The 288,358-nt window shown below is 37.4% G+C and overlaps 2 protein-coding genes across 20 annotated transcripts; one reads left to right on the forward strand and one right to left on the reverse strand.

The window, feature by feature from the left end:
• The first annotated feature begins 7,250 nt into the window (after window positions 1-7,250).
• On the forward strand, window positions 7,251-25,087 carry CYP51A1 (cytochrome P450 family 51 subfamily A member 1). 3 transcript variants are annotated; one of them, XM_017648428.3, is made up of 10 exons: window positions 7,251-7,905; window positions 9,884-9,982; window positions 12,641-12,817; window positions 13,723-13,849; window positions 15,324-15,498; window positions 16,820-16,939; window positions 17,335-17,530; window positions 18,735-18,830; window positions 19,353-19,521; window positions 20,554-21,177. In XM_017648428.3, the coding sequence occupies exons 1-10, from the start codon at window positions 7,717-7,719 to the stop codon at window positions 20,649-20,651; spliced, it is 1,446 nt and encodes a 481-aa protein (XP_017503917.1). In that variant the 5' UTR covers window positions 7,251-7,716; the 3' UTR covers window positions 20,652-21,177. The 3 variants fall into 3 exon arrangements, with proteins under 3 accessions (XP_017503917.1, XP_073094968.1, XP_017503916.1); XM_073238867.1 differs by lacking the exon at window positions 20,554-21,177 and adding an exon at window positions 23,110-24,082 and having other exon boundaries at window positions 7,253-7,905; XM_017648427.3 differs by lacking the exon at window positions 20,554-21,177 and adding an exon at window positions 24,120-25,087 and having other exon boundaries at window positions 7,259-7,905.
• A 3,477-nt stretch (window positions 25,088-28,564) lies between these two features.
• Window positions 28,565-237,828, reverse strand: AKAP9 (A-kinase anchoring protein 9). 17 transcript variants are annotated; one of them, XM_073238863.1, is made up of 52 exons: window positions 237,353-237,639; window positions 204,148-204,405; window positions 201,344-201,388; window positions 189,992-190,045; window positions 189,463-189,633; window positions 188,506-188,661; window positions 187,420-187,617; window positions 181,252-182,907; window positions 180,610-180,705; window positions 177,028-177,169; window positions 174,963-175,051; window positions 172,562-172,700; window positions 171,774-171,859; window positions 158,493-158,607; window positions 157,837-158,035; window positions 152,256-152,352; window positions 151,113-151,205; window positions 133,211-133,564; window positions 131,692-131,916; window positions 130,509-130,649; window positions 129,931-130,034; window positions 127,239-127,444; window positions 119,545-119,777; window positions 103,851-104,013; window positions 102,886-103,098; window positions 101,895-101,933; window positions 100,255-100,487; window positions 99,221-99,340; window positions 88,929-89,105; window positions 88,199-88,303; window positions 82,699-82,851; window positions 82,146-82,325; window positions 80,422-81,495; window positions 63,284-63,424; window positions 62,319-62,810; window positions 61,855-61,918; window positions 61,640-61,761; window positions 60,906-61,097; window positions 60,450-60,638; window positions 53,388-53,532; window positions 44,222-44,441; window positions 43,318-43,468; window positions 41,496-42,158; window positions 41,058-41,266; window positions 40,607-40,712; window positions 38,934-39,116; window positions 37,797-37,997; window positions 36,656-36,888; window positions 34,677-34,762; window positions 33,358-33,487; window positions 32,681-32,820; window positions 28,565-29,106 (listed from the first exon to the last, which is right to left on the reverse strand). In XM_073238863.1, exons 1-52 carry the CDS (start codon window positions 237,398-237,400, stop codon window positions 29,072-29,074), a joined length of 11,064 nt encoding a protein of 3,687 aa, XP_073094964.1. In that variant the 5' UTR covers window positions 237,401-237,639; the 3' UTR covers window positions 28,565-29,071. The 17 variants fall into 17 exon arrangements, with proteins under 17 accessions (XP_073094964.1, XP_073094963.1, XP_073094962.1 ...); XM_073238862.1 differs by having other exon boundaries at window positions 177,028-177,241; XM_073238861.1 differs by adding an exon at window positions 205,611-205,753 and having other exon boundaries at window positions 177,028-177,241; window positions 180,610-182,907.
• Window positions 237,829-288,358: the final 50,530 nt, after the last annotated feature.

The following is a 288,358-nucleotide window of genomic DNA, read 5'->3' on the forward strand; positions in this document are numbered from 1 at the left end:
CCTAATACCAAAACCAGGCAAAGACCCCACCAAAAAAGAAAATTACAGACCAATATCCCTGATGAACATAGATGCAAAAATACTCAATAAAATATTAGCAAACCAAATTCAAAAATATATCAAAAGGATCATACACCACAACCAAGTGGGATTCATCCCAGGGATGCAAGGATGGTACAACATTCGAAAATCCATCAACATCATCCACCACATCAACAAAAAGAAAGACAAAAACCACATGATCATCTCCATAGATGCTGAAAAAGCATTTGACAAAATTCAATATCCATTCATGATAAACTCTCAGCAAAATGGGTATAGAGGGCAAGTACCTCAACATAATAAAGGCCATATATGATAAACCCACAGCCAACATCATACTTAATAGGGAGAAGCCGAAAGCTTTTCCTCTGAGATTGGGAACAAGACAGGGATGCCCACTCTCCCCACTGTTATTTAACATAGTACTGGAGGTCCTAGCCACAGCAATCAGACAAAACAAAGAAATACAAGGAATCCAGATTGGTAAAGAAGAAGTTAAACTGTCACTATTTGCAGATGACATGATATTGTATGTAAAAAACCCTAAAAACTCCACCCTAAAACTACTAGAACTGATATCGGAAAACAGCAAAGTTGCAGGATACAAAATTAACACACAGAAATCTGTCGCTTTCCTATACACTAACAATAAGCCAGTAGAAAGAAATCAGGAAAACAATTCCATTCGCAATTGCATCAAAAAGAATAAAATACCTAGGAATAAACCTAACCAAAGAAGTGAAAGACCTATACCCTGAAAACTAAAAGACACTCCTTAGAGAAGTTAAAGAGAATACTAACAAATGGAAACTCATCCCATGCTCTTGGCTAGGAAGAATTAATATCATCAAAATGGCCATCCTACCCAAAGTAATATACAGATTTGATGCAATCTCTATCAAATTACCAACAACATTCTTCAACAAACTGGAACAAATAGTTCAAAAATTCATATGGAAACACCAAAGACCCCGAATAGCCAAAGCAATCCTGAGAAAGAAGAATGAAGTGGCAGGGATCTCACTGCCAACTTCAAGCTCTACTACAAAGCCACAGTAATCAGGACAATTTGGTACTGGCACAAGAACAGAGCCACAGACCAGTGGAACAGATTAGAGACTCCAGACATTAACCCAAACATATATGGTCAATTAATATGCGATAAAGGAGCCATGGACATACAATGGGGAAATGACAGTCTCTTCAACAGATGGTGCTTGCAGAACTGGTTAGCTACATGTAAGAGAATGAAACTGGATCACTGTCTAACCCCATACACAAAAGTAAATTCAAAGTGGATTAATGACCTGAATGTAAGTCATGAAACCATAAAACTCTTAGAAATAAACATAAGCAAAAATCTCTTGGATGTGAACATTAGAGACTTCTTCGTGAACATATCTCCCCGTGCAAAGAAAACAAAAGCAAAAATGAACAAGTGGGACTATATCAAGCTGAAAAGCTTCTGTACAGCAAAGGACACCATCAATACAACAAAAAGGTACCCTACGTATGGGAGAATATTTTCGTAAATGACAGATCCGATAAAGGCTTGACATCCAAAATATATAAAGAGTTCACACTCCTCAATAAACAAAAAGCAAATAATCCAATTATGGGCAGAGGAGCTGAACAGACAGTTCTCGAAAGAAGAAATTCAGATGGCCAACAGACACATGAAAAGATGCTCCACATCGCTAGTTATCAGAGAAATGCAAATTAAAACCACAATGAGATATCACCTCACACCAATAAGGATGGCTGCCATCCAAAAGACAAACAACAACAAATGTTGGCGAGGTTGCGAAGAAGGGGAACCCTCCTACAGTGCTGGTGGGAATGTAAATTAGTTCAACCATTGTGGAAAGCAGTATGGAGGTTCCTCATAATGCTCAAAATAGACTTACCATTTGACTCAGGAATTCCACTCATAGGAATTTACCCTAAGGATGCAGCACTCCAGTTTGAAAAAGACAGATGCACCCCTATGTTTATTGCAGCACTATTTAAAATAGCCAAGAAATGGAAGCAACTTGAGTGTCCATCAGTAGATGAATGGATAAAGAAGATGTGGTACATATACACAATGGAATATTATTCAGCCATAAGAAGAAAACAAATCCTACCATTTGCAACAACATGGATGGAGCTAGAGGGTATTATGCTCAGTGAAATAAGCCAAGTGGAGAAAAACAAATACCAAATGATTTCATTCATCTGTGGAGTATAAGAACAAAAGAAGAACTGAAGGAACAAAGCAGCAGCAGAATCACAGAACCCAAGAATGGACTAACAGTTACCAAAGGGAAAGAGGCTGGGAAGAATGGGAGGGTATAGAGGGATAAGGGTGGGGAAAAAGAAAGGGGGTATTATGATTAGCATGTGTAATGTGGGGGGTGGGGAAAGGGGAGGGCTTTGCAACACAAAGTAGTGATTCTACAACATCTTACTATGCTGATGGACAGTGACTATAATGGAGTTTGTGGGGGGGACTTGGGGTAGGGGAGAGCCTAGTAAACATAATGTTCTTCAAAAAAATAAAAATAATTTTAAAAAATCACTAATCATCAAGGAAATCAAATCAAAACCACAATGACATATCATCTCATACTAATCAGAATTGCTTGTATAAAAAATACAAGAAATATTAAGTCCCGGCAAGGGTGTCAAGAAAAGAGAACTGTCATGCACTGTTGGTTAGAATGTAAACTGGTGCAGCCACTATGGATAGGGAAGTTTCTCTAAAAATTAAATTAGAAATACCATATGATCTAGCAATGCCACTTCTGGGTATTTACCTACAAAAACCCTAACTCAAAAAAGATATATGTACCCCTATGTTTATTGCAACATTATGTACAACAGCCAAGATATGGAGGCAACCTAAGTGTCCATCAAATAGATGAGTAAATAAAGATATATATTTACACAATGGAATATCACTCAGTCATAAAAATGAATGAAATTTTGCCATTTGTGACAACATGGATGGACCTAGAAGGAATTATGCTAAGTGAAGTAAGTCAGACAGAGAAAGACAAATATCATATGATTTCACTTAGACATGGAATCTAAAAAAGGAAACAAACAAAAAACCAGAAACAGACTAATAAATATAGAGAACAAATTGGTGATTGCCCGAAGGGAATGTGTGGAGACAAGCAAAAGTAGGTTAAGGGAATAAACAGCTATAAACTTCTGGTTATAAAATAAATAAGTCACAGAGGTGAAAGTACAGCATAGATAATACGCTAATAATATTATAATAACTCTGTGTGGTGACAGATGTTGATTATCTACAATTATTGTGGTGAGCATTTTGTAATGTATATAAATGTTGAATCACTATGTTTACACATGCAACTAATACTATATGTAAACTGTATTTCAACAAAAATTTTAAATGAACTAAAAACAGGTCTAAGTCCTAAACACAAGAGGTAAAACTGTAAAACTTTTAGAAGAAAACATAGGCATAAGTCTTCATGTCCTTGGGTTAGACAGTGGTTTCTTAGATATGACACCAAAGTAGAAGTAACAGTAATTTTCAGTGATGATTTGCTATGACCTATTATCACAAAGGTAGCCTTCAAAGCTACTTCTGAATTTTGTGTCACTGAAAAGTATCCATTGGCAGTAGCAAGGTAGAGCAGGGACATGGGACAAGTATTACAATTAATTTTTCCTGCCTATGATGAAAAAATGCCAAGATATATAGTATAGTAAGAACAGAAGGGACTCCATCTTAAGGCTAAGATTTCATTTTAAGAACCAGGGAGTTAAGAGGTAAGATGCCTAACATAATGTATGGTAATTAGTCAACAACTGACATATCTCAAGGATGGTCAAGCAGTCCTAAATGGTATGTTTCCACTGCTTGAGGGTAACCACTATCTTGGAGAAGAACAGGATCAATCAATAAAATCAATAAAATGTTAAGTTTGTCTTACAGAATATCTAGAGGACTGACTATGGATAATGATATAATGTCTCTTGCTGGAGACAGACATCATGAGACAACAAGTCAACTCTACATCCAGGCTACCTCCTGCCCCCTGGACCTTACCCCATTCTTGAAATCCTTAAAAGACACAAAGCTTTAAGTGTGCCACATCTCTGAGGCTGCCCATACTCTCCTTTCTTCGAGCGTGTACTTGCTTAGGTAAAGTCTTCTTGCCGCTCAACTTACTGCATTTTGTCTCTGTGCTCTTCCAATTGTCTCTTGGGCAATTAATAAGAGACCCTTTTCCCAGCGGTAAGATTCTTTGTTACTTCACTATTTCATTCAATTTTCTAGACTTCAGCACAAGTCTTCATTCTCTCTGTTCTACTTCAGACAAGCAGGGAAGAGATACTAAGATCTCTGATTTGGGCTTGCAAGTTCCCATCACCTGGGTGACCCTGACAGGACTGCAGCTGTATGATCATGCTCTTTAGTAGCCTGCCCCGCAAACCTCCTTTCTTTGCCCTTTGAAGTTCTCTAAACATAATCTCACTCCATCTATGCTCTGCAGCTCCCACAAATCCTGGGATGGCAGGGGGCTTAGTTCCCATGCTGTGCAGATTCAAGTGGACTCTAGACTCCAGGTGACCCTGGCTTCCGGAGTTGGCAAGGGATTTGTTCTATGTCAAGCAGTTCAGTGAGTTTTTCCTTTCCTCCCTCTGTTCTCTCTTGCTCTCTGCTGTCTGCAAGGCTGCTGCCATTCACTACTACTCTCACTATAATGAATTCCTTCCTTAGCAACACTCGTTGGACCTGTTCAAGAATTTTTTCTCTACCAGAGTCAAGAAACCTCCCCCATCCAAGTTGAAGTTTCACCTAGTGTGTAGGGAGAGACCTCTCCAGATGCAGTTGCCTGGCAACAGTTTCTTATTGTTTCATTTTAGTGAAATAAATAAAAGGTCTTGCTTCAAACTGATTTCACTGGAAGGTAGTGCTGATGGTATGGGACTTGGCTCCACAGAGAAAAAAAATTGGAAATCCCACAAATCATGTTCTAGATCAGCAGTTTTCAAACTTTTGAAAACTGAAATGTTTTTTAGTTTATTAAAAATAACAATCCTATGTTAAGATAAATAATATTTTTATTAATAGTTATATTTTTAAAAACAAAAAAGTTAGTGAGGTGGCCTTGTTTTAGATTTTTGCAAACCTCTGTAATACCTTCCTTAATGGAAAACAGTTGAATTCTCGTATGTGCTTCTCCACTCTATTGTGCTATTCATATTGTTTTGCTTGACATATATTAAGAAACCCTGGCTCACACAGATGTATAGTTGGAAAAGGGAAATATTTTAATAACTTTTCCAGATAATTATTTTCTTCTTCACAAGTGGTGGTATCTTAAAAGTCAAGTTGCAATGTAGAATCTGAAATTATTATCAATGAACTTTTTGTATTGCATTATATGATAATCTATTGGTCTAATTTGTACTTTGGATGTTTTTGTCCAGGCATGATTTTGTAACGTCATGCATTGGTCATCTGAAAATAATAGTTCATTGAATTATGCAAAAAGTTCATTATGCTTACACATTTTGTTAAATACAAAATCCATTTGTTACTAAATTTTCCTCTGTAGAAAAGTCTCAAAAGTGTCAAGTGCACTTTGGTAGAACTAAGTTTTCTAAAATTCTTAATTTTCATATGAGAGATTTAATTTTATCATTGGTAACAATACTGCCAGTGGTTTTTCTTAAAAGGACAGGCTGACTTTATTTCCAAGAAAATGTCTGTCAAATCCCCCAAATCTGAATGGTAGCAGTTTTTCAGTAGTGCTTTCAAGCAAAAATGCTATTCCGTGAAAAAAGCAGCTAGTTAAAAATACATGCCCTCAGTGGCTGAAATTTAATGAAACTAATGTTCACAATTTCACGGAGGATAATCTTAAATGAAACAGTCAAGTTTTTTTTTTTGCTATTGCACATGCATGGCAGTGAAGAATGACTACTAGACTTTGGTGTCACAGCTTTTGATTTGTACTAAGGCCCCAGAAGTTTTACTTACTATTGATTTTATACACCAGTGCAAATTTCAGCAGTAAAGAAGCAAATAGTGGAATTATTATAAAGAGCTTTGACTTTGCAAACACCCTGAAAGGGTTTTGGGGTTTCCCATTGGGCCATGGACCACACTTTGAGAACTGCTATGGTAGGTATTAGGATAAACATAAAAATATAAAAACAATTAAAACATGATTCCTTTCTCAAGTTCATCTCCTAATAAAGGAAACCTATACAGACCTGAGAACACAGCTTTAGCGATAAAAGAAATGGCAGCTATGTGGAGGCGAGATTAAAGACAAGCATAGAAGTAGAGACCAGGTAGGATATTGTCGCAGCAATACGAATGAAGAAACTTTAAGGTGGTGGAATTACAGGATTTGGTAACAGCGTAGATGTGTGGCATGAAGGAGGCAATGGGGTGCTCATCCTACACAGGCTGATTGGTAGGGGGTTAGGAGGAGATGAATTTAGTTTTGGATTTATTGACTGAAAAGAATGCCAGATCTCTAGGTAGGGGTGCAGACACCGGCAATCAGGTATTTTTGCTCCTTTCTTGAGGGCCTTGCTGTTTTCTCATCCAGGGCTAGGGCTATTATATTTCAAGTGCCTAGCACAATACCTAGCTCTTAATATGTTGACTGAATAAATGAATGAATCTGGTTAGGAGTTCGTATAGCGACCTAGAAGGAGGACTCGGTTTGGTAGTCGTTTTATACATGTTCATTTGAAACCATAGGAGCGGACGACATCAGGCTGGCTGTTGCTGTGGGACTGAACTTCCGCTTCAAAATCCTCCTGGTTGCCAAAGAGCCAGAATAGTGGTGTTCTTGGGGAATGTTACCTCTAATACGTTACAACGGTGTATAACATCTAATTTTGGAAAACCCGTTTCCGTATAATACAGCATACATAACAAGCAACCGTGTTACCTTTACGGCCGTATATTAATACCTGTCAGACTGGCTTTAACTGGAGTGGAATGGAACTGACCTCACTGTCCCACCCTTCAGTGTGTGCCCGGCGTCTTTCACAACCTCTTTGAGCGGCTTTTTGCGGCTGTCTCGCGGAGTCCCCAGGACGAGGCCCTCCGGAAATTCAGGTGCCGCACATCCGCGCGCCCAAGCAAGGGGCGGAGCTCACACCACCAGCGCGGCTGACGCGACATAGGCCGAGATCACCTCAGGCACGCGCGGTGCAATCACAGAACGCGCCGCCGCCGCCCGCGGGCACATCGCAACCTTCGCTCTGAGATCCTTCCGCCTGTTCTTCCCGGCATCCTGTCCTGGCGCCCCGCATCCGGGGCACACAGGCTCGGAACCGCGGTCTCTTAAGTCACGGTCTCTTCCATTTCTGTGCCTCGCGTGCCGTGGGTGCAGGCCGCTTCCTCAGGTTCTCTATACCAGCGTAAGGACACTTCGGCGAGATGAAGCCCCGCTAGGGGCGTGGCCAGAAGTAGCCCCGCCCCTCCATGTGACGCACTAGGTGGCGAGCCTGGAAGCCGGGAGTAGGGGGCGGGACTGGGTTTAGTAGTAGAGGTTGTGGCGAAGGGTTTCCTCTGGACGCCTGTGTACCAGCTCCTGTTGTTCCGTCGATTTGGAGGAGCGACGGCGACGGCGACCTCGACCTCCAGCGTTCCCGGCGAACTGAAGCAGCGGGAAGGGAGCCAGGATGGTGTTGCTGGGCTTACAGGATAAAGCTGTTGGGCAGGCGGGTGTGTCGGTGCTGGGGCAGGTGATGGAGAAGATAACCGGCGGCAACCTGCTACTCACGCTGCTGATCGCCTGCACCTTCACGCTTAGCCTGATCTACCTGTCCCGCCTCGCCGTGGGCCACCTGGCCTCCCTGCCAACCGGGGTGGTACGTACACCCGCAGCTTCCGAGCAGGGCACGCAGTGACCACGGAGACCAAAGAGCTAGTTGGAGCTGCGACCGCGCCGTGCTCAGCTTGACGGTGGCGGCGGGCGGGCTGGGGCAACGGGGTGGACGCGGCACTGCCTTGGCCCTGCGGGCCTTGGTGCTGGGGTTCCTGCTGGCGGTTGCGATTCTGGCGGTGGCTGCTTGGCTGGCCCTGGCAGGAGTCATGTTTAACTTGTTTGTGGTCCTAGTACTGGCTGTGCAGGCTGAGGCACCTGGTGACCCTAACGACCAGGACCAGACTGGCATCTGTAGCCCCGGCTGTGGTGCTGAGCGCATTAGTGGCGGTGCAGGTCTCAGTGGTGTTCCTGGCAACTTAGGCCTAGTTTCCCACATCTCAGTGACAGCTCTCGTGTGGTTCAGTGTCCAGAGGACTATGGCATTGCTCTCAATGGTGATTTCTATCTGTGTGAAGGGGGATGTGTTGTTTGGTAAAGTCCGAATGACTAGAGTGTTGTGGTGTTAGGAAGGAAGGAACTCGGCTCCCTGTTGCAGGGAAGATAGATGTAGTGAGATGAGAAACCAAAGTCGAGAAAGCAAAGTAAGTTTTAATACACTCTGCATAGAGTAGCAGAGCGGACTTGGCGCAAGGTGAGACAGGCCGGGGTGCTCATTCTGAGGCTTCTTTTATGTGGTTTTGGTAGGGCAGAGTGGTCCTTAATTGACAGCTTTCAGCCCTCTAGGCTTGTTCTGATTGGTGAGATGAGGACACGGGCTGTGCTGTGGCTGTGCTTCTGATGTTTCTTATCTGGGGAGACCCTGGACATTCCTGAGTCACTCTTGGACCCTGTGGCTTCATCTGATTAGATGAGTCATTTCTGGCTCTCTGGCTCTACCTGATCAACTTCCTGAGTTATTTTTGGAGGGCCCTCTCTCCTTTTCATCCCGCTCTTTTCTGTCTTTCTGCCTAACAGTAGGAACCTTGATACTAATAAAAGATCAGTTTCTCTAATTTAGTGTCTTTACTGACCACTTGCTTAATACTTACGTAATATATTTGATGAATGCATCCTTAACCAGCCAGCACCAAGCAGCTTTTAAAACTGTTGTTTTATCGACAATGGAATGTACTATTGACCAAGTAGTTTTAAAATTATTTTTGATCGAATCATAATAGGTATGAGACAGTTATTATTTTTCCTATTCATGAGATTTTTGAGGCTGTGGTATTTGTCTTTAGAAAGGCAAAGCTAACTTTATTATTTTAAGATTGTTGTTGTAATTGAGGGGCGACTTTGTAGTGCCCCTTACTATTTGATGCCGCCAAAGGTCAGGATTATTATTACCCTTTTCAATTGCGAGTTTGATTTCCAGGAGTTGTTGTAATCTGCAAATCTCATTTTGGGGCATCTAAAGTACCTTTTGTGAAAAGTCCACGCTAAAGAGTTCTTGCTAGAGTTGACCTACTCTTTATAAAATCAGTGGATCTAGTTGATTTGCAGTGAGAGGAGCATGAAATGTGTTGTTTACTGATAAATGTAGCTTCTTAAACTTTTACCTTCTCTCTATACTTCACATTGCTGTCTGTCTTTTTCTATGCCACCTTTAGGCAAGGTTCTGGGACTAAAATTATGAGTGATGAAGAAACTATAGTTTGATTTTCCTGTCTTTGCTACTAATGGTTAGGTGAGTTGCCTAGAGCCAACAATAATACTAGACATATTCTGGACAATGTTCAGCATTTAATTGTAATGCCTTTGTGTTTGCCTGGCATTAATCTTATACTCTGTTTTGAGTTTCTGTTCCTTTTACTAAAGCTACTCTTCTAAGGTATTTGCAGTTTGTTCTTAAACTACTTTGGATGCTTCATTTCTGGTAACTTTTTAGTATTAATGGCAAATTTCGCTTGTTGGTCATGAAACAAAACTGGATTTCTCTTTAAATGACATGTGAACTGAAAGTTTTTTGTTTTCTCTTGCAGAAAAGTCCACCATACATTTCCTCTCCGATTCCATTCCTTGGACATGCCATAGCATTTGGGAAAAGTCCAATTGAATTCCTAGAAAGTGCATATGAGAAGGTGAGTCTTCTAAATGATTAGAGGAAAAGAAATTAGTGCTTTTCAAACTTCATTTAAATGGTAGGACATTAAAAAAAATTGTCATCTTATGCTTATCCCCGGTATAGGAAACTGGAGCTGTTCCTATTTTAGAGCTGGAGGGACCTTGGAGGCCCTCATATTTTCTCCCAAATCCTGGGGTGATCTCTGAGACATCACTGAGGAAACCTGTAGTTCTGGCATTGGTGGTTTGAAATCCACTGGCCTAAATTTGTTATTCATTAATCAGTAGTTAAAATTGATACTGATTTACCCTTATTTTGCTTAATCATTCATCTTGGAATTTTCTAGTCTACTCTATACTCTCTATCACTTCTGTTCCATGAGGATGTGCCACAGGACTCCACAGCCTCTCAGATCTTTGCATCTCTTCTCTCCAGTGAGCTTTCCTGTACCAGTTCAGCCACTTACTCCACAGTCGCACTCTGAACTCGTCATCACTCTTAACTGTTTCAGTAGGATTGAAGTGTAGACAATCTGTCCTTAGACCACAACTCTTTCTTCTGGCTTGTCTGTGTACTTCTTTCTATTACAACCATTTTTTGAACTTATTAGATCATTGATCTAATTAGATCATGATATCTTTTAGTCCATTGTCCCATCTACTTTCTCCTGATCTGTCAGCTTGCTTTCTTTCGTTCCTTTTCCGCTTTGGGACCATGGTCCCTCATTTCAGTTAGATTTCTGCCAATACTGTACATTTCCTTACCCCTGCTTCCTTTTATTTGCTTACTTGGTAAAACCCCAACCTTGGAGGGAGCCTATTATCCATTTTCTCCTTCCTTGCACCAGATTAATTTCTTCATAATTTCATGACTGCCTACCTTGAATGAACTTGAATACTGCACAACAATCCTATAAATAAGTTCCTGTGGTTGGAAGTCTTTCCCATGCCCCACAATAACTAAACCTTCACTTTTCTAAACTTCTGAATATTCCTAACTCTCTATCAAAGCAGCTACCTTTGTCTCCCCTTAAAAGAGAAGTGAAAAAGTCAAGGGAACTTCCTCATGTTCCTAATTAAAATACAAGTCTACTTAGACCTATATAATCGTCTTATCTTCCTATTATACTATAATTATAACACATTTTGTGCAAGTCCTTAGGGCTTCACATAGAACATCTCACTGAAGTTGAACACACATCCTTCCAGGTATATCCATTTTATAAATGACAAAACTGAGACACATGCTGTGGATTTTGTCCTGGGGCTCACTGCTATCTAATGATCTCATCTCTGTCCACAGCTTTACTTACCAGCCATATGTAGTTCACATCCAAATTAATGTCTGGCTCCAGTCTCTTCTCTGAGCTCCAGACCTGGATATCCAAATCCCATGTAACTCTTTCTTAGTTGTCTCAAAGGCACCTAAAATCCAACATTTCTTAAGTCCACCCCTTGATTCCCCTTGATTTTCTTGCTCTCTAATCCTGGTTGTCCTATTGTTTCATCTCACCATTGTTCTCCCACTTTTGCACTGTACTAGAAGCCTAGGATTCATTCTGATATTTCCCTCTCCCTCTGTCATTCCATTGCTAAGTCCATAGATTCTCTCCAAAATAATTCGGTGTCCATATGCTTCTGTCTCTACTGCCCTACTGTTTCCTTGTGCCAAGTGCTCATGACCAGGTTGCTGCAGTAGGTTCTAACTGGTTCTCTGGCTTTCTCCTGCCTGTCCCTCCCTCCTCTCTTCCATGCAGTTTAAAATCTTTCATGGATTTCCTTGCAAGGAAAAAACTTCCTGAATATGGATGGCTAATGAGGCTCTGGTCTAGGCCCTGCCAAAGTCAGCCCTCATCTCATCCTCCCCTTCTCTGTCTTTAGGACCTCTGTGTGTTCTTGATCACTGTGCTCATTTCTGCTCATCTGTCCCATCTCAGCTCAAGCAGCTTTTCTTCTCTTGGTCTCCCTTTTATCAATCCTCTCCTCACAGAGTTGCTTCATGTGGTTCTTGTTACATTTGCAGTTGTACATTTGTTAATGTGGTTACATGACTAAGTTGTATCTTTTTCAACAGACTAAGCTTCATGAGTCAAGGATAGTGTTTTTATTCACAATTGTATCTAGGGCCTATATTTCAATAATAATCATAAAATTGCAAGATTAACCAGATTAATAGAAAATTAAAAATGAAATCAGTGTCTGTGAGACAGTGGTAAAACTGATGACTAAACTTCTAGAATCTATGCAGCAAGGACTATAGGAAAGGCCGTCTCCTTTTGCTATTCTTATAAATTTATGTTTAACCAAGGGGGGATAAAGCTGTATACTCCCTGAGATATATTGATCACAGATTATCTATACACAAAAAAAATGACACATCACCCATGTGTCCAATAATGAAAGTATAGTTAATTATTAATATAATTATATCTGTGCAAAAGACAGAAGATATTTTCAATATAAACAGTGACTAAAGCAGAAAAAGAAGTTTATAGCCCATTTGTAACTGGATGAACATAATTTTAAATTTGGACAAAGACTGGGGGCAGGATTACATTGAGGTCTGTGAATGTTTTAATTCTCGACAAAGTATTGTTTTGTGATCCAAGAAATTAGTGTCCTAACGTGACATAGAATTTGGGATAACATCACAATGGGGACTTCTCTCTCTTTAGTATGGACCAGTGTTTAGCTTTACCATGGTGGGCAAGACATTCACTTACCTTCTGGGGAGTGACGCTGCTGCGCTGCTTTTCAATAGTAGAAATGAAGACCTGAATGCAGAAGATGTCTACAGTCGTCTGACTACACCTGTCTTTGGGAAGGGAGTCGCATACGATGTGCCTCATCCAGTAGGTGACACTGTTACCTTGAAGACAAATCTATGCCATAATAAGTTAATAGCAGATGGTGTACATATTAAAATGTAGAGACAGTTTATTCCATGAGATATTTAAAAGAAGAAAAGCCAGAGGTCACTGACAAAGAATAGGTATTTTGTTTCATAGTTGCTGGCATGGACTAAACAATTTAAAAGGCTTCCTATATTTATAGGAATCGGTGATAACTTAGCATATTTGATTTGAGTGGGTAACAAGAAAATTCCATTATTTCATCAGAAGGGCCTCCTCTCTTCCCACTCCTGTCTGAAATTCTAGCATAAGAGATCTTTTGTACTTTAGAAGTTTGTGTTTTATTTCCCCCTCTAGAGTCAAATATTAAAGTGCTGCAAGTTAATATAAAACACAAATCAGACAGTTACCCCAGTTGCTTCATCAATGTACCACTTTACTATCCAGTGCTCTAGGACAGCAGTTAAGAGTTGACATTAAGTGTTGTTTCTGGGGGTGGGGGAGGTCTGAGGGAGTCCATGGCTCCTCCAGGCCAAAAATGAGAGCCCTGGAAAAATCCCTTTGGTCAGATATATTTATTAATCTTTCACACAGCTTATCAGATTTTTAGAATAGAAATGCCCCAAGGGGTTTAAACCATTAGTTAGTTATCTTAGTGTGAATTTATTATATTCAGAATATATTACAGTTAAACTTCTGGACATAGTGCAGTGAAGTTTGAGATCGGTGTGGGAATAGAACTGGAGAATGTGAAGGAGAATACAAATAATAATGAGCCACATTGGACCTTTATTTTTAATTTTTCAAAAGGTTCTTTTCTTTGAGTTTAACAAGGTTATAATATCCAAATCTTGTGATCGAGCAAAATTGTGTTTTAATGCTCATATACTCTTAATATTTTGAAGGTTTTCTTGGAGCAGAAGAAAATATTAAAAAGTGGTCTTAACATAGCCCACTTTAGACAACACATTTCTATAATTGAAAAAGAAACAAAGGAATACTTTCAAAGTTGGGGAGAAAGTGGAGAAAAAAGTAAGCAAAATGTTTTTGTTTTGCATTTGTCCTAATATTTCTACTTTTCTGTGACTAGAAATCTAAGAGTGTGCGTTTGTGTAACAAACTATACCATATGTAAAACCACTTTAGATTAAATGGAAGGGACATGCTATAATTACCATGGAGTTAAAAGACCTGAGAGGAAGTGATTATTGCTGCTCACTTAACAAAACCTTAAATGGGTTAATTAACATGCATATTTTAATTCACTTGTACAAATAACATGAAAATGATTTATAATTTATAATTAAATTTTGAAATAAACGAAGTAAAACTTTATGAGGTTATTTTAAGATGATAAATAATCTTTTTTATCTAAGCAATTTAATTATATGTATAATACCTTATTTATCTAATATTGTATGGGAATGATTTATTCCATGAAAAAAGTAAATTTAAATACAAAAGCTTACTTCACCAAATGTTTGATTTTAGCTATTTCCAATGGAAATCTGGAAATTTTTTTCAATGTATTACATGCTTTCTTGCATTACTTAGAAAGTATATTGAATGTAACTTGACCTTCTTTGAATATTTCTGGATATTGGACTTTAATGTTGCCTCTTGAAGCAACATCTACCTGCAGGACAGTAAGACCTCTGTGTAGGTCACCACATTCTGGTCATGATCTTTAACATCTGTAAAAGGTTCAGCAACTTGATTTTAGTTTTAATATATCTGAAGTTGATGTGATATATTTCTAATCATACAAGAAGCTATTTTGTAAGTAGAATGCCAACTTAATAAATACAAATGAGACATAATTATAGCACTAAGAACACCAGAATATTTGCTGAACTTCTTTTCATTGGAAAGTTAATTGGAGAATCAAATGATAATTGGAAGGTCATTTGGTGAACATGGAATTCAAAAGGACAGGGTATTGATTGGATAACTTTTATGACTTAAGTGTCATCCAAGTATGCTTGCCTGTTGTATCTGTCTCTTGTGTGGGATGTACCAATTTGTGATTAGTTACAGTTTTTTTTCATATTCAGTTTTTAGTCTTGATGTTCCCACTTTTGACCTGGGAAATAATCCATTCCTCAATCTTTGGATTGCTGTTCCTTGGGAAGCACCTCATTACTGTCCTCATATGCACCAAGTAATCTTTTTGCTACTTTTGTGAGACTTTGAACTAAAACTCAGATAACCACACTCGTTTTTCTCTTCAATTCATCTTTTCAAGACGAAGGGCCCATGAATGAGGTTTTAGTGCGGCGGCTAGTTTGGCTGTCCATGCGGGCTTCCCACTGTTTGGTTTCTTGCCTTTCCCTGCTGTAACCTCATACCTGTCTGTTGGCATTTTTTGATAGTATGAATAGGATCTTGTTCACTTTCGAGTGAAGTTTTCATTCTCTGTTTTCTTTCACAATACTTTTACATCTCTAGGAAAACTGATTCAAAAAATTTTTAGCAATAGTAATGTGAACCATCTTTTTCCCTCTAGATTTGTTTGAAGCTCTTTCTGAGCTTATAATCTTGACAGCTAGCCATTGTTTACATGGCAAAGAAATCAGAAGTCAACTCAATGAGAAGGTGGCCCATCTGTATGCAGATCTGGATGGAGGTTTTAGTCATGCAGCCTGGCTGTTGCCAGGTTGGCTTCCTTTGCCTAGTTTCAGGTATAGATAACAAAATTATAGCTGGTTATGTAACTGTGTCATTTACATAGTGTTGGTATGCTTTGAGTTAACAAAGATGAAAATTAAACATAAATTGGGGAGATGGTGAGCCCCCATTCCTCTATAAGAAATCAAGATGAATTTTCTTCATATGGTGAGCTTATTTGAGGTAAGTTTTGGTTTATTAAAAAGGTAATTTGTTGTCTAGCTATTCTAATATTTTAAAACCTTATCTCACAATATTTCTTGTATTCAGGAAAGTCTCTGAACTCTATCTTAAAGTGACACAGCCTTCTAAGCATTTGTTTGAAAGTATTTGATTGTAGTATATTGTGAAATTTCTTTGTTTTGAAGTATTAGTGCCTTTCCTTAATTTTCCTTTTATTTCCTTAGCAGCTGTACTGTGATTTCCTTAAGAGCAGGGATCATCTGTGATACAAAGAAATAAGGCTCATAGCACTTGATGAATAGCTTAGTATCTTGAATGTTCGTAGGCTTTCTGTACCTTTGTGGATTCATTTATGTTCAGATGATAGAGAAGGTGGAGTGGAATTGGTACTCCCTTTTTCCTTTGATTTCTGCCATTTCTATATAGTTTCATAATAAGAGGGGGCAGAAATAAAAAGGAAAGCCAGGAGAGGTTCTCTGAAGTTCATTGGGACTCATGATACTTTATATTTGTAAAAAGCTTTGCAGTTTTCAAAATGCTTATGTCCATATTATGTTAGAACACCTAGCACAGCCCTTGGCTTGTAGTGGGTTCTTCCTTCAGAACTGTGCATCAAGCCTGTTTCCAGCTTCCTAAATTAGATAACCCTAGACTTAGATAACCCTAAATAAATCCTAGGTTTATTCAAATTCCTTCTTAGGAAGACCCAGAGTGACTCAAGAATCAATTTGGCTCAAGTTGGAATTTCATGTTAATTGAAAGGAAGATTTTGCTTTTGTTAAACTGGAAAATGATAAATGATTCTAAAGGAATAATTATTTGAGTCTTATTTTAGACCTTTGGTTAGAGCACAGGTAGTGTATTAAGAATCAGGGATGTATATATATATATATATTATATAATATATATATATTATATAATATATATATATTAAACACAGTTCTTACCCTTAAGGACCCTAGAAATTCCTAACAATACAAGATTTTTATGGTTTCTCTTTTACTTTTGGTTCTGAGTTTTGCCAGTTATTTTAGTCCTTAAAGTTAGTTAAATAAGGTTGCTTTAAGCTTGGTTCTGGTTATTTTTAAACTGAAGTTGATGCCAGAAAGTATTGCTTTATTTTTAAAAGTCATTTTCATCTTTGAATTACAGGCGCAGGGACAGAGCTCATAGAGAAATCAAGAATATTTTCTATGAGGCAATTCAGAAACGCAGACAGTCAGAAGAGAAAATTGATGACATTCTCAACATTTTATTAGAATCTACTTACAAGTAAGAGCTGTTCAGATCATGTGTTAGGCTGAAGCAGGAGGTCAAACATAATTAATATGTCCAGTTAAAAAGTAATGATACTGGCAAGTTAGTAACTATGACCTTTGGACTTTTTAAATGAATGAGACATAAATTACTGGGATCCCATGCCTCAGTGGAATCTCAGTGACAGCATGGTGAAAAGTTTGCTGATAAACTGCAGTGGGGTCTTTTGTAATTAAAATCATATTTCCTATTGGTCTCTCTCTTTTTCCAAATGGGAAAAAAATTCTGACTTGTGATGGGCAAATGAAAAAGACTATTATTTTCCTGAAAAACTTATTCATTACAACCCTTTATTTAAAAGTTGAGGCTGTCAAAGTGTCTGGTAAATTTGTGTGTGGTTCATTCTGTAGGGATGGGCGTCCTCTGACAGATGATGAAATAGCAGGCATGCTTATTGGACTGCTCTTGGCAGGGCAGCATACCTCCTCAACTACTAGTGCCTGGATGGGCTTCTTTTTGGCCAGAGACAAAACACTGCAAGAAAAATGTTATTTAGAACAGAAAACAGTCTGTGGAGAAGATCTCCCTCCTTTAACCTATGACCAGGTTTGTTGGATTTTCAGTTTCATTGCTGCCTTATGACTTTGAGTATGTGGGAACAATCTGAGATTTTCTGTATACTGTCAATTAAATCAGTTCGCTGCTTTATTTTCAGAAAATTCCCCATGGAATTCACCATCTCCCTAAAATGTCCTAATGCTGGATTTGGTTTGCTAGTATGGGGATTGTTGAGGATTTTTGCATCCATATGCAGAAGAGATATTGGTCTATAGTTTTATTGTGATGTCTCTGACAGGTTTGGTATCAAAATAGTACTGGTCTCATAGTGAGTTTGGGTGTTCCCTAACATTTTTTGGAAGAGTTTGTGAAAGACTGGTGTTAATATACCAGTGAAGCCATCTAAGTCTGTGCTTTCCTTTGTGGGAACTTTTTTTATTAGTGATTCAATCTCTTTACTTGTTATAGATCTATTCATAGTTTGTGTCTTTCTAGGAATTCATCCATTTAATCTGGGTTACCTAATTTGTTGGCATATAAATGTTATAGTATTCTCTTATAATCCTTCTTATTTCTGTAAAGTCCATAGTGATGTTTCTTTCATTCTTGATTTTAGTTAACTTTAAAAATAATATCTTAAATGATGACCAGACATTTTTTATTTCCCTGTCCCTGCCCTTGGAGACCACAGGTAGACAAAAATCTACCTTTCATCTCATGAATTTGCCTATTCTGAACACTTCATATAAATGGAATCATAAAATAATTGGTCTTTTTTGACTGGCTTCTTTCAGTTAGCCTGTTTTCAAGGTTAATCCATGTTGTAGCATGTAATATTCCATCACAGGGATTGGTCACATTTGTTTATCCATCAGTTGACAGACATAGGGTTATTTCTACCTTTTGGTTGTTACTCTGTGTACCGCTACCCTAAACATTTGTGTAGAGGTTTTGAAGAACTGTACATTCATGATTTCTGCTAGTGTTTTCATTTTTTAATGAACGTTTGCTGGTCCTTACCATGCCATTCTTCAGAGTGATTGCCTCTCTTCCTATTACCTTGCCCTCTTCTCCTATGTTAACCATGGATAGTAATAGAACAAGATAATCTGAGCTGCCCTGAACCAGCTACCTCTGTACTTCTACCCAGAATAGAAGCTATCTTGTAATAACCCAGAAGTTAAAATAATTCTGTATACTGTTGAAGTATGTTAAATATTTGTAAGACCCAGGAAATATTTTTTCTTTTCAGCTCAAGAATCTCAATTTACTTGATCGCTGTATAAAAGAAACATTAAGACTTCGGCCTCCTATAATGACCATGATGAGGATGGTCAGAACTCCTCAGGTGAGCCTCCTGGCTAGCTTTCCCGATCCATACCCCAGTGTTAATTTATCAGAAAGAAGAAATACTGTAACATTAAGGAGAATTTTTTGAATTAAAAAAAGGAGAATAATAATCACTTTTAGAGGTATTCTTTAATTTTATGTATTCTAACTATATATTTTTGCATAATTTGTAGATAGTATGCATGCTAATCTGTTCCCTGCATTTTTATTTAACAATTAGCACTTTTTAAATGGTAGTATATTTTTTCTGGGTTTTAAAGATAACATGTGTGTTGTAAAAAATTCTAACAGCATGGAAGTGTTGTGAAGTTTGGATTATGAAAGACCTGAAATTCTACCTATACTTTTGTGGCATTATCACTTGGAAATTATCTTGAGCTAAAATTTTAAACTACTTTATCACCTAGCTAGTTTTTAATTATATGTATATATCATGTATTTTAATACTTTATTACACAATGATCTGGTTATTTGGTAGATTTTTAAATTATATAATGAAATTTATTGCTTTCATTTGTAGACTGTGGCAGGGTATACCATTCCTCCAGGACATCAGCTGTGTGTTTCTCCCACTGTCAATCAAAGACTGAAAGACTCATGGGTAGAACGTCTGAACTTTAACCCTGATCGCTACTTACAGGACAGTCCAGCATCAGGAGAGAAGTTTGCCTATATACCATTTGGAGCTGGTAAGATGATTATATTTGACATTGAAATGTCAAATTCTAATAAAATATTTGTGTCTATCAAAATAATCCATGTGAATTTTATTTATAAATATCTTTCCCTTTCCTCAAAGGGACATTCCTGCAAACATTTGTAGGAATACAATCTTTGCAAGTAGGAAAAAGTATTTCATTTGTACTAAAGGAAATGGTTTTGTGAATCTTTATATAATGTTCGATTACCTTCTAACCTATCTAGTTTTATCAGGTCTAATTTTATAGTCCACCCTATATCCCTTTATTTATTTAAAGTTGTTTGAATTCTGTTTTAAAGAACTATTGGAGTTAGCACACCACTCAGGCAATTACTTCACAGTAAGTATGGTAACAGATTATTGGCATTGCAGATAAGAGCAAAGGCAGTCTCTTTAAAGGTGAAGCTTTTCTGGATTGTGAGTCAACTTTTCAGTTCTGTCTTAATGATAAAATGTTTCTTAAATTTGGGCAGGTTGTGCATTGGTGTACAAACTTCTGCATTTCAATTCAGACCCTAAAATAATGCAGGCAGACCCTTATTCCTCTAGTAATTTCTCTGTTCGCTGGTACTCTGTACAGTGAAACTGTATTCTGTGACTTATTTCATCTTTCCAAAGAAATCCTTTAAGTGACCTAACATTTTTGTCATTGGTCATACTTTTTCCATATATGATGAAAAGTATAAAATCCTTTGGGGACTCAGATGTTAATTTTATTTAATGAAAAAATTGAATAATATGGCATATGTATGATATAACATGAAAGATTATCAAGTTGGTTGGAAGGGGCATTAGTTCTATAGCCCAAATTTTGCCCAAAAGAGAAATTACTTTTGCACTGGCAGTCAACTGGCTGCTTCCACTTGAATTTTTCAGGTGATGCACGTTTACCTTCTGTGGCAGCTCATTTTTGGACAGCTCTTGTTTTTAGAAACATTAAAGCTGCAGTCTGTTTCCTCTGAACTATTTGATTAGATATGTTCCCTCAAGTCTTTCTTTCATCATTTTATTGGTTTCCTAGGACTGCTCTACCACAAATTGGGTGACTTGAAACAAGACATTTATTCTGGGAGCTGCAAGTCTGAAATTAAGGTGTTGGCCGAGTCTTGCTCCCTCTGAAAGCTCTAGGGGAGAATCTTTCCTGGCCTCTTCCTAGCTCCCTGGTGGCTCCTGGCAGTCATCATTCCTCGGCTTATGGCTGCATCACTCCAGCCACTGCCTCTATCTTCACATGGCCTTTCATCCCTGTGGATGTGTCTTTGGGTCTTCATATAACTTCCTTTTAAGGACACCAGTCATGGATTCAGGGCTCACTCTTGAGTATGACCTCATCTTGACTTGTATCTGTGAAGACTGATTTCCAAATAAGGTTACATTCTGAAATTCTGGGTGGCCCTGAATTTGGGTGGGTTGGGGGACACAGTTCTACCCCATATGATGTTAAATATCTCCAGTTTCTTCAATCATTCTTTTACTTTGTTGTAACTGTGCTGTTTATATGTGTTGATGCATATAATTTATTTGTGTAGTATCATTTTGTGTATCATCAGAATGATGTATCCATCTTTCTTTTTATTCTTGGTTATGATACTTCTAGTTTGTTGCTATTAAAAATAATCCTTTGATTAAACTTCCTCTAAGTAAACTCTTCTTAATTGTTGTATTTGATTACGGAATGGTTTGTAAATGCCCTTCTGAAATATGGTAAGTGCAGTTATGGGCCACGCAGGCACAGTGCTAAGCATTTTATGGTAATTTTTTCTCCATTTATACCTCAACCACATTATGAGAAAAGGACTATTTTATTCACTTTTTAGAAACAGAAACCAAGGCTTACTGAGGTTTTTTTCCAATTTGGATAATTTGGCCTGTTCTTTTTGAGTTAACTGAGAAGCCATCTTCTGTTATTGAGCTTACTGCTACATGGGGTTTGGTAGTTAGAAGATGTTGGAAGGTGTTAGTTCTTTCTGATTTAAATATAACTGATACCATCTTTTATGGAGTTTTTCTGTCTTTTATATATGACCTTTTTAAAAAGTACAATTTATATTTTCTATTATTAAATTTTCCCCAACTTTTTATTAGGAAAATTTCAATGTGAAGTCAAAAGAATTTTACAGTGAACACTCATAAACACATTCTCTAGATTCTTCCATTTTACTTATTGTTTCATTTATCAAATATCCATCCTTCTATCCATCAATCCAGTTACTTCTATCCATCAATCCAGTTACATTTATCAAATATCCATCCTTCTATCCATCAATCCAGTTACATTTATCAAATATCCATCCTTCTATCCATCAATCCATTTATCAAATATCCATCCTTCTATCCATCAATCCAGAAATGCTCAATTCTTAAGTCAACATTCATTGAGTCTTGGCAAATGAATAACCTCAATCAAATCTAATAATCTGTTTTAAATGGTTATTGCTTTCTGGTCCTGTCTAAAAACCTTGCCTAGCCCCAAGTCATGGAGACATTCTGTTCTTCTCTATTAAAATTTGATGGATTTAGTGTTTTATGTCTACATCTATGATCCATCTTGAATTAGTTTCTGTGTATTGTGAGATAGGAATTGAGGTTCATTTTCTTTTTCCAAGTAGATACCTAGTTATTCTGACACCTTGTGTTGAAGAGACCTTTTCTTCTTCATTGGCTTGCTTTATTCAGCACCTTCGTTGATAATCAGATAAGTATAAAATCACGTCAGGGCTCTGCTCCATTTGTTGATCCTTACCTAGCTAGTACCAAACTATCTTGGTTCCTGCCACAGGAAAAAACTCACTTCTCTACTTTAAACTTTCACATTCAGAACACTTTTGACAATCCTGGTCACCAAATATGTAGGTGTTTTCCCATACCAATTCTCTGTGGACACCAACTAGGTGCCCTACAATTCAATTTTCACACTTTCTACCTGGGGTTAGCACAGACTCCACTGGACTAGGGCTCAATCTCACAAGACTTCCCTTCCCTTCCCCCTGCTTTTGACACCAATTACAAGTCCAGGTTGTCACTTATTCTTCTAACTGGCTATACATTGGAGGTTCTCTCAGTTCCCTACTTGGGGTTCCATAATTTGTTTGAATCACTCACAGAACTCAAAAAATAGTTTACTTACTAGATTACTGGTCTATTAAAGAATACAGTTCAAGAACAGCCTGACTGAAGAGATGCAAAGGACAAGGTATGGGGAAAAGAGCAGAGAGCTTCCATGCCCTCTCTCTGTAATGCCACTGTCCCAGCATCTGCATGTGTCACCATCCTGGAAGCTCTCCAAACATTTCCCCTTGCCCCAATGATTTAGGGACATTTGTGGATGATTCATTATATAGGTATGATTCATTGAATTATTGGTCATTGGCAATTAATTCAACTGCCAGGCCTTCTCCCTCCTGGAGGTCAGGGGTGAGATGTTCAAGTCTTCTAATTACATGGTTGGTTCTCTTGACAGCCAGCCCCCACCCCATCCTGAGAGGGCTTTCGAGAAGTCACCCTATGAACAAACTCAAGTGTGGTTGAAAGGGGCTTGTCAGGAATAACCAAAGGTCCCTTGCTCTCATCATTTCAGAAATTCCAAGAGTTTTGAGGAGCTCTGTGTCAAGAATGGAAGACCAGATATGTACAGTTGACCCTTGAACACCATAGGGGCACCAATCCTCCCTACCTGCAACAGTCAAAAATCTGCGTATACCTTTTGACTCCCCAAAAACTTTCCTAATAAGACTACTGTTGACCTGAAGCCTTACTGATAACGTAAAGTCAATTAACAAACACATTTTATATAAGTATTATATAGTGTATTCTTACAGTAAAGTAAGCTAGAGAAAAGAAAATGTTTTTTCAAATTGTGGAAAATCTCCAATAAATTTTCCAATATATTTATTGAAAAAACCCCACATGAAAGTGGGCCAACACAGCTCAAATCTGTCAAGGGTCAACTGTATTTCTTACTACAAATCAAAATATACAGTTGCTGTGTACCTTTAGTATTGAGGCCAGATATGAAGTTATTTAAGTCCTTCAATATCATTCTTTTCAAAATTATTTTGGCTATCCAAGGCTCTTTGTATTTCTGTACACATTTTTATAATCATTTTTACATGTATATGACCATTTAAATTTTGATCTCAGTATATGTTGCTATTTTGGGTTTATTAAATCCCATTCTCTTCTGTTACAATTTGTAATGGCATTTCAAGCTTTGATTGTAAGGTTCATACTGACTTTCAACTATGGCACTCTGGGAACAGAAACTAAGAATATTCTATTATATTCCCAAACTAGATTACCATCATATATATTTCAAACCTTACATATAGTTAACCTAGATAGATGTTAAGTTTCAAAATAATTGGAAAAGTCACTGTATAATTGCCAAAATGCCATTTCCCTTAAAAATAGACATTGAAAGTCTCTTACAGTCTTTATTAAATATTTACATTCTTGTTTTATTTGAAAAGAGTATGTCGTTTTACCATATGTATATCTGCTGATCAACTAAACTGCAGATATATTTTATCACTCCAGGTTAAAAGAAATGGTAATTTCAAATGACTTTTTGAAAACTTTCTATTGCAGGGCGTCATCGTTGTATTGGGGAGAATTTTGCCTATGTTCAAATCAAGACAATTTGGTCCACTATGCTTCGTTTATATGAATTTGATCTCATTGATGGATATTTTCCCACTGTGAATTATACTACCATGATTCACACCCCTAAAAACCCAGTTATCCGATACAAACAAAGATCAAAGTGAAAAAGGCTGCTACAAGGAACCAATATGTAACATCACTGTAAACTGCAAAAGCATTTGAAGAGAATGAAATTTATAAAACAACTTTCAGTATGTTTTTTTTTGAGTGTTTAATTTTAAAAGCCAGCAACTTACAGCTTTATATTTTCTTAACTGAATGGTTCCATCAAATCTAATGGCGTTGCAGAGATTGCCTAATAGTTTTATGATAGATATTTACTACATATGCTTTATTAAAGGAAATCAAGCTCATTAGTAAAAAATTGTTTAGGGGGATTTTGATAATTGGCAGACTCTAAATAACACAACTTCCAGTTGTTAGTTTTAATAGCAAATGGAAATCTTGGCAAGTTAAGTTCAGGGTTTTCAAATCTTGGACTAGACTTGGAAGTATAAAAGCCCAAGGAAATAGTTGGAAGCCTTAGGTTATTTATTCACTTACTGGGTAATGTTTGTGTGAGGGAGGATGGGTGGATAGGGAATAAACTCAAATTTAAAGATGGATAAAACAGATCCTAATAATTGTTTTGGTATGATGATACTCAGCCATGTTGTAGAAAAACATGTATTTTGAAATTATAACTGGAATCACTATGAGAAATTGAGATCTATGACAATGATTTCATAATTTCCTAAAAATAATGTAATTATTAGTACTAAAGACTGCTCTTGTAACTTCATCTGATTACTAAAAAATACATATTTATCTACCTGATAAATTTGCATCTGGTTCTATATATTCACATCTGTGTGAAAATCCAAAATAAAGTCCTTAAGGGACAACTTTTGTTCTCTTTGGCTCAAAGGTGGTTCTATTTCCTCTCCAGAATCTAATTAGGGATGTTTCTGTTACTAGTTCTGTTTATTAAAACTTAATTTATGATACAAGCTTTTTTTTTAAATATAAAATCTGAGATCAGGAAGTTCCTGGCTTTAAGATAAGGACAATACGAAGCAGGGTCCTTGGTTGTCACTGGTTACATTCTGTGAAGGTTCAAGAATCAACTCAAAATATAACTGGGGACTTGACTCTAAGATAATCTAAAATTAGACCACAGTCTTTTTTCACTAGATGAGGCCAAAATATTTTCCCTTATGTTGTATAGGTCTGAGAGATTACTCATGTTAAACTCTATTCGTAAAGACAAAATCTCTGCTGTTGTTTTTCATATTAAAATTATCTTTGAATAATCTATATTCACAACTTGTACAATATATGTGCTTCAGAGAGTAGATTTCAGGAATCTAGGAACTTGAGTGGGAAAAAAAATTCCATCTTTATTTGTAGTAATTTAAAATTAAAATCTAGTATTCCTTTATGAATTTATACAGCAAACTGCACTATTAGCACCACCCATGATTTTATGAACAAAAATTAGATTATTTTCATCACAATATACATGTTGAAGATCTCTTGAAATATCTCTTACTTTCATTACTACTTTGAAATTATAACAGTTTTTAATAGATCTGCTGCTAGATCTTATTTCCTTAATCTTAGGTATCACAAAAAATTTTTTTAAGTCTATTTCTATATAATTGGCTTCCTCTGCAATCCTATATACTTTATGTCTTAAAACCATTACTGAGAAGACTGTTGGTGAGGCCCGTGACACCAAAAAAGTGAACACACACCTTGACATGAACTTAGGCTGTTTAGTGATAGTCTGTTTTAGACCTTAGTAGATTATTTTTTAATCAGACTTAATTATTGAGAAGCATTAACAAGTTTGACTGAAGAGACCTAGTATCATGAGGCTGATGGCCCAAGCAATGGGAGTGGACTGAGACTGATCACAGCACTTGTCCCTCTGCTCCTTTCTCCATCCTCTCATGTTCTCTCTCAGAGAAGAACAGCCTTGAATGGCAAGCTAGGCTAGCTAGAAAAGGTTTCATCCACTAACTGCTTCAGAATACATTCATTATTTCTAGAACTCCTCTTATTAGAACCTAGCTAAACAATATAGAAATTTTAGGTAATCTGAAATATCCAAGAACACACAAGTTGTTGACAGACTGTGTTGGTATAAACTATAGAATATCTAATGGTGAGACAAAATCCTCTGGACATAATTAAGCATCAAATACTACCCCTTGAATAAAATTCTTAGGAATAAACTTAACAAAAGAGGTAAAAAACCCACACTCTGAAAACTATAGGACACTGATGAAAGAAATTAAAGAAGACACAAATAAATGGCAATCTATTCCATGCTCATGGACAGGAAGAACTAATATTGTCAAAGTGGCTATCCTGCCCATAGCAATTTATAGATTCATTGCAATCCGTATCAAAATACCAACAGCATTTTTCAATTAACTAGAGCAGATAATCCTAAAATTCATGTGGAACCACAAAAGACCCCAAACAGCCAAAGCAATCCTGAGAAAGAACAAAGCTGAGGGGATTACACTCCCTAACTTCAACCTGTACTAGAAAGCTACTGCAATCAAAACAGTATGGTACTGGCACAAGAACAAACACAGATCAATGGAACAGAATAGACAGCCCAGATATAAATCCACACATATATGGCCAATTAATATGATGATGGAGCCATGAATATGCAGTAGGGAAGAGAGAGTGTCTTCAATAACTGGTGCTGGGAAGACTGTACAGCTACATGTAAGAATGAAACTGGATTACTGACTTCATACACAAAAGTAAACTCAAAATGGAACGAAGATCTGAATATAAGACATGAAACCATAAAAATCTTAGAAGGAAACATAGGCAAAAATCTCCTGAACATAAGAAGGAATAATTTTTCCTGGACATATCACCTCAGGCAAGGGAAACAAAATAAAAAATGAACAAGTGGACAACATCAAATAAAAGCTTCTATACAGCAAAGAACACCATCAGCAGAACAAAAAGGCAACCTACAGTATGGGAGAACATTCTCATAAGTGATTTATCAGATAAGAGGTTAACATCCAAAACAGCCATATGATTCAACACCAAAAAAAAAACCTGATTAAAAAATGGGCAAAGGACCTGAACAGACATTTCTCCACAGAAGAAATACAGATGGCCAACAGACACATGAAAAGATGCTCCATGTCACTAGTCATCAGGGAAATACAATAGACTTGTATAGACACTGAGAAGTGACTGGTGGTTACCATTGGGGAGGAGTTGGGGTGGGTTAGTGGGAATGGGGAGGGGGATTAAGGCGCACACAAATTCTCAATCGTAAGTTGGTCATGGTATGGTAGTACAGCATGGAAGAATACAGTCAATGATTTTCTAACATCTTCCTATTTTGACAAACAGTAACTGCACTAGCGGGGGTGAGGATTTAATAATACGGGTAACTGCTGAACTGTGTTGTATACTTGAAACCAATGTAAGACTGTGTATCAACTATACATCAATAAAAAAAAAAACTACCCCTCTTGCTGTTTCCGTGAGATGCCACATTATGGGAGAGGACTCTAGTTAAGACATTTACATTCATATAATCTCTATGAGAGCTTCCCAGTCTGAATTGAACTTGGACAGGAGTACTGCTTAACTCTGTTGCACTGTGATTAATATCTAAGATTCTTTCAGTTAAATGATTTCTGCATCATCTTAGTGGGCATGGCTTTGTGAGCACACACCTCTGGACACCAGTAGCACTAAATATAATGAGGCAAATACAGATTAAACATGAAAATACCAATATAGCTTTTGAAAAACATTAGATATAAAGTTGGTATTTTAAAGGCACATGGAAAATTCCTCAATGAAGGGAGGGAGAGAGAAATCCTAATAGTATCTAATTCTAAGATTAGGGCAACCTTTTGAATCTCTAAATCCTACATATTTGAGGTAAGTGATAAGATAATATGCACTGCCATAGACTGAGTGTTTGCATCCCCTCAAATTCATTTATTGAAACCCAACCTCCAAGTTGTTGTTGGTACCTGGAGGTGAGGCCTTAGAAGGTGACCAGGACATGGGGATGGAGGATAGGTGAGGGGCAGAGAGGGTGGAACACTCATAAATGAAATTAGAGTCCTTATAAAAGAGACCTCAGAGAGCTCCCTTGTCCCTTCTGCCCTGTGATGAGACAGCAGGAAGATGGCAGTGTAGGAAATGGGAAATGGGCCATCACCAGACACTAGAACTGCTGCCACCTTGATCTTCGACTTCTCAACCTCCAGAACTGTAAGAAATTTTTCTGTTGTTTATAGGCCACCCAGTCTCTGGTATTTTGTTATAGCAGCTTGAATGAACCACTATGGCTCAGATAAAAATGAAGGTTAAAATCCAGTGTGGTTAAAATGGTGAAGTCATTTTTATTTCAGTACTTGACAAAATACCCCATAAAATTCAAAACTTCTACCATTATACAAAAATAGGTCTCTACAAGTGATATCTGTCTTCATCACCAGTAGCAAATATATTAGGCAGAAACATGTAACTTCAGTAGCCTTGTAAGAAAAGTGCAGGACACCTCAAGCTACACAGTCAGCAGTATCATAATGTGCAGAAGTTTAATCTTTTCATCCTTTCGATAAATACACAAGGTTTATAATTTAATCATTTAAATTAGCATTCCACAAATATACATGTAATTTAGTGATTATTGTGCATGAATACATACACAATGCTTATATGTACAAACTCCAGTTTGTTTTCATGTGCTGGCAAGGGATTTGTATACAATCGTAAGCTGTGTTGGTACTGGTCCCATTGAATGTCCACAATACAAAAGCACAAAAGAACCATTGATTTACAAAAGGGGATTTGTTTAAAATCACTTGTATTCTTGATGTTTCAAAGGATTATCTTCTCATGCCAGCATGAAATTGAGCTGAACCTATGAGAGAGAAACAGGATTTTAAAATGACTTCAAATTAGATTGCTACCTACACTAATGTTGGAGATACTGTGGGTTCCATTCCAAACCACACAATAAAGCAAATATTGCAGTAAAATGAATCAAATGAATTTTGTTTCCCAGTGCATATAAAAGTTATGTTTACACTGTACTGTAGTCAATTAAGTTTGAAGTAACATTATGTCTAAAAAATAAAGTATACACCTTAGTTAAAAACTCTTGCTAAAAATTGCTGACCACCATGTGAGCTTTCAGCAAGCCATTCTCTCTTTGGTGATGGAGGGGTTTTGCCTGGGTGCGGAAGGCTGCTGACTGCTCAGGGTGGTGGGTGCTGAAGGCTGGGGTGGCTGTGGCAGTTTCTTAAAATAAGACAAGGAAATTTGCACCGTAACTGACTCTTCCTTTCATGAATGATTTCTTTGTAACATGTGATGCTGTTTACTGCATCTTACCTGTGGTAGAACTACTTTTGAAACTGGAATCAATCCTCTCAAACAGTGCCACTGCTTTATCAATGAAGTTTATATAATATTCTAAATCCTTTGTTGTCATTTCAAGAACTTCCACAGCACCTTCACCAGAAGTCAATTCCAACTCAAGAAAGCACTTTCTTTGCTCATCCATAAGCAACATCATGAGATTGTAGCAATTCGGTCACATCTTCAGGCTCTACTTCTAATTCTAGTTCTCTATTTCCACCACATATGCAGTTACTTCCTCCACTGATGTACTGAACCTTCCAAATCATTAATGAGGGTTGGGATCAGCTTCTTCCAACATCCTATTGATATTCTGGCTTCTTTCCATGAATCATAAATGTTCTTAATGGCATCTAGAATAGTGAATCCTTTCCAGAAGGTTTTCAACTTACTTTTTCCAGATCCATCAGAGGAATTACTATAGCAGGTACAGCCTTACAAAATCAGTTTCTTTAATAGGATTTGAAAATCAGAATTACTCCTTGATCCATGGCTGCAGAACAGATGCTGTGTTAGCAGACATGAAACATTCATCTAGTCATCCATCTCCATCAGAACTCTTGGTTTACCAGATGCATTGTCAATAAGCAGTAATATTTTGAAAGGAATCTTATTTTTTGAGCAGTATGTTTTTCAACAGCAGGCTTAAAATATTCAGTAAATAATGTAGTAAACAGATGTGCTGTCATCCAAACTTTGTTGTTCCATTTCTAGAGCACAGGTAGAAGACTTAGCGTAACTCCTAAGGGCCCTCAGATTTTTGGACCGGTAAATGAGCACTGGCTTCAGCTTAAAGTCACCAGCTGCCTTAGCCCCTAACAAGAAAGTCAGCCTGTCTTTTGAAGCTTTGAAGCCAGGTATTGACTTCTCTGTAGCAATAGAAATCCTAGATGGCATGTTTTTCTAACAGATGGCTGTTCATCTACACTGAAAATCTGTTGTTTAGTGTAGCCACCTTCCTTAATTATCTCAGCTAGATCTTCTGAGTAACTTGCTGCAGCTTCTCCACCAGCACTTGCTGCTTCACCTGCACTTTTACATTATGGAGACAGCGTCTTTCCTGAAACTTCATGAACCAACCTCTGCTGGCTTCAAACTTTACTTCTGCAGCCTCCTCACCTCTCTCAGCCTTGCTCTGGATAAGGCTTTGGCTTATGGGAACATTGTGGCTGGTCTGACCTTCTACCCAGACCACTCAGACTTTTTCTGTATCAGCAATAAGTCTGTTTCACTTTCTAATCATTTGTATGTTCACTGGAGAAACACTTTTCATTTCCTTTAAGAACTTTTCCTTTGTATTCACAACTTGGCTAAGTGGTACAAAAGGCCTAGCTTTTAGTCTGTCTCAGCTATCAACATGTCTTCCTCACTAAGCTTGACCATTTCTACCTTTGATTTAAAGTGAGAGATGTGTGACTCCTCCTTGCACTTGAACACTTAGAAGCCACTGTAACATTATTACTGGGCCTAATTTCAATTATTGTGTGTCTCAGGAATAGGGAAGCCTCAGGAGAGGGAGAGATGAGGGACTGACAGTTGATGAGGGAATCAGAACACACACAACGTTTACTGGTTCAGTAAGCCTTCTTATATGGGTGTGGTTTGCAATGCCCCAAAACAATTGTAGTAAAATTAAACATCACTGATCATAGATCACCATGACAATTCTAATAACAGAATTTCAGCTATTGTGAAAATAACCAAAATGTGACAGAGATACAAGGTGAACAAATGCTGCTGGAAAAATGGTGCTGAAAGACTCGCTCAACACAGGATTGCACAAACTTTCAATTTGCAAAAAACACAGTACCGAGGTATGCCTGTAATTTCACATTAGGCTGCAATCTATACCAGATTAACTAGGTTCATGAAGGGCAGAAGATTACTATTACCCTTCAGGTTTTAAAAATGCCTTTTATTTTCTTAAGAAAGTCTTATTCATACTTGAACTGATTATTAAAAGAGATTTTGAATATATACTTAAAAGTCACCGTGGCTGGCTCTATAGCAGGTAAGTGAGACTAATGTTGAGATTCTCTCTGAAGTATCCTGCTTTTTGAAAAATCTTTCAGTCTTCAAAATTTGGGTCTTGTAAAATTTGGATGCTCAAAACAAAACACAAACCAAATTAAACCAGAAGAAACAACGTTAAAACTGTGATAAAAAAAAGTAGTTTCCCATGACTATAAGCTGTTTGGGTTAGGTGACTTATTCTATGAGGAAATAAACTACCTATTTATCTGCTATTAGCCATATCTAGTTTGGGGACTAGTAGGAAAAAAGGGTCTATAATAAAAATTGACTTAAAGCACATTAAATTAATATGATTCAAAACTTCCAAAGGGAGTGAATTGAAGGGAGACAGGGAAAAGAAGTTTTCCCACAGTAAACAGGAAATCCACTTTGTTCAGATGAGTTGTGTCTCGGAGAAGACAAGTAATGACTCTATAGCATCTCACTACGCTGACAGACAGTGACTGCAATGGGGGAGTGAGGACTTGATGATATGGGTGAATGTTGAAACCACAATGTTGTTCATGTGATACTTTAAAAAAAAAAAGATGAATTATGTGTGTCTGTGTGTGTGTGAGCAGAGAAAAAAATAAAAAATAAAAGGTCTTCTTACAGTCTTTGAAAGGGATGAATTTCTTGGACCACAAGTTAAAATGAGTCTTAGCAGGGATCTGAGCGGCATTACCTGCCTGACGTACTGCTCCTCCACTCATCCCCCCAATTCCAGATCCTCAGGCCTCACCAAGTATTAGTTAGGCACAAAATCTCCAGCAGACTCTGCCAGCCCCAGAGTACTTTGCACACTGGTGCTCATCTGGCATTTCCTCTAATCAATCTGCAAATGAAGAGAGCAGGGAATCCTTTTGCAGAGGAGTGGGATCGAAGGTGGTTAAGTCATGTCTCAACATAAATTCCTAAATTTAACCTGGTAACAGCACTGAACTGTAAGATTTGATTATCCTAACAAAGAAGGTCAAGGAGTTTCAAAATGAGAAAGTAAAGCTCTGGGTCTTCCTTCCCAGCACTGTGGCGCTGCCAATCCATGGCTCAGCGGAGAGTACCTGACTGTACAGTCCCAAGTCGCCTTTGCAATGCCTCCAGCCGAGTGATATAATCTGTCAGGGCTCTGTCAGGATCATAATTCTGGAGCTGAGAACATGCTAAGGAACCAGGATTTAAATCAGCTGGAGGGCCTGGGTACCTATGAGATTAAAAATATGAAATGAATCCAAATTAGAAATAATGCAAGTCATTTAGCAACTGGCTCCATTCTCTGCCCTCAAAGGGTGGATCACTTGTTCACTGCCCAATCTGTATCTCTCATACTTCTAAGTTTGCAATGTAGAGGAAAAACTCTTCAATAAATTCAAAGCAGCTACTAAGTCATCATAACAATGTTCAGTACAATGCCTGTCACAGAAGTCCCCAATGAACACTTGTATGTATTAATGCATCCTGTCATGCAGACTTCAAAACTTTTCTCATAACATCCAGAGTCTATCAGTTTTAATTAATACTTTTCCCAGTGTCCTATAGCCTTGGTGCAGGAAATAATATCCTTTCAAACTAGTTATAAATTCAAAAATTACTTCTGATTCAGAGCCTTAGATTATGTAAATCATAAACTTAAGATATATTTAGCTATTTCAATGCAAGGAAATTGAGCCTTAACACTGTTTCTCTGTTAAATATTAGTATCTATTTGACTACTCTAGACAGGTTTTTATCAAATTCTTACCTATTCTGAAATGGTAAAGGAGACCTCGGATAGTCCAAATCTGACCTCGAGCGGTATGTAGTATGTCTTGGTTCTCCATATAGCTCCAGCCCACCAGAAGAATGATAAAATGGGTCAGTCTTTTCTGCACCTAAAGTAATTCAAAGTGTATCTTGTGAAGAAAAAGATAATCAAGCCTTTGAAAAATTTCTACAAAACAGATAAGGGTTTAAAAGACTGTACTATATTAAATTTCCCCTATTTATAAAAATTTTCAATTATTCTTGCTACAGAAGAGAAACCATGATGTAACTGTTGTTCTGTTTACCTTTAAATATGAATATTTCTGATAATATGGAACCATACATTAAAGAAAATAAATTTTAATTGGAATATTTTCTTTTTAAAATACCTTTTTAAACTAGAGGAGAAATGAGGGATAGGTTTGGGGGAAAAGACTTGGATAAAAAAAGAGTAATGTAACCGATGTTACTAATGTTCCTTTTATCATTCCATTCTACTGACTTTTAGTAGAAGAAAACTTGTAATTCAAGATATGTTAATTTTCACACAGAACTCATTATAGTACACATTTCAGCTGAAGTGTGAGGATGCATATTTCAAGACATTTTGCTTAGGGTACCAAATACATTTCTTTTTTCTCTGCTGCTCAGTTACTCATGAAATATATAAAGGTGGTTTACTAGCACAGATACCCTGTGTATCTGTAACTCTGTGTACTTCCCAGCTTCTGACCTCATCTTTATGAGGGAAATGTTGAAGCCCTGATGTTTGTTTCTACTTCTAGGTGTAGAGAGAGGGAATTCTAACTATTATCATTATTATACAACCTATTGGTAAACTCAGAAACCCAAATGACTATTGTCTAATTGTGAGAACTTCAAACTATAACTACCCCATGACTAGGTAACAGCAATCCTATTTTGTATCAGAGCCTTAAACGTAGTAGTAAGGAGAGTGGGCTCTGCAGGCAGACTGCCAGGGTTTGATGCTGGCTCCACCACTTCCGACTGGCAATATGGGGAAAATGGCAAATGTGTTCCAACCTCAGTTGTTCATCTGTAAAGAGTAACAGTAACTGTACGTACATCATAGGATTAGGAGAATACATGGAAAAAGCAGGACCTGGTTCAGACTAAGTGCTCTATAAAAATCAGCTCCCATTACTCTTTAAACAGCAAGGTCCCCCCAGCTTTGTTAGTTATAAGGGCTATGTCTTTGGACAACACAGGATCCAGAACACATCACCGGGAAGGTATTACACATGCAGTAATTTTAGAGAATCGCAGACCTAAGAAAAACTTCTATTTTGACTTCACCTGGACTCAGTCCAAAGCCATCCCTGTTAATATTGATGGGACCAGAACTTGTGACTCGATGCCATCGTCGAACCAAGAATTTCATTCTAAAAAGGATCCCAAGAAAGAAATTTCAAAAAAAATCTATAAAGTAAAGAGTATAATATATACTTCCCACAAAACAAGTCATACATTTAAACATGAACACAGAACAAATTTCAGTATAATCACAACTGCCTGATCTAAAACTATGCAACTGTCCTCTGGTTTGCAGTAAAATTAACTGGAACAGAAGAACAGGGCTTCCCAAGAGGCACTGGCGGTTTCTGTTGCCAGCACCAGGTTCTGGCTGTAGAGGTATATGGGACACAGAGAGATGGAGAGCAAAAGTAGGATAAAGAAAAGTGGATGGCTGAGGAAAGGAAGAGAAATAATGAAAAGAGGAGAAAAGAACGGAGACCAAAGGGCAACTGAGATGGAAAGAGAATTAAAAACCCTGAACTGGCAGTAAGAGTGAGCCAAGAAAACTGAAAGGAGTGAGGCCATATAATCACAGATGAAAAACATGTTGGTTTTAAAAAGAACAAGATGGCAGTGTCATAAATCAGGTGTAGCAAGTTGCTGCCTGCCCCTGTCCTGGCCCAAGGTTTGTGGAACACCGGTTTTGATTTCTTAATTCCAATCAGTTTCAAGGCTCAGTTTTAGGCAGGTCAAAATACAATGAATGTATAAAAGGACAAACACAGACGAAGGTAGAGTGAAGTCCTTCGATGGCAACTGGCTTACACAGAGTCTTCCCAGTTCTAATCAAAATTAATGGCTAACTCCTCTGATCTCTCAGTGTCTTCAAACTTACGTGCACACTGGTCTTCCCCACTAGAAAGTGAGCTGCCTTTAGGGATTATGTCTTTTTCTTCATCAATGCATCTCCCAGCACTTAACACTGGTACAAGGTATACAAGATGATAAATGGTGAGGAGGGAGGAACTAGGACCATGTGATGACAGTGCAGCGTAGCAGAGGCAGGTGGGGGGTCTAAGACTATCAGTAGTATGAAACAACAGATCCCTCTAGAGCCAACACGGATGAGACTCGGGAACCCTGGCTGCTTGTCCTAGCTCTAGCACTACTAGCTTTGTAACCGCTCCCTGCCTCAGTTTCCTCATCTTTGAAAAGACATTCTGCTCTAGGTAATCTCAGACAGATTCTAGTTAAAAAATTCTGTGTCATATTTTTCAAAAAAACTAGGTAAAGAAAAAAGGGCAAAATCCTTTGAAGACATATCAAATATAACCTAGGAATAATTTTAAAAATCAAATTCCTTTGAGACTATCTGGCTCTTACAGAAACAAAAGGGAGTCCCGGGAAGCATGGAGAAGCCTAGGTGTCTGGGTATACACCAACCAGGGGAGAAGACCGCAGCAGACCAGGTCCTCAGGCAGTTTTGAGTCCTGGCTCCATTTCAACCACACTCAGAATGAGTACCAACCAGTTCCTAGCTTGGAACTAAGAGCGAAAGTGTGACCAAAGCACCAGCAGTGTCCAACGCCCTACAGGCTAATCTCTGGCTTCGATGCAATCAGGCCAGGGCTTTCTAGCTGGGCTCCAAGTGAAGGTTATTTTAGTAATAAATAAAATGAATGTATGTCACCCTAAATAATTTTGCAAAGCCATTTTTTCTCCCTCTTACAGTCTCTGCTATTTGTACGTCTGAACTAGTTCATGGTCTTATTTAGATTTAAAAAAAAGAAAAAAAAAAGGACAATCCAGATTGGGTGTGCCAGCTCTGCATCATTGGGAAGGCCCTTTTCACAGGGTCTCCTGTACAACATAAAGTTACCATTGACAGGATGAAAATCTAGAAAGAAGCAGGCACATTTTAATGATGGCAAGAGTCTCATACTATCTGAATAGAGAGCATGAGAGGCAGAAAAAAGGTAGGATTTAAAATAACCAATCCCTTCAGTCTATTTAAATGCATTTTCTTTCAAGTACTTTACCTTGAAATTGCCACAGACACTCTGACAGCCGACCGGAACCTGGTGAAGCCCTTTGGACGGTTGGTGATCCCCTCTAGGTCTGTGAAGGCTGGCTGTCCCCCCATCCGGGCAAGCAGAGCCAGAGTGGCATCTTCACATTCCTGGAACCCACCCAGTAACAGCAGCAGGTATTTCTTCTGATAAATGAGAGCTTTCCGAAAACTTTCTGCCCTCAGGTATTTACCATAAATTCTCTGTGTTTAAAGAAGGGAAGAACATAAAGACATTATCAAGAAGTCATTCCAATTGTTCTAGGGGAAGATAACCTAGATTTTATTTTTTAAAAAAGAAGTCTTAGTAGTAAGATGGCAACTGCTTTCCTATTAGCAAAGTTAAAAGTAAAGATAGTTAACCTTTACCTTTCCATTTCTGCCTCTTTTTAGTCAACAGAATCTGAATACCAACATTACAGCTACACTTTTTGGTTATTTGGGATTTTAGCCCCTATTCATCATATTTATTACAAATATCTTTGTCATTCCACTATCAACTTATTTTTCTTCTAATTGTATAGAGCCGCTTTCATTATTATGGTCACTAACCTATTTAACTTTTTCAGTGTTTATGTTTCCTGTCCCTTTAAGAGTCATAAACTTATATTCACTCCATAGTTGGAACAAATATATTCCAAGTATCTTTGTTTCTTTTTTGTTTTGGATTTTATGTTAACTGATTAAAGAAGTTTCATTACAGTGTTCATTATTAGCCATTAGAGAGCCAGGTTATTCAGAGGGTTTGCTGTCTTACAGAGAAAGGCACTCTGACACTGACAATAGTAGAGCTTTCGCTGGGAGCTAAAAAGATAACTTTCTGTTGGTCTATTGAGGATGGGAGGGACCATGAGCTCAGGGTGTTGCCAGTGTGACCATTAATAGTGCTTAATCTGGTCCCATACCTGGGCACACCTTGCCACAAATTTTTTGTGACCAGCTAGGGAACATGCATTCATGATGCAGACTGATTATAGAGACCTAGCAACATGGCCTGAGCACCACCTAAATTTCTTTACTCTGTTCAGTTAAGCTTGCTGAGAGATGAAACAAGGCAAAAAAAAAGCAGAGGATGAGCTTTGATACAGGGCTAGATGAAAGAAGTCTCCTACCTTTATAGTGGCATGCTCAGCATCAGGGCTCAAATTTTGAAGTAAAGCTTCATTTCTTAGTTCAGCCTTCAGTTTGCACACTTCAGCTTCTGCCCTTTTCAAGGATTTTTGGAGAGTCGACTTTTCTCTGTTCCAGACTTGTTTCTCAGAAGCAATGATGTCTTCAATGTTGGCACCACCACTGAATGAGTGTCTAGAAGACTACAGAGATCAGAGCCTACTTACACAATTTTTAAGACAAGTCTCCGAAGAAAAATCTGAATTAAAACATATTATAAAGGTTTCCCTATGGGATCTCAGTTTTCTAACCTCAGACAGGGAAAGTTCAAAGCCAATCTTTGAAGTGACATTAAATAACACACTAACTTTAAGTATACAGTCCATTGCTGAGAAGATTAACTTCGCAACTAAAAATGCCTGTGAAAGCCTAGACCCAGAGAAGGTGTTTAGATTTAGCAGAGCTTTGAACTAAAAAGTCTAGATACTTAAGAGATGGACCATATGGGTCCAAATGTTGAGCCTGTGACTGAAACAGGGCACTGCAGAAGTGGGGTAAAAACCACCCAGTAAGTACATAGGGAAGTGGATCCTTCCAGAAGCTGTGTGGATGTGTTATTGTGTATTTGCACAGCTCCCTTACAGGTCTTCTCTGTTTATATTGGGTGATTACAGAAGGTAGCAATCTATTTTATAGTTTTTAAATGTTGAAAAATTTAAATAAATTTCCAGAGTAGTTTATTAGACTGGAAAACATAATTTAATGGCATTTTTCACTTGAATTATGAACATAATAACTGATAAATAACTGACACAAATAGTCAAGATTCACATTTAAATAGTTTCTGGCTTTGGAGATAAGTAGATCTTGGTTTGATTACTGACTCAGTTTTCTCATGTATAAGGCTGGGTGTGGATTAGAGATTCTGAATACAAAAAAACAGAATCTGGCACAGAGAAGGCTCCGAGTAAATAATAGTTATTATTATTATTGTCATTCCCTATAAAATTTTCCAGTGATCCTACTAAGAAACAGATACTTAACATTTTTACATTATCAGAGTTAAATGTTAAAACTAGTGGCAGAAAATGTAACTTTGTAATATTTCTAATATCCAGCCATGCTTAAAATAGACATACATAATCTCTGCCAGCTCCTGTCTGTCGATACCATCTGATCTGCTCTTCCAGTTTCATAACCATGTTTCTTAAATCGTTCTTTTCTTCAGTCAGCTGGCTGATATGTCCTGTCAGTTCAGCATTTTGTCTCAGTAGTCTTTCAGTCAATGAGCCACAAGAAGTACTTGGGAACACTAAGCTAGGCTATAAGATAAAATGGTATGAAGGTCACATAAGCACAAACATTTGTGAATAGTGTATTTAAAAATGAGGACAGGCACTGAGAACAGCAGATTTCATGAATCAGTGCATGAATTGAGTCTTAATAAGGAGGAATTTTCCAGGTATGAAAGAAGATAGGGAAGGGCATAATAAACAGAAGGATCATCATGTGTAAAGGAACAAAGGCTTGAGTGAGAGAGTATGTTGCTTTCAGGGAGCTACAAGTTGCTTGGTAAGGCTGGAGTAAATGTTGCCTTCACTTCATGGGTAACAGTCCTAAATGCAGGCAGTGGAGAGAAGGAAGGCTTTTAAGCAGGAGCATGCCACAAACAAAATTTGTATGTTAGAAAGATTCCTTTTGTAGCAGGATGCAAAGCAGAGTAAACTGAGGAAGATAGCTCCTGTTGTCAAGCAGACACATCAGCAAGTAATTCCAACAGTCCAGGTGGGAAATGCTTAAGACCTGAATGGACACAATGATGAAAGGCATGAAAGGCACATGGGGCAGACATTTGGAAGGCAGAAGGCACAGGACTTGGTGACTGCTTAGATATGCAAATAAGAGTGAAGGAAGCTGGTCTATGGTGACTTTCACCTTTTTAAACTGGGTGATCTCATGACCAGAAAGGTATAGGAAGGAGACAAGGAAGATGATGCTCAGTTTGGAATGTGCCTATGAGGTTCCTAAAGGGTCACTTTGGAGTATACTTTCCCAAGGAAAGATGTCTAGTAATTAATAGAAAATACGAACTTGGACTAAAGGACAAACGTACAGATTAGAAACACAATCCAACAGAAGATAAGCTCCCTAAGGGTGAAATTTTTATCAGACTTGTTCACTATACCCAAAACCCAGTAATACTACTTTGCACTTAGTAAGTGCCCAATGCAAGTATTTATTCAAATGTCTACTGAGAACTCAGGCTGTGGGAATGAATGAGCTTTCATAGTTAGAGAAAAAAAAGTGGATGAAGACAGGAGGAAGAGAACTCACAGAGGAGACTGATAAAGAAAAAAAAAGAGAGAATAATAAAACAAAGGGGAAGGACAGAGAGAGTTTTTAAGATGGAAAAGATCAAAGGTATAAATGCTACCAAGAGGTAGAAACATAGGTAATGACAAGATTCACCAGATAAGTCAATTATGAAAACACTGGTAGCATTCTGATGGTGAATTCATGGGTTAGTGAGGGTAGAAGCCAGTTTAGTCTTCAAGAAACTTGGGTTATTATACAATTATTATAATAATTCTAAGATGTCACTGTAATTATTCAATAATGGTAGTTGAAATTAATTGCCCCTCAAACTTTCACTATCTTGAGAGAAGGCAAGCATTATTAAATAATGCTTAAAATAAATGAAAAGATAAAATCGAAACTTAACAAAATATGGTGCCAGTTTCAAATGAGTCACAGAGTTTCCATTAAGTCTTTGTTCTCAAAACTTTTACAAAGAATTTTTAAAAAGTCTTACCTCTTCACCTGGCTGGCCAGTTAATTTTTGTAGTTGCAAAATAATTCCATTAATATTTTCCTGAACCCAAATGAAATCTTCTTCATCTGCTGTTTCAAACTGTAGTCTTCAAGAAAAAGACAAAGAAAAAGTCTTCAAACTGTAGACTTCAGAAAGTCAAAACATACGTTCTCAATTAGTGGTGTTGACTAGCACAAACATTACAGATCAGGTGAGACTCTGTTTCACCTATCACTTCTCCGTTACATTAAGTGTTCTCTTTACCTGGGGCATGGTGTTAAGATATTTGCATTGAGATATATGAGTTTTGTTATGGAGTATCATCTTCTAATATAAACATATGTTAATTTTAAAATTCAATTCCCTCCCCTTGGCTAGTTATTAGTGACTGACAGATTCTGTCCAGCTTGTCTAAGAATGCTATTTCAAAGGTTAGGCAGAAAAGTCTAACCTATTGGAGGCTTTTTGGGCTACATGCTGTAGTTTTGAAGCCACACATTGAAGCTTTTGTCTGATCATTTCTAATTCATGATTAAAGCCATTTCCTCCTCCATTTATTTCAATCAGTTTAGGATAGCTTGCTTCCTTTGTCTCTCCTTCTATTTTCTGTTGAAGAACCCAATTTCTAGTTCGATCATTGGTTAAATTCCATGTGGCTGGCTGGTAATTATAAACAGAAAACAAAAAAGCAATAATTATAAATGAAGAACATAAAACAATCTTTCTTACAAGAACCCAGTTTATTATATTTCAAATAAACTAGCTTTCATTTTTAAATCCTTTGTAAATAGCTATATAATTTAAGCTAAATAACTTAACTGAATATCAAAATTACATGATCAAACACTGTAGCAATCTTTTAAGAAATATTCTGAAACTGTTAATTTACCTCATTAAGATTCTGATATAGAATTCTTTCTCGTTTTTCTTCACGTTCTAGTTCTTGTTTCTCAAATTCCTGCATAATTCCTTGTAGTCGTTTTCCTTCAAGATCTAACTTATAGACTTGTTGTCTTTTCTCTTCTAGCTGGCGCTGAAGATCCTCCACTTTGGACTGGAGTTCATGCATTTTTTTCTGTCCCTCAGTGTTGGCCTCTTGTTCTGTCTGCAATGTCTTTCTATGAACCTGCCTATCCTTTTCCATCTGCTGTCTTGTTTGCAAAGAATCCAGTTTATATTTCTCAGTCTCATTTAACAGTTCTACTATGCGACTGTGTTTCTCCTCAAGCTGTTTCTGTAGCTCTTTAAGAAGGTCCTCAGAGGGTAAGGAGGGCCGAGGATGCCCACTGTCATCACTGCTCTGTAGCTGTGCATGCAATTCCCGCTCTCTATCCAGGGTACTACTCATTTCCTGAATTCTAACTTTCTCGGATTCAAGAAGTACTTGAAGCTCTAAGTTTCGACCTCGTTCTTCTGATAACTGGGCATCATGTAGCACTCTTTGTGACTCTATTTTCTGCTGTGATTCATTTAGTAGTTGTTTCTGTTGTTCCAAAAGAAGATTGAGCTGAATATTCCTTTGTTTCTGACCCTCAAGTGAAAATTTCAGATCCTTGGAGGAAAAAGTTGAATTTAAAAATTTGTTAATATCATCAAAACTACTTTATACAACTGTGCTCTTAATACTAAAGTGGCATATTTGGTAATAGAAACTATCTGGCTTATTAACTCAAATTTTTCAGTGGTTGGAGCATAATTATTTGGACAGCCAATTGATTTTCACTAAAGAATGTAAACAAAAGATAGCTAAGCTAAATAATACTTTCTCTCCAAAAGTAATCATATCTGGTTAAGGAATATGAAAAGCAGGGTACATTTCTTCTAGGAATAATAACCTTTAAAAATGTAAGTATTTCTGTTATCATGTGTTATGAGTTCCTGAAAAAAAAAACTCAATGTTTTCCAAATCACACACTAAAAATACTAGGGCTTATGGGGAAAGCTGGGTTAGGGACAAGTACTCAAGACCTATATAGATTTGTAATGATAAAAAATAGTAATCAGTACCTGAGGAGATAACATATTCTTACCAGGGAGAGAGCTCATTATCCCCAGAGGCTACCATGGTGGACATTAAAACAAAAACAAAAAAAAACCCCAAACCAACCCAAAATAACAGGGCAGAAATGCTGGCTATACCGATTTTTAACATAGAGCTAGTGAGTTCCAGGAGTATGTGGTTAGAAGAACTCTGAGGCAGCAGAGCTACTGTTAACATGGGCACTGAGTGCAGTACCACCTGCCTTGAGTCACAAGCTGCGCAAGGCTGGGTTGTACCTCTTTGGGCAAGAGCCCAGACTTAAGGGACTCATTTTGAATTTTCTTAAAATATAGCAGCAAGGGCTCCTGCTGCCAGAAAAGTACCACTGCTCCCCTTCCCTAAAAAATAAAAACCAAAACTATGTCTGCATTAAACTGACATGACTGCCCTATTTATCAAATTGTGTACACACTAATCTGATTTCTCCAAACACGTTTTGTAGCACCATAGCTGATGCATCCTTGGATGTCACAAAACAAAAAAAGCAACACACCTTTAGCATTTCATGGTAATATACTTAGATAACATAATAGTATTCATCATACAACAAACAACTTATTTTACTTCGTAAAGTCTATGATTCACATGTTAGAAAGAGGAAAGCCCTTCCTGGGTCTCTCTTCTCCCATTTGGATTTTCCACAGACATTTACAAACAAAGATAACAGTACCTCGAGTTCTTCTCTATCCCGCTCCTCACTGCGTCCCAGTTTGGCTTTCTCTTTTTCCAAAGCCCACTGGAGCTCTCTGTATTTTTTCTGTTCACTTGCTAATGTGTCATTAAGCAAATGTACTTCATCTGTTTTATCTTTAACTTCCAACCTAAATCAGACAAAACTTTCATTAAAACTACTCTGGCCAAGCACACATTGAGATAAAAGGAGAGAACAGCTTCCACTGAAAAGTGGAGGTTTATGATAAATTTGTAAATAGGAAAATATATACTATGTAAAGATAAAAGAGTTCAACTGTCTCATTTCAAATTAACTGCTTCTAGTAGTAGAACTATCAGTTATTATTTACCATTGCAAAGAATTTACTGTTACAAAATAGTATTAATAAGAATTTTCTTTTGTCTTTTACTGAACATGGGCATCACTGTGTGTATGAAAATAATGTTCAAAATAAAGAATGACTGTACCTGTAATGTCCCCCAGCAAGCAGACTATCCCAATATTTACATGAATAGATTTATCCTTTTCACAAACTTTATCTTTTAAAACATTTTGCATAATTTAACTCAACCATGAATTCTAATGAGATCATAAATATCACTTCAAATTACTTGGTGGTAAAATAAAGGACAAAATTATATATTACAGAACAACAAGTCTCAAACAGAATGGAAGCCACAGCAGAGAATATGCCAATGTCTAATCATGGGTTTATCATTTGGAAAAATTTGGAGTTTTTCCTTTCTGCTATAGTTTTTCCTCCCTGCTATAGTTTTTCCTCCAAATGAAAATGCTATTTAAAGATTGTATACAATGTTAGGTTTTCGTAGATCTACACAATGTCTGTGATAAAACTAATCCCCTCAGTAATATAAGTTTATAATAAGGAAGCTTGACACACCTGAATGTCTCTAATTCCTTTAGGTGCTTATGCTGTGCCTTCAGAGTTGTTTCTAGTTCCAATTTAGTTTGGGCAAGTTCACTCTTCAGTTCAGCAGCCACCATTTTCTCAGAACTCAGGTGTTCCTGCAGCTCTGTTGCTCTGTCTTTCGCACTGCTGAGCTCCACTTGCATCTCTAGAATTTGAGACTGCTTCTGCTGTATATTATATTCCAAGAGTTCTAAATGGAAAGTTATTAATACTTAAAATATGATCTAGCAACTCAAATTTTGTTTATAAATCTTTGTTGATAAGAACTCATTTTTCATTTAGGAAATTACTACTAAGCAAATGTGCAAAGATTATAGTCCCCAAAGTTGGCAATCTATATAAATACATTTTATGCATATTTTCCTCACAGTACTAAAATGGTCAAGATTTCAGAACTATAAATATGTAAGGATGATAAAAGTTTAACAGAATACGTTAATGGATATAAAACCTGAACAAAAAAATTTTAGGTGTTAACACAAGACTATAAATAGGAATTTATATTATTCAGTCAGAATTCCAATAACTCACACTAACATATTCCAGTGGTTTTGATACCACACAAAGTACTTCAGGAGTTACCTACGTAACTGTGACTACAATGGTTGACAATTGCTTGCTTGTTTTATTCATTCTTCTTCTGTAGATAGTCCCTAGGAACTTTACAATAACAAAAGTAGGAAGTCCAAACACCATTTTAGATCATGTTTCTTTTTTTTTCCTTTAAAAACCAGCCAAATCTTGCTACAGGTCTGTTAAAAACCCTAAGTATAATAAATGAAAAAAAAAAGGTTACAAAATATCTATCAGGATCCCATTATTTTGAAGAACATAAATGTAATCACATTGAAAAGGTCTGGATATATATTTACCTGGGTGTTAATAGCCACTATTTCAGTCTTTAGGAGATACTAGGGGTGATTTTTACTCTATTATGTTGTTTCTGTATTCCACCACAAATGTGTTTTTAACTTAAAAAGTTTTATTGAAGTTTATCATGTCATATTATAATTCATACTAGCTATGTTAGGAGATAGGAATAACACTGGCTTTAGAAGATAATCATGTTAATTTAGGCTTTTGAAACTACAGTTGATCCTTAAACAACATGGGTTTGAACAGCCTGGGACCACTTATGCATGTTTTTTCAATTAACATATTGGAAGTTTTTTGGGAGATTTGTGACAACTGGAAAAGAATACTTTCCCTCCTCTGCTTATTTTACTGTAAGAATAATACATATATAAAACTTATGTTAAATGACTATGTTATCGGTTAAATCTTCTAGTTATTAGCAGTTTCTGGGGAGTCAAAAATTATATTTGGATTTTTGATTGCATGGGGCAGGGCTGATGTTCCTAACCCCTGCATTGTTCAAGAGTGAATTGTATTTCTTAGGTAGTAGAGGCTAAGGATTTACAAACATAAATATGTATCTTAGCGGGGTTCTATTTAACTTAAGTAATTCTAATCAATTCTCTAGAAATAACCTTCAATTACTTTTATGTCTAAGTATAAGGGATATTTTTAATTTGTGGTCCCATTATACTTGTTTTTCTGAAACATTTTAAGATACTTAAAATCTTCAGATGTTCAATAACAAATGTGGGACTACGGTATAACTTAAAAAATTTGCAAAAGCATAATTATTTCTTCCATTATATTGAAAAAAACTGAAGGCAAAGATGTCTTCACTAGATATGATGAAAATTAGATTTCACTGCAATCATTCATGATTTCTATTTGCAGCTCAATTTAAATTAACATACTTCTCTAATGAAAAGTGACAAAAGATCTGAACAAGCACATCACAAAAGGAGAAATCCAGCTAGCCAATAACCCTGTGACAAAGGACTAAGCTATTTCAGTAATGAGAGAAATACAAATTAAAATCACAAAAACAGGAGAGGAAAAGATGGTGGTGTGAGTAGGGTGGCGGAAATCTTCTCTCAAAACCATATATATTTTGAAAATACAGCAAATACAACTATTCCTAGAAGAGTGATGAGAAGATACAGTACACCAGCCAGGCTACATCTGTGAGAACACAACATCTCACGGAAAAGGGTAAGATAAAAGCCGGGACCTGATGGGACCCGAGCACTCCCCTCACCCCAGCTCACTGGCGGAAGGAAAAGAATCAGAGTGGGGAAGAAGTGGAAGCACAGGACTGCTAAATGACCAGCCCTAGTAATCTGCCCTGGGAGCAGAGACACACATCACATGGTGCTCTGGATATTAGAGAAGCAGAAAAGCAAAATTTGAGACTAAGACTGCAACAGGTTCCCACAGCCAGCTGCCCTGGGGCAAAAGAAAAACAGGCGCTTTAAAAGTCTTAAAGGGACAAAAGTTTAACAAGTGGACAAAATAGTCCTGGCACATTCAGCCCAGCAGGCTGGGAACTTTAATAAACTTCAGGTGCCCTACCCACGTCATCAGCAACGCAGATCAGAGGCCCCTCACGGCGATAAGCAGCTGGCCGTTCCTTCCTCCCTGCCAGCACTGCAAGCAAACCGGCCAACATGCCATTGCTGCAGAACAGCCAGGGAGCAGCTCCGCCTACAGCAACCACACAGATTAACACAGAGGCTTCTCACTGTGCACACCTAACTGGCCCAGACTCAGAGGCTGCTCCCTGTGTGCAGCTGACTGGCAAAAACACTGGAGATGGGCGCACAGTCCAGAAGGCATGAAGGGGCTCTGTTTGCAGCAGAACATGATGCGCTCACCTGCAACCCTCGCCAGTGCCCTAGGCCATCCCAAAGGCTGCCCCATCAATGGGAGCTCAAAGGATTAACCCAGAGGCTGCCCCCTGTGAGCGGTTGACCAGAACAGACAGTGGAGACAGGCACAGCAACCAGCAAGCAGGAAGGGACTTTATTCTCCCAGCTGACACAGTTGCCACTTGCTGGTAACCACTCCCATCGCCATGAAAAGGCAGACGAAGCTTGGTTCAGTCCAAAATCCCTCAAACACCAGAGAGAGGGTTTGGTGAGACTGAAATCACCAATCCTCCTGAAAAAGAATTCAACCTAAAATTCATAAGCATGCTGATGGAGCTACAGAGAAATATTCAAGAGCTAATGGATGAATTCAGGAGGGCAATAACAGAAATGAAACAATGGAAGGAATTAAGAGCAGATCAGATGAGTTGGAAGAGATTGTTAATGGAATAGACATAAGAGAACAGGAATACAGAGAGGCTCAAACAGAGAGAGATAAAGGATCTCTAGGAATGAAAGAATATTAAGAGAACCATGTGACCAATCCAAACAGAATGATATTCGCATTACAGGGGTACCAGAGGAAGACACAGAAAGAGGGATAGAAAGTGTCTTTGAAGAAATAATTGATGAAAACTTACCCAATCTAGGAAAGGAAATGGTCTCTCAGACCATGGAAGTCCACAGATGTCCCAATACAAGGGACCCAAGGAGGACAACACCAAGACATATAATAATTAAAATGGCAAAGATTAAAGACAAGGACATAGTATTTAAAGCAGCCAGAAAGAGAAAAAGAACATCTACAAAGGAAAACCCATCAGGCTATCATGAGACTTCTCAACAGAAACCTTACAGGCCAGAGGGAGTGGCATAATACATGTAACAAAATGAAACAGAAAGGCCTCAAACAAAGGACACTCTACCTGGCAAGATTATCATTTAAATTTGAAGGAGGGATTAAACAGTTCCCAGATAAGAAAAAGTTGATGGAATTTACCTCCCACAAACCATCTCTACAATGTATTCTAAAGGGACTGTTCTAGATGGAGGTATGCCTAAGGCTAAATAGCTGAAAATAAAACCACAGCCAAGAAAGTAGGCCAACTAAATACTAATAAAAGGCAAAATAAAATCAGCTATCCAGAAAATCAGTCAAGGGAAACACAAAGAGTAAAGAATAAAACACCTGACATATAAAGAGTGGAGGAGGAAGAAAAAGAAGGGAGAGAAATAAAGAATCATCAGACTGTGTTTAAAATAGTGTAATAAGTGAGTTAAGTTAGACAGTTAGATAGTAAAGAAGCTGCCCTTGAACCTTTGGCAATCACAAATCCAAAGCCTGCAATGGCACTAAGTATATATCTATCGATAATCACCCTAAATGTAAATGGACTGAATGCACCAATCAAAAGACAAAGAGTAATAGAATGGATAAAAAAGCAAGACCCATCTATATGCTGCCTACAAGAGACTCACTACAAGAGACATACACAGACTAAAAGTGAAGGGATGGAAAAAGACACTTCATACAAACAATAGGGAGAAAAAGCAGGTGTCACAGTACTTGTATCAGACAAAATAGACTTCAAAACAAAGAAAGTAACAAGACAAAGAAGGACATTACATAATAATAATGGGGTCAGTCCAACAAGAGGATACGACCATTATAGATATCTATGCACCCACACAGGAGCACCTATCTATGTGAAACAAATACTAACAGAATTAAAGGAGGAAATAAAAGGCAATGCATTCATTTTAGGAGACTTCGACACACCATTCCAGAGGACAGATCAACCAGACAGAAAATTAGTAAGGACACAGAGGCACTGAACAGCACACTAGAACAGATGGACCTAACAGACATCTATAGAACATTCCACCCAAAACAGCAGGATACACATTCTTCTCAAGTGCACATGGAACGTTTTCCAGAACAGACCAAATACTAGGCCACAAAAAGAGCCTCAGTAAATTAAAAAAGACTGAAATAGTACCAACCAACTCAGATCACAAAGGTATAAAAGTAGAAATAAATTGTAGAAAGAAAACAAAAAGGCTCACAAACACATGGAGACTTAACATGCTCCTAAATAATCAATGGATCAATGACCAAATTAAAACATCAAGCAATATATGGAGACAAATGAAAACAACAGCATAACACCCCAATGCTTGTAGGCTACAGCAAAGGCAGTTCTAAGAGGAAGGTATATAGCAATCTAAGTCAATTTAAAGAAGGAAGAACAATCCCAAATGAATAGTCTAAATTCACAATTACTGAAACTGGAAAAAGAACAAATGAGGTCCAAAGTCAGCAGAAGGAGGAATATAATAAATGTCAGAGAAGAAATAAATAAAATTGAGAAGAATAAAACAATAGAAAAACTAATGAAACCAAAAGCTGGTTCTTTGAGAAAATAAACAAAATAGATAACCCCCTAGCCAGACTCATTAAGAAAAAAAAGAGAATCTACACATATAAACAGAATCAGAAATGAGAAAAGAAAAATCATGACAGACAACACAGAAATACAAAGAATTATTAGAGAATACTATGAAAAACCATATGCTAACAAACTGGACAACCTAGAAGAAATGGACAACTTTCTAGAAAATATAACCTTCCAAGGCTGACCCAGGAAGAAACAGAACATCTAAACAGATGAATTACCAGCAATGAAATTGAATTGGTAATCAAAAAAATACCAAAGAACAAAACTCCTGAACCAGACAGATTCACTACTGAATTTTATCAGACATTTAGAGAAGACATAATACCCATTCTCCTTAAAGTTTTTCAAGAAATAGAGAAGAGGAGGGAATACTTCCAAACGTATTCTATGAAGCCAGCATCACTCTAATACCAAAACCAGGCAAAGACAACACAAAAAAAAATACAGACCAATATCCCTGATGAACATAGATGCAAAAATGCTCAACAAAATATTAGCAAACTGAATTCAAAAATACATCAAGAGAATCATACACCATGATCAAGTGGGATTCATCCCAGGGTTGCAAGGATGGCAGAACATTCGAAAATCCATCAACATTATCCACCACATCAACAAAAAGGAGGACAAAAACCATATGATCATCTCTGTAGATGCTGAAAAAGCATTTGACAAAATTCAACATTCATTCATGATAAAAACTCTCAACAAAATCGGTAAAGAGGGCAAGTACCTCAAAACAATAAAGGTCATATATGAGAAACCTACATCCAAAATCATACTTAACAGCAAGAAGCTGAAAGCTTTTCCTCTAAGATCAGGAACAAGACAAGGGTGCCCACTCTCTCCACTTTTATTCAACATACTACTGGAGGTCCTAGACATGGCAATCAGACAATACAAAGATATAAAAGGCATCCAGATTGGAAAGGAAAAAGTTAAACTGTCCCTGTTTGCAGATGACATGATATTGTACATAAAAAATCTAAAGAATCCACTTCCAATCTACTAGAACTAATATCTGAATTCAGCAAAGTTGCAGGATACAAAATTAACACACAGAAATCTGTTGCATTCCTATACCCTAAAGATGAATTAGCGGAAAAAGAAATCAGGAAAACAATCCCATTCACAGTTGCATCAAAAAGAATAAAATACCTAGGAATAAACCTAACCAAGGAAGTGAAAGACCTATACCCTGAAAACTACACAACACTCTTAAGAGAAATTAAAGATGACAGGTAAATGGAAACTCCTCCCATGCTCTTGGGTAGGAAGAATTAATATTGTTAAAATGGCCATCCTGCCTAAAGCAATCTATAGATTCAATGCAATCCCTATCAAAATACCGACAGCAGTCTTCAATGAACTGGAACAAATATTTCTAAAATTCATATGGAACCACAAAAGACCCCAAATAGCCAAAGCAATCCTGAGAAGGAAGAATAAAGCTGGGGGGATCTCGCTCTCCAACTTCAAGTTCCACTACAAAGCCACAGTAATCAAGACAATTTGGTACTGGCACAAAAACAGACCCATGGACCAGTGGAAGAGACTCTCTAGAGAGCCCACATATAAACCCAAGCATATATGGTCAATTAATATATGATAAAGGAGTAATGGATATACAATGAGGAAATGACAGCCTCTTCAACAACAGGTGTTGGCAAAACTGGACAGCTACATGTAGGAGAGTGAAACTGGATTACTGTCTAACCCCATACACCAAAGTAAACTCAAAATGGGTCAAAGACCTGAATGTAAGTCATGAAACCATAAAACTTTTAGAGGACAACATAGCGAAACTCTCTTTAATAGAAACATGAATAACTTCTTCATGAAAATATCTCCACGGGCAAGGGAAACAAAATAAAAAATGTTCATTAGAACAAAAGGCATCTTACAGTATGGGAGAATATATTCATAAATGACATATCCGATAAGGGGTTGACATCCAAGATATACAAAGAGCTCATGCACCTCAACAAACAAAAAAGCAAATAATCCAATTAAAACATGGGCAGAGGATCTGAACAGACACTTCTCCAAAGAAGAAATTCAGATGGTGACAAGCACATGAAAAGATACTCCACATTGCTAATCACCAGAGAAATGCAAATTAAAACCACAAGAAGATATCACCTCACATCAGTTAGGATGGGCACCATCCAAAAGACAAACAACAACAAACATTGGTGAGGATGTGAAGAAAGGGGAAGCTTCCTACACTGCTGGTGGGAATGTAAATTAGTTCAACCATTGTGGAAAGCAGTATGAAGGTTCCTCAAAAAACTAAAAATAGAAATACCATTTACCCAGGAATTCCACTCCTAGGAATTTACCCGAAGAATGCAGCAGCCCAGTTACAAAAAGACATATGCACCCCTATGTTTATCACAGCACTATTTACAATAGCCAAGAAATGGAAGCAACCTGAGTGTCCATCAGTAGATGAATGGATAAAGAAGATGTAGAGTATTATTCAGCCATAAGAAGAAAACAAATCCTACCATTTGCAACAACATGGATGGAGCTAGAGGGTATTATGCTCAGTGAAATAAGCCAGGTGGAGAAAGACAAGTACCAAATGATTTCACTCATCTGTGGAGCATAAGAACAAAGCAAAAACTGAAGGAACAAAACAGCAGTAGCCTCACAGAACCCAAGAATGGACTAACAGTTGCCAAAGGGAAAGGGACTTGGAACTGGGGTGGGTGGGTCGTGAGGGAGGGAGAACGGGAATAAGGGGCATTACAATTGGCACACATAATGTAGATTGGGGGCACAGGAAAGGCAGTATGACACAGAGAAGACAAGTAGTGAGTCTATAGCATCTTACTATGCTGACGGACAGTGACTGTAATGGGGTATGTGGTGGGGACTTGATAATGGGGGGAATCTAGTAACCACAGTGTTGCTCATGTAATTGTATTTTAATGATACCAAAAAAAAATCACAATCACAATCCACTGCATACCCACCAGATTGGCAACAAAGGTCTGACAATATCATCTGCTGTCAAAGATGTGAAGAAACAAAACTCTCATATACAGCTAGTAAGTAAACAAATTAATATGACTACTTTGAAAAACAGTTTGGGTATTATCTAATAAATTTGAAAACTCATGCATGCATGCAGCAGAATCATAGTGTAACAATATGCAGAACAGCACTGGTTGCAGTAACTAAAAGGAAGAAACGATTCACATGTTCAACCACACACTGAATATATAAACTGTGAAATATCCACAGAAGGGAATTCTACACAGTAGCAAAAATGAATGAACAATAAATGCAGTTAACTTAGAAGAATATTAGAGATGAAAGAAGCAAGACACAATATACACAGAGACACAGCTCAAAGCAGGAGAAAGTTGAAACTTATATGGTTTCAGAATATATAAACAGGTAGTGTAACTAAAGAAACACCAGCATAATGGTTACCTCTAGGTTCCCATAGAGGAGCATGTGTTTAGGAAGGGGGCTTTTGGGATACTTGACATGGATGATGTTCCCACAGACACTCATTTAATAAATTGCTATACTGTTTATTTACACATTTTTTACTTTTCTGTATGTATGTTACAGTTAACATAAGGATAATTCATATAATTTCACATAAGGATTCAAAAAGAAATAGTTGCCCTCATTGTGGATTTTTTTAAAGTGATTTTCAAAAAGCTTCATTAACAAAGAAAGATAATGAACTGAATGGGCTAAACAACCAGATAAAGGCAATGCCTGTTCATTGTAAATTAAATATTTCTGTTTAAAACCAACTGGACAATCCTTTAATCACTAGGGTAATTAATGTAAATTATCTCCCTGATACAAGAACAAGAAGAAAATGCGACTAAAAGGAAATATGTTTTAACTAAAAAATACTAAGAAAAGAAACAAAGTGAAATCCTTTCACCTATGTGTGTCACCCAATGAGCCTGTCATACAGCATACCTTGGCTTGGTTGATCATTCTCTTGTTCTGTTTTCAGAGTCATTTTCCTACCATTCATTTGAGCATGCAGTGCCTGAATTTCAGATAACAAACTCCTTCTATCTGCTTTCTGGAGGTATTCTATTGTTGTTTGATATTCAATACTCTGTAACAAAGCAAAGTGAAAAAATCAAGTGAGGAGAGTTGTAAAGATAGTAACGTTCACAATTGGGAATCTGAAAAAGAATAAATGGAATACATTTACTGAAGTTTTGGAAAGATACTCATTTTCTCTTCCTGTTCATTAGGGTTTACTTTCTAGTTATTAATCTTTAAATTTATTTTGAAATTATTCAAACCCACAATAAAATATAAATAAAAATAAACACCTATATTTGGCCTAAGAAATAGGACCTATCCAGCTAAAGCTCCATGTACAACTCCCTGAACACATCCTCCTCTGCATCACCTGCTGGAGAAGTAACCAAATTCTAAGTTTAGTATTATTTTCATGCACTCTGTATATTATGTCACATATACCACATATACTAAACAATATACAGAACTGTTCTAGAACTGTTCTGTAGGTTTTAATGCATTATATAAATGACAACACACTGTATTCATGTGGAATTTGCCTTTTCCACTTGACATGTTGAACCATCCAGACTGACACATGTAGTTATACTTTACACTCATTTTCAATGTTTTATACTATGTCATAGTATGACAAATACAATTTTTTAAATTTGAGATCTTTTCATATATTTATTGGATACTCTATTGTGCACATATTTATACCATTTGCCCATTTTTTCCATTGGTTGTTTTATTCTCACTGGCTATATGATCTATAGTTTCCTCTTCTTTTGATGTCTGTCTGGTTTTAGAATCAAAGCAATACTGGCCTCATAGAATATGTTGGGAAGTGTCCTTTCTTTATTTAGGAAGAGTTTGTGAAAGAATGGTACTAATCCTTTAAATATTTGGTAGAATTCACCAGTGAGCGCATCTAATCTAAGGTTTTTCTTTGTGAGAAATTTTGAAATTACTAATTTAATTATTTGTTACAGGTCTACTCAGATTTTCTTTTTTATTCATGAGCTTCTGAAAAAAATAGCTTGTGTATTTTTAGGAATTTGTCATTTAATGCTATTGTAACTATTTTTTAAATTATATTTTGCTGTTGACAAATCAGTTTTTTACATCTTCATCTTTTATCCAGCAAAATTACTGAACTTTACCTAACATAAAAAATCTGTGTATAGATTCTCTTCAGTTTTCTATATAAGTAGATAAAGGATCTTCTTCACTCCCAATCATTATTTGTTTAAGTTTCTTGCTCTGCTTTGCTAGCTAGATCTTTAGGAGGAGGCTCAACAAGCTACAGAAGATTTTGTTAAGGAATATTTCTAACATTAAACTATCAGATGAGATGCTTGTAGGTTTTCACTAGGTGGATCCTTTATTTAGTTCAAGAAATTCCTTTTTACTTTCAGTTTTTTTTAAAGGTATTTTAAAGTATGAAGTTATTTAATTTTTTAAGCTGCATTTTAGGGTACAGAACTGTCTCATTACCACAAAGAAATTCCTCTGAGATTACATCCTCTCTCCAGTGCTAACCCAACAACCACTGATCTGGTCTCTATCACTATAACTTTATCTTTTCAATTGTTACATAACATACAAGAGGTTGAGGTCATCATTAAATTTCTTCCTTTTTGATTGCTGAGTAGTATTTCATTGTATGGATGCACTACAATTTGTTTATCCATTCACCTGCAAAGCACATTGGTTTTTTTCAGTTTTTACCTATTATGAATAAAAGTGCTATGAATATGCATGTACAGATTTTTATGGAGACATAAGTTTTCATTTTTCTCTGATTCAATACCTATGAGTGTGACTTCTAGGTTATATGGTAAGTATATAATTAACTTTTTAAGAAACTGCTAGATGATTTTCCTGAGTGTCCTTCACATTTTACATTCCTACCAGTCATCCATGAGGGATACAATTTCTCTGCATCCTCACCAGCACTTGGCACTGTCACTAATTCTTGTTTTGGCCATTCTGGTAAGATGTATAGTAGCCTCAATTTGTTTTGGTCTGGTATGTCCTAATGAGTAGATTTTGGTTACACATGAAAGTAATGCTGTGTCCTTCATATCAGGAAGTATATGACATATGCTTGTTTCATTACTGCTCAGTTAACTGATCCTTTATTTAACATAGTATTGGCAAGGTTTCTTGACTGTAAAGTTATTGCTTTTCCTTTTGTAAATGAAAAAGATTTTCTCAGGATTTACTGTGAGAATATATAAATATACTTTTCTGATCAAATTTTTCTTTAATAGTTTTAGCACCCATTGCTGATTATTGCTTTAGTTGATTATTACTATAGTGTTTAATAAAGGGTGATTTACTAATTCCATCATTTCTTCACAGAAATTGGCATTCAATATAAGAAAGAATTCTTATTTGTTTAAATCAATATGAACTCATGGATTCTTATTTTATTCTTTCGTTTAAAATCCATCACTATCATTTTTTAATTTGATGTTCAGATTGTTCCAAATCTTGCCAATGGGAACTCCTTCAAGCTGCTTCTGTGATCTTTGGACATATCTCCTTCATTCTCTGAGCAATTCCTTGTCAGCAAAACAAGATACTCCAGGTTAATCTTGCACTTTCCCTGTAACAGCCCCCTAGAATTAACCATTTCTCCAAAGAATCCTAGCTCCTTTTAATGGAGAATGTGTTAAGAATCAAGGTCTGGGTGCTAAGTGTTGCGAGGAATTTTTTAACTACTGATTTGATTCCTTTACTAGTTACAGGTCTTTTCAGGTCTTCTATTTCTCCCTGAATGAGTTTTGACCAAGTGATATTGTTCTAGAAAATCTGCCCATTTCACCTATTTCTGAATTGACATGAATTATTATTATTTTTATATCTCAGCTATATCTTTATGATCTCTTGCTCATTTATTTTAAAAGTGTGCGCTACCTTTTTCAATTCCTTAGAAAAGATTTTATTAGCCTTTCAAAGAACCAACTTTCAACATTTTTATCCTCCCAGTGTATGTATTTCATTAACTATTTTTTATTACAGTTAGGCCTCATTATTTCTGGATTACATATTTATGGATTTACTTATTGACTCATATTTATTTGTCACCCCAAAATCAATACTTGTGTTGCTTTTTTAGTCATTCACAAAAATGCACAGGGTGGTAAAACATTTAAACTGCTAGATGTGCATGTTCCTAGCTGATGTTGAACAAGGTGACACTCTGCCTTCTTCTTATCCTGATGTAAATAAGTGTCCTTGTGTTGTCTTGTAATTTTGTGCTTTCTATTGGTGATTCTGTTGTTAAAATGGTCCCAATGCATAGTGATGATGCACTATCTAGTGTTCCTAAGCACAAAAAAGTTGTATTTTAGGACAGGAAATATGTGTGTTAGATGGCTTCATTTAAAAATGAGTTATAGCAGACAGGATTAAAGATGGTGGCATGAGAGGAGAGACAGAGGCTTCCTCCTAAAACTGGATATAATTAGAAAATATAGTTGGTGCAACTAATCCTGAGAGAGCAACAGGAAAGAGGACGGAGCCAGACTGCACATACCTGGACAAAAGAGCACACCTCACCAAATGAGGTAAGTACCAGAGCTGTGGCTTGCTGGGACCCGAGCCCTTCCCCCACCCCAGCTCACTGGTGGAGGAAGAGAAACGGAGCAGGGAGGGAGTGGAAGGCTTGGGACTGCTGAATACCTAGCTCCAGAGATCTGCACTGGGGGCACAAACCTACTTTTCATGGTGCTTTCATCATACTCTTCTGATTAAGGGGTTGGAAAGCTGGGACAGACAGAGTTCTAGGGGAGACTGGGATTCCGGCCGCTTCTGGAAAGCAGGGATCCATATCCTGCTGCTCTGGAACAAAAGCTTATATCTGTGTGCTCCGCCCACTGGTTCTGGCAGTGGAGACAGGCACAGCAGCCGGGAAGAGGGGAACAGCTCTTTCCTCTCCCCAAGCACCAATACCACTCCCCTGCGACACCTGACATTGCTTCGGGGGCTGAATAGCTCCAGAATAGAGCTTCTGGACACTAGAGGGTGTCATATACAAATATGAAACGCCAAAGGAACCTGGTCCAGAGTAAAATTAATATAACTCCGGAGAAAGACGTAAATGACATGGACCTTACGACTCTTCCTGAAAGGCAGTTGAAAATAAAAATCATCAACATGCTAATGGAGGTATGGAAAGATATCCAAGAACTCAGGAATGAATTCAGGTCAGAGATCCAATGACTGAAGAGCACGATGGAGAGTATTAAAAGCAGGATACAGAGGGGGATATGATAAATGAAACAGAAAATAGAGAAGAGGAATACAAAGAAGCTGAGGCACAGAGAGAAAAAAGCATCTCTAAGAATGAAAGAATATTGAGAACTGTGTGACCAATTGAAAAGGAACAATATTTGCATTATAGGGATACCAGAAGAAGAAGAGAGAGAGAGAAAGGGATAGAAAGTGTCTTTGAGGGGGTAGTTGCTGAAAACTTCCCCAGTCTGGGGAAGGAGATAGTCTCTTAGGCCATGGAGATCCACAGATCTCCCAACACAAGGGACCCAAGGAAGACAACACCAAGACATATAGTAATAAAACTGGCAAAGATCAAGGATAAGGACAGACTATTGAAAGCAACCAGAGAGAAAAATAAGATCATATACAAAGGAAAGCCCACCAGGCTAACATCAGACTTCTCAGCAGAAACCTTACAGGCCAGAAGAGAGTGGCATGATGTATTTAACTCAATGAAGCAGAAGGGCCTGGAACCAAGATTACTTTATCTGGCAAGATTATCATTTAAATTTGAAGGATGGATTAAACAATTTCCAGATAAGCAAAAGCTGAGAGAATTTACCTCCCACAAACCATCTCTACTGTGTATTTTGGAGGGACTGCTATAGATGGAAGTGTTCCTAAGGTTGAATAGCTGTCACCAGAGGTAATAAAACCACAGTAAAGAAAGTAGAACAGCTAATTACTAAGCAAATGCAAAATTAAATTAACTATCCCCAAAGTCAATCGAGGGATAGACAAAAGTACAGAATATGATACCTAATATATAAAGAATGGAGGAGGAAGAAAAAGGAGAAATAGAAAAGAACCTTTAGATTGTGTTCATAACAGCATACTAAGTGAGTTAAATTAGACTCTTAGATAGTAAGGAAATTAACCTGGAACCTTTGGTAACCACGAATCTAAAGCCTGCAATGGCAATAAGTACATACCTATCGATAATCACCCTAAATGTAAATGGACTGAACGCACTATCAAAAGACACAGAGTCACTGAATGGATAAAAAAACAAGACCTATCTATATGCTGCTTATAAGAGACTCACCTCAAACCCAAAGACATGCACAGACTAAAAGTCAAGGAATGGAAAGAGATATTTCATGCAAACAACAGGGAGAAAAAAGCAGGTGCTGCAGTACTAGTATCAGACAAAATAGACTTCAAAACAAAGAAAGTAACAAGAGATAAAGAAGGACATCACATAATGATAAAGGGCTCAGTCCAACAAGAGGATATAACCATTATAAATATATATGCACCCAACACAGGAGCACCAGCATATGTGAAACAAATACTAACAGAACTAAAGTGGGAAATAGAATGCAATGCATTCATTTTAGGAGACTTCAACATGCCACTCACCCCAAAGGAGAGATCCACCAGACAGAAAATAAGTAAGGACACAGAGGCACTGAACAGCACACTAGAACAGATGGACCTAATAGACATCTATAGAACTCCACATCCAAAAGCAACAGGATACACATTCTTCTCAAGTGCACATGGAACATTCTCCATAGTAGACCACATACCTCGCCACAAAAAGAGCCTCAGTAAATTCCAAAAGATTGAAATTCTACCAACCAACTTTTCAGACCACAAAGGTATAAAACTAGAAATAAATTGTACCAAGAAAGCAAAAAGGCCCACAAACACATGGAGGCTTAACAACATGCTCCTAAATAATCAATGGATCAATGACCAAATTAAAATAGAGATCAAGCAATATATGGAAACAAATAACAAGAACAACACAAAGCCCCGACTTCTGTGGGACGCAGCGGAAGCAGTCTTAAGAGGAAAGTATATAGCAATCAAGGCATATTTAAAGAAGGAAGAACAATCCCAAATGAATAATCTAATGTCACAATTATCGAAATTGGAAAAAGAAGAACAAATGAGGCCTAAAGTCAGCAGAAGTAGGGACATAATAACGATCAGAGAAGAAATAAATAAAATTGAGAAGAATAAAACAATAGAAAAAATCAATGAAACCAAGAGCTGTTTCTTTGAGAAAATAAACAAAATAGATAAACCTTTAGCCAGACTTATTAAGAGAAAAAGAGAACCAACACACATCAACAGAATCAGAAACGAGAAAGGAAACCTCACAACGGACCCCACAGAAATACAAAGAATTATTAGAGAATACTGTGAAAACCTATATGCTAAAAAGCTGGAAAACCTAGAAGAAATGGACAACTTCTTAGAAAAATAGAAATGAGTTATACTGCTGTTAGTTGTAAGTCCAATGTTAATGAACTGAATATGTGCAGTAAATAAGGTGTCTTTAAATAGAAACATGCATAAAACAGTTATGTACTGATTGATTGGTTGACAACAATGTGTCCAGGAGCTCACATGAACTTTTTCCTTCATTTCTCTTACTAGCAACAGCTCAGCATTCATGGCAAATTTACAGAATCTAAATACTAAAGATAATAAATATTGACTATATCTTTCCTTTGGGATTATTGTTGTTGTTGTTTTTTTTCTAACTTCCTAAATTGGATAATTAGCTCAGTGTATTAGTTTCCCATCTTGCTTATTTTCTAAAAGAAGATAAAACAGTTAGTGATTTGCTCCTAAATGTTCTTAATGGCACCTGTTAAAATTTTAACCTTTAGACTTACTTTAAAACTAATCAATAACTCATCTCCTTATTACACTTTAAAAGCATTCTTTGTTTTAAAGTTTTAAGTTTGAATTTGATACCTGTTCTTGTATTCTCTGTTCCAAACAGTTTAATAATCCAACTGCATCTCGAGTACCTAGAGCTGTCAGCTCAGTCTGAAATGCGGCTAGTAAAACACTGTGCTCCTTTAAGAAAACTTGCTGAAGGGCAAGCAGAAGTTCACCTCGCCAGTCTGAGAAGCTCTCAGGAGCTTGAGAACTATCATAAATCTAACAGAGTATAAAAAAACAAAAGTTAGTTTTCAAATAAGCGTGTTTCAAAAATGTTTTAAAAATGGTATTTATCTACTAACTAAAAATAAATATTAGAAGCCTAAGAGCCTATGAATTTATTTTCAAGTGTGTTGCTTGGGGACATTTAAACAATATATATTAATAATTCATGTGAGAATACATCATAAAAGACAAAAACTTAATTTGCAAAGTGTCTTGTTATTGATAATCTTATAAAACAATTTAGATGCATAATTTGAGTACCTCGGCTTCTCTCTGCACTTGCATTTTGGTAATTAAATCCTTAAGAGATGAGATTGTACTGAGGTAAGCTCTTCTCTCTTCTAGCCAAGATTCTGAAGGTTGCTGAATAGAATGGTCCTCTCCATCACCATAGGGAGATTCAGTGAGAGAGAGCACCTGCATGCCTTCATTATGGACAGCTCTCAGCAATCCCTAGAAAACAAGTCAGACGAACAAAGAGAATTAATATTGAGCAAAATAGTTTTACCTAGTTAGACTGATATAGAAAAGCCACTGCAGAAAGAACCACCAGCCTACCATTAATGAATGCCTTCTTCCTATGAAGGGGGAAGCCAATCCCAGAAGACAGCCCATGATTTTGTGTGGTTCTCATCCCTAAGTTCCTTCTATTTACCTAATGTATTCTTCTGGATTTAGTGAGTACACACTAATTTGATCAAAAGAAACATGTGGGAGATAAATTCTAGTCCTGCAGATGGCTTTACTAATTTAGGCAAACAAAAATATCAGGAATTAAAAATTATTATTAAAAAATCTTTATACATTTAATTATTAAATATACTGTACTTAAATTATCTGCAAAATACGAAAATAAAACTGAATATATTCCCCAAGATTCCTTCGAGCTCTGCAATTCTTTTTTCAGACAGAATCTTACTATATAGCCACTAATAAACTATGTTTAAAATAGAAACTCCACTGGCTAAGTTTTACTAAGAAATATCTTATAGTACCTTTATTTTCTTTGGAAACAAATCTGTTGAACTTTCACCTTCTTCTCCTTGGCCTTCTGATGCTGTGTCAAATCCATGACTTTGTGTAAGGTAAATTCCCTGACCCCAGTCAGATCCAGAATCTAAAATAAAGAAAACAGTACCATAGCCTATTAAGAAGAAACAAGCACTTATTAAAAAGTACTCTAAAAATTCCAGAAATTTATATAACTTACCACTGGAACATACTTCTCTAGTTTGGTAGGCATCAGAATGTGTTAATTCAGGAATTGAGGATCCCTAATTTAAAGAAAACAAAAAGTCATGTAATATGTTTTGCCTTACTAAAAATAGACTCCAATGAATAGTGTTATTTTGTAATGCTACCAAAACCTCACAAAACTCAAATCTGTCACACCTTTCACAATAAATCAAACTATCCATGGTTTCCAACAAGTCTTTAATTTTTTCCTTCATATATTGCAATGAGAAGAGACATTCAGGAAATAAGGAACAATAACATCAGGTTCCAAACGTGCATGGGAACTTTCTTTAAAGTTATTATGACCGTACACAATACAAAGATTTAGAATTTTATCATAAGGAAGAGATTACTGCAAATTTCTTTTTCTCTTAAAAACAGAATTTTAAGAAAAATCACAATATGTTGAAAAAATAATGTATTATAAAATACAAATACCTCTTTAGATCTCAGACACTGCTGTATCACTGCCCTCAAGGTACCACATTCCTCTGTCAGCAACTGAACAGCAACATAGTGTTCCCTCTTTAAGGTTTCAGTTTCAGAAATATGTCTGGATTCCATATCCAAAATTTCAGCAGCATGTAATTCTTGCATCTGCTCAATTTTTTCTGTAAACTGACTTATTAGTTCAGTGACTTCTTCTGATGAACATTCACTCTGTAAATCAATTTGGATTCCTGCATTTCTAACAAGAACTTGTGGAGTCTGACTGCTGCTATTACCCTTGAGAGTCCCCTCTGTCTGGGATGCAGAGCTTTTACCCACTTTAACAGGAAGCGGCTCTGATATGCAGACTTTTCTGTTGTCTTGTATCTTGGTCTTAACTTCTTTTTTTAAGAAGTAAGATAATCTCTCTTCTGCCTCTGTGAGTTGATCCCTAACTTGGGTTAAATCTTTCTGAAGAAATGCTGTATTTGTTTCTTTTATCTAAAACATAATGAATAGAACAGTAAGACATTGAGTTGAAAATATCAAATACAGAATTTACAATAGAGGAGAGAGTATAATTCATACTAATATGTTCATCTTCCTCAGAATAACAGGAAACCATTTCAGAAACACTCATAGTTTCCACATATAATTGTATATATGTATGGTCACAGATACGATAGGGGTGAAACCATTTTATCAAAGACTCTATTTTTGCTTCTCATAGGATAAAATTCCCTTTAACATCTATCTTTCTCCTCCTCCATAAACTGACTAAAGATTAAAATCATCTTCCTCACAAACATTCCAAGGAAAATGAAGATGCTAGTAAACAAATGTATAGTAAATTTTAATCAAATTCACAAAAGATTTTTTTTCTAGCTTTTAAGTTATAGGGCTGGGTTTATAGAAAAGAATGAAATTAACATAGGTAGAAATAAGAAAATTAGCAGCCAAATTACTTATTTTACCAAAAGCTCTTCTTGAAGTTTTTCTGCCTTCTCTTTGTAACTGGCAAGTTCTTCTTTGGTGACTGCTGACTCAGCCCGAAGGGCCTCAAGCTGACCAAAAATTTCACTTTCTTCATTGGTATGAATTAGCTCCACAGTTGTCTGAATGGCAGTGGAAAACATGTGGAACATATCATTTTCAAAAAATACAGTCAAGTTCAAGGCACTTACACATTCTAATGATGCTTGTTCAGGAATGACTGCCTACAGATAAAAGAGGTTAAAATGATCCATGTTCTTTCAACAAATAGGGAAACTTTTCAGAACCATCATTGTACATTTTGAGACAGTAAGAAAAGAATGGTTTTCCAGGAATGAAAGGTAAAGCATATCATTAGTATATATCTTCAAAAATTTTTAATTATTAATAAAGATTTTTTTAACCAAAAATCTTTCATTTTTATATCATGTTCCTCAAGAGACCAGATGTTACAGAGATATTTCTTAGAAAGTTTATATATATGAAGTCACATTACAATATTAATATTACTACAATTACAATTCATAGTTCCAGTTAGCTAGGAGGAAAAAGCCTAGTCAATGAAAAGTAGTATTATCCGTTGCAAAATAAACTAAGTATGTATAGAACCTGCTATTTCAGTTAATTTCCCGGTGTTTATCAGAGTGCATTTACTATTCAAAATTATAAAGATGTAAAGTGAGAATTTAAAGATTAAAGTCCTTTCATACATGCCCTGTGTTAAGAAATAACTGTGATTGCAGACCTTTACTTAAGTATACTTACAATACAAAATTTTCCTAGGAAAGCATGAGATCTATTATTAGGTATAAAATCTACAAAAGCTAATCACTTATCACTCACAGTTAATTCAGTAGAACACTAATATATTTTGGTATTTTCTACTGTTTAAAAGGGACAACTGGGGGGCGGAGCCAAGATGCCGGCATGAGTAGAGCAGTGGAAATCTCCCAAAACCACATATATCTATGAAAATATAACAAAGACAACTCTTCCTAGAATAAAGACCAGAGGTCACCGGACAACATCCAGACCACATCCACACCTGCGAGAACCCAGTGCCTCGCAAAGGGGGTAAGATACAAGCCCCGGCCAGCGGGACCCGAGCGCCCCTTCCCCCAGCTCCCGGCAGGAGGAGAGGAGTCAGAGCGGGAGGGAGAGGGAGCCCAGGACTGCTGAACACCCAGCCCCAGCCATCCAGGCCAGAGCACAGACACAGTGCATGCGCGGGGCCCTGGATACTAGTGAAACAGGGCACCAAGAACGGTGAGTGGGTACCAGAGGCTGGTGCCGGAGGACAAAAGAAAAGCGAGTGGCCACTTTTTTGTTGTTGTTGTTGTTTTGTTGTGGTGACTGCTTTTTGGAAGTCTTAAAGGGACAGGGACCCCAATACTAGGGAAACAGGGCAGCAAGACCGGCGAGCGGGTATCGGAGGTTGGTGCTGCAGAACAAAAGAAAAGCGAGCCGCCATTATTTTAAATTTTTTATCTTCTTTAGTTATTTATTTATTTTTTGTTGTTGTTGTTTTTTTGGTGTGGTGAGTGCTTTTTGGAAGTCTTAAAGGGACAAGGACCCCAATACTAGGGAAACAGGGCAGCAATACCGGCAAACGGGTATCGGAGGCCGGTGACGGAGAACAAAAGAAAAGCGAGCGACCACTTTTTTTTTCTTTTTTCTTTTTGTTGTTGTTTTGTTTTGGGGAGCGCTTCTTGGAAGTCTTAAAGGGATAGGGACCCCAATACTAAGGAAACAGGGCAGCAAGACCGGTGAGCGGGTGCCTGAGGCTGGCGCCGGAGAATAAAGAAAAATGAGCGGCCATTTTGTTTTGTTTTCTTTTGTTTTTGAAGTCGTTTTGTTTTGGCGAGTGTTTTTTGCAAGTCTTAAAGGGGCAGGGCGGGACACGTAGTCCAGAGGTAGGGAATCCGGGGATCTCTGGGCACTCTAATCCCCTGGGCTGCAGGGAACACGGAGGCCCCTTATGGAGATAAATAGCCTCCCAGCCGCTCCCCCTCAAACTCGACTCCACCACTTTGGAGAGCAGCCCGAGCCAGGCCACACCCACAGCAACAGCGGAGATAAACTCCATAGCAGCTGGGCAGGAAGCAAAAGACCTGTTTGCGTGCAGCTACCCAGCACAAGCCACTGGAGGTTGCTGTTCTCCCAGGAAAGGAAGGCCACAAACCTACAAGAAGGGAAGTTCTTCCAGCCGTCACTCGTCCCAGCTCTGCAAACTATTCCTATCACCATGAAAAGACAAAATTATAGGCAAACCAAGATCACAGAGACACCAGAGAAGTAGACAGACCTAACCAGTCTTCCTGAAAAAGAATTCAAAATAAAAATCATAAACATGCTGACAGAGATGCAGAGAAATATGCAAGAGAAATGGGATGAAGTCTGGAGGGAGATCACAGATGCCTGAAAGGAGATTACAGAAATGAAACAAACTCTGGAAGGATTTTTAAGCAGAATGAATAAGATGCAAGAGGCCACTGATGGAACTGAAACCAGAGAACAGGAACACATAGAAGCTGACATACAGATAAAAGGATCTCCAGGAATGAAACAATATTAAGAGAACTGTGTGACCAATCCAAAAGGAACAATATCCATATTATAGGGGTACCAGAAGAAGAAGAAAGAGGAAAAGGGATGGAAAGTATCTTGGAAGAAATAATTGCTGAAAACTTCCCCAAACTGGGGGAGGAAATAATCGAACAGACCACAGAAATACACAGAACCCCCAACAGAAAGGATCCAAGGAGGACAACACCAAGACACATAGTAATTAAAATGGCAAGGATCAAGGACAAGGAAAGAGTTTTAAAGGCAGCTAGAGAGAAAAAGGTCACCTATAAAGGAAAACCCATCAGGCTAACATCAGACTTCTCGATAGAAACCCTACAGGCCAGAAGAGAATGGCATGATATATTTAATGCAATGAAACAGAAGGGCCTTGAACCAACGATACTGTATCCAGCACGACTATCATTTAAATATGATGGCGGGATTAAACAATTCCCAGACAAGCAAAAGCTGAGGGAATTTGCTTCCCACAAACCACCTCTACAGGGCATCCTACAGGGACTGCTCTAGATGGGAGCACCCCTAAAAAGAGCACAGAACAAAACACCCAACATATAAAGAATGGAGGAGGAGGAAAAAGAAGGGAGAAAAGAAAAGAATCTCCAGACAGTGTATATAACGGCTCAATAAGTGAGCTAAGTTAGGCAGTAAGATACTAAACAGGCTAACCTTGAACCTTTGGTAACCACGAATCTAAAGCCTGCAATGGCAATCAGTACATATCTTTCAATAGTCACCCTAAATGTAAATGGACTGAATGCACCAATCAAAACACACAGAGTAAGAGAATGGATAAAAAAGCAAGACCCATCTATATGCTGCTTACAAGAAACTCACCTTAAACCCAAAGACAAGCACAGACTAAAAGTCAAGGGATGGAAAGACATATTTCAGGTAAACAACAGCAAGAAGAAAGCAGGGGTTTCAGTACTAATATCAGAAAAAATAGACTTCAAAACAAAGAAAGTAACAAGAGATAAAGAAGGACACTACATAATGATAAAGGGCTCAGTCCAACAAGACGATATAACCATTATAAATATATATGCACCCAACACAGGACCACCAGAATTTGTGAAACAAATACTAACAGAACTAAAGAGGGAAATAGACTGCAATGCATTCATCTTAGGAGACTTCAACACACCACTCACCCCAAAGGATAGATCCACCGGGCAGAAAATAAGTAAAGACACACAGGCATTGAACAACACACTAGAACAGATGGACCTACCAGACATCTATAGAACTCTACATCCAAAAGCAACAGGATATACATTCTTCTCAAGTGCACATGGAACATTCTACCCACAAATTTTTCAGACCACGAAGGTATAAAACTAGAAATAAATTCTACAAAGAAAAAAAAAAGGCTCACAAACACATGGAGGCTTAACAACATGCTCCTAAATAATCAATGGATCAATGAACAAATTAAAGTAGAGATCAAGGAATATATAGAAACAAATGACAACAATAACACAAAGCCCCAAATTCTGTGGGACGCAGCGAAAGCAGTCTTAAGAGGAAAGTATATAGTGATCTAGGCACACTTGAAGAAACAAAAACAATCCCAAATGAATAGTCTAACATCATAATTATCGAAATTAGAAAAAGAAGAACAAATGAGGCCTAAAGTCAGCAGGAGGGACATAACAAATATCAGAGAAGAAAGAAAGAAAACTAAGAAGAATAAAACAATAGCAAAAATCAATGAAACCAAGAGCTGGTTCTTGAGAAAATTAACAAATTTAGATAAGCCTCTAGCCAAACTTATTAAAAGAAAAAGAGAATCAACACAAATCAACAGAATCAGAAATCAGAACAGAAAATTCATGACAGACTCCACAAAAATACAAAGGATTATTAAAGACTACTATGAAAACCAATATGCAAGTAAGCTGGAAAAACTAGAAGAAATGGACAACTTCCTAGAAAAATACAACCTTCCAAGACTGACCAAGGAAGAAACACAAAAGTTAAACAAACCAATTACAAGCAAAGAAATTGAAACGGTAATCAAAAAACTACCCAAGAACAAAACACCCAGGCCGGACAGTTTTACCTCGGAATTTTATCAGACACACAGAGAAGACATAATACCCATTCTCCTTAAAGTGTTTCAAAAAATAGAAGAGGAGGGAATACTCCAAAACTCATTCTATGAAGCCAACATCACCCTAATACCAAAACCAGGCAAAGACCCCACCAAAAAAGAAAATTACAGACCAATATTCCTGATGAATGTAGATGCAAAAATACTTAATAAAATATTAGCAAACCGAATTCAAAAGTGTATCAAAAGGAGCATACACCATGACCAAGTGGGATTCATCCCAGGGATGCAAGGATGGTACAACATTCGAAAATCCATCAACATCATCCACCACATCAACAAAAAGAAAGACAAAAACCACATGATCATCTCCATAGATGCTGAAAAAGCATTTGACCAAATTCAACATCCATTCATGATAAAAACTCTCAGCAAAATGGGAATAGAGGGCAAGTACCTCAACATAATAAAGGCCATATATCATAAACCCACAGCCAACATTATACTGAACAGTGAGAAGCTGAAAGCATTTCCTCTGAGATTGGGAACTAGACAGGGATGCCCACTCTACCCACTGCTATTTAACATAGTACTGAAGGTCCTAGCCACAGCAATCAGACAAAACAAAGAAATACAAGGAATCCAGATTGGTAAAGAAGTTAAACTGTCACTATTTGCAGACGACATGATATTGTACGTAAAGAACCCTAAAGACTCCACCCTAAAACTACTAGAACTGATATTGGAAAACAGCAAAGTTGCAGGATACAAAATTAACACACAGAAATCTGTCGCTTTCCTATACACTAACAATGAACCAATAGAAAGAGAAATCAGCGAAACAGTTCCATTCACAATTGCATCAAAAAGAATAAAATACCTAGGAATAAATCTAACCAAAGAAGTGAATGACTCTGAAAACTACAAGTCACTCTTAAGAGAAATTAAAGGGGACACTAACAAATGGAAACTCATCCCATGCTCGTGGCTAGGAAGAATTAATATCGTCAAAATGGCCATCCTGCCCAAAGCAATATGCAGATTTGATGCAATCCCTATCAAATTACCAACAGCATTCTTCAATGAACTGGAACAATTCAAAAATTCATATGGAAACACCAAAGACCTCGAATAGCCAAAGCAATCCTGAGAAAGAAGAATAAAGGAAGGGGGATCTTACTCCCCAACTTCAAGCTCTACTACAAAGCCATAGTAATCAAGACAATTTGGTACTGGCTACAGACCAGTGGAACAGATTAAAGACTCCAGACATTAATCCAAACATATATGGTCAATTAATATTTGATAAAGGAGCCATGGACATACAATGGTGAAATGACAGTCTCTTCAACAGATGGTGCTGGCAAAACTGGACAGCTACATGTAGGAGAATCAAACTGGACCATTGTCTAACCCGATATACAAAAGTAAACTCAAAATGGATCAAAGACCTGAATGTAAGTCATGAAACAGTTAAACGTATGGAAAAAAACATAGGCAAAAACCTCTTAGACATAAACATGAGTGACCTCTTCTTGAACATATCTCCCTGGGCAAGGAAAACACAACAGCAAAAATGAACAAGTGGGACTATATTAAGCTGAAAATCTTCTGCACAGCATGTAACTGTATTCCTATTATGTTAATGTGTGTGCACAATTTAATTAGTAGTTCAAAACCTATACATGCTTAAGTTACTCTACAAGAAGATATGTCAAAGAAATAATCAATCCTCCCATGTTTTCTTCCATCTGCTACCTCTATAGCTTTTCTTCTTCCTTCCTAATTACAACCCTTAAATAGAATTCATGTCTCACATCGAATTTACCGAGTATCATAATTCGTCCAAGTGGTAATGATACCTCAAGACAAATGCTGGGCATAGAAGCCACAGGGCATAAATCTGCAAAGAAGTAAAAAGCTAACCTTGTCAAACAATATGGCTTCGCTCTCACTTACCAACTTTACATCTCCCTGTATGGCCCCGGAAGATGACTGGTTAGCCAGAGACGGGTAAGATTCCTCAAGGGAGGAACAACCTAAGACAGGCACAGTCGCAGGGGGGCCATCAGGTGAGAAATTGGGTATCAACAGAGGTGACGCTTAGAACCTCATCCCCCCTGTTTTGAGAGAAATCTTCTGCATCCATGGATGTTTTGTTGCCCTTGTCTAGCTTGGATTAACACATAGTCTACAGGCACACACCTGATCATCTACATTTGCTCTCTTACAACACTAAACTATGTTTTCTACCTTTATCTTGCATCTACCTACCACTGCAGCATTTTATTAGAAAAATAATAATAATAATAATAATAAAGGGAGAAATGTGGTATTCACATATAAATCAAGTATAAAAATCAAATGAATATTCATATTTGACCTGATTGTTTATAGTTCATAATGAATGATCAAACCCGAAAGTTTTTGTGATGACTGCCCTTTTACTGTTCACCATGTAAGGACTTATTCACTATGTAAGAATTTGTTCACCATGTAAGAACTTGTTCGTTATGCTTCAGAAGATTGAAGACTGACAAGAATTAGGCTGAGGGTGGATTAATGATTGTACATTGAGCGTTGACTCCCCATACAGAATTTTATTGTTGTTAACAACCATTTGATCAATAAATATGAGAGATGACCTCTCAAAAAAAAAAGAGATACCAAAAAAAAAAAAAAGAAAAAATGAAAAAATAGTCAACAAACCAGCAAAACACCAAAACAGTGGAAGAAGTTAAATCTCACACACACACACACACACACACACAGAGCAGAAACTCAAGCATGTGAGCCTTAGACAGCCTGGGTTCAAATCTTAGCTTCTCTACTTTCTAGCTCTGGGACTGTGGATAAGTTACTTACACATCTTAGAGAATCAGTTTAATTTGTGAAGTGTGTATAATAAAAGAATCTGCATTCTGAAAAAAATATATATAATAATAATAATAATAAAGGGAGAAATGTGGGATCCACATATAAATCAAGTATAAAAATCAAACGAGACGGGGGCGGAGCCAAGATGGCGGCGTGAGTAGAGCAGTGGAAATCTCCTCCCAAAAACACATAGAGCTATGAAAATATAACAAAGAAAAATCTTCCTAAAATAGAGACCACAGGACACAGGACAACATCCAGACCACATCCACACCTGCAAGAACCCAGCGCCTTGTGAAGGGGGTAAGATACAAGCCCCAGCCCGGCGGGACCCGAGCGCCCCTCCCCCCAGCTCCCGGCGGGTGGAGAGAAACCGGAGCGGTTTTTTTTTTTTTTTTTTTTTTTTTTTTGGCGAGCGCTTTTTGGAAGCCTTAGAGGGACGGGCCCCCGTTGCTGGGGAGGCAGGGTGGCGGGACCGGAGAGGAGGTGCCTGGGAACGGCGCCGGAGGACAAAGAATATCCCGCGTTTCTCCCTGCCAGACCTGGGGGCGGGTGCCTGAGACCGGTGCCTGAGGACGGAGGAGGTCGCGCGTTTTTCCCCTTTTTTTTTTTTCTCTTTTTGGCGAGCGCTTTTTGGAAGCCTTGAAGGGACGGGGACCCCAGTGCTAGGGAGGCACGGTGGCGGGACTGGTGAGCGGGTGGCTGGGACCGGCGCCTGAGGACAAAGAATATCCCCCGTTTTTCCCTGCGGGACCGGTGGGCGGGTGCCTGAGACCGGCACTTGAGGACAGAGGAAATCGCGCGTTTTTCCCCTTTTTTTTTCTCTTTTCTGCGAGTGCTTTTTGGAAGCCTAAAAGGGACAGAGACCCCGGTGCTAGGGAGGCAGGGCGGCGGGACTGGTGAGAGGGTGCCTGGGACCGGCACCTGAGGACAAAGAATATCCCGCATTTTTCCCTGTGGGACCGGTGGGTGGGTGCCTGAGACCAGCACCTGAGGACGGAAGAAATCGCGCGTTTTTCCCCTTTTTTTCTCTCTTTTTGCCGAGTGCTTTTTGGAAGCCTTGAAGGGACAGGGACCCCGGTGCTAGGGAGGCAGGGCGGCGGGACTGGTGAGCGGGTGCGTGGGACCAGTGCCTGAGGACAAAGAATATTGAGCGTTCCTTCCCTGCGGGACCGGTGGGTGGGTGCTTTTTGGAAGCCTTGAAAGGACAGGGACCCTGGTGCTAGGGAGACAGGGCAGCAGGACCAGTGAGCGGGTGCCTGGGACCGGCACCTGAGGACAAAAAAAAAAAAAAAAAATCGCTTGTTTTTTCCTTTTTTTTCCTTTTTTTTTTCTCTTTCTTTCTGTTCCCTCTCTCATTGTTGCTGCTGTTGTTTTGGTTTGGAGAGTGCTTTTTGGAAATCTTAAAGGGGCAGGACAGGTCACTTAGACCAGAAGCAGGGAATCTGGGGATCTCTGGGCACTCTAACCCCCTGGGCAGCAGGGAGCACAGAGACCCCTTACGGAGATAAATAGTCTCCTGGCTGCTCCCCCTCCAACGGGGCTCCACCATTTTGGAGGAACAGCCCCAGCCAGGCCAAGCCCACAGCAACAGCGGAGATAAACCCCAAAGCAACTGGGCGGGAAGCAGAAGCCCTGTCTGCGCACAGCTGCCCAGCACAAGCTACTAGAGGTCGCTATTCTCCCAGGAAAAGGCTACAAACCAACAAGAAGGGAAGCTCTTCCAGCGGTCACTTGTACCAGCTCTGCAAACTATCTCTATCACCATGAAAAGGCAAAACTACAGGCAGACAAAGATCACAGAGACAACACCTGAGAAGGAGACAGACCTAACTAGTCCTCCTGAAAAAGAATTCAAAATAAAAATCATGAACATGCTGACAGAGATGCAGAGAAAAATGCAAGAGCAATGGGATGAGATGCAGAGAAAAATGCAAGAGCAGTGGGATGAGATGCAGAGAAAAATGCAAGAGCAGTGGGATGAAGTCCGGAAGGAGATCACAGATGTCAGGAAAGAGATCACAGAAGTGAAACAATCCCTGGAAGGATTTATAAGCAGAATGGATAAGATGCAAGAGGCCATTGAAGGAATAGAAGCCAGAGAACAGGAACGTATAGAAGCTGACATAGAGAGAGATAAAAGGATCTCCAGGAATGAAACAACACTAAGAGAAATATGTGACCAATACAAAAGGAAAAACATTCGTATTATAGGGATACCAGAAGAGGAAGAAAGAGGAAAAGGGATAGAAAGTGTCTTTGAAGAAATAATTGCTGAAAACTTCCCCAAACTGGGGGAGGAAATAATCGAACAGACCATGGAATTATACAGAACCCCCAACAGAAAGGATCCAAGGAGGACAACACCAAGACACATAATAATTAAAATGGCAAGGATCAAGGACAAGGAAAGAGTTTTAAAGGCAGCTAGAGAGAAAAAGGTCACCTATAAAGGAAAACCAATCAGGCTAACATCAGACTTCTCAACAGAAACCCTACAGGCCAGAAGAGAATGGCATGATATACTTAATGCAATGAAACAGAAGGGCCTTGAACCAAGGATACTGTATCCAGCACGACTATCATTTAAATATGATGGTGGGATCAAACAATTCCCAGACAAGCAAAAGCTGAGGGAATTTGCTTCCCACAAACCACCTTTACAGGGCATCCTACAGGGACTGCTCTAGATGGGAGCACCCCTAAAAAGAGCACAGAACAAAACACACAACATAGGAAAAATGGAGGAGGAGGAATAAGAAGGGAGAGAAGAAAAGAATCTCCAGACAGTGTATATAACAGCTCAATAAGCGAGCTAAGTTAGGCAGTAAGATACTAAAGAAGCTAACCTTGAACCTTTGGTAACCACGAATCTAAAGCCTGCAATGGCAATAAGTACATATCTTTCAATAGTCACCCTAAATGTAAATGGACTTAATGCACCAATCAAAAGACATAGAGTAATAGAATGGATAAAAAAGCAAGACCCATCTATATGCTGCTTACAAGAAACTCACCTTAAACCCAAAGATAAGCATAGACTAAAAGTCAAGGGATGGAAAAACATATTTCAGGCAAACAACAGTGAGAAGAAAGCAGGGGTTGCAGTACTAATATCAGACAAAATAGACTTCAAAACAAAGAAAGTAACAAGAGATAAAGAAGGCCACTACATAATGATAAAGGGCTCAGTCCAACAAGAGGATATAACCATTCTAAATATATATGCACCCAATACAGGAGCACCAGCATATGTGAAACAAATACTAACAGAACTAAAGAGGGAAATAGACTGCAATGCATTCATTGTAGGAGACTTCAACACACCACTCACCCCAAAGGATAGATCCACCGGGCAGAAAATAAGTAAAGACACACAGGCACTGAACAACACACTAGAACAGATGGACCTAATAGACATCTATAGAACTCTACATCCAAAAGCAACAGGATATACATTCTTCTCAAGTGCACATGGAACATTCTCCAGAATAGACCACATACTAGCTCACAAAAAGAGCCTCAGTAAATTCCACAATATTGAAATTCTACCAACCAATTTTTCAGACCACAAAGGTATGAAAGTAGAAATAAATTCTACAAAGAAAACAAAAAGGCTCACAAACACATGGAGGCTTAACAACATGCTACTAAATAATCAATGGATCAATGAACAAATCAAAATAGAGATCAAGGAATATATAGAAACAAATGACAACAACAACACTAAGCCCCAACTTCTGTGGGATGCAGCGAAAGCAGTCTTAAGAGGAAAGTATATAGCGATCCAGGCACACTTGAAGAAGGAAGAACAATCCCAAATGAATAGTCTAACATCATAATTATCGAAATGGGAAAAAGAAGAACAAATGAGGCCTAAAGTCAGCAGAAGGAGGGACATAATAAAGATCAGAGAAGAAATAAACAAAATTGAGAAGAATAAAACAATAGCAAAAATCAACGAAACCAAGAGCTGGTTCTTCGAGAAAATAAACAAAATAGATAAGCCTCTAGCCCAACTTATTAAGAGAAAAAGAGAGTCAACACAAATCAACATAATCAGAAATGAGAATGGAAAAATCACGACAGACTCCACAGAAATACAAAGAATTATTAAAGACTACTATGAAAACCTATATGCCAACAAGCTGGAAAACCTAGAAGAAATGGACAACTTCCTAGAAAAATACAACCTCCCAAGACTGACCAAGGAAGAAACACAAAAGTTAAACAAACCAATTACAAGCAAAGAAATTGAAACAGTAATCAAAAAACTACCCAAGAACAAAACCCCGGGGCCGGACGGATTTACCTCGGAATTTTATCAGACACACAGAGAAGACATAATACCCATTCTCCTTAAAGTGTTCCACAAAATAGAAGAAGAGGGAATACTCCCAAACTCATTCTATGAAGCCAACATCACCCTAATACCAAAACCAGGAAAAGACCCCACCAAAAAAGAAAATTACAGACCAATATCCCTGATGAATGTAGATGCAAAAATACTCAATAAAATACTAGCAAACAGAATTCAACAGTATATCAAAAGGATCATACACCATGACCAAGTGGGGTTCATCCCAGGGATGCAAGGATGGTACAACATTCGAAAATCCATCAACATCATCCACCACATCAACAAAAAGAAAGACAAAAACCACATGATCATCTCCATAGATGCTGAAAAAGCATTTGACAAAATTCAACATCCATTCATGATAAAAACTCTCAGCAAAATGGGAATAGAGGGCAAGTACCTCAACATAATAAAGGCCATATATGATAAACCCACAGCCAGCATTATACTGAACAGCGAGAAGCTGAAAGCATTTCCACTGAGATCGGGAACCAGACAGGGATGCCCACTCTCCCCACTGTTATTTAACATAGTACTGGAGGTCCTAGCCACGGCAATCAGACAAAACAAAGAAATACAAGGAATCCAGATTGGTAAAGAAGAAGTTAAACTGTCACTATTTGCAGATGATATGATACTGTACATAAAAAACCCTAAAGACTCCACTCCAAAACTACTAGAACTGATATCGGAATACAGCAAAGTTGCAGGATACAAAATCAACACACAGAAATCTGTAGCTTTCCTATACACTAACAACGAATCAATAGAAAGAGAAATCAGGAAAACAATTCCATTCACCATTGCATCAAAAAGAATAAAATACCTAGGAATAAACCTAACCAAGGAAGTGAAAGACTTATACTCTGAAAACTACAAGTCACTCTTAAGAGAAATTAAAGGGGACACTAATAAATGGAAACTCATCCCATGCTCATGGCTAGGAAGAATTAATATCGTCAAAATGGCCATCCTGCCGAAAGCAATATACAAATTTGATGCAATCCCTCTCAAATTACCAGCAACATTCTTCAATGAATTGGAACAAATAATTCAAAAATTCATATGGAAACACCAAAGACCCCGAATAGCCAAAGCAATCCTGAAAAAGAAGAATAAAGTAGGGGGGATCTCACTCCCCAACTTCAAGCTCTACTACAAAGCCATAGTAATCAAGACAATTTGGTACTGGCACAAGAACAGAGCCACAGACCAGTGGAACAGATTAGAGACCCCAGAAATTAACCCAAACATATATGGTCAATTAATATTTGATAAAGGAGCCATGGACATACAATGGCAAAATGACAGTCTCTTCAACAGATGGTGCTGGCAAAACTGGACAGCTACATGTAGGAGAATGAAACTGGACCATTGTCTAACCCCATATACAAAGGTAAACTCAAAATGGATCAAAGACCTGAATGTAAGTCACGAAACCATTAAACTCTTGGAAAAAAACATAGGCAAAAACCTCTTAGACATAAACATGAGTGATCTCTTCTTGAACATATCTCCCCGGGCAAGGAAAACAACAGCAAAAATGAGCAAGTGGGACTACATTAAGCTGAAAAGCTTCTGTACAGCGAAAGACACCATCAATAGAACAAAAAGGAACCCTACAGTATGGGAGAATATATTTGAAAATGACAAATCTGATAAAGGCTTGACGTCCAGAATATATAAAGAGCTCACACGCCTCAACAAACAAAAAACAAATAACCCAATTAAAAAATGGGCAGAGGAACTGAACAGACAGTTCTCCAAAAAAGAAATACAGATGGCCAAGAGACACATGAAAAGATGCTCCACATCGCTAATTATCAGAGAAATGCAAATTAAAACTACAATGAGGTATCACCTCACACCAGTAAGGATAGCTGCCATCCAAAAGACAAACAACAACAAATGTTGGCGAGGCTGTGGAGAAAAGGGAACCCTCCTACACTGCTGGTGGGAATGTAAATTAGTTCAACCATTGTGGAAAGCAGTATGGAGGTGCATCAAAATGCTCAAAACAGACCTACCATTTGACCCAGGAATTCCACTCCTAGGAATTTACCCTAAGAACGCAGCAATCAAGTTTGAGAAAGACAGATGCACTCCTATGTTTATCGCAGCACTATTTACAATAGCCAAGAATTGGAAGCAACCTAAATGTCCATCTGTAGATGAATGGATAAAGAAGATGTGGTACATATACACAATGGAATACTACTCAGCCATAAGAAGTGGAAAAATCCAACCATTTGCAGCAACATGGATGGAGCTGGAGAGTATTATGCTCAGTGAAATAAGCCAAGCGGAGAAAGAGAAATACCAAATGATTTCACTCATCTGAGGAGTATAGGAACAAAGGAAAAACTGAAGGAACAAAACAGCAGCAGAATTACAGAACCCAAAAATGGACTAACAGGTACCAAAGGGAAAGGAACTGGGGAGGATGGGTGGGCAGGGAGGGATAAGGGGGGGGAAGAAGAAGGGGGGTATTAAGATTAGCATGCATAGGGGGGAGGGAGAAAGGGGAGGGTGGGCTGCACAACACAGAGAGGACAAGTAGTGACTCTACCACATTTTGCTAAGCTGATGGACAGTAACTGTAATGTGGTTGTTAGGGGGGACCTGATATAGGGGAGAGCATAGTAAACATAGTATTCTTCAGGTAAGTGTAGATTAAAAATTTAAAAAAAAAAAGAAAGAAAGAAAGAAAAGGGGGATTACTCCTTAACAGGATAAAACTATTGGTAAATCAAAGATCAACGCATGCTTTAAATATCCTTAATGTTGATCACTTAAAGGGTGTCAGATGATCAGCTATGGAGGTACTCTTTTCTGATAATATTCCTTTCTCTTAATTAAAAAAAAAAAAAAAAAGCAGTTACTGTGTGCTGACCTCCAATGAGTTCTGCACAGTGGTATAGAGGGCATGTCAAAGTGTGGGCAAAGGGTCTGTTTGTTTCTACGCAGAAGATCAAGGCCTAGCTTGGATACCCAGAAAATGAACTAAGATACGATATGAGGAGGAGCTTCCGGCATCAGCACTCTCTGGAGGACTTGTGCCGGGGGATGATCATCAAAAAGCCTCCACAGGGATCCGGACGATGCTGCGGTTGTGGCTGCATCCAGCCCACCGTCTCCTGGACTTGCCATAGGAATGAGGAGGGAGATGTCTAGGCTGGCATGTGTATACAGTGAGACAACGAATTTGACCGGATCTGTACTGTTGGAACTCAACCAGGAGTTGGGAGGGGTGCAAGTTGTAGCACCCCAAAATCTCATGACTATAGACTATCTATGGTTAAAAGAACATATGGGATGTGAACAGATCCCAGAAATGGGCTGCTTTAATTTGTCTGATGGTTCAAGTACAGTTGGAAAATATCCATCATATCATAGATAAATTTTCACAAATGCCTAGGGTGCCTAAATGGTTTTCTTGGCTTCACTGGAGATGGCTGGTAATTATAGATTTGCTTTGTTTATGTCACCATATTCCTATTATGTTAATATGTGTGTGCAAATTAGTTAGTAGTTTAAAACCTATACATACTTAAGGTACTATACAAGAAGATATGTCAAAGAAATAATCAATCCTCCCAAGTTTCCTTCGTATGCTACATCTATAGCTTTTCTTCTTCCTTCCTAATTACAAACCTTAAATAGAATTCGTGCCTCATATCGAATTTACCGAGTATCATAATTCCTCCAGGTGGTAAAGATACCTCGAGACAAGTGCTGGGCATAGAAGCCACAGGGCATAAATCTGCAAAGAAGTAAAAAGCTAACCTTTGCAAACAATATGGCTTCTCTCTCACTTACCAACTTTACATTTCCCTGTATGGCCCCGGAAGATGACTGGTTAGCCAGAGACGGGTAAGATTCCTCAAGGGAGGAACAACCTAAGACAGGCACAGTCGCAGGGGGGCCATCAGGTGAGAATTTGGGGATCAACAGAGGTGAGGCTCAGAACCTCACCCCCCCTGCTTTGAGAGAAATCTTCTCCATCCGTGGATGTCTTGCTGCCCTTGTCTAGCCTGGATTAATACTTAGTCCATAGGCACACACCTGATCATCTGATCATCTACATTTGCCTTCTTACAGCACTAAACTATGTTTTCTACCTTTATCTTGCATCTACCTACCACTTCAGCATTTTATTAAAAATAAAAATAATAATAATAATAGGAGAAATGTGGGATCAACATATAAATCAAGTACAAAAATCAAATGAATATTCATATTTGACCTGATGGTTTATAGGTCATATTGCATGATCAAAACTGAAAGTTTCTGTGATGAATGCCCTTGTACTGTTCACCATGTAAGAATTTATTCACTCTGTAAGAATTCGTTCACCATGTAAGAACTTGTTCGTTATGCTTCAGAAGATTGGAGACTGACGAGAATTAGGCTTGAGATGGATTAATGATTGTACATTGAGCAATGACCCCCCTATACTGAATTTTATTGTTGTTAACAACCATTTGATCAATAAATATGAGAGATGCCCTCTCAAAAAAAAAAAAAAAAAAAAAAAAAAAACACACACACACCAAAAAAAAAAAAAAAAAAAAAATCAAACGAATATTCATATTTGACCTGATTGTTTATAGTTCATAATGTGTGATCAAAACCGAAAGTTTTTGTGATGACCGCCCTTGTACTGTTCACCACGTAAGGACTTATTCACTATGTAAGAATTTGTTCACCATGTAAGAACTTGTTTGTTATGCTTCAGAAGATTGGAGACTGACGAGAATTAGGCTGGGGGTGGATTAATGATTATACATTGAGCATTGACTCCCCTATACAGAATTTTATTGTTGTTAACAACCATTTGATCAATAAATATGAGAGATGCCCTCTCAAAAAAAAAAAAAAAAAAGGGATAATCACATAATATGCATGTTGGATGGAAAAGGAAAAAACCCCCAAGTTTCAGAGGACATTTGCTAAATATAACATTTCTAAATTTCTTATGACTGCTGTACTTTATGACTGTGCTGGTGAAATAAATTTGTCATTTGAAGATCACAAAGTACAGCTTGTATCCATTATTCCAGTGATGATAATAAGACTTTATGAAGTGGTAATATTTTTCTACACAACTCAATATATATTAATTGCTAGATGTAAAAAATACAATATTTAATTTTTTAAATTAGCAATCAGCTTACAAAACAAAAGGAAAAAAGAGTTTCTTAGGGTGTTTAAATGAAAAAAATCAAGTACAAACTAACCTTGAGAACTTCAAAATCTTCTTGAGGGCATCTTTTCCTTTCTTTACCTCCCTGTTTTACCTCATCCTCCAACAGCTTCTGTAGTTCTAATAGTTCCTTTTCTTTTTCCAAAGCATTTTTCTCCGCAGTTTCTACCTGTTCTTTTTCTAAATTCAAACTCATCTGCATCTCAACCACCTGGCTTTCTAATTCCAATATTTTAGAGGTTAATGCTGATATATCTGACACCATTTCATTTTCTGTTAGTTGATTTAAATTCTGTATATTTGTTCTTTCAGGTTCTGATGAAGTTGCTTGTTTATCTTCACAGAATTTTACATATTCCTTAATTGCTTCAAGTTGGACTTGACTCACAAGAGCAGCAGCAACTTTTTCTTCAAGTATATTCTGTAGGTTTACAACCTTCTTTTTAAGCACTTCTGCTTCAGACTGGCCTTGCTCTTGCATTTCCTTTATTTGTTTATAACACTGGGTAAGTTCTAAGTCCTTTGCACTTACAGTGCCTTCAAGCTGTAGCACCTTTGTTTCCAAACTACTTATGGAAACTTTGCTGTTTTCTTCAAAAGATTTAAGGTAAATTTGATTTTCTAGGGGCTTAGGAGCATCCTCAGTAAGGACTACTCCTAGTTTAGGTGTGCTTTTACTCAGATCATCTATAGCCATACTAACACTTTTCTCTGGTACACTTTGGGTTTTTTCAGTATTTTCATGTTTTCTCCTTAAGCTGCTTAATTCTTGTGTTAGCTGGTTCATTTTAAAATTAGTTTCTTTAAGCACATTTTTCATAAAGGCTATTTCTTCATTAGTGGTTTCTACTTGCTGTTCCAAAGCCAGTTTTTCACATATTACCATATCCAACCGATGTCTTAAACTATCTGCTTCTTCTGGGAGAGAATTAGCATCCACTGGTGTCTTTTGTTCAATATTTGCCAATTCCTGTTGAAGTTTTTCAATCACTTCATTGAGCTGCTCAGTTTCTTCTTCTCTATTTCTTTTCACACGTTCTTGATCACTCATCAAACATTCTATTTGGGTTTCAAGATCCTTTATTCGTTCATTTTTTCCTTCAATAATCTATTAGAGGTTAAATAAAAAAAGTAACACACATAACAAGTATGCATTTATATTTTTGGAGTTTTGTTTTATTTTATAGCAGATCTTAAGTATTGATCACACACAAAAATTATATACTTCTCAGACATATTTAATAGACACCAACAGTCCTCCATAAAAAGACCCTCTTTAGAACTTCGTTCATAAAGTTTTGTTAACTATAAAATGATTTACACTTTTAGTAGCTGATTTCCTATAACTAAAAAACTCACTATCAATAATACATTCTAATGGAAAGGATGAAGTATTGAAATCAAAGCAGTCTAAAGTAAATGGCATTCAAAGTCATTACCTTATTTTACTCATACTAAATAGAATAATTTTTAATAGATTTGGTTAGCATGATATGATGAATTCTGATTGACCAGAGATTTTACTCAGATCATCTATAGCCATACTAACACTTTACAACATAAAAACTCTTGGGCAATATTAGCAAGGGATAATAATACACATAGTTGGTTAAGACAATGTGTCCTACTAATAGGTAAAAGAGAATTGAAGTTTAGTTCATTTTTATATTCAAAGAGAAACTGAAAAATAGCCACTTTGCCATTTAAAATTCTAGCTTACATTAATTTCATGTAATAATCAGTTTTAAACTGGTATACCTTGTTATCTGTTGTAATTTTAAGGTGATACTGAAGTTTTGTGATTTGCTCATTCAATTGATCAATTTCTACTTCTTTTTCCTGCATTATCTGAGCAATTTTCCCAAACAGCACATGTTGGTCCTCAGTAGAAATAGCATCAGATTCTTTTATGGCAAATCCCAGTTTTTCCATTTCGTCCTAGGGACAAAAATAACCAACTCAGTTGGACAGATCATTACACGTGATTTTCTAAACATTTTTTCAATTAACTCTTACAAAAAGATATAATGCCCAAAATATACAAATGAAATAAAAACAGATGTGTCATCCAGTTATTGTAAATCAATAATTCTTAAAATATTTTTTGACAAAAGGTCTCAAAATATTTCATTTATGATAAATTCTAATATTTATGTTGGGTTGAAAATAAGTTCTCTGCAAAAATCCATTTGTGGCTAATTCTCCTATTAAGTGTTATTCAGCAGCTGGATTTAGCAAATGCTTAATACCAAGGCTATATAAGATAAAAACTATGAATTATTTGTAGATAAAGGCTTTCTTAACTAATTACCTTAAATAATTTGTTTTCTTGTTCAAGTTCTTGTAGGCGGGTAGTAGATTCCTTTTTCTGTATTTCTAATTGCATATGAAGTTGTTGGACTTCTTCATTCTTATTTTCTAGTTCTTCTCTGAACTGCTCTAACTGTTCTTCTAAGTTTGTAATCTTTGATAACAATTCCAAAAGGGAAGACAAAACAACTGTTTATACAAATGTTTCTTTGTCAAGAGACAGTGAAGAGTACTGTACTAGCTCTAATAAGTAAGTATGCTTAAAAATACATGAGCCATGAGAATAAAGAAAAGGGATTTCTCTACGCCAAGTATAACTATATGGGTACTAGACATTTTCAAACTGGTTACCCTTAAACCATCCTTCCCAAAGCAAAGAGGAGTCCTTGAGGAGAAGGCTATATAAGGAGTCATTTCCTACCTAAAATATCTCCTGAAAAAGCAGAAAAGATTCATGAGAGGAAGGGGAAGAGTCCACATTTTAAATCTTATTTTATGATAAATTAAGTTGCTGTCAAAAGGCTCAAGAAAGCTATACAATTGAGTCAGTTATTTTAGCCACCAAGTGAGATTAGCTCTAGTTAGTCCATATTAATAACTTAATCCAGTGAAAGGTTTGGCTGCATGTGCTTTAAGCAGAGGGAAGAAGAGGCAGGCACTAAGACCATGAGATCCTTAGGTCTGAAATACAGACACTTAAAGAGTAAGTTACTAATAACATTTTAGAAGAAAATTAGAGTGCTCCTGTATGTACGACAAAATAAATTAAGATCCATTTCTGAGTACAGATTGGCATTTACAGTAAAGCAATTGTTTTTTGGTTATACAGAAACTAAAGAGGAATATTAAAAGCTAGTTATTGTTATATTTTAAAAATTAGATTTGATTGCAAAAGCAACAGTCATTTAGCTCACTGCTTTGTAGTTACTTAATAAATATTTAATGAAGGCATTTCCAAATGTTTATTTACCTGATTATCAAAATTGCTGCATTAAAAGCAACCTAAGGTGCAGGTGCACCATTTAGTGGCAGCTGGTTCAGAGAGCAGCCTATAAATCATTTAATTCCTTTGAGCTTGAAAGAAGGCATATGCTGATTACATGCAGACAAATAATTAGAATCCATAGTACTGGCGAGGCTAAAACCTTTAAAATAGTTTAGCCGAGTATTTCCCTAACAGAAATAGTATTGACACTAGTACTAACAGCCATTATTTCCAGACAATTTATTGCTAGGTACTGCATAAGGTGCTCTTTATGAATTATTTTTTTTTAAATCTTATTAGATATTTACTAGGATTTTCTCCGTTTCAGAGATGAGGAAGGGAGTCACTGAGAGAGGAGTGCCTTACTCCATGGTAACAAAGCTTCTATGTGCAAGCCAGCTTCTGAACCTAGGGAGTTTATCTCTGGAGCTTTACACTCTTAACTATCATTTATCCTACTTCTAATAACTAATGTCTAAGACTTCTATTTAAATTATTTTCTGTAACACTGTTATTCAGCTCAGTAGACATGCCTTAAATGCATTGAGCAGTTCTGCATACCTAATTATCAGGTGTGTTGGAAACTGTGATCATTACATATTCTTCAGTTACCTGATACAATAGTATTTATACCTATCACTATCTTCTACAACTACTTCTGATGATAAGGTATTATTTCAATACATACATAGATACTTAAGTTCAAAATTGCTGCCCTACCTCACATGAGATTTATTTATTTTTCTGATATGACAGTTTACGGTCAAATTCTTAGCTCTGTGATCTAAAGCCCTGCTATTCAAGTATGGTCCCTAGAGCAGCAGAATTGGCTCACCTGGGAACATGTTAGATGTATGGATTCTCAAGCTCCACCCCAGACCTACTGAATCAGAATCTTCATCTTTAACAAGATACCCAGGGAATTCAAATGCACATTAAAATTTGAGAATCACTGGACTAAAGCACTAACATTCTTGTTATAAGTAGCTGAACTAAGGCATTACAACAAACTTCAAATCCCAAAATGACATGGTAGAGCATTCTTTTTTCTTATCCAGCCAGACTATAGTTTCAGTCCCAGGATGTATTATCACTCAGTCTATAGCAACCAAAACCAGAATAATATTACTAAGGTTTAAAAATAGAATTGTAAAAAAAAAAAAAAAAAAATAGAATTGTAGTTATTTGTTTTAATTTTATTTAATTTAGCTAGCAAATCAAATGATATCTACACTGTTAGGATTACGTTAATTTATAACTACTTGTGTTTTCTTCTTAAGTGTTTTTCTGTCTTTCAAATGTGTATATGTATGTCTCCTTAGTAAACAGTAGATTCCTTCAAATCCAGTGCTGGCTTTACAGTTGGATAGTGGTAGTCTACATGTGGTAAGAGCTCAATAAATGTTGAATAACAGTCTAATATTTATCACCCACAAGGTGAGAATGTTTTGGCAGTACAGCATCACAGGACTCCAGAACTGGAGGAATTCTTGCTCAACCACTTACTGTGTGACCATGAGCAAGTTACTTAACCTATGTTAAGACTTGCTTTACTCATCTATAAAATGGAAATAACAGAGCCTATCCTAAGGGGGGCTATAAGAATTAGCAACATATGGCATTTAAACTATTTAATACTCTCTAGCACAGAACTCAACAAAATTAACTATTATTTTTTATTATTGCCATCTGTAGACTAGATCTCATTAGCTCTATATAGAGCTAAAACATACTGAAGGTATTTTTCCTTATGGAAATTCTTCCTTCTATTTCCACATCATCCCCCTTTTATCATCCTGAAACTTCTATCTTTCAAAGTTTTCTTCTCTTCTATTCATTCTGCCATTTATAAACATTGTAATAACTTTTAAAACAAAGTTTTACACACATTTAGGCTATGAGAGTAGTAGGAAGTATTTCAAATATAATGACACATCTTATGTTTATATTCCATCAGGTATTGGAAAACAATTTACCTAGTGCAGAGGAGAATGCTAAGAAGTTATTTTCATTAAAATATATATGTTTTAATTCTATGTTCCTGTCTTTCAGTCTCCAGTTATAAGTAAGTGGGTTCTGACAATACTTGTTATTGTTATTAAAAAATAGCAGACCAGGGACAGCTGCCAGTTTAGCCATTTACTCAGTCAACATGTCTGGCTCTTGTCTGATCTATAAAAACAGTGAATTAGTTAACATATATTCGCTAAGGTCTCCTGTAGTTCAAAATAACTACAATTCTGAATAAAATAACACAGTTATTGGGCACTTATTTCAAGAAACTAAGGTGTCAGTGATGTCACATAAAAATTCAAAGGATAATACTACAGTATGGGAGAACATATTTGTAAAGGACATATCCGATAAGGAGTTAACATCCAAAATATATAAAGAACTCACACCCCTCAACACCCAAAAAGCAAATGACCCAATTAAAAAATGGGCAGAGGATCTGAACAGGCACTTCTCCAAAGAAGAAATTCAGATGGCCAACAGGCACATGAAAAGATGCTCCACATTGCTAATCATCAGGGATGCAAATTAAAACCACAATGAGACATCACCTCACACCAATTAGGATGCCCAACATCCAAAAGAGAAACAACAAATGTTGGCAAGGATGTGGAGAAAGAGGAACCCTCCTACACTGCTGGTGGGAATGTAAATTAGTTCAACCATTGTGGAAATCAATATGGAGGTTCCTCAAAAAACTCAAAATAGAAATACCATTTGACCCAGTGATTCCACTCCTAGGAATTTACCCAAAGAAGAAAATATCCTAGATTCAAAAAGACATATGCACTCCTTTGTTTATCACAGCATTATTTACAATAGCAAAGGTATGGAAGCAGCCTAAATGTCAATCAGGAGATGAATGGATAAAGATGTGGTACATACATACAATGGAATATTATTCAGGAAACAAATCCTACCATTTGCAACAACATGGATGGAGTTGGAGGGTATTATGCCCAGTGAAATAAGCCAGGTGGAGAAAGACAAGTACTAAATGATTTCACTCATTTGTGGAGTGTAACAACAAAGCAAAACTGAAGGAACAGAATAGCAGCAGACTCACATACTCCAAGAAGGCACCAGGGGTTACCAAAGGGAAGGGGTGGGAGAGGCTGGGTTGGGAGGGAGGGAGATGAGAATTAAGGGGCATTATAATTAGTACTCACAACATAGGCAGGTCATGGGGAAGGCAGTATATAGCACAGAGAAGACAAGTAGTGACTCTACAGCATCTCACTACACTGGACAGTGATTATAATGGGGGAGGACTTGATAATATGGGTGAATGTTGAAACCACAATGTTGCTCATGTGAAGACTGTATCAATGATACTTAAATTAAATAATAAAAAAATTCAAAGGATAATAAAAAAAATACAAAATTAGTGAACTTAACTATCCACAGTCCACTATCATTGCTTTTGGGTTCAGTTTTGAAGGTCCAATTTTTAGGGAGCAGATAATTTATTTGCTTATTTAGTATAAGGTAAATCTTTAAATGTTAATTCTTTTGAAAATACATAGAAGCAGCCACATATAAACAAGTGTTCTTGCCTCTCACAGAAAAAACAGACAACAACATGAGCAGGAACCTGTTAGGTAAATAATTAGCATTGTGTGGTAATGAGAATAATCCTTCTCATGGAAATGATCATTTCTATTAGTCATTTATATGTAAGACTCTTCTGTAAACTACAAGTTCTCTGAGCTGTAGTTATAGATAACATCTAAATCCTTCTTGTAATTTTTAAAGCACTTATTAACATTTATATAATATTTAAGTTCAATAAATATGTTAAAATATTAAATGTTCTGAGTAAATTATATGGAGGTAAAAAATGTAATTTATAAAAATTTAAACAGTTTAAATATGATATAGCTAAACAATGCAGTATAGTATGTTTTAGAAAAACTCATAGCAGACAAACGTTTATATAAGTTGTAATTAGGAACTGGAGGTTACTACTGTTTTAAAAGTGGATTTGCTTTTTTTTTTGGAAGGGAGGAAGGAGAAAAACATAGGCGAACTTTACATAATTTCCTTATTTTTAAACTTTTAAGAACATGTTCAGTATATTGCAAAATAGTACTATAATCTCCCAGGCAATACTTAAAAACAAACAAACAAACAGCAAAGTAGCAGCAATTTGAAGTCCTTGGTAAGGTCAGGAGAAAAGAGAGATGCTACCTTTTGCCTTAACACTACTGTATCTCTCCAGTCTTGAGGTCAGTCAATTCTTATCTATCAAATTGGTCTCCTTTTTGTCCTCAAAACTTCTTCCTGCATCAAGGCCTTCATACTTGTCCTCTGTCCCTGGAACACTCTCCCTCACACCAGCTTTTTGTTTAATTGTTTATTGTCTTCAAGGCATTGTTTCTTAGTCAATGAACTAAGAAACAGTCTAAATTTTGGTTTTAGACCATAAACTCTATTCTGTTCAAATGGTGTTTTCAAGGTGACTTATTTAAAATAATTTTGTCATTAAAATTAAATTCCTTACCTCTTTTTCCTTTCTGTCGATGGCATCTCGCTCAGCCTGTAATTGTACTTCTAGGGACAATTCTGCTTTAGTCTCTACAGCTCCAAACTGTTTTTGGTCTTCTACCTTTAAATATATAATAATTTTCTCAAAATTTCAGATATTAAGCCCTGATTATCCATTTTAGTTGGAGAAGTAGCAATTTCATTCCTCTCTTTAGAAGTACATAATCTACCTAAATTAATAATCCAAAGGTTATAGATACACAGTCTGCTTTCTGGAATGCATTTAATACAAACCCAAATAGGAATATTTGGCACTCTTAAAATTCACTCTTCAAATAAAATAAAGGCTATCCCCTTACCTGCAGCCCCCCTCAAAGCTTCCTGATCTTGCTCTTCTTTTATTCATTTTTGCTTTCTGTAGTTTAATGGCACAGATTTCATTACTTTTTGTCTAAGCTAAAGCATTAGCCTAAACTGGTATCCATAGCTTTTTCATTTTGCCATTGTTTTAGAATCACAACCTTATTGATGATTAAAAGGATAATTAATTCTTATGGTTTAACTAATCTTCCTTTTGTAGGACTAAGGTATGCAAGGAAAACAAATGGTTTCAAAGACATAAAGATATATACATTATGTCATAATATCAACAAAAATGCAATTTACTTAAAAGAACTGATGTTTGTATAACTTAGAGTAATCTGCATTAAAATACTTGATTAAAATTACCAAAGAAAATATCACACCTTTTGAAAAGTGTCTGTACTAACAAGTAAGGCTTGCTCCAGTTCCCTTACTCTGAACTCCAGTTTCTCAATTTCTTCATTCCGTTCTTGTATATCCCTCTGAAGCTGCTCTTTAGAGAGCAAAAGCTCACTGCACTTGTCTGTTTTTTCTTTCAGATGATTTGTTAACTGTTCAACCTGGAAATGTAACAAGCAAAAACTGTAATTTAAATAAATATCAACAAGCTAGTTACATCTAACCTCATTCCCCAAAGTACTGTGAGATGCTATGCTCTTTTTACTTCTGTAAGGACAGCAACTATTGTTTCCAGCTATGGTGACATTTTCTGAATTGATAAAATTAAGCAGCACTAGGAAAAGAAATAATATTGGGTTCAGCAACCCTTTAAAAAAAAGTTGTTTCTCTTAAGATTCAGACTTTCTCCAGCTAGGAGATGAAAAAGTTACATTTTTGAATAATGCTGATTTACAAGTTCTAATAGTACAACTCACACTGAAACATAATAAAGATGACAAGTTTGCAGTACTGACTTACAGTCATATATGTGTAAGATGACCTAAAAAAAATCTTTGATTCTATATTTCTTTCCACAAATGGTTGTAATTGATACAGATAATAATACAATTTTTCTAAATACCACAGGGATGGGGAAGCTTTACTACAGTGACCTGGAAAGCTTGTTCAGCCTATGCAGTCCACCAGCCCCCAATAGACAAAAGAATGCGAGGTGGTGAGAGGGACCCATGCACCTTCAAGGTTCTGTAAGTGATTCTGATATGCTGGTCCATTCAAATGAATGACTTTGTGACAGGAGGAGAAAGGAAGGATTAAAAAGGTAGTTTATGAAATTAAGAAAAAAAAGCTTACTAAAGAAATATGATGGTTAAGAGAAAAAGGAATTCTACCTTATTTAAGTGAGATAGTTTAAGTAAATTACCTAAAAATGATCTTATTCCTCACTACATTTAAAGAAATGTAAGCTTATCTACAATTAAAGGTTCAAGGATGACAGTAACAAAGCCACTGGGGAGAAACTTTAACAATAGGTGCACTAAGATTTGGAGTAACGTCAAGGGAAAAGACAACAAAGCAGGTACAACTAAATGGCATGATATACTATTACAGTTAGATGTTTTTGGTCTTGAGAAAATCAAAAGCTGGGGAATCAGATCTGGCAAGGTAAGGAGAGAACAAATGGATCACAGTGTTCTGGGAGAAAATCAAATATACACACCCTTGTTAGTTTCTTGAAGTTCCATACGTTTCAAATAGAAGAAAACAAATAACAGGAAATGACAGTAAGTTCTAGAGCTTAACTATTCTTTTGAGTTTGAACAAACACATGGCTATTTTTCAAAAGCTGAAAATACGTTTGTTAGGAGTAGGACCAAAAACTACAAATGCTGTGAGGACTGCTAACTTTCCTATTGCTGTAGTAGATAAGGTTGCTCTACACTCTACCTCTATTCAATGACAATGTAGGCAACACTTTACTCTAATGAATTCATAGGCATTTTATACCTCTTTAGAATACTTTTAAGAGAAGTGAAACCCAGTAAACTACATAGAAATTATATACTATAAACTTTTTAAATAAAAATGATTTTCAGAATAGTAATATATTTGTGTTGACTATGTACCAGGCCAATATTCCTATTACATTCTCAATCTTAAAAATGGGTAGGGGCGGACCCAGGATGACGGGGTGAGTAGAGCAGTGGAAATCTCCTCCCAAAAACACATAGAGCTATGAAAATATAACAAAGAAAAATCTTCCTAAAATAGAGACCACAGGACACAGGACAACATCCAGACCACATCCACACCTGCAAGAACCCAGCGCCTTGCGAAGGGGGAGAGGAAGGTCACAAACCAACAAGAAGGGAAGCTCTTCCAGCAGTCACTTGTACCAGCTCTGCAAACTATTTCTATCACCATGAAAAGGCAAAACTACAGGCAGACAAAGATCACAGAGACAACACCTGAAAAGGAGACAGACCTAACCAGTCCTCCTGAAAAAGAATTCAAAATAAAAATCATGAACATGCTGACAGAGATGCAGAGAAACATGCAAGAGCACTGGGATGAAGTCCGGAGGGAGATCACTGATGTCAGGAACGAGATCACAGAAGTGAAACAATCCCTGGAAGGATTTATAAGCAGAACGGATAAGATGCAAGAGGCCATTGAAGGAATACAAGCCAGAGAACAGGAACGAACAGAAGCTGACATAGAGAGAGAGTAAAGGATCTCCAGGAATGAAACAACACTAAGAGAACTATGTGACCAATCCAAAAGGAATAATATTTGTATTATAGGGGTACCAGAAGAAGAAGAAAGAGGAAAAGGGATAGAAAGTCTCTTTGAAGAAATAATTGCTGAAAACTTCCCCTCACAGGGGGAGGAAATAATCGAACAGACCACGGAATTACACAGAACCCCCAACAGAAAGGATCCAAGGAGGACAACACCAAGACACATAGTAATTAAAATGGCAAGGATCAAGGACAAGGAAAGAGTTTTAAAGGCAGCTAGAGAGAAAAAGGTCACCTACAAAGGAAAACCCATGAGACTAACATCAGACTTCTCGACAGAAACCCTACAGGCCAGAAGAGAATGGCATGATATATTTAACGCAATGAAACAGAGGGGCCTTGAACCAAGGATACTGTATCCAGCACGACTATCATTTAAATATGATGGCGGGATTAAACAATTCCCAGACAAGCAAAAGCTGAGGGAATTTGCTTCCCACAAACCACCTCTACAGGGCATCCTACAGGTACTGCTCTAGATGGGAGCACTCCTAAAAAGAGCACAGAACAAAACACACAACATATGAAGAATGGAGGAGGAGGAATAAGAAGGGAGAGAAGAAAAGAATCTCCAGACAGTGTATATAACGGCTCAATAAGCGAGTTAAGTTAGGCAGTAAGATAATAAAGAGGCTAACCTTGAACCTTTGGTAACCACGAATCTAAAGCCTGCAATGGCAATAAGTACATATCTCTCAATAGTCACCCTAAATGTAAATGGACTTAATGCACCAATCAAAACACACAGAGTAAGAGAATGGATAAAAAAGCAAGACCCATCTATATGCTGCTTACAAGAAACTCACCTTAAACCCAAAGATAAGCATAGACTAAAAGTCAAGGGATGGAAAAACATATTTCAGGCGAACAACAGTGAGAAGAAAGCAGAGGTTGCAGTACTAGTATCAGACAAAATAGACTTCAAAACAAAGAAAGTAACAAGAGATAAAGAAGGACACTACATAATGATAAAGGGCTCAGTCCAACAAGAGGATATAACCATTCTAAATATATATGCACAAAATACAGGAGAACCAGCATATGTGAAGCAAATACTAACGGAAATAAAGAGGGAAATAGACTGCAATGCATTCATTTTAGGAGACTTCAACACACAAATCACCCCAAAGGATAGATCCACCGGGCAGAAAATAAGTAAGGACACACAGGCACTGAACAACACACTAGAACAGATGGACCTAATAGACATCTATAGAACCTACATCCAAAAGCAACAGGATATACATTCTTCTCAAGTGCACATGGAACATTCTCCAGAATAGACCACATACTAGCTCACAAAAAGAGCCTCAGTAAACTCCAAAATATTGAAATTCTACCAACCAATTTTTCAGACCACAAAGGTATAAAAGTAGAAATAAATTCTACAAAGAAAAAAAAAAGGCTCACAAACATATGGAGGCTTAACAACATGCTACTAAATAATCAATGGATCAATGAACAAATCAAAATACAGATCAAGGAATATATAGAAACAAATGACAACAACAACACTAAGCCCCAACTTCTTTGGGACGCAGCGAAAGCAGTCTTAAGAGGAAAGTATATAGCGATCCAGGCACACTTGAAGAAGGAAGAACAATCCCAAATGAATAGTCTAACATCATAATTATCGAAATGGGAAAAAGAAGAACAAATGAGGCCTAAAGTCAGCAGAAGGAGGGACATAATAAAGATCAGAGAAGAAATAAACAAAATTGAGAAGAATAAAACAATAGCAAAAATCAACGAAACCAAGAGCTGGTTCTTCGAGAAAATAAACAAAATAGATAAGCCTCTAGCCCAACTTATTAAGAGAAAAAGAGAATCATCACAAATCAACATAATCAGAAATGAGAATGGAAAAATCACGACAGACTCCACAGAAATACAAAGAATTATTAAAGACTACTATGAAAACCTATATGCCAACAAGCTGGAAAACCTAGAAGAAATGGACAACTTCCTAGAAAAATACAACTTCCCAAGACTGACCAAGGAAGAAACACAAAAGTTAAACAAACCAATTACGAGCAAAGAAATTGAAACGGTAATCAAAAAACTACCCAAGAACAAAACCCCGGGGCCGGACTTTACCTCGGAATTTTATCAGACACACAGAGAAGACATAACACCCATTCTCCTTAAAGTGTTCCAAAAAATAGAAGAGGAGAGAATACTCCCAAACTCATTCTATGAAGCCAACATCACCCTAATACCAAAACCAGGCAAAGACCCCACCAAAAAAGAAAATTACAGACCAATATCCCTGATGAATGTAGATGCAAAAATACTCAATAAAATATTAGGAAACAGAATTCAACAGTATATCAAAAGGATCATACACCATGACCAAGTGGGGTTCATCTCAGGGATGCAAGGATGGTACAATATTCGAAAATCCATCAACATCATCCACCACATCAACAAAAAGAAAGACAAAAACCACATGATCATCTCCATAGATGCTGAAAAAGCATTTGACCAAATTCAACATCCATTCATGATAAAAACTCTCAGCAAAATGGGAATAGAGGGCAAGTACCTCAACATAATAAAGGCCATATATGATAAACCCACAGCCAACATTATACTGAACAGTGAGAAGCTGAAAGCTTTTCCTCTGAGATCGGGAACTAGACAGGGATGCCCATTCTCCCCACTGTTATTTAACATAGTACTGGAGGTCCTAGCCACGGCAATTAGACAAAACAAAGAAATACAAGGAATCCAGATTGGTAAAGAAGTTAAACTGTCACTATTTGCAGATGATATGATATTGTACATAAAAAACCCTAAAGACTCCACCCCAAAACTACTAGAACTGATATCAGAATACAGCAAAGTTGCAGGATACAAAATTAACACACAGAAATCTGTAACTTCTCTATACACTAACAATGCACCAATAGAAAGAGAAATCAGCGAAACAGTTCCATTCACAATTGCATCAAAAAGAATAAAATACCTAGGAATAAACCTAACCAAAGAAGTGAAAGACTTATACTCTGAAAACTACAAGTCACTCTTAAGAGAAATTAAAGGGGACACTAATAAATGGAAACTCATCCCATGCTCATGGCTAGGAAGAATTAATATCGTCAAAATGGCCTTCCTGCCCAAAGCAATATACAGATTTGATGCAATCCCTATCAAATTACCAGCAACATTCTTCAATGAATTGGAACAAATAATTCAAAAATTCATATGGAAACACCAAAGACCCCGAATAGCCAAAGCAATCCTGAGAAAGAAGAATAAAGTAGGGGGGATCTCACTCCCCAACTTCATGCTCTACTACAAAGCCATAGTAATCAAGACAATTTTGTACTGGCACAAGAACAGAGCCACAGACCAGTGGAACAGATTAGAGACTCCAGAAATTAACCCAAAGATATATGGTCAATTAATATTTGATAAAGGAGCCATGGACATATAATGGGGAAATGACAGTCTCTTCAACAGATGGTCCTGGCAAAACTGGACAGCTACACGTAGGAGAATGAAACTGGACCATTGTCTAACCCCATATACAAAGGTAAACTCAAAATGGATCAAAGACCTGAATGTAAGTCATGAAACCATTAAACTCTTGGAAAAAAACATAGGCAAAACCTCTTAGACATAAACATGAGTGACCTCTTCTTGAACATATCTCCCCGGGCAAGGAAAACAACAGCAAAAATGAGCAAGTGGGACTACATTAAGCTGAAAAGCTTCTGTACAGCGAAAGACACCATCAACAGAACAAAAAGGAACCCTACAGTATGGGAGAATATATTTGAAAAAGACACATCCTATAAAGGCTTGACGTCCAGAATATATAAAGAGCTCACACGCCTCAACAAACAAAAAACAAATAACCCAATTAAAAAATGGGCAGAGGAACTGAACAGACAGTTCTCTAAAAAAGAAATACAGATGGCCAACAGACACATGAAAAGATGCTCCACATCGCTAATTATCAGAGAAATGCAAATTAAAACTACAATGAGGTATCACCTCACACCAGTAAGGATAGCTGCCATCCAAAAGACAAACAACAACAAATGTTGGCGAGGCTGTGGAGAAAGGGGAACCCTCCTACACTGCTGGTGGGAATGTAAATTAGTTCAACCATTGTGGAAAGCAGTATGGAGGTTCATCAAAATGCTCAAAACAGACCTACCATTTGACCCAGGAATTCCACTCCTAGGAATTTACCCTAAGAATGCAGCAATCAAGTTTGAGAAAGACAGATGCACCCCTATGTTTATCGCAGCACTATTTACAATAGCCAAGAATTGGAAGCAACCTAAATGTCCATCGGTAGATGAATGGATAAAGATGATGTGGTACATATACACAATGGAATACTACTCAGCCATAAGAAGTCGAAAAATCCAACCATTTGCAGCAACATGGATGGAGGTGGAGAGTATTATGCTCAGTGAAATAAGCCAAGCGGAGAAAGAGAAATACCAAATGATTTCACTCATCTGAAGAGTATAGGAACAAAGGAAAAACTGAAGGAACAAAACAGCAGCGGAATTACAGAACCCAAAAATGGACTAACAGGTACCAAAGGGAAAGGAACTGGGGAGGATGGGTGGGCAGGGAGGGATAAGGCGGGGGAAGAAGAAGGGGGGTATTAAGATTAGCATGCATGGGGGGGAGGGAGAAAGGGGAGGGTGGGCTGTACAACACAGAGAGGACAAGTAGTGACTCTACAACATTTTGCTAAGCTGATGGACAGTAACCGTAATGTGGTTGTTAGGGGGGACCTGATATAGGGGAGAACATAGTAAACATAGTATTCTTCATGTAAGTGTAGATTAAAAATTAAAAAAAAAAAAAAAAAAAAAGAAAGAAAGAAAGAAAAGGGGGATTACTCCTTAACAGGATAAAACTATTGGTAAATCAAAGATCAACGCACACTTTAAATATCCTTAATGTTGATCACTTAAAGGGTGTCAGATGATCAGCTATGGAGGTACTCTTTTCTGATAATATTCCTTTCTCTTAATAAAAAAAAAAAAAAAAAAGCAGTTCCTGTGTGCTGACCTCCAATGAGTTCTGCACAGTGGTATAGAGGGCATGTCAAAGTGTGGGCAAAGGGTCTGTTTGTTTCTATGCAGAAGATCAAGACCTAGCTTGGAAAATGAACTAAGATACGATATGAGGAGGAGCTTCCGGCATCAGCACTCTCTGGAGTACTTGTGCCGGGGGATGAACATCAAAAACCCTCCACAGGGATCCGGACGATGCTGCGGTTGTGGCTGCATCCAGCCCACCGTCTCCTGGACTTGCCTAAGGAATGAGGAGGGAGATGTCTAGGCTGGCATGTGCATACAGTGAGACAACGAATTTGACCGGATCTGTACTGTTGGAACTCAACCAGGAGTTGGGAGGGGTGCAAGTTGTAGCACTCCAAAATCTTATGACTATAGACTATCTATGATTAAAAGGACATATGGGAGGTGAACAGATCCCAGAAATGGGCTGCTTTAATTTGTCTGATTTCTCTCCGACTGTTCAAGTACAGTTGGACAATATCCATCATATCATAGACAAATTTTCACAAATGCCTAGGGTGCCTAAATGGTTTTCTTGGCTTCACTGGAGATGGATGGTAATTATAGATTTGCTTTGTTTATGTCACCGTATTCCTATTATGTTAATATGTGTGTGCAAATTAGTTAGTAGTTTAAAACCTATACATACTTAAGGTACTCTACAAGAAGATATGTCAATGAAATAATCAATCCTCCCATGTTTCCTTCCATATGCTACATCTATAGCTTTTCTTCTTCCTTCCTAATTACAACCCTTAAATAGAATTCGTGCCTCATATCGAATTTACCGAGTATCATAATTCCTCCAGGTGGTAAAGATACCTCGAGACAAGTGCTGGGCATAGAAGCCACAGGGCATAAATCTGCAAAGAAGTAAAAAGCTAACCTTGTCAAACAATATGGCTTCTCTCTCACTTACCAACTTTACATTTCCCTGTATGGCCCCGGAAGATGACTGATTAGCCAGAGACGGGTAAGATTCCTCAAGGGAGGAACAACCTAAGACAGGCACAGTCGCAGGGGGGCCATCAGGTGAGAATTTGGGGATCAACAGAGGTGAGGCCCAGAACCTCACCCCCCCTGCTTTGAGAGAAATCTTCTGCATCCGTGGATGTTTTGCTGCCCTTGTCTAGCCTGAATTAATACTTAGTCCATAGGCACACACCTGATCATCTGATCATCTACATTTGCCCTTTTACAGCACTAAACCATGTTTTCTACCTTTATCTTGCATCTACCTACCACTTCAGCATTTTATTAAAAATAAAAATAATAATAATAATAAAGGGAGAAATGTGGGATCAACATGTAAATCAAGTACAAAAATCAAACGAATATTCATATTTGACCTGATTGTTTATAGGTCATAATGAGTGATCAAAACCAAAAATTTCTGTGATGAATGCCCTTGTACTGTTCACCATGTAAGAATTTATTCACTATGTAAGAATTCGTTCACCATGTAAGAACTTGTTCGTTATGCTTCAGAAGATTGGAGACTGACGACAATTAGGCTTGAGATGGATTAATGATTGTACATTGAGCATTGACCCCCCTATACTGAATTTTATTGTTGTTAACAACCATTCGATCAATAAATATGAGATGCCCTCTCAAAAAAAAAAAATGAGTAAACAAGTTTAGAAAGTGGCTTAGCCATTGTCATGCACCAAGTACAGAGCAGATTCAACCTGGGATCATCTAACCCCAAACACACCATCTCTTTACAACTACAGCAAGCCATCTTCAGTCATTTATATAATGAATCTTCCCTCATTCATGTAGCATTCATTTGGTAAATATATAGAGTTCTGAATCCTTCTATATGAGGAAAATGGACAGTTAAGGTAAAAAAGCAGAAGCAGGGACAGTGGTGAGGAGGCTAACATCCAGGCAATGACGACAGCTAGAATTTAGGGAGATGAATCCAAGAGTAAAGAATATAAAGATGTAGTAAAACCTGACTCATCAGTGGGTTAGAGGTAAGGGTTGAGAAAAAGACTGGAATCAAGGATGAATTCTAGGTCTTAGGAATGAGGAAGGAGGAGATGGTATAGAACTTGCTGAAATGAAGAAGGAACATGTTTTATTCTTGTCATTCTTTGGTGGGGGCTAGTCAGAAATCAAGAGCTCTCTTTAATACACTAATTTTGGGACATCTAAATGAAGATATTGAGTGGGCAGCTGAATATTAAAGTCTGGAGCTCATAAAAGATGTCAGGGCTGGAGATACTAATGTGAAATCATTTGTAATATAACTGCCTGTAAAGAGAATATAGAGAAGAAAAGGGGGCCCAAGGCTTAGTCTTGGGGAATGCCATCATTTATTTTGGTTCAAAAAACAAAGACTAGAGAAAGAGACCAATGAAATAAATGTGGTACAGAAGCCAAGAAAAGGAAGTGTTCCAGTAAGAAGGCTGTATGTAATAAATGCCTCTGAATGGCTGAATATGATGATGACAAAGAGGTGACTAATGAAAACAGAAGTAACGCACATGAGTCTGTGGGTAACCTTTACAAGAACAATTTTAGTGTAATAGAGCACATGAAACCCAACTGAGACAGAAGTGTTAGAAACTTCACTGAAATGGACTGAGAAGAGAATAAATAGGAAAGTAAAAAGTAAATACAGACAATTCTTTTGGTAAGTTTTGCTGGGAATGGAAATAGAAAAATGAGCATGAAAATTTATTTAATTGGGCAATGCTAGAAGATGAATGCAGCTGAAAATGATTCCAAATTTCAATACAAACAATTTTTAGGATGTCAAAAACCTTGCATTTAAGTAATATTTAATTTTCTGATTTTGAAGATTTACATACAATAGAAAGAATTCCTTTTAAGTGTTTCATAATATGCATCTTATTTTATACATAATATACAAATTACAATAAGGTAGACAGTTATCAATAAAGTTCTTACCTCTCTAGTTTGATGTTCACTGATAGGCTGGAATCGAGGTATGACCTTAAGTTGGTATTCCAGTTTCTGTATTTCTTGTTGGAATACATCTCTTTCATGTTCTCTATCAATGGCTTGCTCCTGAAGTTTAATAATAACAACAATAGTAACTAAAGAAACAAAATATACTGAAGCTATTACTTCCCTTTAGTTATAGGTATTGTTTGGTTTGAAGATAAACAACTAATGACTGCAGAATACCTCAAACCAAAAAGGTTTAAAAAGATACCATTTTTTGTGTGGCACATATACTACTTGGGCTTTTCAAAAAAAATTTAAGCATGTAAATATTATTTGCAGCACATTTCTTTTTATTTAAGTAATGTTAAATATGGAAATAAAAATATTTGGCTTAAAATGAATTTACTTTTTTGGAACAAAGGAGGAATTCCAGTGTTTATTTAGTAATTAAACAATGTTAAGTATAATAAATTGTTTAGTAAACCAATTTTTTTCATCCTATATAGATATTACACCTAAAATTATAAAATGTGTAAGAATCTGGTTCTCTGATCTATGAAATGAATATCAGGCTTAAATGAAACCCCAAAGAAGAAAATCCATGTGAAATTAGAGATCTAACATCTTGGAAGAGAGTAATGACAGCATGACAACTGTTCCAGTTCCTTGTTTCCAAGGGTGCACCTGTTACCTGTATGAGTGAAAGTGTAGTAGCCTATTAGTTCTTAGGATCATCAACTGCTTTGGCTGTTCGTTAAAGGAAACACTAGGACAAGCTTCTTAACTATGAATTTGGAAAGGCTAACTGGTAAGGCTTATTCACAATCTGCCTGTACTGCTTTTAATTCCGATAGCTGCACAATAAAAAATCATTAGAATTTTTCATTGAAACAGTTCTTTTTGATTAACTTGTAGATGAAACATATGAAGTATTACAATTCAAGAGTCTCTTCAAAATTTAAAATTTACAACCTAGAATAGCTGTCAGTAGCACTCCACTAAGAAAAATCACTATTCAAGTTGAGAATACTTACATCTAAAAATTTTCTCATTTTTTCTAACTGCTTTTCCAGTGCTTGATTTTGTTGTCTCAAATCCATTAGTTCAGCATTTTTTTCTTGTTCCAGCTCTATAAACCTACTGACTTGTTCCTCAACATCTATTTCTAGAGCTTTCACTTGTTTTTGAAGGTCATCACATACTTTTTCAGCTTGACACTGTACTTCTAGTTTTTCCTTCATTAGTTTTTCTGTCTCCTGCAGGAATTCTGTTTATAAATGCAGAAATTACTAAGTGAAAACACAATTAGTGATGTAATGATACTGAAATCACCTATAACTATGCTCAGATTTTACATTTATGAAAAAAAGATGTCTTATTTCAAACACATGTAATAAGAAAACAAGAAAATATCAAAATATCATTTTCCTATGAAAGTAAGCAAACCATAATCAATAAGGTTATACAGAATTAACAAAAAGAATATGTTTTGTTATAGAAAACTACATTTTTATGAAAACACAGCAAATAACCAAAAAAAAAAATCTACTTCAACATATGAAAGAACAAAGTCCAATTATACTCAAGCACAGAAATAACTCACCTCAGGCAAAAATCAATTCATTCCAAACCCATAAAGTCACTTTTATATGCATACATAACACACATGAAGATCAAATACTATAAATCTTTAACAAGGCAAGTAAGATTTACAGAAAAAGAAATATAACTCCAACCAGAACTTTCTGTTCATCTTAACTCCTTATTAGATCTGTATTCTTGAGTTAGTCTTGTATGCTCCCATGTGTGTGTAGCCAGGGAAAAATAACAAGTATGAGAGGCAGTGTGGTATAATGCTTAACAGTAGAGACTGTGGAACAAATCCTAGCTCTGCTGCTTATCTCCTATGTGACACTTAACATTATGTCCTTTAATTTCCTTATATGTTAACTGGGGATAGTCATAGTACTGATCTCTTAAGAGTTTTTGTGGGATCCAGGGAGTTAACATATGTAAAGAACAGTGCCTATAACATGGTAAGCACAATGTGTTAGCTATTATTATTCCTAATATAAATAATACAATAATAAAGTATATGTAACAAAGTAAAACAATCCACTAAAGGAGAAAATGCAAAGAAAAAAACCCTACAGTCTGCATACTAAGTTGTCTGCCACACTGTAGTCAGGACTAGGAAAGTACAGAAAATAGTTTTCCTTTGAAAACAATACTGATTTATACGTTAATATAAGAGTAAATCAACCAGAAAGTTGCTTCACTTCATTAAATGTCATTGATGCTATTGATACCATCATCTTATATACTTCCTGACTTAAAAAGAACATTTTAGCAAGTAGTATAGGCTGTAAGAGTTTAATATATTTGTTAAAGTAAAAATGTTTAATAAACCAACATTTGCTTGAAAAAAACTGAAATGGTCTTAAGTTCTTTGGAAAAATAATAAGATGATGGTCAGTATGAATTTCAGTTGTTAATTTCAAATGTAAGTATTTTTATTGTATGAAAGTTTTTTATTGTTAAAGAGAAAAACTGTAAGTATGAAACAACAGCAAAATTAGAGACATGTTAGTTGTTTGAAAATCCAAGGGGTCACCCAATTTTTGAAGTTACAAATTTATCACCCAAAGATTGCCATGCAATTGTATAAACACACCTGCTCCAGGTGCTGCATCGACTGCAGCATCTACTAGTCCTATAAAAACAGAAGGAAAAAAAAACACAGAACAAAAATACGGCAATTTACATGTCTGTTTCCTAAAATACAGTAATACATACACACACACAAGAATTAGAAGTAACAGTTGAAACCATTTACTATATTATTGGTAACATTTTGAGACGTATCATTAGTTCTTGAATATTTAACATGTATGACACACATACTTTCCACATTAAAAAGTCCAACCCTAAACTCAGGTTAAACAAATTTGAGCACCTACAAACACCTGTGCCATATTACAAAAATCTATGCTGTATTTCTAAGTGGATAAAAAAATAAATTAATAAAACTACACATTTGTGATGCCACCTGCATGTGTAATAAAAAAGTGAGAGGATATGATGAAAAGGATTTAAAGTTCCATCATTACGAAGTTCGACACATTTTTTATGGCTAAATAAACTTTCAAGATGGTACCTAATTTTCTCATTTAAGGAAAGATTAAGGGTATAAATTTATATATTCTTTGAACTCCTACTTAGATTAAACCAGGTGTAAGCCTGCTTCTGACACCACTGACCTTTTCAATCTATTCTCTTGCAGGCCAAATCCGTCCCTATCTGCTCAGTACAACCAGTGCCACATCAGTGGTCTTAGTTATTTAATCTAAATATACATTTTTGCTGTTAAAATAATTAAATCTTGCACAATTTTAAAATTGCCCTGCCTCATTATATTCAGCTTCCTCTTAAGTCAGAGATTTGAAGATAAATGAAGTATTACCTTTTCCTGTGAAAATCTACTAAAGGAAGAGGAAAAAAATCCTGATTCCATATGGCTGGCTAGTAAGACATTTATCAATAAGGTAGGTTTTGTTATAGTTTTTCAATCTCTATATAAAATAAATGAATAATGGATTGAAAAGGGAAAAAAGGCCACCTTGAACTTTTAAGGAATGTTTCACACAAAGTCAAAAAATACATACTCTGTTCAACTGGGCCTGCCTCTGCTTTCATAGCTTCCTTCTGTCTGGACAGTAATTCTCTTTCTTCTTGAATCTGCTGCTGCTCTGCTTCCAATTCTTGTAATCTATTACCTGCACATAACAACTCCTGCTGAAGACGATCTATTATATCAGTCTTTTCCTGAATTTGCCTTTCAAAAAGAGTTTTTTCATCTGCATAGCCATCTATGACACCTATAAGAGAAAGTTAACAGTGAATGGGATTATTAAATATTTCAAAATTTGTAAGATTTATACAAATAAAAGGTACATTGTTAACAAAACTTTAAATCATTTCATTTATTATAAGTCTTGAATGAATTTGCTTATGATAACAGCAAATGATATATTAAATGCAGCCTTTTTCTTGTTAACCATTATGCCTAAATATGAAATTCCTCTAAACTTTCTATTACTTTGCTAGGCTAATGTATCACATTATGTAGGTGTAACTCACTTTATTAAAGAGATATTAATAGACTCCTGGAAAGCTTAATATAAATCAGATGCTTGTAAACTGAATCACATTTTAAATATACTGGAGAAAGTTGATAGTTGAAGTGATTCCAGAAGGCCAACACCCACAACAGCATAGCAGAATATAAACAGCACAGGGCCTTAGAGGCTTAAAGGCTGGCATCACCATTTAATGGTGACCTTGAATGACTTATTAACATCTTTTTGCTTCAATTTCCTCATCTTTAAATTACAAGAGTTGCTTAAGATTAGATGGAAATATGGTAATTCATTTCTGTATTTACTAAAAATTTTAGGGCTTTCTATAATTTTATCAAGTATTTTAATAATTAAAAATATAAGTAGTTTTAAAATTGCTTGAAGGAATTTTGAAGACCAATTACAGCTATTCCAAATCTGACCTGAATCAAAATCTCTATTTTTAGACTTGAAATTTCTCCACCCTCAGTTGCCAATGGCAAGGTGCTCACCCTCAGCCTTACTGAGTTCCACAGCCAACTGTTCTCTGGCCCTGGACTCCTCATGAAGGCGCTCTCGCAATTCTTCTTGGCCCTTCAGGGATTCTGCCACTTCTTGTTTCTGTCTAAATGACTCACGCATCAACTCTGTCTGTGTAACTTTTGCATGTTCCAGCTAAACAAGAAGGAAAAGTATACTGAAGAAGACAATGAGCTGGGAGTGCCCTGTCCTTCCACATTAAAGCTTAAAAAAATATTTTAAAATGAAATAGATACACTGTTGAATTACAGCCATTTACGATTTCTAATGCAGGCTAACATTAAAGGTGGGATAAAACAGTACGTAAGCAGATCGGCTGTGAAGAGATGTATTCTAGTTTTATTGAGCAACAACAAAATAATGCTTATTCTGAAAATAAACCACATTATATCACTAGATCTGTTTTATAACATTTAAAGAGAGATGTAAAGTTAGTAATACATAAGATCCTTTTGTATTTGCTAAAGAATTTTATGTAACTATGTGCTCTATGATAAACTTTCTTTCTTTTATATTTAACATTTATGGATGGTGACTCCTGCTGTAGACCGTGGGGAACTAATATGATTAATACAATGGTACCAATGAGCACAATCAGAGTGGCAAAACAAAATGAAATTACATTCACAACCCACATTTTAACTAAAAGCTTTGTATTCTTATTTGTGAAACACCTATAAGACTCTGTATTATTCAGTTTATATTCAAAACCTTAGAATACAGAGCAATACCCATAAACACAGCCTCCCTAAAATGCTATCATTGGCGCATACTGACTATATTCTTAAACAATTTTTAAGATGACAAATACAGACTCAAGGCTAAAGTTCTCAAAAAACATTGACTGTTGCAGCTGCATGAAATTGCAGAAAAGCACTGTGTCTCCCCCCTTAGTTTTCTGGGCTGACTGCTAGCACCTACTTACCTGTTCTTACCGAAACACCTACATGGGAAAAAACTGAGCTCAAATGTTTCTAGTACTTAGTCCTAGATCATTAACACTATTAGAATTTTTTCTTTAAGTAATGATCATATACATTAATAACAGGCTTATAACAATGATGAAAGAATTTGTAAATTTATTTATGTATAAAGTACTTAGTATGTTAGAAAATTATGACCACCATGTTTTAAGCTTAAAATATGTAATGGTTTCCAATTTACAGTCAGTATCAATAATATATTATAAAACTATGATAATATTTAAGAACATTTTACTCTTATAGATTTCTGCTCTTGAATGTGAGTGGTATTTACCATAGCCTATAGATTTTAGTTACTAAGTTTTTTATGGTCTCTCTAATCAATTTCCAAAATATTCAGTATGCAATTGTTCCTTTGATAGGATGTTTTAAATATCATTCAGCACTTATTACTTGAAAATAGTATCAATACACATGTAACACTCATAATGAAAAATTAAGCAAAGATGTTAAATCACAAAGTATTTCCTAAAAATCTGTGATAATATGTTGTTACCTCAACAGAGATAAAACTATACATATTTTTACTATTGATTGGCAAAAGAGTACTTTCCTTTAAATTTGGGTAAATAATATACATTAATTGTTATAAAGAAACATGACCATAAAGTATGAACTAATTTACACATAACTACTCTCCTGAATTTACAGTGACAGCCTATATTTTAAAAATGCACCAATTGTTTCTACCTGCATATATGTAGTATTTTTCTGTACACATGAAATGGTTGCCTGGTAAATACATGAAATTTCTGAAAGAGCTCAAACTCTAACTAAAAAGGATATGAGGTGGTTTTTCTTCAAATTTACTGTACTGAACAAATACAACTAAATATTTGCAACAAAATAAATACTAGTTTTAGATAAGAAAATTAAGTCTTTGCTTTTACAGTCTACTTCTTAATTAAGGTCTAAAGCAGTCTTAAAGTGTATTTAAATATTTACCACAAAACCAAAAGAAATAACTTGTTTTATAGAATAAAGCTGAAAGAATTGAATACAATAAATCTAGCAAATAAGTTTCATTTATTATAGCAGATGGAACCCATATTTTATTAACGACTCCCTTCAAATGTTCATCTAAATACTTAATACTTAAAAAAAAAAAACCTAGTTCATAATGAGTGATCAAAACCGAAAGTTTTTGTGATGACTGCCCTTGTACTGTTCACCATGTAAGAAACTTATTCACTATCTAAGAATTCATTCACCATGTAAGAACTTGTTCGTTAGGCTTCAGAAGATTGGAGACTGACGAGAATTAGGCTTGAGATGGATTAATGATTGTGCATTAAGCATTGACCCCCCTATACAGAATTTTATTGTTGTTAACAACCATTTGATCAATAAATATGAGAGATGCCCTCTCAAAAAAAAAACCCTTTTATCTAGTAAGGTATGACTTATTCCTAACACTATGTAATCCCTATACCTAATACATAACAATATTAAATATATAAAAATTTCATATTCAATATTTTAAAATAATTTAAGAAAGTGTACAATGTGTATAATTGTTGAATCACTGTTGTACAATTGAAACCAATATAATAGTGTATAGCAACTGTACTTCAATAAAAATATAAAGTGAATAATATCAATATTTCAGAATTCAGAATCACAGATTTTTAGAGTAGGGAGCAAATGACAGCATAGGTAATGGAGCATTATCATTTTTTTGTACTGAGGAAATGTAATCGCTGAGGATTTCTGTGATTGTTTTAGCTCTCAGCTATTCTGGGCAAAGGGAGAAATAGCATTTTGAATAATTTACTCTAAATACCATAAATTGTTTCAAAACAATTGGATATTTTGAAATTTATGTGAGGAACATGACAAAAGATTCTGTTATTTTTGTACTCTTAAATATTACAATGTGATGGAAATCCTTTCTGAGAGGAAAGATGAGATTAAATAGAAAGAACCAGAAATTAAGGGAGACAGAAGTTTGGTCAAAATTTTCTTACCACATATTCTGGGTTTTGTGTATGAAATAGCTTGATCTATACCAGAAATACATTGTATGGGATTATTAATTTTTCCATTTAAAATAATAACTACTTCTGATTATTGCCATTAGAAAAAACTGCATAGAAGCATCAGTAAATATTCTGTAACTTTAATATAAAAGTTTAAGAGGGGAGATAACAAAGCTACTCTGAAAACCATCTGGCTTGTTAATTATTATGTAGTATATTATACTTAAAGCCATGCTGAATAACTTGTAGTGAATCATTTACAACATATTTAAGTGTCAAATAAACATACTAACTATGCTAAATACTTTTCCTTAACAGTGGTTATAAAATTACACAAACAGGTAATCCTCACAAGATCAGTAGGCACATTAAAAATAAGTTCTGTTCTGTAAGAGTTAGCAAGAAAATGAAAATTAGAATCCAGCTTTCCTTTTTCTTTGTCTGGAACTACAGCCAATATACCATATGATTGTAAACATTTCCCAGTTGGCTCAATGACAAATCACTTAGCTGTGTTAGGTATCACAATGCCAATTTCCTCAAATATAATCATTCCATTTTTACTCAGGATTGGCATAATAAACATAAAAAATGCAAGATTCTTAAGGACAAGCAGGATCTTTTTAATTTTTAACAGCTTGTCTGGCATGGGAGAAGTGTATTGTTATCTCATTCTGCTTTCTGCAATTAAAAACATAGCCAAGTTGGGGCTTTCATGGTTATGCCAAATTTAGCCTTTAATGTATCCCGGATCAATGAGTAACAACACACAAAACAGCAAAACAAGACTCTATTCAATTTATCCTTACTGAAAACATTTAAAATTCCTTCCTCATTCTACAGTTTTTAGAAACCAAATGCATAAAAAACTGAAAATATAAACTAGAAGTATAAAAAAACAAAAATTTTATACTTACTGAATAAGGAGGGGTAGGCAGTGAAATTTTAGAAATAAGCTTTAATATGTGCCCATTTCTTTTATGAATAAAATGAAAAATAGATGTATTAATAATTATTGAGTTATTTTCATCCAAATGTTCACATAGAGGAAAAGGGTGTGGTAAAGGCACACGAGATTCAACCTCATAAATGTCTTCATCTTGTTCTTCCAACCATGAACCACAGAGTTTGACAGTTGCCAAATAGGTCCCATAAGAATCCATTCTAGAAAATACAGCTGCCAATCTTCCTCAATTGCTTTATCAGTTTTCCACTACATTAAAAAGTTCTTTTTAGTTTATCAAGATATACCATAGCAGTATGAAAATTTCTTTTCAGCACCATCAAAAAACATTATAAATCAATTCATACAACTGAACAAAAGAAAAAACTCACAACTCTAAAAACACTAGATCATCAGTTTCCATTATAAAAACAGAACAAAAATAAAAGCAAGCAAACAACTTTTTAACTAGAATAATTAACTAAATCCTTAAAGAATAGAAGAATGAAAATATAAATATCTAATTGGCTAAGCAATTAAAACTGCTTTCAGTATCAAACATGTCTGGAAATAAGTAAGCCTTCCAAGTCGAATCTGGCAGGGAAGGTCAAGTTGTAAATCTCCATAGTAGCAGACTTGAGAAATGTAGTTGAAATATATTTCCCTTGTTCTTGCTGCTTCACTCAATTCAAAGTAAAAGCTGTTCTGAACAGAGCTATTCAAATAGCCTCTCATGCTGAGCCAAATGATTCTAGTCAGTGTACCCTGAGGAAAAGGTCAGAACAGAGGGTGTGGTTTAATGTCTACCTGTAGGTACACTGACAGGTGGAATGCGAACTAATACGCCCACAAAGAAGCCTGCCTAACAGGCCAAGTGCCATGTCAGAGCTTTGAAAAGAGTAGGCAGACAATTTATAATGCTCCTAAGATAAGACAGTGTTTTTCCATCCCATTAAAAAATTGTTTTAATTTAAAGATGTGAAAAAAAGGAGGTTTGAGTCCATATGACTCATTAGAGTTCTTTAAGTATATTAAATAACCATAATTACTTCTGGGAAATTGTAAGTTAGTACTTCCTTTTGCTATTTCCTTAGAAACACTATCTTTTGAGCAGTTGCTAGAACTAAATATAGGTAGTTCAGTTATAACCTATTTCCACATTGAATTGTTTAAAAAGTACATGTTAAGGGAGGAAAAAACTCTTTTTTAAATGACACATTGTATATCATAGCTGGTAATTCTACCACTCTATGAACTCTGACGAAAACACAAATTGCATATAGAAACCTTGGCTATCATGAACCAGACACTCAAGATTTTAAAAGAAGAACAAGTTTTTATTATTAAAAGATCCTCAATAGGGAAAGTTGTTTTAAATAAGTGAAAAAGCATTATTTGTGGTGTCTATATCCAGTAACTAAATATCCTAAACCCACAAAATGTTTATCTACTATGGAAAAATCCATGCTAAAATACTGAACTACCAAGCAGGTAATGTTGACAAAAATCCATTTTATAGTCCTTTTACTACACAAAATTGTTTAGAGAAACCATACTCAAATCTTTACAGCTAATAATTAGGGCAAAGAAAATGAGATTTTCTATAGAAATCCCAGAATCTATAGCCAGATGGTTTGGGCAAGGGGAAGGGGAGCTGTCTGTTCTGGACTAAGCAAGACAAAATTCTGTTTTTTATGGTTTCTTATATGAACCCTCCAGTTAGTCTGTGAAGATGTCAACATCTGTACAAGACAGAGCCCTAACCTTACCAATGGTGCAGCTAAATCTGACTTTAATGGGGCTTCAGCAGATGCAAAATCACTAATATCCTAGCTGCTTATGAATTGGTGGGACCCATGTTTAGCATATCATATACTTCTTAAAATACCCTTTCCCAGCTCTCTCTGAAACATAGTTTATTTTGATAATCTGATGTCTTATTTCTCTTACCTGAAGCAAACACAAAACCCTGAAAGTTAGAAGTACCCCTTTATAAATGGTAACATTTAGGTCAGGGTAAGAACTAATTACAAAGAAAAGAGAAAAAAACTAGGAAGAATAAAAATTCCAAAAAGCAGTAAATTAAGATGATTTTGAATGGTGCAAATAGCCCTTATAACAACAGCATATCAACTGATGGCATATTATATTATTTCATGTCCAGGAAGGTGCCCCTGAATTAAAATAATTCAAATTATGGTCTATTTCTTCCATTTTTGAAAGCATGTAAAACTTGTTTCCACTCAGGGAAAACTAAAGTCTTTAAGTGAGGTTTATCACCTTTTAGCTAGGAACATAAGTCAAGGTTAAAAAACTAACCACAAAGAAAATAAGAATAAAATTAAGGACTAAAAGAGTAAATGTGCTTATGGTAGGAGCAAATAGCTCACCCAACAACAGTATATTACTGATGGGATATTAATTGATACTCAGATTAACTCTCCATTAGAATAATACAAATTACTTTTTTTTAATTTTAGAAAGCACAAAACTTTCTACAATTAGAAGCAATTAAAATGGAATTACTTTGATTTTTAGGAAGATACCCTTTTATTTTCCAGACCAGCTCATTATCACCAGGTTTCAGATCATCAAGATTTTAATGTATATTTGAAGGCTATTAATTTGAGTTGTGTTTCCCAAACTAGGTACTTTTACTGTAATTATACAATATCAAGCTACTTAACCTTTTTTCCCCAAAATATTTCCCTCAAATCGTAAAATACTTCTGTTGCTCTCTTCTGGATTTTGATTTGTTTTTGTTTAGTTACATCTCTTATTTCACAGAGGGACTGAATCCTGGATACAATGTGCTGACAGAGTCCTGACCAATGCTTATAAGCAGCACACTGGGGGCAACACCTCATGGCCAAATACACTGCAACACTTTAATTACACTTATGTTTAAAACACAAAAATGACAAAACAAAATCTTAACTTGTACTACTGTTTCATCCTCTCAATAAAAAATCTCCTTTTTGGGGGAAAATACAGAAAATGTAGCTTAGGTTCCATTATTCTCCAAAATGATAAATGCATGAGAGCTGCCTATAATAAAAATCATCCTGTGGGAGTAAAATTATTCTTTAATTTCTTCCAAGGCCTACAGGAGTATCTTGGTAAATAATATCCTGTGGCTCCCAACAGTACGTCTGGATTCCAGAAAACTTTAATTGCTGAAAGACTTTTCCTACAGAACAGACTGATTTCTTTTTTTACTTGATCCAAGAATCAAGAACTGCAATCATACTCTCAAGGACAACTTTTCTGAAGAATCACATACTGACTACAAAATAAAGATTATTTTAAAAAGATTACCTCTCTAACAGCTTGAGGATAGTCTCTAAGCACCTTTCCCCAATCAACAGGAAACTGCAACAAGTTGAATAGAACTTTGATTTTAGGGTAGCCTGCCTGGGTAAAATAGTAGTATCTATAATAATAAATGTATTATTATATGGATTTGAACATATCATTGGACAAATCATCTGTCAAATCAAAGACATGAAGATACTTCTATAATAGATACTATGAAATCATCCTATTGGACAGATACCCTGATACTTAGTAATGAAAATGCTCACTAGCTCTTTTATTAAAGCAGGATGTACCTATGGAACCTAAAGCAGTACAAAACCTTAAAATTTATAAGGCTTATGCACATGTCTTCTATTAAAACTGCATAAAATTTGAAACCACACTATTAAAATAGACAGAGAGAGAGAGAGAGAAGAAAGAGAAAAAGAAAAAAACCTTGAATATTTCACAATATTTACTTAGACTATGGGGCCTTTCCAATGTAACTCTTCCCTAACACCAAACAAAAGCCCACAATCACCTGCAAGAATGTCTCTCTTTAATCATAACGGAGGCAAGGTCTCTCTGATCCAAAGACCACACCTTCCACCTCTATTCTGGATTCACCTACCCCAAAGACCTGACTCCACAAAGCCCATCCCCTGTGAACTGCACCTTCAACTTCTCCATTGCTACTCAATAGAAACTATCCAACTTTTAAAAAAACACCTTCCCCTTCTCAGTTTTCTCAGCTAGGTGTCATGAAATTGCTGTCTCTATTTCTTCAACTTGCTGAACCTTTAATTCCTCCTCTACCAACTCCATGAAACTGTTCCAAAGGTCACTGATGACACCCATACTGAAACAGCCAATGGACACTACATGCTCAGCATCCATGACATCTCCAGGATATCTGAAATTTCTGGAAAGTCACTCCTCATCTGGCTTTTGTGACACTATTCTCTTGATTTTCCTCCTCTCATTCTCAATCTCTTTTGTAGACTTACCTAACCTTTATTCTCTTTTAAATGTCAGCATTCTACCAGCACAAAAAATTAGCTCTGTACACTCTGCAACCATGACTTCAACTGTCTTCCAGTCTAGTTCACCCCAAGCTCTATACTCTAGTGAGTATCTTTACTTGGTGCCTCCTCTATGCATTTCAAAGTCAGATGGCCTAAAACTGGATTCACTGCTCCTATCTTTTACACCCCTTATCTCAGTTAATGAAAGACACCAACAACTTGGTCAGTCAAGGATTCATGCCTGGTTTCTTCCCCTCTTCCTTATCTCCCACATCTAATCAGCCATACCAACTTCTATCAGATTCAAACTCCTCAAAATTTAAAATCATTTCCTTCCTGCCTTAACTTCAACTCCATCACTTTTTACTTGGAATATTCTGAGTCTACTGCTTCTCTACATTCAGCAGCTCTCCCCACCATCTTCTTGCCCATCTACCCATACACTGCTGCCTGAGGAACTTCCCTGTATCACAAATTTGACAATATTTTCTCACAAAAATTATTTCAATGACTCCCCACATCTTCCAATAAAAAGTTAAAACTCTGTGACTTACTCAAGGAACTTTGACATTTACCTACTGCCTATCTCTACTCTCAACTTTTATCAGTTTCCCACATTCCACCCTGAATGTTTATAAACTATTCACTGCTTTCACACATATCACACTGTTCTACACCGATACGCTACGCCTTTGCCACAAATTTTCTTTCTGACCTATCTACTTATAGTTTCTATTTGTCTTTTGTCTTTACTTTTTTCCTCTCATTTTCTCTTGAATTACTCTTTCATCTCCATTATTCCACTATAATTGCTCTTGTAAGTTTGCCAATGGCCCTCCAGATTTCAAACTCCATTCCTCTGACTGCAACTTACATGACCAGGTAATCAACAGTGATTCACTCCTTTCATTTTCAAAGGGCAGAAAAGGTACCAGTTAAAGAGCATGGACTCTGAAGCCAGATTGCCTGGGTTCAAATTCTAACTCTACCACCTAACTTGCAAGCTGGGCAAGTAACTTCTCTAACTGGGTTCTATGTTTCTGCCCTGGATCACACACCTCCCCAGTCTATTTTTAACAAGTCAGTCAAAGTGATTCTTTTGAAATATTTAGATAAGTTACTCAAAAATCTCTAATGACTTTCAAAGCTGGAAAATATATGTCCTCTAAACAGTAAACAGATAAGGAAATTATAGTACATCCATATAATGGAATACTCCTCAGCTATAAAAAGGAACAAACTACTAATACACATAACAACACAGATGAATCATACATGCACTTTGTTAATAAGACAGTGAGGCCAGACCCAAAGAAAACATAATGTATTATTTCATTTATGACACACTGGAAAAGGCAAAACTATATGGATGGAAAGCAACCAGTGGATGCCAAGGGCAGGAGGTAGAAAAGATTATGTAAGAGCAGCACCAGGGAACTGGGGGGGTGAAGGAACTATTCTGTATCACTTTCCAATGTAACTCTTCCCTAACACCAAACAAAAGCCCACTATCACCTGCAAGAATGTCTCTCTTTAATCGTACTGGAGGCAAGGTCTCCATTTGTGGTAGCAGATACAGAACTATGCCTCTATCACAGTTGAAAGAACTGTTCATACAGTGAAATTTACCCTAGGCAAAATTAAAAAAACAGAATGTGGGAGAACCAAAAATGAAGTAAGAACTGTAACAAATGACTCTAACTATAATAAAAATGAATTTAAAAATCACAGGAGATGGGAAGAAAAGAGTTACCCTAAGATACTTTGAAAGCAGTATTCTGACTGTATATGATAAGGCTAAAGACAAAAAGTGCTATATATAAACATATATAAACACTGTACTCTATAGTAAATTTGTTTTTCACAGGGATATAGGTCAGCAATTGTGAAATTATGGGTATATAAGGATATGAAATTCGTTTATAGGTGTATATGGATGAACAAATTAAATAAAAATGATGTAGATAATGAGAGCTCAAAGTTACAAAAGAAAGGGGGAAATGTAGAATGAATGCTGTGGTACTGGATTAGAATTGGAGGTAATGTATGAGTTTATGTTTTTACTATATATAGAGATAGATTCAGAAATAAATACAGATGCAGGGTTAATATACTACAAATACTTTCAAACTGTTTGCTTAAAGGACCTAGAAGTCATGACACCCTAGTAACAATGAGCACATCTAGTACCCAGATCTTAGCTTCTAAATGTCATTCTCCAATAAAAAGAAATTAAATTCCTTGGAGAAGTGATTGATTCTAGAGCCAGGGCAGGAAAAATACAAGATGTGCCTGGAGCCTCGGATAGTGCTCACTCTGAATGGCACCCAAGCCAACCTGAGAGAATTCTCAATGCCAAAGCTGGAATAAAACAAGGTATTCTATCACTAGATTATAATCCATTGGGGAAACAAAAGTCAGCCATTAGTTCATATGGATCCTCATTAATTAAATATAACTAATTTATATTTATGAAGAAACAGCACTTATGGAAAAATCAGCCATTAGTTAATATGGATCCTCATAATATAACTAATTTATATTATGAAGAAACAGCACTTATGGAAAAATCCCAATTAATAAAGGACAGAAGGAGGAAAACAGAAAATCATTACAATACCACAGTAATTATTGGGCATGCAAGATCTACTGATGGATGCTAAAATTGGTGGGTGAAAGTTTAAGGAGAAACAAGGTATTTGCATAGTCTCAAAGTATTTTTCCCAATATAAAACGTATCAGATACCACAAGAAAATTAAGATTAACACCAGTAATAAGACATATTGACATCATGTGCCCTCTGATATGATACACAGACCAAAGGGCACATGAGTGTATTCTTACAAAGGTATTCTTATAAAAAATGAGTTAAGTTTCATGTAATTATGACAGAATTTCAGACAAATCCAAATTGAGGGACATTCTACAAAATAACTGGCCAGTCCTTTTCAAGTGTCACGGTCATGAAAAGTGACAGACTCAGAAACTGTCAGGGACTGGAGAAGATGAAGAAAACAAGATAGTTAAATGCAGTGGGGAATCTTGGAACAGATGCTAAAAAAGGCAAATTAGTGGAGAAAATGCTAAAATCCAAGTGATTTGTAGTTTAAGTGCTGTATCTACCAGTGTTGTACCAGTTTTAATTTCTAACTTTTGATAATTATAGTATGATTATGCAAGATGTTAACATTAGGGTAAGTTGAGTTGGAGATACATGGAAACTCACTATATTGTTTTTGTAACTTTTCCATGTCTAAAATTATTTCAAAATAGAAAGTTAAAAAACTGTACCCAGTGATTCCACATCTCATAAAAAACTAAATCACAAGATCCATATGATCTGTTTCCCAGGTATTGCTGTGACCTCATCTCCCACACTTTCTCCACTCTCCTTGTTGATTCCACATCTTATAAAAAATTAAATCACAAGATCCATATGATCTGTTTCCCAGGTATCGCTGTGACCTCATCTCTCATACTTTCTCCACTCTCCTTGATCTAATCACATTAGCAGCCACACAAAAAGCAAGCCCACAACCACCTCATGGCCATAGTACTTGCTAGTCCTCTGCCTGAAACATTTTTCTCTATGAATATTAGGGAAGTATAAGTAGAGTCTGTCTCCTATATTTCCTTAAGGAATATACTTGAATAGCACTTTATCAGAAAGTGATATCCAATTTTCCTATATAAAATGTCCCCTTTCCCATCATGCTTTATCTCCCCCTATTTTATTTTTCTTTACAGCAGGTATCGCCACATAAATACTAAATATTGATTATTGTTGGTTTCCACAATTAAACTGTAAGCTCTGTGAGAGCAGGGACTTTGCCCATTTTGTTCAATGCAGTACCTCCAGTATATAGAATACAATTGTTATACAGTAGGTGCTTAATAAATTTGATGAATGAATGACTCACCTCAAGCATGAAATCCTCCAATAAGCTTTACTCAGACCCACCCTATCTCAAACTGCCAGCTACAACTCTCTTTTTTTTGTCTCAGAGTATGCTGTGTAGAGCTATTTACCTGAATTTCTCTTTGACTGCAAACACAATGATATTCTCAGCTCTGTGTTAGCTTTTTTCATAACAAGTGAAAAACATCAAGGTAAAAGAGAAATATTACATTATGAAGAACCAAATAATGACACATTAAAAAGGAAAATGGAATACCAATTATTTCACAAAGTTGATTACATATTATTTTCCATCAATCTAACCAACCATTAAAATATTCATCAGGTTCAAAGTAATTTTAGTTATTAATGAGTATATTCTGAAGAAATCAATGGCTTTAAACATCTATGCATGGAAGAGTAGTACTGAACTAAATTTAATTTAAAAGAAAGTTTTGAGTAACTACTATTCTCCTTGCTTAAAAATAATTATTCACCTAAGAAATGTGTGATTTTTATACCAAATGTATACAATCTATAACAATTATTTCAACCTTTTATATAATGGATATTAGTAGAACACTTTAATAGTTCACACTTTTCAGCTACAATAATGTGAATATTATACTAACAATCTCTAGATCACTGGTTCTCAAACTTTAGTTTGTACCAGAATCACCTAAAGAACTGATTAAAACACAGGTTGCTTGACTCCATCTTTCCATAGGTCTGAGAAATTACATTAGAACAAATCCTCAGTGATGCTATGTTGCTGGTGTAGAGACTGCATTTTATGAGCTACTTACTGCTCTAGGCAAAGTTTCTGTGATCTGTTCAGTAATACTTAAACTAAACCAACAGAGTAAAACCTAAATAGCATACTGCTGCATTAACATTTCACAAATTGAGATAATCTGGAAAATGCCATCGTCAGGTTCTTAGTATGCCTTACTACCTAGTCACAGAAGTGGATGTGAACAGCTATGATCTTGGCCTAGGAACTAGACTGAGTGTTTCACGTGAATCCCACACATTTGCCTGTTGACAATATTAATGGCTTATGGGGGAAGTTTCCTTTTAGTAGCCTACTGGAACATGTCAAACCACTGATCATTTCTAATTTATCTACCATTTACTATGCTGTTTGTCACAAGACAAACAGTATACTATATTAACTATACTACACTATACTATACTATACTATACTATACTAACTATACTATATTTACAGTCATATCAGGTAGTAGCAACAGTATTAACAGTGCTCAAGAACCAGGTCAAAAGTATTTAATATTAGTTGAGAAGGAAAAGCATTACCAGTTGTTTTCCTGGTAGAGAATACAAATCATAAATATTAAATATTAATGAGGTAAAAAAAAAAGCAGGATCATATAGAAATTGAGTATAGAATCATCTATAAAATGCAACTTCCATACAGTAAAAGGGTTAATTATAATACATATGCTTTCAAGCTTTATGCATATGCACAGTAAGAGAAAGCCAGTCCAAAGTTAAAGACTTTAATAGTAAATCTTAAAATATGCATTTTCTTAGAGTAACTATAGAATTTCACATTATGCAACATTCACAATTCCACTGTTTGAGCTTAAGTTAAACTCTACTGAGCCCGAGACTAAAGAAAAATACAGTAAACATTAAATGTATTTGATCCAAGAGTGTAATTTAATGTCTTGTTAAATTAATAACAGAAATGAAGCTGGTTTTTATTGCTGTCATTCCCTTACTGGCACTTAAGGTGTTGACAATGAAAAATAATAATTCCTTGTAGCTTTAGTGAAAGATGGGACCACTACCATTGTATGAGCAGTCATCCTTTCTATTAGTAAATACACAAAGATTTGAGTTTTCAGGGAATACTACACTTCTTTAGTTGTCTGTGATACTCAAGGAAATTCCTGAGTTACTGAAGCAAAAGCTTTTCAATCATTCTGTACTTGCTGTGAAAGAAAGCTTTAGAAATATAAGAATTGCCTGAAGATAGTAATTTCTTCTGTTATGTAATTCTGTATCACATTATGTATTCAGAATTTATTTATGGAAACATTTTTGAGACTTACTTAACTGCATATGTATACCTTAGTCTGCCAGTCAATCAAGGTCAATCCAGAAGTGTAAGAATAGATATATTATGATATACTCCCTTGGTCAATTAGTGAATTCTCACTCCAATGTGTGGTCACTTCAAGATTCTTTTGCTCTTAAAGTCCATACTTTGTTACAAAAGATAATTTAGACCACCTCCCAACAACGAATGAACCTGGAGAAAACTCTGATTAAGTGCCATCTCTGAGGCCTATTCTGAGGACAAATATTTAGCTGGAAACATATGTTGTTTTGCTTATGCCTTGCTTGTTAAATGCCAAGAGCAAATTATAAAAGGATTATGGGTTGATTATTAAAAAGTTAATCAAATAGTAGGTGATTAACAAATTATTTCAAGGGTCACTAACCAAGAAATGACTCAAGAAATGCTCTATAATCATTAACTTTACCTAAAAGTAAATGAATCTGGCTTAAAACACAAAATACAGGGCAGTATTTATCAAATTTGCCACAATTCAATAGTCTTTGCTACTGCAGAAACATACCATAGAGATTAATTTCTCAGAGAAAAAAAGTAGCAGCAAGGGAAGCAGACATCAGAAATAACAAGACACCAAAGACACTTTCAATTTCTCAACTTATTTGAAATACACATAGATCTAGGATACTCTGCATAAGGATATCAATGAACATATTAATAACACTGGCCCTGTAGCTGATGACAATGACACTCATTTGATTAATGTGAAAGCTATGATTCTACAGTTGTTCTGAATGAAGCATTTTTTAAAATAAGTGAATTTTCTTCATTTTAAAGCAGCAAATAATTTTTAAAATTCTGCACAGTAACTTGAGACAATTACCATGCACTGTATAAAAACTTTATAGACAGAAAAAAATTACAATTTAAGTTATAAATACAATGGTTATATCTCTAAGATTTCCCTAAAAATAGTACTTTAATGTAGAAACTATCTCTCACTTTAATTTCCTACCAAGAGATAGTTATTAGTAAAGTAGGATCATCTATTCATGTCTGTAAAAAGTATGTAAAAGTCATATAAAGAATTACAGGTTTGATTTGTTATAATAGTCTGTTATGATAATACTACAAAGTATGGTTTGTTTTAGAGATTAGAGATTCCTGATACTACTCCTTCAAATTAGGAGTATGTATTATAATAGAATATTTCATACAATGATGAAGCTAAATCTTTTTTGGTATCAAAAAAAAGCAATGCATACAAGTCTAGGAAATCTAAAATTAAAACAACTATGAATTTTAGAATTTGAAGAGTTCAGCAGCATGTTACATTAACCCTTACCACCTGAAAAGATGACTACTGGTTGGCATAAAACAACCACTTACTAAATGGGAACCTAACAAAACTTCTGCAAGACAGTAGAGAAACACTTCCTGGCTTAAAAGAAATCCTACTTCAAATTCAATACATATTAGCAACATAAGGAGGTTACCTGACTACTAGTTTCACTTATGGCTTCTAGGAGTTTTTCAACTGCTGCTTGTAGTCGACAGCTAATATTCAGCATAAATTCTTCATTTTCAGGGTCTATTTCAGTTCCAGCAAAACCACTCCTTATGAGCCGTTTTGACAAATCTGTTCCTTCCTCAGGTACTTTTGGCCACATGCTACTATCATTTCTTGGCATGTCACTTCCAGAATAAGAGGGTATAGACTCATCTGTAACTAGAATAACAATATTTTAAAGCATAAATCAATTATAGTACATAATTACAGTAAGAAAAAAGGTTACAAATAAAATCAATTTAAAACTTAAAATCACTAGAACTACAAAGTCTTTTAGTAACAACACTGCTACAAAACATGTAGGCAAATACTGAATGTAATATTATTTGCTAACCAAGCAGGTATAGATTGAGAAGGCTAATTCCATGCTAATAGGGTTTTGCAGAAATTAATACTTGGGTTATTTAGTATTTTTTCTTTGATAAAAACCTTTAAAACACCTTCAATAGATATTTACTAAGTGCCCACCACATAGGGTCTACTAAATACTGAGAACACATAGGTGGCAAGATCTGGTTCCTATCCTCAAAGACTTTACATACAATGTTAATGAGAAAACAAATACATACAGAATGACATGAAGAGAAACATTGTGCAGTGGAATGTTCTAGGTGTATGGAAGGATAGAAGAAGTGCTTGATTTTGTCAGACCCTCTGATTTCTGAGAATTACCTGGGCAGCATGATCTGCTCCTGTTAGACAGTAAAAGGGATTAAGAGATCACTAATTTTGATCATTTTGCAGCTTGCTACCTTTGTAAGAGGTATATTAGGAAGTGGTTGGACTCATGAGCAACTCTAAATATGACTTGTGCATCTACACTACACTCATTTCTTATGTAAAGAAAATTGAGTTTATATGAGCAGAGGATAAGCTTTGGAACAGTTTTCTCTAAACTAAAATGAAAGTACAGGTTATTCATTACTGCCATAGAAAACAGTACTCACCCGTGGTAGCATGCTACTAACCAACAATGAAACTTCCTCAAGAAGAATTACCTATACTTTTGTTATATGGAGTACATATTTCTCATCAGTAACTGTACAAAATTAACAAATTAAAAGCAAAGGAAACTTTTATTTCCAAAGTACCTGGAATGAACATCCAGTATGATATAATCACCCAGGAGAATAAGAGCTATTATGAAAATGTCTTGCTAAAGTAACTTCAAAGTTTTAATATACAATAAAGGAGCCATGGATACACAGTGGGGAAATGACAGCCTCTTCAACAGCTGGTGTTGGCAAAACTGGACAGCTATATACAAGAGAATAAAACTGGATTATTGCCTAACCCCATACACAAAAGTAAACTCAAAATGGATCAAAGACCTGAATGTAAGTTATGAAACCATAAAACTCTTAGAAGAAAACAGGCAAAAATCTCTTGAATATAAACATGAGCAACTTTTTCCTGAACACATCTCCTCGGGCAAGGGAAACAAAATAAAAAATGAACAAATGGGACTATATCATGCCAAAAAGCTTTTGTACAGCAAATGACACAATCTGTTGAACAAAAAGGCATCCTACAGTATGGGAGAATATATTCATAAATGACATATGTGATATGGGGTTGACATCCAAATTATGTAAAGAGCTCACACACCTCAACAAACAAAAAGCAAATAAGCCAATTAAAAAATGGGCAGGGGAGATGAACAGACACTTCCCCTAAGAAGAAATTCAGATGGCCAACAGACACATGAAAAGATGCTACACATGGCTAATTATCAGAGAAATGCAAATTAAAATCACAATGAGATATCACCTCACACCAGTTAGGATGGCCAGCATCCAAAAGACAAACAACAACAAATGTTGGCGAGGATGTGGAGAAAGGGGAACCCTCCTACGCTGCTAGTGGGAATGTAAATTAGTTCAACTATTGTGGAAATCAATATGGAGGTTCCTCAAAAAACTCAAAATACAAATACCATTTGACCCAGGAATTCCACTCCTAGGAATTTACCCTAAGGATGCAGCATCCCAGTTTGAAAAAGACATATGCACCCCTATGTTTATCGCAGCACTATTTACAATAGCTAAGAAATGGAAACAACCTAAGTGTCCATCAGTAGATGAATGGATAAAGAAAATGTGGTCCATATTCACAATGGAATATTATTCAGCCATAAGAATAAAACAAATCCTACCATTTGCAACAACATGGATGGAGCTAGAGGGTATTATGCTCACTGAAATAAGCCAGGCAGAGAAAGACAAGTACCAAATGATTTCACTCATCTGTGGAGCATAAGAACAAAGCAAAAACTGAAGGAACCAAACAGCAGCAGACTCACAGAACCCAAGAATGGACTAACAGTTGCAAAAGGGAAAGGGACTGGGGGAGATGGGCGGGAAGGGAGGGATAAGGGGGAAAATTGGGCATTAAAATTAGCTCACATAATGTAGGGGGGTACACGGAGAAGGCAGTATAGCATAGAGAAGACAAGTAGTGATTCTACAGCATCTTACTACACTGACAGACAGTGACTGTAATGGGGTATGTGGTAGAGATTTGATAAGGGGAGGAATCTAATAATCACAATGTTGCTTATTTAACTGTATATTGATACCAAAATAAAAAACTAAAATAAAATAAAACTAAAGTAACTTCAAAAGTTTTAAAGTAAACTTTAGATGTTTACTGAAACATTTAAACATGAAAATGGTTACACTAAAGTAAAGAACATACAAAGTTCTTCCCATCCCATGTACTAACAATATCAGATGCTATTTCAGATATAAGATCTGAATTCAGCACAATTCAGTATTCATTAAGCACCTCCTCTGTACAATCACTCCCTGAAGAATCCAAAACTTCATTCTAGGAAATGATCTTGAATGTTCGCTACAGAGGTTTACCTAATTCTTAGTGTGACAGCTAATACAACTTTCACCTTTATATTTTTATTTCAAAATTTAAAAACAGACAACTATATTGGTATTTACTTACATTACTCCATGTATTCAAAAGTGAATGTCTTGGTAATAGGAATTAACATTTTACAAATGCTCATGAGTTCAAAATGATCTTGGGATTCAAAATGAGTTCAGATAAAATATAAAGTACAGTACAATGTATATTACAAGGTACTACATAAAATTAACAGTCTGGAAAATTAAAGATTTTTGATGAAGCTATAGAAGCAAGAAATACTAAGTTTATAACTGGTGTTTAGAAGTATGAAAAATACCTGATTATATAGCATTTCTCTGAGGAATCAAATACACTCTAGTGATATTTTCTTTCTAATACTTATAGAGAATTTGAGGAATTTGAGGAAAGAGAATAGCCTGGTATGATGGGGAGTCAAGGATTTATGGGATCAAAGTATGTACAGAAGTAAGGATGAGGTGGGTGAGAGCTGAAAGAAGGTAGCTGGAAGGTACGCTGGATCCAAGTTGTGAATAGTCTTAAACTTTATAGGAACCTTTGGAGTTTTGCTATAAATAATGGGGAAGTAAATAATTTTTTGAGCAAGAGGATACTATCAAATTTACAATTCAGAAAGCAAAATGGTAGTAATGCAGAGGAAGGGCTGGAGAAGAAGATACTAGCTAGGTTGGAGAAGACTGAATATATAAGATAAGGGAGAAAGAAAAGTAGTAAAGATGACTGGGTTTCCAGCTGAGATAATTCTTTGATGATAGAAGAGACATTAAGAGAAATACTAAGAAATCAGGAGAAAGTGTATAGAGTAGGCATTAAAAATGATTAGTCTGAAGTGTTAATGGGTTACATGGAGGAAATGAGTCAACTTTTGAAAATTTGGGTCCACAGAGACTTAGGAGTCATTTGTAGAAAGGTGACAATCACAACCTTGGAAGTGGATACATTTGTTTTAGGGGCAATATTTAGTGAGAAAAGGAGACTCTGTATATAACAAACTAACAAAAGAACCTGTGTAAAAAAAAGTCAGAGAAAGACAGGAGAGATAGGAAGAGAACATTTCAGAAAGGCGGAGACTTCAATAATATTATTTGTCTAGAAAGTCAAAGAGAACAAAGAGAAGATGCTATGAACTTGACAACTGGGAGATCACTGCTGCCTTAGAGAAAGCAGTTTTGGTACCATGGGAACAGAAACCAAAGCTGGTGGAAATAAGAGTTGGTCTGATCTTTCAGCAAATTTGTTGAGGTTTACCCCTGAGGAGGAGCAAAGTTGAGAAAAATCAATGAACCTTTTTTTTGGTAATATGAAAATAACAGCATGTTTTGGGATATAGACAAGGAATTGATGGTGAGGAAAACAACTGAAGATACTGTATATTATGTGGGAGTGAATCTTAAGCACAAAATACAAAGGACATATAAAATGAAAACTGCTTATAAAAAGCCATTAAAATGTCAATTTTTTAAATGGCTGATGAAAAAAAGATATTAAAGTACCTAGAAAAGATAAATATTTAATAAACTTAGTGCATTTTATTAATAACATTTTGGAAATATAAACAAGAAATCTGAATATGTTCCAATGAAGAAACAGAACTTTTTGTGTATTCCAATGAAATAAAGGAATGAGAAAGACATTAATCTTACACTATTATTTTCAGGGGAGAGATCACAGAAAAATAAAAATTAGCAGGGCAAGTTCATAAAATGCCAACAAACAGAAATTTTAGAATGGCCAGTCTGGCAAATACAATTGAGTTATTAAATAGTTCTTTAATAGTTTACTTCACTTACTATACCATGTTCATTCTATACAGAAAAACAATAAGCTTCTCAGTTTAAGCAGGGTGGGCAATATGATCAAGCATTCCCTTGCCCCAGTGGTCTTCTGAAGATCTCTGAGGCTCCAATTGCAAACCACTGGCTCTACTCTGACTCTTGTACCTGACAAATGAGTAAACTGAACCAGTCTTGGGAGACTAAGAGATTTGCCTAAGGTCCCAGAAGACTAGAACAAGTATCAAGGGCCTTCTGATTACTAATACAGCGTTTTTTCTTCTAACATCACACTGCTTCAAAAGGAAGCTGTAGCAAATGAAATTCAGTCCCTGGCCTCCTAAGGGAGAGAAAAGCATTCTACTACTGAACCATCATCACAGTCCAGGCCTAAAGGAAATTCAACACATCCTGGGGGAACTCATTTTTATGAACTACTCTAATATTCACTTGGCTCAAAATGTCCCTTCAATTTCACAAACTAGGTTACTCTTACATGGAAACAAACATTAGAGAGTTAACAAGTCCATACATGTTTAAAATCTAAACAGGTTCAGACCTGAAGGCTGATAATAGATCACAAGTGCTACTACCTAGAAGACTAAGTCATATACAAAAAATGAAAAGCAAAGTTGCTTCATGATCAGTTTAAGACTGAACTTTTTCTATTATATTAAAACATAAAATATTTCAAAAGTTCATTTTAGTTGTCATAATAATGTTTCTATCAAAGTACGATGGAAGTGCCAATATTTTAAAGCTAACATTTTCTTTAAACCTTATCAGAAAATTCAGTTTTAAACTATAAATTCTATTAGTTCAATTTCCTTCAAGATGCAAAATGGGTCTCATTAGTATCCCTAAATGACATTAGTTGTCATCCTATATTAGTAAGACAAGCACATCATTACCAAACACAAAAACATAAAACCTGGGTGACTAAATGGAAAGTACACATTATAACCAATGACACTAACACCAGCAAAATTCTTATCTCTGCTATAATATTCTATATACTGTGAATTTAATTTTTTCTCTTGCATATTCACATTTCTTCCAATATCAGTTAATATTTACATAATTAAATATTTTAAAGGCTTAGGTGATTCAAATATAAAGTGCTTTTAAATAAAATATTAAATACTATGATTTTATCTTGCCTTGGAATGGAATCTCAGTGCCTTCTTCACTAGACTGTAAAGCAAAAAGCATAGAAAAATTGCTCAATAAATGTTTGTAGAATTGAACTGATAAAACTGTTTAAACATTTATAAATGAAAAACTACTACTAGATATCTTAAAATAGTACATAGACATTAAATCTATATTGGAAGATTTAGATATAACCATGCAAGAGAAGAAGCTAATAGATCACAGATACTTTTAGGCCTGCTTTCTAATGGAAAAGGAACATAATGCTCTGTGCTTGAGTTACATTACCAATTCATTCCTTTTTACCACTATGGGAACACTGCTCTGGAAGTTGTGTGTGTTGTCTATTAAAACATTGTGTTCCGAGCACTACAGCAACCACTTTGAGAAATGTCTAAGAGAACTGCTAAGAAAAAAAGCACAAAATATTTCTGTAATTTACAGAATGTCTCTCAGAGAGTCTTTTGAATATGGTGTAGGTCTTACCAGTAGAAAGCAAAATCTCCCTCACCCCAAGATGGTTAAGAAAAACTAGTTGATGAAATACTTTTTAGAAAACCATAATTTGATGAATACTTTTACAATGAGACCAAGAAAATATTACCTAATTCTTTTCTACATATCAAGATTCACATGCAGAAGTAAAATAGCCCTTGACTAGTTTAATCAAGAGTGAAGTTAATTTGAAAAATACTTCCAGAAAGTTTGAAAAGGATAAATTTGAAAGGAAGTTTAAAAACACAGTATTATTTAACTCTTATTTTACTAAAGACAGTTTTAAAAATTATTTTTGAACTTAACTGAGGTATTTTTAAATCAATTTTACTTAGAATTCCAAATCAAGATTTTCTCTACACTTAGAAACATGCTACAGGCCAACTTATTAGGCACACCTTTGTTAAGTGGGGTAATTTCTTCTTATTTCTCCACATGAAATTTAGCCAGCAGAATATTCTCAAAAATGCATACACTAGCATTTTTAGAAGATTTGAGGAGAGGTGCTTGGATTCAGAACAGCAGTAAAGCATGGGCTTGATCTTCTGATCCAAGATTCCAGATTCTATCTTTTTCCATGTAACAAAAAACTTCTCCCCTTTTAATTTCCTGATATCCTCTCCAACAAGGAACAAGGAATTGAAAAAACAAGACTGGAGGTCAGCAATGTGAAAGCAAGAAATTCAAAGAGCCTTAGCCCACACAGCTGGAAGAAGCCAAGAGTTAGGAAGAGGCTTTGTCACATCAGGACCTAACCCTCTTGTTTCTACACATATTTTGTCTTACTTCAAAGCACTTTTACAGAAGGAAGAAAGGACCTAGCAGGGGATAGTTAAGATCAAACCTTGGTTTTTTTTATAAAGATTTTCTTCTAACTATGTCAACAGGTATGCGAAAATGATGCTTGACTCTTAAAGGCCTTTTACTTCTACCTTTCCTCAATTTATAGCGTGTTTTTCAGGATGTTGCCCATACTTCATGGATATTGGTAAGAGTCCTGAGAGGTGATACGGAATTTTTCATTTGTTGGTAGAGAAATTAAATAGCCTCTGGTTTAAACAATATAGTAGTAACCCTGAGTTATGTGTAAAATAACAATAAGATACCCACTTGCAAAAGCTATCTAATAATGGTGTTTTGAAAAGAGTGGCTCTAACATACTTGTGTTTGGAGGTCTTTTTGTTAGGAAATACTTTCATATACTCTCTTCTATATTTTCAACACAAAGCAGAATGCCTTGAACTCAGCAAAATTTATTTAAGACAATGATGACAGTCTCAACAGTATATAAAACTAGTACCTCCTGTGTGTTCCTCATGGACACATGACTTTACAGGTGCCTCTGCTTCTGACCTCCAAATAAGGCTGGCGGATGACTGGCCTTTACTAGATCTATCTAGAATACCAAGGACATGGCGACCAATTGTTTCTTCAACAGCTGCTGTTGTTTTTACAACTTCTAAGAGTATCTTCAGAAGTTTGTTATTAGCTTTCTGGAGGGCATATCTAAACAGGTAAAGAAACATGTATTAAAAAGTTTCATCTTTTTAAAGCAAGCATTTTGCTTATGTTCCCCAAAAATGCACTACAAAATATTTGACCTGAAAAATATATGATCCTCTCTATTAAAATAATATGCAATAGCACTTACTTAAGTGTCTTTTATTCTTGACTTATTTTAAAGTTATATAATTTATTTTCTTCTGAAAATTTTGGTCAGTGAATTGTAATATGCAAAAAATGCAGCATGTTATTGATCTGAAAGACATCAAATAACTAAAGTTTTAAGCTAGTAGAATTTCCAGAACAGAAGAAAATTTTAATGTGGTGCACAAGTTGAGTTTTAAAAAGTGTGGTAGAACTCAAGCATATAGTATCGAGCTAGTAATACCATTCATGGTTACTCATATATGCTTTACATTTAATCTTTCTTTGTATCAAACAATATTATTTTCAGAAATAATTTTAAAATTCTGTAAAAAAAAATGTTAGTATTTCTATAATTTAATGGTGATTATCTAGATGAGTAAATAACAAAATAGGCAGAGATCTGTTTTTTAAAGGGTATGTTGTGCACTTTCACTGCCCAACACTAAAGGAAATATTATTATAGGCCATTTTTTATTATATCTGCTCCAGAGACAGAAATTTCTCATTACATATACTACACTCATTTCAGCTGACAGAAAAAAGCTATTTTCAAACAAACAGAATAATGCATCTTTTTTTTTAAGTCATACACTTTTATTTTTAAAAAACTAGAAAATACTGCCAACCACCCTCTAGAATATCTCAGCATAATCACTGTTGGCATTTTAATGCCTACCCTACTAGACTCCCTGCCCCCCACCATAAATTTTAAAAAACAAAAATGGGAATATCCTGGACACAGTGTTTTTGAAAGCTTTTTGACTTAACACAAACATCTTCCCATGCCAAGAAATATATTTCCATAAATGGTGATTCAGAAGATTATTTGATTAGTCTTCTGAGTAACTAAACAACTTCTTATCCTAACAGCTTAATTCAACAAAGGTACCAGTGGCAAACTTTGCATTTAATACATATAGACAAAATAAGAGACTTTCATAGTAAAGGTCCTCTGCCTTAAGAGTTTTCTTTCTCAACTTCCTATCATGTAGATCACCAACAATCAGGTTAAAGGGTATCTGTTTTCACAGGCACATGACATAACTATTTTAAGACAAGGTAATAAATGGATAAGTTTTCCTTCAGTATTTGTCAAGTGAAAGAGACAGTTCTATTTTTGCACCTAGATCAAGTTCTCCGCTTACATGAGCAAAGATATTAAAAATAAAAACTCTAAATAATTTAGTTAGTAGGAACTAAATCAAGGATTTTATTTCTTTCTCGGAGGTTTTATTCAAGCCCAAACGCCAGGACTAGAATAATTTGAAAATATTTCTACAGAAGAGAAATAATTAAAATTAATATGATGGTAAAAAGAAATAAATATGAATATTTATTTAGCAGCATTCACTACAAAAAATTCCTAAAAATTAAACACTGCATAATTTAAAAAATAAACCAATTAGAGATATATAATATAAAATAAACATTTTGTTTATTTTATATTGCGTGGTAACTCTAGTTTTCATACACTGTCTTTCTTGTTTGAGTTCCATACTGACTGTGCTCCATACTGATGATCCAATGGGGAAGCCAAAATCTTAGGGGCCAAATTCCTCCATGCAAGCTGAGGAAGGAGGTTAGGACACAGAGGGTTGACAGTCACAGAAATTGGAAAAGGAGGAAATTAAGTTAGTAGATAGTAGTTTTAATTTAAAATTAAAGAAATTATTTTCATTTGAACAAAACAAAATTTTAAATATTGCGCTTAAAGTCCTTAATATTAATGTGGGGTAACTCTCCCCATTTACTATTTTATATTTTTATATTAACCTCTACAAAATCAAAGTAGGGGCAAGTTTTGTTAACATCGGATCATTTATTTATAACTATAAAAGTGGGATATATGAATTAAAAGTTCTTATCTGTTATGCAGTAACTACATAAAAGCAGCTAAATGTAAACTATCACCCTTAATTTTTTCCTCATCATAAACAAACCAGGGATGGCTTACATCGAATGCATGTTCACAAGTAAAAGGAATTCTCTATTATTTCTTCTTTTAGTCTATTTTAAAAATAAATTGAGCTTATTTTTATAAACTTACATCGAATGCATGTTCATATAGTAAAGGATAAATCGCATATGAATAGAAATAATCAAGAAAGGGTCAATAACCAAGTAATTTACTGAGTTAAGTATATTACCATATCTGATCAAAAATTACTTTATATAAAGATTTTTTTAATTTGTCTTTTTAATGATTAGAAATGGGTAATTCTTTACATGTAGAGTATAACATACAAATACATGTATAAGATAAATATTAAAGACAAATTAAGTTTAAAATATTGAAACAATGATTTTAATTCATTTACTGAAAAAGTACATGTTTTGTATACCTTTCATTAGACAGAATATCAGGAGGCACATCTTCAGGTTTTCTATCCAATTCCTTTTCTTTAAAGGTCTGTTCCTCAATTTCCCCTTGGTTTTCATGTCCATTCTGTTTAAATTTGTGTAAAGGTAGAGAGGATAAGACAGAAAGAAAACCTGTCATCTTGGAAACAGCAAGTCTGTATTATAAGGTGAGACAGAAACCTCTGCATACCTAACAGATACTGTTTGAAATAATATTTAACTATATTTTATCAAGAGATTAGCATTATCAAAAAAGATAAAACAGTCTAGTACACAGAAGAAAGAAACTTTATGAGTTTAAGCTATTGCATGCTATAGCACAACAATAAAGTTTGTTAGGCTGCTCCTTGGTGAACAGTAGTTGCTGCTTAGCAATGTCAGATTCAAATTACCTTAAATAGAATATAAGGCATCTTGATCCACCTACCTTACACATAAACAATCACACATATATTAAGCTCAATACCTATAAAAAACACATCTCACACTACCAACAAAGACAAACAGATCCTAGTACATTGCTGATCCACTGTTCCTTGTGGGCCAGAGTCCATACTACCTGTGTTTGCGTACTGCTGCTGCGCAGCTCACAACACAGCTTCTCTCTTCCAGCTAGAGACAGCTGCTTTAGGGCTTCCAACTCCTCTAAAAGCACCCTCTCTCTCTCTGAAACCAGGTTTTCATTATCTATTGAGGATCTCTAAATAAGAAAAAAGGTCATGAGAGAATATTGTTTGCGATAGAAGAAAAAAGCAGAAATATTAAGCAAATTCCTTTTAAACCCTTAGGACCAACAGGCCCTAGTTCTACCTTTATTCACATCCCATGATTAAGGGTTAAAAGCAGTTCAATGCAAAATTCAAAACTTAAAAAAAAAAGCTAATTAGCCCTAAATATTCAGGAATTTGCACAGTTCAATTAGTATTATTTTTATGTCAACTTTGCATTGAAAATTCAGAAGTTTAAATTCACAAAATGTGATGAAGAAAAGCAAAATTTTTTTTTGAAATGTTATATTCAACTCCCAATTTTCCTAATATATTGGAATGAATGTATTTCAAGAATTCTCTATTATTTCTTCTTTTAGTCTATTTTAAAAATAAATTGAGCTTATTTTTATAAGAACTTTTACATAAATATTTCTTGCTTTTCCATAATAATTTTGTGAGTACATTATATATAGCAACTGATTAGAATCCAGCTCCCAAATACCAAAGAGTCAAGGAAGGGATAAGAATGTTATTTCACAAATCAAGAAGAGATGTTTCCCTGGAAAAAAATTCCAGAAACACACTACTTCAGATTTCCATTCATGATTAAAAAGATAGATTAAAGATAGATAAAGGTAAACCTTGGAGATGCTAATTGGTGGACTTCACAAAAGTATGGGAAAACTAATTATCATCTGCACCTCAGCACACACAAAAAATTTTCAAAACCACCAAAGTGCTTTCACCATGTATGGTCAGTGGAATGATTAAAAAAAACCCAAACAACCTTGTAGCCACTTTTTCAGTGTGCCTGAAAAGACAGAAAATTAAACGGTACAGAGACAATGCACTTCAAGGTTGAGTTAGGTGTCCCTAACAACATCTAGGGCCGCTGTGCTGGTGAGCTCTGTACCTGATGTTAAATATTTCCATTTATTCATATATTGGCAATAATTCTAACTTTAGAAAAAAGGCTATCTACATGTAGAGTACTGCTATTTTAACTAGGGAAAAGGACTCTGAGTCCCATACCTGGGCTAACTGTCTATTCAGTCTCTTAATCTCTTCTTGTAGCTGCTCTTGGTCTTCTCGCTGCCTCTCCATCTGGCGCATGTGTGCCTGCCTCAACAGTTCTGTTGCCTGCTGATGTTCTTGGTACTGTCGCACAAGTTCCTGCCTCATATCTTCCAGCTGTTCTTCATTTAACATTAGTTGTCTAGAAGCATCCACGCTTGATACCAAAATTTCATTGTGGATCTATCATAGTAAGAAAACAAAATATCAACTATAAAACAATTTGTGGAAATTAAGCCATATAACACTTCACTAACATTTTCTCAGCATTGATAATTTAAATAAATACAGAAGCAATTCTCCTAACGCCACAAAGCCTGTATTTTTTTAGTCCCAATATTAAATAAGAACAAATTTAATTTTTAAAAAGATATTTGTTTTAATTATAACTCCAAATAAATGTAAAGTTAGCTTATTATCATTATATATATTATTTTTTAAAAGCAAATTAGGTATTTATCAGTTTTAGACATAATCTAGTTCTAAGGGAAGAGAAGAATAAAGATACTCAAGATTCTGTCTACTTTTAATGAGGCTATAATTTCATTGTTCCTCTTGACATTTTATTATGGAGAAATACAAATGGAATACTTATATTTTAAAATTAAGTTTATAAGGCATGATAAATTTTACCTATTTAATTAATATTATGCAATGGTCATTACAGTATTAGGAAGAAGTGCTTAACAAGAATAATTTTTATTTCAAAATGAAAGCTATATATTTCATTTTCTCATAATTATAAGAAGCTAACTCCTTCATGGGTTTCTACAAGTACTTCGATTCCTGAAGAGATACTACCTAAACAAATCACTCTGCCTTTAACAGTTGCTAGTAAATTAATTTTAACAAATAACTCAGTTTTACACTTCAAAAAGAAGTTGACAATTTTATTTGAGTATGTCTCTGAACAAGACTTAACCTATCCCTAACATTCACCAAAAATTTGCACTTAGATAATTTTAAAAGATGTAGGATTTATTCCTTTCTGTTAAAGCACAAACAGTTGATGTATAGACATAGAATAGATAATTCATTAGTGAATAAGTAAAGAAAAAGAATTAGCATATACAAAGTAGAGGCTTTAAATCTTCTTAAATAGGTAGCTGTTTCCTTTGTGTTATCATTATCATGTTAGATAAAGCAAATCCTTCATTCATACATACTGCCAAATTTTAGAATAATTAACCTTGAATTGACTGAAACAAAACACAGGTAGGTATAACTTACCATGAGATTTTATTATGTACATGTATAAGAAAAACAAGAATACTATGTACCAGACTTGTTTTACTTAATAATAATATTAAGTCATTTATTCATATACCTTACAAGTAATAAAACACATTAATAATGTGAATCCTAAGTCTAGACTGCATTTGATACTTCTTCTCCAGTAAGTGAGATTACCAGTATGTTTATAGTAAAGGAAGTCACAATTTTTGGCAAGTGTTTATATACAAAGAAGCATACTTACAGATTCTGTGACTATAAATGTACTATCTTTGGAGAACATTTCTTCTGAAATAGTCAGTTCATGGTCCTCCGATTCTAGTATATTACCAAGATTATCACTGTTTGATAACAGAACTTTCTTTCCACCTTCTCCTAACTCCTTACTAAGAGGTTTAAATTCTTCTTTAAATTCCATGCCTGTTGCCTCAAAAGTATGAAAACCAAGTTGACCCTGTGATAATTTCATTTCATCTAAATAATGTTCTTGCTGACAGACAGCATGTGCTTGTTTTGATGATACAGTATCTTCTTTTTCCCCAGATATTCTAGATTGTTCGGTTTGTTGAGCAAATGCTATACTCATTGACACAATGACCTAAATAAACAAACAAAAAAGGGTTAGACTATAATTACCAGCAGGAATTTTAAAAAGTAAGTTACCACTCAAAATTACACAAATGAGAAAAAAGCATAGCCTCATGGTTTTAAACTAAAAGAGCTCTATGATAAAGAGACATGGAGGCAAGTTTCTCTATTTTACAATAAATCTAATATCAAAGTATTTTACTGCCTGCCTTTTTAAATTAAAAAAAAATTTCATTTTCTTACAAAAGCAATGTTCAGTATTGAAAACTGGAAAGGAAATAAAAGCTCTTGTATTTCTCTCCTTAGAAAAATTAAGTATTCTTCTTAGACAAAAAAAGAAATAACACTTCAGTAAATAGGTTTCCAAATCTTCTTCCTCTTCTCTACATATAGGTATAGAAATAGACACAGATGTGCGTTTGTCCTATAAAAAGTAGTCATGCTAATACTATAATCTGATTTTATAGCTTAACTATAGTAAATATATTTTTAAAGAAAAGTTTTGAAGATTTTCAATGGCTTAAAATGTCATCTTATACAGTATACAGATGTACTATATAAATTTATTCAATCAGTTCTCTATGTTGGACATTTAGGCTGATTCCACTCTATTTTAAATACTACTGTGATGAAATCTTTGTAACTGTATCATTGTGCACATCCTTTCTAATTTCCTTACTGTAAAATTTCAGAAGTAAAACAACAGGTTTGTGAGACTGGTCAGGATGATTATACAATTCAGTGTAATGCAAGTTGACTTTCCACTACAACTAATACTAAATCCGTGCTTATTTTAATCTCATCCAGCACAGGTACTTAAGAGATTCTGACTGGCAGCCTTGGCTCTGATAAGTCAAAGCCTCTGAGAACCAGTTGTTTCAATAACTTTATTTCAAGTCCCATCTTCACAAATAATTTGGAATGGGGGAAGCCTAGCTGCCATAGTCTAAGACAAAACATACCTAGAATTCAAAATTTCTGTGCCTATTAATGAACTTTTTCTGGTTCCCCTGTTGCCCCAGGTCATATAACTGGATTATCACTTTAATGTCCTGTCTTGAATCTGGTTTGCCTATCTGGGGTCTTGATTTCCACCTGGTTCCTGCTAGCTTCCTTCCTCCCCAAAGGCTATCCCCTCTAGCTGTTTAATGGAGTACTGCTTCAATAAAATAATACTGATGACAGTAGGTTGAACAACAAGAACAGCAGCAATCATTAAGCCCTTGTATTATTTCATGTAATCATACAAAGTAGGTACTATTATTAACCTGCCTACTCTGTGACTATACAGCTGAATTTAAATGAAGAGAAAAAGAAAATCCAACTAAGTTAATTGGTCTCATTTTAAATTCATAACCATTTTACTGGTAATAGGCCCTTAGAGACATTCTGGGCAATTCTACTCAACTTCCTTTGTCTTCCATTTCTCATTCTTTCTCCTAGACAGCTTTTTTCTCTCTCCTTAGAGCTCTACTTCTCTCCTTTCTCATTCTCAGGTGCTGTGATTCTTACTTTACTGAGAAAATAGAAGCAATCATAGAACTTCCACAGGCTTTAAATACCGCATATGAAAACATATATCTGAATCACAAACCAAGTATTCTCTGCCTTCCTTCCTGTTACTATGAATTAAACTGCCATGTTTTTATTTAACTGTAACCCTCCAGGGACTGCACCTCCTCTCATCTGCTCAAGGACACTACTTGAGCAACTTATTCCTCTCTCTTCTGAATCAGCTATTTTGTTCCTCTGGCCTCATTATTTCCATTAGCATAGAAGTATGTAATATCTCTCACTGTAAAACAACACAGCAACAAAAATCCACCACTTGACTCCCTATATCATATATCACACTTTCAGCTACTACATTTTCCTGCTCCTCCTCAAGTAAAACTCAAAATAGTTCACTTTATTCTTCTCCTCCACTGTCAAATCAAATTTAATCATGGTTTGTCTCTACCAGATATGTTCTGTGAGAGTCACTGATTATTTCACATTGTGAAATCCAGTGACTAATTTTCAGTACTAATGTTTCTTTACTTATGAGAAACATTTCACACAGTTTAATACATTCTTACCTTGATATATTTTTATTACCTGGCTTCTATGACACAATCTTTTGCTCTACCCATATTTACTTTATTGCTCCTTCTCCATCTCCTTTGTTCTTCCTCATTTCTCTGACCTTCACACACTGGCATTCTCCAGCCTCATTTCCCAGACCTCTGGTCTATCTGCACTCACTGTATGAGTAGTTTTCAAATTTTTTCACTGCAACCATGGTACACACACACACACACACACACACACACACACACACTTTATATCTGCACTCACTGTATGAGTAGTTTTCAAATTTTTTCACTGCAACCATGGTACATGAAGGGTCCCCACCAGTAAGATGGCAAACTTCCGGCTTCTCTTCGGGGGTCCTCAGTTCCCGCCGGCGCCACCTGAAGCCCAATCACCTCTCGCCCCCCTCCCAATCCCAGCACCTAGCCAACAGCCACCAGCCCCGTAGAAGTGACACCTCAATCAATTCATGCCCCCTCCTATATAACCCAGCACCTTTCCCTAATAAAGCGGAACTCTCCGGTGAGTTGCTGCTATGTGTCGCTCCTTTCCTTTCATTGGTGCCGAAACCCGGGAGACGGGACACCCCAACTGGGACCCGTCTTCCCCCGACACCAGCAGCAGCTTGCCCTCGTCCTCTTTTTCCGGCGCTAGCTCATCACACTCACCACTCCTCTCTGGCCTTTAGGTAAGTTTTCCCCCCGGAGTGGGCCACTCTTCCCCGAGCTATCGCAGTGCCATTGACCATGATCGTCTGGCAAGGCCCTGACGCTCGGGGATGAGGAGGGAACGCTCCCCGCCTCAGGCCTTCACGGCTGCAGCGGACCCTCAGGCCCCTCCTCCAAAAGCCATAAATCCCCGCCTCAAGCCTTTACGGCTGCGGCAGACGCTCAGGCCCCTCCTCCGACAGTCAAACGCATTCACCATCCCTTCCATCAGTGCTGAAAGTTTTTAAGCAAAATTTCCCCGGGGTGGGCCACTCTTCCCCAAGCTATCGCAGTGCCATTGACCGTGATCCTCCGGCAAGGCCCTGACGCTCGGGGATGAGGAGGGAACTCTCCCCGCCTCAGGCCTTCACGGCTGCGGTGGACCCTCAGGCCCCTCCCCAAACAGCCATAAATCCCCGCCTCAAGCCTTTACGGCTGCGGCGGACGCTCAAACCCCTCCTCGACAGTCATAAATCCCCGCCTCAGGCCTTCACGGCTGCGGCTGACTCTCAGGCACCCCCCTCCAACAGCCATAAACGAGGTGACTCCTTTGTGGATGAGAACGCTCCCTTTTCCCCCCCTCCTCCTCCTGTTCTGTCCGCCGAAAACGCCTAGCGCTAGGTACCTCGAGACTCCGGCACTCTGCCTTCTTAGGGAAGTCTGGGTGACGACCCACACTTTCCAAGAAATTCCGACTCGTATACGAGTTTCCGCAGACCACCAAGGATCATCGGGGACGCCCTTTGTCTCCTTGTGGTCTGCTTCAGTCCGAGGATCTCCGTTCGCCTTCCCGTTTGTCTCCTTCTCTGTCCTTTAGCCATGGGAGCCTCCTCATCCCTCCCTGAAAGTTCACCTCTTGAATGCCTGCTTAAGCATCTGGCTACCCTCTCCCTGATGCCTGATATAAAACCAAAACTTCTCCGTAAATATTGCTCCCAAGATTGGCCGACATACCCCCCTAGACAATAACAAGCAATGGCCCGCAGGGGGAACTCTTGATCCTAACATCACTCGCGATCTTTTTAACTACTGCCAGCGCCTGAAAAAATGGAAGGAGATTCCCTATATCGAAGCTTTCTGCCTCCTCCTCTCCCCGCCCCCTCCCAAGTTCTCCTAGCCTGCAAGCCACCGCCCCTGCAGAAGCCTCCTGTTCACTCCCTTCCCCTTCTTCTCCTACAACAGCCCTTCTCCCTTCCTCCCCAACCATCTCCTCCCCCATATCACCTCCTCCACCTTCATTCCCTGCAGATTAAGCCTGAGCCTTTCAGCCCCCCTTTAACTAGGTCCCAAGAGCCTCCTCCGTCTTTGCCCTCATCACCTGTTTCTCCCCTGTTAGGGACCGCCTTTGTCTTCTCACATGTTTGCAGGGAGAATGGGAAAGCACCTTCCCCATGTCTGAACGCAGCATGGGAAAGCACAAGCTAGAGAACAACCGGTGCAGTCCTTAGAAGTTATCTGTCCACAAAAACATCTTGCTAAGACTCCTCACTCTGAAAATAGGGAGACCTTGAAGATGTGTAGAAACACCGCCCCTGCTTCTAAATATGCCCTTCCCCCACTTGCCGATGTGGCAGGAATAGAAAACAACGCATTCCATAAGCAATTAACTGGAGCCCTGCTGTAGCTCAGTAGAGCATGGGACTCTTAACCTCAGAGTCATGAGTTCAAGCCCAACTAAAGCAGCAGAGGCAAGCAGCTGGGCTGCTAGCTGGCGACATGTGGGTCCGATTCTATCTTTCTTTATTTTCTTTGCCCCCCTTCTGCACTTCAGGACCTGCTCGACTAGGCACGGCTAGACCGCGTCACTCCCCCACAGACTGAGCCAGAACCCTTCAGTCCCCCTCAGACTCAGTCCCGAGAGCCTCCCAAAATTATCACCCCCCTCCGGGAGGTAGCAGGATCCGAAGGCATCTTGCGCATTCACATCCCTTTCTCCTTAAGAGATTTAGCCCAACTAGAGAAACGCCTAAGTTCCTTTTCCACTGATCCCATGACATACATCAGGGAGTTTCAATAGACCCTCCAGTCTTACAGCCTCACACATCATGATATTTTCATGCTCCTGGCCAATACTCTCCTCCCTGAAGAGCATAGACGAGTTTGGGACTTTGCCCAAACGCATGCTACCGAAACCCACAGGACTGACCCCACCTATCCCCCTGGCCCCACTGCTATCCCGGAACAAGACCCACACTGAGATTATAATACCGCCATGGGTCTCTGCTCTCAAGATATTTTTGCCTCCTGCTTAATAGCAGGTCTGAAAAAGGGCAGCTTGTAAAGTAGTCAATTTTCAAAAGCTCCAAGACATAATTCAAAAGAGAGATGAAATCCCCTCCGAGTTCTTAGACAGACTCACTCAAGCCCTATTACAGTATACCAGCCTGGACCCAGAAACACCTGAAGGAAGACATGTCCTTATGACATACTTCCTAGCTCAAGGCTACCCCGACATTAAAGCTAAACTCAAAAAGTTAGAACAGGGCCCCGCTACCCCACAGACTGAGATCCTAACAGTGGCCTTTAAAGTCTTCCATAAGCGGGAGGAGGAGAAAGAATGCCGTAAACAAAAGGCTGATCAGGCCAATTTCCAGATGTTGGCCCAGCTGATAAAACCACAACCTGGGCGCCCCTCTACAAACAAGCCCCCCCAAGAGCTTGTTTCAAGTGCAGAAAAGAGGGACATTGGTCAAGGGCGGGCCCCTCCCCCAGATCTCCTACCACCCCATGCCCCAGATGCCACAAAAAAGGGCCACTGGGGGTCTGATTGCCCAACCACCCGAAGGGGAGGCTGGACGAACAACCCCCATCCTAAGCCCGCCGTAGTGGGGCTGGCAGAAGAAGACTGATGGGGCCCGGGGGCTTCTCGCCCGACCATTTCCATCACCAAACAGGAGCCCAGGGTTACTTTAACAGTAGACGGTCGCCCCATCTCCCTCCTAGACACAGGAGCCACTTTCTCAGTCTTCTGAGAATACCGGGGCCCTACCACGCCAGCCATTACTCCTATAGTCAGAGTAGGAGGTAAACAGATTTTCCCATTAAACCCCCCACCCACCCTTTTATGCACAATCCAAGACAATCCCATACCTTTCTCTCACTCCTTCCTGGTTATGCCCCAGTGTCCCATCCCTTTACTAGGACGAGACATCCTTTCCCTCCTCCACGTTTCCATAACTATATCCACTCCCACAGCCCCCAGTACTCCCTTTCTGATGGCCCTCATAGCCGACGACCCCCCTCTACCCAATGAAAGCTCCGGTTCTGCCCTCATACACCCTGTAAATCCCAAAGTTTGGGACATTACAAGCCCCTCTGTGGCCCTATGTCCCCCTGCCTCTATCAAATTATGTGACCCCTCTCAGTATATCTGTCAGGCCCAATACCCCCTAACCACTTCAGCCCTCATAGGCCTCCAACCCATCATTCAAGCAGACCCACTCACTCCCCATTTAATACCCCCATATTAGCTGTTAAAAAAACCAACGGATCTTTCCGCCTTGTCCAAGACCTTCGCCTCATCAACATAGCCATTGTCCCTATCCATCCCTTAGTTCCAAATCCATACAGCCTCAGCATCCCACTTCTCAGTCCTAGATCTCAAGGACCCATTTTTCTATCCCTCTACACCCCTGCTCCCAAGATTTTTTCATCTTCACCTGGACGGACCCATACACAAGACATTCTGAACAACTCACCTGGACAGTTTTGCCACAAAGCTTCCGAGATAGTCCCCATATTTTTAGACAGGTCCTAGCTCAAGACCTCAAACAGTTTCATCATGATCACTCCAAGTCCACCTTATTATAATACATGGACAATCTTCTACTCTGCAGTCTCTCGTGAGAACAGTCTCAACTTGACACTGCCTCCCTACTTAACCTTCTAGCGTCCAGAAGTTACCGAGTATCCCCGGTCAAAGCTCAAATCTCTTCCCCTCCTATCACTTACCTCAGATTCCTTCTATCTCAACAAAGAAAGTCCATTACCTTAGACAGAAAATGGCTCCTCTCTGACCTGCCCATTCCCAAAACCAAGACAGAAATCCTTTCCTTTCTAAGCCTGGCTAGATATTTTAGACCGTAAATCCCTAACTTCTCCCTGCTCCCTGTTGGCAAAACCCCTATACGACCTCAGCAAGAGCCCCCCCTAAAAAACCTTTATCCTCCTCACCCCAACACTCCTTCATTAAGCTCTGTCAAGCCCTTGTGGAAGCCCCAGCTCTCCATCTTCCTGATTTGTCGAAGCCCTTCTCATTATACATTCATGAGAGGTCCAGTCAAGCTCTAGGAGTCCTAGGCCAATATTATGGCCCATCCTTTGCCCCAGTAGCTTATCTCTCCAAGCAATTAGACCCCACAGTTCGGGGATGGGCCCCCTGCCTACGGTCATTAGCCTCTGGGCAGCTCTTGCAGAAGGCAGCTCATAAACTGACATTCAGGGCGCCCCTTACCATTCTGTCCCCACATCACCTAAAAGATCTCTTAACCTACAAAAGTTTATAAACTCTCCCTCCCTCCAGACTCCTGACCTTATTGTCCTCTTTCCTCCAAAATTCCATTCACCCCCTTTGCCATCCATACCCAAATCATGACTTTTTCCTCCTTTACTGCTCTCTCGCTTTTTTTCCTCATTCCTATTGTCTTCCCCACCACCCCAGCCTCCTTTGTATGGCGATTCAAAGTCAGACAGACTTACACACAGCATCAAACAAAAGTTACTGCCCTCATTGCCACACCAGACTGCCCTCTGAAAAGCTGCTCTGAGCCTTTACACCTCCACTTTCCTCCCTCCACTGAAGTGTTCACTAGCAGCTACCCTTATTCTCCCTACCTCTGCTTCCTCTATGACCAAAAACAAGCCTATTGCAGGCGATGGCCAGATACCTACAGGAGATGTCCCTACTAGTCTTGCACCATTCACTACATAGGTAACTTCCAGTACCCACAGTATTACTCCTCCAACCGTTTCATGAAATATCCCAATGGCTCATTCTTCTTATCAATCCCAGATCCCTGGGACTCTCGATGGGCTGCCAGAGTCACAGCCTCAGTTTACTACAGGGGGTCCTCGACCCCCCACAGTACCCTTCATATCTCTCGAAAGTATGTTCCCTCTCATTCCCAGATCTCTCAAGTTGCATCAGATAGCAGACATTCCGAAAAAGTCATTATCCAAACTCTTGATAGCGCCTCTTCATCTTCTTATCCCCACCCCTCTTCCCATTTCTCCTACTCTTCATTACAGCTCATTCAGGACACCACCATCTTTCTCAACCACACCCTTAACACAGCCAATTGTTTCTTGTGCGCATCACTACAGCGCCCACTGCTGGCCGCCGTGCCCCTTAATATTTCCAACTACTCCTTCCATGCAGAAAGACAACCCCTCTGCCCCCTGGCAGACATACCCCTATGGGAACCAGAATACGCAGATAATCTCACCATCCACCACTGTGTAGGCCCAACTCCACCCCCTTCCAGCGCACTTCACTGCCTCTCTATCTACACCCCTACCTCTGGCTCTAAGACTTTTACGCAACCAGGACACTTCTTTTAGTGTAATAGCAGTCTTTTCAACTCACTGCCTCTCAACTCCGATACACCCTGCATTCTCGTCACCCTAATCCCACAGTTAACACTTTACAGCATGGCAGAATTCCTTGAGCTCCAACCTCCCTTGCCCTCGCGCACAAAAAGGGCTGCTTTCCTTCCCATCATGGTCAGTATCTCTTGGACCACCTCAGCCATTGGGGCAGGGTTTTCGGGAGGAGCCTTGGGTCACTCTCTATAGGCAGTTAGAGATCTCAATGCCAAACTTGAGGGAGCCCTGACATCCACTGCCGATTCTCTAGCCTCTCTCCAAAGACAGGTCACTTCGCTAGCTAAAGTCACCCTTCAAAACCGGCGGGCCCTAGATCTGCTTACAGCTGAGAAGGGCGGCACCTGCGTCTTCCTCTGGGAAGAGTGCTGCTATTACATCAACGAATCTGGCATTGTAGAAACTGACATTACCAAACTCACCGACCTTGCCTCCAGTCTCCACTCTGCTTCCAATTCCAACCCATTCTCGTCAATACTAACAAACCTCCTCCTCACCTGGCTCTGGCCCATTGCAGGCCCCATAATAATCATTCTTCTCGCCTGTCTCTTCTTACCCTGTATAATAAAGTTCATCAAATCCCAAGTCGGAAAAATCTCTAATCAAGCTTTCAACCAGCTTTTACTCAGGAACTACCAGCTTCTGGCCACAGAAGATCCCTCACCCTCACGTGACCTCCTTACCACACGCTGAGATGGACCCCTCTCTCCACTGGAAACTGTTCCTGGAAACAATAGCCACAGACGCCTGGCTCCTGACACCCATATCCTCTTGGCCAACCTATGGTTACAGGGAACCTTCACTGATTTCCAAACCTGAAGAAGTCCACATCTACTCGTCCTTACTGCGGGGAGTCCTATCAACCCTTTCCTCCCAATCCTCAAGCCCTCACTCCCTTCTCCACCCCTGTTCAGCAGGAAGCAGCCAGAGAGAAAGCAACATCCACAAACCCATAGAGGAGAAAGGGGGGAATGAAGGGTCCCCACCAGTAAGATGGCAAACTTCCGGCTTCTCTTCGGGGTCCTCAGTTCCCGCCGGCGCCACCTGAAGCCCAATCACCTCTCGCCCCCCTCCCAATCCCAGCACCTAGCCAACAGCCACCAGCCCCGTAGAAGTGACACCTCAATCAATTCATGCCCCCTCCTATATAACCCAGCACCTTTCCCTAATAAAGCGGAACTCTCCGGTGAATTGCTGCTATGTGTCGCTCCTTTCCTTTCAGTACACACACACTTTATATCTGTACTCACTGTATGAGTAGTTTTCAAATTTTTTCACTGCAACCATGGTACACACACACACACATTTATATCTGCACTCACTGTATGAGTAGTTTTCAAATTTTTTCACTGCAACCATGGTACACACGTACACACACACACACACACTTTATATCTGCACTCACTGTATGAGTAATTTTCAAATTTTTTCACTGCAACCATGGTACACACACACACACACACACACACACACTTTATACTGTCACCCAAAGCATATATAGGTATGTTTCTGTGTAAATATAATTGAACCTTTCCATTAATAAAACACATATAACTTATTTCCATAATAAAATCCTGGTTATAAAACAAACGAACTTCATGACTGGGTAAAATTGCAGCATTTAGAGAATCTCTTGCCTGGCCTTAGTGTATCTCCATATCAAAATGTGTTTCCAAGGGGTGGAGAGAAGTAGTCTATATCCATATCAATAAGTGATTACAGGGAGCTAGTGCATATCTAGTCCTGAGAGGTTGGGTGGGGTCGCTTTTTTGCAGAGGGGTCACAAGAGACACAGGAGAGCAGAAGTGGATGACTGCTTGTAGACAATAAACAGATTTCTTCCACTTTATTTCTCCCTTTGACTGATTTCAGTTTCAAAGACATTTTGCCCTGCACTGGGAAATTATTTTCCCCCAGGAGTTACATCTGGCGGTAGCTGACAGGACCCCTGAACCTGAAATTTGTCTTCATGGGTGTGACCCTTGGGCAGGCTGCCCCTACAGATAGTGGGGAGATACCTGGAAATCCCCGTGGATGGAGGGAGGCCCTAGTGTCTGCAGTGGCAGAGGGTGCAGCTTCACCTGGGAGCCATCTATTTGTGGGGCTTCCAATTGGGGAGCCCCTAGTTAGGAACTGGTCTAGGGTAAAGAACCTCCTAGACAGGTGGTGCCTTCCCCAGAAGTGGGGAAGGGTGGAGACACTGGAAGCTGTGGAATTAGCCCTCCATGAGACAGAAGACTGCTTAGATGTCCCTGAGTGGCAGTGTAGCAGCTGGGATTGTAGGATCTCTTTTCCTCGAGATAGTGAAAAGTTTTATCAAGGAGAGAGAGAGACTTGCTGAGAGACACACTTCAGCATCACTTGGAGAAGCAGAACGATGATCTATGGGCTACCCTTAAGAAAGAGAGACAGTTACTGAGAAGACAGGTCATGCTCCTAGAAGATATGTTAGCAGTGAGGGGGAAGGCAGCAGAAGCCTCATTGCAGGAGGCTGTCAGGGAAAGGGAGGAAAGAGCTATGCCTTCAGCCAAGGAAATGGTAGAGGAAATGTGGAGAGAGGATTAGATAGTGAGGCAGAGGCTGCCGCCTGAGGCACCAGCCTCTCCTGTATTAAAGACCCACCTGGTTGTAATTAAAAAAATAAAAATGCAACAACCCTGGGCTCCTCAGGAGGAGGAGCCACCCCCTCCCCAGGTTGTGTAGCACTCCAAGCTGCGCTCCTATGCCTAGGATGAGCTGGTGGATATGAGCATCCATTTTTGGCAGAAGCCGACGGAACCTCTGCCTACGTGGCTTTTGAATCTTTGGGATATGGGGTGGAAAACATTGTTATGTCAGGTTCTGAAATGGGTGGTAGACTGGCTTCCCTGATGATTCACCTTCACCTCTGGCAGTGGTTGCAAAGTGCCCGTCACACCTCAGGGAATCAGGTGCTTTTAGATTGGCTAACAGCAGCCATCAGAGCAGTTTGGCCTAATCAGGGTGATTTATCATAGTTACCCACTAGCTGGAAAACGTATGCAGAGCTCCAGTAGGTGTTAAGAGAGTTGGCCATGAAAAATACCATCTATAATATGGACCCTCAGGGCTCCAATGAGTTGTTCACCATAGGAATGAGAAATCTGGTGTTGCATACAGCTCCCAGATCTCTATTTGGGTCCCTAGTGACTATTCTTGCCCCTCACATAGGGCAACCTGTAAGTGACGCTAGTGGTACTTCAGCAGATCTGGGGGAGGTTCAAACAGTAAGAGCATTTAAGGAAGTATGGGCTACAACTGAAAAGAGAGGTGCAAAGGGCCCTATGAAGGTCTTGAGGACCCAAATGTGGATTGATTAGATAAAGGCCAGAGTAGTGAAAGAAAAACTTGATGGGCAGCCCAATAGGATCTTGTTAGAACTGTGGCACCAATTAAAGCCTGAGCAGCAGTTCTAGTCACTGGGGTCCAGGACATGGAAGTCGTAGGCAAAGCCCCATGTCTAGCCTCTCTCCCTGCAAGACTTCCTGGGGGATGATACTCTGGCTCTGCCTGTGCCCTCACCTCACAATAGGTCAACTGGGCATTGCAGTTTGACTAAGGCAGTGGAGGTCAAGGCCCCCACCTTGGGAGACGTGGTGGGAACCAGAGGCCACATGTAGAATTAACAATTCATTGGTCCTCTGTGAATGTACATGTCCTGGAGCTGGTGGACACAGAAGCTGAATGTTCTGATTCATGGCAACCTTGAGTGGTTTCCTGGAACCCCTGCTGTGATAGATGGCTATGGGGGTAAGGCAGTTAGAGTGAAGAAAGCCCAAATCCCATAAGGGACAGGGCGTTTACCCCAAAGGAGTATACTATGTATATTTCTCCCATCCCTGAATATATTTTGGCAGTGATATCCTGCAGGGCCTGGGGTTACAGACCACTGCAGGTAAGTTCAGACTGAAGGTATGTGTGTTGAAGGGAGTTCTAAGAGGACATGCTAAGCACCCGCCTGTAGTTCTGCCCGTACCTCAGTGGGTGACAAATACTAAGCAGTATAAATTCCCTGGGGGCACAAGGAAATTGGAGAAATTCTACAGGAGTTGGAGAAGTTGGGCATCATAAGGCCCATTCTTAGTCTTTTTAATTCCCTGGTATGGCCAGTGAAAAAGTTGCACGCCTCCTGGCACATGACCATGGATTCCAGGGAACTGAATAAAGTCACACACCCTTTGCTGCTGTGCCCTCTATAGCAGTGCTATGGACACACTCAGTCATGAACTAGGGACGTATCATTATGGCGTGGACCTTGCTAATGCTTTCTTCTCTACTGACATAGCACAGGAAAGCCAAGAACAGTTTGCCTTCACGTGGGAAGGCCGGCAGTGGACATTCACTGTCCTTCCACAAGGATACGTCTACATTCCCACCATTTGTCACGGACTTATAGCTCAGGACTTGGCCACATGGAAGAAACTGAAAATGGTGTGGCTGTACCACTACATTGATGATATAGTGCTCACTTCTGATTCTCTTGCAGATTAGAAGGGGCAGCTGCTAGATTGCTGAAATATCTACAGGAGAAAGGATGGGCTGTCAACAGCACTAAGATTCAGGGACCTGGTTTGTCAGTAAAGTTGCTGGGGTTGTCTGATCAGGTAAAACTGAAGTTATCCCAGAAGCAGTCATAGACAAGGTCCAGGCTTTCCCTACACCCTACCACTGAGGAAGTATTACAAGAGTTTTGAGGTCTTTTGGGCTACTGGAAAGTGTTTATCCCATACTTGGCACAAATTCTGAAGCCCTTATACCAGTTGGTACAAAAGGGCATCAGGTAGGACTGGGATTAAACATGGGCAGCTGCTTTTACTGTTGTTAAGCAAGCAGTCAAGGCCATATAGGCCTTGGGTGAAATGTGAGCTAGATGTTCATGCAACTGAAGAAGGTTATTGTAAGGTCAAATCGAGCTGAAATGATCAGGCGAGGAGGCAACAAAGGAGCCAAAAGTTTAATAGGGCGCAATCCTGGGCGATGTTCACTGGTCTGGTTAGTCACAGGCCAGAAGAAGTTGCACCCAGCAGGGCAGGCAGTGAGTTTATAAAGAAGTTAGGAGGAGGGAGAGCATAGGTATACAGTGGCGCAAGGATTAGCTAGCCTAAGGCACATGTCATAGGCCTTCACAGCAGACAAAGGACTAGAAAGGTAGTACTCCTGTTCCAGGTTGGGAGGGGGCAGCAGCTGGGGATTTTGGCGTGTCATCAGGCTGGAATCTGTTGGTCTCTTTCCCTTACTAGGCCGGGGTTGGGGGCTTTGCTGCCCCCTTTCCTTATTTGGTGAGGGCTGAGCTCGTTCGACATGCTCAACCCTCCCTCTGGTGCCTCCAGCCTTACAGTTATGGATGGGGCCTTTGGCAGTAGCTTCAACTGACACATCAACCTACTGGATTCTGGTTACCACTATGGAAAGAAACAGAGGTCCAGTACACCTTGATAGAGAAGCAACTGGCTGCTGTGTACGGTGCCTTGCTGGCTAAGGAGCCCATCACCAGAACAGCTCTGACCAAGGTAATAACCACTATCCCAGCGTCGGGGTGGGTGCAAGAGTGCACCCAAAGGCCAAAGAGTGGCATGGCACAGATACCTACACTAGCCAATCAGATGCATACTTACAGCAGCATTGGGCCCCGTCTACTAGACCCTTAAGTGGAAAACTCCAATGCTTATTGGGGCCAGTGACATATACCAGTGGAAACAGGAAGAACTTCCTTTTAAGCCACTGGCAGCTCAGAGTTCTTATCAGAAGGGAAAAGCCTCTATACCTGATGATGATTGGTATACAGATGGCTCCAGTCATAGGTAGTCCCCAAAGTGGAGGGCTGTGGCTTTCCATCCTAAGACTGAGAAAATATGTATGGAGGATGGAGAGAGGAAGAGCAGTCAATGGGCCAAGTTGCGGGCAGTATGGCTTGTGATCACCCAGGAGCCTTCCCCAGTAAGTGTCTGCACTGACAGCTGGGCCGTCTATGGGGGCTTGACCCTGTGGCTACCAACATGGTATCATGCCAACTGGATAGTTGGTCACTGGCCCCTGTGAGGGCAAGAGTTGTGGCAAGACCTATGGGCCTCTGGTCAGACTAAGACTGTTACTGTATATTATATGACTGGCCATTTGCTTTTGGTGTCCCCAGGAAATGATGAAGTGGCCCAGGTGTGTTGGCTAGAAGGAAAGCCTGCCTCTGATATAGCCCAATGGTTACATCAGAGTTTGTTGCACGTGGGAAAAAAGACAATGTGGGCTATATCCCGTTGGTGGGGCTTGCCGCTGACCTTTGAAGAAGTCAGCCGAGCCTGGAAGGAGTGCCTTGTGTGCTCTAAGAGGGACTTACACCAAGTCCTGCAGCAACATGGGACAATGGTAAAGGGGCCAATACCCCTTGTCAGGTGGCAGACAGACTATCTTTAGCCTCTGCCCATATCAGAAGGATATCCATATGCCATGACTTGTGTGGACACAGCCTGTTGGTTGCTTTTTCTGCACGTCATGAAGATCAGCAAACCACCAAAAGGGGCCTAGAGCATCTCTTTGCAGCCTGTGGCTGGCCACAGGTGACTGAGAGCAATTAACCAAGGCACCCACTTCACAGGACTTCACAGGACATGCATTACAAGAATGGGTGCAGCAATTAAGAATAAAGTGGAAGTTGAATGTACCATATAACCCTACAGGGGCAGGCATGATAGAGAGGTACAACAGTTTGTTGAAATATGACCTGAAGTCAGACACCAATAGTCTACGAGACTGGTCAGTTTGCTTATGGACAGTGCTATGGTGTTTGAAAGAGAAGCCCTGAAAAGAAGCCTTGAGCCCTGTGGATATGCTAACACACATTGCTGCCTCTTACACAACTGTATGTGCAAACCAAAGAGGAGTTATTGAAGCCAGGATATGGCCAGCAGAGCAACATCCTGCTGCCAACCCCAACTATGTTAAACCCTGGAGACTCTATTGAGTGGATGTAGCCCTGGACATTTTGACACATGGACCAGCAATGGATGGCCCTTCTGGCACCTTGGGGAAAAGGCCTGAAAACTGGCCTCCTGTTTGTTCCTGGAATAACAGCAGAATGGTCCCCAAAGATCATAGTAGTGCACCCAAAACATCTGGAAGGTAAGATCAATCTTAGGGAGAAGTTTTGTTTTATCTTTATGGCCAGTGCACATACTTCCCGTGGCCCTCTATACTGACCCATCTGTAACTCCCACAGGGAGGGGGTGAAGGTCTTGCCTGGCCTTATTGCATCTCCATATCAATAGGTGTTCCCAAGGGGTGGAGAGAAGTAGTCCATCTCCATGTCAATAGGTGATTACAAGGGGGAGCAAGGGCATATCTGGACCTGAGAGGTTGGGTGGGGTCCCTTTTTGCAGCCAGGTCACGAGAGACACGGGAGAGCAGAAGTGGACATCAGCTTGTAAGCAATAAAAGGGTTTCTCCCACTTTATTTCTCCATTTGACTGATTTTGGCTCAAAGGTAATTTGTCCTGGGCTGGGAACTTATTTCCCCCCTGGACCCCCTGGAGTTATAATGACTTAAAAATGAGTTACAATTCAGTTTGAAAAACATTCTCCTACGTATTAAACTACCAAATTTTCATGTCTAGTTTTTATATATATATACACACACACACAAAAAAAAAATCCAACCATTTATATTTAGATATTTGATAAGTGTTTTGTATTTAATGGGTCAAATGCTAAATTCTTAACTCTTGTGCTCCTCTCTAAAATCTATACCTCTGCAGTCTTTTCCATCCTACTTCTTATACTTAAGTAAAAAGCAACTCCATTCTTTTAGGTGCTTACATGAAATAATCTGGAATAATACTTTCCCCTAAAGGGTAAGCCTTGCCCCTTTTCTCTGTATTACTTTTTTCTGTATCTGTATCTGCTGAGGAGATAAATTAGAATTTCACAGCATTTCACCAAATGGATACCATGGGTGTGAGGGCAGGACTGAATAGAAGCCATCCTCCAACTCAGCATACCTGTAAGTTGGGCAAGTAGCCTTCACACTCTTGCCAATTCTTGTTGGCTACCTCTTGGAATGGTCTGCTGGAATAATTCTTGACTTTTCTCTTTCTTTTGCATCCTACTCTCTCCAAAGGTACTCAACCTGTTATCTTTATGATTTACTCTCACTTCCTTCATGGTTCTCTTCTATTATTTTAAAAAATGAAGCCCTTGTATGTTTGAAACCAATATAATATTGTACATCAATGATATTTCAATTAAAAGAAAATGAAGCCTTCTATAACCCTACATAAATAAATGCCACCTTCCTCCCCATGGAATTTCCTAGTCCTATAACCCAGGTTTGTTTTTTCTTCATAGTACTTACCACCATCTTTATATGGTCCACCTGCACCAACTAGAACATAAGGTCTGTGGGAGCAGATTTCATCTTTTTCTCTGCTGTGGCCCAGCATTCACAACACTGCCTGGTAGTGATATGTAACTGAATGTCTATTTTCAGTAATATATACCCAAATCACAGGCTGAATCTAATGTGATCTATGTATTTCTATTTATAATCCTCTGCCTTTAAAATGCATATACATTTCACTGCATTATTACTTTGGAACAGTTGAAATAATGTAAAAAATAAGTAGACAAACTCAGAATCCATCTCTTGAAGAGCTCAATCAGGTATATGCATTTTAAAGAGAATACAAAGACAAAAGAAATATAATCATAATGGTAGAGTAGGTGATATGCTTGGTATTCAAGAATTTAAAAGAATGGCTCTGGGCACAGAAGCAAAGAGTATTTAGTCATTTATATCATGGTAACTTCTCTGAAAGGAGGTAGGAAAAGGTAATATATGAAAGACCATCTTCTTTCTCATTCCTTACCATATCCTCCACCTTTAAGGAAGGCCAAACTCCTTCACAAGGTAACAAATTTATAAAAAACTGTTTTGGCATTCTGAAAAGTTTCCAATTACTTTTCTACATCAAAGAAAAATTCACAGAACATCACACTTAGAGACAACTGATACCAGTATCCAACAACTTAAAGATCAGCTATGTATGAAACTTACAAGAAAAAATAAAGTGCATCACCATTAATAAAATATGTTTTTTGAAGGCCCAAATGAAATAAAACTATTTTTTATATTATTATTATTTATATCTTCTGGACAAACTATAAACTTACCTTAGCTACTTCCTCTTCCAATCGTTCTTGGTACTGTTTTTCCAGCAACTTTACCATATTTGTTTCCTCTTTCACTCCATATTCACCAACAAACTAAATTAAAAAGCAAAATATGACATACATATTTACACTAATTCTATACCACTCATTTTTAAACTTCTACTTTCAAATATCCTCAACAGATCACTATTCTTAAAAAAAGTCTGAGAAATTTGAATAATTTTCATTGCTCAATTAAAAATAATTTTAGTGTGTAATTCTAAATAATTGCACTTATTATTGTGAACCTAAAGATGCAAAAATGGAAATATATTTAATATTTACAATTACTAACATGTTCTACAGTGGGCTAAACATACTTAAATATAATTAATACGGTGTGTGTATTTAATTTTAAGTAATGTTATCAGTGGCTTATGTTTGCTCATGAAATTAAAGGCAAATTTTCTTCTTGGTGCTTATTGTATCTGATTTTCTACAAATACAAATTAACCTACAAATAGAAAAAGAAACAATTTTTAAAAATGAAAAAGTTCTCAGCATGAAAGTATTCCTTTATTTACCAATTATTTGGATGTCACCCAACTAGATACTCCATATGGGATGAGTATAACAGAATCAGAATGTGATCAACAACTCTTCCATGTACCCAGATAGAGAGGGCTATTAATTTTCTACAGGACTTATGAACTACAAATCTGAGAGAAGAACAGGATTTTGCAGTTACAAGTTTGAGAAAAGTGGCCACCAACTGGGAAAACACATAATGTTGAGGAGAGGGAGTGGGTGGTTTACCTAGCTGGCCTATCTTGCAGAAGATGAGGGGCTTTAATGAAGAAAGGTATTGGCCAGAACACTGAAGCAAATTTGTTACAAAGTCCATTTATAAAAAAGAAGACAAATTTTAAATTAGAACACATTTAGGAAAAAACCTCCCAATTTTAGCTTTCTCTGTGCTTTTCCTATGCTATAAAAATACATTTCTTGTCAATTCTTATGGGTCTTTTATATAAGGTATTAGCTGTATATTTGTTATGCTTAGTTCTCAGGAACTATTTTATTGAATAATTTTTAAACCAAACACAGAAAAATGGTAGTAAGGAAAATTAAATCAGTGTAAGCAACAGTTTAAAGATATAATACCTCTATTGTACCATCAATGTTCTGCTTTAGACAACTTCCAGGGTATACTGTTTTCCGTACATCAGATTCAGTAATTACCAGTGAATCAATGGAGAAACTAAACATAAAGAGGATGAAGTAATTAGAGCTGTGAGTTTTACTGTGAGTCCAAATATACAGCTTGCATAAAATGTGTATCAGAGCAGGGGAAACAAACATATCAAGAGTTACAGGTATTGTAACTTAAAGCATATTTTCAACTAATTTTTCACCTTAAAAGTAACACAACTGAATGATGGAATACTTTGACAAGTCACCATTGAATTTTATATCGTTTTATAAAGTATACTACAAATGTGTGACATGGAGCTATTTAATTTACCTGTGATATTACTGAGTAAAATGTTTTATAAAATCTCATTTTTATTAAAGAATTATTTACATACAGAGACAGAGTGGAAGAAGGAGAGGGGAAAGTCTGTAGGAACACATATCAAAAGTAACAATGATTACCTCTAGTGTAACTGGGAAGTAATGGCAGTGAAGGGAAGATTCTTTAATTTATACATGGTCACTTGTTGATTTTTTGTTTTTAATCTATTCAAGTACCTTTTGAATTTGGTGTCATGTCTTTATTCTGCATTGTTTTATAAGCATTATTTTTTAAAACATTTTCTTAAAACAGCTTAACGTGGCTCATAAAAATAAGGTAGGATTACATCATATCACAGACAAATTTTCACAAATGCCTAGGGTGCCTAAATGGTTTTCTTGGCTTCACTGGAGATGGATGGTAATTATAGATTTGCTTTGTTTATGTCACCATATTCTTATTATGTTAATATGTGTGTGCAAATTAGTTAGTAGTTTAAAACCTATACATACTTAAGGTACTCTACAAGAAGATATGTCAAAGAAATAATCAATCCTCCCATGTTTCCTTCCATATGCTACGTCTGTAGCTTTTCTTCTTTCTTCCTAATTACAACCCTTAAATAGAATTCGTGCCTCATATCGAATTTACCGAGTATCATAATTCCTCCAGGTGGTAAAGATACCTCGAGACAAGTGCTGGGCATAGAAGCCACAGGACATAAATCTGCAAAGAAGTAAAAAGCTAACCTTTTCAAACAATATGGCTTCTCTCTCACTTACCAACTTTACATTTCCCTGTATGGCCCCGGAAGATGACTGGTTAGCCAGAGACGGGTAAGATTCCTCAAGGGAGGAACAACCTAAGACAGGCACAGTCGCAGGGGGGCCATTAGGTGAGAATTTGGGGATCAACTGAGGTGAGGCCCAGAACCTCACCCCCCCTGCTTTGAGAGAAATCTTCTGCATCCGTGGATGTTTTGCTGCCCTTGTCTAGCCTGAATTAATACTTAGTCCATAGGCACACACCTGATCATCTGATCATCTACATTTGCCCTCTTACAGCACTAAACTATGTTTTCTACCTTTATCTTGCATCTACCTACCACTTCAGCATTTTATTAAAAATAAAAATAATAATAATAACAAAGGGAGAAATGTGGGATCAAGATATAAATCAAGTACAAAAATCAAACGAATATTCATATTTGACCTGATTGTTTATAGGTCATAATGCGTGATCAAAACCGAAAGTTTCTGTGATGAATGCCCTTGTACTGTTCACCATGTAAGAATTTATTCACTATGTAAGAATTCGTTCACCATGTAAGAACTTGTTCGTTATGCTTCAGGAGATTGGAGACTGACGAGAATTAGACTTGAGATGGATTAATGATTGTACATTGAGCATTGACCCCCCTATACTGAATTTTATTGTTGTTAACAACCATTTGATCAATAAATATGAGAGATGCCCTCTCAAAAAAAAAAAAAAATAAGGTAGGATTAATATGTAGGAGCCATGGGAAAATGATTAAAGGGGCAAAAGTGTAATTTTCTTTTTCAGTTAATACAATTTCTTATGCACCCAAGCTGCCTTCTTTATTCTACCCTCCTCTTGTCCATTTCTTCCCTTTTTCTCTGATTCTCTTCTTTCATTCTGCTCCAAATTGGCCACAAAAAAGTTGTCATTGTCCCATTTCATAAGTTACATAACTAACCCCCTACTGATAGGCATTTGGTTGTTTCCAAATGTTCAGTATTACAAATAATGCTACAGTACAGATCCTCATAAATAAATATCCTCATAGATACTTGCACACATTTGTGGATGTTTACTAATTGTTAGGTGTAGTTATTTGAAGTTTTAATACAATGTCATATTCTAAAAAGTTATATTAATTTTAGCAGTATCTTTGAAATATTTTCTTAAAACTTTAGCAACACAGAATCATAACAGTCTTAAAACTATGTTAGAACATGTATGTCTCTATTTTTCAGATAACACATCCTTTCAAATGTTAGTGGCCATGCAGATTTTTTCTCTTATAAACTGCCTACTCATTTTCTTGTTCATGTTAAATGGTTGTAAAAATTCATTTCCCTTGTCTTTCTTCTTTGTCCTTTGCTGGTTCTTCGATCTCACACTTTTGTCTGTACCTCATACCTTCTTGTATACACTATTCTGCTACTGGGCTTCAAGTTCTGATTCTTATTTTCATAGCCTAGAAAACCCTCCCTGACTATTTATCCACCTATTAAAACCCAAACTCTAGAAAATGTTATTTGGTCCACAATGAACTCATTCTATAGCTTTACAGCATTTAAAAAGTGTTTATCCCAGATTCAAAACAATCGTGTGGCTGAAACTGAATTCACTGCTCCCCTCTTACAATTAAGGTCTTATCCTCACCTGCCTAATTTCTCTATTTATTTAAATGCACCACTATTCTCCATATTCTCTAGCTTCAACAACACAGAGATCTCTCTAATTTTCCCTCTGCTTGGTTCTCAACATTCTTTCCATCCCAATATCTCATATTCACTCCTTCATTTCCATTTCCCCTAAAGCCACTGCAATAGGCAGTATTACAGAAATGTGCAATGATGAACAGTGAAAAATGCCATACAATCATGGGCTTAAATTCCAGCACTTTAGTCGAATTACCATGTTATATTTCCCAAACACTACTTTTTAAACATTATAATTTTGTGAATAAGTATTATTTCAGTGATTACATCAAAGTCCCTTAAAGGAAAGAGCCACTTTATGTACATCTAAAGCTTCCTCCATAGCATCTAGCCAATGCTCTTCCCAGTTACTATTCTTTTTATCTTCATCTTAAGGGCAGTTTTCATTGTTCCTAATATTACTTAGACATGTTTAAATAATCTCCCCAAGATCATATAGACAGTAAAATATCAAATCAGGGGGTTAAATGCAGGTCTGTCTGACTCTAAAGCCCATGTCTATTTCAGTCCCATACTATATCGTAAGAGGCTTCTAGTATGACATCACCAAATATTTATTAAATGAATGACTCAATTATTTTTCTTAAACTACTTCAAGTCTGCCTTAGAAAAACAGTATGTTCTTTATTCAAAAAGCATTACAGTTGTGTTCAATATGTGATGACATTTACAAGAAATAATTTTGAATCATTACTGTTAGGAATGAACTTGGTGGTCAGTAAACCTCTTTTTTTTTGGTGGAGAGGTTGAGGGAAAACTAATGGTTTTTATTTAAAAGGCATTATCAACACATTTTCCACTGAGCATTATAGAAACTCAAAGAGAATTCAAAAGCTTGAATATAAGAATAGCAAAGTAAGTCTACATTTCCATAAATCTCCTTTTTCTTCATGCTTGGGAGAGAAAGCATCACTAATTAAAGAAGGCTATTTGAAATACTGTAGCCAGTTAGTAGAGAGTTCTTGTTAAGTACTTATTTTCTTTCATATCAGAAAATTTAAAGTAGTAGTTTCCAAATGTTAGCCCATGATTTCCTACATCAGAATTATCTTGTTACAAATACAAATGTCCAGGCTCCATCTCAAAGGTACTGAGTCTGACTCCCCAAATGTATGATCTAGTAATCTGTAACTTTAAGAATTCAAATGTAATATTAGATTTTACAAACCCCAGTGTTTCTGATGCATGGTCAAGTTTAGGAACCACTGGTCAAATAAAATGGAAGGTTTTATAGGGCTGTGCCAATGCTGAATGAATAATTCTAAAGCCTACCTACAGACCCTGAATAAAAGGAGAAACAGACCACTTCTAAAGCAGCACATGATGAGGTTCCATTAACAAGTGCCTATGGAGACATCAGTCCTAAAACAGTAGAGCCAGCCAAAGTTAGATTAGATCTCTGAGGATTTTACAGAGCTAATTAAATACCACAGCACACTTCCCCATTAAATTATAAACTGTTCATTCCTTTAACAAATATTTATTGAGCACTTACTATGCAGAGGGAATTATTATAGGGTTTTGGGATGCATAAGTGACTTAAAACAAAAATCCCCACCCTTACAAAGCTTGAACTCCTTCACAGGAAAAGGACAATAAACAAAAACAAATAAACCCTTCTCTCAAAAAACCATTTTAAATTTATATAGATATAGTTACATATATTTATACATATATATAATAGATATTAAATAATCTAAAAATTATACAGTAAATTAGTATACAGAGTTCCAAGGGATGATTTTGATTTAAATATGGTGATCAAGACAGGCCTCATAAGAACATGACATTTGAGAGAAGACCCAAAGGAGGTGAACATATTGGGTATGCAAGTATGTAGAGAAAGATCATTCTAGGTAGAAGGACAGCAATGAGAAGTCCATTAAACAGTAGCATACTGACAGTTTGAGGATCTCAAGGAGATTGTGTGGCTTAAGAATAGTAAGTGACTGGCAAGTCTGTAGGAGACAAAAGACAGAGAGGTAAAGGTAAAAGGGACCCATCATGCAGGACCTAATAAGGCATTTTAAGGACAGAAGTGTTTTAGAATAATGTATCTGTGTTAAAATTTTAAAAGCAAAGTTTTGAAACTGTTGAGAACAGGTTTTAGGGAACAGTGAGGGCAGAAGCAGGGAGATGAGCTGCTGCAGTAATTCAGGTGAGACATGACAACGTCAGGAACCATGGAGAACGCTGACAACAGAAATCCAGTTTGGATATATTTTGGAGGTGGCGGTTAACAGTGGTTCTTGACAGACTATAAGTGAGGTATGAGAGGAGGGGAATCGCCATAGATAGAGATGGCTGCAGAAGGAGCAAATGTTGAGTTGAAGATTCAGAGTTTTGTACATGGTGAATCTGAGAAATAGGCAACCAACTGGAGGTAGTCCTGCCATGACTGGGATGATTATTTTTTATGTTCCTTGGATATTCCCCTCCTTAGAGTAGCAAAAACTAGGCATACAATAACAAATAATGCACACTGCCTGATTTAATTCAGAAGATTAATAATAATCAGTAATTACATTTATAAGGTAAAGTTATAAGTAAAATTCCTATAATGAAATCTTTTGATTTACACCATTATTTATTTCACACATTTCAAAGATAAAGAATTATCTCCTGCTTTTCTTTCTTGGTAATTCCACATCCCATGTCTTTCAAATAACTTTGCTAAAACTTTTTTTTTCTTACAACCTACTATGATTGATTCTAAGCAACAAATATTATTGAACAAAATTATTAAGTAGATGGATACCTTGGCTGAACTGTGGACTCACTAACAGCTTGAAGTCTTTCCTCTAAACAGTGAATCTCTGCCCCATAGTTTTCTTCAGTTTCTTTCAACTGTTGCTGCAAAGCGGATATGAGGTTTTCTAATTCTTGAACTTGTCCTTCAAGCTGTTTAATTTTTTCAATATCTTGATGAGTAGATAACTTGCTTTTATGACTAACATCTAAATTATATGAATAGAAAAAAATACAGATCATCAATATAAATTTCTCAGTGAAGTACTACAATCACTTGAGAGCATATTCACTCTTCTTTAAAAAAATGCTTTTTAGTAGTAATAACTCAGATTTCGATTTAAATTCATTTTGAATGATTAAAACAAGAAAACATTGATAGTATAATTCGAGATCATTTCATCTGTCTTCATGGCTAAAGCACTCCTAAATCTACCAATTTCAAGTCTTTATTGAAAATAATTTATAATCATAGAATGTAAGAACTGGGAAGGATCAAAAACATAAGTAGTCCAAATCTTTCACTTTTAGGATGAGAAAACTGAGACCAAAGAGATTATAGTGAAATGCCCAAGGACCTAGGTTGCATCAAATTTTAAAGTAAAAAACAAATTACTGAATATTTGGTATAAAAACACCATATGGTGGTATATAATCAAAATTTACCAGTGTCGTCCAAATAGGTTATCTGTGAATGTGCTGGTAAAAATCCTGTTTCCTCTTTTGGTAGGTTTTCTTCTGCAAATTCAAGTTTCACAGTATCTGTCTGCTGCCCCTGAAACTATTGAAAACACCAGAAGGAAAGCAGCGATATAAACATGACCCAGTATTTTGAAAACTATATGAAAGCAACTTTACATTTAAAATGTGTTTTTCAAAATCACCCCGAACTGTGACACTCTGATATAAATACTTCCCTTTCCAAGTTATTCCATGCTCTTTTGACATAGTCATTCACATCCCATTCCCTTCACAGCACCGAAATTTTACGTATAATGTTCTTTCATATCTAGAAACAAGTTCATTTTACTGCAAAAACAAGAGTTGCACAGAATTTTGGTATAAAACTCATATCCGTATTTATAATATGACTTGGTCTTTGAAATTTCAACTCCTACATGGTAAATTTTATATCAACATCTGATAATTTAACTTATTAATCTCCAGATATAAACTATATGCAACCAGGTAAATGATAAATAGCATGCTACTCTTTACACAAAAGGAAAAAAATGAAAACAGATAAACCTCAGCTTATTTCCTTAACTATTAAAACTAAGCAGCAATAACTACCCAAAAGACAAGAAATAACAAGTGTTGGCAAGGATGTGGAAAAAAGGGAACCCTCCTACACTGTTGGTGGGAATGGAAATTGGTTGCAGCCACTGTGGAAAGCAGTATGGAGGGTCCTCAAAATACTAAAAAACAGAAATATTATATGACCCAGCAATTCCACTTCTAGGAATTTACACAAAGAAAAAAACATCCCTGATTCAAAAAGATATATGCACCCTTATGTTTACTGCTGCATTATTTACAATAGCCAAGATACAGAAGCAACCTAAATGTCCATTGATAGATGAGTGGATAAAGAAGATGTAGTCCATATACACAATGGAATATTATTCAGCCATTAAAAAGAAAGAAACCCTGCCACAACAAGAACCTAGAGGGTATTAGGCTAAGTGAAATAAGCTGGGTGGCGAAAGACAAATACCATATGATTTCATGTATCTGTGAAATCTAAAAACAAAACAAAACAAAATGAACAAAATAGCAGTAGACTCATAGAGAAGTGACTGGTGGTTACCATAGGGGAGGGGTTGGAGTGGGTGCATGGGGAGGGTAAGGGGAGCAAAGAGGCACAAAAATTCTCAATCATAATGTAAGTTGGTTACTGGGATGGTAGTACAGCATGGAGAATATAGCCAATCATTCTGTAACATCTTCCTATGCTGACAGTAACTACACCAGTGGGGTGAGGATTTAATAATGCAGGTAACTGTTGAACCACTGTGTTACACATTTGAAACTAATATAAGATTGTGTATCAACTATACTTCAATAAAAATAAAATAAAATTTTAAAAAACTGGGCAACAATATGTCAGATGTATCTGTGTATTAAGTCATTCATGAAATATTTAATAATTATCTATTATCAACTAGTTGGGTAAATAAAATTAAACAATCTAAATTACATAAAGTTTGATGTGAGGGCAGTAACAAGAAAAACTGATGTGGGTCTAAGTAGTAATGGAGAAAGTCAAATTTGATTTGGGCCTCAATCATTTTGGGTAATGATTAGGAAAAGCTCAAAGAAAGAAAGAGTAAGAGCATTTCTGAAAGAATGGCCTCTGCTGTGTAGTAAAGACAATGAGTTGCTGAGAGGAGCTTGATTTGGATAAGGATGGGGGAAATATCACTAGAGAAATAAGAGATCTAGATTACAGATCTAAAGGTTAAAGAGAAAGAGTCTGGACTTGCTACACCTGCTAGAACAAAGGATGCTTGTAGAATCAAGTGAGCAAAAGGATGAGAGTAATTTCCCACGAAGGCTATTTCAGTTGGTTTCTACCCACCAAGTCCTTTACCCCTTGAGTACATTTTAACAGGGGACCTTATTTCTTACTTTCCAGAGCAAATAGAGCCCATCAGGTAAATTCTTCAGTTTCCAGCCCAACCTTTCTATATCTTCACTTAACTTCACTAAGGAAACATTTACTAAGTCTTTACTATGTGCTAAACAAAGCACTGTGCTAAGAAAAGGAAATAAAGAAGAGAAGACTCCCTTGTTCTGAAGAATTTATGATCTAGTGGAAGAGGCAGAAGACTAAACAAGTAATTATAACAACATGAAAAGCAATGTGATAAGAATGCAAGTTTGTACAAGGATTTTGGGGAACAGGGCAGAAAGACAGAAGGGTAACCAAGTATTTAAAATAAGGCAAAAAGGTAAGCATAATATGCAAGGGATCGTACAGATGTTAAGAGAATGGAGGAAGAAATGTGTAAGTTTAGGAAGACTGGCAAAGAAGATGACACAAAGGAAGTAACATTCAAACCAACTGAAAGAACACAGGAGTGCACGAGGCAGCCTGAAGGGAAACGGGCAGCATCAGGCAGAGGGACCTGCATGCAAAAAGCCCAGGGTCGTGAAAGAGCAGGATGCCATTTGGGAAATCAAATATTTCAGTATAGCTAAAAGGAGGAGGATTAGAAGATGAGGCTTACAGGTTAGACAGTGATGTACTGACTTTGACCCCAGCCAGTCTCTGGGATGCCTCTGTGGTTACAGCCAACTGACTGGGTTAAAATGTGAAATTCACTTATTCACCTGCAGTGCAGAAAAGAGTTAAGACAGCAACTGTGAGAATGCCTATCTCCTCAGAAAAACCCATTTACAAGTTTGGTCCTTGACTGGCATCTGAGAGCATAGCTGGTAAACAGCTCCCTACACTAACATAAAGCTTTCCCTAAATGGTAAGAGTCTCTCATGCTTAGACTATTGAAACAATATGGCTTATGCTGAACACATGCTTCCCTTCTGGAAGTCTGGATTTTGGTAGGTGGTAGGCAGAGGATGCCTTTGTGATTGAAACCTGAGAAGAAACCGTATATTTCTAGGCTTACATGAGCTTCCTTATCAGCAGCCAACACTTAGGACATACTGTTATAACTTACTGCCACTGGAATTAAGTGTGCCTGTGACTCCACTAGGAGAGGATTTTAGAACTTTGTACCTGCTTTTCCTTGGACTTTTCCCCAAGTGCCTTTTCAAACATTTTTGAAGCTGATTTTGCTTTGTATCCTTTTGATATAATAAATCTGAGCCTTGAGTATAACTATATGATGAATCCTATGAGTCTTTCTAGTAAATCACTGGGCCTGGGGGTGGTCTTAGGAACTCGTAATACCCCCATACAGATATCTAAAGTTCAAGTTTCATTGATACAGGGCATGACAAGGAATGAGTCATTTTGGCTTTATTTCTCTCCTTTTTCTTACACATCAATGGACTATCAAGTTCTTTAGGTTCTTCCCTAACATACCTTATTAATTACCCCTTCTTCTTTCCTACTTCCCATTGCCACCAGATTAATCTCCCTCAAAGTTCAACTTCATGATGTCTAGCCCATCGTGGACAAATTTCCCAGCTTTTTAATGTCTCCAAGATAAAAGTCCAACCAGCATTCAAAGTTTGGTATGGTCTATCCTCTCTATCTTAGAGCCTATTACTCTCTCAGCATATGTGCGAAATGTATCACACACCTCCAAGAGTTTGATCCTATTACTTCTCCCACTCAGAATGCCATTCTTCCTCTCCTTCATTATCTAAGTACACATCTTCCATGGTCCAATTCAAGTCCCATTTCCACCAAGAAATTTTCCTTAATTACTGGCTAAATAAATAAATATTTATGCCTATGCTCCAGTACTTATTGCCTTAATTCCAAAAGTACCTATCTTTTAAATAACTAAATGTTGCCTTAGATAACTATTTTGTGTATATACATAATATCCCCTTAGTTTATATCCATCAATTTATAAATTCCATCAGTCTAGTGATTTTAGTTACATTGTATATTGCTTTATTGCCAATAAATAAAACAATCTAGCATATAATTAGCAAATAAAAATTACTTGCTAGAAAACTGAAATAGAAGAGTCATTCTAAGAACATTTCATTTTTTATAATCTCTTCAGAGTATATTACAGTATGATGGAAGAAGGATCAGGGGCTGGGAGAGAATTGTCTAGGATAATCCCCAAGTTTCTGGTTCAATGTTCTTCAAAACTGAGAAGACAGGAAAAGTTGGTTTAAGGGGAAGAAATCAATAAATTCAAATTTCAATATGTTGATTGAGACATACCTAAAGAATATTTAAATAGAGGTATCCAATTAGATACATGACTCTGCAGCTTAGGAGTAGAGACTGACCTAGACATGGAGATCTGGAAGCCACAAAAGAGGATGAGAGCGGCTTACAGCATTAATAGCAGGATCAAGTACAGAGCCTTGGACTGTAAACAGGGTAGGCAATGCCCAAAACGAAGACATAAAAAGCCATAGGATTGAAGACACAGAAGCTAAAGGAAGAAAATGTTCTAAAAAAGCAACAAATACTATAAAGTCAAAAAATAAAAGAATTTTTTTAAAAAGCTAGTTCAAAATACATGGGACATGTTTTATACCTCAGGCTGCAAAGTGGAAGTTTGACTTTAAATCCAGGCTACAGAAGTGTTGTTTTGGGGACCAGTTTTTGTTCTTGTTTGTTGTTTTTCCAATTGTTTCTAATTTTTATTTTTAAAGCAAAAATGATAAATTGAAAAAAATTAGCAACACTGGGTCCCCATCCCCACATGTGGCAACAGTGGAGTGAAGCTGAGCAGCTTCTGTTCCCCCTTTAGATGAGGTGTATTTTCTCTAATTTTCCAGCTTTCACTTGGTCTTCATTTCATGAGCTAAGTTCACATAGGCATTTATGTCTGTGATCTCTGACATATACCTCCTTCCTCCCCATGACTCAAATGGTAGTGAAGAACTTTAAAAGGTATAAATTGAAAATAAATGAGAAGTATCAAGAGAGATTTCAAGCAATCTGGGAAACAGAAAAAGGATGGAAGGGTATTGATTAAGCAAGGCAGAGGAAGCAGAATGAAGCACATGAAGAAAGCCACAGTTACAGGAGAGTTTACTTGCCTGGCAGAACCCTAAAAAGGCCCCAGACACAGAAACAGATCAATGACGGGCAGGAAGTAGATCAGAGAACAATATTGACCTTTAATTAATGACAGAACAGTCGTTTTTCCTAATCCAGCGAGTCAAAAGTCTGGTAGCAGGTAAAAGTTCTTCTCAAAAGAAACTGAAAGAAGTGTCTGATGCAAACTAAAGAGTCTAGTGTATGTATTTGTGTTCCAGAGTAAAGCCTCCCACATTCTGGCACTGGGGAAAGGCAGTGTGTCTCTCATCAAAGCTAACTGTTCCCCACTCACTATTGAAGGAAAGAAGCAAAATAACAAACTAACTGTGGATTATTTGTTTATTGTAAGCCCTTCTACACTATTAATGCTTTTAACTATGTACTTCACTATAAGGAAAAGCAACATATTTTTAAAAGAAAGGAAACAAGAAAGGTGAGAAAGCAGAAAGGATATGTTATTAAAAATTCACTGGTAACTTTTGCCAAAAAGTTCAGTGAAGTATAAACTGGGAGTTTGTTTACAGGGATTGGAAGACAGCAGGAGAGAGGAAGGTGGGAAATTCTGGCTATTGTCTATTTTTTCTTTCAAAGAATTTGAAGTGAAGGAGAAAGAGAACCACAGACAAAAGGACAAAAGGAGGAGTGGGACTGAGGGAGGACCGGTTATGCCCTAAACATGAGAGGCCTAAGGAATGTGCAAGGGGAAAGGAGGACAGAAACAGAGAAAAACAGAGACAAGCTGAAAATATGAGGAGAGGGGAGAAACAGGTTATCCATCTGAGAGGAAGTAGAAGATGATATTAACAAAAGCACAGGAGATAAAGTAACTTTGGTTATGAAAGCAGTTAACTTCTGAGACAGAAGGAACATAAACTAAGGTATTTGCAGATTAAAAAAAATACAAGTCATCTGGAGGCAGAAAGTTGGAATAATATATAATTAGTAGCAGTGACACAGAGAAATAGGAGAGAAGTTCATCTTCAAAGAAAAAAGGGGAGTAGAAGTAGAATATAAGACCTGAGGAAAGTTGTTAAATTGGAGAATATTTACTAGGTGGACTATGAGACAAATGACCACAAAAAAGCTGACAAGCAATACTGAGGGTCCAACTGAGGTCAGAGACCATGACTATGTAGTGTCACCAAACCACACCACTATCTAGTTTTTTTAGCAGCCTTCAGAAATCCAAGTATGAGTAGAGAAAGATCCTTGAGGCAGGATGAGGGCACCATTAAAAATAAGAAATCTGGACTGCTAAGGATATTGTTAAAAAATAGTACAATGACTTTAATAGGTTCAGCAGTTTGACTATGAAGGGAAGAAGAAAAGTAGTATTTCTAGGCCAATGTAGAGTTAAGGAAGGGTTTCTACCTATTCACCTATCCTTCTAGACAATTATCTGTAAGATACTGGGGGTAGGTTTATAAGTTTTAGAAAAGCTAGATAAGGCTGTACTTAACTACACAGGAAGAGAAGAGAGGCAAGAAAGGGGAAAAAGGAAATGCTGGAAAGAGGAAGGGGAAGAGAAAGAGGAACAAGAATTTCAGCTAAAGCATCCTTTACCACCAATATAACTTTCACTGCCTATCAGTTAAATCTTTCAAATCTGCCCAAGTGTTTAACCATAATAAACAACACTGAAAGGTATCACAAATAAACAGACATAGAGAGCTTTCTGCATTTTTTTCCTACAACATGAGGATTACATCACTTATTTTTGCTAATGTATGCTGTAAGTTATTGTTGATATAGTTAATAAATCATCCTATGCCATCAATACTCTCATCTACTTCACTACAACAGCGGGAAAGAAAGATGACATTTAGAATGCCGTATAAAACTAATTAGCTGTTTGGCATTAAAGATGGCAGCATGAGAGGAGAGACAGAGGCTTCCTCCTAAAACTGGATACAATTAGAAAATATAGTTGAGGTAACTAATCCTGCGAGAGAAACAGGAAAGAGGACGGCATCAGACTGCACACACCTGCAGAAAAGAGCAGACTTCACCGAACGGGGTAACGTACCAGAGTTGTGGTTCTGTGGGACCCGAGCCCCTCCCCCACCCAAGCTGACAGGTGGGAGGAAGAGAAACGGAGCAGGGAGGGAGTGGAAGACTTGCGACTGCTGAATACCTAGCTCTGGAGATCTGCACTGGGAGCACAAACCTACATTTCACGGTGCTTTCATAAGACTCACATGACTATCGGGTTGGAAAGTTAATACAGGCAGAGTTTCTGCGGAAACTGGGATTCCGGCCACTTGTGGAAAGCAGGGAGCCATATCCAGCTGCTCTGGGACAAAAACTTATATCTGTGTGCCTGGCCCACTGGCTCAGGCAGTGGAGACAGGCACAGGAGCCAGGAGGTGGGGAACAGCTCTTTGCTACCCCCAGGCACCAGTACCACTCCCCTGAGACCCCTGACATTGCTTCAGGGGCTCAGCAGCTCCAGAATAGAGCTTCTGGACACTAGACAGCGCCATATACAAACATGAAATGCCAAAGGAACCTTGTCCAGAGTAAAATTATTAATACAATTCCTGAGAAAGATTAAAATGATATGGACCTCGTGACTCTTCCTGAAAGAGAGTTCAAAATAAAAATCATCAACATTCTAATGGAGGTAGGAAAGACATCCAAGAATTCAGGAATTAATTCAGGTTGGAGATCCAATCGTTGAAGAGCACGATGGAGGGTATTAAAAACAAGTTGAATACGGTGGAGGAGACAATAAATGAAATACAAACTAGAGAAGAGGAATACAAAAAAGCTGAGACGCACAGAGAGACAAAAAATACGACGCACAGAGAGAAAAAAGCATCTCTAAGACTTAAAGAATATTGATAGAACTGTGTGACCAATCCAAGTGCAACAATATTCACAATATAGGGATACAAGAAAAAGAAGAAGAAGAAGACTGAGAGAAAGGGATAGAAAGTGTCTTTGAGGAGGTAGTTGTTGAAAACTTCCCCAATCTGGGGAAGGAGAGTCTCCCAGGCCATGGAGATCCACAGATCTCCCAACACAAGGGACCCAAGGAAGACAACACCAAGACACATAGTAATTAAAATGGGAAAGATCAAGGATAAGGACAGACTACTAAAAGCAGCCAGAGAGAGAAATAAGATCACATACAAAGGAGGGCCCATCAGGCTAACATCAGACTTCTCAGCAGAAACCTTACAGGTCAGAAGGGAGCGACATGATGTATTTAATGCCATGAAGCAGAAGGGCCTGGAACCAAGTTTACTTTATTCAGCAAGATTGTAATTTATATTTGAAGGAGGGATTAAACAATTACCAGATAAGCAAAAGCTGAGAGAATTTACCTCCCACAAACCATCTCTACACTCTATTTTGGAGGCACTGCTATAGACGGAAGTGTTCCTAAGATTGAATAGCTGTCAGCAGAGGTAATAAAACTACAATAAAGAAAGTAGACCAGCTAATTACGAAGCAAATGCAAAATTAAATTAACTATCCTCAAAGTCAATCAAGGGACAGACAAAAAGTACAGAATTTGATTCCTAATATATAAAGAATGAAGGAGGAAGAAAAAGGAGAAATAGAAAAGAACCTTTAGATTGTGTTCGTAACAGCATACTAAGTGAGTTAAGTTAGACTCTTAGATAGTAAGGAAATTAACCTGGAACCTTTGGTAACCACGAATCTAAAGCCTGCAATGGCAATAAGTACATACTTATCGATAATCACCCTAAATGTAAATGGCCTGAATGCACCTATCAAAAGACACAGAGTCACTGAATGGATAAAAAAACAAGAGCTATCTATATGCTGCCTATAAGAGACTCACCTCAAACCCAAAGACATGCACAGACTAAAAGTCAAGGGATGGAAAGAGATATTTCATGCAAACAACAGGGAGAAAAAAGCAGGTGCTGCAGTACTAGTATCAGACAAAATAGACTTCAAAACAAAGAAAGTAACAAGAGATAAAGAAGGACATCACATAATCATAAAGGGCTCAGTCCAACAAGAGGATATAACCATTATAAATATATATGCACCCAACACAGGAGCACCAGCATATGTGAAACAAATACTAACAGAACTAAAGTGGGAAATAGAATGCAATGCATTCATTTTAGGAGACTTCAACATGCCACTCACCCCAAAGGAGAGATCCACCAGACAGAAAATAAGTAAGGACACAGAGGCACTGAACAGCACACTAGAACAGATGGACCTAGTAGACATCTATAAAACTCTACACCCAAAAGCAACAGGATATACATTCTTCTCAAGTGCACATGGAACATTCTCCATAGTAGACCACATACCTCACCACAAAAAGAGCCTCAGAAAATTCCAAAACACTGAAATTCTACCAACCAACTTTTCAGACCACAAAGGTATAAAACTAGAAATAAATTGTACAAAGAAAGCAAAAAGGCTCACAAACACACGGAGACTTAACAACACGTTCCTAAATAATCAATGGATCAACGACCAAATTAAAATGGAGATCCAGCAATATATGGAAATAAATGACAACAACAACACAAAGCCCCAACGTCTATGGGATGCAGCAAAAGCAGTCTAAAGAGGAAAGTATATAGCAATCAAGGCATATTTAAAGAAGGAAGAACAATCCCAAATGAAAACATCACAATTATCGAAATTAGAAAAAGAACAAATGAGGCCTAAAGTTAGCAGAAGGAGGGACATAATAAAGATCAGAGAAGAAATACACAAAATTGAGAAGAGTAAAACAATAGAAAAAAATCAATGAAACCAAGAGCTGGTTCTTTGAGAAAATAAACAAAATACATAAGCCTCTAGCCAGACTTATTAAGAGAAAAAGGATCAACACACATCAACAGAATCAGAAACGAGAAAGGAAACATCACGACGCACCCAACAGAAATACAAAGAATTATTAAAGACTACTATGAAAACCTATATGCCAACAAGCTGGAAAACCTAGAAGAAATGGACAACTTCCTAGAAAAATACAACCTCCCAAGACTGACCAAGGAGGAAACACAAAAGTTACACAAACCAATTACGAGCAAAGAAATTGAAACGGTAATCAAAAAACTACCCAAGAACAAAACCCCGGGGCCAGACAGATTTACCTTGGAATTTTATCAGACACACAGAGAAGACCTAATACCCATTCTCCTTAAAGTGTTCCAATAAATAGAAGAGGAGGGAATACTCCCAAACTCATTCTATGAAGCCAACATCACCCTAATACCAAAACCAGGCAAAGACCCCACCAAAAAAGAAAATTACAGACCAATATCCCTGATGAATGTAGACACAAAAATACTCAATAAAATATTGGCAAACCAAATTCAAAAATACATCAAAAGGATCATACACCATGACCAAGTGGGATTCATCCCAGTGATGCAAGGATGGTACAACATCTGAAAATCCATTAACATCATCCACCACACAAACAGAAAGGACAAAAACCACATGATCATCTCCATAGATGCTGAAAAAGCATTCAACAAAATTCAACATCCATTCATGATAAAAACTCTCAACAAAATGAGTAGAGAGGGCAGGTACCTCAACATAATAAAGGCCATATATGATAAACCCACAGCCAACATCATAGTGAACAGTGAAAAGCTGAAAGTTTTTCCTCTGAGATTGGGAACAAGACAGGGATGCCCACTCTCCCCACTGTTATTTAACATAGTACTGGAGGTCCTAGCCATGGTAATTAGACAAAACAAAGAAATACAAGGAATCCAAACTGGTAAAGAAAAAGTTAAATTGTCACTATTTGCAGATCACATGATATTGTACATAAAAAACCCTAAAGACTCCACTCCAAGACTACTAGAACTGATATCGGAATACAGCAAAGTTGCAGGATACAAAATTAACACACAGAACTCTGTTATTTTCCTATACACTAACAATGAACTAATAGAAAGAGAAATCAGGAAAACAATTCCATTCACAATTGCATCAAAAAGAATAAAATACTTAGGAATAAACGTTACGAAGGAAGTGAAAGACCTATACCCTGAAAACTATAAGACACTCTTAAGAGAAATTAAAGAGGACACTAACAAATGGAAATTCATCCCATGCTCTTGGCTAGGAAGAATTAATATCATCAAAATGGCCATCCTGCCCAAAGCAATATACAGATTTGATGCAATCCCTATCAAATTACCAATAACATTCTTCAACAAACTAGAACAAATAGTTCAAAAATTTATATGGAAACACCAAAGACCTCGAATAGCCAAAGCAATCCTGAGAAGGAAGAATAAAGGAAGGGGGATCTCACTCCCCAACTTCAAGCTCTACTACAAAGCCACAGTAATCAAGACAATTTGGTACTGGCACAAGAACAGAGCCACAGACCAGTGGAACAGATTAGAGACTCCAGACATTAACCCAAACATATATGGTCAATTAATATGCGATAAAGGAGCCATGGACATACAATGGGGAAATGACAGTCTCTTCAACAGATGGTGCTCGCAGAACTGGATAGCTACATGTAAGGGAATGAAACTGGATCACTGTCTAACCCCATACACAAAAGTAAATTCAAAGTGGATCAATGACCTGAATGTAAGTCATGAAACCATAAAACTCTTAGAAATAAACATAGGCAAAAATCTCTTGGATGTGAACATTAGAGACTTCTTTGTGAACATATCTCCCCAGGCAAGGAAAACAAAAGCAAAAATGAACAAGTGGGACTATATCAAGCTGAAAAGCTTCTGTACAGCAAAGGACACCATCAATAGAACAAAAAGGTACCCTACAGTATGGGAGAATATTTTCGTAAATGACAGATCCGATAAAGGCTTGACATCCAAAATATATAAAGAGCTCACGCTCCTCAATAAACAAAAAGCAAATAATCCAATTAAAAAATGGGCAGAGGAGCTGAACAGACAGTTCTCAAAAGAAGAAATTCAGATGGCCAACAGACACATGAAAAGATGCTCCACATTGCTAGTTATCAGAGAAATGCAAATTAAAACCACAATGAGATATCACCTCATACCAGTAAGGATGGCCACCATCCAAAAGACAAACAACAACAAATGTTAGCAAGGTTGCGGAGAAAGGGGAACCCTCCTACATTGCTGATGGGAATGTAAATTAGTTCAACCATTGTGGAAAGCAGTATGGAGGTTCCTCATAATGCTCAAAATAGACTTACCATTTGACCCAGGAATTCCACTCCTAGGAATTTACCCAAAGAATGCAGCACTCCAGTTTGAAAAAGACAGATGCACCCCTATGTTTATTGCAGCACTATTTAAAATAGCCGAGAAATGGAAGCAACCTGAGTGTCCATCAGTAGATGAATGGATAAAGAAGATGTGGTACATATACACAATGGAATATTATTCAGCCATAAGAAGAAAACAAATCCTACCATTTGCAACAACATGGATGAGCTAGAGGGTATTATGCTCAGTGAAATAAGCCAAGCGGAGAAAAACAAATACCAAATGATTTCACTCATCTGTGGAGTATAAGAACAAAAGAACTGAAGGAACAAAACAGTAGCAGAATCACAGAACCCAAGAATGGACTAACAGTTACCAAAGGGAAAGAGGCTGGGAAGAATGGGAGGGTAGGGAGGGATAATGGTGGGGAAGAAGAAAGGAGGTATTATGATTAGCATGTATAATTTGGGTGGGGACATAGGGAGGGATGTGCAACACAGAGAAGACAAGTAGTGAGTCTACAGCATCTTACTACACTGATGGACAGTGACTGTAATGGGGTTTGTGGGGTGGGACTTGGTGAAGGGGGGGTCTAGTAACCATAATGTTCTTCATGTAATTGTAGATTAATGATAATAAAATGAATTTTTAAAAAAAGTTAGAGTATGTAAAAAAAAAAAAACTAGCTATGTTCTAAACTAACAAATTGCTATTTCTGTTTAAAACAGAAAAACCCATTGCTTTTAAAAGTGCTATATGTAAAATTGTTATATGTTATTCAATGTTACATGTAAAATTAAATGCAACTGTTTCAGAAAGTTAACAATTCGACCTCTTACATAAATTTTTTACTTTATCATGATTTCAAGAAGTCTCTGAAACATATATAGTATTCAACTTGCAGGAATTACTTATCTTACTAATACTATTAGTCACTTTTTTCAAATCATGCTTTTCATGTTCCCTTATTTTAGATATTCTTGGATGATGAACCATCTTACAGCACAGCAGATAATACAATAAATGCAAACATTATAATACATTTTCCATTTCACAGACCTTACTTAACCGTGTCTGTAGTACCAAGAGTTTGTTGCATTCTTCTGTAACTTTGTTGAGAAGAGTTTGCATATTTTCTTGAAACTCTAGATGATAAACAAGCATTACAATAATTCCACTCTATAGTAAAGGTCTGATCTGAGTATTAATCTATTCATAACTTTAGATTGTCTGCTAGAAGTAAACTTTGTATATTCAAGTTACCAAAAATTAAAATCTCATTAATGTGTAACACCTGCTAAAACGTTAACTGACAATTTCATATTAAAATATTTTAATTTCTTTTGGTATTACTTAATTTGTCCACATTTTGTTCATTATTCATACAAATGGACTGGGGTACAAAACATTTTATCTATGAAGGACCACTACTAAATTGTATTTGCAATCTGTAAAAATAAACTAGTACAGAATTCCTGTCAAGAAAGATAATTGTATGTCTTCTTATTCTTTTTAAAAAATAAACCATAAGGTTATTCAATAAATACAACTTTCAAAGGTTTGGATCTATAGTATAAAATTAAGAATTATAATGAGGAAAAAGATGGGAGGAAAGGAATACAGAATAAAGAGACAAGGAAACCTGTGGACAGCTTTGGTTCTCCGTATTACAACTATTGCTTTATAAATATGTATATTAAATATAAGATTTCATGAATCTGAAAAGATACTAAGATGACAAACTCAAATTGGCTAAGTGATTAAATCATGATTAAAGGTTAAAGTTTATCATCAATTGAATAAAGAAAATAAAATATGCTGTTCAATAATGTGTAAGCTTTTATTACCTTGAACTTCATATCTACAATCTTGAAGTTCTAGTTCTTGATTTTCAGAAGTGTGACCACCACAACATTCTCTCTCTTCTCCATTTACTTCACAATTTAAAGCAGAAGTGGTATGTTCACCAAGGACATTGTAAGAAGACTGTTAACAAAAAAAATTAGGTATTCTATGGAATCAGAATTTTGAATTCTGCTCCTTAAGATCATTAAATATTATTTTCCCTTATGCAAAAGAAGACAGTCAAAATGGCACAGAAAAATCAGTAAGAAAATGCTCTTCCATACACCAAGTCAATCTGCAAAAGAAATAAATCAAGTCTATATCTATCTGTCTATCTATTAGACATGAAATTCTCATGTCAGGAAAATACTGCTAATCTTCATTGTGCAAAACCATAACTTTTTATGCTTCTTTCTCATAATGAATATATCTTGTAATTTAATCTATTTTCCATCTTAGATCCTATTCTAATGGTAATCTACCATTTTCTAGTTTATATCCTCTTTTTATGTTATCTCTGTAATGTCAACTACCCTTGAAAAAACACCAGAGAACGAGAATGGAAGTTCAAAAATGCTGACTAGAAAGCAGTCTATAAATTCTATAGAAATTATAACATATGAAATAGGAGATTACATTCACGCTCTTTCCTACAACATGGGAATAGTACACACATACACAAATTAAAAATATTTGATACATTATTCTGATTTTTCTCCTGAGCAACAGACAATTCTATCACTTAAAGCAACACGTGCCCCATAATCATTTGATAAGCCATCTTGTAAGTTTCACCTTTGCCTCTCACACAACTGGAAATAACAATCAGTAACTTTTAGACTTAAAAACCAAATTGTTTATTGCTATTTCTTGAGATTTCCTTAAAAGTTAAACTATACTGTCAATTAACAGTTGAGTTTATTTAATTTTCAGCACAATCCCTAGGATGAAATTTTATTTTACCAAATCTGGTAGAAACCTGAATATCACCCAATTTAAGATGAAGACTTAGAAAGATAGAGTAATTAGTTCACAGCAATATCAATGATTTGTGACAAAACCAGGTTTTACAACAAACTCACTAAAGGATACTACCACTACAACAAGCTGATTCATATTTCAACTTGAGATTAGAGGGTCACATAAAGACATTAATGGAAGAAAAGAAAACCACAAAGTCAGTTTATAAATGAACTATTGTGACAGGGACTTTCTTTCCATATTTACTGACTTTCAAAAATAGATATGAAACAACAGTGCCTGAACCCTTCTGTGAAGGCAGAGGCTGGCAAGCAGCTGAAAGACCTTCAGAGTGGTTATTTCTGACTTTTTGGGTTTTTTTGCAATATTGTTTTTCAAATTATTTTATAGGTAATTAGAATCAGTAAGGCACCTTTACCTGTCTCAATTAATACCACCCTCTTTCTTCAATTTATAAATACCCAGCTAGGATGAATATCAGGGACAAGCCTAGGCATATACTTTAATTATTTGAACTATTTCAAATATGCAGAGAAAATGGTTTCTCTGTTACCTGGCTTTAACAAATACTAATATTTTGTCATGTTATCTCCATTTTTTTAACAAAATTAAACATTACATATAGATTTGAAGCTTTTGGGCTAAAATTGCTAATAGAAGTATACTACTTTGAGAGGCAGATTGGCAAAATGTGTCATTGAAGACTGGCACATCCCACAACGTAGGCATTTACTTCTAGATAGGTAAACATATATGCACAACCAGATGTATATTGCAAGAGTGTCTATATTAAGTTAAAAATTGGAAACAATATAATTTCCACTACAGACAAATGAACAAATTGTGTCATAGCCATACAATGGAACAACCAATTACAGTGTTTGGTATCTATATCAGTATCTATACACCGCAAAAGAAAAAAATATAAAAACATGCATCTTAGAGTAATCACCTCTGGGCAGAAAGGTAAATGAAATGGGTAAGCACTACTGTAAGAGCTCCTATCACTCCATTGTCACAAATATAATTATGCTTGCTATAATTAGTTCTCAGTTTTTGGCAATCCAAAGTGTGAAAACTTACTATGTGCAAGCTCCCCAATAAGCACCAAGGTAAGCAGGGGCAGGAAACAGACCTGTTTGAGGCTCTACTGGTCCACTCCATAGGTCCGCTCTTTTTATTAGGTGTATCTTTTGTCTGCTCTACTGCTGAGACAATTTACCTGAATTTCTTGTGTTTCAAACTGATTGTCACGAAAAATTTTAATGCTCATTTTAAACTTAAAAAATAGGAATGTTTCTAACTGCAGTTCTGAAGTAAGACAGCGGGGAAAATGAAATTGCATGATTCCACTTATCTGATCAGTAGTAACTTAAAATTCAGCACTTCTTGTCTAAAATAAAGTTTTAACTATTATCTTACCTGTGTAAAGTAAGAACATTCTTCAGACACTGCTTTGCTAAGTCTTCCAATGAGCATTTGTAAAGGCTTCATCTCATCACCTAATGGAACTGATATTACATTAGACATTCAATTTAAATACTTAAGTAGTATTTTCATATTAAACCTATGTGAACTGGAAGCTTCCCTGCAGTAAGATGAGTTTTAAATTTTTTTCTTTCAAAGTTCTTTTTCACTGTTCAATGTTAACTGTCTCAGATAATTCATAGGATTTTCAATTTATACCCTACAAAATTGTATGAAGCTGTGATTTACAACTTTTTACAAACCAATACAGAAACACATCATATATCATAACCTATTACATACATTTATGTAAAATTGAAACAAAAATTTTATAAATCAGCAGTTATTCTTTCTACACACTGTGCATTCCTGTTTTCTGTTCTACAGTTTTTCATTAATTAAAAAAATATGCTGGACATTACTCACTAAACTGACTTCATCATTCATTAATAGACCCATTAATTAATTAACTAATTAACTTGTAGTTTGAAAAACACTGGACAGATTCTATCTGAAGAGGATACCAATTAAAACAATACATATTTAAAATCTTACTACACTGAAACTCAAAGCACAATTGAAGTGAAAAAGGCTGGTGTTCTTATTTGAACCACTCTTTAAATTCAACTCTGTTCAACAGAGCAATTGCATGGGACAAATTTATGAACCACCTCATTCCCAAAGGCAGATCTTTTACGAGTGGAGGCATAGACATGCCTTAAACAGAGGAAGTCTAATTAATTGAGTGATTAAATAATTATTATAGATGAAAGTGCAACTCATCTTCCACTTTTCAGTTTCTTAAAAGTTGTTGCCTCCCACAGTGCCATCTTAGTCTTTTGGCTCACTCTACAGTCTCCTAGGACATCTCATTCTTGTTGCTGGTCTTAAATGATCTTTTGACTTCCACACTGGGTCTGGAGCCTAGCCCTCTCTCTTGCATTACAGATTGCTATTTTCAACTGTCTTACTGGACATCTCTTTTTCAAAGTCCATAAATATTTTTAACTCAGTATGTTCCAAACTGAGCATTATTTTACCCATAAACCTCTCCTCATCCTCTTCATGACTGGAAGCACCCTCAATCCATTGACCAAAGCTAGAAACTTAAAGATCACTCTCAATTTCTCCCCCTTTTACTGCTTTCTACCCTCAAAGACATGTTGGTTCAACATTTTGCTGTTAACATAACTACCCCAAAGGTGTTTAACTTGTCTTCCCATCAGTAATCATCTCCCCAAATTTGCCCCATGGTATCATCAAATAAAAATCTGCCCCATAGTGTCATCAAAATAAAAATCTTAACTATTAGCTCATAGTAGGTCTTATCCTGCAGAAGCTCTTATAAAATTTAAGAAATGGTAATTAATGAAATGGGTAAGCACTACTGTAAGAGCTTCTATCACTCCACTGTCACAAATATAATTATGCTTACTATAATTAGTTCTCAGTTTTTGGCAGTCCAAAGTGTGAAAACTTACTTTGTGCAAGCTCCCCAGATAAGCACCAAGGTAAACAGGGGCAAAGCTTTCCCTGACCAAGCTCCTGCCAGTCTTTCTGTCTTTATTCCCCACTACCTTTACACACACCCTTAAATTTGCAATTCTCCAAAATAGATGCAGTCTCTCACACTTCCATATTTAGGGGTCACTGAGACTCCAACTTTCCTACTCCTGCCTGCCACCTCACCTTACTCATCCTCCCAGGAAATAATGACTTTTCTCCTCTCTCCTGCCATTCTTCCTATTCATTTTTCTATTATAGAAACTGTCCTATTGTTTGTTAAGGGTTTATTTTATATTGCTTTTCCACTGACTTCCTAGGAAAAAAAGATTCAATGATTTAGATTTCTCAGGCACTTAAATGAATGTCTAATAATTATATGAACAAATGAATCCAGGACTGATACATACAGTCATCTTCCTCTATGCGTTCTAATAAGACAGGACAGAATTTTGGAATGGTGGGCTCTAAGTGGTACTTAACTTGCTTCATAGTTATTTCGTTAGAAACTATTTACCTGCTTCTTGTGCTTTTATATTCTGCAGCTGTAGCTGGTGTATTTTCTGAAGTTCCTTGATCTTTTCCTCATGAGCAGAAATAAGCTCCTCTTTAAGACTGCAAAGAGCTTTGTCTTTTTCATTTTCCATATATTCACGAACCTGATCCACATGAGTTGAATAAACCAAAGAGAGGCATATACGTTGAGCTTCCAACTGTAGCCTTAAATCATGCTTGGAGTGAATGTATGTACACATTAGAAAATTTTTAAATGACAAATCAAATCACATAATTTCTACTTTTTGTATACATTGACTATAAGAGGGAAAATACATGCAATTATAGTATAAAACTTCATATAAAAGAAGTGAAGTCTAATTTTTTTCTCATTCCTTCTGTTGCATTGACCTTCTTTTCTTTATGGTAAAATTTTTTTATTAGCTATAGCTAGTATGGTCTCATCTTTCATTTTTGTTTAAAATAATATTTTAAATAAAGAGAAATGCAAAGAATAATGTAATAAACACATAAGTAATCACACCCCAAATTAACAAATAAAAATATTTTCCCTTTTTTTCATTTCTCTCCTTACACACTTCTTGGTTTACCAAAAATATCAATAAAATTAATCCACTGTTCCCATTCCTTCTTTCTCAGAGACAATCATTACCACAAATTTTCTTTAAGTCCAGTCCATTTCTTATACTATCACTTCTCAATGCATCTGTAAAATAATGCATTGTATTTTGTCTTTACAAATTTACATAAACGGTGTCAAATGGTATTTATTTTGCAAATTGCTCTCCATATTCAATATTTTTGAGACATATACAGATTAATTTATTTTAATTGTGATATACTATATATGAATATACCACAGTTTTTCCATTTCCTTTTTGGATATCAACTGGATTATTTCTAATTTTTGTTATTTCAAAAAATGGTGCAAACAATTCTTACACATATGCCTTTGTATAAATATGCTAGAATTTCTCTAGTGCAGTGGTTCTCAAATTTAGCATGCACCAGAATCACCTAAAGTACTTATTTACACAAAATGCTTAAGTAAGTGGGCCTCTCCACCTGTTTCTGGTTCAGGAGATCCATGTAGGGCCAAAGAATTTCAATTTTAACCTATTTCCAAATGATACTGATATTGCTGGTCAGGAATTACACTGAGAACCACCTAGAAATAAAATTGTGCAGTCACAGATAATGCACATTAACTGTATTATTAATGCAATTGCACGAATTTACATTAACAGTGTGTGCTGAGTACTCATTTTCCCACATCTTTGCCACACATTTTATTGTGAGATTTATTTTGCCAATCTAATAGATATAAAATGCTATTATCAGTTTATAAGTTTGAAAGTAGCTTTTCATGTTTATGAGCCAATTAGCTTAGTCCCAAGAGTAGAAGTCTTTTTTTTTTGTGAACTCAGCATTGTTTCTAAGCATATTTAGATTGCTCTTAGGTGTTACTACCATTGTGTAAATTAGAGGTCAAATTTCTTCTGTGAGCTTCCCTCTACATATACATACCTCACTCCCCTCCCACCATTAAGGGGTTTGTCTTGGTAGTGATGAGTGGCAGGGACAGTTTACAGGTTTGCCTCCCTTTGTTATGTAAGTTAATGTCATGGAGAGGATATCTGAATGTCATTGGAAATGTCTTTATTAGAGTAAATAAAATTATTACTGAAAAAATTTGACCATTTTGATAACTTCAAATTTAAGTCCGCTTCCAATAATGCTTTAAAAAAAACTTAAAATGATTTCTGGCATTTTTAGGAGTAATTAAGTTACATTAAAATCACATTATGATTTTGAAAACAATTCCAGATATTAATAAAGCATTAATAGTTGTGCAATTTGAATTTGTTAACTCTGTTTAGACATTAACATGCAAAATAACTTCACATTTCATGTAAGATCATAAAATATGAATATACCATCCCTGATTTATAATGGTTCAACTTATGTATTTTCAACTTTATGACGGTGCAAAAGCAATTCTCATTAAATAGAAACTATAATACAAATTTTGAATTTTGATATTTTTCAGGTTAGTGATATGTCATATGATATTCTCTACTGATGCTGGGTAGTGGCAGTGAGCTGTAGCTCCCAGTTAGCCAATCAGAAGGATAAACAAAAAATACTACAACTATTCTATTTTTCACTTTCAGTACAGTATTCAACAAATTACATGACATATTCATGTATAAAATAGGCTTAGTATTAGATAATTTTGCCCAACTGTAGGCTGCCATAAGTGTTCTGAGCACATTTAAAATAGACTAGGATATGCTATGTTGCTCATCAGGTAGGTTAGGTGCATTAAATCCATTTTCAACTCAACACTATTTTCCACTTATGCTGGGTTTATTGCGATGTAACTCAATCATAAGTCAAGGAAGATATGCATTTATTAGAAATAAAAAGAGAAAACTTTCCAGTTGCTTTCTATTATATATAGAATTAAAATCTTAAATCCTTACAAAAGTTTTAAAGTTCTCCAAGATCTTGTCTCTTCCTTCCTCTTTAAACTCTTTCTTCCACTCACCCTCTCAAACTCAACTGAATAAACCTTCTGTTTCTCAAACTCATCTGTCTTCACAATTTCTCTGATTTGCAAGTGGTACGCTCCTCCCTATGCTTCATCTCTCAGTTCAAACATCAATTCCTCCAAGAGACCTTTACTGACCACCCAATTTAATGTTGTTACCACCACTGCCCATCATTACCTATCACACTGTTTTATTTTTTTGTAGGACTTATACCTATTTCTTATCACTATTCTTATCCTTGTTTACTGGCTGCCTCCCTCACTAGAATATATATGCTCTTTGAGAATAGGAATCTTCTCTAATTTGCCACCATACTCGTGGTACTTGGTAAAAAACTCTATAAATATTTGTTGCATAAGTGAGAAACAAAAAGCTTAGCATCATTATACAAGGTACTCAGTGAAATTTTCCTGCTTTTTCTATTATCAGTATCTGGTAAATCCACCTTATCAGGAGTGATCTAGTATTGCTCATTATATGCACTCTTTAAGTGTTTAGAATTAATACTTCCCCCCCACTTCAAGTATAAAGGTACTCTGAGAAAACTTGAGGATTTAAATCAATATTTCTTTTCAGGGAAAAACAGTTCCGTAACCACTGCACAATTATAGAGAGTACTACAAAGTTTTAAGAGTTGATTTTCAGTTGTGGAATGCTGAAAACACCAGTAGGAAATGGAACTCTAAAACCAGTCTTTGGAACTGCAACAAAATATTACAAAATAACTTTTCTACAGTTCAGATTCTCAACTAAGTTATTTCAACTCTTGCCTTTCCAAAGAAAATGTGGAAACCATTACTATGCTCTATTTCCTGAGTAGAATGTATAACACAGACTTAGTGAAAGAAAGGCCATGTTTAACAAAAAGTAGATAAAAGCAATACCAAATGATAGGCCAAAATTAAATTACATTATAGGGTTCACTTTCATTCTCTTGCAAGGAGGTTAATTTATGTTTTGTGAAGATGAAAACTTTTTAGTATGAAATGTACAATTTCACTGTGCTTTGGCATATATAAAAAACGTACCTGTTCTGATTTAAGTATACTGAGTTCTCGCTGAAATTTATCGTCTTCATTTAGTTCAGTTGTCCCAAGCGACGATTCATTTGTCACTGACAGCAACTGAAGGGAATTATCTTCCTTTATTTTTGATTCTTCTCCAAAATACTTATTTATTTTAGAAACTGACCCTCCAGAATCCCTGTCTCTCATAGTCACAACTCCATCTTGTAAGCTTAACTCAGAATCACACACATTTACATTTTCTGTCCTCTTGTGGTTAATTATGATTTCTAACTCTCTACATCTCAGTAAAACTTGTTCTTTCTCTTGCTTTAAAGATTTAACTTCCTCACTCAGAAAACTAATCTCACCATGTTTCTGTTTTAATTGTTCAGAAAGGTCAGAGAGTCTCTCTGACAGTTCTAATTTTTCTCTCTTGGTTACCTCAAGTTTTTCCATAAGTTCCGTTGTATCTTTTTCAACAACCTCGCCAATTTCCAATGGTTCTGCTATCAAAGTTTTGTCATCATCAAAGACTAAACTTTTTATTTGCATTATAGTTGGATTTATTCTTTGCAAATGATGAAGCTCTTCACTAAGTGCTTTAAGCTTACTTTTATACTCTACTTCTTGTTTATTTTTACTATCTTCTAAATCAGTTTTTACCTTGAGAAGGCAGGCATAATCCTCCTGTAACTCTTGATAGTTAACTTCAAAATTTTTTTCAGCAAAAGAAAAAGTGTTCCTTTGTTTCTCAATCTCTTCAGTCAGCTGGATACACTTTTTTTTGAGGTTCTCATTTTCCTCTGTAAGTATTTCTACATCTTGTTGCCAGCTATAGTCTTTGGATTTAGACTTAATGGAGTCGGGAGTATATATTTTCAACAAATCTTCAAGGGCTCTCTTTTCATTTTTAAGAATGCTATTCTCTGCTTCAAGTTGTGCAAATTTTTCTTGAAGGTCATCCTCTTTTTCCTTCATTTGCTTCTCTAATAATTCAGTTTTAAGTTGTAACTCTTGAACTTCTTGTTCAAGTGTACCCTTTTCCTTTTCTTCTTTTCTGAGTATTTCAATTTCTTTTTGAAGTTCATTGATTTGAAGAGTCATTTCTTCTGATTTTGAACTCACAAGGGATTGCTGTAAATCTTTTAGCTTTGAAATTTCCAAAATTAATTGATTCTGCTTAGTTATCAAATTGTCTTTTTCAAACTGCATGGTCTCTATCTTTTGATTCATTTCACTTTGTAATCCTTCCATCTGCTGTTTATAGTGAATGCCTAAATTATTTTTAAGTTTCTCAATATTTATTTGATGTTCAATTTCTAAATCTTCCTTCAGTTTGGAAAGCTCTTCTTCATGACTAAACAGAAGCTGTGTCCTCAGCCTCTCTAATTCAGCTTCTTGTGATTCAGCCATTCTGTCTAATACAGCATTCTTTTCTCTTTCTAACATTTCAAGTTTTATCTTGTAATTTGTAACTTCTGCTTCATGTTTTAATTCTAGTTCCTTCCTGGATTCAGATGCAGAAACAATCTCAGCTTTCAAATCTTCCACTATATTAAGGGACTCATGTGCTTCATTGAGTTTACTTTCTTGTTCAACTATTGTCTGTCTAGCTCTTTGAATTTGGTCCCTTGAAAAGCTGAGTTCTTCAAAAAGGTCTTCAAGCTTTCTCTGTAGAACAGACTTTTCTCCTGAAATTGCTCCTAGTTCTTCCTTGAGTTTTTCTTTCTGAGAGTTAGTATCTTGCAATTTTATATTTAGTTCATTTATTGCCACATTCATTAACTTTATTTGATCTTCATTAATTGTAATATTTGGAAATGATCTTAAAGCAATCTCCACTTCTTCCTTATGTCGTGTTTTAAGTTCATCTATCTGTGACATGTGTTGTTTTAGTAACTCTTGTTTCATCTGCACTATCTGCTGCCCATACATCTCATCCAGCTCTGCCTGGAGTTGTCCTAACTTTCTTTGTGTTTCTTGTTCCATTCTTTGTAGAATATCCGTTCCAGACTGGCTGTCTTTATTATTTTTCTTCTGAAGTTCTTCAACTGTCCCCATTAATTGTTTTATTTCCTCAGAACACTGTCTTTCTTTTTGTTTGGAATTAGTCAACTCTAATTTTACATTGTTTATCTCTTGGTTCTTTTGTACAACCTGTTCTTGTAATTCTTCCAGTAATTTATCAGCAGCTGTGACTTTATCCTTTAGCTCAAGAGTCTTTCTTTCTTCTTCTATTACTTTTGTATTTAATTCTTCAATGATTGCCTCCTTTTCCTGTACTTCTTTATTTGAGCTTTCTACTTTTTTATCTTGTTCCTTTAGAATGTAAATACAAAAAAGAAATTTTTAGTTCCTAGAAAACTACACCACTTAGTCCCATTACCAAAAGGGAGATAATTTGTTTTTTAAATAACTCTATACAAAGTAACTGTAGGGAGAAGACAAGTAGTGATTCTACAGCATCTTACTACCCTGATGGACAGTGACTGTAATGGGGTCTGTGGGGGTGGGGACTTGGTGAAGGGGGGAGCCTAGTAAACATAATGTTCTTCATATAACTGTAGATTAATGATACCAAAAAAAACCTCCAGAAACACAGACACACACACAAAAAGTAACTGTAGGGCCTGTCCTCAATTTTTCCCAACTCAGTGAGACAGAGAACTTGTGTATCCAACACTACTTGTAAACAAACACTATAGCAGTATTGGCCTTCTTGGAAGGAAGAAATTTTTCTTATATTGCTATGATTAAAAATTTCAATTTAAAAATTCAGTTGGATTAAAATGTGTCTAAACTGGATTAAAATGTATCTAGACCATTATATTTTCATCTTATTAACTGATCAACATTTTAAGTGTTTAGTATTTTCTATAGCTAGGGTATTATGTAACTCTACCAGAAGAAAGTCTTAAAAATAAATGAAGGTTTCTTCCATGTTTTCCAGTGACTTGAAGGCAGTTTTTGATGGGCAAGTGCAATGAAAAGATAAACACCAACAAAAACAGGTTCCTATGGGTTTGCTTTAACTCATTCTTAGGGCTAAGTGAATTAGAAATTTAGGGATGTGCAATGCTCAAATGGTTGAAACTCAAGTGATATATAAGACAATTACACCATTTATGGCATTTTTGGTTTAAACAGAAATTTGAAAGCAGGAAAGATATGTTTTCCCAGTTCTGATTTCCCAATTTTGGAAATGTGGGTAAGTCTAAACCCAGAACACAGGCCAACGAATATCCATAATCACAATCATTCACAGGAGTATTGTAGCATAAGGAGTTAAGCAGAAGCCCTGGAGACAGTTTTGCCTCTGTTTACTTAGTTGCCTAAATAGGTAAGGGCTGTAGTCCCAAGAAAAAATAAAGAAGTGAAATCCACAGAATGGAACAGAGATCAGTTGGTAAATAAAACCACCTTAAGAAAACAGGAGTCCAAAGCCAGGAGTATTTAAAGGTACCCTGAATGAATGTATTAATATATCTAAAGAAAGAATGTCAAAGCCTAGAAAAATGAACACCTTACAGAGATATGCTGGCAGTGCCCATTCAAGTACAGGTCAGGAAAGAGAACTAAGGTGCAATGAGACTTTGAGAATTCTGGTTCCTCTGGGAAAATCCATACCTAATATAGAGAGCAATGCAGGAAGGTTCTAACAAACAGAATTTAAGAATTCAAATCCATAAGCATGACCATTCCTACTGTGAGATGAGTACATCAGGTTATTATAGCCTAATACCACTGACCATTTGATTGCACTAATATCCCATGATCTTATACTTATTAAACAACTTTCTATTTCGCTTTTCAAATTTTGCCCATGGAAAAAAAGTAAACCCAACGAACTTGAAGTCTATAGGTCCCTGTGATAATTATTTCTCATTGTAAATTAATAATCTTATATTCAAGGTTTCAACATTAGCCCCTTGAATTGGAAAACCTCAATTCACCTCTGAAATAGCTCAAGTCTCAGGTGATAGAAAATAAAAACTAAATCAGATTTCTGAGCCCACACATCAAAGGCCAGATTGTGCACTAAATAAATTAACCAAGACAAAAATGCTATCCTATAAAACCTCTGGAGCAAAAACCCATCAGCTTTTGTCTTGGTATCACATATCCAATCCAATGGCACCTGCATAAGTCATTTCTAAGCACTGAGCCTTCTTACTTCAATTTTTGTTCTACACTATGACACTAAAGTCAGTTTAATTAAATCTTGGTGTTTTCATCTGTAAAATAAAGATAATAATATTTCCTCAATCTCACAGAATATGCTTGAAGCTAAAATAAAATAAATACATTGAGGTATTTTATTCTGTTATATACAAATGTAATATATTCATGTACCAGAAAAAAAAACTCTGTAAGGCATTTGGAACCTATTATAAACTAAAAATCAGTTCATGGTGGTCAACTTTAGTTAAACTGTTAAATAAGTAATTAGTCTTTAAAATGTTAATGTTGTTATAAAATCTATAACATTTTTATTTCCTAATTTTCTTATGTATCACTTTTTTTAATACAAAATTGTCTAACACCTGATAATAACTGCAAACAATTCTTCATTCAACTATTAAACAATACAAATTTATGGTTCATTTTTCCTAGTATCATTTATTTCAAAATCCATGGTTTAAGCCACTTATTTTGTGTTGCAAAAAAAAGACAGCCTGTGGCTCAAGATACATCCCCTCAATTTTTGGAACCAGACCTGAAGGAGTGGGGAATCATGTGCTTCCTGCCTATGACAATGTACCATGGTGAGGTCAAAGGATTATGACAGTTAAGAATGAACCTGGAACTGCCAATGACATTGTCTAGGGGACCAAGACCATTTCAACTACACCCTAATGCTCTAGACTCTCAGCTGCTCTGATGGAACTACTACTCAGGGGACTCATTCAAAGAAAAAAAAAGGAGAAATTAAAATATATATGTAAAGACTGATAGTAACATTCTTGCTAACATTCAAATAAAGGTTAATTCCCCTATGAAAATGAATTATTTAAATTTTAAATAATCTCAAATATACTGTCTACTGAATGTAATATAATAAATACAATTTCCAGGCCGTTCTAAGCTAGATCTAGACTCTTTCTACATTTACCTCCTGGGAAGACTCACTTTCAAAGACTATTATTTTCTAGTTAACTACTTTTTGCCCTGTATACATTTTCAACATATTTTAGCCTGGGTCTTTATGAACACTTCACCCTCTGTCTAACATGTCCTATCAGTATCAACAGATTCATAATTTATTCACTTATTTACCAAATGAGTATTAAGTAGCTGCTATGTGCCATGTGTCATGCCTACTGCTGTGGAAACAAAACAATTAAAAAGGAATCGTTCCAACTTACAGACCTGCCACAGATATCACCTCCCCCTAAAACCTACCCTGATTCACTTCCCTTATGATGCCAGACCTACTCAGAACTTTCAAAACACTCTTTCCCTACACTTATCTTTGTTCTGTGGTGTCTTGTGTACATGCCCTACTAAATAGAGTTCAGTGAAGATAAGGGCACACCTTAAGCATCACTATCTCTTGCAAGGGCCTGGTACAAAACAGGTGTTCTGTAAACATCTACATACTTTTTAAATTATGTTGTTTGGAAAGCAAGTCCATTTTGTAATTTTCATATCTTAAATTTGTCCATTTTCTATTTCTCTAAGAACACAGACTCTGGAGTCAGACTACCTAGGTTTAAAGTCTGACTCTACCAATTGATTACTTGTGTGCTGGGTAATTTACTTCACCTTGTTTCGCCTTGGTGCCCTCCTCTGCAAAATGGTGGTGGTTATGGTATCTTTCTACCCTATAAGGTTGCTATGATGACCAGTATGTTAATGCGTGTAAGATGATTTGAATATTGCCTGGTATGAAGTAAACAAAAGTAAATGATAGCTAATACTATTATTACCCAAACAATATTCTCATCTTGGTAATTTCTCAACCTCTTGCAAAAGAACCTCCTAAGTTTATAAAATATATGGCATTGTATGTATAGTCTGTCCTCCTCATTCAGTTTCCAAATTTGCCTACTTACTAAAATTTATTTATCTCCCAAATACTTAAAGTCATCTGCAAAAGTGCACAAAAGTGGCAAAAGACTTGAGTTGCTGGACACGCATGTTTCCAGTGGACATCAAACAAGGTACCCCACTCTGCCTTCATGTTTCCATGCTCATAGGGAACACACGGATGGAGAGAAAAGGACAGAAATGGGAGGGAGCAGTGCAGTGTAGAGCAGGAAATTCTGGTTCACGGGCAACAGGACAGAGTTGAATCACACCTCAGTCAACTGTTAGTGGGTCACCTTAGGCAACTCACTTAAGACTTCTGAATCTCATATTCTATTTGGAAAAATAAATAAAATACAATCTTCCAGGATGAACTGTGTTTCAGGCAACTTCACAAAATATAACTATAATGAATAAAGATAAATTTTTGCTAATTAATATCCATAAAATTTCATTTTGCCATGAAAATACTTCCACAGTTTCATAATCATGGCTAAAATAAGTAGAAATACTTTTAGATGAAAAGAAAAAAAGGGTAGAGATTCTCGTTATAAATTTCTATTCTCCTGAGAACTCACTTTTAACACAGGCTGATCACTTTCAAGGAACTCAGTAATGAGCATTATCTTAAAAACTATCATTGTGAGACTCCCAATTCCTTTTGAAATAAACTTTACATATTTAAATAGCTTTTCTTAATTATGAAATTTTGTGATGCATGTACATAACGAAAAGGTAAATACTTGCATAAAAATTTAAAGGTTAGTTGTAAAGCACATTGGCTGACTTCCTTAAACATACCATTTCATATGCTTGAATTTTTTCTTGCAAGAAACTAATTTGCACTTTGAAGTCTTCTTTCTTTTTTTGATAATCTTCCAATAGATGGTCTTGTTCTTCCAGCTGTTGCTGATGGGTGAGGATCTGTTGTTTGGCCTGTAGTAAATCTGCAGCTGTGCTACTGTGAGTGCTGTTTCTCAGAGTTTCACTAGCCTGTAACTTGAAAACAGAAAGAAACCCCAAAGTGTTAAATTCTGAAGTGACTGCACTAAGGAATAGACATCTTTAGGGGTATTACTCAGCTTACAGTTGCTCCCTTGGAATTGCTGGATTCATAGGCTGGAGACCCCAGCAAACATGCTGCTGTGGTTGATCAGATGAGCATGGGCACATCATCCAAGCTGAGCCAGTTAGATTGTCTTTTACCTGTTAGTTAGATTACCAAAAATCTAGCAGAGCAAGTAGTCTAATAAAAATTTAAAAAGTAAGACTAAGGAAGACATGCAGAAAAAAATGAGGCCTGAAAGACAGTACTTCCTGGATTCCTGATGACGTTCTAATTTTTTATTCCAATCACTTACATAGGCTTGGTTGTATTTCTGCCTTGAATTTTGTAATATAAGCCTGTATCTTTACATTAAAATCCTCCCTTTTGCTTAATTAAGCTATCTCAAGTTATTTTCTATTACTTGTCATCAGAAAGTTTGTTTAGTACAATTAGATTCCTACAGCTCCAATTAAAGGTAAATGGACTAAATTCAGTCTAATTAGCATTTTAGAAACTAAACTTCTATTAGTGTTGGCAAAGATAGAATGTGACTACATGTTAATTTCTACAAAAATCCATCCAATCGGACTTACAAGATTTTGTAGGATTTTAAAATACAGATAAGGAAGAATTACAAAGAAAATAACAGTAAGAAACCACTCAAAAGCCCAAATTAAATTCTTCGTTGACATAACAGCAGGTATTCACTAGTTTTTCCAACATGATACACAATAAACAAATGGATTTGAAGCAAATTTAAATTTATTTCAGAAAGTATGAACATTTTTTTCATTCTTTACTAAAAATCTAATAAATTTTGTTCTGTTGGTAATACTTACATGCTGGAATTGAATCTGTAATTTTTGACTTTGTTCTGTCAACTCTAAAAATTCTCTCATTGTTTCATCCTTTTCTCTTCTTGCTTGTTGTAAATTAGCAGTGAGCTGGGTTATAATGCCATCTCTTTGTTTAATGGCAGCTTCAAATTCTTGTAACTGAAAGACATTGGTGAAAATAGTAAGTGCTAGACTCTTTTTAACAAAACTGGTTATTATTACAGGTAACTGTTGTTCAAAAACATGACATTTAAAACACACTGGCAGCATTAGTACAATTTGTAAGCAGCTTTTTCTAAATTTGAAAGCTATTAGCGTGTGAGAATTGGTTTTAATCCCAAATCAAACCTAAAAAGTATTTATCTAAGGAAGGAGCAAAATACATTAGGCTTAACTTATTCTTGTATCTATTTCTGGAAGGACAAGTGCCTTTATATTTAGGGATGCCCGAAACTATTCCTAGGCAACACCATCTTAGACATGTTCAATTTTCACTTATTTTTGGAAAGGATGAAACTGAAATGTAATGTCATCCTCATCAGTGTTCTATTTCACCCTGTTTTCATTATGATTGCCACAAACAACAGATAATGGTTTAACCATAAGAGGTTACTTGTAAGGACTCGCTGACATTTTTAATGAATTTACATTATAATATTTTGAGGTTTGCACTATAATTTTCTCTCAGGCTGATTATAAAAAGATCTGTCTTACTAAAATGATTTCAACCTAGCTATCTTCATAAAATTAAATAAAAGATTCCACATTTCACTAGCTCTGTTAGTGGAGCCCTACTTTCAAGTGAGATTATTTATGATATATATAAAGACAAATATTATGAGATGAAGTTAAGTTACTATCTAAAATCCCCTCTTTAAAGAATATACATACACTATCATTCAAATATCCTGTTTTTGTTTTTGTGAGTAATAAAATAAAGGCAACATAAGATAAACGCACCTGCTGCAGCCCTTCAGTCCCATAGGTGGCTCTCATTTCTTCTAGTTCTCTGTTGAGCTCTTCTAGCTCATGCTGTTTGCCAGCCAATTCGTTTTCCATCATTTCTAGATGGGTCTGATTGTACTGTGCTCCATGTTCAGAATAAGAATCATCGACACCAAATTCTTCCTCCTAAATCAATCCAAAATTTTAATTAATTCAGTACTAGCAACATTCCCCAGAAAGGATTCCAAAATTGAATTCCATTGCAAAGTGCACTTTAAAACATCACTCACTGGGAGTTACTGGTATGACAACCTGCTTTGTTGTTAATGTGATAAATACTGAAAGAGCAAAAACAAGGTACCTGCAAATTCTGTTACAATTTAGTTTTATAACAAAAGGTAGATAATTTTGTTTTATTAAACATCAAAAGCATTTATAAATCATACACAAGAAGAAGTACATGCAGGAAAAAGCTTTGTTAGTAGGCCAGATGGTTTTAAATAGTATGAAACATTAGTATCACGAGTAGTTTTAAATACTGTACCCTTAATAAATTTGTAGGTTTTCCTGTTCTCACCACAAAACTGCAACCATTTACCTGTATAAAAACAATTTCCTGATATATTATGATTTTAGGTAGAATTATATTTAAAGCTAACAATTATATTTCTGTAAACTGTATTTATGCACCTTTTATGCCTAGGAAAAATGCTCCATGGCAAAAACAAACATAATGATTAAATTTAATAAAGTAAGACATTATGACCATTTCAAGCCAATGATTCCTCAAATATTTGAGTGCTTACAATGTAAAGACACTGAACTATACATTTTTGTTTAAGCAAATTAAAGTTTTAACTAAGAGCCATTTTTATTTCATCTCTAAGGTAACAATAAATCTCAAGTTACTTGATCCTCTGCTACAAAAGGTTGTCTTATAATCATTTAAATAATTGTTTTTTGATTGCCCCCTATTCATTTTAAAAACTATTTACTGGTACAAACCCAATGAAGGTTGGTAAGCAGGTCATATAGTAGGAGGAGGTGAAGAAGTGAGGAACACTCCCCCAAGAACTTTGCCTGGGTAGTACTATTATAGCCATGCCAACCCTGACTGATGTGGAGATTTTCCATAACATATTGCTGCTTCTCTGTATCACAGACATCTTGTGCTAGGAGGAAGAAGGCTGACAAAATAGGTCTCCAAGGGTTGGCCTGGTGGGAGATTAATTTCGTATCACTTAATCTATTTCACAATCTCCTCTTTCCCCAACAGTGTACCAATGAACTTCAATCCTGCTCACAATGTACTCATAATTTTATGTTAACAGAATCAAGATAATGAAGTTTTAACTATTGAAATATATAGGACAGAATATCCTAGTAATTAGGATTAGATCCATATGGACCACAACACTTTAAAAAGTGAAAATCCTAGTTAAGAGTTCTTTATCAGAGCTTGATCTCTTTGCTTTTTTCCTAAGGATAATTTCTCAAAAAAAAAGCTGAAGTAAAATAAAGAAAAAAAAGTCTATCTTTATGACAAGACAATGATCCAATTTGTAAAAACTATCATAAGAATTCCAACTCTACTAAATTATTAATATTGTCATTTGCAATAACTTTCCACTTCTTCTAAATTTTAATTAGCTTTCAATTCTGAAATGAACCATTTTAATAAGGGGTCTTTTAAAATGTAATTATATGTTATTATAACAAATATTAGAAGTCTTATTACTATTAATAAAATCATACCAATACCATATAAATAGGTAACAAAAGATCATTTACCAGAACTAAGCTAAAACAAACTATATTCCAAAGTTAGAATGGAAACACTGGACATAATATTAGGGTCATTCATAGTCAGCAATAAATTACTCTATTTTTTTAATGTAGATAATTGTTTTATTGGTACCTAAAGAGTAAACATTTACCTCTTTTCATATATTAGACTTTCTACACTATACTTGGTAAACTGTAATATGAATGTAAATAATTTGAAACATGAAGATTAGATTAATAGACCTCCAACTGAAAAAAAGCCCTAATTTTATTTTACTTTTTTTAAGCAAGTAGAAACAACAAGGAGTTTATTAGGTTAAAGTGAAAGTATACTTGGAAAGGTCCAAGAGGGCAACTCAAGAAGATTCAAGTGTCACCTTAATTTTTCTTGATGTCCTTTTTTAGTAGTGTTTATCAAAGTTATTTAATCCCTAGGCTGTACTAATATATCCTTGCTGAATTCACAGATTACTCAATCAATAAGGAGAATCTGAAGATTTGGGAAAGTAGAATTAAGGTACATTTTTAAAGTTTAAAATGTTTTGTAGCAGTATCATCTCATAAAAATACTGCTATTCAGAAAGAATCAGAAGATCATTTTTATTTTATAGCCATAAAATGGCTTCCACACAAAAACTTTTCCTTTCAGTGAACATTAGTTTAAAAACAAAGCAATAACTCAATATTTTATTTATGATTAGTACCTTATTATACTTAATTTGGCAGTAACATTCAAAATTATTACTAGTGGATATTTTAATAAAAGAAGAAGAATATGATGGTTCATAAAAGTTCATGAAAATTACAGGAGTTCAAGGTACCTGTGTGACTCATGGAATTGGGGCCAACTAACTAATGAGGTTAAGATCATTCATGTAAAAGTCAAAGGTGAATATCAAACACCATGCTTTATACATTAAGTATATAAAATTTTTAATTGTCAATGATATCTACATAAAGTTGAAGCAGGCAGAGAGAAAAAGAAAATGAAGTAAAAAGAAAGAAACCCAAGTCAAAGTTGACAGGTAAAGTTTACATAACTTTATGGCTATAAGTTCTGTCTCCAACTCCAGCCAGTCATTTTATAAATGCCATGAATCATACAAGCAATTTGGTTAAAAAGTACTGAATAATTACATGAAATCAATAATGAAAGTGTATGTCCTACTATAATTTCATCTTTCCACACATACCAAAGCACATTTATTTACCTATCTTGTCTCTATGATGCCCATAGCATTCCCAACTATCTCCAAATAACCCTGTTCAAATGGTATCTGGCATTCTGGATATGAAATGTCCTTTCACCGAGGACTGAACAGATTATATATAATTTAAATTAATTCATAAGAAGGGTATTTTTTATTTAGTCTGACTTCTCTAGTATATGTCATTGGACAAGTATTTATATGGGAAAAATCTTAGGTAGGTCACAGGATAAAATTATCTTATGAATTCTTTCTAGGCCTTGATCTATTTTTTTAATCCAATGAGTACACTAACCACAGAAGTCAAGAACATTAAGGACACACCAAATGTACATACATAAAATTTCCAAACTAAGTTCCAATTAAATAAATAATCAGAATCTGAAGTCCTTCTGAGAAGTTTGTTAAAAGAGCTCTCATCACTCATTTCATATAAACTTAGTGTGAAGGAAAGCATATTTTTACTGAAGAACAGTAAAAGTACCATGCTTTTGACTCATAGACACTGAGAAGTCACTGGTGGTTATCATGGGGGAGGGGCTAGGATGGGTGGTTGGGGAGGGTGAGGGAGATAAAATGACACAAAAATTTTCAATCATAATTTAAGTTGGTCATGAGGATAGTACAGCATAAAGACTATGGCTAATGATTCCATGAAATCTTCCTATGTTAACAGATAGTAACTACACTAAAGGGGATGAGGATTTAATAATACGGGTGACTGTTGAACCACTGTGTTATATCTTTGAAAACAGTATTAGATTGTATATCAATGTTACTTCAACTAAAAGAAAATCAAAAAAGAATACAAAATAAAAGGATATATACATAAAAAAGAACCATGCGTTGTTGACTGTCTTTTATATACCAAACACAATGCTAAATATTATAAAATAACCATCACAACTACTCTATTAGGTAAGCATTACTTCCCCAGTTTTTCAGAAAAGGAAACTATTTTAGAGTTTAAGTGATGTGACCAAGGGGATTAAAGATGGCAGTGTGAGAGGTGAGACAGAGACTTCCTCCAAAAACCACATATAATACAAAAATATGATTAACAACTAATCCTGAAAGAGCGACAGCAAAGAAGACTGCACCAGACTGCATACACCTGTAGAAAAGAACAGACCTCACAGAACAGGGTAACATACCAAAGCTGTGACCTGGCAGGGCCCAAGCCCTTACTCCACCCCAGCTCACTGGTGGGAGGAAAAGAAACAGAGCAGGGAGGGAGTGGAGGCCTGGGACTGCTGAACACCTAGCCCTGGAGATCTGCTCTAGGAGCACAAACCTACACTGCATGGTGCTCTGGTGATTTAGTGGGGCTGGAAAGCTAAGACAGGCGGAATACCTGGAGAGATGGAGATTCCAATTGCTTGTGGAAAACAGGGATTCATATCCGGCTGATCTGGGTGGGCAGTCTGAGAGACTCCCTAAAAGCGAAAGGGCTGCTAAAGGTACAAGGACTGCAAAGAGCTTACTGCTCAGGAGAAAGGACAGGTATACAAAATTGTCCGGGTACACTCTGCCGAGCAGGTTTGGAGCTTAAATGATCTTCAGACACTCCATCCCCCTAGCTGGCTACACAGCATCAAGGACCCCCACCGTGATATGTAGCCTGCTGTCTCTCCCTCCCCGCTAGCCGGCACCTGGCTCAGGCTCACAAACTGGCAACCCCTTCCCTGGCATCAGGCCAGTCAGAAGGAAGCCCCGCCTACGGTAGCTACAAACACAAAGCATAGAGGCTTACACTTGTGTATTCGGCCCACTGGATCTGGCAGTGGAGACAGGCAGAGCAGTCAGGAAGCAGAAAACAGCTCTTTACTTCCTTAAAGAACAAACACCACTCCCCTGTGACCAACCCCCTACATTGATCCAGGGGCTGAGCAGCTCCAAACAGTAAGCTTCTGGGCATTACAGGGCACCATAGACAAATTATGAAACATCAAAAGAACCTGGTTCAAAGCAAATCATGAACACCTGAGAAAGATTAAAATGAAATAGACCTTATGAATTTTCCTGAAAGAGATTTCAAAATAAAAATCATTAACATGCTCATGGAGGTACAGAAAAATATTCAAGAACTCAGGAACGAATTTAGAATGGAGATACAATCATTGAAGAACACAATGGAGGGTATTAAAAGCAGATCAGAAACAGTGGAGGAGATAATAAATGAAATAGAAATTAGGGAAGAGCAATACAAAGAAGCTGAGGCACAGAAAGAAAAAAGGATCTCTAAGAATGAAAGAATATGGAGAGAACTGTGGGATCAATCCAAATGGAATATTTGTATTATAGGGGTGCCAGAAGAAGAACAGAGAGGAAAAAAAGACAGAAAGTGTCTTTGAGGAAGTAATTACTGAAAACTTCCCCAATCTGGGGAAGGAGATAGTCTCTCAGGCCATGGAGGCGAACAGATCTCTCAACACAAGAGACCCAAGGAGGACAACACCAACACATATAATAAATAAAATGGCAAAGATCGAGGATAAGGACAGACTATTAAAAACAGTCTGAGAGAAAAAAAAGGTCACATACAAAGGAAAGCCTATAAGGCTACATCAGACTTCTCAGCAGAAACCTTACAGGCCAGAGGGAGTGGCATGATATATCTAATGCAATGAAGCAGAAGGACCTTGAAGCAAGAATAGTTGATACGGCAAGATTATCATTTAAATTTGAAGGAGGGATTAAACAATAACCAGATAAGCAAAAGTTGAGAGAATTTAGCTCCCACAAACCATCTCTACAGTGTATTTTGGAGGGAGTGCTACAGATGAAGTGTTCCTAAGGCTAAATAGCTGTCACCAGGGGAAATAAAATTATAGCAAAGAAAGTAGAACAATTAATTACTAAGCAGATGAAAAATCAAATCAATTACCCCCAAAGTCAATGAAGAGAGAGACAAAGAGTACAGAGTATGACACCTAATATATAAAGAATTGAGAAGGAAGAAAAGGACGGGGAAAAAAAAGAACCTTTACATTGTGTTTGTAAAAGCATAGTAAGTGAGTTAAGATAGACTGTTAGATAGTAAGGAAGTTACCCTTTAATGTTTGGTAACCATGAATCTAAAGGCTTCAATGGAAATAAGTACTTACCTATCGAAAAACACACTAAATGTAAATGGTTTGAATGCACCAATCAAAAGACATAGAGTCAATGAATGGATAAAACAAGACTCAACTATATGCTGCCTACAAGAGACTCAATTCAAACCCAAAGACATACACAAACTAAAACTGAAGGGATGGAAAAAGATATTTCATGCAACTAATTGGGAGAAAAAAGCAGGTGCTGCAGTACTTCTAACAGACAAAACAGACTTCAAAACAAAGAAAATCACAAGAGACAAAGAAAGACATCACATAATGATAAAGGGGTCAATTTGACAAGAGGATATAACCATTATAAATATCCAAACACCCAACACAGGAGCACCTAATATGTGAAACAAATACTAACAAAATTAAAAAGGGAAACAGAATGTAATGCAATCATTTTAGGAGACTTCAACACTCCACTCACTCCACACGACAGATCAACCAGACAGAAAATAAGTAAAGACACTGAAGCACTGAACAACACATTAGAACAGAAGAACCTAACAGACATCTACAGAACTCTCCACCCAAAAACAGCAGGATACACACTCTTTTCAAGTGCACATGGAACATTTTCCAGAATAGACCACATACTAGGCCATAAAAAGAACCTCAGTAAATTCAAAAAGACTGAAATTGTACCAACCAACTTCTCAGATCACAAAGCTATAAAACAAGAAATAAATTGTACAAAGAAAAGAAAAAGGCTCACAAACACATGGAGGCTCAATAACATGCTCCTAAATAATCAATGGATCAATGACCAAATTAAAACAGAGATCAAGCAACATATGCAGACAAATGACAACAACAGCACAAAGACCCAACTTCTGTGGGACGCAGCGAAGGCAGTTCTGAGAGGGAAGTACATAGCAATCCAGGCCTACATAAGAAGGAAGAACAATCCCAAATGAATAGTCTAAAGTCACAATTATTGAAACTGGAAAAAGAACAACAAGTGAAGCCCAAAGTCAGCAGAAAGAGGACATAATAAAGATCACAGAAGAAATAAGTAAAATTGAGAAGAATAAAATAATAGCAAAAACCTAATGAAACCAATAGCTGGTTCTTTGAGAAAATAAAATAGACAACCCCCTATCCAGACTTGTTAAGAGAAAAAGAGAATCTACAAACAAAAACAGAATCAGAAATTAGAAAGGAAAAATCACAACGGACACCACAGAAATATAAAGAATTATTAGAAAAATACTATGAAAATCTATATGCTAACAAGCTGGATAACCTACAAGAAATGGACAACTTTCTAGAAAAATACAACCTTCCAAGACTGACCCAGGAAGAAACAGAAAATCTAAACAGACCAATAACCAGCAATGAAATTGAATAGGTAATCAAAAAACTACCCAAGAACAAAACTCCCGGACCAGATGGACTCACTGCTGAATTTTAGAGTGACATAATATAGAGAAGACATAATATCCATTCTCCTTAAAGTTTTCCAAAAAATAGAAGAGGAGGGAATACTCCCAAACTCATTCTATGAAGCCAGCATCACTCTAATACGAAAACCAGGCAAAGACACCACAAGAAAAGAAAATTACAGATCAATATCCTTGGTGAACATAGATACAAAAATACTCAACAAAATATTAACAAACCGAATTCAAAAATACATGAAATCAAGATCATCCACTACATAAACAAGAAGGACAAAAACCACATGATCGTCTCCAGAGACATTGGAAATGCATTCAACAACATTCAACATCTATTCATGATAAAAACTCTCAACAAAATGGGTATAGAGGGCAAGTACCTCAACATAATAAAGACTAAATATGACAAACCCCCAGCAAACATCATACTTAACAGCGAGAAGCTGAAAGCTTTTCCTCTAAGATTGGGAACAAGAAAGGGGTGCCCACTCTCCCCACTGTTATTCAACATAGTACTGGAGGTCCTAACCATAGCAATCAGACAAAAACAAAGAAATACAAGGCATCCAGACTGGTAAACAAGAAGTCAAACTGTCACTATTTGCAGATGACATGATATTGTACATAAAAAAACCCTAAAGACTCCACTACAAAACTACTAGAACTAGTATCTGAATTCAGCAAAGTTGCAGGATACAAAATTAATACACAGAAATCTGTTGCATTCCTTTAGACTAACAATGAACTAGCAGAAACAGAAATCAGGAAAACAATTCCATTCACAACTGCATAAAAAAGAATAAATACCTAGGAATAAACCTAACCAAGGAAGTGCAAGAATTATACCCTGAAAACTACGAGACACTATTCAGAGAAATTAAAGAGGACACTAACAAATGGAAACTCATCTCATGCTCTTGGCTATGAAGAATTAATATTGTCAAAATGGGCATTCTGACTAAAGAAATCTACAGATTCAATGCAATCCCTATGAAAATACAACAGCATTCTTCAATGAACTAGAGCAAATAGTTCAAAAATTCATATGGAACCACAAAAGACCCCAAATAGCCAAAGCAATCCTGAGAAGGAACAATAAAGTGGGGGGGGATCTCGCTCCTTGACTTCAAGATCTGCTACAAAGCCACAATAATCAAGACAATTTGGTACTGGCACAAAAACAGACCCACAGACCAGTGGAACAGAATAAGAGAGTCCCGATATTAACTCAAGCATATATGGTCAATTAATATATGATAAAGGAGCCATGGACATACAATGGGGAAATGATAGCCACTTCAACAGCTGGTGTTGGCAAATCTCAACAGCTACATGTAAGAGAATGAAACTGGATCATTGTCTAACCCCATACACAAAAGTAAATTCCAAATGGATCATTCAAATGCACTTACCTGAATGTAAGTCATGAAACCATAAAACTGTTAGAAAAAAAGAGGCAAAAATCTCTCGGACATAAACATGAGCAACTTCTTCATGAATGTATCTCCCCGGGCAAAGGAAACAAAAGCAAAAATGAAAAGGTGGGACTATATCAAGCTGAAAAGCTTCTGTACAGCAAAGGACATAGCAAATAGAACAAACAGGCATCCTACAGTATGGGAGAATATATTCATAAATGACAGATCTGATAAAGGGTTGACATCCAAAATATATAAAGAGCTCACACACCTCAACAAACAAAAAGCAAATAGTCCAATTAAAAAATGGGCAGAGGAGCTGAACAGACACTTCTCCAAAGAAAATCAGATGGCCAACAGACAAATGAAAACAAGCTCCACATCACTAATCATCAGAGAAATGTTAATTAAAACCAGTGAGATATCACCTCACACCAGTAAGGATGGCCACCATCCAAAAGACAAACAACAACAAATGTTGGCAAGGTTGTGGAGTAAGGGGAACCCTCCTACACTGCTGGTGGGAATGTAAATTAGTTCAACCATTGTGGAAAGCAGTATGGAGGTTCCTCAAAAAGCTCAAAATAGAAATACCATTTGACCCAGGAATTCCACTTCTAGGAATTTACCCAAAGAATGCAGCAGCCCAATTTGAAAAAGACATATGCACCCCTATGTTTATCGCAGCACTATTTACAATAGCCAAAATATGGAAGCAACCTGAGTGTCCATCAGTAGATGAATGGATAAAGAAGATGTGGTCCATATACACAATGGAATATTATTCAGCCATAAGAAGAAAACAAATCCTACCATTTGCAACAACATGGATGGAGCTAGAGAGGGTATTAGGCTCAGTGAAATAAGCCAGGTGGAAAAAGACAAGTATCAGATGACTTCACTCATGTGTGGAGTATAAGAACAAAGAAAAAACTGAAGGAACCAAACAGCAGCAGACTCACAGAACCCAAGAATGGACTAACTGTTGCAAAAGGGAAAGGGACTGGGGGATGTGGGTGGGAAGGGAGGGATAAGGGGGAAAATTGGGCATTACGATTAGCACACACAATGTAGGGGGGGCACGGAGAAGGCAGTATAGCACAGAGAAGACAAGTAGTGATTCTACAGCATCTTACTACACTGATGGACAGTGACTGTAATGGGGTATGTGGTGGGGACTGATGATGGGAGGTATCTAGTAACCACAATATTGTTCATGTAAGTGTATATTAATGATACCAAAAAAAAAAGTGACGTGACTAAGTTCATACAGCCTGGAGGTGATTAAGCTGAAATATCAACACAAGACTTTCTAGTTCTGAAGACCCCGCTCCTTAGGTATGTAATGTAGCAAAGGGAAGTGTCTTTCCTGAAACTTTTGTTTGAAAAATAAATATATGTATGCACAGGAATAGATTTATTCATATACATAATTCTTCATGCACATAACTGTACACATATGAACTATATATGCAAATATATATAATTATACACACAGACGAAAAATATATTTCTTATTAAACCAGGGTCAACAGTTGTAGCTTTTCTATGTAGGGCTCATATTTAATTATTTTTACCTTACTTTGAAACAATCACACTTATTAGGTATCAGAGAAAGTTTTGGTACATTGTTTTTCTATCTCATAGTCTTCCCATTTAATTTAAAAAATCAAGGCAAAAAAAAAGTCTTACTGTAAGAATAATTTACATTTATTATTAATTATATTTTCATGAAGAAAACCTGATAACCACAGTATTTAAATGGCATTAGCTTCTGAATCTGTATTAATAAAAATTTTATTTTACTGCTTTATCCCAAGTGAGAACATTTTAATAAATATCATTGATATGTATGAGATGGTCTGACCTGTAGCCACTTGGCTTACAAAAAGGCACTCTGGTGTGAAGAAAAAAAAAATGCACTTGGTGGAGTTCTGGAGTGCCCAAAAGACATAGATCATTAAAGCAACAAATCATCTGAAACTTTCAATCAAGAAAGGCAAGGTGTGAGAATGAAGGCATGGTAGAAAGAGAAAGAACTGTGGTTTTCATATATAAGCCCCAAATTTAAGTCACGAGAGCAGATTCTCTGAATGGCAAGCTTTGATTTTAAAATTGAGGTACTTCCCATAGAGACAATTCTATGCACCCTAAATTGGGCAGAAGTTCATTTATTTAATGTTGGTTAATTTACTTTCTGGACCAGCTTACTAGTATGTCTATTCCCAACTTTTAACCACATTAAACTTTTGAAGTGTCAAAAGTTTTTACTCCCATTAGCAATCCAAAACAGTAATACATTCATTTAAAAATATGAAGTTATTTGTTTTCTATTAGAAACCTACAATAAATCAAAACTTATGGAATACATTGAGTTGCTGAACCATTCAGAGGAAGAAATAATTTTCCACAAATTCTGGACCAAAGAAATGATAACCATATTTAAAAGAATAAGAAAAGATAACAAAAGGATATGTATTTATTACTGAAACATAAAGAAGGTACTTCCTAAAGTGGTCACTGCCTACCTTAGCTTTTATCACCTAAATGAAAAAATCACTATTGCAACATTAATTTCAATAAGTGAATTTATATAGTTATCTAGAATTCAAGCATCTATAAAGAGCATTACTCAAATGAACTAGCCTATATTATTCAATGTTTACTGTGTTAAATATGGATTCCTTATAATGATCATGTACCCTAGAACTCAATATTGAACTTTCCCTAGAAACTAAAACAAGGCCTAGGCCTTATCTAATTAAGGACCAGGCTATAAAAACAGAATTAAGACCTCAGTTAATAATCTGAAAAAAAAATACATCAGCAAGACATAATCTTTAAGTTTTCTAGGTCATTTACATATTTTGCTATGCTATATTTTATTATAGTTATAAAAATACAGAAGCATGTGAGTTTAAGAAAATAATATTAGTATCAAGAGTAATATAAAATGTCAATCAATTGTTTACTCTTACCTCTGAACTACAATCATCTGCTGTGGTTGAAATTTCACTTTCTGGCTGAAATAAAAGTAAAAACCGATTACATTAAGTCCTTTTACCTCCCTCAAACACTGTACTTTATTAACCCATTACTATTGGTAATATGATAGAAAAACTCACATAAAATTATCACAAAAAGTATTTAAGTTATTTAAATCTTTAAAATTTTCATTCTGATTATGAATCACAATAGCTAAATAACTTATCTAAAATTCATCACCAGGTATTTTTCAAAACATAAAAGTATTAGGAGGTACTTTCACCTAGGCTCTTTTAAACACTACAAATCATTTGTAAGACAAAAGCACCAAATGAAATATCCCTCTAATTCTTGTATCTCCTTTATATCAAAGAGAGTCCTAAAATGTTCCCAAAAGTCCAATTTCTTCAAAAAGAAGATTCAGCATACCTTGATGTTACAAAAGCAGTAACTTGAAAGTAGCAACCTTTGTTGTTAGTAACACTTCTTGCATACAAAGCACTTTTGAGGACATTTTTGTTTCATCCTTACATCCTTGGGATTTGGGTATGAAATGAATGTTTTTTCCAAGCTTTCCTGAGCTTAAAAGTACTTGGAAGTGCCAAAGAGGAAACCTAAATTCTCACTGTTTTCACAGTTCAATATTTCAGCTAAAATAAGAATCTAATTTTACAAGTGAAAAAAGAGACCCAGATATTTCACCTTTCCATTCAACAAACATGAATCATCGATTGGCTCCTTTTACATCTAGACTTATGAAAATTTTATTCATCATTCAAGACCCAGTTCTAAGTCTACTTCCCCTATGATACAGTAACTAACATCAACAACAGAAATTAGGTTACCCCATTCTAAAATTCGGTAGCAGTGGTTCCTTATGCGGTCTTCTTTTAAATCTAAAATATTTTCAAAATACAAGGCCTCATGATTCATTCATTTAATGCCTTTTAAACAGGCATTGACTAAATGCATATAGTGTACAAAAACTGTGCTACTGAGGATAAGGTGGAAAATAAGACACACACTGCACTTGAAATGCTGAAACTCTAGTAAGAGCCCAAATACTGATTTGTTATGCATAAAAAGGTAACAAATACATCTTCAAACCAAATCAAGAACCAGAGTTGCCATATTTTATTATTTAAAAGGTCTAGATTTCCACAAAAAAATACAAGAGACATAAAGCAATATGCAAGTATGTCATATACAAGAAACACAGTGGTTACTAGAAACTGTCCCTGAGGAAACACAGATGCTGGACTTAACAAACACTTTAAACTAGTTATTTTAAATAACCATATAAGTGAAGAAAATAAGATTAAAAAACTAAAGAAAATTGTAAGAATAATGCCTCACCAAATAGAGAGTATCATTAAAGAGAAAGAACTTATAAAAGAACCAAAGAGAAATTCTGGAGTTAAAAGTAAACAAAACTGAAATGAAAAATTCACTAGACATGCTTAACAGCAGATCTGAAGAGGAAGAAGAAAAAAATCAGCAAGCTTTAGTTGAAATTATGCTGTTATAGGAAAAGGAAGGAAAAAAAAAAGAAAAAATGCCTCACCAAATAGAGAGTATCATTAAAGAGAAAGAACTTATAAAAGAACCAAAGAGAAATTCTGGAGTTAAAAGTAAACAAAACTGAAATGAAAAATTCACTAGACATGCTTAACAGCAGATCTGAAGAGGAAGAAGAAAAAATCAGCAAGCTTTAGTTGAAATTATGCTGTTTTAGGAAAAGGAAGGAAAAAAAAAAGAAAAATGAACAGAGCATCAGAGATTAGCGCAACAATATCAAACATACTAACATATGCACAATGGGAGACCCAGAAAGGGAGGAGAGAAGGGAACAGAAAAAGTATCTGAACATACAATGGCCAAAAACTTTCCAAATTTGATTAAGAATATTACTCTTCACATCCAAGATGCTCAACAAACTCTAAGTAGGAAAAATTCAAAAAATCCACTCTTACAGTGAATCTTTACCAGCACCCCTAAACTCCTGAATAAAGCTAAAACCCTTATATATCTAAATTTTGTTTCTACATAAATATGCCAGGGCACAATACAAATTACAGTCATCATCTGCCTTGTCCAGCACATTTCTCCTAACCAGCCCAAATTTTCTATTCCTCCTTGTCTTAGTTGGTGGCTCTACCCTCCACCATTCCAATCCACTTTTAACTTCTCCTTCATTACCTTATTCAAAAAAATCACATAGCTAAGGGAAAGAAGAAAATTTGCATTTATTAAGAACTTTCTATGTGCCAGGTGCAATCTCCTGCCCCTCACCATTATCATCATTCCATGACTTGGTGACCCATTTAAAAGTAAACTACGTATGGTTTCCAAATTACATCACTGATTCGTGTCTTTGCAAATGCTGTTTCTTCAGCACAGAGGTTGCCTCCCTTATTTCTCTGCCTCTTGCTAACTCTAACTTATACTTTAAGGTTCAGTTCAATTATTTCTTCTAGAAAACTTTACCAAATAACATACATAAGGCTGATTTGGGCATTCCCCCAAATCACTGTAGTGTAGGGCACCATGTGCACTGTTGCTAATAGTGCTAAACAGAATACAAAGTCTATCTTCCATCTGCCTTCTCCACCAAACTGACTTTCCTAAAGGGCAGAGGCTTTCATATTTATTTTTGCATCCTTGGTGCATCACAGTTGGTCAATAAATGCTTGTTGAATCAAGTTTACAAAAACTGCACAGGGTACTAATGAGTATTATCATTACAACAACTTTCTACTTGGAATTCTAATGTTTAAAAATGTGGGTGAATACTTACTTCAATAGAAAAGACCTGGTCATGTTTGCTTATTTCTCCACTATGCAGAGTTCTCATTGTAGTGGATTCAGGAGTCATTGTTGATCCTACTCTCTGGGAACTATTTATGCATGTCTCATCACTCTGTGATTGCTCAATATTTAAAGCATGGTATACTGATGCATCATGTTTACTGCTTGAAGTTTTCCTCTTTTTTTTCTGCTTCTTAGAAGGATTCTGCCCATCAGATTGAGCTTTCCTTTGTCGAAACTGGGCAAGCTACAGAAAACACAGAAATTGTCATTACCATCAAAGATAATTTTTATCACCATTAAAAAGAAAGCAGCTTTGGTGTGACTTTTTTAAAAAAAAGCTCAAGCTATCACTAAAATGGTGACAAAATATAGGACAATTGTTACAGTTTTTAATATAAGAATGACTACTGAATTGCAAAGAATCAGTTATTTCTGAATGAAAACTAGTCACACATTGAGAAGAACTGAAAATGTCATGTCTAAAGAAAAAAAATCTGCCCAGATTGGGTAGAATAAGCAAAAACAGGCAATTTCATTCACTGTTTGGTTAGAGGATAATCTCGGAATGTGAGAACATATGAAAATCTAAGCACTCTAAATGCATTTTATTTGTGGAATTTCTGGAACTTCTACTAATTGATACTAAATGTAACTAATTCACACAAAAAGATTTAGCTATACAAATGATCACTGCAGCCTTGCTTATAATGGCAAAAATTAGAAATAATTTAAACATTAAACAATAGTGCTTCCCATCATCATCAGGATTTTTGCCATATCTTAGTACTTACACCTATCTTAGACCATTTACTTATTAACATGTTTTAACTAGTATACTTGTCTCATTTAAATTTATTTTAAAAGGAGACTTTCTATCCTTGGTATAACCAAAAAACCAGTACCACCTATGATTTCCTTTTTCAAAAAGAGTATACAGAAATGAATACAATGAAAAACAGTATTATTCTTAAAATTTTTGTCAGACATTGTTGCTGAAGGTTGTAAGAGAAATAGGCAGATTTAGAGGGATATTAAGGACATATGAACATCAAGCAGACTTTTGTCCTATCATAGCTGATGGACTTAAAAGAAACCTGGAAAGGTAATAACTTTCTAGTAACATTATCAAATGTTTCTTGACACTACATCAGAATCACCTAAAATACTTTACAACCACCTAAAATCAGAAGCATGCATTACATATATAGGAACACTAGACTAATTCAATTAAAAAATATTAATACAAAGCATTATTAATAATAAATATGTTTATGCCACAGTAGATATAAAATAATATTGCATTATAATCTTCTTTGATAAAAGGAAAATTATGTGCATCCCTTAATGAGACAAGATACTCCTCAGGTAGTCTTCAACAATTCTAAGAAAATTGAACTTTAATAACATTATACATACAGGCACAAATTCTGGAAGAATATAACCATATACCTTTGGTCTGGCTCTGGATTTGAGATTATAGATATTTTCCTTTATGCTGACTTGAAATTTCCTTCTTTATTAAGTAAATTTTCTAAATATTATATGAAGTAACTACTAACCACCAATTTCTAAATTTGAGTTCTGTGATCATTCTGAGAGGAGAAAACAAAAGCATAAGAACAGGTGTAAGTCCCCTGGTAGGAAAAATATGACAATATTAATTACATAACTATAGATTACATAATTTCTTTAGATACAAAGTATTAAATCAATCTTAATAATGACGTTGATTTCATTAACTATCAAAATAAGTAACACCAGTACTATAGAATAACAGTATGTTTTATACTTTTTTGTCTACTGTAGATGAAGTATATAGTGTTCACTTAATAAAGATGTCTAATTTATAAATCTAAAATATTGAACCTGACCTTGTAGAATATAAAAATATCTCACATTTAAATTTTTCTTCCCAGTTATTTGGCAACTAGTCAGTTATTTACCTCAAGTTCTGCTTAAGGAACAGATGCAAGACCAGTTGCCTCTATTTGTGCATTATTTAGTTTCTGGAATGCATTTAAACTACTTGAAGGATAGCAAATTCACTTTTAAAAATAAACCAAGTGAAACACTAACTTACATTATCTCTAAATAGAATCAAAAGTCTAGGCATATCATTTTGAAAATATCCCTCACAGAGAATGCAAAACCAAGAAAAACATGAATAATGGCATTCCTGGTATTTATGCTGTATTTCAGAAACTTCTTAAAATCCCATGTCATCTGTATTAGAAAATAAATTCAGTAAGCAGACACTACCAAGACAAAGATGAAGATCCTGTTTAAGATTCTAACTCTGCTAGGTTATGATTTATAATTTATATTTAGTATTTATTTATATACACAAATATATAACAAAGGAAAAAATTAAAACTGCATTATAAAGTGTTTGATTAAAAAACACCTTCATCTGAGACAACAATATACATTATTAAATGAGCCCAAATCAAAAAACTGATTGACAGATAGGTAGGGAATAAAAAGTAGAATGGTTACATTATCATGTTTAGAATCAATCACTTCTAAGGACATAAAATTACTAAGACATTATCTTAGGCCTGTTACTGATTATATGAAGCCAAACTATTTCTTCAGAACAATTAACCAGAAGGTAAACTACATGAGGGTAAAGACTTTTGTTTTGTTCACTGCCATACATTCAGTCTAGACCAGTACGGTATAAATAGAAATTTAGTGAAAAAAAGATAATTTACCTTTTACAAGACAGTTACCACTAAGCAATCATTTGAAACACAGTTCCAAGAAACTGAGAATTAAGATGATATAACTGGAACATCTAAACTCTACTTCATAAAGAAGTTCTATGGTCTTAGAATTAAAATGAGCAGTTAAATGAATTAAAACAGAATAATCCCTTTACCATAATCCCTCTCCTCTATGAGGCCAAAAAAAAAAAAAAAAGTCAAAATTAAATTTTCAGAAATAATGCTCACAATAGCATTTAAGCAAGAGTTCTGTTTCATAAAAATGTCAAAGAACAAGACCACATCACAAATCTAATTTCTTACAGCTATCTATTTTTTTATTTTAAAATCTGAAAAATGGCAACCTACTAGATAAGCAAGAATCAGAAACACTACTCAATCAGCTAATCACCTGATATTGAAATGATATACTTTAAATTACTGGGAAAACATTTATTCTAAAACATGCCAAAAATTTAGACTACAGCCATCTGTGTTTGTCATTTGGAAGCCAATTATAAACATGCTAACATATGTAGGCACAAAAATAGTTATAAGATTTACTGGAAAGATACTACATCCACATATCTAGTTCAGATCTCAAACAAGTATCTTGCCCTGACCACATATGAATATACAATTAAAGTGATTGATAATTTATTCCTTATACTCAATATACCTTATAACCTTGTTAAATGATCATTCTCAATAAAACAAGGATTTTTTAAGTACTACATAAAAGCATGCCAACTTTTTGTACCAGCACCTCAAAAAAACTACAAATTGGAATCTTTTGAGTGTTCATTGCATGCTTACTATGTGCCAGGCACTGTGATAGATATAAGTCAAAACATACAGTCTTAACAGTAGATCTTTTTAGTCTAGGCCAGCCTATTACTTCAGGGAGTTGTGAGAAACAAGTAAGATAAAAGTTAGTTGTGGGGCAAATGGCAAAATTTCCAGAATCTCCCACCTAGCCTTAGTTCATTTACATGGCTAGGTGTTTACCATCAATACGTGTTTACCACTGCAGACACCCAACAATCTGGGGCAAGAGGTGGAGAGAAAATGGCTATTCTCTCCTCCTCTCCATTCCTGGTATGTAATTGGGCTGGCTTCCTTGCCAGTTACCAAGGACCTCCGCATGAAGTTCCTCCCCAAAGAGGCCAGTAGAGAAGTAGAGTGCAAGCTGCGGCTGCAGGAAAATGGAGGACGGAGAGCGCATGCCACATCAAGAGGAGAGGGATGGAGGCAGGTATGGCTAAAAAACTCCAGCAACTGTAAGAAACAAAAGCCTTTCTCTCAACCTGCCTTTTTTCCTGGACTTACTTCAGTTTCACCAGCTTCACAGAGACTTGTCCCAGGCAGGGAACACTCTTCCCACAACCTGGCAAACTTGACTGGGCTATAACTTTAAAAAGGTGGTATTAGAAACTCTCTTGTCTGGATTTTCTGAAAGGAGGCATTCTGTAAGAGGTTTGGTGGTAGAGTTTTATATCTATGAAGGAAACAACTTGGTATATGACAGGTATTAAATAGTTCATTTATTTAGCAAATATTTACTGTCTGTCTATGTCCTTGTACTAAAGGCAGGGCAGGTAGGATGCATCAAACAGATTAAATTCCTACACTTAAAAACTGCAATGCAGGCAGAAATAACAAATTAAACACATACAAGCACACAAATTATCATTTCATGAGATAAAAAGTGCTTTGAATAATTCGCAACCACAATATAACTTGGTCACTTAGACGGTAGTACAGCATGGAGAATATATAGTCAATGATTCCATAACATCTTTCTACACTAATAGATACTAACTGACTAGACGGGGGTGAGGATTTAATAATATGAGTAACTGGGTACTGGATTAAAGATGACACCATGAAAAGTCAGACAGAAACCTCCTCCTCAAATGAAATATAATATGAAAATATAACAAATACATCAAATCATGAAAGAGCAACAGGAAAGAAGGCTGCAACAGACTGTCTACACCTGCTGGGGAAACCAGCAGACCTCAAGGACAAGTGTAAGGTACCAAAGCCATGATCCGGAGGGACCCAAGCCCTTCCCCTTTCCCAGTTCACCAGAGGGAGGAAGAGAAACAGCACGGGTAAGGGGTGGAGGCCAAGGACTGCTAAATACCCAGCCCTGGAGATCTGATCTGGAAGTACAAACCTATATTACATGGTGCTCTCGAGATTGCTGGGATTAGAAAGTTAAGACAGGCAGAATACTGAGAGAGACTGATATTCCAGCTGCTTGTGGAAGACAGGGATCCACATCTGGCCGCTCAGGGACAAAAGAAAGGCTGAGAGATTACCTAATAGCGAGAGGGCTGCTAAAGGGGCAACGACTGGACAGAGCTTGCGCTCAGGAAAAAGCACAGGTGGACAAAATTGTCCAGGTGCACTGTGCCCAAAAGTTTGGGAGCTTCAGGCGTTCCATCCCCCTGGTTGGCTATGCAGGTCCAATGCCTCCCAGGGTGATACATAGCCTGCTACACACTCTTCCTGGCTGGTACTGGCTCCCAAACCGGCTGGCCCGCCATTGCACCAGGCCAGCCATAGGGCAGCCCTGCCTATGGTAGCTACAACTGCAAAGTATACAGGCTTCTCCCTGCATGTTTGACCCATTGGCCCTGGCAGTGGAGACAGGCACAGCAGCCAGGAGGTAGGAAAGTCTTTCCTCCTGACAGGCAACAGCACTGCTCACCTTCCACCCCCATCACTGCTCGAGGGGCTGAGCAGCTCCAGAGAGTAGAACTTCTGGGTACTAGAGGGTACCACATACAAATATGAAACATCAAAGGAAACTGATTCAAACCAATATACCACAAACATCAGAAAGAGGGCCAAGTGAAACTGAACTCATCAACCTCCCTGAAAGAGATTTCAAAACAAAAATCATATACATGCTCATGGAGCTACAGAAAAATATTCAAGAATTCAGGGAAGAATTCAGGAACAAGATACAAATGTTCAAAAATACAATATCTGAAAAAACCATACACTGGAAGGATTTAAAAGCAGATCAGATGAAGTACAGAAGACAGTAAATGAAATGGAAATTAGAGAAGAGAAATACAAAGAAGGTGAGGCACAGAGAAAAAACGATCTCTAGAAATGAAAGAATATTGAAAAAATCGTGACTAATCTAAACTGAAAAATATTCACATTACAGGGGTACCAGAAGAAGAAGAGAGAGAAAAAGGGATAAAAAGTGTCTTTGAGGAGGTAATTGCTGAGAACTTCCCCAACCTAGGGAAGGAGATAGTCTCTCAGGCCATGAAGGGGCACAGATCTCCCAACACAAGGGACCCAAGGAAGACAACACCAAGACATATCATAATTAAAATGGCAAAGATCAAGGATAAAGACAGAGTACTAGAAGCAGGCAGAGAGGAAAAAAAAGATCGCATACAAAGGAAAACCCATCAGGCTATCATCAGACTTCTCAGCAGAAACCTTACGGACCAGAAGGGAGTGGCATAATGTATTTAATGCAATGAAGCAGAAGGGCCTCAAACCAAGAAAACTCTACCCAGCAAAATTACCATTAAAATTTGAAGAAGGGATTAAACAATTTCCAGATAAGCAAAAGCTGAGAGAATTTATCTCCCACAAACCATCTCTACAGTGTATTTTAGAGGGACTGCTATAGATGGAAGCGTTCTTAAGGCTAAATAGCTGTCACCAGAGGCAATATAACCACAGTAAAGAAAGTAGACCAATTAATTACTAAGCAGATGCAAAATAAAATGAACCACCCCTAAAGTCAATCAAGGGATAGACAAAGAGTGCAGAATATGATACCTAATATACAAAGAATGAAGGAGGAATAAAAAGGAAAAAAAAAAAGAACCTTTAGATTGTGTTTGTAACAGTATACAGAGTGAGTTAAATTAGACTACTAGATAGTAAGGAAATTACCCTTGAACGTTTGATAACCACAAATCTAAAGCCTGCAATGGCAGTAGGTACATACCTATCGATAATCACCCTAAATGTAAATGGACTGAATGCACCTATCAAAAGCACAGAGTCACTGAATGGATAAAAAAACAAGACCTATCTATATGCTGCTTATAAGAGACTCACCTCAAACCCAAAGACATGAACAGACTAAAAGTCAAGGGATGGAAAGAGATATTTTATGCAAACAACAGGGAGAAAAAAGCAGGTGCTGCAGTACTAGTATCAGACAAAATAGACTTCAAAACAAAGGAAGTAATAAGAGACAAAGAAGGTCATTACATAATGATAAAGGGGGCAGTCCAACAAGAGGATATAACCATTATAAATATATATGTACCCAACACAGGAGGACCAACATATGTGAAACAAATACTAACAGAATTAAAGGAGGAAATAGAATGCAATGCATTCATTTTAGGAGACTTCAACATACCACTCACTCCGAAGGGCAGATCAACCAGACAGAAAATAAGGAAACAGAGGAACTCAACAACACATTAGAACAGATGGACCTAACAGACATCTAAAGAACACTCCACCCAAAAGCAGCAGGATACACATTCTTCTCAAGTGCAAATGGAACATTTTCAAGAATAGATCATATACTAGGCCACAAAATGAGCCTCAGTAAGTTCAAAAAGATTGAAATTGTACCAACCAACTTCTCAGACCAAAAAGGTATGAAATTAGAAATGAATTACACAGAGACAACAAAAAAGAAGCCCACAAACACATGCAGGCTTAACAACATGCTCCTAAATAATCAATGGATGAGTGACCAAATAAAAACAGAGATCAAGCAATATATGGAGACATATGACAACAACTCAACACCGCAAAATCTGTTGGATGCAGGACAGCTATGCTAAGACGGAAGTATACTGCAATACAGGCTTACCTCAGGAAAGAAGAACAATCCTGTATGAACAGTCTAAACTCACAATTAAAGAAACTAGAAAAAGAAGAACAAATAATGTCCAAAGTCAATAGAAGGAGGGACATAATAAAGATTACAGCATAAATAAATAAAATTGGGAATAAAACAACAGCAAGAATCAAGAAATGGAGATTTTTGCTGGTTCTTCAAGAAAATATACAAAAGAGACAAGCCCCTAGCCAGACTTAACAAGGAAAAAAAGAGTCTACACACATAAATAGAATCAAAATGAGAAAGGAAAAATCACTATGGACACCACAGAAATACCAAGGATTATTAGAGAATACTATGAAAAATCATATGCTAACAAATTGGATAATCTAGAAGAAATGGACAACTTTCTAGAAAAATACAACCTTCCAAGGCTGACCAAGGAAGAAACAGAAAATCTGAATAGACCAATTACCAGCATGAAATTGAATTGGTAATCAAAAAACTACCTAAGAACAAAACCCCCAAACCAGATGGCTTCACCACTGAATTTTATCAAATGGTTAGCGAAGATCTAATACCCATCCCCCTTAAAGTTTTCCAAAAACTAGAAGAGGAGGGAATACTTCTAAACTCATACTATGAGGCCAGATCACTCTAAAACCAAAACCAGGCAAAGACACCACAAAAAAAGAAAATTACAGACCAATATCCCTGATGAACACAAATGCAAAAATATTCAACAAAATATGAATAAACCGATTTCAAAAATACATAAAAAAGATCACCCATCATGATCAAGTAGGGATGCAAGGATGGTACAATATTTGAAAATACATCAACATTACACACCACATCAGCAAAAAGGACAAAAACCACATGATCATCTCCATAGATGATGAAAAAGCATTTGAAAAAATTCAACATCCATTCATGGTAAAAACTTTCAACAGAATGGGTATAGAGGGCAAGTACCTCAACATAATAAAGGTATATATGACAAACCCACAGCCAAGATCATACTTAACAGCGAGAAGCTCAAAGTGTTTCTTCTAAGATCAGGAACAAGAAGACAAGGATGCCCACTCTCCCCACTTTTATTCAACATAGTTCAGGAGGTCCTAGCCACAGCAATCAAACAACACAAAGAAATAAAAGGCATGCAGATTGGTAAAGAAAAGGCTAAACTGTCGCTGTTTGCAGATGACACGATATTGTATATAGAAAACCCTAAAGAATCCAACCAAAAACTACTAGAACTATGAATTCAGCTAAGCTGCAGGATACCAAATCAATATACAGAAATCTGTTGCATTCCTATATACTAACAATGCACTAGCAGAAAGAGAAATCAAGAAAACACTTCCATTTACAATTGCATCAAAAGAATAAAATACCTAGGAATAAACTTAACCAAGGAAATGAAAGAACTGAAAATTACAAGACACTCATTAGAGAAATTAAAGAAGATACCAATAAAAGGAAATATATTCCATGCTCCTGGATAAGAAGAATTAATATAGTCAAAATGGCCATTCTGCCTAAAGTAATCTACAGACTCAATGCTATCCCGATCAAAATACCAACAGCATTCTTCAATGAACTGGAACAAATAGTCCTAAAATTCATATGGAACCACAAAAGACCCCGAATAGCCAAAGCAATCCTGAGAAGGAAGAATAAAGCTGGGGGGATTATGCTCCCCAACTTCATGCTCTATTACAAAGCTACAGTAATCAAGACAGTTTGGTACTGGCACAAGAGCAGACCCACAGGTAAATGGAACAGAATACAGAGCTCAGATATATATACCCAAGCATATATAGTCAATTAATATACAATAAAGGAGACATGGATATACAATGGGGAAATAACAGCCTTTTCAACAACTGGTGTTGGCAAACCTGAACAGCTACATGTAATAGAATGAAACTGGATTATTGTCTAAGCTGATACACAAAAGTAAAGTAGAAACTGATCATGATCTGAATGTCAGTCATGAAACCATAAACTCTTAGAAGCAAACTTATGCAAAATCCCTTGTGTATAAACATGAGCAATTTTTCCTGTTTCCTTGGGCAAGGGAAACAAAAGCAAAAATGAGCACATGGGACTACATCAAACTAAAAAGCTTCTGTACAGCAAAGGACACCATCAGTAGAACAAAAAGGCACCCTACATATGGGAGAATATATTTGTAAACAACATATCTGACAAGGGATTAACATCCAAAATATATAAAAATTCACACGCCTCAACACCCAAAAAGTAAATAATCCTATTAAAAAATGTGCGGAGAATATGAACAGACAATTCTCCAAAGAAGAAATTCAGATGGCCCATAGGCACATGAAAAGATGCTCCACATTGCTAATTATCAAGGAAATACAAATTAAAACCACAATGAGATATCACACCAGTTAGGATGGCCAGCATAGAAAAGACAAACAACAACAAATGCTGGTGAGGATGAGGAGAAAGGGGAACACTTCTACACTGCTGGTGGGAATGTAAACTAGTTCAACCATTGTGGAAAGCAGTATGGAGGTTCCTCAAAAAACTAAAAATAGAAATACCATCTGACCCAGGAATTTTACTCCTAGGAATTTCCCCAAAGAAACAAGATGCCAGATTCAAAAAGACATATGTACCCCTTGTTTATGGCAGCGCTGTTTACAATAGCCAAGATATGGAAGCAACCTAAGTGTCCATCAGCAGATGAATGGATAAATAAGAGGTGATACATATACACAATGGAATATTATTCAGCCATAAAAAAACAAATCCAACCATTTGCAACAACATGGATGGAGCTAGAGGGGAATTATGCTCAGTGAAAAATAAGCCAGGCAGAGAAGACAAGTACCTAATGATTTCCCTCATGTGTGTAGTGTAACAATGAAGCAAAACTGAAGGAACAAAACAGCAAGCAGACTCACAGACTCCAAGAAGGGACTAGCAGTTACGAAATGGGAGGGGTGGGTGAGGATTGGTGGGGAAGAAGGGAGGAGGGGACTGAGGGGTATTATAATTAGTACACATGGTATAGGGTGGTCACAGATAAGACAGTGCAGCACAGAGAAAACACGTAGTGACTCTGTGGCATCTTACTACACTGATGGACAGTGACTTCAATGGGGCATGGGGGGCACTTGATAATATGGGTGAATATAATGACCACAATGTTTTTCATGTAAAACCTTCATAAGAGTATATATCAATAATACCTTAATAAAAAAAATACCTTACAAGAATAAGGGTAACTGTTGAACCACTGTGTTGTACATTTGAAACATATACAAGATTTGTGTATCAATGATACCTCAGTTTTTAAAAAAAGATTAAAAGTGGTTTGATGTAAAGTATAGTTACTAAAGAAAACTTACAACAGGAAAAATTGGGGTGAGGATGTGGGAAGCTGCCAGGAAATACTGAAAAAAACAATCTGGAACTGATATTTGAAGAGAAATATGAATTATCTGCTCCAGATCATAATCAGGACGTGGCAAAACAGAACAAGAATATCTTATTCCAGATGCAGTAATGTTCACATTATACCAATTTGCATTCCACACATCTGAACACTCTTATATCATTTCTCATTATACTTCAAATCTTAGAACACTAAATTTAAAGGCATGACCAAATCAAACTGCAAACCACCAAATAGTTTTTTGACAGGACTGGGAGGAAAAAAACACAACAAACACACATGCCCCAAACAGAACTTATAAAATGTTAAAATTTTATATTGTTTCTCCAGTTTTCAAAGAGAACTGTAAGTAAAGCTGTTTTCTCTGCTTTTGGTGTAGAAAATTTAAGAAATCCTCATTAACTGTAACTATGGTGACTATTTGCACTTGTCAGTTCTACCTTTAAACCTTTTTAACATTGCTTAATGAATGTTGCAGGAGAATGCTGTAGAAGCTATTACAACAAAACTCCAGGGGCCTAACTATGGAAACAAAAAGATTATAACAGCTGATCCAGAGACAATTTATATGTCGAGCTCAAGTACAGTAAATGAAAGTAAAGAAGACAAAAAGCAACATTTTAAGGAAGCTTTAAAGCCTGTTTCCCAACAGTATCACAAAGATAAAAACTGTTGGAAAAATAACAGTGCCAAACAGATCTAAGAGAATCAGATAGGGACAACACCACAGGACTGTACATTACTGAGCCATCAGTCTTATTTATAACCTATAATATCATATAATGAGGATTGTTTTCTTAAATGTTTTGGAACACCATCATGTCTACAAAGAAGAAAGATTCTGCAGCCTAAGGAATCATCTTAATTTTGCATATTTAACACATTCCATTGTCTAGCATGTAATAGATACAAATATTTGTTTAATGAAAATAATGTTTCAAAAAGAATATGGAGTACATACAGTAGCATACTGGACTGTGTATCTACAAAGACTAAGCAGCTAAGTGACAATAGATAAGTCACTTAATTTTGGCAAAACTCGGTTTCTTCAACTGTGCAATGAAGAGGTAGATTAGAAGGCTTTTTTAAGATTTCTTCTAGTGTCAAGAGTTTTGAGGAACTTTTTATCAACTGTTGCCTTTCCTTTCTCCTCTCCCTTCTCCCAATCATAAAGGAGAAAAACTAGAATTATACATTATAAAGTATTTTTTAAAAGCTATTGTTTGAAAAAACAAGTCAATAAACAGTATCTATTATTAAATGATCCCAAAGTGAAAAAAGATAATACAGAATAAAAAGTGGAATCACTACATTATAGTGTTTTGAACAAATCCTTTTTAAGTATATAAAATTAGAAAAGTACTGTTTTACACTCATGTTACTAATTATATGAAGTCAAGTTCTTATTTCAGAAGAAATAACTAGAAGGTAAGCTCCAGGAAGGCAGGACTTTCAATCAAAATCAAAGCCTACATAATACTCTAAAATTCAGAACAGTGCCTATATATGGATAGGATCTCAATAAATATTTGTTGAGGAAAAAATGGTAATTAATTTTTTATAGAAAAGAGGCACCAGTAAGCAATAATTTTAGTTTACTCCTCGGAACTTCAGACTATTTGAATACTTACTTTAAAAAAAAAGATAATATGATAAATCAGGCCCACAGATTAATTTACTGCATAACCATATAGTGTGGTATTATGTAGCTGTGAAAAATAATGTTTGCAAAAAAATTTTATGTGGGCAAGTGCTATCAACTTCAAGTCAGGGAAAAAAGAGGCCAAAATCACATACAGTATATGCTTCAAGTAAGTTTAAAAGTATACTTATGCATTGAAACAAAGAATTAACAAAGCGTTAATAGTGATGCCTTGCAGATTTTGAGACTATAGATACTGTTTTCTTCTTTGAAAATCTTCACTGCCTCCCTCCCCACAGAGCTGTAAAGAATATTCAGTAATACAGTTATCTCAGGCCCATATGCTAATATCAATATTCTTAAAAGGATATAATAAAATTACACATCTACCAGAAATATCCCAAAAGACAGAAATAATGCAAAAGCTCCAAGAATATGCTGTCATGGGGCGTGGCCTGTCATCAGCCTCTCCAGACAATGCTGCCACACCCCACAAGCAAAACTGCCAACACTGACAGTTCTTTACATTTCACTGTTCAGATGCCACCTACCTCTGTTTCATTTCACTATCACCTCAGTTGCTGCTAACAATGAACAGGGAGAAGAATGGCACTTTGCCCCAACCTTATCAAATCTCTGGATATTTTGAAGCTTCCTCTCATTAAAAATAAACAAACAACAGCAGTGTACAGTTCATAGAAAGGAGAATCCCTAAAACAAGGTGCGTCTGTAACAGATATTACTTCTCTAGTAGCATTAAGTACATGCCAGTTTATCATTTCAGGTTTATTCATTTATATGCCACATGTTACAGACTACTACTCCCTCTGATACACAATATTTCTTTTTGCGGGAAATACTGAATTAAAAATAAAAGAACATGGTTGTCAGGTATCCAGTGTCCCTCACAGCTCCAAGGGACATCTGTCAGAGATCATTTATGCAATGAAACCAAGTGCATAATAAATATACAAATAGTTTGCTGTTGACCTCACTTCCTCTTCTTACCCCATTCCCAAACACTTCAAGGACTGAGAGACTGTGGTGTCATGATCTCTCCACACCTTTCTTTGTGTACAGCACAACCAGTTTCCCTTCTGACATTAAATCATCCCTACTTCTTCAACTGTACTCCAAGTAAAGAAACACTCAGTGTTAAGGAATCATACAAGGTGGCTATGTCAATGGGTTCCAAACTTTACTGCACATTGAGGATCCTTAAAAAAAATAGTGAGTCCTGGTTCCTACCTCAGATTTTCTGATTTGGAAATGGAGTGTGACCTAAGCTTCAAAATTGTTTAACACTTCCCAGGTGCTTCTGTAGAGCCAAGTATTAGAACCCCTTGGCTAGATTCTTATGCTATGAATAGATTTGATTCTGCTATTTAAATTATTTTTCTATCTCCTCCTTTTTAATTTTTTTAAGTGTATATAGCATGAAACTACTCCATTAAATAGAACAGATTTGGGGACTCATAATTTTTCGTCATGTTCAAACTGACACAGGTAAAGGAAGCTGACCTGCAGAGAGGAGTATCACATATTGTGAAAACGGAATAAGAGATGATGGAGAGAATGACATTGGTTCCAAATGGCTTTTGTTTTCCATGAGGCTCAACTATACTTTACTTACCTTTCTTTGAAATCTATCTTTATAATAACCTTCTGTTTTCTCTCCTTCACTTAACTAATCTCAGCTTTCTTTTTGGAGAACAAAACAGCCCTGCTAAAATTAGGGTGTTTACATTTAACTATTTTAGTCAATCTTTCGTATTTAAAAATTTGGTTTTTACTGCTTTAGCTGTATAATAACATATAATGCCACCTGGTGGCAGCATACCTACCTGAATATGAGGTACACTTTTTGGAAAGGAATAACCTCTTCAGAAGTTAAACATGCCAAATATACATTCTTTAACAGTTTTCTGATACTTTTAGGATAAACCCCATACTACTTTAAATGGATTTATATGACTCATTATCTGATCCCAGGCTATTTCTCTAATCAAATTTTGGTTATATAGCTTAACTCTCTATGCTCCAGCATGAAGATGATGACACCATGATGGTGACTAATGCTTCTTGAACATTTTAGAGTCTGACAATGCTCTGACCACTTTACATGTTACTAGTTGAATACTCACAACAAACTCAAGACAGGTACATTATTGTTCTCATTTTCCAGATGGGGAATAGAGGTAGAGAGAGGTTTAAGTAACTTGCCTCAAGTCACAAAACTAATGGCAGAGCCAGGATTTGATATGATTGTCTGGCTAGTTCAAGTTCATAACCATTACATTTCTTTTCACAATAAAATCTTTGAAAAAGTAGGTAGCATTCACCACTTTTTCCTAATTTATATTCATTCTCAACATGGCAATCTGAATTTTACATTTCTCTTACTGACTAACTGCTGCTCTAGGTAAAGGTCACTTTTCAAATATCTATCACACTTGATTTCCTATTTCTGACAACTGGCCACTCCTCCTTACTTGAAATTCTGCCTTCAGCTGCAGACTTATATTTAATTTTACACTGAACCACAATTCTAGAATGCCCTATAGGCACCCCTAACTCAACATATCCAAAATAAAACTCATTTTCATCTTACTCAAATATTTGTTTTCCTCCAAATATGACCACCATTTCCTATCTCAGAGACCTACTTCACTCAAACTTTCCTTTTTCCCCAAATTTGTCCATGTTCCCTATCTCACCTATGAGCATTGACATCCCTCCTTCAGTCAAGTCAGAAAACAGGAGTCATTTGTCTTAGTCTTTTTGAGCTGCTGTACCAAAATACCACAGACTGAGTGGTGTATAAAAACAGAAATTTATTTCTCACAGTTTTGGAGTTAGAAGTCCAAGATGAGGGTGCAAGCAGATCTGGTGTCTGGTGAAAGCCCACTTTCTAGCTCATATATATATGAAAATAAATGGCTATCATTTCACTATAGCCTCACATGGTAGGAGGGGCAATGGATCTCTCTTTCATAAGGTTTCTGCCCTCATGACCTAAACAATTACCACAGACTCCACAACCTAATACCATCACCTTGGGGGTGAGGAATTCAAAATAGGAACTTTGGAAGGACACAAATATTCAGACCATAACATCTCTCTCACCTTTTACAACCAATTACCAAGGCCTCTCCATCCTACCTTCTAATATTACATATCAACCATATTTCAACTAAAAAAACATCCTACCATCTAAACACCAATCAAGGATATAAGGGCCAGTATAGGGTTAAAATTAAGACTACAATCTCCTGCGTCAGACAGACTGGGTTTGAATCCTTGCTTGTTACTACAGCTTTGTGCAAATTACTTAACTGCTCTGGTTTTCCCACCTATAAAATAGGAATAGCAACAGTATCCACAGCTCTCAGAATACTTATAAGGATTAAAAGAGGTAATGAATGTAAAATCCTCAGCATAATGTCTAGCATTAGAAAGTGCTCAAGAACTGGTGGCTACTATTCGAATTCATACTCTTCATTCTTCTACTGTCGACCTTCCCACTGTCCAAGTGAGAGACAATGAGGTAGGAACAGAAGTGAGGATTAATCAAGAAATATTTCTAAGGTAATACCAGCAGAACATGGTGACTGGTTGGATCTGAAAGGTAAAGGAGAGCGAGTCAGGGCAACCAAATAGAGGTGAGGTAATGTAGGCTTGATTTTATTGGGTAGTGGTGTTAGAATGAGATGAAAAAGGCCAAGTATGAGAAAAATTCTGAATAAAAACAATTGAGATTGGGTTATGAGTAAGTAGGACATGGGAAAATGATCACAGAATAATTCCAAGCATTTTAGTTTCAACTGAGATGCTTATTGAATAGGTTAAATTATCAAGCCTTAAAAATATAATGGCACATGAGATAGAAAAGAAAAAACTGTAACATTAAAAAATTGTAAATCCAAATCCTAGAGGAAAAAAAAGACTATATAGAGACTCTTCTATTATACGATTAAAACCCTGAGACCTATTAAAATTACTTATATTCATCCCTTTAAATTTCAGATATATATATATCCTTCAAAAAAATTCCCAAATTATTTTCTCTTTCTCAAAATCTACTATAGGCGGAGCCAGGATGGCGGCGTGAGTAGAGCAGTGGAAATCTTATCCCAAAAACACATAGATCTATGAAAATATAACAAAGAAAACTCTTCCTAAAATAGAGACCAGAGGACACAGGACAACATCCAGACCACATCCACACCTGCAAGAACCCAGCGCCTTGCGAAGGGGGTAAGATACAAGCGCCGGCCTGGCGGGACCCGAGCGCCCCTCCCCCCGGCTCCCGGTGGGTGGAAAGAAACCAGAGCGGTTTTTTTTTTTTTGGCAAGTGCTTTTTGGAAGCCTTAAAGGGACAGGGACCCCCGGTGCTAGGGAGGCAGGGCAGCAAGACCAGTGAGCGGGTGCCTGGGACCGGCGCCTGAGGACAAAGAATATCGCATGTTTTTCCCTTTTTTTTTTTTTTTTTTTTTGCAAGTGCTTTTTGGAAGCCTTAAAGGGACGGGGACACAGATGCCAGAGAGGCAGGGCGGCGGGACCGGTGGGCGGGTGCCTGAGACCGGCGCATGAGGACGGAGAAAATCACGTGTTTTTCCCCTTTTTTTTTTTCTTTTTGGCGAGTGTTTTTTATAAGCCTTAAAGGGACAGGGACCGTAATACCAGCGAAACAGGCCAGCAAGACTGGTAAGTGGGTGCCTGAGACCGGCGCCAGGGGAAAAAGAAAATCGCGCATTTCTCCGTTTTTTTTTCCTTTTTGGCGAGTGCTTTTTGGAGGCCTTAGGGGGACAGGGAGCCCAGTGCCAGGGAGGCAGGGCGGCAGGGCCGGTGAGCGGGTGCCTGGGACTGGAGCCTGGGGACGGAGAGGGTCGCGCGTTTTTCCCTCTTTTTTCGGCAAGTGCTTTTTGGAGGTCTTGGAGGGACGGGGACCCCAGTGCAAAGGAGACAGGGCGGCAGGACCGTGGGCGGGTGCATGGGACCGGTGCCTGAGGACAAACAATATCGCGTGTTTTCCCTTTTTTTTTTTTTTTGGCAGGTGCTTTTTGGAAGCCTTGAAGGGACAGGGACCCCAGGGCTAGGGAGGCAGGGCAGCAGGACTGGTGAGCGGGTGCTTGGGACCGGCACCTGAGGACAAAAAAAATAGCGTGTTTTTTCCTTTTTTTTTTTTTCTTTTTCCACTTTCATTGCTGCTGTTGTTGTTTTGGTTTGGAGAGTGCTTTTTGGAAGTCTTAATGGGGCAGGACAGGACACTTAGACCAGAGGCAGGGAATCTGGGGATCTCTGGACACTCTAACCCCCTGGACAACAGGGAGCACAGAGACCCCTTACGGAGATAAATAGCCTCCTGGCCGCTCCCCCTCCAACCGGGCTCCACCATTTTGGAGGAGCAGCCCCAGCCAGGCCACGCCCACAGCAACAGCACAGATAAACTCCATAGCAAACGGGCAGGAAGCAGAAACCCTGTCTGCACACAGCTGACAGGCATAAGCCACTAGAGGTCGCTATTCTCCCAGAAGAGGAAGGCCACAAACCAACAAGAAGGGAAACTCTTCCAGCGGTCACTCCTACCAGCTCTGCAAACTATCTCTATCACCATGAAAAGGCAAAACTACAGGCAGACAAAGATCACAGAGACAACACCTGAGAAGGAGACAGACCTGACCAGTCCCCCTGAAAAAGAATTCAAAATAAAAATAATGAACATGCTGACAGAGATGCAGAGAAAAATGCAAGAGCAATGGGATGAGATGCAGAGAAAAATGCAAGAGCAATGGGATGAAGTCCGGAGGGAGATCACAGATGTCAGGAAGGAGATCACAGAAGTGAAACAATCCCTGGAAGGATTTATAAGCAGAATGGATAAGATGCAAGAGGCCATTGAAGGAATAGAAACCAGAGAACAGGAACGTACAGAAGCTGACATAGAGAGAGAGAAAAGGATCTCCAGGAATGAAACAACACTAAGAGAACTATGTGACCAATCCAAAAGGAATAATATTTGTATTATAGGGGTACCAGAAGAAGAAGAAAGAGGAAAAGGGATAGAAAGTCTCTTTGAAGAAATAATAGCTGAAAACATCCCCAAACTGGGGGAGGAAATAATCGAACAGATCACAGAATTACACAGAACCCCCAACAGAAAGGATCCAAGGAGGACAACACCAAGACACATAATAATTAAAATGGCAAGGATCAAGGACAAGGAAAGAGTTTTAAAGGCAGCTAGAGAGAAAAAGGTCACCTATAAAGGAAAACCCATGAGACTAACATCAGACTTCTCGACAGAAACCCTACAGGCCAGAAGAGAATGGCATGATATATTTAACGCAATGAAACAGAGGGGCCTTGAACCAAGGATACTGTATCCAGCACGACTATCATTTAAATATGATGGCGGGATTAAACAATTCCCAGACAAGCAAAAGCTGAGGGAATTTGCTTCCCACAAACCACCTCTACAGGGCATCCTACAGGTACTGCTCTAGATGGGAGCACTCCTAAAAAGAGCACAGAACAAAACACACAACATATGAAGAATGGAGGAGGAGGAATAAGAAGGGAGAGAAGAAAAGAATCTCCAGACAGTGTATATAACAGCTCAATAAGCGAGCTAAGTTAGGCAGTAAGATAATAAAGAAGCTAATCTTGAACCTTTGGTAACCATGAATCTAAAGACTGCAATGGCAATAAGTACATATCTCTCAATAGTCACCCTAAATGTAAATGGACTTAATGCACCAATCAAAAGACACACAGTAATAGAATGGATAAAAAAGCAAGACCCATCTATATGCTGCTTACAAGAAACTCACCTTAAACCCAAAGACAAGCACAGACTAAAAGTCAAGGGATGGAAAAACATTTCAGGCGAACAACAGTGAGAAGAAAGCAGGGGTTGCAGTACTAATATCAGACAAAATAGACTTCAAAACAAAGAAAGTAACAAGAGATAAAGAAGGACACTACATAATGATAAAGGGCTCAGTCCAACAAGAGGATATAACCATTCTAAATATATATGCACCCAATACAGGAGCACCAGCATATGTGAAACAAATACTAACAGAACTAAAGAGGGAAATAGACTGCAATGCATTCATTTTAGTAGACTTCAACATACCACTCACCCCAAAGGATAGATCCACAGGGCAGAAAATAAGTAAGGACACACAGGCACTGAACAACACACTAGAACAGATGGACCTAACAGACATCTATAGAACTCTACATCCAAAAGCAACAGGATATACATTCTTCTCAAGTGCACATGGAACACTCTCCAGAATAGACCACATACTAGCTCACAAAAAGAGCCTCAGTAAATTCCAAAATATTGAAATTCAACCAACCAATTTTTCAGACCACAAAGGTATGAAAGTAGAAATAAATTCTACAAAGAAAACAAAAACGCTCACAAACACATGGAGGCTTAACAACATGCTACTAAATAATCAATGGATCAATGAACAAATCAAAATAAGAGATCAAGGAATATATAGAAACAAATGACAAAAACAACACAAAGCCCCAACTTCTGTGGGATGCAGCGAAAGCAGTCTTAAGAGGAAAGTATATAGCGATCCAGGCACACTTGAAGAAGGAAGAACAATCCCAAATGAATAGTCTAACATCACAATTATCGAAACTGGAAAAAGAACAACAAATGAGGCCTAAAGTCAGCAGAAGGAGGGACATAATAAAGATCAGAGAAGAAATAAACAAAATTGAGAAGAATAAGACAATAGTAACAATCAACGAAACCAAGAGCTGGTTCTTTGAGAAAATAAACAAAATAGATAAGCCTCTAGCCAAACTTATTAAGAGAAAAAGAGAATCAACACAAATCAACAGAATCAGAAATGAGAATGGAAAAATCACGACAGACTCCACAGAAATACAAAGAATTATTAAAGACTACTATGAAAACCTATATGCCAACAAGCTGGAAAACCTACAAGAAATGGACAGCTTCCTAGAAAAATACAACCTCCCAAGACTGACCAAGGAAGAAACACAAAAGTTAAACAAACCAATTACGAGCAAAGAAATTGAAACGGTAATCAAAAAGCTACCCAAGAACAAAATCCCAGGACCGGACGGATTTACCTCGGAATTTTACCAGACACACAGAGAAGACATAATACCCATTCTCCTTAAAGTGTTCCAAAAAATAGAAGAAGAGGGAATACTCCCAAACTCATTCTATGAAGCCAACATCACCCTAATACCAAAACCAGGCAAAGACCCCACCAAAAAAGAAAACTACAGACCAATATCCCTGATGAATGTAGATGCAAAAATACTCAATAAAATATTAGCAAACCGAATTCAAAGGTATATCAAAAGGATCATACACCATGACCAAGTGGGATTCATCCCAGGGATGCAAGGATGGTACTACATTCGAATATCCATCAACATCATCCACCACATCAACAAAAAGAAAGACAAAAACCACATGATCATCCCCATAGATGCTGAAAAAGCACTTGACAAAATTCAACATCCATTCATGATAAAAACTCTCAGCAAAATGGGAAAAGAAGGCAAGTACCTCAACATAATAAAGGCCATATATGATAAACCCACAACCAGCATTATACTGAACAGCGAGAAGCTGAAAGCATTTCCTCTGAGATCGGGAACCAGACAGGGATGCCCACTCTCCCCACTGTTATTTAACATAGTACTGGAGGTCCAAGCCACGGCAATCAGACAAAACAGAGAAATACAAGGAATCCAGATTGGTAAAGAAGAAGTTAAAACTTTCACTATTTGCAGATGATATGACACTGTACATAAAAAACCCTAAAGACTCCACTCCAAAACGACTAGAACTGATATCGGAATACAGCAAAGTTGCAGGATACAAAATTAACACACAGAAATCTGTAGCTTTCCTATATACTAATAATGAACCAATAGAAAGAGGAATCAGGAAAACAATTCCATTCACCATTGCATCAAAAAGAATAAAATACCTAGGAATAAACCTAACCAAAGAAGTGAAAGACTTATACTCTGAAAACTACAAGTCACTCTTAAGAGAAATTAAAGGGGACACTAATAAATGGAAACTCATCCCATGCTCATGGCTAGGAAGAATTAATATTGTCAAAATGGCCATCCTGCCCAAAGCAATATACAGATTTGATGCAATCCCTATCAAATTACGAGCAACATTCTTCAATGAACTGGAGCAAATAATTCAAAAATTCATGTGGAAACACCAAAGACCCCGAATAGCCAAAGCAATCCTGAGAAAGAATAAAGTAGGGGGGATCTCACTCCCCAACTTCAAGCTCTACTACAGAGCCATAGTAATCCAGACAATTTGGTCCTGGCACAAGAACAGAGCCACAGACCAGTGGAACAGAATAGAGACTCCAGACATTAACCCAAACATATATGGTCAACTAGTATTTGATAAAGGAGCCATGGACATACAATGGCGAAATGACAGTCTCTTCAGCAGATGGTGCTGGCAAAACTGGACAGCTACATGTAGGAGAATGGACCATTGTCTAACCCCATATACAAAGGTAAACTCAAAATGGATCAAAGACCTGAATGTAAGTCATGAAACCATTAAACTCTTGGAAAAAAACATAGGCAAAAACGTCTTAGACATAAACATGAGTGACCTCTTCTTGAACATATCTCCCCAGGCAAGGAAAACAACAGCAAAAATGAGCAAGTGGGACTACATTAAGCAGAAAAGCTTCTGTACAGCGAAGACACCATCAATAGAACAAAAAGGAACCCTACAGTATGGGAGAATATATTTAAAATGACAGATCCGATAATGGCTTGATGTCCAGAATATATAAAGAGCTCACACGCCTCAACAAACAAAAAACAAATAATCCAATTAAAAAATGGACAGAGGAACTGAATAGACAGTTCTCCAAAAAAGAAATACAGATGGCCAACAGACACATGAAAAGATGCTCCACATCGCTAATTATCAGAGAAATGCAAATTAAAACTACAATGAGATATCACCTCACACCAGTAACGATGGCTGCCATCCAAAAGACAAAGAACAACAAATGTTGGCGAGGCTGTGGAGAAAAGGGAACCCTCCTACACTGCTGGTGGGAATGTAAATTAGTTCAACCATTGTGGAAAGCAGTATGGAGGTTCATCAAAATGCTCAAAACAGACCACCATTTGACCCAGGAATTCCACTCCTAGGAATTTACCCTAAGAATGCAGCAATCAAGTTTGAGAAAGACAGATGCACCCCTATGTTTATCGCAGCACTATTTACAATAGCCAAGAATTGGAAGCAACCTAAATGTCCATCGGTAGATGAATGGATAAAGAAGATGTGGTACATATACACAATGGAATACTACTCAGCCATAAGAAGTGGAAAAATCCAACCATTTGCAGCAACATGGATGGAGGTGGAGAGTATTATGCTCAGTGAAATAAGCCAAGCGGAGAAAGAGAAATACCAAATGATTTCACTCATCTGAGGAGTATAAGAACAAAGGAAAAACTGAAGGAACAAAACAGCAGCGCAATTACAGAACCCAAAAATGGACTAACAGGTACCAAACGTAAAGGAACTGGGGAGGATGGGTGGGCAGGGAGGGATAAGGGCGGGGAAGAAGAAGGGGGGTATTAAGATTAGCATGCATTGGGGGGAGGGAGAAAGGGGAGGGTGGGCTGTACAACACAGAGAGGACAAGTAGTGATTCTACAACATTTTGCTAAGCTGATGGACAGTAACCGTAATGTGGTTTTTAGGGGGGACCTGATATAGGGGAGAGCATAGTAAACATAGTATTCTTCTTGTAAGTGTAGATTAAAGATTAAAAAAATAAAATAAAATAAATTTTAAAAAAAGAAAGAAAGAAAAGGGGGATTACTCCTTGATAGGATAAAACTTGGTAAATCAAAGATCAACGCATGCTTTAAATATCCTTAATGTTGATCACTTAAAGGGTGTCAGATGATTAGCTATGAAGGTACTCTTTTCTGATAATATTCCTTTCTCTTAATAAAAAAAAAAAAAAAAAGCAGTTCCTGTGTGCTGACCTCCAATGAGTTCTACACAGTGGTATAGAGGGCATGTCAAAGTGTGGGCAAAGGGTCTGTTTGTTTCTATGCAGAAGATCAAGGCCTAGCTTGGATACCCAGAAAATGACCTAAGATACGATATGAGGAGGAGCTTCCGGCATCAGCACTCTCTGGAGGACTTGTGCCGGGGGATGATCATCAAAAAGCCTCCACAGGGATCCAGGCGATGCTGCGGTTGTGGCTGCGTCCACCCCACCGTTTCCTGGACTTGCCATTGGAATGAGGAGGGAGATGTCTAGGCTGGCATGTGCATACAGTGAGACAACGAATTTGACCGGATCTGTACTGTTGGAACTCAACCAGGAGTTGGGAGGGGTGCAAGTTGTAGCACTCCAAAATCTTATGACTATAGACTATCTACGGTTAAAAGAACATATGGGATGTGAACAGATCCCAGAAATGGGTTGCTTTAATTTGTCTGATTTCTCTCAAGACTGTTCAAGTACAGTTGGACAATATCCTTCATATCACGGACAAATTTTCACAAATGTCTAGGTTGCCTAAATGGTTTTCTTGGCTTCACTGGAGATGGATGGTAATTATAGATTTGCTTTGTTTATGTCACCGTATTCCTATTATGTTAATATGTAAGCGCAAGTTAGTTAGTTAGTTTAAAACGTATACATGCTTAAGTTATTCTACAAGAAGATATGTCAAAGAAATAATCAATCCTCCCAGGTTTTCTTCCATATGCTACCTCTATAGCTTTTCTTCTTCCTTCCTAATTACAACCCTTAAATAGAATTCGTGCCTCATATCGAATTTACCGAGTATCATAATTCCTCCAGGTGGTAAAGATACCTCGAGACAAGTGCTGGGCATAGAAGCCACAGGGCATAAATCTGCAAAGAAGTAAAAAGCTAACCTTGTCAAACAATATGGCTTCTCTCTCACTTACCAACTTTACATTTCCCTGTATGGCCCCGGAAGATGACTGGTTAGCCAGAGATGGGTAAGATTCCTCAAGGGAGGAACAATCTAGGACAGGCACAGTCGCAGGGGGGCCATCAGGTGAGAAATTGGGGATCAACAGAGGTGAGGCTCAGAACCTCACCCCCCGTTTTGAGAGAAATCTTCTGCATCCGTGGATGTTTTGCTGCCCTTGTCTAGCTTGGATTAATACTTAGTCCATAGGCATACACCTAATCATCTACATTTGCCCTCTTACAGCACTAAACTATGTTTTCTACCTTTATCTTACATCTACCTATCACTTCAGCATTTTATTAAAAATAAAAAAAATAATAATAATAAAGGGAGAAATGTGCGATCCACATATAAATCAAGTATAAAAATCAAACGAATATTCATATTTGACCTGATTGTTTATAGGTCATAATGCATGATCAAAACCGAAAGTTTCTGTGATGAATGCCCTTGTACTGTTCACCATGTGAGAATTTATTCACTAGGTAAGAATTCGTTCACCATGTAAGAAATTGTTCGTTATGCTTCCGAAGATTGGAGACTGATGAGAATTAGGCTTGAGATAGATTAATGATTGTGCATTGAGCATTGACCCCCCTATACAGAATTTTATTGTTGTTAACAACCATTTGATAAATATGAGAGATGCCCTCTCAAAAAAAAAAAAAATCTACTATAAAAGGAGCTGTTGGCTGAAGTGGAAAAGTTGACAGTTCTCTTGTTAAAAGGCAAGTCACTGGCAGAAATACTTAGACATGTATTTTCATTACAGAAGGAATGTATGCAAATTAAATATTAATTTGACAAATATAAAAATTTTACACAAAAAAATTTCTTATATGTTAAGTCATCTATGAATAGAAAAGAGTTTCTTAACTTTCAGCCAAAATCCATTATTTCATATATAAACTCCCAGCAGGTATTCACTATGCAGTTTTTACATTTTCTAATACCATGCCCTTTACAGCATCTATTTATTAATTTGACTTAAGAAATGAACTATACACACAAGGTCAACAGACTGTAAATGGTGTGGTAACTGGGATCACTGCCCCATGCCCACCCCAAACCCCTGTACCTCCCTCACACACTTCCATACATTAAACTTGATTCTTGATACATATGGATAACAAACACTTTTAGTTATCATCGGTCCCTGTCCCCATCTCCCCTGGAGAATCAATAAGGCAATACCAACTTGAGTTCAATAAAGTAAGACCCTTGAGGAATAAGTACAGCCTAATCACAGAGCCCACAATGAATGATCCTTAGTAAACAAGGAATTTTGTAGTGTGTTCAGTATCAAGAAAGAGGAGATTCTAAATTTTATACCCTGTCAGTTTTTCAGATATATGTAAACCAGAGAACCTCTTCAATCAATACAAATGATATAAATACAAATCTTTATAGATCAGGATTTTGGACAGTAAAGTGTAGTTCTTACTACTCAAAATAATAACATATGGGGCTTTAAGAAATTATCTCTTAAAAGGAAAAAAGAATTCTTCGACTTACAGGGAAATTGTTAGACCACATAAAAATCTCAGTGAATAGCAAACTACAGTAAGAATCTTAAACCAGATGGCAAATGAAAATAAATACTACACTGTTCATGAAGAGATAGGGTAAAAGAATTTTTCATGGTACAAAGGATCTGTATATTTAAATAAATAACCTAGGCAAAACTACTTCCGGAACAATACTAAGTTTTTGAATAGCATTAAATCCTCATGCAAATCAACCAAAGCTTTATGTCTTGTACCTGGATGAGCATTTAGTATCCTAAATTATATCTTGGTGATGACACCAAAAATATCGTACACTAGTTAAATACCTGTACAGATCTGTTGTGTTCACATAAGAAATTGACAGGCCTTTTTGTTACAAAAGAAAACTAGGTTATTTTTTTTCCCCCCACAATGAAAATGGATTGGTAATGATGAAGCCAAAAACCTAACAGGTGCCCCTTGGACCAACTGCAGCCACTTGTAAAACAGCTGGCCATGGAATGGAATGACTCACTGGCCCATACAGAAATCAAACTTTAGTATCATGCTCTAATCCAGCTCACTAAGAACCTATTATTCAAAGGAAGCTCAGTTTAAATTTTGGTAGAACCCAGACAGCCTAAAAAAAGCAAGATGGAAGATAATCCTGCTAGAGATAATGTCTCTCTTTGTATGCCCCTCTCACTCCTGCCTGCACACATGTGTTCTTTCTGTATATAAATAAATATATATATAACATAAACATAATAAAAAGCAATTAATATTATAGAAAAGTTGGTAACAACCCAATTTTTAAAAAATGGGCAGGAATTGAATAGACCTTTCTCCGGAGAACACAAATGGCCAAATCAACACATGAAAAAAAGCTCAACACCCTTAGTCATTAGGAAATTACAAATCAAAACTGCAATGAAATGTCACTTCCTACCCTCTAGTATGGCTGTAATAAAAAAAAAACAGAAAACAGCAAGTGTTGATGAGGATATGGAGAAACTGGAATCCTCATATACTGCTGGTGGGTATTTCCATAATGGAAAAACAGATTAGCAGTTCCTCAAAAAAACAGAATAAAGATATGATCCAGCAGTTCCACTCCTTGGAACATACCCAAGAGAAATGAAAACAGGCACTCAAATATTTATATACAAATGTTCACAGCAGCACTATTCACAATAGCCAAAAAGTTGGAAACAACTCAAACAACCACCAATGGAAAAGAAACAAAATGTGGTATATACATACAATGGAGTATTATTCAGCCATCGAAGGGAATGAAGTACTGATAAATACTACAACATGGATGAACCCTGAAAACATTATACTAAGTGAAATAAGACAGATAAGAAGGGTCAAAAATATTTCCATTAGATGGAATATCTATAATAGATAAACCTATAGAAACAGAAGGCAGGTTGGTGGTTATTAGAGGCTGGGGAGAGGAGAGAATGTAGAATATCTGCTTTATGGGTACAGGGTTTTATTCTGGGATGATAAAAATGTTTTGGAACTAGAAAGAAGTGGTGGTTGCACAATGCTACACATGTACTAAATGCCACTGAATTGTTTGAGATGGTTAATTTTTGTTATGTGAATTTCACTTCAATTAAAGAAAAACACAAAAAGCTCTCACAAATTATCTCATTTATTCTTCAAAACACCTATTGAGATTCATGTACTGTAAAAGGATTCCCACAGACAATAAGGCACAGAATTTGTGATAATTTAAATAAATGCTTGCTATGTAAAAGTCCACTGCTGAAGTTGTAGGCGTTCAAAAATGCCAGTTGAATAAGCAAATAAATGTCTCCAAAGTTCTAGTGCCTTTTCTAGTGAGCCAAAGAGCAGTACTATAAATTCACACACACACACTCCCCAGACACAAAACATTCATAAATAAATGTTTTAAAATTCTGAAACTTTTCCAAATTCAAGTTTTTAAAGAGATGCTAACCAACGAAATAAGATGACTCATTTCAATTTTAGTGGAATCTTACTGAGAAATAAACAGAGCTTTCCTTATCATTTACTGTTTAACAATTTACCATGACAACTTTTCTAGTTTCCATAGTAGAAGAAATTCACTCATATTTCAATAATAAGTAGCTTATAATAAACTTTTGCAGTCAGTTTAGTTCTTACTACAAACTTTTTTATAGGGAAAATAAGAAGTGAGGTATTTGTTTGAAAATAATTTTTGCCCCAGTCTTGTTGCATTCTAGTCACTTGGATATATCCTTTCCTTTTCACTTCCTCTTTTCCATGTCCTCATTTGACTTTCAGTTTCACTGACAGGGCACCACAGACCTTAACCAAGTCTCTCTTCACTGGATCTTGTGACTTTTCCCCAATCACTTCTCTGTACCTGTTCCTGCCATTTTCTTGGAGTCACCTTAGAAACCTTTCTTCAACATATATTTGAAGAAACCTGGTCTGTCCATTCTTTCCTCCACATCATCTCTTAAGGCTCATAATCTAAAAATTATGTTTCGTTTTTTTCAACAAACCCTGAAAGTCATGAATTAGTTTTTAAGTCACAGACAACATACCTCTGCTGCAATTAACATTGGTGAAGGTCTCAAACTGCATGTATCCACTTTGAAAGCTAAATTAGCTATGTCACATGTAAGAATAAAAAACTAGGACATTTAAAAGAGACAGGGATGGAGAGCAACTTTCTTAGTGGTAGAGCAGTGTATCTGAAATATGCAAAGAACATTATTACACTATAACTAACTTGGATTCTATCAGAGTTTAAACAGTAATTGAGAAGTCCCAGGATCAATAACCTAATATAGAGCTTGCCCAGAGTACTGTCCTTTTTTGCATACAATTGGCACCGTTTTTCAAACTGAAAATGCTCGTTAAACAAAAAAAGTCATATAGTTATTACTTAAAGAGTGAAATAAGCAAAACTTTTAATAATTATTCAACAAATAATGTCAATTTTATAAAATGCTGAATAGTTGCTGAAAAACTGGGTATACTGAATTCTGAATACTGAATACTGTATACTGAATTCAGTATACTGGGTATACTGAAATCTAATGTGTATCACATTAGATACATGTATATCTAATGTGAATTTACAGGAGTAATAATTTTAGTAACAATTAGTACACATAATTAAAGAATTTAATAATGCTAACTTATATAATTGTGATAATTATATTATATATAATAACTATGCAATAACAATTTAGTAACAATACAACTCCCTCTAATTGTGTTCCCTATTATTACAATCTTTTATATAATATTGTAAATAATTTTACTTGGAAAAAAATGAAGTAATTTAAAGTGGAGTTGGAATAGTTTGGGTCAACACAAGGACAGCCTATGCAGAACTACCTCTGTGAGCACCTTGTAAATGAGGTTATCCCAGTCCTGAAAATATTTACTTAACAATGCAACTATGTCTTACATCTCCATGGGTCCAAATTCTTGCTACATCAACACTGAGGAAGTAGTTCAGGACTCAACAGCAAACCAAGAAGCCAAAAAAGTAGCAACAAGCTGTCATAAAGCCCACTTGCCAGGCTCTAATGACCCTTGATTTTTTACAAACTATTCTATCAAATTCAGTTGCCAGGTTCTCTAATCATACCACATCTAAAATAGCAAGTTACAGGAAGAGGCAGATGGGAAGGCACAACTCAAGAGGAGCATGTCCAAGGCAATGAGAACTGACAGCAAGGAAAAATGATTAAGAACTACAAAAACAGAAAGGAGCCGTACAAATATCTAATAATATAGAATCCCAACTATATAATACAAACAGCACTGAAATAAGAATTACATTTCCAGGACCACACTAAAGTGAGGGCCCTCAGCAAACCAAGTTATTCTGTGCCTCATTTTTTTGTTCTGTCTAATGGTCAACTCATTATAACATGTTCTTTGTCATACTGTATTCAGTAAGTTTCATTATTCTTAAAAATGGCACTTAAACATACTTTTTACTGATTATAAAAAATACACAGTAAAGAATTGGGAAAATACTAAAAGTACAAAAAATTTAAATAGCTTATAATCCACAACCCGAAGATTATCATCCTTTACAACTTGATGCATTTTTTTTCAGGTGTCCTCAGATATGAGTATGTACATATAAATATTTTTATTAATCTGGCATTATTTATGGGTACTTTCCAACTCAGTGTCTTTGCAGAATTATTTTAATGACTAAATACACCAAAATTTATTCTGCTATCATTGAAGATTTTGGTTGGCATAAAACATTTTATAAAGTATACTATACTGTGTACATGACAATGCACTAAAAAATGATTATTTATAAGATCTGGATACAGAAAGGAAATTTTTAGTGAACAGCTTACCAAATACCAAGGAAAAAATTTAGAAGTTGTGGTTTGTAAAATTAGATTATCAAATGCAATATTTAAGTCCAATGACCAAACCAGATAGAGAACGAAGTATCTGAGTAACTTTTGGAAATGAAATGATCATTTTAAGTGATTTCTGGTGCCAGCAATAAGAGACTTCCAATTAAGATAATTCTGGGTTACTGCTACTAAATTATAACATGCTGGGAAAGCGGCACCCATTAACAACTCATAATCATTCTATTCTGTTCATTCACTCATTAAACAAATATCTACTGACTACTATTTCATAGGCATTATGCTAGGCTGCACTAATTTCAAGAGGCTTCTTCATAAAACAATCTTAGGAATGAGGAAGTAGCATTTAACATACTTTAACAAATTTAAAAATTCACCCCAAATCCTACTATACCTCCTCTCTCACCGTACTTATTAACCACCGTCTGTCTCTCCCAGTAAACTATGGGCAACTTGAGAACAGAGACTATCACCATCTTTATATTTCCAGCTCTTGATGTAAGAGTTCAATATACGTTTACTTTACATTTATAATCCCAAGTTTTTAAGCAGTAATCTAAAAGCACACTTAAACAAATGAAATAATGTATACACTACTTAAAAAATTTTTGTTTTAATTGAAGTATCACTTGATATACAATCTTACATTGGTTTCAAGTGTACAACACAGTGGTTCAACAGTTACCCATATTATTAAATCCTCACCCCACACTAGTGCTATGTATACACTATTTTTGACGAAGCTGTTTTCAATCTCCATGTCCCTGTTAGTCTCCATAATCTTAACGGCTGCATAATATTCCACCATTCTTATACAGTTTAGAAAACAATTCTCCTATTATTGCCTTTGAAGGCCCAGTGTTTCTATGTTGTATATTTAATTTCCCACAAACATTAGGAGTCTTACAGATTGACTGCTGACTGGAAAAATTTGGCTCAATTCTAGAGGAAGATACTTTTCTACAGAAGTGAACGTTAAAAAGAAAAAGATTTTTTTACCCCACAGGCAGAATTTTGAAAGACAAAAAACACACAAACACACAAAGAAACCAGAATTCTTCTTTGGCAAATCAAAGCAATTTAAATAAATTCTCTACCTACTATGAAATGTGTTGTCCAAAGTAAACTATATTTTGTAGGACTGCCTCACATATACTTAGCAAAGATACTTCTGAGGACAGGCAATAAAAATTCTGAGGTAAGAAACAATGTCTAATTAGAACTTCAATAATTTTGTCAGGAGGCGCATACTTTGCCTCTACCTTCTTGGAGTCATGGAGCTTGCTCACACCTTCAGGTTGTAGAATGTAAGCAACTTCAGGCTTCTGAGGATGCCTTGATTCTTCTTTCCCTCCATTTACACATTTTAAATAATAATCTACCTGGTAACATAAGAACTTAAGCTTTGACCTTAAATAGTAGAATCTTATGGTAAGGTCAACTATATTTTAGAAATATGAAGCTAGTTTATATACATATACAAGAAACCTGTGTTGAGCATCTCTCACTGTACCTCTGCAATATGGCCCTTCAGTGATTACTGAAATCATACAGTCAAACCAGTCTCCTTTGTTTATGTGGAGGGAGGGAAAGGAGAAAAGGAGAGGAAAAAAAGTCAACTTGATTATAATTTAACTGTGGTCAAGTATGATTGCTAACAATCACCTCTAATAACACAGAATATAATCTATAAAAGGTAATTTCATTATAAGGAGGAAGGGGGCCTTTAAGGACAAACAAAAGATACCTTTAAATATGTGATTTTTTAAAAATATGCAGTTTAATTTTTATTTCGTTTATGTTAAATTTTTAATTAAGCCCTGTGAATAATACCTGTGTTTAATTTTGTACTGTCTGCTTTACAGTTTTTTTCATATATACACATAAAATAGGGATTTACTGAGGCGTATGTAACAATTCAATTATTTACAGCAGAAATTCTATAGGTGTTGCTTAGAAAAATGTAAGTCCAGTGAACAGACAAGACATTTATAGAGAACAAAGTATCTGAGTTCACTGGACTTTGTCCCCAGAAGTTCCATTCACTGACTGCATCAACGTCCCACGCAATACAAAAGCGCATGCCATGACAAAGACCTGCAAATGCATACAAAGCCACGTTTCTAAAAAACGCCCTTAAAGCGAAGTTCACAGCTGGCACTTGTGACACACTCGAGCCACTGCTTAGGCAGCTGTCACAGACCAATCACACACCCAGGAGTGTCAGCGTGCCACCTAAGAAAACTAAGCTGATGATCAGTGTACAAATCCCCACCGATCAAACAAAAGCCCCAAATCCCCACCCTAAAAAGCCAATGCCTTCACTACCCGGACTCCCTAAAATAGCGAAAGGATGGAGATTTAGAAGCAATAAATACCAGCTTACAGGAATACAGTAAAAAGGGGGTTTTGTTTGAGCTCAAGAGAAAGGGGTCACAGCACCCAATCACCACGGAACGGAAGTTATCATCTTATAGGTAGTAACGCCAGGCTTTTTCAATTGGTAAAAGGAAAAAGGAGGAAAAAATGCAGACCCTGCAGCACCTCCCCTCCCAGGCAACGCACCAGGGCTGCAACAATCCCCGCTTCCCAGGCCCCCTCGCACCTTTCAGCCACCGCCTCCCACTGAGGGCCCAGCAGCCTCCAGCTCTTACCTTCGCTTTGCCGGCCTCCAGTTTCTTCCGTCTCTCCTCGTCCTCCATGGCCTCTGCGAGGAAGGCTGGGGGAAGACAGGGGAAGGGTCGGGGGTAGAGCGGGAAGGTCGGTCCAGAATCGGGTGGGCAGGACCGTAAGCTCTGCAGCACAGGGAACAGGGCCGGGCCCGGCGCTCCCCCCGCCCGGAGCGGAACCAGTCTCCGCGCTCACTGGCTGGCCGTCCTCAGCCGCACGGGGATCGCCGTCACCGCCGCCGCCATCTTGGTCTCACGTAAACACACGGCGGACAGCGTGGGCGGCACGTCGCTCCGCGCAGCCGCCGCGAGCACCTCCGCGCCGAGCAGGTGCGCCTGCGGCCCCTTCCCGCTCCGCTCTCCGTGTCGGTGACCCCGGCGGCCCTGGACCCCAGTTCTCGCAGGAGAAAAACCAGCAAGCGAGAGCGCCCTTCCCCGAGACGACCGCTCCCCAGGTGGTGGCCCTGGCTGAGATAGAGGAGAGGGGGTGAGCCGGGGCGCCGGTCGGGCCCCCACCCATCGCCCAAGGGACTACGGTAGCTTTTAAAACATTGAGGTTTTTCAAGTTACAAAAATAACATGCCTAAAGGTGAAATGGGTGAACACCGAAAAGCCCCAAAGGAAAAGACTCGGGTCACGGGGAGAGGAACCAGCAGGCGTCAGTTTTTCAGTTTAGAATGACTCCTCGGCTCGCAGAACTAGGAGAGCAGCCAGTAGCTGTCATTACTTCTTTAGCTGAAAGTCCCTCCCACCTCCCCAAACTGGCCCGCCCGAACTCCGGTTCCCGCCTCTAGGCCCACCTCGTTCCCGCCCCAAAGAGCTTTTCTGATCCCTTTGTTTCCTTCACCGCAATTGGGAGTACCCAGGCATGACTCCCCTCGCACTGCCCTTTGGAGCTTCCCCTGAGTGGTGTCCTGAAAGGAGCGTAGGCTTTGGAACCAGATTTGGGATCAAAGCCAGTGGTATATGCTAAATTCCTAGCTTGAATGCCCTTGGACAAATTACCTGTCCCCACTGAGCTTAGATTGGGAAGAGCTGTTAATATATGTGACTGTCCCTGGCACATTAAAACATGTCCTCATTGTCAGTTTTCTTTCTTCTACTTTTTATGTACTCTGCATAATATTTTAATAATTTATGCATCTCTTAGTTCACCTCATAGACCTGAGTTCTTGATGACAGACTGCCTTGCTCATCTTGACATTACTGAAATGAGCAACACAGTGCTTTGCCCCCAGTACATGCTTCTTGGATTGAATTGAGCCATTTTAATAAATTGAGTATTATTCTTTCCCTTCTTCTCATCTGTTGTCTCAATAACACCTTTTCTCCCCACCTTCTTACCCACAAATCCATTTCTGGGGTGAAATACACATTATAATGTCTCAGTTTGATCATATTTATCCTTTGTTTTGAGCTAGGCTGGACTGAAAAACTAGCAGGTGTGGTGAACTAAAACTGAGTTCAATCATGCAAGTGGTGTTAAGTGAATTTGGGGTTAAAAAAGAAAGGAAAAGACTAAAGGTGGCAAGTGTACCAAAAACTAAAGACTAGTTTTAAATAGCATTGATTTGGAAATCCTGAGATTGAAATTCTGAGTTTTTTTGTTCTCAGATTCCAAAATGCATCCATAATTGTGCCATCTTAAAACACCCACACATACATTGTTCTGTTTGTTTAACCTGAATTGGGAAGTGGATTAGATATTTCATCATAATAATAAAATAATTGAGACAATAGAAGGAGAAGTGATTTATTCAGTCACCCACTAAGCTAAGAGTAAAGCTTAATAGACTAGAACCAAGTGTTCTAATAGTGCAGTGATTTAAATACTGCCTGGGATTGAAGGATTATGTTTGTAGATTCTGACTGCCTAGGAGGAAGAAGCCATAGGATATCTGACAAAATATTCCTGTTTGAATAGATAACTGCTTTCTCAGTAACTAAACAAGTCAGCTGTTTGTTCCAGTATGTGCTGAAAATGTTCAAGAAACATTTGTTCTAATATGTGTTGAAGATGCTCTAGACCCTTATAAAGCAACAAGATTATTTCAGTGTTTCCTTTCTTTAAGACCAGTCAGTTGTACACATCTTTTATATATAATGGCTCAATAAATGTTGAAAATTAATTGTGTGTTGACTTCTGTTAGAAGGGCAAGCATGTTGAACAAGTGCTCTGATGCCTCCTCATGTTACCTATTCATGTCATTCATTCATTCATTCAAATCATTCCCTGAGAAGATGATATTTGAACAAAAACTTGAGAGAATGAGCCATGGGAACAAATTGGAGTACAGCAAGTCTAAAGGACCTGAGGACAGAACATCACTGTCATGTTAAAGGAAAAGCAAGGGGCAAGTATGGCTAGTATAGAGTGAGCAAGGAGGAGAGTAACAGGAGATGAGGGCAGAGAAGTAACAGGAGGCCACATCCTGTAGAGTTCTGAAGCTCATTGTAAAGATTTTGGTTATTACTGAGAAGAGAACCCACTGGAGAATTCTGAATAGATGAATGACATGATCTGGCTTGTGTTAATAAAGGACATCTGGATGCTATGAGGAAGCTGGACTGTGGGGGATCAGTTTGGATGCTATTGCAATAATCCAGACAAGAGGTAATGGGAGTTTGGACCAGGTAGTTAGTGGTAGTAGATCAGATTCTAGATATATCTTGAACATGGTACTAACAGTGCCACAGCAGTTGTAGATTGCAAGTGAAGTTTGAGACAAAGGAGAGGTTGACTCCAGTGTTTTTGGCCTGAGCAACTGAAGTTGGAGTTGCTGTTAACTGAGATGGGGAAGAAAAAATTTAGAAGAGACCAAGAATTCAGCTTGGGACATGATAAATTAAAGATATGTATTAGGTATCTAAGAAGTGATATCAAGTAGGCCCTTGTATATCTGAGTCTGTAATTCAGGGGAAAGGTCCAAGCAAGAAATATAAATTTGAGATTAGTCAACATAGAGATGGTATGCTAAGTTAAAGGCTTGGATGAGATCAACCAGGGCCATGTTGTCCAATACAGCAGCCATTAGCCACATATGGCTAGTGAGCATGTGAAATAAAACTAGTCTGAATTGAGATACGCTCTGTGTGTAATAATTGGATTTCAAAGACTTAGTATTAAAACAAAACAACTTCAAATATCTCATTAATATTAATGATGAGTGTCCGCCATGGACAATACCTCCCCTAGTTACCACTGCATCATCTTAGACAGATCTACAATGTGGGTCGGTAGCTTCTTTCTGAAGCTCTCCTGAAGAGCTTCCTAAATCAAGGCCACATATTGAAATTGGAGATTAAGACTGATGTGTCAATCATGGGTGGAATGATTTTCCATATTGGAGAGAAATATGTTGATAAATCTACAGAAACCATGACTTGAAGTTTTCTAAAAGTGTTGATTTTCTGTCAGTGAAAATTCTTAAACTTGGAGCAACAATGAAATGCTTCCTGACAGAAAATGATAATTATTATAATTTAATCTCAATTTCAAAACAATATTTTATACTGGTTATATTTTGAAACTAATATTTTGGACATATTGAGTTAAATTTATATATATATATATATATATACGTGTGTGTGTGTGTGTGTGTGTGTGTGTGTATAAGTTTCACCAGTTTCTTTTCACTTTTTTAAAAAATGTAGCTCCTAGACAATAGCAGACTCACAGACTCCAAGAAGGGACTAGCTGTTACCAAAAGGAAGGGGCTTGGGAGGGGTGTGGAAGAGAGGGAGAAGGAAATTAAGGGGCATTATGATTAACACACATAATAGGAGGGCCACAGGGAAGGCAGTATAGCGCGGAGAAGACAAGTAGTGACTCTGTAGCATCTTACTATGCTGATGGACAGTGACTGCAGTGGGGTGTGTTGGGGGGACTTGATAATATGGGTGAATGTAATAACTACAATGTTGCTCATGTGAAACCTTTATAAGATTGTATTCAATGATACCTTAATAAAAGAATAATAAAATGTAGCTACTAGAAATTTTCAAATTACATATGCAGTTTGCATTTATGGCTTACATTATTTTTCTATTGGTCCATGCTGCTCTAAGGAGCAAGTTTAGATAAAGAAATGATACAATGAATGAATGAGTCTTTGAGCACTCCAACTTTAAGAGGGAGAGAAGGTAAGAGGAAATAAATGAGACTGAGAACAGTTACTAGCTAGGTAAGAGAAACTAGTAGCCAAGTGAGAAAGTGGAGGAGGGAGTAATAAACTGTGGCAACTAACCCTAATAATAAACTGAGGACTGAGAAATGACTGCTGAATTTAACAAAATGAAAGCCATTGGAGGATTCCATGGAAGTTACAAGTCAATCATTAACTCTTACCTACTGAGTGCAAACACTCAAACACTGCCCCAGAATCCTTCTCAACAAAGAGCCCCTGAAAGTCTCTTCCAATGGACCAGGATTGAAAAGGGAAATGACATCTATTTGTCATCCCTAATTGGAGTTGTATTCGAGTGATTCTTTATATGTAACATCTATAAAGCTCATAATTAAGCTACAGTTCTTTTAGTGTTGACTTGCCTTCTTAATAGTGAAAATACTGCATTAAACCTATTTCCCCAGGGGAATTAAACATTTCTAAAGGTACTTTTTGTATTTCCCATTTAAATACAGATCTTCCTCAACTTACCACAGGGTTCTGCCCTGACAAACACATAAATTGAAAACATTATAAATCAAAATGCATTTAATACACCTAACCTTCTGAATGAATATCATAGCCTTACCCTAGCCTACCTTAAATGTGCTGAGAATATTTGACCTACAGTTGGGCAAAATCATCTAACACAAAGCCTATTTTATAATAAAGTGTTGCATATCTCATGAATTTATTGAATACTATATTGAAAGTGAAAAATGGAATGGCTGTGTGGGTACAGAATGATTGTAATTGTAACAGTTGTTTATCTTTTGATCACATGGCTGACTGGGAGCTCTAGCTCCCAGCTGCTGCCAGCATCAAGAGAGAGTATTGCACCGCATATTGACAGCCTGGGAAAAGATCAAAATTCAAATTTTCTACTAAATGCGTATCGGTTTTGTACTATTTTAAAGTCAAAAAATCCCAAGTAGAACCATTTAAGTGAGGAAATGTCTGCAGTGCTAGTTCTTTATTGACTAGATAGCATAGTACTACATGAAAAGTGATTATTGTAATGGCAAACGAGATTGAGCTATAACTTTAGCTAAATCCTCATTTGAGAAGCTTTCTCCATCCCTCTGTTGGGTATATTGGATAGCCATTTCCATGTTATTTGATCTTTCACACATTATCAGATACAACCTACCAGTCATTTCCTTTTGGTGGCCAACATATATCACGAGAACTTGACCTCACAAAAGCTGCAGCAGCAGTTGAGGTGATTCCTTAGATTCCGTGTTAAAAAAAAACATGGTTCTTTTCTCCTATACTATCTGGAACAGAATATCCCTCCTAAGTTCAGGAGAAGGAATACTACAGTTTGTCTTCAGCCCATTCTCTTGTGGCTTAAATTATTTTTCTTTAGTTTCTGCATCTTTGCCAAATCCCATATAACTCATTTAAGTTAATTTTCATTAAGTATATGAATGATGTGTCTCACTATTGCACAATTTTCTTGTGTTTTCCTATGTGCTTAATTCCTATTTGTGTGTCACACATATTTTAATGACAATATTTCATGACTGATTTATTAACCTAATTTTCATTTAAATGAAATGACACATTTTTCCCCTTATAATTCTGGTTTTGTTTTCTCTTTAACATGTGACTTCCTGGAGTTCCTATCTGAGCAAATTATCAATATATAATTCAATCATGTCCTTGTCCATAAATCTTTAAAATGTATATATAGGCTTTTGTACTTTAATCTAGTTTTTTAAGGTACCTCACTCACTGGTGAATTCTGTAATTTGTTACATAAACTATTTAAAAATGACTCAGATTTAAAATGAATCAGATTCCTGCATATATCTCATCAATGACTCTTTAAAAACAGGTATCCATATTTATCATTTTTCAAAAGTATGTATTGCCAAACTGAAATACCAAGGACTTTACTGATTGCTTCCTTCACTTTTTTCAAGTCTGAATGAATACATTGAGAATCCAGATACACAACCCTATGGTAATAAAACTATTATCTTACTGTAATCTGAACCAAAATTATTCTGAGAAAACTTTCACCTATGATAACATTTCGAACATACCAAGCTGGCAAAACACAAGTGTCCTTATCAGTGAAAATATAATAAAAGTGGTGTTTTAGAGTACATTTTATAATTCAAAAGGCATTTATTTTAGCTGTTAGAGTAGACCATCATCAAATATTGCTAGTTCTCAACCTTTATAATATATAGTAGTATTTTTTTAGCATGACATTCATTGGTTGTAAAGTCTTCTGTTGATCACGTTGTCAATCAGTATTTGATTTTCATTTTACTTATGAGGATACTCATGACCTGAATAGCTCTAAAAAAACTAGTAATATAAGATACACAACTATTTACATAACTATTTTTTAAGCATGTAATACTCTGTATATTGATGTAAGTAATTACTTCACAAAATTTGTCCTTATTTCTGGTATGTGCATCTGGTTGGTTTTGCATTTTTATACAATAGGGAATGTTCATTTGCACGTCAGTGAAATTCAGTCCTCTGTAGTTTGATCAAGGGATTCATTTAAAAAAAAGGTTTAGGTGTGCATACAAAACTGGAAGCAGATCTCCCACTCTATTATCAGTATTGCTTTTCATGATTACTTTTCTTTCAATTAACTGTTCAGTTAATGAAAACATGAATTGGTTTTCAATAAATTTCTTGTGATAATTTCTGTTCTATATATTTTAACCCAAATTATTGAAGGGTCTATATTGTAATAGTCCCTAGGAACAAGATCTGAGTAAGTACTGGAAACAATAAACCCACAAAGCCTGTATACAGTTTTGATTCCTTTTCTTCAGTTTCATATGTTTCATCTGTGATAATTTATGAAAGTTGTATCTGCTCAATACAACCTAAACCAAAAAATTAATGCAATAATCTAGAAGACTTGAGTAGAACAACTGAATCATCCAGCTAATGGCTTCAATTCTCCATTTTTTTTTAACTAAAACTCAAAAGAGAACATTTCACGTGTTCTGTAATATAACCCCTTTCTTTTGCTTGCTCTTCCTACTTCTCTTTCATCTCTCAAATCAAACCTTTTCAATGTGCCCTTTAGAACTTAGAGGTGTAGTTAGCAAAATCCTAAATATTTGAAACTTCTTTGATCTTTTCTTTCAGTTCTTGATCTGCTAAAACTTGCTCTCCCCTAACACGCTGCTTTCCCTGCAGTCCTCTTAATTGGGAGCTGTTCCTCCCTAATGCCCTTTGCGTTACTAGGGCTAGAGATGGGGAGCAGGCTTTCATCCTCACAACTCTGCCCAAACTGCTCTTCTGAAGACCACCTATGGCCAACATGTTGCCAAATCCAGTGCTCAGGTCTGGTTCCTTCTTATTTTTCTGACCTCTAATGTTGCCGTGCCCAAGGCCAGTCCTTAGATCTTTTCTTAGACCTTAGATCCACTTACTACTTCGGTGATCTCACCTAGTGCCATAGCTTAAAATACCACCTGCATGCTGCCTTCAACTCCAACTTCATATATCAAATTACTTATTTGACAACTCCACTTGAATGCATAATGCATATTTAAATATGTCCAAAATCGGACTTTAAAAATTCATCCAAAAACTTGCTCTTCCAATAGTTTTCCATATCCCAGTAAGCTCCTCAGGTCAATAATCTTGGAATGACCCTTGTCTCTTCTGTTTCTTTTACAACTCATATTCAGTCTAAGAATAAATTGGGTTCAAGTGCATCCGTCATCCTGCCACATGTTCCCACTTCCACAAGTACCACCCTGGTCCAAGCCATCATCATTGATTTTTGCTAAGGTCATAACTGGTCTCACCTTGATTTTTGCTAATGTCATAACTGGTGTCTCTACTCCCACCCTTACCTTCTCATAGTATATTCTCTACTCAGAAGCCAGACTAATCCTTATAAAATGTCACATCATGTCATTCCTGTACTCAAAACTCTTTAATCATTCAGACTAAAACACCAAATCTTCATAAGGCCTAACAGATCCAGTCTCTGATCTCATCTACACTCTGCCTTATTTACTCTGATCCAGCTACACCAGCCTCCTTGGTCTTTCTCAAAAGCCAAGCATATACAAGACTCAGGGTCAGTCTACTTGATATTTCCACTGCCTGGAATGTTCTTTCTCCAGAAAGCCAGACAGTTTACTTTCTAATCCCCTTTAGGTCTCTGCAAAATTATCATCTAATCAGAGAAAGCCTTTCCCAAACACCCTATAAAAATTCCTCCTCTGTTCCTTGACTGGCTTTATGCTTTTTACAGAGCTTGTCATTACCTGATATCACTTGTTTACTTTATGTCTCTCCCTCATCTCATGCCAGAAGTGCCTCCCAAATGATGACTTTATTTTGTTCATTGCTATACCCTAAATGTCTGACACATGGTACATGCTCAATAAGTATTTATTGAAAGAATAAATGAATATTTTACCTCTCTCTCTCTTTCTCCCTCCCTGTTTTTCCCTAACATCTTCCCTCCTGTCTCTCTACAGCTCTTGCTTTAATATTCACTTATATATTAACTAACTCGTTCTGTAGTAAAGCTACCCACCACTCTTTTAGGGTTCCCCAAATCAATTAAGATTCTATTCTAATGACGAAAAATGATCTTGTATTTGTTCTTTTGCCCCTCATTCTCAAGCAGTTGCTGTCCTGTGAAACTCTCCATAGTGACTGAAGAAATATTTCACATCTGTACTAATATGATAGCCACTAGTCACATGTGACTGTTCCACACTTCAAAAGTGGCTAGTGCAACTGAAGGTCTGAATTTTTTATTCAATTTAATTTTAATTTAAATAGCCATATAGCTTGTGGTGCTTATATCAGACAGCAAAGTTTTGGGCATTATAGTTTTTTCAGTATTCTAATCATACATTTCACAATTTTACATATCTATTTTTCTTTTAAAAATATTCTTTATTGTAATTTAATATTATCTTCTTAAATGTGCAGCAAGTAACAAATAGCTCACATTGCCATTTTCTTTCCAATTTAAACTAATATTTACTTTGGAACATGTATGAGTACATTTCAAATAATGCATAAATAAGATAACCAGCACTTTTAAGTAAAATGAATGAAACCTAAGTTTTATCATAAATTTAAAATAGAAATTCATTTGAGTGGATGTTGTTGCTTGGCTGCTCAAAAACTATTTTAAACCTTATTCCCTTTATAACCTCCCATGGGAAAGACAAGTATTTTCCTAACCTCCTTTGCAGCATGGGGTGGCCATGTGGCCAGACATGACCCCAGATACAAACAGACATTTACCAGGAAAGTTTGTCGGAAAGCTTTTGGTGTCCTGACAAAAACAACAACAAAAACAATGGAATACTACTCAGCAATAAAGAAGTCCAATCTATTTATATATATAATATAGGAGAATCTCAAAAGTATTACATTGAATGAAAAAATCCTGACAAGTGTACATATTATGTGGTTTCATTTTCATGAAATTCAAGAGGGCAAAACTAAGCTTTATTGATAGAAATCAGAACTACAGTTGCTCCCAGTGTGGGTGAGATGACTGGTTAAAAAGGAACACAAAGGAACTTTCAGGGGTGATGGAAATATTCTATGTTTTAATTTATGTGATGATCACATTAGCATAGACATTTGTCAACACTCATTGATGTTTAAGAGGTGTTCATTTTCCTACATGTAAATTAGACTACAATAAAAAAACAAAAAGAAAGCACCAGAGGTGGCTCATGTGCCCTTCAGCCATCTCTGTTTCCTCTTGGACATGATCATGGAGCTGCCATTGTCATTTTGTCTATGCAGAAAGACCAAGAGAATTGCAGAGATACTTGCCCTCACATTGCTAAGTCACTGAACCTCTACAGTTGCTTACCTGAAGACATATTATATCAGAATCATAAATTTCTATTTGTTTCAGCTACCATAGTTGTGTTAATCAAGGAAATGAAAAACCCATTTTAATCAGCCTTTTGAATGAGCCTAGTAAGGTAATGATTTCATATTACGTGGTTTGTTTACATTCCTTATCTCACCAGGGATTCTAAATGACTCCAAATGGTTTATCACCATAAAAACATTGACATGAGAAAATGGTCATATCAAGGAAATTTACTTCATTGTTGATTAAATATTAGTAATGATAAACTAGAATGTACACTTATAAAACTTACATATTGGATTTTAAAATAAACAAGAGAACAAATAAGAAAAAGAACAAGATGTTGCATAACATTTTGTTTTAGAATTTTAGGCCCTAAAAGGGAACAAAATTGCAATTGTTAAAATGGGAAGAAATTGTGCAGGCTGAAAAAGTTCAAATTGCCTACCATAAAAATAAATGTGATAGCTAATATTTGTTGAGTGTCTCCCAAGTACGTATTAGTCATGTACTAAATGCTTTATGCACTTTATCTCAAAAACTCTATGAATAATGTATTATCTCTATTTTGGTATGAGGAAATTGAGCTGCAGAGGTCAAGCAACTTTCCCAAGGTTATGGGGCTGATAAAAGGCAGATGCAGCCTTGATCTTGGGTCTTTCAGATGGTAAAGTTTAGTGCCCTTAACCATGGTTATATTTACTTTTCTCTGCCACCACTGGACAATGCATCAATTTTATCAGATTGAAAGCAGAATTTTATTTTTATTTTTTGCCTAACAAATATATGAAAAGGACCTTGATAACTTCTGACCCTTGTAAGGTTGTACCTATAAAGGTGTACTTACAGCTGTAAATTTAATGACTGCATTTTCTTACAAAAATTAAAAGACAATCTTATTTTGAACTAAACACAAATATTGTGGATATTAATCATAGTTTTTGTAGACCACATTACAATTGTGTAGCTTGATACATTCCATAACCTGGCCTCATTTTAACATCAAAATAATGGTAGAACTTTGCATAAGATATTAGAATAATCATCAGTTATAATGTTAAGAACATTGAGTCTCTCAGAACTCAAAAGATAATGATATATATAAAATCTACAGTGAAACTTCCTAAAGGTAACTAGAATATTTCAGTTTTGCAATTTCATCTCTGTAATCTTTAAAAGACAGTGGTAGCACAATTGCAAAAAAATTAAAACTACTCAGTGATAAAATGGGTTCAAAAGATTAAGTAACGTTTCTTTCAAATAAGGAAAAATCAGAGGCTTTTTGAGAACATGTATAGTAAAATCATAGAAATAGAGACTAGCATCTCCCCCTCCCCTGCCCAGTTGCCTAAAGGATCTGGAAAATTCCCATAAAAATATTTTAACTGAATATAGTTCTTGGTCAAATCATGAAGCTTTGCTACTGTGCTGAGCTACTCCATTCTTGTAAAACAGAAACAGCACTCACAATAAGCTATCCATTTTCTATAGGATGGGGGAATGAGAAGAGACAGAAATAAATAAATGTCGCTGTACTGGAGTACTTTAAATTTCTTATATACGTCTTATATAGACGTATATTTAGTGGTCAAGCCTCAGTTATTTAGCTCATATAAACATCCTAGTTTTTAACTCAGTTTTGTTTACACTGAATCTCCAACAATTCATCAATTACAATTCAGGTTTTCCTACCTCAGCACTGATTCTCACAACCGTTTCCACTAATGAGTCTCTGTTCTGGTAAGCCATGACTTCCTGTTTAACATAGCTCTCCTATTTTGGGGGCAGCCATTTGCCCTGTGTCCTTCTCTTTCTCACCAAGCCAAGAAGAATCGATTTTTTAGCCTGTTCAGCTTTTTTAGTTAGGACAGACTTTCAAGCTCCTTACATGCAAAACTAGAAATGAGGAGTCTTATCTAGAAATTTTAAATTAGAGAGGCTCTGAAACTGTAGGTATCAGGAACAACTGGAATTGCAGATATCAGAACTAAAGAGGATGGCATTCCACTTTGAAAGGTACCAAACTGATAAAGGAGGAGTTAGTAAACCTTTCTGCCTCCATTTACCTTCTTGGCTTCTAGAGATTTGGAGGCTAGACATTTATTCCCAGATGGCATATTGCAAGAATTCTCTCTGAGAAAATGGATCAGTCCAAGAGAAGACGAGAAAGTCTTTAACTGGAAGCTTTCTCACTCAATCAAATAACCCTTAGAGGAGCCCACTCATCAACAAGCTCTGCCAATACACATACACATACAAACATATAATCAAGAATTACTAGACACTTGAAGGTCTAGTAACATTTAAAATGGAAGCCAAAATAAACAAGGAACTTAGAGAAAGCAGAGACATTGTAAAGAGTAAAGGAAAAAGAAAAATTTAAAGCACATGTTATGTATATTCCCAGAGAAAGAGTATTGATTGTGGACTAGCCAAAAATTGGAATTTATAAAAAAGTAATATTCAGTGACCAAGAATAAGCTCTTGGAAAGCAAAAAGAATAGTGAAAATGAAAAATTCAATAGAAGAGTTGGAAGCTAACCTTTAGGAACTTTCCCAGAAAGTAGAACAAAATAAGGCAGAGAAGGATGAGAAAAGGTAAGAAATTAGAGGTCTAACATCCAACTACTAAGAGTTTCAGAAAGTGGTAACAGAGAAAGCAGAGGGGATAAATATGAAAGAAATAATACAGGAGAATTTCCCAGAATTAAAGATGATGGCATTCCACTTCGAAAGAACCGACAGAATGCCTAGCATAATGAATGAAATGACTCCACTAAGGCAATCATTGAGAAATTTCAGAACTTCGAGGATAAAGAGATTTGGTATCCTATCTCCCTTGCCCTTCTTTCTTTGCCCTTTCTTGGAAAACCTCACTCTGTTTAAACCCAGCTCTAAGCTCACTCTTTGTGGCCAGCCCCTACCAATAAGACTGCAGAAAAACCATGCTGACTGGTTTCAGCACTAACCATAATTGGGTTTTTAATCCTGTATTACCATGCCAAAGTTCCATGATTCATTCTTTCTCCTACTGACTACTCCATATTCATTAAACTCCAACCCTCTGCCAGCCATACTCACTCTCAACTAACAATTTTGCTTTCTTTTGTGGAGGAAAGTTTAGAATCAATTAAAAGAGAGCTTCCACAAACTCCTATCATCACAGTACCCTCCTATCTGCATCATGCGGCCCATGTCCTGCCCTTCCCTTTCCCTTCAATGAACTGTCCTAGCAAACGCAAATTGTTTTGCTTGTGCCTTAGATGTCACCCACTTTTGCCTACTCAAGGAGGTTGCTGCAGTGATTCTCCCCTTTCTCTCCTTAATCATCAAAATTTCTCTCTACAAGATCATTTTTCATTAAAATACAAATATGTTCCCTCTCTGTGTATAAAATCAACCCTCTTTACCTTACCTCTCAGCTATTGCTGTTTTTCTTTTTCCCTTTTCAGCAACACTCCAGCTATCTCCAATTTCTGTCTGCCCATTCTTTTTTAAACTCACTCTAATAATCTTTTAGTCTTTGTTAGAAAAGGCATAAAACTAAATGTGATTCATTCCCAGCGGAATTAACATATTTACAACAAGCCCATGTGACGAAGTACATGCCAGGAAGTTGCTCAGGCTGGGAGGGGGAAGGAACAGGCCGTGCTTATTCAGGGAAAAAGTTTTAGACCAGCTAATAAATTTAAGACAAATGTAAAGAAAGCCTAATATGGATAAAGCTTGCTTACGCGACGTGTAGGAAAGAACGTAAACCCTGTAGAACTCAGCCAACGAGGAACAGGGGAGGGACTCACGGGCTAAGTAATAAATTGCTTGTTTTAACGGCCCTGAGTGTGCCTGCTCACCAGACTCCCGATCTTGCTAGACCGCCGTTAAAGCCTCGCTCCACTGTTCTCTTTGTGTCCGTGTCCACTTACTGAATTTGGACCAGCTAGCATGTTTCTCACAACCTCCATCATGCCTTCGAAATCGCTCTACCTAAAGCCTCTGCTAAGTCCATGGTACCAAACCTGCGGTCATTTCTCAGACCTCAGCTTCCTTCACCCATCAGCAAGATTTGACACTGATGACCAGTCTCTTCTCTTTGACACACTTCTTCACTTGATTTACAGGGACACATGACATTTATCTAGTTTTCTTCTTAACTTTCTGGCTGACTCCTTTTCTGTCTTCTCTACTGATTCCTTTTCATCTCTTCAGCCTCTTACTGTTCTGAGTGCCTCAGGGCTCAATCCTTGGACTTGTGTGTCTATGTACTCACATTCCCTGGGTAATCTTATCCAGGCACATGACTTTAAATACCATCAATGTACTGAAGACTTAAATTTTTATCTCAGTTTGTGCTTCTCCCTGACTCTCTATTTTATCTCTGCACTTGATATATCAAATTTAACAGGAACAAAACTAAACTATGATATACACCCTCCAACCTGTTCCTCCTTCTTTGCAGGTCAAAAACCTTGCAGTCATGCTTGACTCCTGCCTGCCTCTCACACTCCACATCTGGTTTATGCCCAGGATTGAACCATTCCTCCAGTGAGACCTCACCTCCAGTACCAGCACCCTGGTCCATCTGGATTATTCTCATCTGGATTATTGCAATAGCATTCTAAGTGCTTGCCTTACCTTTGCCCTCAGGCAATTCTTTGCCCAGCTACTAAAAGTCTGAACAGTCAATTTCTGTTCAAATCTCCAATAGCATCTGATCTTTTTTAGAATAAAAGGCCAAGTTCTTGTAATATCTGGCTCCATATTACCTCTTTGAGCTCACTGCTTTCTATCTTTTACCTCATTCACTTTGCTTTAGCCATGCTGGCTTCCTAATTGTTCCTTAAACAAGACAAGATACTTCTGTCCTAGGGCCTGTGCATTTAATGTTCTTTCTACCCAGAATGGTCATCCCTAGATATCAGTATAGCTTGCTCCCTTTCTTCCTTCTTTCCTCAAAGTTCACTTCTAAATAAGGACTTTCTTATCCAAATTTCTACTCCTTACAGTACATATTCTCCTTCTCTGGTCAATTATCACTATATAATATACTGTGTATTTTACTTCTTTATCTTGCCTATTTTTGTGTCCCCCGCCCACTAGAATATAAGCTCCACAAAGGCAGCAGGGATATATGCCTTTCTTTTTTCAAGGCTATAATTCCTAGCCTCCAAAACAGAACCTGGCACAGTAATGCTGCTCAATAAATGTTTGCAAATGAATGAATGCATGTTTGATAAAAGCTTCCATAGAGAAAAGAACAGATTCAGGGATCAAAATGGCACCATACTTCTCCACAGAACATTGGAATCTGGAAGACAAGAGACTAATGCTGTGGCAAATAATGTAGGGGAAAATGATTTCCAGCCTCCCTGGATTTCAAGAGAAATTGGTAGGGAGGTAAACTAAAGATACTTGGAGATTTGCAAGCTTTTACAAATACTGTTCTTATGAACTCTTCCTTAGGAAGCTGTCAGATAATAGACTCCTCTAAAATGAGGGGGAAAATCCAAGAAATAGGAAGATTATAGGTTCCAGGAATTCCATGCAAGGGGATAGGCAAAGGGCAAACCTAAGAAAACAGTAAAATTCTAGACTGTTGCTATGCAAAATTCTGGAGAGTAATCAACCCAGACGGAAGCAGGCAGACCTGGGCTCCAGGAGGGATGTCTCTGAGGAAACAGAACTGATAGTTCATCTGATACATTGCTCATAAGCAAAGGACTTTTACTCTCCTATTGAGGAATTCATAAAAACAATTTGTAACAGGTAAATAAAACTAAACAACACTATCTGGCTTAGTTATGAACAAAATTTGCATAGTTACGATGTAAAAAAATGGTCAATTTGATCAAAAACTGGAAGGTAAGCAGAAAAGAATGTGGAAGTTACACAGAGGAACCAAATCTCAACTTTTCATAGTAAGAAGTTGATATATAAACATCTAAAATGGAAAAGTTAAAAATAGCAGTATTAGCTTATTTTTTATAATTATAAATATAAATAGGTAAAAAAGAGACACAAGAGTTCAAAGAAGTTGCTTCTGGAAACTGGGCATGAGAGACTGACAGAGACAGACCCTTGGAGTCTGTTATTCTTCATTATAAGCTTTGTAGTACCATTTGACTTTTTTAAATTATGGAAATGCAATTTCAATAAAAGTAAAAACTAACATTTAAGAAGTTAATGTAAAATGAAGAAATAATATTGTAGAAATGTCAGTTAGAGTCATGAGTAATAAAAGGAATTAACCACAAATAGTAAAAAAAAAAAAAAGGTTACCTCTGAAAAGTGGGATTGGGGCTGACTTTTATGACCATAGGCATGATTGTTCTTGCAATAAAAATAAATTAATAAGATCAAACTCCAGTACAGGTTGGCCTACAGCTATCTGTGAGAACAGGACAGTACTGAAAAATCAGTGGGAATTAGCTTGCTTTCATTAAGGTCACTTTGACCACACTTATGATAACAGAAAGAGACTATTATTTTGAGAAAATGGAATTATTTGTGCTCTAATGTGATGATGTTACAATGAATTGTCATTCTAAAACCTCAGTCTGGTACCTTAATATCAAAGAATGGTAAGATTTGGTTTAATAGGATTTACCCAAGTACTGACATTCAAATGCACAATTGTCCACTTCAACCAAAATGACTTTCCTGGGAGAATTAATCCTATTGGGAATTTTTCTAATCTTATTTTAGGAGCCAATTTTTCTAAAACCCCTTGGAGTCATCTGAGTTCTGACACAGAAATAGCAAAGAAACAGTAATGGCAGTTAAGTATTTGGTCAGGACTTCTGTGTGTGCCATGGCTGGCTGAATGGGATCCACTTAGTAATTACATTGAAGTTACTTGGGAAAATGTTTTTAGTTTTTATGATTTAGATTTATGATTTTTACTTAAAGATTTCACAATCGCCCTTGTGATTCATTTTTAAATTTTCTTCTAAGATGGTTTTATTACATACCAAAAAATGTAATACATGCATAAGGGATAAAGTAAGGTGATACAATGAGCACCAGTGATCCCAGTACTCTACAACTGGAACATTACCAATACCGCGGTAGTAACTCCCTGGGTGCACCTTTCCTGATCTCATCCACATTGCTAATATGGCATTCTCTGTAGCCAACTTAAACACTTCCTATAATGATTCAAATTAATTTCCTCTGGCTTATTCTTTGGAGAAGAGTATCCATGAAACATCTTTGCTTTCACTCACAAATAAGTGAGCATAGTACTTGGAGTTGACAGATCTGGTTGCAAGTCCAGCTCTGCCACAATCTTACTATGTGACTGTAGACAAGTTATTAAACTTTTCTGAGTCAAAAGGATAGTAATTTCTGATTCTCAGTTATTGTGAGACTTAAGTGAACTAATAAAAATAAAGCACTCATTACCTATAACTATTATTATAAAAAACAAATCATTGTCATATTTTTTTAGAATCTTTTTGCAAAGTATGGGAAAAGGAAATTAGATACTGGCTAATTTTTTCATTTGGTAATGTTTGCTTCAAAAATAATTAGACATAATCTAGAAAGAAATATTCTACCCTTCCTTTTTTCTGAATAGTTAATAACTGAATCCAATCAACCTTTATGGATGATTTTTGGTTGATTGTGCAAATACTGGTTGTCAGGGTGGCTAAGTGTCCTGTTTATTAATGAACTCAATGACTTTTAAAAGACTAACATAAGGATGAAAATAATGACAGAGACTACACATCAGAAATGTCAGTAGGATATTAATTTAGTCTAGATCTTGTGTTTAGTTGAGACAGCATCACAGAAATACAGGAAAAAGGGCCACAATTTGAGAAACATTTCATTTTGATTACTCATTTCTTAAAATAATATTTCTGCTTTAAGAAATAATGTGAACCAGCTGCTACAATAAAGCAGTCCAGAAAGTTACCAGTTCATCTGTCACCATAGTATAGTACTAACCATAGTAGTAGCATCTGTGGAACACATAAGATAAATTCAAGAAATCCAGAGATTGACTCCTACATTTGTACAAGGATACTTGTTTATCTGAAGAGACAGCAAATCGAATCTCTTTTTACTCCTAAATTGTGTGTTCTCTGAGAGAGAAGATTCTAAGGTGTAAAATTCCAGCACATTTGAGAAGATGCATCAAACAGCTACAGAAATGAATCAGTACCAAAAAGACAATAGGATGAAGAACTGACCCTTATCACATATGTTGCTGGTGCTAGAAATGGTGGTGATGATGGTGATGAGAAAGATGATGATAATAATGAACATGCAAGTGTGAGTGAATCAGGGCAGAAGATTAATACTTGTGTTGAACACACTTAACCATTTTAGTACATTTTTGCCCATTATTCTTAAAGAGCAGTGCTACTTCACGTGGTGTGCATCCTGTGTTTTAGACCTGCTTTTTGACTCATATGTTGTGATGAAATGTAAGACAAAATTATATAATTAGGTTATTTTTGTTTAGAATTTAAGATTATTTTAATTGAAATGTATATTATATATAATACTATATGTATATATACACAATATTGTATTGATTTCAGGTGTACAACATAGTGATTCGATAATCACCTTATTCACCATGACAAATGTAGTTACTGTCAACATACAAAGATATTGCAATATTGTTGACTATATTCCCTATCTTTTACTTTCATCTCAGTGATTATTTTATAGTAGGAGTTTTGTATCGTTAGGTTAATTTTACAGAACTATTATAAGAAAATGTTTTGACTGCCTTTTTTTGCTGTTATCTGAGAACAGGTTTAAGATTATAGCTTGAGAAGTATTTGGATGAAATATGAAAGATCCAGTCAGTTGATACTTTATCACCTATATGACGCCAAAAATCTGGTTTGCTTGATTTTATGTTTCACTGACTTGACCAGTAGTTGTTTGACCAAGCTGTTTTCTTTGGTATTTTGCAGGCACAATTTAAATGCATTAACTAGCTGTTTGGGACTTTGTCTTTAAAACTACTTGCTCAGCTACTTCTATTCAAAGAGTTTCAGTAATGAAGTTTCCCACTGGAATATATGGTCCAGTCTCTGTAATATGATCAGAAAAATCCACACAGTGGTATTGACTTTCAGTTAAGCATGAATTTTGAATGACAAAATGAAATTTGGATGACAGAAAGATAGGTGAGAATTCTCTTCCTTATAAAGAGGACTGGACTTTTGTTTCTAACTTTTAAAATACATGCCATTGTTACAAAATTTTATAGAACGGATCACTATGATCTTAAGTCTTCATAAAAATTCATTTAAATCTCCTTATATTACAAATATCTAGCAGTGACAATATGAACTAGTGCCAATGCATACCTTATTTTCCTTTTTTACAGAATAATCACTCAGTACCCATAGAAACCTTACCATGGACAGAATTATATGGTTTTACATTCAGATTCCTTGTGCTCTAACCTGCAAAATTTTGTGCTTAGATTTTACTCTACCATTTCTACGATTTTTGTAAGTTTATAAAGTTCTTTTCATTTTGTTAATAACATAGTGTGTGATCTTCTGTTCAAGAATTTTAAAGCACTATTAAACATATCCTCAGGGACTTTTTTCCTAAAATAATTTTAAGATGTACTTCCAGAATTGCTATTAGCAAATTTAAGGGCTAATTTAAGAGTCTTGTAACATTATACCTATTATTGTAATACAGACTTTAAAAAAGTCACACTCCAACTACATATATATTTGTTTTATATTGTAAAAGTTTTATATTTATATTGTTTTGTAAACATATATTTTTTTATCATATTCCATAATTTCCTCTATTGTTATCATTATTGGCAGTAACTCTTTATTACTTTTAATAGTAGCATCATCAATAGAAATAGATTTAATAGTTTTAATGGTTTTGAAAAACAGAATTCAAAACTCTCCCTTGTAACATGATGGTTTTCTTGCTTGTCAACAAAATAGGAAATAGTTACTATATACTGTCAGCTTGCTATCTATTACTTTGTATTTTTTATCTTTTGAGTGCTGGAGTTGCCTGACATTTATAACATATAAAAACAATATAAGGGGAGAATGTAGTAACCACAATGTTGCTCATGTGAAACCTTCATAAGATTATATATTAGTGATACCTTAATAAAAAAAAAACAATATATATGTTCCTTGATTTCTTTTGGAGTACAAATTTGAAGTGGATCCTATCAAAACATTGCTTCTTTCTCATATTAACATTGGGAGGGAAAATTGGTAAAACTTTCATAGAGGGCAATTTGGTTTTACTTGTCAAAATTAAAAGTGCTCATACTCTTTGACCCAATAATTTCAGCTCCTATGTTTTTATTCTATAGACAATATTGCATATGTGCAACACAAAATATGTGCAAGTGAACTATTTATGTCAGCTTATTCCTAATAGTAAAAGTTGGGAAACATTAGGAAATGCTCATTAAGAGACTGTTTAGATGAAGTATGGTACACTTGTAGAGTAGATACTAGTTTGAATGACATATAATTGATTTGGAACAATCTTCAAGAGTGAAAACTCAAAGAATAGAGAAGAGTATATGGTATTCTACCTTTTGTGTGAAAGGAGAGAAAGAGAGAATTTGTGTATGGATGTTAGCAAATGCATGAATTATTATTGGAAGAATCTCCAAGAAATGGGGTACAGTGTTTGTCTCCACAGCCAGGTACTCGGTAACTGAGGTAAAACAGAGAGACTCAAGTTTTTATTTTGTCTTTGAATCATGTGTATGTAAACCTTCTTACATGTACATATGCACTTACATAGTTTTAAAAACTAAAAGAAATATAGCCTCATGTCCCAGAAAAAAATACACTTAACACTACTTTTCATTTCCTCCTCCCTGTCCCGTCACTTGAAGAGGACTTAAGTTCTTTGTTAGTTGACATTTCTACCTTTATAACTAGCCTGCACAATCATTGCCAAGTAATTAGAGAAGATGTGGGCCTCTTTACCTTAATGTTTTTAAAGTTTTTAGCTTTGTACATATGCCAATATAGTTGGATCTCTGTGATCCAAAAAGAAGTGGAGATTTGATAGTTACAAAGGTAGGAAAGAATCAGTCCCCTTTGGAAGTTGAAATCATTTGTGGTCCAAACTTAGTAACTGCCAACTTGCTTCAATGTGCTATGTACACAGCAGTCTCGGAATGATATTCTAGCATAAGACTGTAATTAAATCTCTGAAGATGATTGAGTTTGCACCATATAAAATCTGTAAAATGTCATAAAATGTGCATCATATATACAAAACATATTTATAGGTTAATGGCAGGAGGTGGGAAAACTTATTTCAAGTTTTAAAAGAAGCTTTTAAACTCTAAGACAATGAAACAACATCCACCAGAAAAACATGTTAAAATTTCAATACAGAAAACGGTTAGCAAAATGCTATCTTGTTTATCAGTGAAAACTGCTTCAAATCTTACAGTGTGTGGTCATTCCACTGACTGTCAAGGAGAAACAAGAAAGTAATTTCCTGAGAAGAAATCTCAAGGATAATGGAAAAAAATTCACATGGTCATATGCATTCTCACAAAACAGGTACAAATGCATGCAGATCAGATCAGTGCCAATTCATTAATGTTTTTTGACCCCTGGAATTCATATCCATTTCTCCTCTAAAGTGACTGTACAGTCATACAAATGGACTGGCACTTGATCGCCTAAAGTGGCTACAATAATACATATCCCCAAAAGAAGGATGTCTTTGTTTCCTGGATCTTGGAGTTGTACAACATATGGTCTGACAGATTTTAGGCTCCAAGTGTCTATTTTTAGACATAATGGTTTTTTACCCTTGTCCAATAAAAGAGAAAGTATTTGTAGAGCTGAGACTTGCTTTCACTATAGCACTTCAGCTAGCTTTGTCAGCTTAGAAATGCTGAATAATTTGGTGAGATGAATAATTTAGTCCATAGGAGTAGTATGTCTAGTTAAGAAATTTAAGTAGAGGTTACATAATGCAGATAATTAATTAAATGAACTTAGGATATTTGATTCACAATGACTAATTTAAATATGTACTAAAAATATATACAGATCATAAATCATGATTGTGATAGTCTCAAGGGCAATACAGAACTCACATTTCAATACATAATAGAAAAAATTTATTGTTTTATGTGCATTAAAACATTTTAAAATTCTGTCATCTGCTAACTAATGTTCAGAGAATCACAGTGACTGGTCAAATAGAGCACAGAATCAAGCTAAAGTTTATACTGAATGTCAGGAAAAATGAACACAATTTTTGAGCACTTATCTTTAATTAGACAAATATTTGGATTTTAGAAGTACTTTTCTGAGATTAGTTTTAGACATTATAATAGGAATTGTTTCTTCAGATTATCATAGTAAGTAAGTGGGAACAAGGGGTGCTGTATCATGATATTCCCCTTGACTCTAGGACAATCATATATAGTAGATTCTCCTGGTTTGAAGAGGCCAGTAACTCCCTTCAGCTTATTGAGGGTTGGGAAGTAATCAGTTTTATCAACAGAAACAGATGTCATTAAAACCTGCCCTTATATTTATTCCTTTCCTTTGGTAAATGTTAAGAACTGTCCCTGTGATACTCAAAAAGCAGGCTTTTTAGTTAAGGGAGTGCCCAGCATGGTGTTAGGTGTATCGATGCAATCCCAAACTTCAATAGTTGGGTTCCACAACCCTGGTACGCAGAGTAGAATTTTCAATTAAGACAATGTTATAGATTGTGGTAATGTTCTAAGAATACAGTAATTCCCCCTTTGTCTGTGGTTTCACTTTCTGTGGTTTCAGTTACCTGAGGTCAACCATGGTCATGGCCAGTAAGCAGATGATTCTCCTTCTGATGTATTGTCAGGAGGTCAATAGACTAATGCTATGTCACAATACCTATATCATTCCCCTGGCTTCATCTCATCACATAGGCATTTTATCATCTCACATCATCATAAGGGTGATGAGTACAGTACAGTAAGATATTTTGAGACCACATTCATCATAACTTTTATTACAGTATATTATGATTATTTTTATTTATTAATTATTGTTCATCTCTTGCTATGCCTGATTGATAAATTGAACTTTATCATAAGTATATGCATATAGGAAAAAACAGTATATACAGGGTTCGGTACTACCTGCAGTTCAGGCATCCAATAGGGGTTCTTGGAACATATCCCCCATGAATATGGGAAAACTACTGTGTGGATAATAAGAGAGTTCCTGTGGCCAGGATTCTCACCTGGCCGTGGTTGACTAGCTCACTGCACACCTGTGGGAAATACATGGCTGTTGACTCTATAAAAAGAGCTCTGCCCAGCAGTTCTGGGCATGACATGGTGGCAGGGCTGCAAGGCTGCAGGAGAGTAGAGCAGAGGCTGGAGTGGTGGCAGCGCCGAGGACAGAGGCCCAGAGGATGGCTGTGTGGGACAATTGTGCAGAGAGGCCCAGAGGATGGCTGTGCTGGATGACTGTGTGGACAGAGGGGCCCAGAGGATGGCTGTGAGGAGGGAGGGGCCCAGAGGCAGAGACCGGCTTGCTGCATGCAGACTTGCTCTGAGTGAACAGGATTTTAGTGACTGACCTGCCAATTGGAAATAAAGTTGGGTATAACCCTTTCACTCTAAGAATGTTTTGCTGTCAATTCCTTTGGTCACAACTGAATCCATAATGAACTTGCCTGGGGCTGTAACCTGTTGACAAGACAACTGGTGAAAGTCGGCAGGGTTCATTGTTGACCAAGGAAGAAGACAGGCTGCCCTTATGGGAGGGGTGCTTCAGTGGGCTTCCCTGTGAATGGGGAGACAGTGGATCGTCCCCCAATGGGTATGTGGTCTGAGGTGGCTTGCCTCCTAGAGGACTGGGCTCCACCCCAGGACTGGAGGCAAGTGGAGGTGATACCTGAGGCTGTGGGGGTGGCCCTTGGTATAGTAAGCAGATCCTTTGAGAAGCAGAGTGCCCGGGAGGCAGCGGGGACTGTGGATTGGCTGCTTCTCACAGTATTAAAAAGGTCTACAGAGGAGACCCAAGAAATGGCAGCATAAGAACACAAGCTGCAAACTTCTGTGGATTCCCTGAGGAAGGAGATGGCCTTGATGCGGAAGGAGGCAGCAAGAGCGTGCTGGCAGCAAGGTGCCATTGGAGACAAGATGGCAGTGCTGCCAGGTGCTCTGAAGGAGGACAAGGCCATCAAGGAAAAAGATGAACTCTTGAGGGAAGCACAGGAGGTTGAGGCCCCATGAGAATGCCAGCTGTGAAGCATTGAGCAGAAGGTAAGAGACCTTCTGAAGACTGAGCTGGCATTGTTGTGAGGCACGGTAGCAGAGGAGGCACTTGGGGGAGTGGAGAGAAAGGTGCCATCAGTCCCAGAAATGGAGGAGCTGGGGAAGGATGAAGGGGTGGTGCCAGAGGCACTGTCCCCATCCTGTATTGAAAGTACACCCAGTAGGTTGTAAAGAAAATAAAGACCCAGTAGTTGAAAGTTCCCCAAGGAGAGGAGCAGCCCCCTCCCCAGGTTGTGGAGCACTCTATGCTCTGCCCCCATACTCAGGCTGAGCTGGTGGCTGTGGGACTTAGGGGTGGATGGAATTGTTCTCTCGGGATCAGAGATGGGAAAGCTGTCTTCCCTGACAGTGCAGCCCGCCTTGAGGCAGCAACTACAGAATGTGAGGTGACACGTACAGTAGCTGAAGCAACAGGAACCCAGAAAGAAATGAGACCTGTTACTCACAGGAAGAATTTGAAGAGCCCCGTGAGGGTTACAAGGACCCAGATGTGGGTTGATTTGATACAGGCAGGAGTAGATGGAAGGAACTTAGACAGGAAGCCAAATAGGATCTTAGTAGAGCTATGGCAACAGCTGAAACCAGAGCAGCAGTTCCAGCTGTTAAGACCAAAGAGGCAGAGGTCAGAGACAGAGCCGAAACCCGGGGCTGGCCTGTGTGTCTGCAAGACTTTTTGATGGAAAGGCTGGAGAACAATGTTGGAGCTTCCTTGCACAGGGAACATTGCAGAGGACTAAGGGCACATACATTGAGAGGAGAGAATCCTGGAGAGGTGGAGTGTGGATAAAATGAGAGTTCCTGTAGCCAGGATTCTCATCTGGCCGTGGTTGACTAGCTCACTGCACACCTGTGGGCACTACACGGCTGCTGACTCTATAAAAAGAGCTCCGCCCAGTGCTCTGGGAATGACATGGTGGCCGGGCTGCAATGCTGCAGGAGAACAGAGCACAGGCTGGAGTGGTGGCAGTGCCAAGGACAGAGGCCCAGAGGATGGCTGCGCGGGATGACTGTGTGGACAGAGGGGCCCAGAGGACAGCTGTGAGGAGAGAGGGGCCCAGAGGCAGAGATTGGCTTGCTGCATGCAGACTTGCTCTGAGTAAATGGGATTTTAGTGACTGACCTGCCACTGTGAGAATAAAGTTGGGTGTAACCCTTTCACCCCAAGAATGTTTTGCTGTCAATTTCTTTGGTCACATTGAATCTATAGCGAACTTGCCCGGGGCTGAAACCCATTGGCAAGACACTACTGTAATCCACAAAATGAACGTTATTTAAAAAAGAGAAAAAACAGTAAAAACTGAAACTGTTGCAAAACAAGTATGAAAACAGAAAACAACAAATTGATTAAAAATAACATTTATGTTGAACCCTGGTTTCTAAAGAAAAGGTTTCATTAAGAACAAAGATAAACAGAACAGATTTTTGTGGGAATTGTTAAGAGTTTTTATTACACTTTTATGGATTCTAGAGATTGTTCTTGCTTTCTCATCAAAATTTCACTTTAAAAAAGTCACTTCCCTTTTCTTTGATTTGAATACACCACTGATACTAGTCTTATACTTAGGCACAATAAGTCATGGTTAGGCAGGTTTGTAAAAATGGATCAAGGGAGATGAGAAGATTCTGGAATTAACTAGCTACAAACTAAAAGAGGGAGAAGAACTAAAGGAAATTAAGATATCTCTGGGAAAGAGATTATTAAGGTATTGCTAACAGAAGGATGTGTAGTAAAAGAGAAACATCTAGCATCTTGACACAGGAATGGCTGACAGTTGTTAGGTCAAATAATTTTCTCTCTGTGCCTGTCACTAAGTGACACTGTTTACTGTAAGTTTGTTAAAATGGTTTGAGCAGGGAATGGGGGTCAGAACGAAGTGGGAGGGCATCAGAGTAAACACCTGCTGTTTTTCCTGCCTAGCAACCGTTACTCCTTTTACTACCCGTGTTCCTTTGGGGTAGGGGCCTAGTCATTGGGAACAACAACAGCCTGTAATTACTGGAACTGGGAATCCAGGCCACAGTGGGATTAAGCCCTGAGCTGCTGATCTGCTAACCTAAGCCTTCTTAAATTTTCCCTGACTGGAAATAGAATTGGTCTCAGAATCCAGAGTGGGGCTTCAATCAGCAGGTGAAAATTAAGCAACACAAGTTTCAAGGTATAGTAGTTCTCAATTCTGGCTATATATTAGAATTATCTGCTGAGAATTTAAAAAGACAAAAAACAAAGAAATAAAAAACCACACCAATATCTGGGCCTCATGTCAAACCAATTAAATCAGAACCCCTGGGGGTAGAGAACTAGGCTTTAGTTTAAAAGCTCCCTAGGTGATGCTAATGTGCAGCTAGAATTGAGAACTGCAGCATATGAGAGACATAGAGGTGAAAAAGTCAAGAGTACAACTCATGGGTAAAAGTGAAGAGGAAACCTCCAGTAGCTCTGGAGTAGGGGACACATGTTCAGCTAGCTTGCCTAGTGTCAAATTGGGATTTGGGGGACTCGGAAGCAGAGGCACACCAGCTATCTAGCAGAAACAAGTTAGGAGTGTACTGAGGACAGCTGGAAGTCAGTGTCTTACCAATGGGTTTCACCCCTGGGCAAGTTCACTATGGATTTGAGACTGAAAAATGACAATGGAATGTTCTTGGGGTGAAAGGATTTATACCCAAGTTTATTCCCACAGTGGAAGGTCAATCACTAGAATCCCATCCACTCAGAGTCTGCACGCAGCAAGCTGGTCTCTGCCTCTGGGCCTCTCTGCCCCCACAGCATTGCCACCACTTCAGCCTCTGCTCTCCTGCAGCCTTGCAGCCCTGCAGCTATGCCACTGTGTTGCCCAGAGCACTAGGCGCAGCTCTTTATATTGAGTCAATAGCAACATATTGCCCACACGTGCATAGTGAGCTATCTGACAAGGGCCAGGTGAGAATCCTGGCTATAGGAACTTTCAGTTTATCCACATTAGTAAGACAAGACTTCCCATTCTTTGTTATTTTGCTTAGGAGCAGCCCTAAATTCTCTCAGGATTATTTGACAAGCAGCATCCATAATCCCTTTCCAGTGTCTAGCCAAGGGTAGCAGTCATTTAAAATTAATCACAGTCTACTCTTTCATACTGATTTGAGTGTTTAGGATGGGAGGAAGAATGAACCATCTTCTTGTGATCATAAATCTACCACCTTGGTACAATGAGAACAAACCTCCCACTCAATGGAATCACAGAATCTCAGAGCTGTAAGGGACCTTTGCTATGTAGTGCAACACTTTTCTTTTGGATGGTGAATATCTCTGCTAGACTTGTTAAAGGCAGGGACTATTTCTTATGATTCATTGTTTCTTTTGCGACTGCATGATGGATGCATAAATAATGAATGAATGAATGAATGAATGAATTTTCAGATGAGGAGGCTGAGTTGCATAGTCAGTAAATTAGTTCATTCATTTATTTAATAACAGTAGAAACAGAAAGTTTTAGATAGCCATCAGAATAAATGTACAGCATGGTGATTATAGTTAATAATACCATATTGTATAATTGAAGTTTGCCAAGAGAGTAGATCTTAAATGTTCTCAATAATGGAAACTGTAAAGCACTGAGTATGTTAATCAGCTTGATTATGGTAATTATATAGCAATGTATATCAAACCAGCAGGCTGTACACCTTACGCACAACTTTATGGTGACAGATGGCAACAACACTATGGCAAGCATTTTGTGATGTTATGTAATTGTCGAATCATTGTGGTCACCTGAAACTAATTTGTATGTCAATTATACTTCAATAAAAATTTTTTTTAATAAAATAAGAAAAAGAAAACAATTGTATAATGGAATTTGAACATACATTTAAAATTTTAAATCATTTTTAAATACATTTAAATTTATAAGAATGTACATTTAAAATTATAAGAATCTCAAAATAATATACATATAACTTTTATTTGCCAACTATATCTCAATGAAGCTGGAAAAAAAAACTAGCAAACAATTGCAATATACTCATAATTTTTTTAACATTTATTTAAGATAACATAGTTTTTTGGTATTTCACAAAATATTTTATATATTTTGGCATTTCACAAATGTAAACTTTCCCAGCTGGAAAAAAATACAAGAAACTAGAATGTTTCTGATCTTAGAAGTACAAGTAAATTTAATTCAACCAACATTTTGAGGCACTTACTAGGGAAGGCATTGTATTAGGTGCTATAGAGGTTAGTAGAGTTTATTAATGACCCAGGATCTGGATTCAAATAGCAGGTTTGATTTCTGACTCCTACTTTCCACCTGTGTGATATGGGGCTATTTATTTAACTTCTTCATACCTCCCTGAACTGTAAAATGGGGACAATAAAACATGCCTTGCAGGGAAATAGTACCATATACATAATAAATAGTCAATAAATATTAACTATTTTAAGCATGACTTGATATTATCTGCTGTCATGAAACCCCACTATTAAGAAGAATGGGACACATTACCTAGATGGGACTTTATTTTACTGAGCCTAATGCTGGGTTTGGGTGTGCCAGTGTGGTGATGGGGCAGAAGCACAGCTGAATTTGGGCAAAATAATGGGGAGAAGAGTTTGAAGTCCTGAGAACCATAAAGAAGGAAGAAAATATGAGCCAGTAAACCTAACAGGATCTGAAAGTTGTTTTTCTGTGTGGTGTGGGATGTAACCTTCTTGACAAAACCTACAGTGGGGTCTACATTGCTCACTAATGTTTTCAGGTGATTTGGTTTACTTTAGCAGAACTCAAAGTGGTTCTGGGTCCAGCAGGGAGCATGTGTAGCTGGCAGAGCCAGAGGATGGGGAAATGCGTGGCACCTGGATTCCACAAAGATTTATAAGACTCAGTCTGTGCCCTCAAGGAATTTTTGTTTAACAGCAGAGGAGACTGATATATATGCACCAAATTCATTTCAACACAAGGTAGAAATAATTGAGTGTTATAGATTGTACAGTGTGCTACAGAAATACAGAAGCGGGACAGATTCTGAATGGAGGTTTGGAAAAGCTTCAGGGAGCTATGCTATCACCCTCTCTGGGTTAAGTAACTGTTATGGACTGAACTCAATGTGTGCCCCCCAAAATTTGTATGTTTGAATCCTAACCTCCAATAGGATATTAGGCAATGGGACTTTTGGGACATTATTAGGTTATGAGAGCAAAGTCCTCATGAATAGGATTAGTCTCCTTATAAAAGAGGCCAGAGACTCTCTTGCTTGTGAAGATACAGAGGACGGTCATCTACCAGGAAGTGGGCTTCACCAGACCCTGAATCTGCTGGAATCTTAATCTTGTGCTCGCCAGCCTCCAGAACTGTGAGATATAAATGCTTGTTCTTTAAACTACCCAGTCTATGATATTTCTGTTATAATAGTGTTAATGGTTTAAGGTAATGACTAACAAATGGAGATGAAGAGAGGTGCGAGAAAAGGACCAGTGGCAAAGAAGTGAGATGTTGTGCTTGGGAAACTGTGAGACTACATGGTATTAGCAAACAGTGCCAACAACTAACTTCTGTGTCTAGGCCTTTTGCTAGGTAAACCACCACTGACTGGGGATTCTGTTACTTGCAGTTAATACAACACTGGTATTTTCTCAGGAAATATGTGTTAAATGAATAAAGAGAAATGAGGAGAGGATTGGAATGGAAGATCAAAGACATAAACTCCAATTCTGGAGTAGTGGATAGAGGTGTTTTTGTCTGTCCAACTTCCCTTTCTATATTCTAGTAATAGCAACATCTCTTTTCGTTTGAGGAATTGCCTCCCCTCAACTCCAGATGGTTTTGCTGGGGCTGCCAATCACATTGTATCCTGCCTCACCCTTCCCCCTAAATAATGGGGGTGGTCACAAGACCCAAGGAATGCCAATCAGAGTCCTTATTTTGGGTTTGATGTTCAAGGCTAGGAGTTAGAATTTCTGTCTATCCCATTGAGTTTCCAGTTGAAAGGATGTAACCTTAGAGGTACTTGCAGGCTTATATCTTGGCCCATGGAAGAGTCTAAGAGAATGAGACCTATATACAGAGAGAAGCTGTGGACCTAATTTAATTTCTGGATTTAGTCATGCCTGAGGAAGTCTCTGCCTCTCTCCTTCCCATGTTATAAGAGAGCCCCTCCCTCCATTTTGCTTGCAGTAGTTTGAATTGTATTTCTGTCACTTGCAGCTGAAAGATTTCCATGTAATACGGTCACTAACTACTAGGTAAGTAATTTTTGTTAGGTGATTTTTAAAAAATCCTTTTGGACCTCAGTTTCCTTATCTATAAATAAGGGGGTTGGACAAGATGATCATTAATATTTCTTCTAGCTTAGTTTCCATTTTTCACACTTCTAGAAAGACCAGAATTTGAGTTAAATATGCTCACCTGAGTCCTTGGCTTTTATTTTTTTAAGGGAAAAATCACTTATAAAGTACACTTTTCAAAGTGCCAGGTTGAAATCTACTTTCCTGTCTTCAAAACAACCCTTAATTTAAATCATCATAAGAGAACTTTAAGAAATATCTTCCAAAAATGGAATGCAGTTATTAAAAAACAGTTAAGTTTGACCTGGGAGGAGGGGGTTCCCCACTCTGAGCAAGTTCCTAATGAATTCACCGAGACCAAATAAAGACAAGAGCAAGTTGGGAGGTTAAAACGGGTTCATATCACGTTTATTCTCAAAAGGGTGACCCAGCTATGCGCAAGCAGCAAAGATAGCTCAGTGTCTCCTGGCTCTGGTGCTGCTCCCCAGCATGGGGCTTTCTCCCTTACCAGCACTTGGGCTCTGTGGCTTCGCTCCTGCTGCTTCCTCTTTTCACCTCCTAAACCCTCCACTTAAGCTCTCAGCCTCTACCACTCTCCTCCCGTCTCTCTGTTCTTCCTTCCCCACCCCTAGCACGAGGAACTCTGTAGGCAGATCTCTATGGTGACTGGTGACACCTGACCAACTACATGCCAGGAACTGAGGAGGGGATAGAATTGGTGTTTCCCCTCTACAGCCGCTCTGGGCTGGTACTTGTGTGACTGACAAGTGGCTCTGTCACTGGCCAACATCCTGCTGCTTTCATAGATATGCAAACAGGCTCTTTCAGGTCTACAATGGGCGATATCCAGGCAAGGATCCTGGCCGTAATTTCCATTTTCTCTACAGTAAGATTACTTTGTAATTTAGTATATGATAAAAGTAGAACTTTAAGCAGTGGGCAAAGAAAGTATTCATTAATGATGTTGGAATAATTGACTAGCAAATTGGAGATGAAAGAATCAAATCTCTACCTTGTTTTATTCCAACATAAAATCCAGACGATTCAAAGGCTTAAGGAAAACCAAAAAAATAAAATAAAATATTGGAAGAAAATATTGGTGACTGTTCTTTATAAATTTGAGATGGAAAAGGACTTTTTTAAGTGTGCTAAGTATAAACTCAAGTATAGTATAGGCCAGGAGTTAAGAGCACAGGTTCTAGAAAAGATAACCTGGGTTGAAATCCTAGTTCAACATCCATGCTACCTTTATGATTTTGAAAAACTCACTTAATCCAGCTAAGCCTCAGTTTCCTCTCTGCAAAATTATGATACCTATTTCATAGGTTGAATAAGTTAAACAATTATGTATAGGAATATTATGGAAGAATATAATCAAAAGGATATAAATAAAATGTAAATAGTGGTTATTTCTAGGTGATGGAATAATGGGTGAATATTTTTGCCATTTTTTCTGTTTTCTGTAAGAAAAATATTTGTTTTACTGGTTTCTATAGTGAACTAAAATATTATTTCTCGAGTGTCAGCATAGCATTGCAGTTATAAACTAGACTCTGGAGCTGGACTTCTTAGGTTCCAATTACTAACAAACTGTGTGAACTTGGGTGAGTTACTTAGTGCTATCTTACTTTCCTCATCTGTAAAATCGAGATAATATCATTTCTATTATGAATTTAATTAATACAGATGAAGTGATTAGAATAGTACCTGCAGATACTGTTATGTGAAATTGCAGAGAAAATGGAAATTATGATTTGGATATTTGCCTGGCTTTAATCATGCCCACTGTATATATAAAAAAGCCAGCTTTGCATACTTATGAGAACAGCAGGATGTTGACCAGTGACAGAGCCACTTGTCAGTCACACAAGTACCAGCCCAGAGCAGCTGTAGAGGGGAAACACCCATTCTATCTGCATCTCAGTTCCTGGCATGTAATTGGTCAGTCAGGCATCACCAGTCACAATAGAGACCTGCCAACAGAGCTCCTCCTGGTGCTAGGGGTGGGGAAGGAAGAAAAACAAGAGAGCAGAGAAGAGTGGTAGAAGCCGGGAGCTTAGGGGCAGAGAGAGGAAGCAGCAGGAGAGAAGCCGTGGAACCCAAGTGCTAGGAAGGGAGAAAGCCCTGTGCTGGGGAGCAGGAAGGAGGAGCACCAGAGCCAGGAGAGACTGAACTGTCTCTGTTGCTTGTACATAGCTGGGTGACTGCTGTGAGAATGTGTAGGAACCACTTGTAATACCCCCAACTTGCTCTTTATTCAGACTCACTGAATTCATAGTGAACTTGCCCGGAGCAGGGAACCCCTCTAGGAGCAACAGAGATGTTTTCCAATATTATTATTATTATGTGTCTCTTCCACATCCTTTCTCTCAAAATTCCTATTCTTTGGAATGCCTTTAAGCCAACAAACTAAGTTACAGGTACCTGTGAGTAGCCATTATAGTTTAATGTAGGTGTCAGCAGACTATGGCCATTGGCCAGGCAGCCAGTCTTGCCAATGGGATTCAGCTCTGGGAATGTTCACTATGGATTCAATGTGACTAAAGAAAATGACAGTAAAACGTTCTTGGGGTGAAAGGGTTATATACCCAACTTTATTTCCATGGTGGCAGGCAGGTCAATCACTAAACACTGTTCACTCAGAGTGAGTCTGCATGTAGCAAGCCAGTCTCTGCCTTTGGGCCTCTCTGCCCGTACAGCCATCCTCTGGGCCTCTCTGCCTGCACAGTCATCCTGCACAGCTGTCTTCTGGGCCTCTGTCCTTGGCACTGCCACCAATCCTGCCTCTGCTCTGATCTCCTGCAGCCTTGCAGCCCTGCCACTGTGTCACCCAGAGCACTGGGCAGAGTAGTTTATATAGAGTCAATAGCGATGTATTGCCCACATGTGTGTAGTGAGCTAGCCAACCAAGGCCAGGTGGGAATCCTGGCCTAAGGAACTTTCATTTTATCACATTCCACTATTCCAGGATTCTCTCTTCTCAGTCTATGTGCCCTCAGTCCTCTGTAATGGCCTCTGTGCAAGGAAGCTGGAACACTGTTCTCCAGCCTCTCCAGAAAAAAGTCTTGCAGACACATAGGCTAATCTTGTTGCTATGTCTCTGACCTCTGCCTCTTTGGTCCTAATGCTGCTGCTCTGGTTTCAGTTGTTGCCATAGCTCCAGTAAGATCCTATTTGGCTTCCCATCTAATTTCCTTCCATCTTCTCCTGCCCATATTAAATCAACCCACATCTGGGTCCTCATAAACTTCATGGGGCCCTTTACATTCTTCTTGTGAGTAGCAGACCTTATTTCTTTCGTGGGTTCTCATTGCTTCAGCCTCTCCTAAGTCTGCTACTGTACATGTCACCTTGCTTATGGGATGCCCTAAGTGAGGGGAAAGAATGGCCACTAGAGACCCAAAGAGGGATGTGGGAGCCATTTGAAGCACAATATTTCTCACCCCAGTAGTGAAAGTCTCTTCATCTGGGCCATGACTTTCTGGACTATAGATGGCATTTCTTATGCCTAGCTCTCATAACACCTGCTGTAGCTCAGCATGTGTCTGCCACCTACCAGGAGAGGATGGTAGATCAGCCTGATTGGGCCATACAGAATGAAGTGCAGCCATAAGCCAATCGAGGAGGGAGTGATTCCCTGGAGTCTCATGTGCACTTTGTAACTGCTGCCTCAAATGGGCTGAACCATCAGGGAAGCCAGCTTTCCCATCTCTGATGCTGACAGAACAATTCCATCCACCCCTAAATCCCACAGATGCAGGAGCCAAGTTGATATTGACTCTGAGTGCTTCTGCCTAAATAGGGAGCCCAAATCCAGCAGCTCAGCCTGAGTAAAGGGGCGGAGTAAAGAGTGCTCCATAACCTGGGGAGGGGGTTGTGCCTCTCCTTGCGGAACTCTCGACTGCCGAATCTTTATTTTCTTTAAAACCACTGGGCATGCTTTCAATAGAGAAGAGGTCAATGCCCCCAGCAACACCCTTTCATCCTTCCCCAGCTCATCCATTTCCAGAGCTGATGGCATCTTTCTCTCCACTCTCCTGAGTACCTCCTCTGCAACAACCTTTACCTTTTCTACTTGTGCCAGCTCTGCCTGTGCTTCCCTCAGGGGCTCGCCACCTGGCAGCACTGCTGCTTCATTCTGTAAGGAATCTTTTACCTCTTCAATGGCACCTTGCTGCTAGTGTTCTCATGATGCCTCCTCTCGCATCAATGTCATTTCCTTCTTCAGTGAATTCACAGCAGTTTGCAGCCCATGTTCTCATGCTGCCATTTCTTGGGTCTTTTTCAGGAGTGTGTCCTTCACTTCTGTAGACTTTTTTAATACTGTGAGAAGCAGCCAAATCACAGTCCCTGCTCCCTCACGGGTACTCTATCCCTCAAAAGACCTACTTACTATACCAAGAGCTACCCCTACTGCCTCAGATATCACCTTTTGGGTAAAACTGAAACATTTCCAGAATTTCTCACCTGGCTTTGGTGCATCTGCGTATCAACAGGCATTCAGAGGTGTAAACAAATAGGATTTAGTGCATTTGCATCTTTCCTCAGTGGTGGAGAAGTTCATTTCCATATCAGTGGGTAATTACCTGGGCAACAGAGGGTTTATCTGTACCTGAGAGATGAGGGGGAGGGCCGGTGTGGTTGCTGCTTGAGCAGGAGAGAGAGATGGGCCGGACTGCAGTTTTGTAAGCAATAAATGGGTTTTAAACTTTATTTCTCCCTTTGACTGATTTCAGTTTTAGGGGTATTTTGCCCCGGGATTTCCTTTCCCTGGACTTACAATTGGCAAAAGTAGGCAGGATTCCTGTGAACCTGAAACCTGTCATAATGGGTGCAACCTTTGGGAGGGCCGTCCCTAGAAATAATGGGGAGAAGTGGCGCTCATGCCGAGGGACATGTGTCTACAATCCTGTGGTCATGGAGGCACCACCACCGCTGCTGGCCATGCCGACCCTGGCCTGTGGCCCAAGCCTAAGGTTACTGCTTCTGCCACTGCTGCTGCCCTTGCTGCTGGCCTGAGCCTGGCCACAACCATGGAAAGGAGCAGAGGTCCGGGTCACCTTGAAGCAACTGACTGCTGTGTACCACGCCTTGCTGGCTACAGAGCCCATCGCCAGAACAGCTCCGACCAAGGTAATAATCTCCTATCCTATTTCAGGGTGGGTGCGAGACTGGACCCAAAGGCCATGGAGTGGCATGGCACAGACACCTCAAAAGACAATGTGGCCCCTTTGGTGTGGCTTGTCTTTCACCTTTGAAGAAGTCAGCTGGCCCAGAAGGGGTGCTTGCACATTGTGCAGATCAGCAAACCACCAAGAGGGGCCTAGAGCATCTCTCTGCAGCCTATGGTCAGTCGCCAGTTACTGAGAGCAATCGAGGTACCCACTTTATTGGACATGTGTTGCAAGGATGGGTGCAGCAATTAGGAGTAAAATGGACGTGGCCCTGGATATTTCAACACATGGATCAGTGATAGCTGGCACTTCTGGCACCTTGGAGGAAACAGCCTGGAAGCTGGCCGTATGTGTATTCCTGAAATAATAGCAAATTGGCCTCCAACAATCACAGATATTTGCTTCTACAGTCTTTGTGTCCTGGATGCACCCCCTGGCTGCAGCTGCCATGTGATGGCTGGAATGGACAAGCTTTGGACTTAATCTGCATGGGACTTTGAACCTAGCTGAATCCTTTGGTTTGAGAATTAAGATTGTATTGCTGTTGTCAAGAAAATAATGTTTAAAGAGAGGCTTTAGTTTGTCTAATGTTTGGTAAAAGTTTTGTGAGCAATCTAGTATGATTGTTAGGAATGAGTAAACAAGTGTAGAAATGTATTGTGCTTAGTGAGAGATTGTGCTGTAAAGTAACCTAGCTGAATCTCTGGCTTGAGAATTATGATTGTGTTGCTATTGTCAAGAAAATAATGTTTAAAGAGAGGCTTGAGTTTGTCTAATGTTTGGTTAAAGTTTTGTGAGCAATCTAGCATGATTGTTAGGAATCAGTAAACAAGTGTAGAAACAAGTGTATTTTGTGCTTAGTGAGAGATTGTGCTGAATCCTCTGACTTGAGGATTATCAAGATTTTATTGCTGTTGCTATTACATGTTACTAGATTAGTTGGAAGAATGGGGATTGAGTAAATTGTAAGGCGAGATTTCTGGAGGGGTGGACTGTGGGTAAAATTGAAACATTTCCAGAATTTCTCACCTGGCTTTGGTGCATCTGCATATCAACAGGTGTTCAGAGGTGTAAACAAGTAGGCTTTAATGCATTTGCATCTTTCCTCATGGGTGGATAAGTTCATCTCCATATCAGTGGGTAATTACCTGGGTAACAGAGGGCTTATCTGTACCTGAGAGGTGTGGGAGAGGGCTGGTGTGGTAGCTGCTTGAGCAGGAGAGAGAGATGGGCCAGACTGCAGTTTTGTAAGCAATAAACGGGTTTTAAACTTTATTTCTCCCTTTGACTGATTTTAGTTTTTAGGGGTATTTTGCCCCAGGATTTCCTTTCCCTGGACTTACACACTTCCACTTGCCTCCAGTCCTGGGGTGGGGCCCAGTCCTCTAGGAAGCAAGCCACCTCAGACCACATACCCACTGGGGGACAATCCATTGTCTCCCCACTCATAGGGGCAGCCCATTGAAGCACCCCTCCCATAAGGGCAGCCTGTCTTTTTCCTTGGTCAACAATGAACCTTACCGACTTTGCCAATTGTCTTGCCAATGGGTTTCAGCCCCAGGCAAGTTCACTATGGATTCAATGTGACCAAAGAAAATGACAGTAAAACATCCTTGGGGTGAAAGGGTTGTATCCAACTTTATTTCCATGGTGGCAGGTCAATCACTAAAATCCCACTCACTCAGAGTGAGTCTGCATGCAGCAAGCCGGTCTCTGCCTCTGGGCCTGTCTGCCCGCACAGCCATCCTGCATAGCCATCCTCTGGGCCTCTGTTCTCAGTGCTGCCACCACTCCTGCCTCTGCTCTTATCTCCTTTAGCCTTGCAGCTGTGCCACCATGTCACCCAGAGCACTGGGTGTAGTACTTTATACATAGTCAATAATAATGTATTGCTCACATGTGTGTAGTGAGCTAGCCAACCAGGGTCAGGTGTGCAGTAGAGTATGTGGCCAACAAAGCTTAAACTATCTGGCCCTTTATTGAAAATGTTTGCTGACTGCTTAATTAGTTTCCCCTTTCAAATATGTTTATGATTTAAAATCACTATACTATGAATAATAAGGAATAAATCTCTAAAGATGGATGTAGCTCCAGGGGGAAATGGGTTTACCTCCTGGTAACAAATTCTCTTATGAATCTGTTGAAACCAAAGTAAGGCAAAGAAAAACATTTTTATCACTCAGAGTTTGCTTGAATTTGCTAGCCAGGCCTAGCTCTGTCCATCCTCCTCTGGCCACAGCGCACATTCTCCTTCCCCACCTGCCCCTTCCAGGAGTAACTCCACAGGTGTGTCCTTGGTGACTGGCAGACGCCAGACCAATTACATACCAGGAATGAAGGGAAGGAGAGAATGACTGTTTCCTCTCCATCCCTTATCCTGGATCCACAGGAGGCTGCAGTGGTAAACATCCATGATATGTAAATGGACAGGTGGGAGATTCTGGAACTGTCATTTGCCCCACAATGGAATTTCAAGAAATACTTTTGGGAGATAATTTTGGACAAGAAAGATTTTATCCTATCTTGTGAATATTTGCTCCTCTACTCTGCGGTAAGATGTTTTCTACCAGTGATTAAGAATCTCTTCATGGTAATTGAAGGCAGTACTGTAGGATCAAACAATCCAAAAGGTACTTAAAGTCAACAGTATGAATGGGATCTTAAATTGTTGGGTCCGTGTAATCGACCTCCAAATAACTGGGAGATGCGTGGATGCAAAAGCAAGAGTGTTTATTGGGTAGCCAGCATGCTGGGGTCTCGCACTCGCAGGTGGAAACTCCAAAGTACAAGTTCATTCTTCTTTTATACACAGGAATGAGGCTGTGCACAGAGCGGGCCATGTGTAAAGTGGGCTGTGCGCAGAGTGGGCCGTGCACAGAGTGGGCTGTGTGCAAAATGGGCCATGACCTGTTTCCCACAAAACGAAGTTATTAAAAAATGGAGTAGCTTATGCCCAGACTCTTTAGTCAGGACTCTTCATCCCCCCCTTGAGTTTTGTTCTATTTCAAATCTTTGAAGTAATGGAATAGGGTCTTCTTTATTCGAGGGCCTGTACTGAGATCTAAGGACCATGAGTTGAATGGTGGAGATCTATTTCTGTACAAATTTGAGGAGGGCATTGATAAGGCAGGGGCCACATGTAAGAGCTAGTATTAGAAGAGGGGTCCTGCTACTGCTGATAATAAAGTTGTTAGCCAAGGGGACCAACTGAAAAGGCTTTCATACCAGTTTTGGGTGGCTGCTCTATTTCTCTGCCAGTTTTGAATTCTAGTTTTTAGTTCAGTCAAAGAATTTTGAATAACACTTGAGTGATTTGTATGGAAGCAACACTGTTCTCCTAAGGCTGCACACAGTCCTCCTTGTTGCAAGAGCAGTAAGTCAAGTCCTCTTCTATTTTGTAGTAAACTTCTTCTAGGGAGGACAAAGACTCTTCTAGCCGGGCTAGAGTAAGTTCTACCGTTTGTAAATCGTGGTCAATAGTATCACTGAGGGCTTTGTAATTTTTATCTTGGAGGACTAGAGATGCTATGCCTGTACCAGCACTGGCCAGCCCAGCCCCCAAAATGGCAGAGACTACTATGGTGGAAATAATTTCTCATTTTTGCCTGCTTAGACTCCTTTGACTTAGGGAATAGCTATCAATTATTTCTTCCTCACCATGCACTACTATCCGGGGGATGAGTTGCATGAGAATGCAGACATCATGAGTTCTAAGCATGTCAGCATGGATACAAGCAGTTATTCCCATTTTACAGGCCCACCAAGTGTTGGGAGGGGCTACTAGGTATGATTGGATCCCAGAATTAACATTTAGGGTCTGGCTACATAAGTGAGGGTAAGGAGGCAGTCTGTTGGTGGCAACACAAAGTCCTTGCCCTGTGAGGGCCTGTAGGGTAACTCTAGGAGCATGCTCAAAATTCCCCTGGGACCATCGGCATTTGGAGGAGTCAGTCTCAGTAGAGAAATTGGCTACTAGAGCAATGCTATCATAGAAAGGGGGTCTAGAGTCTAGGCAAAGCCAGCAGGATTGGGTTACTTCTGGTTTGGAGATATTTAATACCTGATAAGTAGCCTCTACTAGGCAGAAGAGACTGGGTCCGGTTAGGGACAGGGAGGAGGCTAAGTGGCGTAGCTTTGAATCTGACCTTGGATCTGTCCTAGGCAAAGGGTAGATAGGTCCTGCAGTAGATTTCTGAAATTCCACCAGGAGTGGAGGAGGAGGCACTGGGTTCAGTCCCCCAATGACTGGTGGTTTATTTAAGAGTGGGGCCTCCCAGAGCATAATCATAAAAAGAGCTCCAGGGTCTGCTCCCTCTGCATAAAAGCAAAGGCCCCATATCCTCCCTGATTTCAATTCTTCCCACTTAGTTTTTCCTACAGATGTGAAATGAATGCGGATTGGGTTACAGTCTGGGTTACTCCAGCAGGTAGGCCCCTTAGATTGGCTAACTTGTATCCAATCACCTTGTACAGAGGGTTTCCAATCTATTTTTCCCGTAGACTCACAACCCCAGACAGCACAGAAGAAGTGTTCTGGGCCCCCACATTTAGCCTGCTGAGACTGACTTTGGCTATGTCCAGGACATAGAAATTGTGCTGACATGTCAGGTCTCATTACCCTGAGGTCCTACACCCTATTCCTTGGGTTGGGCGTGGGTACTTGAGGTCCCCTCTTAAGCCCCAGTTTGTCCCAAACAACTTACAAACATCGAAGTAAAGATTGGGGAACCATGACTTAGGGTGTCCTTCTTGTTCTGTAGAGTTGATAATGTCTCCAGTCTCAGACTTGATGATGATCCACTCAAGTCTCTTTGGGAAGTGGGGACTTCCAGCCACTGCTGCCACCATTAGTTCCAGGGTTAAAGCCCGGAGAACTAGAAGCAACCACATGTCAGATAATTTTTACTCTCAGAGGGTCAGTCAAATGGGCTCAAATTGTCCATGTAGACTCTTGATCTCTAGGAATGTCCTTGACTTGAGTGTGATGGATCCACACTGCTATCCTATCAACTTTGATCGCTGTGGGAGTTGCTAGGATGATTGTATGAGGTCCTTTCCAATGTGGCTCTAAGGTTTCTTTTTGATGCCTTTTGATCAGTACCAAGTCTCCAGGTTGGTAATTGTGTGGCTCTGGGGGAGGCTTGTAGTACGCCGCCTGTAAGTTCTGACGTAAGGCTTCTTGGACCTGAAACAAAGCTTGAAGGGAAGAAAGAAAGTTTTTATCTTTTTGCTCAGCTAACAGATCAGCTCGCAAGTTGGGAAGAATTGGGGTAGGCCTGCCAAATAGAATTTCAAATTGGGTCATGCCTAGTCTATAGGGAGTGTTCCTGACCTTGAACAGAATGAAGGGGAGGAGAGTCACCCAGTCACTGCCAGTTTTTAGGGTTAATTTGGTTAAAGTCTCCTTAATGGTCCAATTTATCCTTTCTACTTGACCTGAGATTTGGGGATGATATGTACAGTGTAGTTTCCAATTAGTCCCCAATATATGGCTCAGCCCTTGTGTTACCTGAGAGACGAAAGCTGGTCCATTGTCTGACCCAATAAAAGCAGGAAGGCCATACCTTGGAATAATGTCTTCCAGGAATTTAGGAATTTATTGGCAACTACTACAGCAGTTTCTCTTTTGGTTGGAAAGGCTTCTACCCATTTGGAAAAGGTATCTACAAATACTAGCAAATACTTGTAACCATATTTTCCTGGTTTGACCTTGGTAAAGTCTACTTCCCAATAGGCTCCAGGTCTTGTACCTCTTTCTCGGACCCCCTTTTTGGTTGTTCCTCCCTTTGTGTTGACTAACTGGCAAACTTTACACCGAGAGACTACCTGATTGACTAATAATCGGAGGCCATGGACCCAGAGATGGGAGCTCTGGAGCAGTTCTGTCATTTTACGCTCTCCCAGGTGTGTGACTTGATGAATGTGTGAGACTAGTTGGGCAGCTAGGAGGGAGGGTAGAATGTAGTCCCCTCTTGGGTCTTGATACCATTGCCCATCTTTATGAGCATAATGTGGTCCCCGCTTCTAGATCTCAGACAGATCTTTCTGAGTGTACACTGGTACTTCCGGTAAGGTGGGCGTAATAGCAGTTGGGGGGGGGGGTTTGGCTGCTACCAGGGCCTTGGGTACCTCTGCTAGGGTGGCTTCCTTGGCTGCCAAGTCTGCTCTATTATTTTCTTGGGCCACTTGCCCTTCACCTTTTTGGTGCCCGGGACAATGTATGACAGCAATCGCCTGGGGAAGCCAAATGGCCTGTAGCAAGTCTAGGATCTCTTGCTTGTTTTTGATAGTTTTTCCCTCAGCTGTTAATAGTCCTCTTTCTTTGTAAATGGCCCCATGTACATGGGCTGTGGCAAAGGCATAACTGCTGTCAGTATATATGTTTAGCCGCTTACCTTTTGCCAATTGAAGAGCTTTGGTGAGGGCTATCAGTTCTGCTTTCTGAGCTGATGTTCCTGAGGGTAGGGGGGATGCCCATATGACTTCCATCTCTGTAGTCACTGCTACCCCTGCATATCTTAACCCCATCTTTGATGAAGCTGCTTCCGTCTGTGAACCAGGTAGTATCGGGATCCAATAAGGGAACATCTCCCAGATCGGGGCATGTTCCCTGTAGGTGGCTGAGGATCTCCTCGCACTCATGCGAGGGTGAATCTAGATTTGGATCTGGTAGCAAGGTGGCTGGATTCAATGCTTTGCTAGCAGCAAAGTGGACATGAGGCGGATTAAGGAGCAGAACTTGATAGTGGGTGACACGTGAATTTGACAGCCATCGGTCGGGAGGGCATTTTAAAACTCCCAATGGCGTGGGGTGTCATGACCACAAGAGTCTGGCTCAGCGTCAACTTGTCTGCATCTTTAACAAGAAGTGCAGTGGTGGCTATGAAGCGGAGACATGGTGGCCATCCGCTGGCCACTGGGTCTAATTTCTTTGATAGATAAGCCACTGATCTCACCCAGGGGCCCAGCTTCTGGGTGAGAACTCCTTTTGACACTCCCCTCTATTTGTCTACATACAGGTGGAAGGGCTTGGAGACATCTGGGAGGGCTAGGGCTGGGGCCTGCAGGAGAGCCTCTCTGATTTTGACAAAAGCTTCTTCCATCTCAGGCGTCCATGCTAAGGAGGGTTCCTGTCCTCGGGTGGTTTCATATAAGGGCTTAGCTAGTTCAGTGAAGCCAGGAATCCAGAGGCGGCAGAACCCTGCTGTCCCCAAGAACTCCCTGACAGCCCATCTACAGTCTGGCCTCAGTAGCTGGAAAATAGTCTCTTTTCTGGCCTGGGATAGCCATCGGCATCCCCCCTTGAGTTTATATCCCAAGTAGGTGACTTCTTCTAAACAGAGTTGAGCTTTTTTAGCAGATGCTCGGTACCCTTGTTTTCCCAGTGTCATAAGCAAATCTTTAGTGGCTGCCCGACATTCTATTTCTGTCTGGGCAACTATGAGTAAATCATCTACATATTGAAGCAGGCTCACTTCTGGGTGGAAACTCCGGTACTCACTCAGATCTTCATGGAGGGCCTCCTCGAAGATGATCGGTGAGTTCTTGAATCCCTGAGGCAACCTGGTCCATGTCAGTTGACCATTCAGTCTGTCCTCTGGGTTTCTACATTCAAAAGCAAACAGCAGTTGACTTGAGGCAGCTAGTGGTAAGCTGAAGAAAGTGCCCTTTAGGTCTAGGATGGTGTATACAACCCTGTCAGGTGGCAGAGAGCTCAAAAGGGTGTAACGGTTGGGGAGTGTGGGGTAGTTGTCCTCCACCTTATTAATTTCTCGCAAGTCCTGTACTGGACGGAAGTCATTTGTCTCTGGTTTCTTGGCAGTAGAGGGGTGTTCCAAGGTGACTGGCATGGGACTAGAATTCCTGCCTGTAACAGGCGTTGGATATGAAAGGCAATGCCCACCTTTGCTTCTTGGGGGATCGGATACTGCCGCAGATGGACAGGAGTGGCAGTGGCCTTTAGTTGGACCACTATCGGTGCCTGATGCTTTGCTCATCCAATGCCTCCTGTCTCGGCCCATACTTCCGGGATCTCTTTTAGCCACTTATGGAGGAGCTCATAGTTGTCTTTTTCTCTTCTCGGGTTAGGGTAAAGTCTATGTTCATCATTAAGTGATAAGGTAAGAATGCTGACAGGGGCTCTGTTCTGGTCATTTACGGAAACCAAGTCACCCTCAAAGTGGATGTGGGCTCCCACCTTGGACAGCAAATCTCTCCCCAGAAGTGGGTAGGGGCACTCAGAGATAACCATGAATGAGTGGGATACCCATCCCAATTTTAGGTCTACGGATCTTCGGGTAATCCATGAATATCGGTTAGATCCTGTGGCTCCTTGTACCCAGGACTGTTTGGGAGAAAGGGGCCCCATGGGGTTCTTAAGAATTGATGTTCTGCTCCAGTGTTGACCATAAAAGTCACTGGCTTCCCCTCCACATTCAGGGTTACCCAAGGCTTGGGGAGGGGGACCGAACCCCGTCCCCCTCAGTCATCTAAGCCTTCCATCTGGAGGACCTTGGGTTGTTCCCTGGCTTCTCTCTTGTGGCATTCATTTTTCCAGTGGCCTCTCTCTTTGCAGTAGGCACACTGGTCTTTCTGCAGTGGGTTCTGGCCCTTGGGGGAGGTTATGGAATCTCGAGGGCCCTGTTGTTCAGTCAGCCTTTTTAATTCTCGGTTCCGGGCAGGACCTTCTAATGAATTAGCCAACAAAATCTTAGCTAACTTGCGGGTCTATCACTCTTCTGGGGTGTCTCAGTTATTGAACACTTTCTCAGCCACTGCCAAAAGTTCGGCTAGCCTTTTTCCCTCAAAACCTTCTAATCTTTGTAACTTCCATCTGATGTCTGGGGTCGATTGATTGACAAAGGCCAAACTTACTGTGGACTGGTTTTCAGCAGCTTCTGGGTCCAGGGGAGTATAGGTCCTGTAGGCCTCCAACAGTCTCTCAAGGAAAGCTCCAGGAGATTCTGTGGGCTCCTGTTTCACCTGACTTACTTGAGACAAATTGGTGGGATGGAGTGCCGCTGCCCGGAGATCCCCCATCAGAATCTGGTGGTAGACAGTGAGCCTCTCCTTACCTTCATCCATTTTGAAGTCCCAGCCGGGCCTACTCAAGGGGAATCTGATGTTTATAATATCTAAGTCCGTGGTTGGTCTCCCATCAATCCCTGGGACTAATTTCCAGGCTTCAGTCAGGACTCTGTCTTCCTTCAGTGGTGAAGAGAACCTGTAAAAGCTGATGGCAGTCATCCCAGGTGGGCTGGTGGGTAAAAAGGACTGAATCTAACAAGTCTATAAGTTTACTGGGTTCCTCAGAGACAGGTGGGGGGTGTTCTGCATTTTCCAATTATACAAGTCACTGGTAGAGAAAGGCCAATGAACTAAGAACTGTTGGCCATCAGGGCCCGGTGGGCCCACCACCCGCAAAGGTAAGGCCGCTGTGCCTGGGGTGTTCTCGGGAGCTCATTGGTCTTGAGAGTGAGTATGGGGAGGACTAATCAACATGGGTGGGTCCTCCAGGTCAGGGTCCTCTTCCATAGGTGAAGGTTCAGGAGGATTGGGAAGAGGAGTGGATTCATATGACAGCGGATAGGGAAAGGATGGATCTTCCGAAGAGGGGGTCTGACGGGGAGAGGACAGGATAAAGAGATGGGGCTGAAGGAACCGAGGGATTGGGATTTGACTTGCGGGGTGCCTTAGAGGAGTGTGGAGCTTTTGAGGAAGCAGTGGCCATGAGGGTCGCCTTTAAAGGTGGAAGAAGGGGAGCCAGCCATTTAGGCCAACTTTCCATTAGAGTCTGCCAAGTGGTGATGTAAGGAACCTGGTCGGGGTGCCTAGGATGACTATATACAAGGTCCTTGACCCTGAAAATGGTGGGGAGGTCAAACATGCCCTCCTCAGGCCACCCAACTCTGAACTTAGGCCATTCATTCCTGCAAAAGATAGAAAGTTTACCCTTTTTGACAGCCATACCAAGATTTTTAGCCTGGGTTTGAAAGTCACTGAAGCGAGATATGAAGATAGACAGGGGAGTAGAGGGAGTAGAGTGTGAACGGCCCATGCCAAAGAGAAACAAGAAGACAAGACAGACAAATATGAGTATACAAACAGAGAACACAATGTAAGGGCGCCTCTTTCCAAAAAGAAACCAGGTGAAGAGGGATGGCCTCTCCCGTAAAAGGGCTCTGTCATGCTCTCCAAAAAGAAACAGAAACCAGGTGTGGGAGGACGGCCTCTCCTGTAAAACGGCTCTGTCAGGGAGCGACCTCCCTTCTCCCACCAGACTGAAAAATAAAGTCCAAAAAACAGAAGTGAGTGAGGGATGTCTCTGTGCTCACCAAGGTGTGGGGAAAAATAGTGCATCCACCTAGTCCCCGGACCGCCAGATCAGGTTGCTGTCAACAAATGGCACAAATACAAGAACATACAGCACATAAACAGGCTATCAAACACTGCAGTCATACTCACACTTACCCGCATGCTCTGCATGGTCGCCGGTTATGGGGGCATGATCCCGGATGAGCCCCCAAATGTTGGGTCTATGTAATCGACCTCCAAATAACTGGGAGATGTGTGGATGCAAAAGCAAGAGCGTTTATTGGGTAGCCAGCATGCTGGGATCTCACACCCGCAGGTGGAGACCCCAAATTACAAGTTCATTCTTCTTTTATACACAGGAATGACACCGTGCGCAGAGTGGGCTGTGCGCAGAGCGGGCTGTGCGCAAAATGGACTGTGACCTGTTTCCCACAAAACAGTCATTAAAAAATGGAGTAGCTTATGCCCAGACTCTTTAGTCAGGACTCTTCAAAATGATCATGTGTTTTTTTGGCCAACTCGGTCCTGCAGATGGTGGCAATCTAACTACTATGGGAATCCAGAATTGTATCAAGTCTGGAATCAGCAAATTTTCCAGGCCAAGCACCCTGTTCCTTCCCACAGACCTTTGTGGTAACGAGGGTGGGAGTAGGAATGCTGACTCACGAAGTCTCTGTAGATGGAGGTTAGGAACATTTCAGAGAATGAAAGTTGCCAGCAGTAAAATCTTTCGAAATCTAAGGTTGTTAAAAAACAATTGTTTTGAAAAAGGGGGACATTAAACTAACTCTCTTGGTTTGTTTGCAAACAGAAAGAGGTAACTTGTAACTATGGGGGTGGGGTAACTTTTCTACAGTTTACCCAGCTTTAAGCATTTTATAGTCTTTTCATTTGTTTTCACATGCAAACAAAACAGCTGCAGGCAAGAGAATGGGAGAAGAGACTCCATGTTCCTCTGAGGGCCCTCCAGTGAGACTAGTAGGAGCTGGCAGGTCTGTCTAGGAAGTTGATGTGGGGTGGAGGATGCACTTGTCTACTGAATCCAGGAGTCTGTGGGTGTTCTTGTATGGGGTGGAGGACTGGGGAATGGAGGGCCACTTCCTCTCTGACCTTAATTGTGTCTGCTGACATTCAAACATGAGTAGTCCACTGAGGGGCTGTGGTTTGCCAGAAGTGTATTTGCATGAATGTGGATAAAATGAGAGTTCCTGTGGCCAGGATTCTCACCTGGCCCTGGTTGGCTAGCTCACTGCACACTGTGTGGGCAATATGCTGCTACTGACTTGATATAAGGAGCTCCGCCTAGTGATCTAGGCGAAATGGTGGCATAGCTGCAAGACTGCAGATCAGATAAGATCAGAGCAGAGGCAGAAGTGGTGGCAGCACCGAGGACAGAGGCCCAGAGGATGGCTGTGCAGGAAGACTGTGCAGGCAGAGAGGCCCAGAGGATGGCTCTGTGGGCAGACAGGCTCAGTGACAGAGACTGGCTTGTGTAAGAATAGAAATAGGTTAGCATAAGCATAGCCATCTTAAAGGCCTAGAAGCCATTTTCTGAGTATGTGACTTAAAAAAAAAAACAAAACCTGGGCCTGGGTAAGGCCTTGAAAAACAAGTTAATCATGAGCACCGGGTGGTGGGCAGCTGTGACCCTTGGTCAGCTAACCTTGGTCAGTTAACCTTACATACCAAGCTTATCGTGCAGAACCTCCCTAACCATTGAGGAGTGGTCTTATCCTGCCCTTGCTTAACCCCAGGATGTATGTCTTGCAAGAATAATGTATAGCTGTGGAAAATTACTATGAGTTAAGTGCTTTGAAAATGCTATATAAACCCTTGGCTCTGAGTGCTCGGGGTCCTTGTTGAGACCCGCTGCGTCGGGCTGACGCTTGGACCCCAGCTAGCTGGCTGAATAAAGACTTTGCTTGAATTTACATCTCTATGCCTGTGTAGTTTGTTCTCTGGAGAAGCCTCGGAAGCCCGGACCCTAACATTTGGGGGCTCGTCCGGGATCTGTGAGGCTTCCCTGAGAACAAAGGACAGCTGGAGGCAAGGTCTAACTGTCCGGACGGGGCAGTGTAATTCGAGGGTTGCCCCCTTGTGTCTGCATAAATCCATTATAAAGCGGGAGTTGCCATCCCGTGTATGGTCTCGGGTTAGTGGTCCCGGGTGAGGAAGTCCGGGCTGGTAGTCCCGGCCCCCAGGTTAGCGACCCTGGGTAAAAGCCCAGGTAACCAATCCTGGCCCTAGGATCCGAGTGACTCGGCCTTAGGAAGGCAAATCCAATCAGCAGAAAACTGGCGCCCGAGGAGGAAAAGATCAAGCTCGTCACCCTGTGGCAGTCCAAGTGGACGCCCTTCGGGAGAATTACGAGAGTTTTTGAGGACCCTGAAAGTGGTGAGTGTGGTGCGCACCAGAGTGAGAGAAGGACCGGTTCGAACGAGTGCTATCAGATGTGGTGTGTGTGCTTGGTGTTATCATTGATTGTTTTACTGTGTTTTGGTTTCAGTTTATATTTTTTTTGCGCTTCTCATTTTAAGTTTCCTTGTTCTAAGGTTCTCCTGCTCTCTCCATTCCTCCTTTCTGCCACTACATCATTCCCCGCGGGCACAGGTCGGGCAATTAAGAGCCATTAGGGCGCCCGCCGCTAGAAGACTCCCGTGACAGGATAAGGGGGTCACAGCCGCGAATCCCAGATAAATTCGCGTCCCCCATGGAAGGAAAACTGTGCAACGACAGGCACTTGTTCACAAGCACATACAACAGTCATTTTGTTTGAAGTGGCATCTTCATCCTTTGCCTTTGTCTCCCTTATATTCTTTTTCCTTCTTCTTTCTCACCATGGGACAGACTCAGACGACCCCCTAAGTGTGTAACAAGCGCTTGTGAAAATTGGGTATTCTAAAACTTCCAGAAAACCTGATAAAAAGTGTTAAGCATTAATGCTAACTTGAGTTTGCCTGAGGCGGGCATGTCCTTGTGGTTATCAGCTGCCTAAATTTACCTGAGGTCATTTAAGTCATGTTATCTGCTAAATCTTTTAAGAATAAAATGCTTAAAGGCTTGGCTTTGTCTAATATTCAGTAAAGGTCTTATAAGTAATCTAGAATAGTTGTTACAAATGAGTGAACTAAATGACTTTGGCAAGTGAACACCTTTTTAATTGTGTGTTACAGTGTGTATACCTACCTACTGCCTGAGAATCTTTGTAGTAACCTAAAACCTTAAAGTTTTGCTAAGTTAAGAAGATATACTCTATGAGAGATTGTGCTGTAAAGCTCATGGTTACAGAAATTATAAAATGTGTTCATAAATTTGTCAATCTAAATAATGTTAGTTTAACAATTTACAATAGCCTACTTCTCAGTGTTCACTGGAAATTAAAGTTTCTAATGGTTTTAAGTTCTAATTAAAACTACTTAAAGATATAAAGAAAACATTTCTCTATGCTAAAAGATGTATGTTTTAATAAGAAAAAGTATAAAGAATGAAAACTCTTCTGCATGCTAAAGAATGTGTTTTGTGATAAAAGAAAGTAACTTTGTTCTAAAGTACAGCTATTTATTTAAAGAGAGAAAACAGCGTGGTGCCTTTTGTTGTGGAAGATATGCTCAGCCTGTTGCTTTGGGGGGAGGGTCAGGACGTTTAGAGATAAGGTGAGATAAACCCAGTCAAGCTGCAGGCAAGCCCAGGCATAATTCTCACCGGCTTATGTGCTTGGGACCATGGGGCAAATGAAGAATAAATTACTATATTCTTACAGATATAGTCTTGCCTAGTGAAATTAAAGCAAGTGAGTCTTGATATCAAGTGCACAGCAAAATTAGAATCTCGTTTCTAGTTAAACAGTTTTCTTTAACTGTTAGTCTGCTCTTAATGTTGAAAGATCAAAGCAGTTTCTCATGCTTAAAGTCTCAGTGAGTTGCCAGAATATTAAAAAAAAAAAAAATGAAATCGTAATATTAAAAAGACTAAAAGCTAAAGTTTGTTAACAACTGTATAACCTTTATTTGCCTTTGAAATATTTTGTTATTGAAAATGATTGCATGGCCTGAGAAATTGAATTATTTATTCCATATATTTTTATAAGTGGAAAAATCTCTAACCAACAAATGATTAAAGTTGTTACTGATTATTTGTTTTCTTAATTTATCCTCCTAAGCAGAATGGTAACAAAGCTTTTTTCAGCTGATTAAATGCACTTAGTTAACAAACCAAAATTTATTCTTAAAAATTAAACTAGAATCTGGACAAGATTATGTTACTCCCAGAAAAACAGGTTTCACTGTAAAAGTTTAAATGGACAAACATGTGACCACTTTTGAGAAAGGTTGTAATAGATTTTTTTGACAACCACCAGGTCTTCTTGTTTAATTTATATGCTGTATGTTTTAAAAAAACATGGGGGACTCTCCATATTTTTTAATGCAAATGATCTTAGAGCTTTTAATAGAATTTGCATAGCAGCTTATATCTACTATTAAAGAGTAAAACATTCTTGAAGCTTTCAGGGAAGACCTGTAGACTTAAGCACTTTCTCTGCTTTTTTTTGTATCTGGTCTTGGACACTTATGCTAAGTTCAAAAAAGTGCTTTTACCTCTAGTTAACTCTGATATTTTCCAGAGGGCCCCTGGAACATGTCAGAAGAATTTTTTCTCAGTAGAGAAAGTATTTGACTAATTTGGCTTATTTATCTGATATATATATATATATATATATTTACAATGAAAGCACTGTCAAAGAGAATGATGCTAAACTTTGTTACTGAATGTTTTGTATTACAGAAATATCAGAATTTCCTTATGTCAACTGTCTTACAGTAAGCTCTCATCAGATCTTTAACCATTGTCATTTGTAAGTCTTTTGTCATTTATAGTATTATCCCTAAACTGGTAAAGAACTGGATTTCAGCAGAACAGGTATTAGTTACATAAGATTACATAAACTAAAGAAA

Source organism: Manis javanica, chromosome 6 (genome assembly GCF_040802235.1).
Source record: "Manis javanica isolate MJ-LG chromosome 6, MJ_LKY, whole genome shotgun sequence".
NCBI classification, from domain to species: Eukaryota; Metazoa; Chordata; class Mammalia; order Pholidota; family Manidae; genus Manis; species Manis javanica.

Coding starts and splice junctions, on each gene's coding strand:
- CYP51A1 (XM_017648427.3), top strand. CDS start 7,717: ATGGTGTTGCTGGGCTTACAGGATAAAGCTGTTGGGCAGGCGGGTGTG. Junction 7,906..9,883: donor CCTCCCTGCCAACCGGGGTG/GTACGTACACCC, acceptor TTTCTCTTGCAG/AAAAGTCCACCATACATTTC. Junction 13,850..15,323: donor GGGAGAAAGTGGAGAAAAAA/GTAAGCAAAATG, acceptor TTTTCCCTCTAG/ATTTGTTTGAAGCTCTTTCT.
- AKAP9 (XM_037019798.2), bottom strand. CDS start 237,400: ATGGAGGACGAGGAGAGACGGAAGAAACTGGAGGCCGGCAAAGCGAAG. Junction 53,533..60,449: donor AACAGAGAATACAAGAACAG/GTATCAAATTCA, acceptor GCTTTGTTACAG/AGTATTGAATATCAAACAAC. Junction 41,267..41,495: donor TATATCAGAATCTTAATGAG/GTAAATTAACAG, acceptor TATAATTACCAG/CCAGCCACATGGAATTTAAC.